Source organism: Haliotis asinina, chromosome 13, assembly GCF_037392515.1.
Source record: "Haliotis asinina isolate JCU_RB_2024 chromosome 13, JCU_Hal_asi_v2, whole genome shotgun sequence".
Taxonomy (NCBI): Eukaryota; Metazoa; Mollusca; class Gastropoda; order Lepetellida; family Haliotidae; genus Haliotis; species Haliotis asinina.
The window spans coordinates 41,356,581-41,644,938 of NC_090292.1; the positions used below are offsets into that span (position 1 = coordinate 41,356,581).

The window sequence follows — 288,358 nt, forward strand, 5'->3', positions numbered from 1 at the left end:
TTGCTGACGTAAACTCACTCACTAACTCACTCACGGCCCATCCCACTGTGAGTTATACATTGAATCTCACGCAAGTGTCTTCTGATATATAACATGTCAACATTTGTTCACTAAGGTTACAAAATCCGAGGTTTGCTGAAGATATTTTCACTTTAATCAATACTTAATTAATATTTGATATCAGAAGAGACGCGGAGGAGACTCATCTACAATCATTCTTCATCAGTTATCAGTTAAAGAATGAATGTATCCCTTTTTCAGAGGCCATTAAGTGACGATGAAATAGCATTATGACAATTCATTTGTAGCGATATTTACCATGTAACTATCGTTTGCAAATATTAATTCCCTTACAATCTTTTAATTCAGCCTATCTTTAAAAGAGTAAGATTCAACAATCTGCAGCATTTGACGCAAAATGTTTCGGAACGATTTTTTTTCCTGAACGGTCATAAAGGGAGATAACTCGGGATAGCTTAGTTTATGATAAAAAATGAGCAAATTTGATGTTTTGATAAACAACGAATAAAATACAGAAACATTTTTTCCCTTTTTTTCACATATTTATTCAAACAAATTATGGAAACAATTTTATTACTCTGTTCTTACACATAATTGTATACGTCAACTCTAAATTTCGAAGCGATCAGTCATTTCTCAGCCATATTCTATCAAAGGTCAAGGTCATTCGTTCGTATAGCTTGGCGAATGGTTTCATATATTTTGGGTATTAACCAATCAGAATTCGACAAATTTATCTTAACGGTAATAACGCTTGTTATTACTCGCCCGTGGAAGATACTGCAGTGTAATATGTTTTCGTCAATATTACAGCAGTGTAATACCGGTAGACCTATGACGTCATGGTGATTCACAGTTATGACGTCACAATTGCAATGCCTTTGTCGGTATGGTGTCATACCTTGCTTGACTCACGGAAAGCTGAGAGTCATTACACTGTAGGCAATGTCGCCGCAATTTCTATCAATTCAGGTTAGAGAGTAATATACTGGATACTAAACTCACTTCTGTGAAATACCATTTTTCATAAAGCTTGTGAAAGATTTAGCATCAAACTAGCTTTCGCTCGTTTTCACTTGTTTGATACCAACTTATTAACTCTTTTAATAAAAATGGTATTAAAGGTCTATTTATTACCCATATAGTGAAACATAACCAGTGCCATATATATATCACTTTTTCCTAGCATAGCATTGCGTTATCTGTGACGTCAGTTGACAGAGCAGTTGTACTAAGACCAGAAAATCATTTGTTTGAATGTCCATCTTATGATAAGTAAAGATTTCAGCTGTTCTCAGTTGCCTTGCCAAATACAGATTTCTTGGTATGAACAGAGACTGAGGTAATTTACATCTCAGGTAAATGCAACTTTTTATGTGCTTAATGCCTTAACGACATGTTAGAATATGCAGTGAAGCATCTGTTTCAATATTCGTTGAGTCTGAGAGAAATGAAACATTGTCAAAAACAACGAAAAACAGGGTTGCTGAAACACACGAGAACCATGTTTGATTCTAACGCCCAAACACAAGAGACTGTGGAAGAATTATGCATTATATGATCTCTGTTGCGAAGAAGCATGTTTGAATGTTTGAAACTCTTAACACCTCCAATGGCGGAGGGGTAGCCTAGTAGTTAAGGTGTTCGCTCGTCGAAGACCCGAAGACCCGAAGACCCGGGTTCGATTCCCCACATGGGTACAATGTGTCAAGCCCATCCATTTTCTGGTGTCCCCCGCCGTGATATTGCTGGAATATTGCTAAATGCGACCTAAAACTAAACTCACTAACACATCCACTATAACTATTGGTGCTAAAACGAATAAAAAGAATTTGTTCCTGTATTGTTTATTCTGGGTTTTTAAATCATAACATAGACCAGCGTCCTATTTACGGTAAGAAAAGTGAACTGAACTGTCAGTGCATTTTTTTCAGACTGCCGTGAAAGAAGTGAGTGTAGATTTATGCCGCTTTTAGCCATATTCCAGTAATATCACGCCGGAGAACACGGTTTCACACTGTTTACCCATGTGTGGAATAGAACCCGAGTCTTTGACGTGGTGAGCTAACACTTTAACCTCTTGGCTACCCAAACGAATCTCCGTGATAGAACAGTAGTCTAACGCTTAGATTCTGAATATATATAATTTATATAGTAGCAAACTAACCTATATAATTTGAAAAGGAACCCCAGGGAGACTAGCCTCAATATGAGGAAATGTGGACTCGCTTCATTTAAGGCTTTAGCATTGCAGAAAGGCTTGGAAGTAGAAAAAATATAATGCGGCCCAGCGACTGTGAGACAGACTACTAGAACGTTGCCAAGGCGACATTATGGTGAAATCTTTCTGAGTTCATTAAGCACGATGAGCTTAGCCTGAGTGTCATGTCGTGCTGTGAGCAGAAATAGACGGTCAGCCAACTATATATTATTTTATCATCAAACAGTGTGCCTAGTGAAACAAGCAATCTTAACGGTGAGTTTACTGTTACTTTCGTCACCGTTGCGGCCATACTAAAGACTTGTAAACTGAGAGCTGCTTATGATACTCGGTTTACAAGAACATCGAACTTCTTTTTAATGAAATTTATAGACTGGTTATGGGAAAACTGAATAGGTAGGACTGTTTATTTGGACGTAAATACTCAATAATGTTATCTTTAGAAAAGGAGGTCTGATAAACAGTTTTTTGAGTGAATCATTCTGTTGAACAACAATCATTTAAAGTCTTCTATTTTAGTTTGCGGGTACCAGGGTGACATTTGTTACGTAAACCATGTTTATCTTTGGGGTTTCACTTTCAGTAACGTAAAGAGTCTAGTACTTTTGTTAGGTTGAGTCACTTGAGTCCCTCTCGGGATTCGAACCTACACTGTGAATTCTGTATACATACTACTTGACCGTGTTTGTTTGTTCGTTGCACAAGGACGCACTCAGCAATATTCCATTTGTATGGGTAATCGAGTATGAACCACACAATCCTGTGATCAGCATCATGAACAACGATATACGTGAGTGAGTTTAGTTTTACGCCTCACTCAGCGATATTCCAGCTGTATGGCGGCTGTCTGTAGATAATCGAGTCTGGACCAGACATTCCTGTGATCAGCATCGATCTAATAGGTATACCATGACATGTGTCAACAAGCCTGGATTACTGAAGATCAATTCTGACTCGGATCTTCACGGGTACTTGGGCACTGGGCAAAGGTATTTAAACATATCGTGTATGTCAGCTCGTTAAATGTCCATGTTGGAACGGTTGTTCAAATAGACCTTATTTTTTCAACAACCAAATTCTTTCTCTAGCAAATGTATTTTGTATAAATCAATTATTGTGATATGCGCAGCTGAATCCATTCAGCACGTAATTAGCCCTCGTTATAATACATCTGAGACTCAATACTCTCAGACATGAAGCTTGTTTGGGTACAAAACACATATTTATGAAACGTAAATAATTCTCCAGGGCAATGACGTCATAAGACATCCGGGAGCTAATCACACACACGTGACAAGGTGCCAACTTGGTTTTCAGCTGACCCACGAAGCCCAAATGTGTAGGAGAGATGTAGCGAGAAGAGGGTACAGTGACGTCATGACGTTCATTGGTTCCTCCAGTGGAACACTTCAAAGGTTTTCCCCATCTGAAGGTCCGGATGTTTACAGTATGTATGACGTCATCAAGCATGCGTTGACGTAGTTGCGCGAACAGATCAAGACCGTGTGTATTACACATTAAATATCGCAAAATGATTATTTTGAACCAGGCATAATAAAATAGTTTCTTTCCTCTATGTTTCGTTCCTTTGTGTTTTGAAATATTCTTAAAGCAAGTGACTGGAAAATTGATATTCATTGATGTTCATCGATCACCGTGTTAGTCACATAACAGTAACGTGATACTCTGCAAATTATCTCGAATACTTCATATATAAATATGTATAAATATAACGAACAATGGGTATTACGAATTGACACAGCAAGTGCGTTCAAAGTCGTAACAGTAGGATCACTTTTTCATTTTGTCATCACTTTGTCAAGCGTCAGCCCTGTCATCACAGTGTCAGGATTGAGCCCTATCATCACTTTGTCAGGATTCAACACCATCATCACTTTATCAGGCGTGTATCCTATCATCACTTTGTCAGACTTCAACCCTAGCATAACCCATTTTCTGTTATCGCTGTCATGCTATATGTCTTACGCAACTGACCTAACCATGACTCACCCAAGTACCGATGACTTGACTGACGATTGCATTTGCACCGACAGACCGCTCTGAAAGTACACAGAAACCGCAATCGTTAAGCCGGTCGTAGGCGATGAGCTGACCACAAAAGTTTGAAGTTGATACCACCGAGTTGTATTCTGGTAAATGCTTTGATCAACATTATCTTTCGTTAAAGGTCCAACAACTGACATTTAAATCCTCGCTGCTATATTCTTCTGGATAAGGTTTCATTTTAACTGAATAGACTGATAAGATCAGCTCACGATACCTTTTGTTTCCTTCAAGAAGATGTCGGTCCCAAGGTGTTACTTGTTGTTTCACACGTAACTGTCATGTGCGCCACTATAATTGTTTTTGTTTTTTTGTTTTTTGGTTTCTTTTGTTTGGCCTACCTTTAGAATACAGCACCACAAACTTTAAAAACACGTCATAATACTATTTTACGTAATTGCAAGTGATTTTGTTCAAAAGCACGTTCTTGAAACAATGCCCTATGACGCTGGCTTAGCAACAAGGTCGTCAAGCTCAGCGTGTGCGTAAAAACTCCGCTCACTGATGTTTCATCTCTACCAGCCATGTCATTACAGAAACCCAACGATGTTGCGAGTTTCCAGTAGTAGTTCCCGGCGGATGCGCAATTTTTCGCAAGCACCAGTTTCAAATATTTTTTTCTTTTTTGACTAATATGCTCATATTTCTTGGTATTAAGAGGTGCTGAGGTGTTATATTTTGTGTATTTATATATTTTGTATTTTTAAATTTTAGTAAGAATGACTTACATTGGTCACATTATTCGCAGTTTTGGTCAATTAAAATAATCTAAATATATTATATATTTCGGTATTAAACGTAACTATTCGGATCAAAGGAATTATAACTGTAAACTGATATACATACATATCTTTGTCATTCAGTAATTTGCTCCATTACAACGAAATATTTATTTTTCGAAGTGGTAAGAATTCATTACACTGAATACGTCACCCATTTTCGTGCCGGTTCGGTGAGAGTATTCTATTTATTAGAATTAGGGTTAGGGTTAGGGTTAGGGCTAGGGCTAGGGTTAGGGTTAGGGTTAGGGTTAGGGTTAGGGTTAGGGTTAGGGTTAGGGCTAGGGTTAGGGTTAGGGTTAGGGTTTAGTGTTAGGGTAAGGGACCTAATCCAATATAGTAGGTAAATACATGAGTACCAATTGTTTTCCTTTTCCATTTTTAATACTTTGTTCACAAAGAAAAACGGGAGACCAAAAACGTCAAAAGTTAAATAAACGATGAAATGGTTGAATATCGAAATTTAGGCGTGACGGAAACCGGCCTCCAGCAACTTTCACCTCTAGATCTACATATTTTCAATAATGATTCTAAGTCTAACTCACCCGTCACCAAACATGCCCATGTCTCACTCATTCCTTAGCGCGATCCACATTATCCTTACTGTGTTCCCTACAACTTTTTTTCTGTCACGAAAGCACACAATGATTTTATACAAGCACACCATTCATGCATGCACCTTGAAATCAACGTCTGACGCCTGACGTCAACAACCGTTTTCAGTTCGAACCATATCGGCTCATTCAACACATCATGGTGTCTTGTAGATTACGGAATAGGACGATCGTGCCAAATGATATCGGGACCATTCGGCAATCATCAGTAGATTGAAAGCACGAGCCACCAAGTCTACCCGTAACCTTCGTAATTGTCCGCAACCTATTCGACTCTTTCCGTTCATTTCCGTGACGTCACAGGAATGACTAGCAAAATTTGCACCTTGTGCAATAATGTGCACGTAGCTCAGTCGGTTAGCTGTCGGGCTATCAATCCGAAGGTCGCGGGTTCGCGACCGACAGGTTCTGACAATCTGGTTGCCTGTCTCACTGATATGTGTCCTACGGCTGGGAACATCCTCGCGAGATATTGTGGTGGTGAATTCTAGAGGTGCTCCGTTTGTTTCTGTGTTGTTGTTTTTTTGGTTTTTTTTGGGTTTTTTTGTTTTTTTTGTTTATTTTTGGGGGGGAGGGGGGGTGTTGTTGTTTTTTTGTGTGTGTGTTTTGTTTAACACTGCACTCAGCATTATTCCAGTTATATGGCAGCGGTCTGTAAATAATTAAGAAATACAGCTCGCTCCCCTCGCACAGGGCTAATTGACTCGCTGTTCTATTGACGTCTCTGCCCCTTCGTTCAGAAGGGTATTACCTGAAAAAGAAATTATAAACAATTTGAAGACGGTTTACTTACATTCGAGTTAAATAATTTTTAAAAATTATTTAATTACATGAGTGATGCTGGGCAATATGAACGTCGCATTTCTACTACCAACGTAAGTTTAGATCTGCGCATCTAGATGAAGTTGACCAGTCAGGCGAAATTCCAGGATTGCATTGTGGGAATTGAAACACTGGGAACCTTACCCTGTCCAAAGACGTATATATATGAATGAATATACGTCTTTGCCCTGTCGATGTTAAATTACGAGTTGACGTATCCGTCGGAAAACACAAACCAAGAAACGAGATGCAACGGAGTAGTTTACTGTAGGAGGCTGTACGAGGCGATGGCAGCTGACATACATTGTGACGTCGGTTACATTGTGACGTAATACAAAAGCGCTCGACTACAAGGGGGCAAACTAGAATGGCGCAGTGACGCCAAGGCACTGTGACGTAATGCCAAAACAATGCACATCGGCGCCTTTGATCTTTCACTTAAGCATCTTTGAACCGAGTTTCATCCAGACAATCCAGTCATCAACAACATAAGCACAGATCCACGCAATTAGGAATCGATGACGTGTCAACCAAGTCAGCGAGCCTGACCACCCGATCCCGAAAAACAGAAAACAGATTAATTTGTTTCACTATAGCTGTATCAAAATGAACCAATTGTAGTTCCTGCACCAAAGTCATCATTAATTGTCCAAGGTGAGTGAGTGAGTGAGTGAGTGAGTGAGTGAGTGAGTGAGTGAGGGAGTGAGTGAGGATTTACGCCGCTTTTAGCAATATTCAAGCAATATAACGGCTGGGGGACACCAGAATTGAATTTCATTCGTTGTACCCAGTTTGGAAGTCGAACCTAGGCCTGTGGCGTAACGAGAGAACGCCTAAACTCCAAGCTACCCCAACGCTCCTCGTCGCTTTGGAAACAATGTCATCAGATTGAGCCAAAGAAAAACGTCAAGTGAGATACGCAGTTACATAGGTATTTGAGTACAGGGTTTTTATCGAAATAGACTGGAAACATTATACCCTGGTTAATCAAGTAACTAGCGATTTATATCAAGATCATACGTGTGTCTGTTTCCAGCCATCTATCCAATTCACGTTTACTCAGTGATCTATTTCAATATCCTTTAAATCATATTATAGTAACAGCTCGATCTTTGATCTCCGTCAAGAAATCTAATGAAAGGAAAGGATCTGGCCCCGATTTCTCAAAACAAACTTAAGTCTGAGATTTTATTCAAATTTGAGAAAACTCATTTCTCAGAATGAATGGAAATCGGCCCAAAACTCAGACTATAGGAAACAATTTGAGTTTCGTGAACAGATTACTTAAATTGTTTGGGTTTTATATGTCAAAAATGCAGTTGAGTTAAAAATTGAGCTGTTCAGCCCTAACCCTAACCCTAACCCTAACCCTAACCCTAACCCCAACCCCAACCCCAACCTTAACCCTAACCCTAACCCTAACCCTATTCCTTAAACTAACCCTAAAGAAGATTGTAACGGATATCCAAGGGAAAAAAAGCGCAAGTACTAAAATCCTGTGTCGAGTTGCACACATAGTTTTTAAACATTGTGGAGGATATCCCGTATTTTGTAGCCTTTCAAAGTTGAAGAAAATGGTAACATTTTAAAGTAAAACATTTGATAATGCCTGTAGGTATACCTAACTGTATAGGAAAAGCACTGCCGTTTTTTTATTCGAATCCCCATTCCTTGGACTGCATATTCCAAAGAAACCCCGAAAGGACTTTCTAGAACACATAGGTCCACCATTAGCAGCATGGTCTCTTTGACAACGCTTGACCGTTCAATATAATTTCATTGTTATAAAAACTCCGGGTTAGAATTCATCGTCAGTACCCCCATGCCTATCGTAAGAGGCGACCAGTTGGATCGGGTGGCCAGGCTCGTTGAGGATCGGGTGGCCAGGCTCGTTGAGGATCGAGTGGCCAGGCTCGTTGAGGATCGAGTGGCCAGGCTCGTTGAGGATCGGGTGGCCAGGCTCGTTGACCCGGTTAAGACATGTCATCGCGTTTTCAGTGAGAAACAATTCTACTGCATCGTTCACAACGAGCGATCTTGAATGTTGGTCAGGCTTGACGAAGAGTAAGAGAGATGTAGATTGGCCGAGTGACGATACCACTCCAGTAAAATTACTCTGAGTATACATATACGTCCGTGTGTGTGTGTGTGTGTGTGTGTGTGTGTGTGTGTGTGTGTGTGTGTGTGTGTGTGTCCCTTCAACACAACGACCAGCCTTATATATACACAGTCACTGATTCTTGAGCATTCCAGCGAAGTATGGAAACTTCACGATCGGCCTCGCACACCAAAGGGAGGCAACTCTAAAGCGCTACCTAAAAGGCATACCACTATTAAGAAATGTGATCCATAACAACTAACATTGTGCCCCAGTAGTAACTATCACTTAATCAATAACAATACAAATTACAGAAAATACACTCTCGTAACAACAGGCCGCCACCATGTAGCTGGAATATTGCTGAGCGCGGCGTAAAACTCACTCACTCGTTGTTTTCAAAGTTTCAGAATTTATCCCTCTCAAGGAGTATACTGGATTGAGCATATATATTGTTATAGGTTATAACGTAAAGTCAATGGTAAAAAGACGATTATTTTGTATCAAAACACCATTACCAAGACGAAAGTTAAACCCTAGTAGAGCACAGCAACCAGGTTAGTAGGGCTGGGACGCGCGCCAGGGTACTCGAATCCTGGTCAGACACAGATGGAATCGAGTCCTTTTGATTTTCTAAGAATCGAGTACCCGGAAAGGGAGATAACTAAAGACAAGGGCAGATGATGACTTGTCTTTTTCATTATGAACGTAATACTCAGGTATTATCCTGTTAATGGAGCTTATTATTCATGAGTGTAAGTTATTTGCTAATGTGCAGCGAGTAGTCTAGTTACAGTAACAGCATAAACGAAATGAGTGAGTGAGTGAGTTTAGTTTTACGCCGCACTCAGCAGTATTCCAGCTATATGGCGGCGGTCTGTAAATAATCGAGTCTGGACCAGACAATCCAGTGATCAACAACATGAGCATCGATCAGCGCAACTGGGAACTGATGGCATGTGTCAACCAAGTCAGCGAGCCTGACCATCCGATCCCGTTAGTCGTCTCTTACGACAAGCTGAGTCGCCTTTTATGGCAAGCATGGCTCGCTGAAGGCCTGTTCTACCCCGGGACCTTCACGGGTCAGCATAAATGAAAAGTGAAACAAGTGTAGATTTACTAGATTAAAGTCAGTTTTAATGTCTTCTTACCACCCTTCAAAGTTTCTATCAAACCGTGACTGAATTTTCAGATGTGCTATATTCCTTTCATTTCCTGGTACCGATTCGGGTAAGTGCAAACGGGGTACTCGATTCATACCCGTCCCAGCGGAAGAAGTTTCATAAGGTAGGTGTAAATATCACCAAGAACAAATTTTAGCATTGAAAATGTTTTCTTTGCTATTTACATTACCACAAGAATAGAATTTGGAGCATAACCTTTGTTGTAGCTACAATGAGAATGTGAGTTAGTTTATGTAAACACTGAGCATGTATAGATGTTGCTGCAACTGTTTCATGTTACCGTCCACAAGCGCCTTGTTGCGTCGGAATTATCTGTAATCATAACAGAGTTAGTGTTACATGAAGCATTACTGATACAGTTCGATAGCATACATGTGCTTCTGACATTTCTACGAAGTCCACCTACGTTACAAGTGAGTGAGTGAGTGAGTTTGGTTTTACGCCGCTTTTAGCGATATTCCAGCGATATCACGGCGGGGGACACAGGAAAATGGGCCTCACACATTGTACCCATATAGGAAATCGAACCCGGGTCTTCGGCGTGACGAACGAACGCTTTAACCACTAGGCTACCCCACCGCCCCCACGTTACAAGTGTGATCAATTAGCTAATGTGCGTGGGCTGTACATCGCTCTGCAATAAACCGATACAAAAACAAAGTCCTCTTTTGCAATAAAAGTGTTATTGAAAATATCCATGATGACAATTTATCTTACCTTCATGTAAAATACTTCAGTGTCATGTGTCAGTGACGCTTTTATAATTTCCTGTGTCAACCCCTTTCAGATGTAACCCGTGAAGGTCCCGGGGTAGAATAGGCCTTCAGCAACCCATGCTTGTCGTAAAAGGCGACTAACGGGATCGGGTGGTCAGGCTCGCTGACTTGGTTGACACGTGTCATCGGTTCCCAGTTGTGCAGATCGATGCTCATGTTGTTAATCACTGGACTGTCTGGTCCAGACTCGATTATTTACAGACCGCCGCCATATGGTTGGAATACTGCTGAGTGCAGCCTAAAATTATACTCACTCACTCACTTGTCAGAATATGTTTCGCTTTGTTTAAAAATTCAGTCCAGAGACAGACGCCATTTTGTTTACATGTCCTACGGTCGTTAGCGATCTCCTAAATAAAATAAAATGATATTTTGTACATTCAACATTGCCGTAAGATACGGGTAACGTTGTATGTCTCTCCCTCTGGGAATACGGTCTGATTTACGCCTTTTTGTAGTCGTGTTATCCCTCATCTACCGGATCTTGTGGCACTGCTGCAAAGAGGCTTGCATCAGACCGTATCCCCCCGAGAGAAGCATAGGGCTCCCAATAAACTGAGGTGTGTGGGGAGGGGAGGAGAGAGAGCATTCATATTATTCTGTGTGAGGAAAGACGTTGTGGATATAAAATTTTCGTTTTCTTTTCAACTGAAAACTGAAGATCCATTGTTAAATGTGATTGTATATTTAACCATTATTCATTCCTGCAACAGTCTGTAATAAGTAATCAGTGGCATGGAAATTTGTGTATAATCAAATTTGTTTAAGGAAGACTCTAAGGAAGAAATTCGCAAATATGTGGAACGTGCAGCCTAAAACATATTTATTTTCGGAGATTAAGTATCCAGAACACTCATCAGCATATGCGTAAAAAGTTTGAATTTACATTTTCACGTTTTTTTCACAAATCGAACATCGAATTGTTAGATTCCCATTCCCAGCACGTCCCCTTGTTGGCGGGATGTTATCGTGCACCCTTATATAAGTTCTTGCATGTCCTACATGTTCTCTTGTTGGCGGGATGTTATCGTGCACACTTATATAAGTTCTTGCATGTCCTACATGTTCTCTTGTTGGCAGGATGTTATCGTGCACACTTATATAAGTTCTTGCATGTCCTACATGTTCTCTTGTTGGCGGGATGTTATCGTGCACCCTTATATAAGTTCTTGCATGTCCTACATGTTCTCTTGTTGGCGGGATGTTATCGTGCACACTTATATAAGTTCTTGCATGTCCTACATGTTCTCTTGTTGGCGGGATGTTATCGTGCACACTTATATAAGTTCTTGCATGTCCTACATGTTCTCTTGTTGGCGGGATGTTATCGTGCACACTTATATAAGTTCTTGCATGTCCTACATGTTCTCTTGTTGGCGGGATGTTATCGTGCACACTTATATAAGTTCTTGCATGTCCTACATGTTCTCTTGTTGGCGGGATGTTATCGTGCACCCTTATATAAGTTCTTGCATGTCCTACATGTTCTCTTGTTGGCGGGATGTTATCGTGCACACTTATATAAGTTCTTGCGTGTCCTACATGTTCTCTTGTTGGCGGGAGGTTATCGTGCACACTTATATAAGTTTTTGCATGTCCTACATGTTCTCTTGTTGGCGGGATGTTATCGTGCACACTTATATAAGTTCTTGCATGTCCTACATGTTCTCTTGTTGGCGGGATGTTATCGTGCACCCTTATATAAGTTCTTGCATGTCCTACATGTTCTCTTGTTGGCGGGATGTTATCGTGCACCCTTATATAAGTTCTTGCATGTCCTACATGTTCTCTTGTTGGCGGGATGTTATCGTGCACACTTATATAAGTTCTTGCATGTCCTACATGTTCTCTTGTTGCGGGATGTTATCGTGCACACTTATATAAGTTCTTGCATGTCCTACATGTTCTCTTGTTGGCGGGATGTTATCGTGCACACTTATATAAGTTCTTGCATGTCCTACATGTTCTCTTGTTGGCGGGATGTTATCGTGCACCCTTATATAAGTTCTTGCATGTCCCACAAGTTCTCTTGTTGGCGGGATGTTATCGTGCACCCTTATATAAGTTCTCGCATGTCCTACATGTTCTCTTGTTGGCGGGATGTTATCGTGCACCCTTATATAAGTTCTTGCATGTCCTACATGTTCTCTTGTTGGCGGGATGTTACCGGGCACTCTTATATAAGTTCTTGCATGTCCCACAAGTTCTCTTGTTGGCGGGATGTTATCGTGCACCCTTATATAAGTTCTCGCATGCCCTATATGTTCTCTTGTTGGCGGGATGTTCTCCCGTTTGATATAAGTTCTCGCATGCCCTGTGTGTTCTCACGTGTCCTACATGTTCTCTTGGTGGTGGGATGTTCTCGCATGCTCCAAATATTTTCTTCTTGGCGGGGTGTTCTCGTACACCTAATAGGTTCTCGCATACCCTATACGTTCTCGCATGCAGTATAGGTTGTCTGTTGGCGAGATGTTCAAGTGTACCCTGTACGTTCTCGCCCGAGCTTAAGTTCTCTGGTTGGCGTGATGTTGTAGAAACTGGAGGAAAACGTTATTATGTCAACACGTAGCAGTCGGAGTCCAGTGGATAAAGCGTACCAGTGAGTATGGCTTAACGCCGCTTTTAGCAAACTTCCAGCAATATGACAGCTGGAGAGAACAGAAATGGATTCACGCACTGACCCCGGGTCTACGGCGTGGCGAGCGAACGCTTTAACCGGTTAGCTACCTTACCTCACCTGTAAGTGTATGTTAAAGTATGGGATTTACGATCACCTTCTCACAACCTTCGTTCGATGCATGATACGGTTGCAATACATGAAGCTGAGATACTACATGAAAGATCCCTCACTAGAAGAGAATTACTGCTTTTTAGCCATTCCACGTGAGATAATATTATTATCATAATATTTTATTACTATATATGCGCACAAAAATCACTTTCATAGCGATCTGCAAACTCTTCGCCCTCCCACGCGGCCACGTTCAACCGTTCCTAGGGTAAAGTCAACACTTATCAAGCAGCGATACAGTTTTGTGGTCAACATGCTGATTCATGCTTTAGTTCAGAACAACAGTACTGCAATGGCCGACAACGTGCTCTTTGTCTACGCATAACAATTGTACGAAAACATCTTGACATTCATGTAGATTTTGAAGTACGTACTTTGGAGTACATTTCAGGTTGAAGTTTTTTGTTCAGCTCTTGACTTCTAAACGTGAATTATATTTGAGAGGATGAAGCAATACCACGAGATTACGACAGCGCTAGGGCCTTTAAACCTCATATGAAGTTAAGGGGACGTTGGGGTAGTCTAGTGATTAAAGCGTTCGCATCTATATTCGATGTTTGATGTTCTTTCTAAACGTATTTACTGTACTTCTGGGGAAAATAATATCAGAATGTTTATTCCTATAAAATGGAGTTGAATATTAACATAAATATTATTAACTTCACGTAAAGCATCGGACTTACAACGGGAATTAAACCCAAATAGACACTTAAAAGCACAGACCTTACACAAATCTTATGTCACCCATTGAAAGGTATAAATGACACAAAATCTCTAGATATTCTAGAGATCTAGGTTAAATATCAGTTATAAAGTGACATGCAAATTCGAAAAAGAGGACTTAGTCCGTTTATATAACATTTTTTGGAATGAAATATATTCGTCTTAACAGTAAATTAGAATAATGAGAGTTTAAAACATGGGACAGGTCAGGACGAAAACGCTAGCCTGAAAAAAATCTCACGAACATGACCAGCGGACTGTCCTTGTATCTTAAAATCTCTTCTTTATTTTATTTATTTTTTCTTGGGTTGTGTTTTTTCCGGTTTTTGAAAAAAACGACGGATGACATATTTTATGTAATACCAGTATGACATTTGTAGAGTTAATACTAATCATCAGTGAGTGAGTGAGTTGTGTTTTACGCCGCTGTTAGCAGTAGACCAATCTTAACAACAGCGGGGTGGTGTGTGTGTGTGTGTGTGTGTGTGTGTGTGTGTGTGGTGGGGGGAGGGGGGGGCTGAGGGGGTTAGTCTAGTGGTTAAAGCCGTTGTTCGTCACGACGAAGATTCGAGTTCGATTCCCCACATGGGTATAATGTGTGAAGGCCATTTCTGATGTCCCCCGCCGTGATAATGATGGAATATTGCAAAACGCTGTCTAAAACCAAACTGACTCACTAATTCGACAACTGCAAAATTGCCTTTTTTTCAAATACGCTTGTACTAAGAGTCTGGCAATCTGACAAAAGTGCGCGCAGTATGTTCTACATATGGCCATGAGTGTCCGCCAATAAAACAACAGCGCTTCTATTTTAGTCAAAGTGTTTAGAAACACACAAGGACATTTATGACAAACGTGTGAATGTATATATGAGGACGTCCACAGACACAGGGCACACGTGGATAACCGAGCCGCCGGCTTTCCGACACGTGGACGATCTCTCATTGACGTCATCGCTTCACCAAATGGTTTTATTACTCCACACGGCGCTTTCACATATGTCTCTGTAAGGAGCAGCGTTTGTAATTGTATCTTTTGTTGACGGTAGCTGACGTAAAGAGTTTTTCTGCTGACGTATCTTATTTTATGAACCTTTCTGACGATGTAATATTTTTTAAATTATAGAAATGTTTTGGGTGTTTTCAGCGAACAAGGTCGCCAATGTCCAATGGGCAAAACGATTGCAAAGTGATTGTAGTAGTAGTAGTAAAGATCTACTTAGTCCCATCAATTGTGAATAGCAGTATTTTGATCATCATAAATAAGACAAATCTTCATAACAGCTCCCTGAGGATCATACACAGGCTGGGATATCACTTTTGTTTGCTTTTATTGTCGTATTTTATTATTATTATTATTATTATTTTATTTTTTTATTTTTTTTTGGGGGGGTGACATTTTTTTGTTTGTTTTTGTTTCTTTATTTTTTGTTTGTTCGTCTTGCTTTGATATGGTTTGTTTTGATTTGATTGTTGGGGTGTTTTTTTTGTTTTGTTTGTGCTTTTGTTTTTTAAACTAAGCCTTCTCCTGATATCGCTTGTAGCCATGAGCCTATGAAAATCCGGACTAGAATTGATATTCATTAAGAGGCGACTAAGGGGATCGGGGATCAGGCTGGCTGAATCCCATGATGTTGATCACTGGCCATGGATTGTCTGGTCAAGACTCGATTACTTACAGACCTGTCATACAGCTAGAACATTGCGTAATACGATAAACAATCATAGCGAGTCACACGTATTAGTTAAAACCTCTGTGTACCTATAGGAACACATCGTCAAGCTCACAAACGGAAGTTACGTTTTAAAAATTCCTCAGCCTTTCTGTCATCCGATGTGACAAAAAACATAAGGAAATAGGTTACACAAAAGTGCAAACTTAGCATCATGTACTTTATCTAAAGTGCACATTTTCACAAAGTCAAGATTTTTAAAAAAAATCCTTGTCAAAGGTTGCCTGAAATGTAGGCTAACGAAGTTGCTTTGCCCTGCCCCAACCGCAAAAGACACAGCGAAAGGGCATGTGTGTGGGGACTATGACGTCATTGCGCTGAATGGTTCCTGGGAAATATATACATATATCACTTTCCTGCAGGCAATGCTCGTTATTTAACATCGTTATAGATATGGTTAAAGGAATTCTTTTTCTATTAATAACTCGGAATGGCCAACATATGGTTTAAGCCGGGCTTGAGGTGCTATGACAAGCTTGTCCGAAGGACACAGAAAGATTTTCTTTTGTAGATTTTCGTCGTTCTAAAAGTACAGATCCGAAAGTGTATGTACTTTAAAAGTTTATTTGAATTGTGAAATAGACTTTACAAGATTAATTATCCCCCAAATTGACATCATTTACATGGCTTGGTACATCTCATGGCCGTGGTAACGTTGTTTAATGCTGAATTCGGCAACATTCCAAGTATGCAGCTGTGGTTTTTAGTAATCGAGTTTATACCACACAAGCCAGTGATTGATATCATGAGCGTCAAAGACGGATAATATGCAGCAAGACCAAGCAAACCCGTTGGCTCCTTGTCGAACAGAATAGAATGGTGAGCTTAGTGCTCTCGCGCGCGCTCTCCCCCCCCCCCCCCCCCACACACACACACCCCACCCCACCCCCCTTCGATACATTTGTGCAGATAGTGTGTGACGACGAATGTACATTGGTGCAGTGAGTGCCTGAGAGAATGTAGTTTTACGCCGCTTGTAGCGTTACTTACGGTTTTATTACTTTCGTAATATCACGGCCTGGAACTCCAGGAATGGGTCTGGAATCGAAACGAGCGAATTCGAGACTACCAGCAATCAGTGTAATATTCCGTCTATATACCGGAAGTATTTTACTTTTTTTACAGCTTTTGAAGTGTATATGGGGCTAAAAATATTCCTAAAACTTTTTTTGTAAGTTTTCATTTTGGCTAATAGAGGGGTAGACGAGTGGGTAAAGCGTTGGGTCATCACTCCGAAGCCCCGAATTCGATTCTCATGGGTACAATGTGTGAAATCCATTTCTGGTATCCCCGTCATGATACTGATGAAAGAGGCGTAAAACGCAACTCACTCACTCACTCACTCACTCACCGTGCTCTTTATATGCAATACTGTTTTATCTTATAACAGTCATGGTAGTTTTAAGCTGCCGATTGGACACGTGTTACGTCAATTCTTTCACAGAACAAGCTTCCAGATTAATAATATATGTCTGTTACGTTTTTGTCATTGATCATTTTCAACCTCTACATCTTTAACTCGAAGAAAACCCACAAGTCTCAGAATAAGAAAGTAACTGTAGTAACCATCAAAACGACAGTTAACATCCACATTGTTTTATTTTTTTATAAATGCAGAACACAAACAAACCTTGATGACAAAGGCATTTAACTATGAATAGAACGGAACTGTTTTACTGCCAGTGGATATCCTCAGCGACAACATATTGCAAATGAACATAGCGAAAGAAAATTATCTGCCCTGTATACAGAGTTACAAGTAGTAGTATCTTTATGAGCCGTACATAGTGTACGACCAACAACACTTCAGTCATCAGGATTCGATTCCGTGCTGTGTGACTTGGACTGGTGCAACCCAAAATTACGAAGCGCAACCTCGTCAGTAACCTAACTTGCACCAGGTGCAAGTAATTGTTTGAGTGGGTAAGCTTCTGAATAGAGCATCTAAATATTTGCATCTAGATATTGCAATAAAAGCAGTGCACCTGGAATTCGGCTGGTGCAACTGGGTTTTTATCTTAGTAAATGTTAACATCTCTTAAATCGAGCCATCATTTATTCAATCATTCGTTCATTCATCCATTCATTCAATTATTCGTTCGTTTACGAGAAACCCCTCCATCCCCAGTATTATTAACTGAACAGAGCACAACACCCTATGCGTTACTTATATATAGCGATATATATAGCGATAATCTTTCACCACAAGTCCTATGATAATCAGTGGTGGATTTGGTTTCTGATTCCCAACACTATTGGCTCCTTCACTGCCCTTTAACTGGCCCAAAGTTCAGGTCGCCCTTGTAATAACCCTGATGTGTGAAATCAAGACAAACTAACACAACATGTTAAAACATAATGCAAAATGTAAACAATGTAAAAAACTGTTTTTATTGCAACTTGTAAAAGATCAACAAAATCTGTAAAATATAGCTTTGTTGTAGTGTATAAGTCTTGGTAGCTGAAATCAATTTTTAGTAACTTTATTGTTTTTCAAACTTAAACTAAGCTATTCCAATATTACTTTCAAAATTAACCAAATTTCTAACTTGAAATCTGATCTTTTGAGTTATTTAACATGAAAGTAAAGCTGAATATTATGTAATATACATGTATAGAGATACTTGATATCATAATCCATGTTCGATAGTATCCAAGGAAATCAATTTATTCTTCATAGTATTTTTACATAAATGGTCATATGGGTTGTATTCAATATGTCCTATTTAAGGAGGTTTTACTTTTTTCCCCTTTTTTATCCTACACCACTTTGGGGAAATAAAATTACCCTTTGTCTGTCAAGAAGGGGTTTATCAATTAATAATGATGCTTGGTACGGTAGCCAAAGTTCAACTTGAAATTCAGCAGGTATCAGGGTTTTGGGGTGTTTGGGGAATATTTTTCTTTTTGTTAGTTTTGTTGAGAGACCAGGTTTGAGTTCAGGTTTGTCCCATTTAGCAAATCATTTTCCTTCACGGAATTCATGTCTTACTTTTGTTGGTAGACAGAAACATAGGGTATTATTTAATCTCACCTCACATATGAAATGCAACAAATCCTGACAAAAACGTTTGAGCTAATCTCATAGGAATTTCGAAAAACACTTTGAATTAATTTTAAAGAAATATCAGATTTAGCATGATGCATTTACATGTAATATATTACTTCGTGATGTGAAAATTACTGTGTTGCTGGACACAAATATGTTTTAGAAATGGCAAATTTATCTTGCAGTGTAATGGAAATGCACGATGCATCATATGTATAGAATGGCAAAATCACAAACCATCTTAGAAATTCCAATCATAATTAAACATTTAATCACATAGACCGTTGTGTTTTCTGTGACATTCTTGTAATAAATTGATGTGGTGTCGAGCATTAGTACAAATGGAACCTGTACAAATTAACATCCTGAATAGCTGAATAAGTGCTGAAAGGTTTGACCTCATTGTAGAAGCAGTCCAGAACAATATGAGAGAGGGAGAGAGAGAGAGAGAGAGAGAGAGAGAGAGAGAGAGAGAGAATGATGAGAATACCGTGCGTACAGTAGTACATACATAACAAGTAGTTTCTGAAATAAATACACGACATGGATCTTCTACATGTTTCAGTTGTATCCTCTCCCTGGGGACATATATACCCTTCTCCTGCTGCTGGCAACATAATAGACAGGGAGTCAACTAACAATAATAATGAATATAATAAAGCGCCGTAACCATCCACAATATGCATGCTCAAAGCGCATAAAATGAGAGAGAGAGAGAGAGAGAGAGAGAGAGAGAGAGAGAGAGAGAGAGAGAAAGCGAAAGAGAAAGCAAATAAAAATTAAAAAATAGAAAATAGAAATAAAAATACATTCTTCTCTGTCCATTTCATCCTATTTAAGAAAAAGTATTAAGTTAGCGGTATTAAATCCAAAGAATTAATTATAAACGTACAGTCCACCTAGTCAGCACTCAATATTTATACATGATTTTATTTTCTTTACATATAAATACACTCTTGTTTAATGGTGCAATGATGGACTCTTCGACAATGAACTTGCTTTTTCGGCAGAAATTTATGACATTTCAAGTTTGGCAAGGGTCACATGTGGCATGGGTCTTTTCTCAATCCAATCTCCATGAGAGCACAATATCATACGCAAAAATACAGACTTTTGGCTCTTTTTTGTTTGTTTGTTTGTTGTTTCTTGGGTTTGGGGTTTTTGTTCGTTTGTTTGTTTGTTTTGCTTTGGGGTTTTTTTTGTTTTGTTTTGTTTTTTTTGTTTTTTTAAGTTTTTTTTTGTTTGTTTCTTTGTTTTTTGTTGTTGTTTTTTTTTTTTTTACCTTTTCCTTTTTGTTTTGTACTGTTTTTTATTCTAATCCCGCCAGTACAATCCCGGCCGTTATCCCACCAACCAAGCACACTGAATCTGTACAGACTTTCACAAACAACAGACCGGCGTTCGTAAACAAATATAGAATATCCTGCACTATCTACTCCCCTAACCTCCTTCCCCAACCCTCGCCATGTATTAAACACTGTGTTTGGGCTTTGTCAACCCACGCTGTCTATTTTCGTGACCATTTCAAATTACCTTCAAATTATTTATATGATAATAATTGAGACATTACCGTGACATTTTCAGAAACTGTTTCACCAAGGAAACAAGCTACACTGTATTAGATACGATTATAGGGCGAGGCGCAATTTAAATAAGCCGAGTTTTATTTTTGATCTCCAATTATTTGCTTGTTGTGCAGCTTTTAGACCGAAGTAGGTTATCATGTCATCTGAAGAATGGTTGAAGCATATAAAGTTATCATGCATTCTATTAATATCTGTTATCATGTATAAGAATAAGACGATAAGTGATTCCGAAGTTCAGCAAGTCTATTTGCGAACGGGCCTGTCGTGGGATGGAGATAAAATAATTTTTAACACTGTCGATGGTTTGATTTGAATTTTTCTATTTCTTATTATATTTTTAGGGAGAGGCTAGAATTTTTGAAAATGTGTATCACCAGATATGATGTACTTTAAACTAGTTTCCGAAATCTTTTTGCAGACAGTCTATGCAATGTTTTGCAATAATTATATATAAATTGACATTGACAAAAACAGAATAAATTGCCAACAAATGGGTTGAATATTTTATAGAGTTTTTATCATGCTGTTGATAACTCCAAACTGACATCTAATATATTCTTAATTAAACAAACTTAAAATAATTTGTTTCAACACCAGGTCAGCAAAAACACTCACAGCCGACTTACTATTCCACGCCAGAGAATGTTTCCAAAGCGTAACGATAGAACCGCACAATATTGTCTTGTTTGACAAATGAATGAGAATTTCATAAATATAATAAACGTTTGTGACCTGTTAAGTATCCAGTCATTTTTATTAGAAGTTGTTGATCACTGGATTGTCTGGTCCAGGCTCGATTATTTACAGATTGCCGCCATATAGCCGAAATATTGCTGAGTGCGACATACACCTAAACCCACTCACTCACTAGTAGAAGTGACGTGTATGAACGGAGACGTATATGACAATATATAATTTTTAAAAAACCAGAAATATACAAAATAGACAATTAATGAAGATTAAAAGAAATTATTCAGAAATAATGAGGCCTTTGAAAAATGTTTTCTAAATGTACAAATTGTTTTTGTCACGTCAGAAAACCATTACACTTGACAAGCAGTCTAAGTAAGTAGACGTTTTCAAAACACGTATGTACTAGTGTCGCTGCATGGATATGAACAACGTTGTCTTGTATTAAAATTTAAAGTGAATTTCACAACCATTAAAAATGGAAAATAACATTCCTTTTTTAACTGTTTGCAATTTCATGACAACAGAATTATGCTGTGGTTGGGAAAGATGTAGGTTTACTCATTTTCAATTTATCCTGGTACTATTTCACACTTTGATAAACCCTTGATAATGAAATGACGTTCCTTCCAGATTTATTAAATCCCTTACTTGGATGACAGTTAAGAAGTTATGATGATCCCTTTAAAAGTTTCATATCTTTGTTGCAATAGGTAAGTCCGTGAAGAAATCATCAAATGATATAAGTTTGTGGTTCATAAGAAGTTGTCAAAGGCAGTTACAGTGGTCAAAACATTAACGGAATTTTATCGTTTTTGGTGGAGAAACATCACCAAATAAATGATAGATTTTCACAGTGATGAAAAAGTTGAAAAAATACGACGTATGATTAAGATTCATTTGTGATGTTCGACAGTTTTGACATTTGAAATTGTTTTTAAGTAGATTAGGGTAATATATTTCACTTCCCCCACTTTTCAATCAAAAGTTCACACAGTAACACCAGTAAGTTGACGGGTGTGTATATTGCAGCTTTATATCTTTGTCATTGTCAATTTCAGTTCACTTACCCTGCCTATGCCCATGTCGAGAAGCGATTTCCAAATGAACCACAAAAACTGAAATCAATAAATCAACACACAGAATCGATACACAATCAATGCAATACATAGAAACACAAGCCATGATACTGTCAGAACTCCGAGAGGAAATATGTATTTACAACGTTGTAACCTATCAGCTCCGAGCAAGTACATGTTGATACGACGCGAGTCAGGTACAGAATGAGTTCGCTTTCCCGTTTCTAAATAAGGACTGGATTTTTAAAGCTATCATTACATTTTTAGACTTGGCCGCGTCCCGATCATCCATTAGTCCGCTGCAAGAAAGAGTGTCTGTAAGAACAAGTGTGACTGAATCTACAACACATAAACACGTGCTAAACTTCCCAAGCTGTATTTCTGAGAGAGAGAAAAAAGATAAACATGAGATCCTCCCTCGTCACTTTTGTTTCTATCAAATGTTTTTGTTTCTATCAAAAATTTTAAAAGTCCTGCCGTCCTGGTCACTTTTGAAGTAAATGTGCCAGATAAACATTCATTTTTTATGCAGCCTTAGTTCTAAGAATATGTTGATATTGTTAAGTTGACATCTTAGCCCAAAACGCGCGTTAGAAAATACAGAAAGGCGGACGTTTATTGTAATACCCGATACAAATGCGATGACCAACTTACAGAAGCACGGGCATTACCATGTTAATAACTCACAGATCATTTTCTACAGAGTTTGATCAGAGTGAGTGAGTGAGTTTAGTTTTAGGCCGCACTCAGCAATATTCCAGCAATATGACGGCGGGGGGCACAGACTGCAACCCATGTGGGGAATCGAACCCAGGTCTTCGACGTGATAAGCGAACGCTTTAAACACTGGACTACCCCACCACACGTCTCATTTGAATGCTATTGCCGTTACTGTTGTATTGTATTCTGTCATTATAATTGTACTGAAATGAAACATTGTACTGTCACTTGTGTAGTTCCATCGCGAATGCACTTCAGGTATTTGAACTGATTTTAAAACTAGTTAGGGCCAGACCCATTTTATTTCTTGTTTTACGGATCCGCCTGTCATATCTTTTTAAGGATAAGAAAAAAAATATTTATTTTCCCCGCCCAAGTGTGAACTCTAAAGAAAGATTTTAAAAAGTCCTATTTACCCCATTTCATAAATTGTATAGAAAAAGTAAAATGCTTTCGGTATAAAGAAGGAATATTACATTGACTTGAGATTTTATTTTTTTTTTTTTTACATTCATAATTTTATAGTTTCCCCCTCCTGCTTCCCCATCGGGATTCGAGCGTCACACAATGACCCATGTGCGGAATTAAACCGGCCCTCCGCGTGACGAGCGAACCCTTTAACCACTAGGCTACCCTGTGGCATCAAACAATAAACTAAAGCATGATCTAAGGTACAAATATCCTCAACAGATCTTCCAAATGGTTGACAGAGAGATGTGTAAAAGGCTATAAGAGACCTATATAAAGAGCATTAACGTGAAATTGATAAAATGAAACAGTACAGTTTATTGTACAGTTGAAATAAAACAAGACACGCATGCATATGAGAGAGAGAGAGAGAGAGAGAGAGAGAGAGAGAGAGAGAGAGAGAGAGAGAGAGCGAGCGTCAGTGGTAATCACAGAGGCGCTGTGAACAGAAATAAACAGGCACAGATCTGAGCAGTGTGAATCCGTGTATAGTGAAGTCAGTTTTGTTTTTATTGGTTTGGCTGTGACAAAATGGGCCTGAAGATTTCATACAGGGTCTGCAGATTTTACAGCCTGCATGCGGCAACAGGCCCGATGACCAGCTGGCATATGAACGTATTGCAAACACTGCGTTAAGAATCTTTCTGGAACCCTGTCCTTTTTTAAATTTTCTGTTCTTAATTTATTTCTGCGTTGAAGATTTCGTTTGTTTCACAAGTCCTTGAATCTCTGTTCATCGTCAACATTACATCTTTGTTTCACATAGTGCATAAAACAGTCCGTAGATAATAAAAAATTCGCGTTTATGGACATTTGGACAAGGGCAGTAACTTTATGGATCCAAGATTTGCTTTTCCGACTATCAACTGAAAGCTGATAGATTTCGATTTCTGTCCTCAAACGTTAGTTTTGCAAACTGTCTGAATAATTCGATGCGTTTTGTGTGGCAACTCTTTCGGTTCATTTCTTCAGCTAGATAAAATTAAGTTCTATTCTGAACTGAATTTATTCAGGTGTATTCTTTGCTATACCATTGCGCAGATCCATATATTACTGGTAAAACAAGCACTTAAGAGTTTTTTGTGAATGTTTCAAATGTCATCCCTCAAGCTTAATACACTTTGTCTGGAGACAGTACAGAGTCCTGCCGGACTTGCTGATTTGGCTATTTCACTCATAGATTTAAGTGTTGATGGAACCATGGTCCAAAATATTTATACTTATCCACTATTTCTATGGTATCGCTGACAAAAGAAAAAAATAAACAGGAGTTTGCCTTGACAATTGTTGGGGCGAAAATGAATAACTTTGGTTTGGATCCCAACAGACCATTAAAGGGTGGGGGTGGCTCAGTGAATAAATAGATAAATAAATAAAATGAAATCAGATAATAATAGCGCTTTTTTGCAAAACGGAAGAACATTATTTTTAAAAATGCTTAAAAAGTATCATAAACAAGAAATAATTAAGAAAAGATCAAATATTTTTCACTCGCTCTCCCATTCATACCTTTACCTTCACTGCCATAATACGCATGTCAAATACTCTTCGTTCAAAAGGCACTTATCGGTATTATGGAGCCAATATTGGTTACAAAACCTTTTTAAAGATTTTTTCATGCAAAAAAGACCCAATGTTTACTTATGGGAGCAGAAATCTGGGGATTAGAAGACTTCCATCAAATATAATGAGTAAGTGAGTGAGTTTAGTTCTACGCCGCACTCAGCAATATTCCAGCTGTATGGCGACCATCAAATAGAAAGAATACACCTATGTGCATGCAAGAAATATCTTGGTGTTAATGCAGAGGTTTACGGTGAATGTGGCAGATATCCAATGCACTTGTTTACAAGCATAAAAGTTGTCAAAGAAGTTAAATTGTTAAATATGCCTCCGTATCGGTTACCGAAAACATGTTATAATATGCTGTTTTGTACGGGAGAGAGATATTGGACATCACATGTTAAGAACTTCTTCTTCTCTGTTGGCTCCGGAAATGCATGGAATGTACAATACGAAGAATCACACGTCACTCATTCAGTCGTGAACCATAAGACTTAAACACATATATATCTTCAAACATGTTGTGAGAAAATATCTTTGTCAAGTAAATGTTCAAAATATAATAAAGAGATCAATTCAGTGAAGAATATTTATCATGCGTTAATATAAAGAAATTTAGGCGATCACTAGCAAGATATTCATCTCACGATTTGTTGATTGAAAGCGGCAGATATAAAAATGTTAAAAGAAAACATAGAATATGTACACTTGTAATTTAATTGAAATTGAAGATGAATATAACTTTCTCCTTATCTGTCCATCCTATGAATCAAAAGGTTCTAAATACAAATATATTGAGTAAATCCAAATATATTGCAAATCTTGCCATGTTCATTCACTGTGAAATGCTGTTTTAGAACAAAAAATTTATCACTATAGTGTAAATACGTTTATTATGTAATTCCCCATTAAGTATGTACTATAGGCCTGTAGCCACTCCAGTACGAAATAAAGATAGATAGATTGATTGATTGATTGATTGAGCGATCGATCGATCTTATCACTTACAACTTTTACATAAATTACCCATTTGCTTTCGAATCCATTGAACTTGGATTTATTCCAGTATCTGACTTTTTCTTCAAGATTATGATACTTTCATTAGTATCAAGTCAAAAGTCCATCTGACACTGCGCGACTGACAGGCCATCTTCGAACAGTGAATTGTGTCGTTTAAGATTAAATGTCCATCGGCATATGTATTGATATGGTGAAAAAAATGGGTTGATTCAGTAAGCGGCAACCTTTCTGATCCCGATCAAGCTCATAACGTAAAGATTTGTATGACGCTTCGAACTTTCTCAAACTCCGTTCTAGGGGTTCACAGAACAAGATAGCGCACGTAAAATACCCGCTCATTACAAAACACGTTTTGATCACGTGGCAATTTCATTGCATATATCTCGTGCAACACGTGAATTTGTGTGTTCATGGATGTAGATAATCCACTCGCCCTCGTACTATTAAAACTATATCGTATTTTTCTTTTAAAATGTTTTGTTGTTTTATAATGATTTTGAAAGTATAAACGATCCGTGAAGGTCCCGGGGTAAAATAGGCCCCGCAGATTGATGCTCGTGTTGTTGATCACTGGATTGTCTGGTCCAGACTCGATTATTTACAGACCGCCGCCATATAGCTGGAATATTGCTGAGTTCGGTGTAAAACTAAACTCAATCACTCACTGAAAGTATAAAGCGTAGCGCGAAACTCAATGTCACATGCACACCAGTTGGACAGTTTGTCGGCAGAATGAGTGAGAGCTTCTATTCCAGTCTGTGGGTGTGAGAGGACTGGGTGGGACGAGGGTCGAGTGGTACTCGGTTACTTGAGGTCTTGCCACCTTAACCTAACCTCCTTCGGATGCCCGAACCCACGTATACTTAGATACAAATGTAATAAGATGTGTTCAATACGTGAATGTTTCCTACCTTCACTACCCCTTTAAATAGTGGACTGATCCTTTTCTCAACAAAGCCTATTGAAAGCATGCGTGGAATGGAAAAATGGAGATTTATGTGCTGCACGCAGCTGATTTATGTAATACCTCGTGGGAGGCTGTCCGCAGCGGATTTCACTGAGAAATGGTTGCATTGAGTATCGAAATGATTTGTTAATTTGACAGCTCGATGACTGCGTGTTTTGAGACGCTGGTATTTGTTAAAGAAACCTTGCTCGGAGAGTGTGGGTTCGAATCCAAACTAGGTTTTGGTATGCTTTGGGTTGTTGTTTAACGCCGCACTCACCAATATCTACCCATCAATGTATATCAGCGAAAGAAAATGAAGAGAGTGAGTGAGTGTACTCACAAGTCAGTGATCAACGGCATGAACATCTACCGATACGGTGATATATGTCAACCAAGTCAGAGAGCCTGACCACCCGATCCCGTTAGCGACAGGCATGGATCACTGAAGATCAGTTCTAACCCGGATCTAACGGATCTCAGATTGGTATTCACCGCAATATATACTAGTATTCTCACTTTGCGGAGGCAGTATGACGTATGTTAATTAATGAAAATGATAATTATCTTTCCCAGAACAATCGTTTTTATTGGATTCATTCTTCTTGATAATATACTGTGCAGGGCTCGATTTAAGAAATGATAACCTTCTTGCACCAGGTGCAACCTTTGATAAAAACCTAGTTGCACGGACCAAATTCCACCGCAATATATGGATGTAATGTTTGATTCAGAACCCTGTGAAAAGTGACTTGCACCTGGTGCACGCTAGACTAGTAACTAGACTGCGCTTTGTATCTCTATGTCTTTCAATGAGAGCAAGCTGGTAAATCTTTCTAGAAAAAATAAAATTTCCAAAACAAATCATGTCACAATTCTAAACTGTAACACGCTTGACACACATAATAATGCTGATGTCGAAGCGATAAGATAAGTTGATATATAAAAATCCATTTAAACACACGTGTTCGGGTGCTTATCGGTTAAAACTAGACAATGGTTAGATTAATAACAGCAACCAGTTCTTCATATATCCCCACTTGCACCTTTCATATTTCAGATATTGTTATAAGGTGGGTTTGTGACAAACAATTTTATATTCCTGAGGAGTGGGGTAGGATGGGAGTTTCTGTGTGTTTCTGATGTTATTTGGGTTTCTACTTTCAGAGCGCAGTTATAATTTTGAAAATAGGAAACAAATCTCCGCAGAACACGAAAGACTTCACTAAGCCGTTGATAGTTGTGGCAAAAGAAATGCTGTGCAATAAAAAAATTCTTCCGGACGTGCTTACTGAAGGTCAGAGGGACAAAAATGCAGCTGTCGGAATTCTTTATCGGTGTAAGAACATAACATTACATTAACCTTATGGAAACAGGTTTGGCCCTTTATCTGTGTATTAAAGTTTGAAGCCTGTACGCGTTGCGGTAGAAATCGCGGACTTAGCGGCTATCTGCGAGAATCGGCGTGATATACCTGGTGTTCAGTAATGCCGTACAATGACAGTGTTTATGGTAAGTGGATCAACTTGGAACCAATGTAGTTCAAAGAGGTTGCGTATGTCTGTTTTGTCACGGCCAGTCAGGTTGGAATTGTGGAACACGAAGTCAGGTCTGTTTACTTCGTCAATGTGCTCACGCCAGCAGTACCACATATAACAAAGCAGTTTCAGCGCCACGACTGTCGTAAGCCTATGTTAAAGTACAGCCGTCACGATCACCTTAGCTACGACTGTCGTAGGTTTATATGAAAGTATGGAAGTTACGATTAGCTAAGCGCTAAGACTGTCGTAAGTCTGTGTTAAAGAATGGGTGTTACGATCACCTTAGCACTACAACTGTCGTAAGTCTGTATTAATGAATGGGAGTTACGATCACTTTAGCGCTAAGACTGCCTTAAGTCTACGAAGCTTCGATGACCTAAGCACTACTATTGTCGTAAGTCTATGTTAGAGTATGGGAGTTACGATCACCTTAGTGCTACGACTGTCGTAAGTATATGATACAGTATGGAAGTTACGATCACTTCAGGGCTACGACTCTCGTAAGTCTGTGTTAAAGAATGTGAGTTATGATCACCTGAGCCATACAACTGTTGTACGTCAACGTTATCATATGAGAGTTACGGTCTCCTTAGCGCTAACGTGTGTTATAAGTCTACGTTAAAGCATGGTATTTACGGTCTCCTTAGCGCTAGGGCTGCTATATGTCTGTGTTAAACTTTGAGTGTACGGCCGATATTAGCCTCGGTGAGTTCTGTTCCGTGTTACTCAAGAATGCCATCTCAAACATAACGTTGAATGTTCCAGTGATATATTTCTAGAAAGTGTGACCTATTTGAGAACTGTGGTATCTGTTGCAGTTATTTGTTTTGGTACTACACGTTCGTCATGTGGCGAGCAACGTCACGAGTAACGTCATTAACAATAACCACAACGCTGGCAGCGACGTCGTCGACATAAAAGTTCGAATTCGAAGAGCATCGAGTGAGTTATGTTTTTTTCCTCTGTGTGAGAGAGCAATCCCCGAGCATGTTTATTTGTTTGTGTGCTTCCCTCCTTAACGTTGCACTCAGCAGTGTTCGAACTATACTACCGACAAGAAATAAGGGAACTAATGAAATAATAGCGGATTTGAAACTGCTTTAAATATCCACTAAATCAATTTTAGGCGTCAAGTTCAATATCTGGTGTGTCCACCATGTTGGGCAACACATTCACGGCACCTTGATGGCATGCTGTTAATCAGTTTCCGGATGGTTGCCCGTGGTATTGCCCGTCATTCCTCTTGGAGAGCTGCACCAAGCTGGGCCAGGTTGGCGGGTCCTGGGTCCCTGGCGTACACCCTTCGACCAAGAACATCCCAGAGATGTTCAATTGGGGACAGGTCTGGAGACTTAGAGGGCCAGTCCAATGTCTGGATACCTTCTTGTCGGAGATAAGCGGAGACAATTCGGGCCCGATGTGGTCTGGCATTATCATCTTGGAATACAAAATTTCGGCCGATAACTCTAGCCAATGGAGCCACAACAGGACGCAATATTTGGTCAACGTATCGCTGACCAGTCATGGCTCCGTTAATGATGACCAAATCTGTCATGTGTAGCCCCACCCCACACCATGACACTACCACCTCCATATCGATCATGGTCAAGAATTGCTTCTCTGGCATATCGCTCCCCGCTCCGACGCCAACAACGTTTTCTGCCATCTGTGAATCGTAGGCAAAACCTCGACTCATCAGAGAACATGGTGTAACGCCAGTGGCGCATAGCCCGTCCCTGATGCTGCCTAGCCCATGCCAATCTTTGGCGCTTATGGTGAGCTGAAAGGGTGACACCCTTAAAAGGCCGTCTTGCTTTCAGACGAGCTTTCAGACTCAGAGAGTCGGTTTTTAACGGTTGAGGTTGAAATGCGTCTTCAAGTGAGTGTGCGGAATTCTCTATTGATGGCAGGGGCCGATATAAACCTATCGCGTAGAGCAATTAACGTAATGAGACGATCATGTCGTGGTGTCGTTGATTTTGGTCTACCACGCCCAGGTCTCGTTGCAACCCCACCCGTTTGACGGTACTTATTCCACAGGCGTGAAATTACACTTTTTGATTTACCCATCTGCCGGGCAACTTCACATAATGATGTCCCCCCCCCCCCCCCCCCCCTCTCTATCATCGCCACAATTCTCCATTTTGTTGCTTTACCGAGATACTGCCTCGGAGGCATTTCTGTCAGTAAGTGTCAATCTCTATTGCATTAGTGATTGCGCCTTCTCCAGTACATTTACAGGAGTTAACTTCTGTATGCACGAGTAGCACGTGCTGGGCATGCATTATGCGAAATTCCATTGTCATTGGATGTTGCGTTTAGGAGATACGCCACGATAACGGACCCTGTCACACTCAAAGTCATCTACATTCAATTTCTTGGTTCCCTTATTTTCTGTCGGTAGTATATATGGCGGTGGTCTATAAGTAGTCGAATCTCGACCAGACAATCGGGTGAATGCCACCATGAGCTTCCATCTGCTTAAGCAATTGAACGAACGGCTTATGTAAAAATTAACGGGCAAAATATTAATGACAACAATGTTGTAATACATGTCTTTCTTATTCATAAAATGTTGTTCTCTACGTGTTACTTAGCAACAGTGCAGCTGGTTGGGGGTCGTTGGCCTTGGGAGGGACGGCTCGTTATAACGGGAACTGATGGGAACCACGGGTCTATGTGCGCCGAGATGTTGACAAAGAATGACAGGGACGTCATCTGTAAACACTTATTCTACGAGAGATTGTGAGTATAGATACACAGTGCGTCATACATTATCTGTAAACACTTATTCTACGAGAGATTGTGAGTATAGATACACAGTGAGTCACACGTCATCTGTAGACACTTGTTCTACGAGAGGTTGTGAGTATAGATACACAGTGCGTCATACATTATCTGTAAACACTTGTTCTTCGAGAGATTGTGAGTATAGATACACAGTGAGTCACGCGTCATCTGTAGACACTTGTTCTACGAGAGATTGTCAGTATAGATACACAGTGAGTCATACGTCATCTGTAGACACTTGTTCTACGAGAGATTGTGAGTATAGATACACAGTGAGTCACACGTCATCTGTAGACACTTGTTCTACGAGAGATTGTGAGTATAGATACACAGTGCGTCATACATTATCTGTAAACACTTATTCTACGAGAGATTGTGAGTATAGATACACAGTGAGTCACACGTCATCTGTAGACACTTGTTCTACGAGAGATTGTGAGTATAGATACACAGTGCGTCATACATTATCTGTAAACACTTATTCTACGAGAGATTGTGAGTATAGATACACAGTGAGTCACACGTCATCTGTAGACACTTGTTCTACGAGAGATTGTGAGTATAGATACACAGTGAGTCATACATTATCTGTAAACACTTGTTCTACGAGAGATTGTGAGTATAGATACACAGTGCGTCATACATTATCTGTAAACACTTATTCTACGAGAGATTGTGAGTATAGATACACAGTGCGTCATACATTATCTGTAAACACTTGTTCTACGAGAGATTGTGAGTATAGATACACAGTGAGTCACACGTCATCTGTAGACACTTGTTCTACGAGAGATTGTGAGTATAGATACACAGTACGTCATACGTAATCTGTAGACACTTGTTCTACGAGAGATTGTGAATATAGATACACAGTACGTCATACGTCATCTGTAGACACTTGTTCTACGAGAGATTGTGAGTATAGATACACAGTGAGTCATACATTATCTGTAAACACTTGTTCTACGAGAGATTGTGAGTATAGATACACAGTGAGTCATACATTATCTGTAAACACTTGTTCTACGAGAGATTGTGAGTATAGATACACAGTGAGTCATACATTATCTGTAAACACTTATTCTACGAGAGATTGTGAGTATAGATACACAGTACGTCATACGTAATCTGTAGACACTTGTTCTACGAGAGATTGTGAGTATAGATACACAGTGAGTCACACGTCATCTGTAGACACTTGTTCTACGAGAGATTGTGAGTATAGATACACAGTGAGTCATACGTAATCTGTAAACACTTGTTCTACGAGAGATTGTGAGTATAGATACACAGTGAGTCATACGTAATGTGTAAACACTTGTTCTACGAGAGGTTGTCAGTATACTTACGTAGTACACCGTCAGAAGGCAGATCATACTTTAATATATATTCTTGTTATGTATGCCCTTAAAGTGGTTCGGATATTGGACTTCCAAGGTTGATAACATCCAAATGATGAAGACAAGGAGGAAACAGATGAAGAAGCGAAATTAAGGGAAAATGTGACAATTTATTCCATTCCTTTGGAAATGTTTCATCTGCATGTCTATGTATTACCTTTTCTCATATGCTTTAGCATTGGCTAGATGATGCAAAATGGAATATCCCCTACTTTTTTAATGTTTTTTTTTCTTCTTTTTAAAATTTTTGTTGTTGTTATGTTAAATATTTGAACCTGAAAAGAGAATGTGTCACGTATGAGTGAGTTGGGCCTAACTCGCTGTGATACTCACGCAGATATATCACGGCTTGTAGCTTATGGGACAGATCTCTGGTGGTCAGGGCGGTGGGGGAGCCGGGTGGTTAAAGCGTTCGCCCGTCACGCCGAAGACCCGGGTTCGATTCCCTACATGGGTACAATGTGTGAAGCCCAGTTATAGTGTGAAGACCATAATTAGTTATTTTAGTAATATTGCTAAAAGCTCCGTGAAACTAGTCACTCTCTTGCTGTGGCCGTCAGGGAGCTGGCAAACTTTTCATCAAAAGTTTATGGTGTGTCCAAAGGGCCCAACAGTGGACAGCGAATTACGGCACGCTGAGCAACCGATGCCGTATGCTACAATGATATAAGCCTCATTCATAACCTAAGGCGTGTATTGCATGAAATTATATCACAAAAGTGCGTCACACATTATCCGTACTTATTGTGATACTTAAGCTCACGTACATTGCGTATTCCGTGTTAAGCGTACGTTACGTCTCTCCTGTAGTAACATGTTCGGTTACTCTGCCAACTCGTCGATGTTCGGCGGTGACCTTGACCCCAGAGTCCTCAACGTGGCGCCGAAGTGCACGGGTGATGAAATGGACATGACTGAATGTCCAGGGTTTGCATCCATTTGGTCCGACAGATCTGTGTGCAGCAAGGGACAGGCCGCCATCATCTGCATCTGTGAGTTGCATCACCTGCATCTGTGTTTCTCAGTTTTCCTGTTTCTTAGTTTCTTCTGAAATCCGAGAAGATCCAGGTTGGTTGATCTTCAGTTACCCATGCTTGTCACACGAAGCGACTAACAGGATCGGGTGACACATGTCATCGTATCCCAAATGCATAAATCGATACCCATGTTGTTGATCACTGGATTGTCTCTTCCAGACTTAACTATTGACAGACCGTGGTCATATCGCTTGAATATTCCTGATTGCGGCTTTATGCAACAAACAAGTAAACTAACAATTTCTTTCTGACTGACTTTATTTCATTCAGTCAGTGTCGTTGAAAGTATTATTATTTTTTCTGTCCTATTCTCTTTAGCATTCCGGTTATTACAAACACATTTTAATATCCCCAGATAGCGTTATATCTCTAAATCCTATCTCAACTAGATCAATGGGTCTGACCACCCGATCCCGTTAGTCGCCTCTGACGACAAGCATTCGTTGCTAAAGACATGTCTTTGATCTTCACTATTATCTGTCTTTAATCTTCACGGGTGCCTATCATTGATATGCATGTGTGCCAATTGTTTACCTTCATGTGGGTCTGTTGTTTATCTACACGTCTTTGAGTTGATCTTCTCGTGCAACTGCTGTTGATCTTCACTGGTGTCCATTGTTGATCTTCACGGGTGTCCATTGTTGATCTTCACGTGTGTCTTGTTGATATTCACGAATGTCTGTTGATCATCTCGGGTATCCATTGTTGATATTCACTGGAATCTCTTGTTGATCTTCACGGGTGTCTGTTGTTGATCTTCAGCTGATTTAGGCATCATCTTCACTCAACCCCGACATCGTCCGGTGACGGCTGGACGACCGGAGGTGTATTACTACGGGTCGTGGGGGACAATTTGTAATAAGGGGATCACACAAAGGGAGATAACCATGCTGTGCACCTTCAACCAGTACTGGTAAGTGGATGGATCCCTGCCGAGTTTCACCCTGCGATGACAGTCTGTTTTCTGGTTATAAAGAGAGAGTAAATGAAACTATATCTTCCAATACAGATAATACGGTAGTTTTAAATGCAGACAAGTTCTTTTTCTTCCCCACAGTGTGAAACAGAAGTACCTTTATCTATTCCATTCCAAAAGCAAAATGAGGTTTTATTAGGGTCTTCTATTTTGTCATCCATCCTCACCCAGTTGTTCTCTTCTGTTCCGGTCCGTTCCGGTCCGGTCCGGTCTGGTCGGTCTGGTGTGGTCTGGTCTGGTCTGGTCCTAAACCAAAATGAGTTTTTACAGAATGACTTAGTTATCCACCCTCCCTCAGCTCAGCTTGGTCAACACTCGCAGGAATCCATAATGGAACAACGTAACTCTCATTAACCTATTCTGACAATGACCTACTTGTCAGGCGATCCGAATTTTCTGTGAAAGTGAAAAGAGACACCACAAACAACTGTGGTTACTCTGAATTTCAATTCATTGTTTCATACGAAAATGGCATTTACAAATAAATTTTGATTTTAAGCTTTAATAACACTGTATCTCTATACTTTATGTCGAGGTTCAGGCAGCATACATTAATAATGGAATCACAGACTGCCCCTGTTTGACGAGGTCATAAAATGATTCACATTGCATCTGGGTCACTGGTTAAACCTGTTATGTGTCGTTTGCGCTTATTCAGTGTATTTCTGTGACGCACAATGAGATTGATGTAATATCAGTTCCGCACCAGACCGCTAAACCTTTCTAGCCGCAGAGCCTCTTTTTCCACGATTTCCAGGTTTCCGTTTGTCAGAGCTCGTTGTACGACAGAGCACGCTGTATGACTTATCAAAATATACTGATTAATATTTATGCATCCACTTAAAAAACACAAATTCTTGACTGGTGACCGCACTAAGTTGCGCAGTAGGACGGAACCCAGTAAACAGGAGACGATACTGTTCTGTAATTAATGTTTTGACATCATAGCTTCGTACACGTCAATGTCATACGATAAAACACAATATACGGTGTATATGGCGTATATATCATTATTTTTTATGCTCTTGTGGTGTTCGGTGAATATTTTAGCATAGTATAATATATACTGAGCAGCAAAAGAAACGCAAGTTTCTAAAAATGACATTCATAAAAAATGACATTCATGTTTGTTTCTTTTCTTTTTAAAAAACAACAAAATAAAACAACAAAATCTGACCTGAGTTGACTTGAGTTGTTTCTTTTGCTGATCAGTATATGTTCACCAAGTTCAAATGAAATCTCGCCAGTGTATTTTCGTGATTGTGTGCATGCATATGTGTCCTGTGCGGCTGTGTGTACGTTGAAGTGTCAACCATTAAAACCAATCCCTTGATAGTGTTTAATCATTTCATGTTGATAATATATATATTTCTGTACGCTAGGACATCGTTTGGCAAAATGGTTCCCGCGAGCCAGTTCGGGAACAGCAACCATCCCACAAAAATTCAGAACCTTCACTGTGTCGGCGACGAACCATCCATTGACTACTGCGCGTGGGAGAACAGCACGTGCAGCCACGACCTGGATGTCGGGATCTCGTGTGAAAAGAGGCACCTTGGTACACTACTGCTCATGATAGTTCCTCTAGTTCACGATAACCTCGATATGATCATAAAGAAGGTAGAGTGAGTGAGTGAGTGAGTGAGTGAGTGAGTGAGTGAGTGAGTGAGTGAGTGAGTGAGTGAGTGAGTGAGTGAGTGAGTGAGTGAGTGAGCTATAATTTAACGTCACATCGGCAATATTTCAGCAATATCGTGACGAGAATAAACATGATTATACAGAACATGTAGATATTATAAAACCCGTCATCAATGTACGGTAAAATAACTAGGGTATCACAATTTGAGTCTAAAACTAGCATATGAAGTTAAAACTACAGCACAGTTTGGACTTAAAGAAGGTACAGGGCAGAGTGTGTATGATACTGTGTTGAAAGTAGATGATGAAGAGAAGCTGTCCTGTTCACTTGTTCCTATAATGTGTTCAAGCTTAGAGCATATTGGGGAAAATAAGGTAACGGTTATCCATATTATATGGTAATATAATATAGCGTATTAGGGCATATTGGGGAAAATAAGGTAACGTTATCCATATTATATGGTAATATAATATAGCGTATTAGGGCATATTGGGGAAAATAAGGTAACGGTTATCCATATCATATGGTAATATAATATAGCGTATTAGGGCATATTGGGGAAAATAAGGTAACGGTTATCCATATCATATGGTAATATAATATAGCGTATTAGGGCATATTGGGGAAAATAAGGTAACGGTTATCCATATTATATGGTAATATAATATAGCGTATTAGAGCATATTGGGGAAAATAAGGTAACGGTTATCCAGATTATATGGTAATATAATATAGCGTATTAGGGCATATTGGGTAAAATAAGGTAACGTTATCCATATTATATGATACTATAGCGTCGAGGTTATCCACTGAGTTGTTTGGATAATAAGGGGTAAATGTTATCCAGACACAAAGGGTATTAGGGTGGCATAGGGTAAATGTTATTCACAAGGAAGATATCCTAGGGTAATATAGGGTAAATGCGAACCACATGAAAAGTGTTCTAGGGTATTACAGAGAAAATTACATCCACATAGAATGCATCCTAGGGTAATAAAGGGTTCATCTTACCCACATGAGTGTCCTAGGGTACTAAAGGGTAAATGTTATCTTCATTGAATGTGCCCTAGGTTAATATATGCTAGATGTTATTCACATGAAAAGTGTCGTAGGGTCATATAGGGAAAATGTTATCTTCATTGAATGTGTCCCGAGGAAATATAGGGTAAATGTTATTAAAATAAAAAGTGTTCTAGTGTAATAAGTCATGGGTTAAAAAGGGGAGAAGAAGTTGACACAGTATATACTGATAAGCTATGTGTGTATAAGGCTGTGACACTGAGTGGGATTGAGTTTAGTTTTACGCTGCACTCAGCAATATTCCAGCTATATGGCGGCGGACTGGAAATAATCGAGTCTGGACCAGACAATCAAGTGATCAACAACATGGGCATCGATCTGCGCAATTGGGAACCAATGACATGTATCAACCAAGTCAGCAAGCCTGACCACCCGATACCGTTAGTCGCCGCTTACGACAAGCATAGTCGCCTTTTGTGGGAAGCATGGGTTGCTGAAGGCGTGAGTACAAGGAACAGATATTAAATAAGGAAATGCATACATTAGTGAGATACGGAAAACGTTATCAAGATTACGAAGGGGAAAGTGTAGAATGTGAACAAGATCATATCTCACGGATGCAATCAATAAGACAAGTGAGGCTATGACTTTGTCATGCCGATACTCCCCGCGTTAAACAATACTCACTCACTTGTGTTTCAGACGTCCATGACATCACCCTGACGGGGGGACCCCAGCCGTGGAAGGGACGGTTCGAGGTGCATCTGACCAACAGAAACATTACTGCATCAGTGTGTGGTGGGGATATGTGGTTCTCCGGCACGGACGCTGTCCAAGTCTGTCGGAGTATGGGATTCAGGTAGATGGAGCGTGTTCGTGTGTTTGTTTATTGCAGCAATATTCCACCTCCGGGTATATGACGCTGGTGTGTAAATAATCGAGTTTCGACACGACAATCCGGTGATTGACGCAGCAATATTCCAGCTATATGACATCGACCTGTAGATAATCGAATTTGGATCAGACAATCCAGTGATTGACATCATACCAGTAGATCTAGGCAGTTCAAGTGAACTTGAACTTGCAATTGGCGTACGATAACATGTGTCAATCAAGTCCGCCAGTCTGACCACCCGATTCCGTTGGTCCCCTCTTACGACAAGCAAGGATTACTGAAGATCAACTCTTACCCGTATCTTCACGCTTGGTGCGACAGTTGATCAAGAAACAGATTACTTTCTATTTCCATCCATTTTTACAGTAACGTTTGGACACATGGAAATATCTTTGGGAATAACAGAGAACGGATGGCAAATTTGGAAGATCTGTTGAGAGTATTTTTACCTTAGATCATGCTCTGCTGTTTAGTTTATTCATTTTTTTTGCTTGGTGCCACAGGGTCGATGGAGTAGCCTAGTGGTTAAGGCGTTCGCTCGTCACGCGGGGTGCCGGGTTTCATTCCACATATGGCTAAAATGTGTGAAGCCCGATCCCGGTGTCCCCTTCCGTATTATTGCCGGAATATTGCATTCTTTTGTAGACCAGTTGTCAGGTTCGAACCTTTTTCATTCCCTATTTTCACATTGATGCGGGAATGGTAGGGTAGGTTAAAGCGTACACGTCATGCTGAAGACCCGGGTTCGATTCCCCACATGGGTACAATGTGTGAAGCCAATTTCTGGTGTCCACCGCCGTGATATTACTGGAACATACTCATTCACTCACTCACTCAGTCACTTACTCATTATGATGCGTAGATAAACTCAGCCTGGTTCCCTGGGTCTGTTGTGCCTGCGCTAAAGCTCCGACACTGATCATAGTCTGATGGGTCTGTTGTGCCCGCGCTAAAGCTCCGACACTGATCATAGTCTGATGGGTCTGTTGTGCCTGCGCTAAAGCTCCGACACTGATCATAGTCTGATGGGTCTGTTGTGCCTGCGCTAACGCTCCGACACAGATCATATTCTGATGGGTCTGTTGTGCCTGCGCTAACGCTCCGAAACCAATCATAGTCTGATGGGTCCGTTGTGCCTGCGCTAAAGCTCCGACACTAATCATAGTCTGATGGGTCTGTTGTGCCTGCGCTAAAGCTCCGACACAGATCATAGTCTGATGGGTCTGTTGTGCGTGAGCTAACGCCCCGATACTGATCACTCAACAGGCCCAGGGAACCACGCTGAGGTATATTACTTTTTCTTATCTCCCCTCTTTTTAACGCCAGCAAAGGAGGAAGAACCCTCCCGCCAATGCCCGTGTCACCTACAGCACCGAACATCATGCTACAGCTATACTGTGTTGGGTTCGAGTCTAACATTGGAGAGTGCAGTGGCAGATGGATCCGGGACAGCAACGATTGCCCCACCTTTCCACCACAAGTGGGGGCTGTGGACTGCACCCCTGGTAGGTCTGGACATGGAGCAGCGCCTCATGCAAAACGTGGTCCTTTATAAACGTAGCCTCTGGTTGGAGCTTAGCTTCAGCTCAACACCGGGGCGATTCCTATGAGCGACAAAATCCTGCTCGCGGTCGTCCTTACACGGACAGTCGAAATAACGGACTCCACTTTGAGAATATAGATGTGAGCATATAAGTAGCAGTTTTTGACAACAATGAACAGGCAAGGACTCAACAATGGACAGATAGAGAAACTATAGGACTTCCTTTTACAGTGATGACAGACACAACCAAGGGGGGTGAGCAATAAAGGCCGTAAATGTCATATACAGTAATTAATGGGAGTGATAAAGAGAAACACGATAGCTAACAAGACATTGTACACTGTGGTGGTGATAGAGATTGAAAATGGAGATAAAATAATAACAAATAAGTCCCATACGGCTTGGATACAGATGTTTGGGTGTTTAGAAATATTTGGACGATGACTGTCCTAAATTAGACACTATAGCTATAAAATGGAAGTTTTCCAAACATCGAGAATATAGTTCGACTACGAACCTTTTGATTATCATTACTACCACACTAACACAAACTTGCGCAGTGGCCGTGCAACGATCTATTAGTGGGGTCAAATACGCAATCGCAATACTCATCAGATAAAAGCGGAGCCATGCAGTTCAAGAACACCAGAAACATTACTAGCTAGGAAATCTTAATGCATTTGTTTCTCTATAACAGAAGGTTTGGAGGTCAAGGTCACAGCCGGAAAGTTGCCATTTGAAGGGACAGTCCAAATTCTATCAAACGGACGCTGGTCTACGGTGGACAGTGCCTCTGTGAACCAGAGCGAAGCTAAAGCAATTTGTTCTACTATGGGATTTCAGTGAGTGATGATTTAGTTACAGCTGCTTTTGTGCCTCATGTGAATATCCGTTATATCTATATATTCAAATTCGCAACGCCGTGGCCCGTGGAGAAGATTTTATCATGCTATTGTTATGCAGACTGTAGTGGAGTGCGTAGGGAGGTCTAGGTCGAGTCTGGAAAGTTTCCATTTGAAGGAACAGCTCAAGTTCTCTCATACATAGGGCAAGGTCGAGTCTGGAAAGTTTGCATCAAGATCGATTCCGGAAAACTGTCACTCAAATTCTTTACTTGAGATACAGTCGGACCAATCTTTTGAGGCTGTCGTCTCCCTGACAGGAAATGACGTAACTCCTGGAACATCCAAGTCAAATTATAAGATAAATTTAAAAGAAAGAAATGTTTCCAAACCATCAAAACAATGCCCACAAAAGAATGCACACTTTCCCAGTATTCAGTGTGACTTTATTTTATCAAGTGGTGCCTAATTTTCTCACCAAGCATGGGTTTTACGTGCAATGTATTTAAATCATGCACATGTTCATTTATGTTGGGTTTAACGCTGCACTAAGCAATTGTCCAGCTATTTAGCGGATGTCTGTAAATAATCAAATCTGGACCAGACATCACGTGATCAGCATCTACACAATAGGAATACGATGACATGCAGCGATCCTGACCATCCGATCTCGATAGTGCCCTCTTGTGACCATTACGGATTGCACAAGGCGAATTCTGCCCAGGAACTTCACGGGTCCAAACTAACAATTAAAGCGCTGGCTTTTGCTGCACTGCAATGCATGCAATGAACAAAGAGTTCTGGGTAATTTCGTCCAGGGACACAACTCCACGCATATATCCGGCGGATCACTTCCGTTTTCCGGGTCATCTTCCGATTGTATCCCTACACTGCCCGAGCTACGCTTTCCACATTGGCCAGTGTGACATCAAAAGGACCACAGATCACAACGCGAAGCATGCTGGGATACATTGCTTTGGTGAGTTGAAGGTGATGATAAATGCCAGCAAATAAATTTCACCTTCAGCAAAGTATCATAGATATTGAGGCTTTTTTCCTACTTCTAGGTCAAGCCCAGTTCAGCCTATACTTTCACTGTATTTCTTATACCTTGAAAATCAAATTGCATTTGCCAAATTTACGATTATTATAGTATGTTTCATTTTAATATTATTTTGAAATGTTTAAACACGGATCCGATGTAATAGGTCCTGTGAAAACTCTGTGAATGTTTCAGCAAAGCAGAAAGTGAAAATATTGAAATACTGATTCATTACTGAAACAAACAAAATACATGGACGCAATGGAAATTACGACTCGAAACCACATTGCGGGACTATTTATGCATTCATGATTTTATAAGTTAGATTCAAGTAGTTCAGAGAAATTTAAGTGCTGTTGATAATAACATACTAAGTTCCTTATCAAAATTGACCTTTTCGAGTTTCTGACTGTTTTTCCAATGACGCCTTAGCCTGCTCAGAGTTATAATCTCTAAGGATGTAATCATGACTACTAGATTGTGTTAGATACATGAGTTGTGTCCAGCACTACTCGATTGTGTTAGTACTTCTAGCAGAGGCCAGAGGACATTGTTATGTTGAATATTCTATAGCCTTTCTTGCCGCGTGTTTACCATGATATTCTTGAAATGCATGTGTTATTCTCTTGTTTTAGCTTTCATTTCTTGGTGGATTTTTCTGGTTTTGTTTTGTGGTTTGGTTTGTTTTTTAAGTTTATATGTTGTTCGTTGTTTTGTTGTTGTTGTTGTTGTTGTTTCGTTTTGCTTTTTATTTTGTTTTTTGTTGTTTTATTTTGGTTTTGGTTTTGTTCCGTTGGTTTTGTTGGGTTTTTTTGTTGAATGTTCACGTTAAAGCGTCGTGACACATCAGTCTATACTGCAATGAAATGCACGTGTTTGTGTAGACTGTGGCCTTCAATACTACGGTCACGACAGCGGCGTCATCACGTCAGACAACTACCCCGCGACGGTGACCGGCGACGTGGATTGCCTGTACCACATCAGGACCACGGGTCAGCAGCAGAGGTACAGGTTCTATTTCACTGACCTGCACCTAGGGAAGGATGGCCATATGACGGTGAGTGAGTCAGAACCTTCACTGTGTCGGCGACGAGCCATCCATTGACTACTGCGCGTGGGAGAACAGCACGTGCAGCCACGACCTGGATGTCGAGATCTCGTGTGAAAAGAGGCACCTTGGTACACTACTGCTCATGATAGTTCCTCTAGTTCACGATAACCTCGATATGATCATAAAGAAGGTTGAGTGAGTGAGTGAGTGAGGTTTTACGCCGCTTTTAGCACTATTCCAGCGATATCACTACCGGGAACACCGGAAATGGGTTTTACACATTGCGCCCATGTGAGAAATCGGACACCGGTCGTCGACGTGAAGAGTAAACACTTTAATCACCAGGTCACTCCGATGGTGGGTATTCTAGTCAGCAAATGTGATAAGCATTACACATTTACTGCGAACAGAAGACTCGGGTTAGAGTTGGTCTTCCACACCTCATGCTTATTGTAAGAGGCGACTAACGGGATTGGACGAGCAAGCTCGTTGACTTCATAACACAGAATGCACTACACTACAACCCGTGCTGTTACCTTGGTTGACGCCTGTCGTTGTAACCCAGTTCCGTAGATGGATAGTATGGTCATGTTGTTGCTCAGTGGATTGTCTGTTCCAGACTCGATTATTTACAGACCGCCGCCGTATGGCTGGACTATTGCTGGAGTGCGGCGTAAAACTAAACTCACTCCAAGACTGCCTGTTTATCAAGATAGTAACGACGATACTGATGATGGTCACCACGGGTTTTCGAGAATGGGCATTGATGGAAGGGACTACAAACGGGTGTCCTGGGAAATGACATACAGATGGAATGTTGTTCAATGCACCGTAAAACAACAAACAAAACAAACAAAAACCTCGAAGGGATGGTTTTGTTGTGGTTGTGAGAGAAAAGCCAGTTAAAATTGATTTACACGACCATTTCATAAGTAACATAAATAATAACACGTAGCTATAATGCCTGTCTCAGATCCGCGAGGATCCAATGGATCCCCCATTGTCATCCATCTCTGGCAACCAAGGACCTTCTGACGTCATCTTCACCAAGGATCTCTACATCAGATTCAAGGCCCACAAAGGTGCCAAGTTCCAGTTCAATTGGCAAAGTAGGTATACAAATCACAGGCAGACGGAACAGATGCTTGCCCTATGATTGGTACGTTCGTTCGACAACCTGGCCTCGGCCTGGCTGAGTACTGTACCGCTTCAGTTGACTGGGTCGTGGTATATCTGTTGTTAATATCATGTGGAATTAGTGATATATCATATATCAACCATGTTTGTCGTAAAAGGCGACTAACAGGATCGGGTAGTCAGGCTCTCTGACTTACTTGACGCATGTCATCATGGCCCAATTGCTTACATCGATGCTTATTCTTTTAAGATTCGATTATTAATTTTACAGACCGCCACCACATACCTGGAATATTGCTGATAGCGGCGTAAAACTAAACTCACTCACTTAATCTTATGTATAATGTAAAATGCTTCATCGCACGATAACCGCGTGGATCAGTGCTCTTTCTATGGACCACTGTTTCGTCTGGTCAAGTCTTGGTTAATGGGGAGCATAAAACGGTTAAAATTCAAGATTTTAATTCCAATGTCATAAAATTCAGTTTATTTGTGTCTCGCTGTTGATGTTGTTTAAATACTGTTGCTGTCGCCTTTCCTCTTCAACTTCGTATTAGTAGTACTTTTGGTTGCCTTGGTAACGTAGAAGAGGAGTACCAGAGGCAGGAGTATCAGAAATAGTAGCAGTAGAAGCAGTAGCAGTAGCAGTAAAAATAGTAGTACTGCAACAATAGTGATGGAAGTAATTGTGGCAGATTTAGTAATAGCCGAAGCAGTGGTAGCAGTAATAGTAGCAGTAGCTGTAGCAATAGCAATAGTTGCAGCAGTAGTAGCAGAAGTAGTAGCAGCAGCAGTAGTAGCCGTAGCATTTAGCAATAGTATACCGTGAATAAAAAGTTACACGCCACCCAGTATATTTTTTAAAAAAAATATAGGTTGGCACATAGAAAATCTTTCAGAAAAAACGAGCTGTCATAATTTGGTTTGGTACAGCAATCGTAGTAGTAGTGGTGGTAGTAGTAGTAGTAGTAGTAGTAGCAGTAGTAGTAGTAGTAGCAGTAGTAGCAGCAGCAGTAGTAGTAGTAGCGAAGAAGAAGTGGATATTTATTTTTGCTGTCGTATTGATGTTCAGATTGTGTTGATGTTGATACTGTTGATATTGCTTTTAGCCTATATGGGTGGCCCTAAGGAACTTGAAGAAGCAATCTCCGTACAGTGCACCCCGGATGCCATCACAGCTTCTGTGGACCTTCCGAAACTCAAGGCAGCGTTTGCCAACACCGACCCCTCACACCTACATCTCGGTGACGTCACGTGTACAGGTGTAACCCATGGCAACACGTGGTCAGCAACTGCAAATCACGGCTCCTGCAAAACGCAAAGACAGGCCAGTATTTTCTGTCAGATACTGCTAACCACAGCCCCACAAGTACAGTTCTTTCAACAATGGTTATTTACTAACTGATAACGTTAACAATATTTTTGTCGCTGTAAACCGAGCACTAACAATGCTCTCAAAGGCAATGAATTAAGCTTGTGGTGCTTTTAAGGTGCGTTCTCACGGTGCGACTTGCAGTAACAGCTGGTAGCCCACGACGTATCTCATGGTCTCGGACTCTTCGAATTGGATTATGTCATCGTTGGTTATTTGTGTATAATGATGCTCATGACGTCAGTTCCGGACTGGCTTGTCAGTTCTTCTGTCGTGTAGCAAGAATGTGTGACTCTTGCTTTACGCCGCGCTCAGCTATTACTGTTGTCTACATTAAATCAAGTCTGGACCAGACAGTGATTGACAGCGTGAACATTCATCAACATACCGAAACGACTCTCATTCAAACAATGACCTACGATCCAAATAGATACCACAAACAACTCTGGTTACACGGAAGACCAATTCCTTGTTTCATAAGAAAGTGTTATTTGCAAATGAATTTTAAGTTTAAACTTTAATAACATCGTATTTCTATATTCTATTGCGGCGTGCAGGCAGCATGACCTTGACAAAGACGTCACAGACTGTCCCTGTTTGATGAGGTCGTAAAATGATTCACACTGCATCTGGCTCACTGGTTACACCTGTTCTGCGCTTTGTGTGCTTATTCAATGTAGTTCTGTAACGCACAAAGAGATTGACATATCAGACAGCCAAACGTTTCTCGCAACAGAGCCTCGTTTTGAGATTTTCACGATTTCCGTTTGTCAGAGCTCACTGTATGACATGTTTGCAAGGATTAGAAAGGTGTATCAAATCATAATGATTAATATTTATGGACCCAGTTAAATGAATTTGTCTAAAATTGGATTCTTTATCGCACTCAAAAGGATGGAACCCAGTCAAGAGGAAACGAGACTGTTGTTTAAGCAATGTTTTGACTTGCTCGACTGAGATACGATGACTTGTATATGGCTTGTGTTTTCCCGTTTTACGAGCATGATTGATCAATTCTAACCCGAATCTTCACAGGTCTGCTTACATAAAGAACAAACAAAACATAACAATGAACTTCCAAGAGTCGTGATAGTCTACTTAACCCATTAACTGAGTGAGTGTTTTTAGTTTCACGCCGCTTTTTGCAATATTCAAGCAATATCAGCGGAGGGCATCAGACATGGGCCTCAAACTTTGTACCCTTGTGGAGAATCAAACTCGGATCTTTGGCGTGATGAGTGAGCACTGTAATCATCAGGCTACCCCACCACCCCAAACCCACTGTCATAGCTCACAACATGTCATCGTGACCTGACGACGTGAATCGTTGTTTATAATGTCAGTCACTGGCTTGTCAGATCTAAACTCGATTATCCATATGTCATAATTCTGGAATATTCCGACGCAATGCATTAAAGAGCAACCCCCAAATATCTTCTAAATAGTAATACAGGGGCGCGATACGGATGACGTGTCTCAAATTCCATATTGATCCCAGATTTCGTTTTGAAACCCTGCCGACTCTACTTTCCCCAAAGCTCGGTACTTTCCGCAATTTTCCTTATCCACTAAATTAAGACCTGATGGGCAGGTCATGGGTTTCCTACCCAACGAGAGGTGTGTCAGCTGAATATAATAATAATATTCTTTTCTTTTTAAGTTTTATACGATTAATTCAGAAAAATTAAACAATAGCGTACTTGTTGATTACATTAAGAGACTGAAGGGGAAAATATGAGTCTTCTTCAAGTCACACATCGTCTGCTTGTTGTAAAAGTGTCAGCAAACATCAGTGACATCGATGTACGATGCTACTGTGTGATGCTTTCAAGAGCAGCCCCCTATATCTTCCAAACAAGCTGTATTTGGCCGTGCGGGTATATTCTATTAGCGCTTATACCATTGTTTGCTTAGTACCTCATCAGAAAGTTTTGAGTGAGTCTGGACTACGTTTTCACAAATGACATCATCTGTCACTAGGTGGGTGACGACTTCATCGTCTACAAAACATCCGTTGTGTACAGTCTCCCCGGCACCAACCCCGGCGACTACATCACCGACTGGAGCGTGGATATCGACTGTGCATTCAAGCGAAATGCCACGGTCAAGTATTGGCCTGCATAAATATAATTAAATGTTTCTCGGGCACATTTTTTTCAAAAGTGACGAGGATGGTAGGACTTTGGTTTTTTTAATTATTTATAGAAAAAAGTGACGAGGGAAGAACACATCTGAGTTTTCTGTTTCTCTCAGAAATACAGCTTGGGAAGTTTAGCACGTGTTAATGAGTTGTAGATGTAGTCACACTCCTTCTTACAGACACTCATTCTTATAGGGGACAAATGGATGATGGGAACGCGGCAAAGTCCAAATTATTTGTTTTAAATGGCAATAAAATATGGTTACGCGCACAAATAAAAATGACGCGCCGATGCCCGAGAAACATTTTACCTTTTATATTTAGCATTTCATTTGTGAAATATTTTCATGAGCTAGTTCATGATAATTTGTTCAAGCATGCATCGTTTTGACTCAAGTGTTTCCAATACTTCGTATTTAGAACACGACCCTAGCATTGTTCTGCTCAAGGAAAATGGGAGCGAAACACTGGATTTTCACCAGCCGTTTGTCACCCCTGCGTGTGAAGAGTGAAAATATTACGTGATAGATAAACAACTTCTTAAACAACTTTTTCTGTGATCGATCATAAATCGTCACATATCAGATCGTGTCGCGTACAGAGGTTTCAAAACCATATGCTTTATTTGTTTTGTGCAGTTATCCCAATCGAGTTACTTAATTATTCATCGTTCTCATTTGAACCCAAACGAACTGTAGTTTTTAACACCATTGCTGACTGTAGTTACATGTCTCTAAATGCGTTCATAATATGCAAATGTTTGATATTTTTTCCTGTAAAATGGTATTATCATGATGATCAGGGGACCAAGGCCTTCTTGTGAACATCATAGTTTTAATAGTTGTTAAAACTACCTATTTTAATGAAGTAAACAACAACAAAAAACGCCCAAACCCATTTTATTTCTATTTTCGTAAGTGCAAAAAATTAAACTTTTTGTCTATTTCAAGGCTAAAACAAACAACTCCATCATTAACGAGAGTAACAACGCTGGTGTGAACACGACGTCCAACTACCCCGCCGTCGTCAGGATCTTCAGCGACAGAGGTCTTCATAACGAGGTGAAAGGTCAGCCAATCAGAGTCAAGCTCGGGAGTGACTTGTATGCGGAAGTGGAATTCAGTGCCAATTTCCAGGCAAGCCTGAAACTCCAGGAATGTTCCCTTAAGGATGATCCAGCAAGCTCGACTGGTTATGACCTGATTAGAAAAGGGTGAGTGAGTGAGGTTAGCCTTAAGCCGCATTTAGCGATATCCCAGTTGAGGGGATACCAGGAATTCGGTTCACACGTTGTACCCATATTAGGAATCGAACCCGGTGTTCGGAGTGACGAGCGAAAGCTTAAACTACGAGGCTAACCCATACAGCCCCTAAACAACGAAATGATGTAATTACAATGTAGGCGATACACATTTATTATTTTGTTGTCTGAACAAGAGAACCAAGTGATTAAAATAATGAGCATTGGGATACGATGACATGTGTCAACAAAGTCAGCAGACCTGACAACCTGATATCGCTGGTGGCTTCTTGCCACAACTGTTCGTTACTGAAGACCAGTTCTAATCGGGATCTTCACTGCATTTATTTGGTGCTTCATTATACTGGTAGTATAGACAGTATACACCTATCGTAATTGGTGTCTAAAATACCCGGATATCCACGGGTGCATTCTAATCTCGTTCTCTACAGATGTGGAGATAAATTAGTAGCAACACAGGTGTCTGTTGTGTCCATAGAGTGCTCAATCGTCTGGCATAACAGGATTCGGTATTCGCTGTGGAGAGCTACGTCAGTCAGGGGTGTCAGACTCTGAGTCATGAGTTTCACCCAAGTGGTTAACGTCTCACATCAGCATCAATTATTATCTTACCTCACACATAAATGTCGTTGTCAGATTGGCTGAGCGCTCGTCTACTATTTTGAATGCTTCCCGCGTACAAGCGAGGTGTATTGCAATACACCCGACTGCCAAAAGCAATGCATTCGGTATTTTGTGGTAGTTATCTCGAATAACATTGGATCGCGCAATGCACTGAAATTACCGATGTTTTACGAATGCGAATCGATGAAAGGGAGATAACTCTACATCTGTTTTTCTTGCGTCGTCCGGCATATCTGCGATGGTTACGAAAAAAATGCCGCGCATTCCAATAAATAAATTTTGACAACACGTTCAAATGTAGTCCCTGTCAATATTAGGAAGGCGAATTTACTTAACAACCTACGGGCAACAACAGCAAGGTCTCAAGATTCGAATCGTTTGATTCACACATGCTGTCTGAAGTGTACGATCCGATATTCATGCTTTATACAGTTCAAAATTAACATTAAGGTGTTTGGTAAGATAAATACGGGCTCAGGGAACATAAACAAACATCGGGGATACCTCAACCCATGGCCCCCTCATGACCGGTGAACAACCACCAATATAGCCCCTAAGTTAGACTAACAGCTAGTCTCTGAAATGAACATATTTTACTGAAAAAAATCGTTCATAGTGAAAAAAATAATATAATGAAATGGAGCCCTGAGACTCTCTTCATTTTCAGCTTCATTTGATTTGAAGCTATGGAAATCTAGACTTGCCATATTTTCTAGACTTGCGTGGGCTTTCTTGGATATTTATACTTCAGGGTCTGTACAACAGACTACCCCTAAGAAGGCCAATTCACTTCCAGAGACTTCACGTTGGGTGGTACTTCCAGTGACAAACAACGTTTCATACATTTTCGAATGGACTCGTGCTTGTCAGTTCACTTTAAGGAAGCGATCGACTTTGCAGAAATAAGAAATTTCTGATCTTACTCTCCCCAATTTAGCCAACGATTAAGACTCTCAACAGCTGTAACAATCAACAATCATAGCTGTACACTTGGTCTGGTCTAGTAGTTAGATTTGGCGACCGCGCATTTTAGAACCAGAAATGGTTCTTAAATCAGTGTTCCCACATTTGTCTGAAAAAATATCTCTGATTTTTCCAGACAAATATTGTATTTTCAAATTTGATATTATATTTTTTATAATTTTTTATTTTAATTTTTCAAAGACACAACAACGTATGTACCAGGGTGCTTTGAACATATATTACTGTGTCTGAAATTTGATATCGTAAATACAGCCTCCCATCTCCCGTGTCCATCCACGCCTTTTTATCATGACATGACAATGTCAACAAAAATTAAACATCCTTTCCCCGTTAGCTATTCTTTATTGACTTATAGCCAATATCTTGTTGATGGTTGCCATAAGCCCTTGTACTAGAGACACTGATTAGTTGGATATGAAACACAACAAGATTATTCCGTGATTTCATCATTCATGGTGGGAGCCCTGGGAATACGCTTGTCACCGGAAATCAAGTACCGGAAGTAGCGCAACGCGAGCCTCACCAGCCCAAAGCTTTGTCTGGCGTGTCGGTTTATTACTATTCACACAGACATGGAGTGAATGATTTGCTCCAGAAGATATTTGACTGTAATTTTGAAATAATGACTTTCACTTTGCAGTTGCCCTGTAGACAGCGACACGAGCATCGTTGCCGAGACATCTTCTGCCACTGTGTTCCATTTCAAAGCCGCAGAGTTCATAGCAGGGGTCACTTCCGTTTACCTGACCTGTGACGTCACATACTGTTTAGCTGATGACAATAGTCAGGCCTGTAATCATCAGTGCAGCACTAGCCCTCATGGACGTAGAGAGGAACCCGATTATTCCCGGACTTCTGTCAGGATCGCAAAGAAATTGGATATGTTTCTGTGAAAGTGCTATCTTAAATCACGAAATCGTAATTATCTCTCCTAAACGTGTTAAAATCACCAACATTATTTACTCACGAAGTTCACCAAATAAAAGAAGTCTTCATCATAATAGTATTTACTAATTTTGTCAAAGATTCTGCAATAGTCGCATCTGGACCCAGATTTTCGAAGTTCTCTTGGCTCTAAGATAGTCGTAAGTGCCATTCATTAACCTACGACTATCTTAACGCTAAGAGAGCTACGAAAATCTAGACCTAGGATCAGACAAACAATCATCTCAACAACTGGATGACATACATCAAACATGTCTGCGAGACTGACTAGCCAAACCCCTTACTCTTCGTTGTAGAAGTATATATTCGCAGGGGCTTGTAACCCTTATAACTGCCATCAAGGTATGCGCTGTCACTAACGAGCTCTTCGCACTATATGTATATGTGCTAGGATTCCGTTATTGACACTACATACCTTTCTGACAGTGACGTGCAGACCACTTTGTATATGTTTACAGACAGTTTGCAAAATAGCCACTGGCCCTCTAGGCCCCAGTAAACATCCCGACTGGCTAGTGAATTTTCAAGGGATCATTTCGCACTGCTTGACAAGTATTACATGAGCAAGAGCAATGAATGCGTTTGTGACAAGCAGGCGGGGCAAGTAATCTGGACGAATACACTTGGTTGCTACAGGTAGATTGGCGATTAAGCACGCGCAATACATGCTGACCGTGACGTGAAATCAATACACGTTTAACACGTGTCTCGTAGAGCGATATAGTTCAACAAAACATCATCACGACACGATTCGCACGATGAAATTGTGCTGTTCAATATTTAGACGACAACTCGTTTCCCTCTTGTTTCAAATGGAATGTTCTTGAGGGCGTTCCTATATATGCAAATTAGGGTCATTTGTCAGATCGTGTCTAATCTCATCCTTGTAAAGCAGTAAATATGTCACTCTGCCCTACTTGTTACCACAGGGGCTTCTAACGCTAAAAACTGCCATCAAGGTATATATTGCTCCTAATGGGGTATTAGTGCTATAGCAGTATAATAGTAATACCCCATTAGGGACCATATATACCTTGATGGCAGTTTTTAGCGTTACAAGCCCCTGTGCTTGTTACGGTGAGCTTGAAACTTTCAGACATCGCCTAAGGAACCATTCAACACTTATGGCTAGAGGGTGATGTCATGCGTGGCATGTACAAAATTCATGACCAAAAATGATTTTGGAGACTTCTTGACTTCTTGAAAGATTGAACAGAGTCCACAGATTCGATGTCTGGGTATTTGGTTATAAAGTCGAGGAGCATACACAGAAAAGGCGAGTTCGGCGAGTTCGGTTGACGTTGATGGGATGGGTGGTTTAAAATATTTTATTGCCGCTTCATTCCATGAAGCCTTTTTCGCGTCAGAAAATGTATTGGAACTATCCCCATCGACGTCTTAACGAAGGAAACGATATGGAAAACAAAACGGTATTCTACCATGACTTCACTAAACACTGGATTGTGATTGGCTAATCAAAGTCATTCAGTGGTATGTAATCATATTATATGCCTACGGTTTTCAAACACAGAGTGATCGTTTTTAAAAGCTTAATAACGCGGTTATGATAGAATGGAGAAAAACATACTGAGTTGGAAAATGAGTTATGTAACGATATTTAACAGTATGTCTATCTCCTACTTTCATAATAAGAGAGATAGAAACATATACATGTACTTTATGGCCTCTATCTCATGACTTTAACCTTCTGAGCCCGTTTTCATACTGCTTTAAACAATATTCCAGCAACTTGACGTCAGTCGTCACAATAAAGTCCGGACACAATGTACCCATGTTGGGAATCCAACTCAGGTCTTTGGCGGGAGTGACGAGACTCGGTTGACATGTCATCGTATCCCAAATTGCACAGAACCCGTGTAGGTCCGGGCTAGAATATTATCTGATCTTCAGTGACCCATGCTTGTCGTAAGAGGCGACTAACGGGATCGGGTGGTCAGTTTTGCTCACTTTGACACATCGGTTCTCAATTGCGTAGATCGATGCTCATGCTGTTGATCAGGGGATTGGGTGTTCCAGACTTGATAATTTACAGCCCGGCGCTCTGAGTTATATTAATAAAAAGTTGATATTGGTGAGTGCGACGTAAAACTAAACTCACTCACCATAATGCATATACAGATGCTCATGATGTGCATCACTGGATAGTGTGGTTCGGACTGTTATCTACCTATCTGGTTCCAGCTGTCACCCACCAGCTATGTATAGATGGATGCAGGTCTGTTGGTGTCACATATCCAATTATCAACTTCTATACTAACGTTGTATGTCCCTGAGATAAACTAGGTCACCTTCAGCCATCACACATGCTTGTGTTGCCTTAACCAGCAATAATAACAAGGGCCTAGATTTTCGGAGCTTTCTTAGCGCTAAGATTGTCGTAAGTGCGATACATTAACATTAGCTTAAGACCATCTTAGCACTAAGAGTTTCGAAAATCTAGGCTCAGTACAGGAACCCCAACCGACCAAACCTCCAGTAAACTGTTATAACCCCCATGAAAATATCTGTTCCCTCAGCAAATATCATGTTAAAATAGTCATGTACATTCTCATTAATAATGCAGCAGACAAGTATATGCTTAGGGCAAAGCTATGAGCCATAATTTTGTTCCTTTTTGGGCAGGTGTCTGTGTGTGTGCACGCACACCAGAAATGGGCTTCACACACTGTAGCCACGAGGGAATCAAACATGGGTCTTCAGTAACGAACAAACACCTTAACCAAAAGGCTACCCAAGCCCTCATTTGTTTAATACAAAACAGAACACAAGATGACATTTTGACAATTTTATTTACTACAGAGAACCACAATAATATTCTACCATTTACCAGATGTTTTAACTAAAATAATGAAATCAACGAATCTCACTTGATAAGTAGACAGCAGCAAGTACCCACCTCAAGCATGGATACTTGATGCTGTGTCTGTCAAAATTACACATAATATAGGTTACAATCTTCTTTTTTTTGTCTTTTTTTGAAATGTCTTGCATTTTTTTTATTTTTTTCTTTGATTAGTATAGCTTTACATGTACATTCGTGGCAGAGAAATTCAGAAATAACCAATATAACCAAGGTACATTTTCATCCAAGTTGCAGGTTCCGGTTTTTAAATGCATAAAAGGATAAATCATTCGAACAAATTATACAGGGAATGTTGAATACTTGGGTCCGAAGGCAAGAACTGAACAAATATCTACTTTCTCCTCGTAGTTTATATACAAAAGTCACAAAAACAAATTCACTCGCACACTATGAATGTTATCACAATATACAAATAAACCTTGCTTCCTCTTAGTCAAAGATGAAACTGTATTTATTTCTTGGCCTGTCTAACAAAAACCGAAACCTGCAACCATACAGGATTATGATTACACTATGTGCATGAAAATCGGTACGCAGACAAATGAAGTCTTAAAATGGGTGTATAAGTAAACAAACAAATTGTTTGTTCTGGTGACATTGTGCGATGTCAATAATTATTTTAAAAAATGATATGTTCGGTTGAAAGTGGTTAAGATGACAAAAAACACTCCCTAATTTGCACTGCATACAGGAGCACAGGAAAGCTCCCTTGTTCGCGGCTCAAGACAAATAACAGAATTTTGTTAGTTTTCTAACCCCTGAATGATCAATATAAACTTCATGGCAAAATGGAACTTGGTTACGACTGGAAAAAGAAGCATGGAAAAGTATTCTAGAAGAACAAGACTACAGTTTGACACATGAACGAAAAAGGAAAAAAAAAAATCTAAATTCAGCATTCAATGCTCAAGGCCTGTCCCTCAAATGCTAATCCCCTTCGTCAGAGTCTTCCTCGATGATGTAAACCATGAACATCAGGTCCTCCACTTTGGGGACAAGGGGATCTCCAGGTGGGACGACAGAGAAGCCCAGGAAACTGAACACTCGAAGCAAGTTAACTGAAAAACACAAGGAATAGTTAATGTTAGTTCCAGGACTTTTCAATTTCTACAGTGATCAAAATCAATTTATTACATTTTTGAAAGTATAGCTTTTTCGTACCTCAGAACTGCATTAGTGACGGTAGAGAAATAACTTTCGAAAAGATTCATTTCTTCACAAATTTTGTTTAAATTGAAATACATCTTAATCATAATATACAAAAACAATATACAACTGCAAAAGTCCAGATTTTTATTTTTCCAAAATATTGTCAAAACAGAGATTCGAACCTGAGATCCAAATTATGCATGTAAGACAAAATGTCATCATCATACAGGATCCTGGATATGTTAAAGAGGGGCTCTTCCATTTCAAACATTTGAACAAAATTTGCCGCAACCTGGGATAGAACTGATGATTGGGTTTTACAACTTTCAGACAGAGCGAGTAAGTATGGTTTTACGGCACCTTCAGCAATATTCTAGCAATATCCAACTGGGGAACCAGGGGCAGATAAATCTTTAAAAAAAAGTGGGTGTGGGTGTGGGTGTGGGTGTGGGTGTGGGTGTGGGTGTGGGTGTGGGTGTGTGGTGTGTGGTGTGGTCTGTGTGTATGGGTTGTTGGTGGGGCGCTCACTGAATTTTAACCCACTTTCAATGGTCATTTAATTGACCTTCAGGACTAAAGGGTGGGTGGGGGTGCACTCCCAACCTCAGAATCGTCCAGAAATGAGCTCCACACATTGTACACATGTGGGGAATCGAACCTGGTGTGACAAGCGAACACTCAACCACTAGGCTACCCACCATCCCTTCAGACAAGAGAAATCAAATGTTTTCTTCTTTGCTTGACAAAATATCATACGTACAAAACTATTCATATTAGGATCCATCTTTATCAGGTACAATGACTAGTAAGAAAATACACACAAAAAGATTGCCAGCTTTTGTGTTCAAATATCTGGAAGAAAATCTAGTTATTGTGGCCATAATCCTTCCTACAATGTGACAGCACTCACCTCTATCTGCGCGGTTCTTCTTGAAGCACAGAATGACATGGCTACACTTCAGTCGGTCCTCAGCATACTCCAAAAGAGACACAAGACTGTAACAGAGACAGCAACTTAGACACAAACCATATACATCGTTTATTTGTTTTTACTACAGTATCAGTTTATTCCACCATTTCTGTGACAAATGCACATATTTTATCACTCTTTGGCGCTGACTTAATAGATTTAGCTCCCTTGAGCAGCAAAACCCAGAGTTACCTCCCTTACAACATTTATTTCTCAGTGGCAATAAAGAACTGTTGTTTACATGATAACTACAGTCTGACTAGAAAGTCTCCAAATGAATTGTTAAATATAGCAGTTTAGAATGATAGTTAGCAAATATTTCAAGGCAAGATTTTCATAAATAACCTATGCCCAAACACCGTTTTCTCTATTAGAAATTGTCATGCATCACAGAAAAAGTTGTAATCACCATTAATATGACTGTTGACAGCTGGTGCGGAGGGGTCCACAGAAGCAATACCCTATCCATATAGATAAAATAATGGACCAATCAAGACTTAAGTACTTGGTGCATGATGATTATTTCTATGGAGAGGCCTGTACAAACAATGATACCTACCCTCTAAAATTTATGAATGTGACCCCAAATATATAAATGTCTCTCCCTCGCCTATAATAATCACAGCCCCAAACAGACATGTTTTACTTATGATATGCACATTACAATTCCAATTACAATTTTGAATGCTAAGCCCAAGAAACGTTATGCGTGTAAGAATGGATACTTTTACCATTAAAAATTATATGCAAATCAAATAAGCGTCCCCACGCCACTGCCAGCGCAACCTGCTTTGGAATTCTCATAATTGTGTCTTGATTAACAGATAAAACTGTGGCAAACAAGTGATTCAGATGAGTGAATTTATTTGCCTATTCCAGCAATATCACAGCAGTGGACACCAGAAATGGACTTCACACATTGTCCCCATACAGGGAACTGAACCCTGATATTCAGAATAAGAAGTGAATGCCTTAACCACTATCCCAAGACGGCTGAGAGATTGTACTGACCTTTCCTTGGATCCCTCGGGAAGTATGCCACAGGGTAGCTCTACATACAACTTGCCGTCCAGCAAAACAGTTTCCCAGGTCACCTCCAAACATTCCACAGGACGAATTTTGAAACACAGGTTGGCTGCAACCTGCGTCTGATGTGCCAAGGAGTTCACGTTGGTAGTGAACAGGCCTTTAGCATTGACAGGGGGCTGTGCTAAAACCCCCACGCCGCTGCCCTCTGCCACGAAGGACATTTTGGATGCATCAACGGCGTGGGGAACATCAGGAGTACCACAGAGGCCCAGGACCCAGCGATATACAATACCGCTGATTCGACATCCTGAAACATGAAGCTCTTATTGAGAAGGTTGACAACATGAGGACCCAATGTGACTACTCTGTCTAGTGGAAGCTCACAAACCCTGACGCCAATCACACAATATTTACATAAAACAATACATACTTCACAAAATACTTCATTTGTCTGAGAACATTTAGTACATAGCACATTTCAAACAGACACAGTGTCTAACACAACAACCAAACTTCATAGCACCTGGAATCAACTAGTAAAGGGAACAGGATGTTGCATTGATAAAAGAAGCCTAACACTACACTCACAGGCTAAACACAGCATTTATAGAATAGCTTCAACAATTCAGTTTATGAAAATCGAATCAGATACCTTAGTTTCGATTTTTGAAAATCATCATCATTACAATTCGATATTAGAAAACCTATTTAAATTATTTCCACACACCAAGCAAGGCTCAATGTATGGTCATATGTGTAACCTTGAACTGATGTCAAAGTCACGTTCAACTCGGGATGAATTAGGAGCGAGTTGAGTTTTATGCTGCACTAAGAAATTTTCAGGGATGTGCTATTGAAAAAGAGATGAAAGTGAGAATGAGACAGGGATCTTGGGAGCTGCAGTTCCAAGATTGTCTTATACTGAAATATTCCAGCGATGAGGCTGAAAGTCTATAAAGTCTGGACCATACAATCCTCTGATCAGTAGCATGATCATTGATCTACACAATTGGGATATGACAACACGTGAATCAAAATTCCAATCAAGTAATGATAAGTTATCACTGAGTTTGATACTAGTTGGGTTATGGCATCATTTGCAAATCAATTATGACAACAATTATTGTGATGATCATGATAAGAAATACTGTAACAGTATTATTACTACTAATAATAATATTTAAGAGTCTGTGAAGCCGATTTTGTTGTACAGGATCCCTGAAAATCAGGATTTAAACCCAGTACACTCTGGAACCATGCCATCAAAGCTCTCTTTTTGATGATACTACCAACATCATTGTCTAAAGTGGTCAATATTAAGTGTTAGAATATAATTCCTTGAAAAACAAATACAGCATCTAAGTTTTCATTCAAACATAATATTAGCTCATCCAGTAAAGTGTACGTAAGCTTAGATCCCCCAAACTTACACACTGGGGCAAAACATCCCTGATGATAATGATGCTTGATGAAAAAACAGAACGATACTACATCAGAGTGTGGATCCTTGAAAATGTATGTTGTCGCCCCAGTTATCAAAAATATTAACCCAATGAGGGAACAACCTTAATTACAAAAACTCAGAGGCTAGACACCACAAGCCTTTAACCCTCCTTCACCATATCACGTCTAGTCCTGGTCAATAAAACACAACACTTGGTGGACCTCTGCAGGTTACTGATTACAATAATCCTGTAATAAATACATTATCTCCAGGCCAAAGACCCCAGACATTGTTACTATATAACATTACCTGGTGTAACCTGATTGTCCTGATTAGCCAATAACAACAGGAAGAGGTCACAACCTTGCTGCACACAAAGCAAGAAAGACCGGGATTCATGCCAAGCAACTACTGGTGAATTGGGTTTAGCTCGCTTCGTTTACGCATTATGCAAACCACAAATGGCTAATCAACAGTAATCACATGACAGTACAGACAACTTGAGTCAAAATCTACCCAATGAATTACACCAACTCAGACACAAATAATTGTAAATGACACAAACCGACGTCATAGTAGATAGGATAACACACACCAAATCTGTAGAATGTTATAATTTTTGTCAACAAAATAACATAATGTTAAAGAAACTATCCTTGTTTTCATTCAATATTTCAAGATTTGTGACAAATGCGTAGCAACAGCAAAAGAAGCAGCAGGCATGTGGAGTGACTATTTCATAAGGGATAATATCAAAAGTCATCACACTGTGAATCTGAATTAGACATGCACTTGCCCCAGATTAGTTGTAACTGTGTTCGAATCATACACTGTATCACACAAACTAAAAACTGTGGGTCTCTCATCATCCGTCACTGCACGGGTCTTTGAGAATTCTCTTTGCTTTGACCTTACATTCTCAGCAACTCTAGCTACCTCTAAAACGTCACCTAATTACCAAGTGCTGTGATTCATAAACAGCAAACTGTTTCCTGTACAAATGTATATATGTATGTGTAAGTGTATGGCCATGAAAATGGATTTGTATGCATTTGAAATCATCACAAACCTTTAAAAAAAAAAAAAAAATTGAAATGAAATTATGTGCGCACAGCAGGGAAGATTTCTAATTTGCCCGTCAAATTTTAAAAAGATCCATCCTTGACTCACTTCATGAAAATTATTTATGCTACAAGGAAATAAGATGCCTGTCCATAGAATTCATGTCACATGTATTCATGCTTCTTGCACCGTACTGCACATCAACTGTGAAGATGTGTGCCCAATAACTTTCTCATGAATATAATGTTTGAACTAAATTTGACAAAACTTTTCTCACAAAAATCCTAAACCTGGATAAAAATTTGATAAAAACAGATTTATCTAGATAAGCCAAGGCTGCTACACATGGCAGTATAAAAGGGAATTACTTATTTCTCTATTCATACCAACAGATAAAACTAAAAATGTAACTGAGGACTTGTATTTTCATGGAGAAAGAGCCTTGAACATGTAATTGTCTATTACTGAAACAAATTTATTTCCAGAATGTTCAAGTGTCTTTGAAAAGCAGCTTTGAGTTTTTCCAAGCTCTTTATGACAAAACACATTTCATTCTTTTTCTAATTAGTCTACCAACATAGCCAAGTGCACCTTGTTTGCAATCTTGAAAAACCCTTGGGAATACCATAGCTTGTGACAATTAAGAAAATTACGTACAGAAAAACATGTTATTACTGAAATAATGAAATACAAAATGCTATCCAATTCTCACCTGGCCGCCTGCCAGCCAAGGAGCTAACTAGCTCAATGTCTATCCCAATGAGTAAATAGTGATAATGTATGCCTTTTATCACGTCCCAACAGTAGGACGACGATTGCTCCAATCAATAACCAAAAGGTCGACCAACATCCCAGCATGTACACAACTCCACAGAGGAATGAACTAGCCGACATTGATTTCTGCAGAAACAGGTACTAGTCGTGTAGTGCGTTAATCCTAGGAGGCGTAGACAAGCTTTAACCTAAGCCAAAATATTATGTAAGGCCCTGACAAATTACTCAACAGTTTTTGTCCAACTAAACCAAGAGTCATCAGAATCTGACAAATCCCCAAGCTCTCTGAGAAATACAGCTTGGGAAGTCGAGCTAGCTAATTTGTATATCATGCTGTACTGGTGTCCAGTGGACTTTCCATTGTTAATTATGTTGTTGATTTAAATAATCAACAAGAAAATCAGCTTGTATAATGGAAAAATTAAAAGGGCAAGTGATTTTACAAGTGCCACTGTACCGGGTACATTAGCAATTCAAGAATTATTTCCATCCCTGGATGCCTAAGAAACATTTCACCTTTTTTTTATTTAGTCTTACAGTCCAACTAGGTGTGAGACCAACAGAGGTTGTGTGAAACCATGGGGGAGGTTGAGAACTCAAAAGGAAGCGTGAGAGACCCCAAGGGAGGCCTGAGAACCCCAAAGAAACATGAGAACAGCCCTAAAGGAGCTGTGAGACCCCAAGGAGAGAACTCTAGGAGAGAGAACCGTAGAGCTGGCATGAGAACCCAAGAGGAGTGAGAACCCCAGGAGGCATGCTTAACCAGATGATGCCTGAGGCTGTTGATTAGTTCAGCCAGCAACTGACCTGATATGTATTGCTACCCCCCATATAATCAATAATCAATACATCCCAGAGATTTATATGGATCTATTTACAAGGCCTAGCTTAGGAAACAGTCCTGGCAGCAAAAACATAAAGCTCAAGCACCAACTTCTGGAACCAGCAATAGCACAACAACAAGTCATGAGCCCTGATACTCAAGCTCTGAAAACCAAGCACAAAGGATAGTGTCCTCTAGATATTCCTCCACTCGACAGATACAACTGTTTTTACTTCCTGACAACACATGTGGTGGGCTGAAGAGTTCAATCCAGTGATAGAGTTACGGTTTTATGTCACATCTGTAGTACTTTTCAGCCATATCTTATAGTCATATATCAGGACAAAAACAGGCATATACAATGGGAAAACTAGCATCTGTCAAATCCAGCAAGCTGTCAATATCAGCATGAAAATTCATCCCGTTCGTGGCTTGTACAGCTCTTCAATTTAGTCTACACTTGATTATTTCTTCATTCCCAATGAGTGTCAGTTTAGACAGCTCCCACTGTAAATCAAAAACTAAAAACAAAACAATATACAACAAGCAACAATTGAAAATATATTGGTTGGTAGGTTGTTAAACTCACTAATGTACAACTTCAAGCTACGATCTGTGCATAACTGAGTCTGGACCAGACAATCCAGTGATCAACAGGATCAGGACCGGTGGGATACGACACAAGTCAACCATGTTAGCAAGTCTGACCACCTGATTTCATTAGTCACCCTTTATGACAAGCAAGGGTAGCTGAAGACCAATTCTGATGTGATCAACAATCAAATCTTACCAAGAACAACAGCTTCCTCAACTCAACAAGGGGAGATGACGACCAAGTCTGACATGCACATACCACAAAACGTATTTAATACAATAGAAAAAGCATGGTTATCTAAGCAGGTGTGCCAGTCTATCAGTGAATGTTGTTGCTGTAGGTGATTCGACATGTACAACTGTCACAGTGGAACCCTGAACCCTCTTCTGAACATCTTATCTTATCAGGGATACACTCACAGGACTGACAGACACATAACATGTGTGTAACATTTTCAAAACACACAACCAGTTGTCTCATACCCTATCTGATATCAATGCTGATGTAACTCAGCAAAGCCTGGACGACAGACCCATTTAACCTTGTCCCTCCCCTTGCGAAATACTTGCCTGAATGCAGGTAGTTTGTGTCTATTTTTAGCATGTTAAACTTGTAAACAATAACAATGTCAGTGTGACAATAATATCAATAGAAAACGGAACTTTATACAGGAAGGAAATTTCTTGCCTGAAACAAACCTGTGTAAGAGTATTATGTAAACTTGGATAACAATGAGTGAGTATGGTTTTAGCAATATTCCAGCAATAACATGTTGAGAACACAAGAACTGGGCTTTACAGATTGTGCCCATGTGGAGAATTGAACCGGGTCTTCAGCATGGTGAGCCGACACATTAACTATTAGACTACCTTACTGCCTCAGCTAACAGTGAAATCTGAAATGACTCAAAAATGACAAGATTAAATTTCACACATTTTACTACCTGCAAACTGCAACTAAATTAATCAGGCAGTGCCATCTTACAGTATTCACTCCATAGTGTTATCAACAATCCTATTGCTGTTGCCCACAGGAGACGATTCTTTATTAGCAAAGTGAGAGAAATATTTATGTACAACATGACAATTAAGTAAAGGTCACTCTAATCTATTCTGAAAGATGGTTACTTTTTAAATGACACTTTCATTAACAAATTCCTTTCTTTTCCGCTTGGCAAAATCATATTGTCCACAATAACAACTGGCCAATCACATGACACCTGACCTTTCGTGAATATTTCACAAGATTATGCACAGAAAGTGATCTACAAAACTATTTATAGCAAGTTGAGTATGAATGCAGATGGGTTGAACTACAGCACTGCATAAATATCATACAGTAACTGTATGGAAACAGACTTGTTTCCAGTAACTGATACACCTTACACACACACACACACAAAAAAAAAACATAACCTATTTAATACAGGACATTTATAGAAATGAAACTGCCGCATTGCACTTGGAGTGGATCGTGTTACCAACAATAGATGCAATCTGTAAATATATGAAGCCTGCACATAGTGAAATCTAGCCTAAATTTTTCAACCAAAGGAATAAAGACGCGAAAACGTTCATTACTGGGTTTGTCCATGCACCAGCAAAGAGACCTCTTCCATGTTATGTAAAAACCATGAGTAATTACATGTCAAGGTGACACAACTCTGAAGCATTAACAGCCTTCAACTGTACACTCACGCTGTTGATCAACTTATTCTGTTGCACAACACAGCTACCCTGTGTTGCCACCCTTTTATAAGGCTACCTCTGTATAAGGTGACCAACTGTCACTTGTTCACAGACACAGTTGGTAAACATATCCTGTTACACAATAAAGCTATACTGTATAAATCAACCCCTTTATAAGGCGACCTCTGTACAAGGCAATCAACTCTTGTTTGTACAAACACTTTGGGTAAACATATCCTGTGACACAACATACCTACCTTATATTACCCTTTTTAAAGCTAGCCCTCTATAAAGCAACCCCTTTATAAAGTAACCAACTGTCAATAATTATTGTTACACATCAACATTGTTGGTAAACATATCGTTACACAATACAGCTACCCTATATTGTCCTATATAAGGTGACCAACTGTCCATTGTACACACACTGATAGTAAACATATCCTATTACCCAATACAGCAACCTATATATCCTCATGTATCAACTGACAACCCCTTACATAAAGAGATCCCTACAGTAAATCTTCAACAACAATGCAAATTCATAAAACCTGTCCATAAGACGCTGACCAAAACAAATGACCAGAATGTACATAATACCTATATTTAAAACAAACACATGTTTGTGTCCCAATGTTTTGATACAGTAGTCCATTCTAAAATAATGTTTCAATAAAACAGACGGCAATCAATCATAACTAACGAAATCTGAACCAATGTTACACTTTTTTCACTGGTTAAGTCAATAAATACAAAACAATAAAGCTACTTCACCACATGACAATAAAATTGAAATATGATTTGATGACAAAACCAACTCCTTAGTGTAAAATTCCTGACATAACATCAGTTTGCTCATCTCACGTTCCAGAAACCATGGCAACAGAGAGCAGGTGTTGCTTTCCTGTCAACTGATTTTTACATAATATTGAATTTTCCCATGGAAACAAACACTTACCAATTAGCAAACAGGACATAAATTTAGAGACATCCAAACACATACTATAGTTAACTGAACTTTTTCATAGTTTTCAACTTCCTCTTTCAGGGAAGGGCAAAAATAGTCAATGACACAAGTACTACAAATCAGAGACCACCACTTTGATAGATCTTACAACAAAATTTTCCCTCTCAAGGAAGTGTGGCAGTCAGTGTCATGTCACTGATGTTACAAGTGGCACATTTACAGAGTTCCGAAACAGAATACCACGTATTGTAATGTTTCTTACCATTTTTTTTTATTCGAAGAAAACCATTTTAAAGACTCTCTGTACAGTGTTTGAACAATTCTGATCTATTTCAAACCTAGTTAACTTTTATAAAAGCCCTAACTCTCTTGCATGTTCCACCAATATCCCAGGAGTGGACACCAGAAATGGGCTTCACATACTGAATCCAAGTGGTCAATAGAACCAAGGTCATCACCGAAAATGCTCTAACCACAAAACTACCCCACTGCCCTTGAAAATGGAGAACATATTAGACACTTAGTTAGAGCCATGAGTAGGGAACATCGTGCAGACATACATAAATCACAAGTGCAGCTTTCCAGAAGTCAAAACCCAAGTGAAGTAAAACATATTTCTAGAAAGACAACCTCAATTAAAATAGCATTACCATATGCAGAAAGTAATGTACAGATGCACGGAATATGCAGGAGAAGTAGGGCTTCCTTTTTGTATGATATTTCTGGGTTACGTTGTGTCATACAATAAAGAGAAAATTGCCATCCATAAATTTATCTTGAACATTCACCAACTTCAAAATGCCTCTCAAGAATCGCATACGCAGGATAGTTTATGGCTTATGCCTATGACAAGAGGCAAAAGTAGCTGGCTCAAATATTAAGTCATAACATGATGCCACTCTCAGAAAAGTGTTGAGACATAACAAAAATTTTTAAACTAGATATAAATATGTGGTATGTGTAGACCTGTCATACTGATCCTGAAACAGATTTATCCAAAAAAACCTAAGTTTAGAATATGTGGTAAGTCTTGATAACCATTGTCTAAGGAAAAAAGTCTCCTTTTCCTTACATGTTATGATATTTATTTATGAAACACTTCTACGGTAAAATATATTCCTTTCAGAGACTAAATTTCGCCTACTTTGTAATGTAAAAATGACTGACGTCTACCCACTCTAAACTGACTTGCACCTGGTGTAAGTATGACTAATAACTAGGCACCACATTGTAATTTTGGGCTGCACAAGTGCATGTAATTAATTTCAGCCCTGATATATCTCAATGAAAATCGCAAGTAAGCATGCAAGAGCACACATGGACAACTGTGACGTACGACATGACTTAAGAAAGTGTGTGGTCATGTCTGATATATAGGTCACACAATGTGATGGCATATTCACAAACTTGCACAAGCTGCCAGTTGATTTACAGCATCAACATAATGCATAACTGACGGTCTGGCAATGTGCCAGCCATATCTCTGTCCTTGGCCGGTTATAGGTGGAGGTTTTTTCAGTTTGACCAGTTTTCCTGTTTAGCAGTGAGCAAATGGTGATAAGCACAAGTAACATTGAACATATCTTAGTCATGTGGTCATGAGGTCACCATGACCTGGACTTTCTGAAAATGCATAAGTAATTTAACAGGGATAGAAATGCATTTTCTTCTACGTGTGCTTCAGGGCACCAGATGAATATTTTAGGCCTGCCTTTCAGGAGTCAACTGTGCTTACATGTATTTGAATATACGACAATGATCATTTGAAATGCATAGTTAAATAAAGAAATGGGCTTAAGAATACACAAATATGTAGTATGGCATGTTATTTGATGAGGGGCACAGCACACCATCAAGAGTGAGTGAGTGTGTGAGTTCAGATTTGGCAGTAGAAAATGCCGCCAAAGTGTAAGTTTGGGCTGGAAGATTCAAACCTGTTTTTGCACTTTTTCAGTTTCGGCAAAATATATATACAGGGGAAAATAATTACTAACCTTAATAGTGATCTTGTGAAACACGTAGTGTTATCGCATGCATACGATCTTCTTCAACTATGCAGCACAAGCACATGTCAATTACGCCATCACAAAAACATTGGCTTGTAATTTCAAACACTATAAGACCGATTATTCAAGACTAAGTCCTCGCTCTGATTTCCGACATTTGTCTCCAAGTATGCTGCCAACAACCAAATTGAAATAGTAATATCTGAAAACATGCTAAAAATAATCTTATTGCAGAGAAATACAGAGAAAGAAGATTAAAACTTGTTTTTCCTCAATATGATGGATGCAGAGCTTAAAAACTGTTTCATTGAGTCTCAGTTTCAGAAAAATCCACAAATCTAATTTTTTTTTTAATAAAGAACTTGCTGTTTAGACTTAACTTGCCTGCCTCTTAAGAGTTAAAGCATGAAATCCACAATAGATACCCAATAACAGACAACATAATTCACCGCTAACCATGGATAACATTTTAAAGAACACCATCTATTCATATCTACAGCTGCTGTTCCTGTACATAAATTCATCATTTAAAAGAAAACATTAAATTATACAGTGAGACAGCTCATATGAAACTTCATGCCATGCTTCCTTGTTTCCTCTTACACCCTACTTTGGCTGCTTGGGTCGTTTTATGTCCTCACAATACACTGAAATCTCTGAAATCTTGCATTGGGATAGAGAACTTTAACAATGGGCCATTTTCAGGATTATCAATTATTTTCTGAATTTTAAATGAGCCACGGCCCTTGTAACAATAGTTAATTTCAATATTTTATTTGGCCATATTTTATTCTAATATGCACAATGGCCCATGGCCCTTGCCTTTCCCAGTCCCTGTGAAATGAACACATTACACCAAAAAAAGGTTTCAAAATTAAAATAAAATGCAATAAAAAGGACCGCAGAGAATGAAAATATGGTAGTCTTGACTTGCCACACACAACTTGCATGGGCTGCACTTGGTACACTTGTTTCTTGGTCTGAGTGACAGACTATCCCCAACAATGTCTTTACCTGCACACAGTTTGGCAATAACACCACCTGCACCTTCTGTCAATAGTCACTAAATTGAAGCATTGCCTACCCTGAAATGGTCAGTGGTTCATATACCTGGTTAAATCGCAGTCAGAAAACCCTGTGATAGTGTGGACTATCCTCACTAGTAGGCCAGCAACAATTCACCCAGACTGAGATTCGATTTCTGACCCTTGATTTGATCCTTCATACAAGTAAAAACATTGTTATCTTTGTACTCTCCATGTCTGCTTTTTCACCGTGATATCAATAGTCAACTGGGCAATGTCTACTTACAACCATTCTCATTAAATAAATTGCCTGGTTTCAACCAAATAAGTTTTGCCTAAATTCAACGCTCGAAACTGCTTGAGTTTGGGTCAAAATTACGTTCTGACCATGTGGACATATAAGAGTTATTCAAACATCAACACATGATCAAATCAAAAGTAATGATAACGGTTATAAAAAATCCAAACGGTGTCAGATTCTATTTTCGTTGAATCGAACATAACTGTTGCAGCCCCATTCACAAGCCCTACTGTAGGAAAATGCAGACACCACTCATTGAATAAAATAACAGACAATGCCAGTCCAAACCTCGACTGCCAAGGTTGCTGAGTCAATGAGAACATTCCATCAGGTACAACATCTGTCAGTAACATAACTGTTCGTCAGAATTCCGTATTCAAACAACACCTGTTAACAATGTGATTAGCATCAATAAGTATCAATAAAACCTATTTCAGATACAGGTTTAATCATAGGCAGACTGCTTGAAAAGTGAAAAAAATTTATTTATTTATCATTATTTTTGTAATTCAATAAACAGATATCATAATATTAACTAGACATTTTTCATTACAGTTGTGCAATGTCATTTTGTCTTCTGAAAATGAGCTCCAATCCTCCAAGTCAGAGAGCCAGCATGTCAAAGCAAGGATAGACACGAGAACTTTACAGAACGTTTTGTTTTCAAATTTCAGTTAGCACTGCGTTTAGGACGGAAGACATATTGCCAGTATAAGACTCAAAGAGGCTAATGCGGTGGTCAAATTACTGCAAAGCTACCACTATCTCAAATAATTACTGCTTACTTACAATGTCAATTGCACCCAATTTTTTACCATGGCCTACATGCATAACAACAGTAATCTCCACATAAACTAACATGATTGTGAAGTGAAGTTTTATCAGAATGGCAAAGTGATGTTTTTTCAGAAGCTGGAAATTTTGAAGGCTGAGGACAGAACTGCAGATAACAAGCCTTCACCTTTACACTAGCCTAAGGATCAAAGAATGTGATGTCTGTGTAGCAAAGCAGCCTAAGGACATTAGTCTTCAACATGTTTCACACAGTGAACAGCTTTGTTACCCAACCTAGTTACAAACATTATATAAGACAACTCATTCCTGGAGTAGTGTTCTGCCTGTAGTATCCATGTATCCTATTGATTAAGATTATTTCAATGGGTAACGGTCATGTCTATGAATTCTATAACAACTATAGACCCATATTCCAGGCACAGAATGACTAAACAGAATACAGGGTTACAGGTGTAAATCTTTCCAAATCTGGTAGTGGTATGATGCAACACTATCATTATCCCAATCTACTCAAACCAACAGCATTTTTCATACATCAAACGAAGTTCGAGAGGGGCACAGAAAAACTATTATGTAAAGTCACAACATAAGTGATAGTCTTCTTGTTCTACAAAAACCTAATTTATAAGACTGCCCTTGAAGAATATTGCCGCTACGCCATCAAAACCCAGTTTCCGGTCCACTCTTAACAATCTTATCAGCTGATTTGTCAGAGACAGGTTTCAGGTCACGATGACAAGCCAACCCATGACTCTCAAATAACCATGTCACTATGCCTCACTTACAACAGCATCGAAGTGGTCGATTACTACGTCTTGACAACAGTTCCATTTAAACCTTGAAGTTAAACATTCTCAGAAATGTGGTGCCATGTTGAGATTCTTTGATTCGAAAGGCAAAATAGAAAACAATATGAACTTAAAATCTATGTGATCACTGATGTGATCAGATTAACCCGAATGTGAACCACAATTAAACAGACTAAAAACTAAAATCGTGACAACACAAAGTGCACAAATGTGACATGTGTTGCAAATCGGAAACATGGCAGCCATCTTGGTTTCATCAACAAAATGTAAACATTTTCATTACATCGTCATTTACAAATACAAAACACAACGATCAATACGTACATATTTGTACTTTGTAACGCTGGCATACTGGCTAAAATGTCTCTGCTTTGGGGGCCAAAATTCTCGTCTAAAACGATAGCTTCAGAAGCTCTTAACATATCTCTCCCCTCCTCGCCCTTTGCTTGTTCGTCTTCGTTTGTGCAAGAGCACGGCCTTGTAAAAGATATTTATATCCGTGATGACGTCACAATGAGGAGTGCTAATTCCAAATAGATAGGACAGGGTCAAATTTCACCATTGTTGGAAACATAAATGAGCATTAGAGATGTCTGACATTATCTCAAGAATTTTAATATCAGAATTTTGTAATAATATCAAAACAAGTCATGTGATCAAAGTTTGGCCAAGATGGCGACGAACAGGGGAAGGTATTTAGATGAGATTTGCACCAATTTTAGCATATATTACTAGTTCTTAAACATATTGGTGTCTAGTTCAGCATTTAAACCAATGGAAACATTAATTACGTATCTTCACCCATTTCCAGTTCCCCACTGATATGCAATTCGACAGGAAGCTGTCGAGAGTTCAATGCTTGACAGCTCTGCCTTAGTTAGGACCTTCTGCCAAATTTTGACACAAAAACAGCGGCTAGAATGCAATTTACCAGTCGCAGCACCCTTTACGATCCTTAGGGTTTGGAGTTAGGGTTAGTCGCCCTTTACGGTTCTTTACGATCCTTACGGTTGGGGTTAGGGTTAGGGGCCTTGCCGATCTTGAGGGAGCGCTATTTAATCTGAAAAAGTGCGCCCGGTAAATTAAGTGCAGTACTCCCCAAACAGCTCTGGCACATCAGTAAACTCGTGTCCTGCTGGTATGGGTCGCGCTCTTGTAAGGAATATATTTGCCCCCGAAGGTAAATCCGGATGTATTTGGAAAAAAAGTGATTTCGTATTAAAAAATACATATTTTCACGTGTCTTCTGAATCGATCCCTGAGAGGGTTACTGTAATTTAGCTGGGCTGTGTATGTCCTTATTCCTTGAACAAATATAGTGATGACCATGTTCAGTGGCAGCTCGTATTCAATATAATTAATAAACAAATAAATAACACTGTCAGTATGTCAGAAAAATGACAGAGGTGATTCTATTGGAAATGGGCGTCAGGCTATATATTGTGCGGTACTTATTGATGCAAACAAATGAATGTGTCTCACAGACTTCAATATCAATCATTGTCCATCATTTTGAACATATCTCATATCATCAACAACCCATGAAGCTCTGGATTAGAACTGATCTTCATTAACTAATGCTTGTCTAACAAGATCGGTTGGTCAGACACACTGACTTGGTTGACCCATGTCATCATATTCCAACTGTGTAGATCGATGCTCATGCTATTGATCACTGGATTGTCTGGCCCAGACTCGATTGTGTAGAGTCCACCACCATGTAGTTGAAGTATGGCTGAGTGCTGTGTAAAACTCGCTCACTCACTCATGCCACTAACGGACACATAATAATTTATTTGCAATATCTCACTTTGTAGACTTATCCAAGTCTTCATCTCAGAAAATGTTTGCATGAAACTTGTAATTATACATTTCATGCTGATTATTACTATCTGCTGTTTGGCTGAAATAAACTTGAACTTTGAAACACAAGAACTTTTTTTTTTAAAAAAACAAAACAACAGAAACACAAAAACTGAGAGTTTGGAGAAAAGAACATTCTCAAGTTTGCCTGTCAAAAACACCAAGTTTTAAAACCAACACATCATACATGCTAGTTTAGCTGCCAGTTTCCATATCTTATGATTTTCCTGGTCTTTGTTGGTGTATTCAGTTTGCAGCTTGAATCAAAATCAGAGGCTACATTCATATTACTCTCCATTTTGACTGGGACAGTAGGGTAGTCCAGGGATTGGGAAAGAGAACTTTGACAATGGGCCATTTTCAGGATTATTAGCCATTTTCTGAATTTTGATTGGGCCACTGCCCTTGTATCAATAGTAAACTTTCAAATTTTAACGGGCCATTTTTTATTCTAATGTGCAAAATGGCCCATGGCCCCTGCCTTTCCCAATCCCTGGTAGTCTAGTTGTCAGATCATTCGCTCATCATGGCTTCATACAATGTGTGAAGCCCATTTCTGGTGTCCCTGGCTGAGGTATTGTGAGAATATTGGTAAAATTGGAGTAGAACTAAACTAGCTCACCTCATGTCATCACAAAGGTGTCTTGGAAATAGAAAATTGGTTGCTAGCAGAATTACCATTTTTATCATCCCAAACTATGTTCCACAGGAGATATGGCTTGTGTGAGATCAGGTCCCAATTTCTCGAAACAAACTTGAATGCAGGAAAATGCATTTGCCAGGATGAAGTTAAATCAATACTAAACTCGAACATAGGAGACACTTTGAGCTTGGTGGATAGATTACTTAAGTTGTTTGGTCTTTTATTATTTTAAAAATGCAGCTGAGTTAAACTTTCAGCTGTTTCCACTTGTCAAACTTAGTTTGAAATTTGAGTAAAGCTTAAGTTTGTTTTGAGAGATCAGGGCCAGACGATGTCTTCCAGGAGATTTTTAACGATGCCCTCACAATGTTATGACATCATGAAGTTGATGACATCACAATGCTATGACATCATGGCACTGCAGATCTAATGGCAGTACTGTGTTCAGAGATGTACATTTTTCATTGAAAACAAATGAAGAATGATTTTGGTTAATAAATAAAGGCTCACCCAAGTGTCTACTGATATCAAATATATCAACATGAGGTGATAAAGTAACAAATATCTAAGGCATCTTTGATAGGCATTCTAGAAGTTGAGTAGATGAAGAATGAGGACTATGATTTATGGATATACAACTTCTTTTATTCAGTGAGTGCAACGTTTCGACATAGATACTAATCTCGTTGTCAAGCAAAAATCATAGTCCTCATTCTTCAAATATCTAAGGCTTGGTATTTAAGGGAGGTAATCTCTGAATCAAAGAACATGGTGTAAACATGGAATGAATGGTTATGCAGGTATGGAAATAATACATTGCCTGACGTCCCAGTCCAGTGTTTTTTTCTGTCGGGCAAGGTTTTTTGTACATCATGCTGTACCGATGTCCAGTGGACTTTCCATTGTTCATAATGGTGTTTATTTAAATAATCAACAAGAAAATGAGCTAATATAGTGGAAAAATTATCAGGGCAAGTGATTTTATAAGTGCCACTGTACCGATTTACATTAGCAATTCAAGAATTATTTCCATCCCTGACATCAGAGACCATATCTATTATATGGTCTCTGCTGACATTTTATGCATACCTGTGTTAAAGGCTGTGTTACTGTAAGTATAATTTGTATGACATGTTAGTTAAGAAGATGCAGGTTAGAACTACTCTTCTTTGTCGTAAGAGACGACTGACGGGATCAGTTGGTCAGGTTCAGTGACTTGGTTGATGCACATCATCCTATCTCAGTTGTGTAGACAGATGCTTTTGATGTCAATCACTGGATTGTCAGCTCAGGTTTAATTATTTACAGACATCCATCATATAGCGAGGATACTGGAGTGCAGTGTTAACCAAAAACTCCAATGTACACCGTATTACGATAGACATTGTAATTAATTTCCCTGTGTTTATTAGTGTTGGGAATTGGTTGAAATGTTGCAACTGATAATTGGTTCATTGCAAATGAGCAATCATAAAAAAATTGGTTAAGATCATGTTTCATAATTTCCTATTCAGGTTGTTATTTCGGATAAATACAACATGGTCCTTTAGTTTTTTTATTTTCTTTCATTTAGAAACCGTGCAAATTCCATTTTCACATACAATGTAAAATGATGCAAGTTACTGCTTTGAATTGATGACTAATATATCATGAACATAAACTTCCCAGAGTCTTCAAGAAATATTCACAGTGTTCACGAATAGTGTCTGACCCTCTGACAAATCTGGCCGATTTGCCAATGATCAGACAGTCGTCCCCAACCTGCTGGTCCCAGTGTCTGACTGAATATATTAAAATGACTTTGTCTGAAGTTGTTATTTTTGGCATCTGACACTTGTTCACTTTTCATAAATTTATGCTTATAATGTTTGTCATTATATAATGTAATGATTTCAATGCCAATTATGAGAAATGTTAAATCTGAAATGTGTGTTGAATTTTGTTCTGTGGGTCATCTGAAACTTACAGGACCCAATGTCCTGTTACTTTGAAACACCATTCGTAAACACTGTATTCAGTCTTGACTTTTCAGTAAGTGAAATAAACTTTCCAAGAATTAATCATGTTTTTATTCCCTGACATTTCCTAAGATAAATTCCATCTCCAATTATTTCAAGCACTAAAACAGTGATTCCAAAATAGTTTGTGTTTGATTATGCAAAAATGTAGTTGATGAGTCGGATGTTCAGTTTTCCAATGTTTCAATTAATCTTCACACCTTTTTCGCATTAGTGTCTTTGCCTCACATCATGTTTTTGCTTAGAGTTTTGTAAAGCTCATTAAAATATGTTCCAGTGTGAAGATAGCCCCAGGTGCTGTGATCTGTGATGAATGTGAGCTGGTTGGAGACATCACTATTGGTAGGTAACCATGGTAACAGATGGATTTATTTGTCTTAAATAAATTAAGTCTGTGTTTTCCACAGATTTTGAATCACACATCCCACCTTGGTTCTTTCTTAATTAATGTGTAATTTGTTTTTATCAAAACTATATATTTAGACTCAGCATTTGCTGACATGGTTTCTTGTGTCTTTAGTATGTAGATCTAGATTTTGCTGAACCACATCTTAAGAAAGTCTCAAGGCTTCTTTTTATTATATTTTGTTGAGGAAAAGGCATAATGTCACACATTTGTGACAATATTTTGGGCTATATTACATATATTAGGGCATATGCACTCAACTTCCTATTGATGAAATAGAAGACTTATTAACCCTTATCACTTGCCTGAACTCGATAATTGAAACTTTCAAGCAAACAGCTTTCAAACAGAGAGCACTTGCCATATCTGGAATGTAAACAGTTGCTCAGTACATCAAAAACTGTCACAAAACTGGATTCAATCACAGGTTTTTATTTGTAAAGAGCGCTTCAAGGGACATAACTGTTTGTGGTTTGCTTGAAATAATGTTTGGCTGGTTTGGTGCATGCTAGTTGATTAAAATGTTGCATTGCATTAATTCATATGAACTTTTTCCTTTAACGTGATAATTTAAAAATCTAAAAGAAAGAAGTGAATTATATGGTAGCTTTCTTGAGGGCTGACAGTTTGTATTTATGAAAGAAATGTATTATGGAGTGGGATGTGAAATCGTGCCTATATTTTGAGACCTGTTTTCCTATAAGATTTCAGCAACAAGATGTTTTTGAAGGAAATCCCCCCAGTAAGTCAATACATAACTGTTTCATCTTGCAGGAACAAGGACGGTGATCCACCCAAAAGCTCGGATCATTGCCGAGGCAGGACCCATCATAATTGGAGAGTTCAACATCATCGAGGAACTGGTGGAGATCATCAACAGGTGAGTGAAAGAATGAATATGGTTTTCCATCAATTTTAACAAAATCTCAGCTATATCACAGTGGGGGCACCAAGAATACACTTTACCCGTGATGGAATTCAAGCCAGGATCTTAAGCATAACCAAGGATTGACTTGGGCTGCGGTTCTCTCACATCAGTTGCTATAAAACTGAAATTTATATTTACACTCAAGTTTATCAGCAGAGATTTAAAATCTCATCCTGCTCACCTGTATGAGTAGAAATGATAAAGTGTTTAAATCTGTTTTACCGAGAAAGGTTTTGTCGTCACTTCTTCTCTCAAAGATATTCCCATTGCTTTCTACCCATGTTTAATCTTTGAAACATAACTTCCGGTATGGAACTTCGAACATTGTTACACAGTGCTGTACAAGACGAACTGAGCTGCAAGGAGTATGGTAAACTCTGAACTTCACAGTCCTGTGTTGTTTATGCACTGTACAGAGTTCACGTTTCGAAAGTTGTGTTCTGTCAACATCATGCCTCCCAAAAAGCATCTCCAATGTAAACATCTCATTCCATATTAAAATTTTAAAATTTTTAAAGACTACAAATGAAAACAAAGAAACAACTGAAATCCTTGACCTTGATGACAAGCAGAAAACAGACACCAGTGGTAATGCTAGTAGATCGAGTTTTTATTCATTGCAGTTCATGATTGATTGAGTTGAAGTTGACTATGACAATGTCATAGTTGTCATTTATTCCTTTTCTTCTGAACGATCATGAACAGTTAAATCTCATAAGATTTTAAAAAATCACATATTTTTGGTCACATGTGAGATTTTGTCTCATAACTTTTCTGAGCCAGTACACAACAAGTAATTGCTTTTACGGCTAGGCTGTCATACCACCCTACAATAAGCCAATACAAATGACTGAAGAAGAATGTGTAGATTTATCTACAGTCTCAAACTACAGTCCTTAGCGACGTGTACGCCAATAGTGAATATCAACTGTATCCTTAAACAGAGATGCCATAAAAGGCGACTATGCTTGTCGTAAGAAGGCGACTAATGGGATCGGGTGATCAGGCTTGCTGACTTGGTTGGCAGATGTCATCGGTTCCCAATTGTGCAGATCGATGCTCATGTTGTTGATCACTGGATTGTCTGGTCCAGACTTGATTATTTACAGACCACCGCCATATAGCTGTAATATTGCTGAGTGCAGCGTAAAACTAAACTCACTCATTCACTCTCTTAAAGAGAGATTTAGAAGAAGCCCTAACATAGGGCACACCACTTTCTTGTTCTAAAGATGAGTGTTTGGGAGGTACCTACTGTAACCTGTGTGTGTAATGAACTGACATAATTTGGGTTAGAACTGGTCTTCAGCAACAGGTGGTCAGGCTTGCTGACTTGGTTGACAAATGTGATCATATCCCAGTTGTGTAGGTCAATGCTCAAGCTGTTGATCACTGGATTATTTGGTCCAGATTGGATTGTTTATGGACAGCTGCCATACAGCTGGAATATTGCGGAGTGCAGCATTAAACAACCAACCAACCAACCGACTGACAGACAGATAGAAGAATCTGTTCTGAAGATCTCTGCATTGTCCCAGTTTATTATAACCATAGTTTAGAGTTGTGTATGAAATGTTTTAGTTGGTGTATCATGTAACCAATGTTGATGCCCCCCATCAGTATTATAGAGATCTCTTCTGTCCAACTATGGAAGCAGCAGGGTGGCACAGTGGTTAAAACAGTTGATTGTCATACCAGAGGCCTGGGTTCAATTCCTATCATGGTTACAATGTGTAAACTACATATAAGAGGGCTGGTAAAAAAAATTCTAAGCCTACATAACTTCTAGGCATATGAGTACAGCAGATTTGAGCTTGTCATTATCGGCCTAGTGTTTACATGGAGATGTTCCTTTGATTTTGGAAATATGTGAAAGTCACTTGGGTCCAGGTCAGATGAATATGGAGTATAAGGAAGTTTTCGAAGCCACATTGATGTACTGCTGACTTTGCCAATCGAGAGGCAAAAGAAGACGAAGATTTGTCATGTAAAATCAGAACTCCAGCCCTCAACATCTCTCATGCTGTACTTGTATGTACCCCAGTATGCTTCAAGGACCTGTTGCTTACGAAATAGTTGATCTATATGAATAAAATAAATGGAAATGCTGATGAAGAACTTTATTTAACACTCCTCAAATTAGTTGGTGTCACCAGTCTAGAAGTTATGTAGGCTTAGAACTTTGTGACCAGCCATCGTAGCTGAGTACAGTGTTAAACACCGAAACAAAACTACCATGTATGAAACCCTTCTTTGTTGGCTCTGCTGGAATAACACTGAGAGCTGCGTTAGACCATATTCAGAAGTGACTGTCCTGCTGTGGAGTCGAGGATGTTGTTGATGTTGTTGATGTTGTTGATGTTGATGATGTTGCAGATGTGAGGACAAGGATCAAAACCAACAGGTGATGATCATCGGCAACAACAACGTGTTTGAAGTCAGCGCACGTATCCTTTTTCCCCCAAAGTGTCCAAGCCCAAATGAATGTTCCGGGTTAAGGTGCACTCTACGAAGTTGGCTGGTAGAGGTGGGAAGGTGGGAATCACACAGCAAAGCTGAAAGTGTTTTCTAATTCTGAAAAGACCCATGAAGATCTGGGTTAGAATTGTCCTTCAGCAATCCATGCCTACAGTAAGGGGCGACTATCAGAAGCAGGCGATGAGTCTTGCTGACATGGTTGACACATGTCATCATATCCCCATTTCATTGATCAGTGCTCATGCTGTTGATCACTGGATTTTCTGGTCAGAACTCAATTATCTACAGACCACAAATATTGCTGAGTGCTTCATTAAACAAAAAAACAACCAAATGAAATAATGAACTACTGTAGCAGTACTGTAGACAACTGTACCACAGGTACAGCTGACATGTGGCTCTGTGACACATCAGATACCACAAGACCCGGGAAGGTCCGGGTGGAGTAGGCCTTCAGCAACCTATGCTTGCCACAAAAGGCGACTATGCTTGTTGTAAGAGACAACTAACGTGATTGGGTGGTCACTGACATCGGTTCCCAATTTGCGCTCATGTTGTTAATCATTGGATTGTCTGGTCCAGACTTGAATATTTACAGACCGCCGCCATATAGCTGGAATATTGCTGAGTGCAGCGTAAAACTAAAACTCACTCACAGATACCACAAACATCTCCAGTGATGACACAACCATTCTTGAGATACAATGATGGACAGATACTACCATGTTTCATCTTCCTTACAATATAGTTTAAGTCTGAGGAGAACAAACAATATTTGGTACCATGATTGCTGCTTTGTACACTTTACTTCTGAAGTCACTTAACTAAATCATTTAGGACAAGTCTTTGATCATGAGTGAGTGAGCGAGTGAGTATCCTAGATTGTATCCTTTGAACTTGGTAATTCCATGAGACAGAATTACGTCTCCAGACTTTGCAGATAGATAAACAGGTAAATCATACCAAGTTGCATGGTGTATTGTGCAGACCATGACTTGGCTGAAGTATTTCTGCCTGTGACACTGTTGTATTAGTGAATACTTTTCCTTAACTGACCGAAGATGTTGAATGTATGAAAATAGGAGATCACAACATTGTTGAGTCCAAAGGTAAGCTATTTCCCTCGTATAGAATAGGTGTCAGTTTGTAACAGTCTTAGTCAAGGCTTCACAATTCTCTTTGATCCCTGTCTGCTTCTTAATTTGTGTTCTGTTGTCATTGCATTAAGAATTCATAATTCATGTGTGGAACCTTTTCATGCCAATCACATTCTCCACATAAACTTTCTGCTGTTACTCATTATCTGCTTATATTGCAGCCAAGGTGGGCCGCCAGGTGGAGCTGACCTCAGGATGCATTATCGGGGGTCTGTGTCACGTGACCAGTAATGAAAAACTCTCAGAGAACACCGTCATCCATGGGTCAAATTGTGAAAGGCGGACACAGCGGGAACGGCCACCGGTCAGTGAAGTAGCCTTGTAGACACAGTAGTTAGTTTGGTAGGAAGGAAACAGGTACTAGTGGTACATGGGTACCCGGTAGTTAGGTATGAAGGATACCTGAGGAAACAAGTATTAGTGGTACATGGGTACCCGATACTTAGGTAGGAAGGATACTTGAGGAAACAGGTACTAGTGGTACATGGGTACCCAGTAGTTAGGTATGAAGGATACCTGAGGAAACAGGTACTAGTGGTACATGGGTATCTGGTAGCTAATTATGAAGGTACTAGATACAATTGGCACATTGATACATGTCCAACCCACATGTGACTCTTGGATACGCTGGATTCCAGATCAGGCAACGAAAACATCTCCAGTGATGACACAACCACTCATGAGATACAATGATGGACAGATACTACCATCTATCATCTTCCTTACAATATAGTTTAAGTCTGAGGAGAACAAACAATATTTGGTACCATGACTGTTGTTTTGTACTCTTGCCTTGACCTGGTTTCAATTCCCCACATGGGGACGATGTGTGTGGGCCATTTCTGGTGACCCCTGCCATGATATTGTACGAATATTGATAAAAGCAGCGTAAACCATATTCACTCACTATTTGTAGTCTCTATCTGTAGTCAAGCCCTTTAATCAGCTTTCCCTGGTTTAACCAGATGAAATAAACACTTGCATTATTTTAGGCCCAGACACTACAGATTGACTTCCTCGCTAAAATCCTACCAAACTATCACTACCTGAAGAAACCAGCCAAGATGGGCACACCCCAACGCTGAGGTGAACACGACTAGTGAGGTGAGCATGTAACACTCCAGGACACGTGTAGATCCGGATTAGAACTGATTCTCACCAACCCATGCTTTTCATGAAAGGCAGTGTTAGGATCATTTGGTCAGGCTCGCTGACTAGGTTGACATGAGTCATTTTGTAGATCGATGCCCATGTTGTTGATCACTGGATTGTCTGTTCCAGATTACAGACAGCAGCCATATAGCTGGAATATTGCTGAGTGTCTCTAGTATCGGATGCTCATCCTTCTGTCACCCCCGTCTCAAAAACACCGTAAAATTCTGTAACCAGTACTCTAACAGTGCTTGTCTCCCTTTGCTTATCCTGCTCGAATTGTTAAAGTTCCTGCAACAGAGATGCCAACCACTCCGATTTTGGAGGAGTTACTCCGATTTTCAAACACACAGTCTACACTCCTATTTAGAAAAACTCTGATTTTTAGAAAATACAAGTATGTTTTGTAAATTTAGAATGTTTGAAAGAATTTTAGTAAATAACCGTTTGAATATGTTCATTTCAGTTAAGTATTATCTGGTTAAGTTTGCCCAGAAATTGCATATTTCCAGCAGACTAAATGTATTTTTGTAGGGGAGGTCCACCAAACACCCACAGTCAAAAGAGTCCCAATCCCCCTCTCACACTCACTCACAACTCGCACCCTCAGGGCTAGAGAATTGCTTTGAGCAAGGAGTGACTCCGTTTTCATTTGATTCAGGGTTGGCATCTCTGTTGCAATATATGCTGTCATTCATGAGTTTAGGCTTCTACATGGTGACATCTGGCCAGTCAGATCCCCAGATTTTCATCCCGGACTGATGGTATCTCAGAAATTAAAGGGGGCTGTGGGGTAGCCTAATTTTCAATGCATCTGCTCGTCACACTGAAGACACAGGTTTGATTCCCACATTGTGTGAAGCCAGTTTCTGGTGTGCACTGATCAATCAATCAATCAATCAGTCAAATGACATAATGAGGTGAAAGTCATTATATATCACCAAAACAGGTAGAAGTTCAAATCATATGAAAACAGCTGAATTGTGCTCAGATTTTTCCAGGTGCATATTACCAGGATTATGGATAAGTCATACTAACTATTTGCATATTCTATCTGATTTCAGGTTTCCTGGCGCTATTCCAAGATGCGTGACAAGCACTGTGAATCTCAGACACTTGTCAATATCATTATTTATTGCCTGTTGTTCATGTCACATGTATAAAGTGCAATATGTCCGCCATATGTCCTGCATCTGTTGCAAGCCAACTATTGAAAATTTTTAGTTTTAATTTACCAGCAAAACTTGTGTTTGTTTTTTTGCTTTTTTTTTCTTTGGTGTGTCTGCTTGTCAAAAGAAAGGGAAATATTGTGGGTATGTGGATGGTATGGTTGGGACATCCCTTTCAAACCATACTGGACATTTACAGATTCAAATATACTGAACAGCATAAGTTAAGCAAGTTTTATAAAAATGAAATCTCTTTAAAGTCAGCGTACAGGTTTACATCCTCTATTCAGAAACTTGACAAAAAGCCAGAATTGGGTTTCTTTTGCTGTTCAGTACATATTTGGGGCGTGGTTTACAAAATGTTAAGGAATTATAAGGTAAAACTCATCAGGTGATCACAAGTCATAAGACAGATGCCTCCATTTCCATAAATACTGACTTTTCAATTCCAAAGGATTGATAGAGTTGGTACCACAGCTGTTTCATCAAGGATTTCTCTTTCCATGTTTGACTTGTTACCAAGTCAATTGAAATGTCCAAGGGATTAGTAATACCTGTTTCATTAAACAATAAAACATCAAAATGCTTTTGTTGTGTTTGGAGTCAAGTTAATTTAGAATGAACTTCTACAGTAAATCAGGGTGGTGGGGTAGCTTTGTTTGATTTCCCTCATGGGTATATGTGAAGCCTTTTTCTGGACTCCACCACTGTGATATTACTGGAACTCTGCTGGAAGTAACTCACTCACTCACTCACTCACATGGTGTTGAAAACATAAACACAGACACGCCTGTGATCCAGACTGGGGTTGCGCACTCAAATGGAATATGGCAGTGTTACTCACTAGCTCACTCATACAGAAGGTAAACAATAACAATATGATAAATAATCTTTATTACTGAATATTTATATTGCTATGGTACATGTTGGAAGACTCTGACTCTGGAGGCACTGCGGCGATGGCCTTGACAACCTATATACATATTTACAACAAACAATAGTTTACATATTCAGCATCAGGGCAAGGGTATCAGCCAGTGAAGCCCTGAACATGAATAATGCTGACATTACCTCATCATACAATCAAAGAACCAGTTTAGCATAATAAATCCAAATAAGGGCAAAACTGCAAATGCCAGCAGCCCCAAACATGGACAAAAATTGCTGTCAGAAATAATCAATCATCCATCACCTGGGCTTCAGAATAAACATGTTTAGTCCCAACCTAGCATACATAACGGGATTCTCCATACTTTCAGATTCCTGGTGTACTTTTGATTCTGTGAGGATGACCATGATCTACATGAGCTAGTATTGGCAAGTGATGGACAGGTACGAAAAGAAACCAACCCCAAACCGGAATTCATACCCTGTAATCAAACTACTCGTACCCCTAACAAGCAAACGTTTACAAGCTCAACCAAGAATGTAGTCAAGTACACTCTGTGATAATATTTTTACAGTGGATGTAGCTAAGGCACTTCTGGTCATTTCAACAAAAATAAATAATTCTATTAATGATGACGAAAATTATTTACATCAACATTGTCTCCAATATACACAAAAACAAACAACCTTTCCCTATTATATCCACAACAGAAAAAAAATGAATGTAATGTATCCTTAAAATGTAAACTAAAACTTGCATCAGTAAAACATCTTGTGAGAAAAACATTAAATATCACAACCCGTAATATTAGAGTAATTCTATTCAAACACTCCTCACAGATGGCTATTTCTACAAATATTTGTTTGACAATATCAGTTTTTCTATCACAAGCGTTCAGAACAATACTTCTTTGACAACATTTATTGGACTGTTTCAAGGCAGATAATTGTCTTACAAATGCTGCAAAGGTTTTAATGAATTCCAGATTAACAAAACAGCCAGTATCAACACCTTGTTTTTTTCCCCAAAATTCTCTTATGAAAACTAAATCAGATTTTGAAGGAAGCACAAATATAAGGTTGTGGCCTAGTTTGTACACATACACGTACGTATAAGCTTATGTCCAAGCAATAGAAAAGAACATTAAGAACTTTGTAACATTGTACAATAAACAATGCTGTCTTAAAATTATCGTATAACGGACACCGATATTTTTTCAAGAATAAGGAAATACAGCTTTCAAATAGTGAAAGACTTTTTTAAAAGACTGACTTCCACAACCTTAAGACCATAACAATGAGTCCCAACAGTAAGATGACATTGTACAAAGGAACCTGATTGGTTTCCAGGTTTGAGAAATGACAAGCAGAATATATGTAATAAATGAAGGTCCCATAATTCAATACACTCCTCCCAGCATGCTACTGGCAAATAAGGGTAAGTTGAGTGCCGACCTCAGGGCCTGTAAGAGTGTCGCCCAGTGGTTTTTGCCATTATGAGCAAAGGTACCTCAGGATGTGGGTGATCAAGTGCAGTTGCGAAAATGACCATGTAATAGTCTTTTGAGCAAGGCCCGTGCAGCTACATGCTGAATCAACTTCATCGTCATGCACTGCATGTGCACTAGCCTACATATGCTGTCCCCTTCATGAACCAAATGGGTTTGCTCACTGCCGTACACCGCCTACCTCTCATAAACGCTTTCTCTTCGCCGGTCCAACTTATCCTTGCTTGCCAGTAGATAATCAGGAAGTAGTAATTGCTCAGTAAATCAAAAGCTCGTAGGACTACCATGGTTATGCTTTATAAACTCTAGGGGATTGCATTATCTGGTTTCAAGTGAGTGATCAACACATGTAACTGTAAAAGAGTGGATAAATAGGCATTGGTTTTGTTGACTCAGTCACTTTGTGTTATCAACCTTGTTTTAATTTCTTGCACAATTATGAATGATCAAAGGCATTATTGAGAGAAAGATATTGATGAGTGTATATGGCAGCCATGTTGGAAAAAGATCGTTACTGTCTAATCCAGTACCCTGTCTAAATCAGCATTTTCATTGGTCCAGTGGGGTGTTGGTCCTGACAGGTTTCACTGTTCGCTTTTTTTATATATTTTCTTTTTTTATAAAATCTGTTTGCCTGTAAAATGACAATTTAGTAACAGTAGAAATATTATAAATTTTAACATGAAAAGAATTTTCTGGTATGAACTGTTAAACTTTGAGTGTACATGAAACAATTAACATGGTGAAATGCTTCTGTTGTAATGGCTTGATGTAAAAATGTTGAAATATTATTATTATTTTTGGGTCTAAATGATAACCAACATGACAGCCAATATAATATTTCCCTGTACATGCTTAAGAAGAAGTGACACAGACACATTGCAACCACGTGGGGAATCAAACTCGGACCATAAACGGCACAAGTGTACACTTCACATACTGTGCCACCTCATTCCAAAAAGATTCAGATATAACAGCACTAATGATGAGAACTTATATAAAAGAGACATAAAAAATTATTATTCACAGCAATAAAAACAGATATGTTCTACCCAACATTTCTGCTGAAATTGAACTAGGGCCAGTTGGCAAGGAGAACCTCTCTCTTTCATGAGGCACAATGGCAGACCCACCCAAACAAAAATATTACTGGACTATTTATAATCCATTAAAAATAACTAACTAAAACCATTTTTGAGGATTAAGAAATTAAAAGTGTCAAAATAAGAGCATAAAAGATCTACACTCTTCTTGGGAAGAATGTTAAGTGAAAATAATTTCATTTTAAGTGTTTCATTGAAATTATTTTCAAAGTGAGACAGGATGGTATAAATGTTTGACATTGCATTTTGAAAAATATTTTGTTTTGGAAAAGTCAAATTGCAAACAATGTTAACACATTGGATTCAGATCTAATTTTTTGAAATTTCACAACAAATGATAATTACCCTTCCCTAAACAACATGTAATCAATATAATTACATAGGTTACATTAATACAAGCAAACGGCTTCACTGCAGTTAATTATTGTCATTATACAATGGAGTTCTTTGGTCAAAATCTCTAAAGTGTCCTTCTTGTTAGAGCTAACTTGTTTGAGAGGCATTTAGAACTTGGAGCACAGTGGAGAATAACAATATATGGATGAAGAACTTTTATATTACAAATGTAAAAGTGACATTTCAGTGTAGGTTCAAAGAAGTGATGTTTGATGCTGTGTTAGAACCTACACAGAAACATCACTCTCACAGCAATGAAGAAGTTGTTCATCTACATATTGTTACCCATCCTTTGTTTGATCTAAGTCATAAATAACTACAACTACTTATCAAGAGGACTTTGGATAATTGTGACTTACAAAAACCTATGAAGGATGTGATCTGAGGATAATCAGATTTTTCTTTTCTGAGACTCCAGGGCCCCATTTCCCACGACTCTCGTAAGCTTAAGATCTCATAACTTTTCTTGTAGTATTATACCTCCTATGCTGTAACATGGGGAGTAAGAAAGCTACAAGAAAAGTACGAGAACTTAGGCTCACGATATCTTTGTGAAACGGGGCTGCAGATTGTTTTTTCCTAGAGCTACACAGTGAAAGTGCAGCGACATATCAGAAGGATATCTGGAGATGGAGAGATGAAGCAAACCGACACCAGTGAAGGATGTGATATCAGGATATCTCAGACCTCTTTGGTCCGAGATCTCTTGATTTCTTCTTCATAGAGGAGCAACTTCACATCAAAAAGAGATCCAGCGATGGAGTTTCTGTGAGTACAGAGATATGTGATCAACACCTAAAGATCCATCTTCATCACCAGACTATGCACTTCTTGCTGGGGTTCATCGCAGATCCGACAGGACAGTTGAACATGCGGGCAAAGTCATCGGAGTTGGACACAGGACCGATCACCCTGGAACCCAAGATAACAATCAGTCATACCTACCTCAGTCAAAACATAATGAAGTCATTTTACAACAATGTCATTGTGGCCGTGTTGGTTTACTAAAGAGACAAACATCATGTATACTACTGTATAGGCCAATTAGTTAAAGGTCACATGCAACCAAAAAATCAAACATAATTAAAACACATTTATCAATTATTCATGACATATAATATACATTGCTGCTTTTAAAAAGAAACAAATAAACACAATTATAAGCATACAATCGCGATTCAAAAGTGCAATATTTTGTACTTGGGCTTACTTCCCCCGAAATGAAACCCTCGGGAGACCAAACTCAGTCATAGCGGGTGGATATGAACTCAAGTCTAACGACGACTTCCGATTGTCTGTTTCATTTGCTGATATGCTGAGGGTTCATTGTGTGTACAGAAAGATGATCTGTTTGATGGGCATTTTAGAAGTATAGCCAGTCACAGGAAAGTAAGATTCTTTATGGATAACAACTTCTTTTTGTGTACTTGATGTGTCGTTTCAGTATGGATTCATATACTGTTGTCAAACAAAATCATATACACGAAAAGAAGTCGGTATCCATGAAGAATGTATATAGAGATGTTGGGTTTGGAAAATACATGTTGTCTGAATTTGCGCTCGATCCAATAAAAAATCATGTCAGTAGACATGGTAAACTACTGCGTGGCTGGAATCTGTCATTCGTCCAAGTACAAAACAGGACTTGAAAATGCCAAGAGTTTGCACCAGTTTCTGTCAGATTCAGTCATCCGAAAAAAAATGAATGTAGTTTGTTTGCAACCCACAGACATAAAAGCATGTCATGTGTATCACACGTGCCTAATTACATAATGTGGCAGACACAGGACTCAGGTGCACGAGTCATAAATCAACTTATTTTCTTTATGTCGCATAGTCTGATAGGTGTTAAGTTCAAATTGCACGTGGTCAATGATTGAAGCTGTGTATTGCATGTTGTCTTTAGCAGACAGGCAGACAGACACGGAGCTTTCTCTGTGACAGAGACTGCTTACCACAATCAACAAGTTGTTTTACGTAACGAGTAGATCATTTACTTGTTTGTGTACACAACCAAGATTAGACTACTGCTCACGACCTCAGACGCTGGGCATGCATACTGTTTCAAGCTCCGCGAACCTATTCACTGCGCATGCGTTATGGATGCAGCGCAGCACAGCTGTTGAAACCAGTTTTCCCCCCAGCGCTGTCGGGAATTTAGTGAAACATTTGAACTCTGATTTCGCGGGCTTTTTTTTTCATCGCATTTTTTTTCAACTTTATAGATTGAATTGGCATTTTTTATGATTTGTTTCGTTAAGTGCATACCGAAAGGTACCAGAATCTACAAAGTTGTGTTTTACGTTGCATGTGACCTTTAAAGTATGCATATATTTCATTTGAGACCTCTGGCTAATGCTGTCAGTTCAATATGAATCCCTGTGCTTCAGATAGCAAACATCACTTAGAAGTTCGCCAATACATGAGTATGGGTACAGTAGTGAGGTACCCTCAGCTGTCCGTTTTGGCTGGTTCCCATATTAGCATCTGAAACTGCTCATCTGTAACATCCTTCCGACTTCACATCACTATATGATTTCAATGGCGTCACCACTGCTGATGATACCATACAACTATATTAACTGAAGATATATCCAGTCTGTTCCTATTTGGAAAGGAAGATCAGAGTGCTCACGAAAATCATTCTTGTGTACTGTACAGCGCTATTTCCCGGCCACATACTGGTCTAGGGGAGGTAATTCTGTCTTATCTTGGATGTGAATCACATGGGCTTCACATACATGATATGGGGCATGGACTGACGGTCAACCATCTTAGAATGTAACCAATCCTGACTAAATGTCAACATGTACTCCAGTGTTGACATAGAAGGCACATGACATACTCCTGAAAATCAACCAACTGGAGTTTGCCTGCATATTGGTGTTAAAACTCCCTAGATTCCAAGCCAGACAGCCATATTGTATCCGGATACCAACCTGTCTGGTTTTCAACAATGAAAAGCAAAACGGAAAGTAGGCATCGGAATGAACTACATAGCACTAACAGCAATGCACCGAGTTTGAGTAGACTCAAAGTACACGTATTGTGATTGGTCATTGTAACAAGGACTGTCCAATCGTAAGTAGTTTAACATAATTTTAATAATACCTTAAAGAACTGACAACTAAAGAACCTGTCTGACATTATGAAACATTTACTGTTAGGGGTAAAAATATCTACCAGAACACTGGTCAGGCTAGTTTAGAAATTTGACCATTCAAGATAAAAACAGACCGTTCCAAATGGTCTGGCAGATGGGAATTTTAAACACTGCATCAAACAGTAGTGATGTCATGAAAATAAGACAACTGCAATCTATAGATAGCGTATTCAGCTAGGGATCAATTCGGAATATACATGTTCACTTATGGGATCTTGTGGTCTACACATGAGTTTAGGAATGATTTGTAACTTGACTGTTCACTTTGAGTGATCTGATTATTGATTTTCCTACATGCATTCATGAACACTTCAGGAACAATTTCATCAAAACTGCTTAGAAGGGGGCACAAATATCACAATCCCAGCATCTAGTGTAAGTGTAGATAGCAGTCCCACTTTGCATGTAGAATGAGACAACCAGATTCAATATCTCACCACCTCTATCTTCACTACAATACTTCTATTATGTACAATAACGTATACTTTCGACATGGGTATGTTACTCTGAGATCTGTCTTCTAGATACATGTGTTGGTTGCTTAGCAACTTCGATCAATCTTTGATTATGTCAATTAATCAGACCACCATTACGTATACCAGGTATACCCACAGGCGTTCGTGTGATTGAGAGGATTAAAGATTTTATTCTTAAAATATGAAAATTTTGAGATGACGGCCAACTTGAAACGCTTCACAGTACAATATATCTAGACAAGGCTGGACACTTCAGTGTACCCCACCTGCCTGCTTTGCCAATCGCTACGCTACCATAGCATGCAATCGATTAAAACTTCATCTAAACATAATCATGGGTGACTGGCCTATCGATCACATGGGTCTGTGTTCAAGCCGCGTTCTGTCTGCACTAACATGGTCTGTGTTCTGTTTACCTGAAGTGGGTCTGTATTTTGTGTTCTGACTTAAGCTGTGTTCTATCTCTGTTCCAACTCACCTGTATTTGGCGTTACTGTGAACGTCAGTCATCACAGTCTGTTTGGCATACTCTGGTGTGTAATAAGAGCACCATATCTACAAAACACAGTTAAACCATTACACTGAGTTAAAAATGTTAAGGCAATAGCATAACATCTGTCCCTTTGACACAAAAGCTTAATAGAAGGTGCTTTTACCCCAAACTTGAATGAAGGATGTGTTTTTTCTAAAAAAACAACATTCTGAAACTGCCATCAGTCTATATCAACGACTAGCCTGTCAACACTGGTTATGCTAATATTGTTATTTAGAACAAGCCAGATTTCTGCTGAAAGAGGACGTGAAACACACCTGAGCAAATCCGACATAGAAGAGTTGATCTGGTGTAAGGTTCATCCCAGGGAGTTTAGGAGGAGGTCCGGCACTGTGTTTGGCCAGCTGGTATGCTGAGTATGATGTCTTCAGTCCCCCGTTGTCCGCAATATTTTCACCCAGAGTGTATTCCCCATTGAGCTGAAACATTTGAAGATGGAGACAAAATGAAACACCATTGCTTTCTGAAGCGTTCTCAGACTTGTCTTCCATTGTTGTGTACACTGTAGGGACTGAGTGAGCTAGGTTGTTAGCTGTCTGACTCTGAGACTTTGGGCTTGAATCCCAGATGGAACTCAGCCACTAGGTATGTTTGCTTGACAACGATACAAGAAACTGAATCAAAATGTTCTGTTACCTGATTAAAGAAGACGCTCATCCATAAAGTTTGTCCTTATCTGATTTACCAACTTCTAAACATGCCACTCAAAGAATATTAGATTAGATTGTCAGCCGTGTGACTGACTCCGACAGTTTGGGTTTGAATCCCAGATGAGGAACCCAATCACTATATACCTGGAACCTGTACTTGACTGAGAAAGAGTGATCACATACATATGATATGTTATATTTAATCACATTGTAAATTAATAGATGAAGATTGGGGTTAGAATTTATTTTCAGCAACCAATGCTTGTCATATGAGGTAATTAACAGGAATACATTGTATTGTACCTCAAAATTTGTGAAACATAAATCCCAGAGTTGTTCTTGTAAAGTTAAGTGTCCTCATTCCATAATATATCTACAATGTACTCGTTTTGGGATATCTCTATCTGAATGGAATGGTAGTTCGAACACTGGCGTACCTGTGAAGAACTAATCTTCAGGAATCCATTCATTTCATAAGAGGCAACTAACGGGATCGGGTGGTCAGGCTCACTGCCTTACTTGCCTAATGTGACCTTGAAACTCTTAATGTCAGTCACTGGATTGTCTGGTCCAGACTTCATTATTTACAGACACCCGCCATATAGTTGTAATATTGCTGAGTGCGGCATTAAACAACAAACAAACAAACAAACAAACAAACAAACAAACAAACAATCTTTCTACAAGGTCTTGTAAATACATTGCTGGAGATGTAGTTATGGATATGTGGTGCAATTTCCAGATTAAACCAACAGCATTACTTGGAGGCTTAAAATTTGTAATCAATGTACAAGTAGAAACTTTTACTTCCAGGCATTGGACTCATGTCAGTTGCTCATTTGCTGACAGCTACCCTGTGTGAGTACATGCTAGAGTATACAGGACAGGGTAAGATCACACACCAGGGCAGCCAGGACTTACATGGACGCCTTCCACTGTATACTGGCTGTACTGGTTGATCATACACTCAGTCTTTTCCTTGAAGCTCTTGGCTGACGAGTTGGTCCACCAGCTGTGTAGGTTGCCGAACTTGTCGTAGTTCCGACCTGTGGAGAGAAGGAACAGCTGTTGAGAAAGCTTGGAGAGTGAGTGAGTGAGTGAGTGAGTGAGTGAGTGAGTGAGTGAGTTTAGTTTAACGCTGCACTCAACAATATTCCAGATATATGAGGAAGGTCACTAAATAATCGAGTCTGGACCAGACAATCCAGTGATCAACTGTATGAGCATCATCTGTGCAACTGGAAACAGATGATGTGTCAACCAAGTCAGCGAGTCTGATCACCTGATCCCGTTAGTTGCCTCTTACAACAAGCAGAGTCATCTTTCATGGCAAACATCAGTTGATGAAGGCCTATTCTATTTTGTACCTTCACGGGTCAGTGTGTGTGTGAGTGAATAAGAATAATGAGTGGGAGAGGGATAGGTGTTTTGCACTTAAGCCAAAAATATTCAAGCAGAGGTGTGGATGACACAAGAAGTGAGCTTCACAATTTGTACCAATCAATCTCGGTCTTTGACGTGACAAGCGAATGTATTAACCATCAGGCTACCCACTGCTCCTTTGAACTGAGTGAGTGTGCTGACTGAGTTGCATGAACTTGTTGAGCTAGTTGAACTGGGTAAACTCCTTAAGGCTGGTTAATGAATAAGCTTGGTGGATTGAGTGAGCATTGGGCACTTTTGAGATAGAACTAAAACTAGAGCTAGAACTAAACAACCATGAGGAGTACACATTTACAGTTCCTAATGGAGTGTATCCACTAGATCCTGCCACAACAAAGGGACATAACTACACATAGAGTTCACATAATTACCCAGGGTCCTGATCCACAAAGTGTTCATAACTGTACCACATGTTGTAACTGTACAGTTTATTGCAGGTTTACAGTCCTAGCACTGCAACTGCTTAGTGGAATGTGGTCCTCAACTGTAAATCATGATCTAATTAAGTCATTACTGAAAGTGTAATAAACTGTAAATTAGGACGTTATTGGAAGTAAATAAATGGACAAAGGTTGGCATAGTTAGATGGATTGATGATTGACTGACCTTTGTTATCAAATCCATGGGTGAGCTCATGTCCAACAATCATTCCAAGAGATCCGTAACGGAATGACCTGGAATAAACAGACGTGGTAATTTCAGAGATTTGAGACAATTAAAGTGCAATAATGTACATTTTGAACGGAAAGGGCTGACCATCCAACAAAATACATTATACATAATAGGATGCTACAATTATACTCATATTAAAACGTCTTAAGCAAATACAGACATCACTAGAACTAGGAACATGTACATAGAGTGTAACCAGTCCCCCATCCTCGATACCTCCAGGGCATACATTCCAGTAAGTGTCCACTATACCCTGGATGCATCTACGGCTCAGCCCGATAAAATTTATTCCTTCCCTTGGCTGGCTATTTATCCAATCAGGTGTCTACGCTGGGAAGTTGAGCGAACCAATCATAATTTCACTTTTCAAATTATCTAACCGATTAAACTTGACAACACAAACCATGCAGCTGTTCTCTGAAAGAGGTAGAAGGAGTTCTTACATATATTTTTTTAAGTGTCGGACCTATAAATTTGTCTGTAGGATTTCCGCCAAACCTGAGTCGCACTGAGAGCAAACCTTCGCAGTTGCGACTGCTACCTTTGTTGATACTGACAAGCTTGGTTATAACGGCGATTGGCTGATTGGCTACTGTGAGGCTGCGGAGCCAGCCAAGGGAGGTAATAAATTTCGAGTATAGTCAAGACTTATCCGAACTTATACCCTGGAGATATCGAGGATGCCAGTCCCCTGGTATCTGGCTTAAACGTTTTGGGAGCTTCACATCCTGCTTCTGACTATGAGTGAATCAAAATACCTTACATTCTGAGCATAGATTTGTTTGAAAGTAAAAAGCATCCACAAACACAGCGACCAAATCCATCAAGACATTTTGGAAATGCCAGGTGAGCTAAACGGTTATATAACCATGGTAACCTTACAATGGAAACATTGGGTTGAAGAATGGTTTCTGTAAGATTCCAGCCGGGAACACTATTTGGTTGTTGGAGGGACTGTAGTACGCATTGACGTCAGATGGCCCCATGTCCCATCTGAAACAGAGAGAGTGTGTGACTGTCTAAGCATAATCCGTCATCAGTCAGAAGAACTTCTAACACAGAAACAGTCAAACATCAGTATCTGGACAATTTTTCAGTTTTCTCAAATTTTGTTTGGATTTCTGGAAATCTGGGTCTTGCTAATTACCTTCCTTACTGAAATTCTACAGAAGCAACGATATTCTATTCTATTATATTATGTAATACAAAGACTAATCGAGTATCGAGTAAAGGCATATGACAAGTTGGAAAACAGACATCATTGAGAGTGGTTGCTGTTCAGTACCTGTGTGTATTTGTCACAGTTAACTGAAAAACGCCAGGGGTTCACAGGGCTAGTGACTTTAAGAAAGTAATGTCTAATTTTCCACTAGCATTTATTTTTATTACATAATCATGATGTTGCAGTTATGAAAGAATAAATCAACATGGTATATTATGTTAGTGTTATGCAGACTATTTATTGAGAAGTGATAAATAGCAAAGAAAAATAACTCTACTTTATTATCATTGTGAAATTATTAGCTACATTTCGAGAAGATATGAATTGAAACCCACGTTTATATGCAGTTTGAGACCATCAGTCAAAATTATCTAGTAGCCCATGGACAAGTAAGATACCATTATCTGATTGCCCGAAATGAAAACTGACTTGTCCTGGGCATAGGTTGATGGGATTTCTTCACCCTGGTTCACAAGTTTGTATTCGGATAATTTACATTTTTCATGTAGTATATGTGTCATTCCACAAAGACTTATAACTTTTATTTTTTCTACTTAAACTGGCAGATTGTTTTGTGTGAAACAACATAACTTTCATTATTGGTGTTTTACCACATATCTTGCCTACATTTTTGTATGAAAAGAAAATTTAAAACTCCTGGTGACAAAGAAGGCCAAAGCCTTCAGAGCTTACTCCATTCTGTCCGGCTTTCTCCCTCTCTTGTTCAAGTTGTACTGTTTTTGGAAGGACATCACAGACAAGCGGTTGACCAGAAACTGACCCTCCGTGATTGTCATCTGCAAACATGGAAAAATCCTCTACAATCTGATATGAAAATTTAAACAATGCAGAAAGAAAACACAGAAAATGAGAGGCAAATATCCTAAAATTTTGTTAACATTTGCAAATTATTGAGTCAGAATGAAACCGTCAAAAGTGACTCATTATGAATCGATAAACTGAAAGGGGCTGTTTTAAAAACAGCTTGAGGCCATTTTGACAGAGATGGACCTACTCCTTTTGAAGATTCCTGTTCAAGAACTCTTTCACATCTATAGTAAGTTTCCAACATTTATAGGATAAAATATAATAACCAGCAACATAATGAAGGGATTAGAAGAAGTCTAACAAATATCACGTTTTAAAACTATCTAGATGAAAGTGAGTTAAAAGTTATCACAACACTGACAGTATTTCAGACATGTCTTGAGTGGGTGAGTAAGTTTAGTTTTATGCTGCACTAAGCAGTATTCCTGCTAAATGGCAGACTAGGCAATCCAGTGATCAACAGCATGAGCATTGATCTACGCAATTAGAAACTAATGACCTGTGCCAACTAAGCCTGCGAGTCTGACCACCCGATGCCGTTAGTCATCTCCAACGACAATCATAGTCGCCTTTTGAACCAAGCATGGGTTGCGAAGACCTATTCTACCCTGGATCTTCATGGGTCAGAAGTTATTCAATGAAGTTGTAAGAAAAGTGAAAGAATGTATTCTGAGAGGCGTTTCTGTGAAAGACATTACAACTCACATTCTCGTAATGTGTGTCCAGTTTATTGGGGTCAAGGATGTAGTCAGGGTATCCAATCATGTCTGTGATGGCCATGACCTTGTCGATGGCGATGTCCCGCGTCTGGTCATCCATCCAGGCAACTGTGTTCAAGTTTCTTGTGAATGCAGTTTCAATGTTGTCGATAGTGTTCAGGACCTGCAAACAATAGAAACCATCACTCAAGACCAGAAGTGGAACAGGTTTGACGTTATGGTAATGCTGGTGTGGTAGCCAAGTGGTTAAAGTGTTCAGTCGTCATGCCAACACCAAAATCACCTGGATTCTGAATATTAACTACTCTCGATTTGGATTCGAACATATGATCAACTATGCAAAGTGAATAGCAGTGTTCTAGATGACTGGTTCTAGATGCCTGTTCCCCAAATGTTTTAACTACCATTACAAATGTAAAGAGAAACCCCAAAAAGAGGCAAAATGAGCATTATTTATTATGGAATGAGGACACTAAACCTCATAAAAAAAACTGGGATTTGAGATACAATTGAGCATACACTTTTTATATAAATGTCAAGGTACATTAAACCTATAGTGTCTAAGTGAAGAACTGACTTGTATTTACAAGTGTTTGCAATGGGTTCATGCTGTTGTCACAATTGTGCAATCCAGCTCATTTTCAGCACTGATTTCCTATTAATATGGAAACAGTTTGTCTCCTCCATTGATAGGTGTCATGGTAATTTCTTTATTCTCATAATAAGAAGCAATGAACTGAGTCATTGTTCCAGGCAAAACAACTCATCGGGAATTCAAAGAACACTGGTTTGTCTCCATCAGGCCTGAACTAGAGTGAGTGAATGAGTATGGTTTTGGAGAGAGTGAGTGAGTATGGTTTTATGCCGCTTCTAGCAAACGTTCTGGTAATGTCAGTTAGGACACTACAATTGTGATACGTACAATGGACCCTGTGGGGAACTGGACCTGTGTCTTCATCACCAGTAGCTCACATACTAACACTTCACTCTACCAGTTTGAACTAGATTATAGGAGAGTGTCTGCTATACTGACAAACTTGATGGATTACAAGTTCTGTTATGAAGTGAGTATGCTATTTCGATACAAATTCTTGTACTGTTGTATTTCAAGCAAGAAATATTGTACCCACAACTACTGAAATGTCACAGACTCATGAACTGTCCATAAATGTCCATAATTCTACACCGCCATTATGTATCAAAACTTCGCTCTTACCAAATAAGAGAAGTTATTGTAGACAAAATTTGTGCATTTTGTTCTTCTGAGCTGCTAAAGTGCCACCCAGCAACAAAATTTTGCACTCACAAAATAAAATAAAATAAGATAAAGCTTCGGTATATCATACTTCTGTACTTCTAAAATGCCATGCAAAGTTGCGTCTGCTTTACTTACCTCCTGTTTGCTGTTTGGAGGGAACTTCTCCTGCACATACAGAGCTCCGGTCACAAATGGTAAGGCGTCACTAGTCTTGAAGACACAGCGCTGCCACCGTGGACTGACATCAGACACTCCGGTCTCGGCCTTCGTCAGAATGAGAGCAGCATCCACAAACTTGTCTGGCAAGTATCCCGGGAGCATACTGATAACCTGCCACATCATGTAGTTGGCCAGAACTCTGTAACAGAAATGAATAAAATAATATTGTTATATACTGCAATGACTAATTTCTCTGTTTTTCTACAAAGTCGATTGGCTGATTGCTCAATCAACATGTATTTTATTTACAGCAAATACGGAATCAATGATAAGTTATTTAGCAGTGACACCTTCTACAGAAACAAGAGAGAAAGATTCATTAAAACTCTTTTCCTACATTTTCTAAATAATTCCAAACAATTCTCAGATCGTATCCAAAGTGTGGTGGTTATAACCAAGCATGTTTACATATGAGCAAAATATTCTAGGTATGACAATAACTCATTAAGCCTGAGAGCCACTTCACTGCTCAACACCTGGAAGCCTGTGCTGATTACCTGGCTGGCTGTCGTGAGACGTAATTAGGGCTTTTCACGCCTGATATCCCTGGCAAGTTTCGGAGATTACAGGAAACTGTCTCATCATACGATCATGTCCTGATTGTTTAATTGTTTAATTGCATTGTAAAGACATATGTTGAAAGAAAGCAGGAGTGAATACATGTCATATATGTAACGTTTTACGTAATTTTATTGTAGTCGCTCTTGTAGACTTTTGGTGGCATGTACATATGTATTTTAACACGTTTGTATTCTTTGTACGTAAGACATACTTAAACAAACTGTCCCTCTCATATCATTGTGTGAGGTTAAATTGTTCAAAACATCTATGTCAATGGCAGTAAAGAAGAATTTACGCACATGCTTAATAGTCATCTATGAAAAAAAGTTTTCGCTGATACATTGCTAGTGTATACTGAATATTATATATTTTTAAGGAAAGTACTAATAAGCTTGTCTGTGACTTACATGGAGCAGATTCACAGTTTGTCACTTTGGTTCATCTAGATTTAACGCAGAAACTATACGTTATCGTATGAACATACATGTGTACATATTGTATAACACTATTTCTTGCATATATATGAGACAGAGATTAGAATTATGGAAAATCAATAAGGTCTACATTAGTAACCTGGTTTATTTCAAATCTATACGAACATGGGTGTAATACAGTATTGCTATTTATGTCTATGATTAATTATATAAACTATTACAACAAATGAATGAATGATTTGATTTAGAAGAAGGTTTTGTAACCTTGTCACCGTAAATTCAATCAATGTGCAAACATAGTATCTTAGTATTCACTCCCAATGACGAGTAACAAACACGTACCTCCTGTACCAACATCTCATAATTCCCTTTCTCACAGAAATGTGTTCATTTACCTGTATAAGCCCCCGACATTGCAAGCAATTGTTATCAAAACACTTTAATACTTCTTCTGATTAACACAGAAAGTAACCTCTCTCGTAAGAAAAGCTAATCTTTGATCATGACTGCTAAATTGATTGAAACAATAGGTACAGTACGAATTTGAAATGTAAAATGCATATGTGAGTCTCTCGCTGAATGCAAGGTGCTTTCCGCTGATGACCATGTGCGGCTCTCGCTGAATACGAGGTGCTTTTTATTACCGCCCATACACGGCTCTCGCTGTGAGAAGCTAATTAATTTGATGCATATACCCGTCTCTCGGCCTTAATGAGTTAAATCCATTTTCTCCTCACCAAATGATCCTCAGTAAGTCCAAATGATACTTTGGAGTAAATATAAATCAAATGCAAATACTCTGATGGCAGAGGTTCATTTGAACCTGTCTAATGCCAACAGTCATCCAATCAAATGTCAGGAATTTTGTGACCACTATTGATAGGAAAGATTGAAAAAACATCACCTCTAAAACAAAGCTAACTCGGTGAACCGGTCCAGGATATGAATAGTGGATAGTCTACAAAATCTAACTGACACTGAAATTCTTTTAATGCAAGGCTACTCACTCCTTGGGTGTGTTTTTGATGACATCACCAAGCTTCTTGAAGTAGTCTACCGTGTACACAAGGACCTCTTCCGACAAAGGAACGTTTGTCTTGAACAGCTTATCAACGTATGCCTTGACAGGAAACTGGAGAAGACATTGAGAATGAAAGATGGGGATATGATTCTGTATTGTCGAGATGTTTTCTTAGTGACAGTTTTTGGGAAAACAATATTCTAGCTGTAACCAGCGCGAGTGAAATAGTCTGGCCAGAAGTTACCAGTCTTAAATTTCTAAAGGTTTAGCAAACAATTCTGTATTTTTCAAAAAACTTGACTGAGTATACAACATTGACAGGACAGCTTTGTAATACACCTTTACTCACATCTTTGGTATTTTGTCACGCAGAAGAAGAGCATTAAGTTTTGAAATACTGGCAGTGAGTGAGTGAGTTTAGTTTTACGCCGCACTCAGCAATATTAGAGCTATATGGCGGCGGTCTGCAAATAATCGAGTCTGGACCAGACAATCCAGTGATCAACAACATGAGCATCGATCTGCGCAATTGGGAACCGATGACATGCGTCAACCAAGTCAGCCAGCCTGACCACCCAATCCCGTTAGTCGCCTCTTACGACAAGCTGAGTCGCCTTTTATGGCAAGCATGGGTTGCTGAAGGCCTATTCTACCCCGGGACCTTCACGGGTCTGAAATACTGGCAACCATTTGCTTCCATCACCAACTGAAAAGTTGAACGAAGGGTTGCCAGGTGGGACAGGTGGGACAGGCACAGGCATGTCTGCACACACTAACATACTCACACACTCACGCTCGCACACACGCACACACATACACACTTGTATGAACTTGACAGACATGTAAAATGAAAACCATGTGATTTGCTGTAAATGACAGCAAGCTGGTTAATTAAGTAAAGTCAAACAGCAAATCCCGATTATATTATGAATAGTAGCAACTCTGACCTTGGAACCCAGATTCTGAAAGGATATTAAATATATAGATTTTTAAAATGTTTGATGGTAGCATTTATCTTCCAAAGAAAGGGAGAACTTTTCTGTTTAATTTTCATAAACTAAGGGTTTCGTTGCAGGTATAATAGGCGGGGCTGGAAGTGTTTGACTTTTGGGGAACACCATTTATTAAAAATTCCCATACAAATACAATGGTTTGTTGAGGTAGTGACATAGTGACATATTTAGCATAGCTAAACTTTTTTTGTTTCATACCCTGTACAAATCAAATCCAGTTGAATTAATGCAAGAGTTATCTCCCATAGAAGTCAAATAGTCACATTAGGGACGGGTCGAAAATTTTCTACATGGGTACCCCACTCGCTAATACCCTGCTCTATCCTGCACAGATACCCGTTATGGAGCTTGGAGGCTAAAATTATGAGTTTTCAATATCGTAATCATACATTATATTCAAAAGAAGTGAGTGTAAATTATGTCTAAATCCACAATGACATTACCACCTTAAAAACACAAAAGCGTCACATATGACATTATTTAATCTATTATTCACTTGATCATAACTGGTCCAGGTATTGAGACAGGCACCTGGGTCATTACCCACCCATACCGGGTATCCAGGCTAACCGTCCCAGCTTTAAGTCACATTATGGGGTGGAACATTTGAATGAGCTAGCAGATTAGAAAACGTTTGTTGATAGGAAATAATGAGAATATTAGATCTACAGATGGAGACTACTTCTACCATTACAATATCACAACAAACACGAACATATTGCGACAAAAGAAACTTACAATTCCCCTGACAAGAGAGATGAAGCAGATAAACTCACCTGGCTGCCTAAAATGGTCTGGAACTCCTCTAGAGTCATCTTGTGGTAAATAGCCACAGGATCTACCAGCTCTTCCTTCGGCATGAAAATCTGTTACAACACATGGAAACATGACTACAGCCTTAGTCCATTACATTGCTGTATAGCACAGGAAGATATGATCCATTACAACACAGGAGAGACATGATCCATTACAACACAGGAGAGACATGATCCATTACAACACAGGAGAGACATGATCCATTACAACACAGGAGAGACAGTGTCTGTTACAACACAGGAGAGACAGGATCAATTACAACACAGGATAGACAGTGTCTGTTACAACACAGGAGAATAAGGATCTGTTACAACATAGGATAGACAGTGTCTGTTACAACACAGGAGAATAAGGATCTGTTACAACACAGGATGTGTAAAAGCACAGGTGAGACAGGATCTGTTACAACACAGGAGAAGAAGAATCTGTTACAACACAGGAGAGACAGTGTCTGTTACAACACAGGAGAGACAGTGTCTGTTACAACACAGGAGAGACAGTGTCTGTTACAACACAGGAGAATAAGGATCCGTTACAACACAGGATGTGTAACATCACAGGTGAGACAGGATCTGTCACAACACAGGAGAATAAGGATATGTCACAACACAGGAGAGACAGTGTCTGTTACAACACAGGAGAGACAGTGTCTGTTACAACACAGGAGAATAAGGATCCGTTACAACACAGGATGTGTAACATCACAGGTGAGACAGGATCTGTCACAACACAGGAGAACAAGGATATGTCACAACACAGGAGAGACAGTGTCTGTTACAACACAGAAGAATAAGTATTTGTTACAACACAAGAGAGACAGTGTCTGTTACAACACAGGAGAGAAAGAATCTGTTACAACATAGGATGTGTAATAGCTCAGGTGAGACAGGATCTGTTACAACAAAGGGGAGACAGTGTCTAGTGGAGAAAAGGATCTGTTACTACACAGGAGAAACTGTGTCTGTTACAACACAGGAGAGATAGGATCTGCTACAACACAAGAGAGACAGGATCTAACACACTAATTTCTTACGCCTGCATGTTATTTAATTCAAAACTGGACGTAATGTGCTGATGTAATGCAATCTTTATAACCAGCTATGGATTATGTTCTGCTTTCAGTAACCACAAAAAGTTGAACCTAAAACACTAAAACACAAACAAAAATATTATCACCTCTGCCAGACTTTTCTCAAGGTCATAGACTTTTATCATTTTGTCCTGAGTAGAGTTATCTCCTCCTAAGAGCTCTCCCGTCCGTGTAGAGAAGCCAAGGAATGCCTTCTTGTACTTCTCGGAGTGATTGCCAGTGTATTCCTCCCTCTCACCCAGTGTCAACCCACTCTGCTGGAACTGTAAACAGGATGGGCAGAGTGTAACAACCAGTGTGGGAAATAACCACTGGCTCCCTAGCCTGTGGCTAGATAAAATCTAGTTGGGCCAGTAAATCTATCACTGGCCCGACTGGCTAGTGAATTTTCATGGGATACATTTGTAAACATATCATCCTCTCTGACTTGTTCTGCTATAATTCACTTTTATATCATGCAGTTAGGGTCTGATCAACTTGTTCATCTGCAGCTTAATGATGGAACCCGTCTTGCTGACAATATCTTGTTGTGATCGTTTGCAAGTTTTGTAATATGTTGCTTAGTTTCTACTAGTCACATTAAACAAACCCTACTTCGAGGTCACGCCTAAAGAAATATATTCTAGCATTCTGAGTAGGACAGCCTCATTGAATGGAAAGTGAGGGGTCTGTTCTCTCTGAATCTCTGAGGACTGGGGACTGACTTACTGAAATGATATTCTGATCACTGTGCATGTCATCCTGACCCACAGCCAAATGGAAGAAGGCTGGACGGTTGAGCTTGTGTATGACCAGTAACGAGTCCAGGAAACTCCATTTAGACTCCTGCCACGTCCCTGACACGGGGTCAGAGGTCACTGTCCAGGACCCCAACTGCTTGATCAACTGAAACAGTGAAATGTGTGAGGAACTGGGTGAGATAGATGAGTGAGTGAGATATATGAGTGAGACAGATGAGTGAGAGAGTGAAATAGATGAGTGAGTGTGAGATAGATGAGTGAGATAGGTGAGTGTGAGATAGATGAGTGAGACAGATGAGTGACAGTGAGATAGATGAGTGAGATATGTGAGATGAGTGAGAGAGTGAGATGAGTGACGAGTGACTCGTGAGATAGATGAGTGAGCAAATGAGTGAGACAGATGAGAGAGTGAGATATGTGAGTGACTCGTGAGATAGATGAGTGAGATAGGTGAGTGAGATAGATGAGTGAGTGACACAGATGAATGAGTGCATGAGATAGATGATTGTGATAGATGAGTGATTGAGTGAATGAGTAAGATAAATGAGTGAGTATATGAAATAAATGAGCTTTTACATTGCTTCAACAATCTAGGAAAATCAGAGCACAGCACCCACAAATGACGTTCAAACATTGTACCTATTTGGTGAATTGAGTGAGTGTTGTGGGTTGATCACTACTCGGAACAGTGTTCATTTAGATCACAGAAAGTCAGCTTAATATCAGGGGGAAGTCCAATTTGACTGAGGTTTATAACTTCAGTGAAACACTCATGAACAGGTATTGTGCAAAGAAACCTAGAAACACAAGAAGGAAGAAGCAGGATTCATGCAACATTCCTGATGCAATCCCCTTGTCATTCAGTCACATGGGCAATTCCTAACGTAATGATAACGTTTGGTTTGTTGTTTAACACTTAACAAGAGTCCAAGTACATGGAAGTGGTCTGTAAATAATCAAGACAATAACCAGACAATCCAGTGATCAACAGCATGAGCATCAATCAATGCAACTACAATGACGAGATACGATGTCACATGTCAACCAAGTCAGTGAGTCTGACTACCCGATCCTGTTAGTCATTTTGTACGACAAGCATGGCCACCTTTTGTAGCAAGCATGGGTTACTGAAAATCAGTTCTAACCCACATCTTTACAGTATCACAGAAACCACATATGAAGTTACTTGAGATGTTATTTTGTGGATATATGATGTGGTGAAGACAATGAAAGTGTTTCATGGGGGATTATATCATCTAAGTCATACAGTCCAGTCACCTAAACCTTGCATTGTTCAAGCAGATAGGGCATTCAGACATTCAGAAACTAAGCATCAAGTTACCTCGAGAGCTGGAGCAATGCCCAGACTCTCTACTGTCTGCTTGTCCATGCAGCTCTTGTAGTAGGTCTTGGCTTTGGAGACAGATGTTGAATTCTTCCCTTTGTACATGGTCTCCTTGGAGTCGAGTATCTAGCAACAAATACAGGCAGTATTACAACAGGGCTCCATCAATATTAGTCCCTAGTCTGAAAACACCTGGTGACTAGTGATGGTGCGATTATTATCTGATGGTGCGATTAAATTCAACATTTTGTACCCATGTTGAGGAGCGAAGCCTGGTCTTCAACACTTTTTCCATGAGGCTCGCTAGCCATTCTCATACATCAAATTAAAATAGTAGTGGTACTTCCCAATAGACTGATGTTCTAATTTTTTTTTTTTTTTATTTAAAAAAAACCCCAATCCTTTTAAATAATTTTCATTACTGTAACCTGCGGTTATAATGATCCCAAAGAGACAAATAATTTACTTTGCTGTTATGAACATTTTGAATAAAATGTGTAGCAAGTGTTTACAACTAGAAAAACAGCAGAACACTCCGAGATGCCAACCCCTGTGATTGAATGTGTTGCAAATAGTAGTTTCAAGAATCAGAATTAGTAGTTTGACCATAAAATTAGTACCATGTAAATATTTTAAATCATGATGGATTTTGTGAAATATAACCTGCCACTAATCAAGAGTGAAGCTTTAATTACATATACCTCCAATAGCACATTTCCAAACTAACAGCATTACCTTTCTTCTTGTGTATTCGTTTTTTTAGTCGAAAATGCATTCGATCGACAAAAATGTTTTTATCTTTAAATCCAAACTTTATACAATTTTCTTCATATTTCATAGAACTTCATGTCTAATTGTATTGGCGTAGTCTCCGACTAAAAATCGTTGCGACTATGATAAAATCATAAAGGCTGGCACTTCTGTACCTTGAGTTCACTCAGTTTATCCATCTATCCATCCATCAATTCACCATCCATTCATTCATCATCTATTCATCCTTTACCCATCCATCACGATCCATCCATTACGAATCCGTTACCCATCATCCATCCATCCATCACCCACCATCCATCCATCCATCCATCACCCATCCATCATCCATTCATCATCCATTCATTCATCATCCACCCATCCATCCATCAGTTAAAATAGGTTGTAGTTTTACTCACCTTTTTCAAGAGGGCTTTGTTTTTCGTTTCCACTTCCTGGAAGGAGCCATATTTGGCTTTGTCAGGGGGGATAAGTGTGTTGTGCTCCCATCCCCCACATGCATATTCATAGAAGTTCTCGCAAGGATCTTGTGTTGTGTTCATCAAGGAGGTGATGTAGGCACTGGTGGCTACACATTCTGGTGTTGTGCACACCTGAAATACAAGCATGGAATCAGAGTCTACAAGGTTTTGACCCATGAAAATGCGGCTTAATATTGATCTCCTGCAAACCATGCTTTTCTTAACAAGTGACTAATGAGATTGGGTGGTCAAGCTCACTGGTTTTGTAAACAGACGTCATTGTATCCCACTTGCATAGATCCATGTTCATACTGTTGATCACTGGATTGTCTGGTCCAGGCTTGATTATATAACTGGAATATTGCTGAGTGCGGCATAAAACTAAACTCTCCCTCCCTCCCTACAGGGTTTTACCTCGGCTCAAAAACATAGGGGTCAGGGACACCTAAGTATTAGTTTTAAGAGTCCATGCAGACAATACGAGGCCCCTGTGAATTGACAGTTTAGAGAGACATGTGTTTTGATAATTCATAAACCTGTAATGATTCATTGATCACGTGGACTGACAGTGAAATTACACAAGTAACTGCACTGATAGAAACAATCACAAACGTGTTGTGGGAAGGACACAGCTCCCTCCAATAAAGAAGTTGTTCTTCCATATATTGGTATCATTGACTTACTGCTTCAACTTCTAAATGCATTTATATAACAAGTTAAGTGTTGTGGGTACAGTGAATAATATTGTGCATCCCTTTGGATGCAGTGAATAATATTTTTCTTTGTCCATTCTCAACATTTAAGAGTAAAGGATGCACATGTGCGTGTTGCATACTACTCCCTGGGTCTTAGACCACTTTCCCCAATATCTCATCCATATCAGTGAGTAAGCAATGAGGACGGCCTAGCAAAACTGATTACTAAGACACTGCTATCAACTTTTCAAATGATACACTCACTGATATTTACTGTATGGCCATGCTGGGTATAGAGGAAAATTTGCTTCTATTGTCATGTTGGTCCTACAATGTACACATAAATTCATTCACTAAGATGTTTCCCTTCAAAATGGATATGTTCCACTCCTTGTTAATGACTTCAAAATGGACTATGTACAGTGATTAGGCAAGAGTTTAATCAGTTTAGGCACCTACTCAACAACCCCCCCCCCCAAAAAAAAAAAAAAAAAAAAAAAAAAAACCAACATGGTCATGCTTGAAGAGACCTACCTACTCAGGGACAGATTTTTCCATGTAGTCAGTGTTAAATGTGGTGTTTAGAATATGTGCAGGTCATTCACTTTCATCTCAACCCAGAGAAGAAATGGGTGTATACCTTTGATGGTGGCGATATTTTCTATTGACATGAAAAATATTTTTCAAACCAAAGCAAAGGAAGTACATTGCCAGCCTTTGCACACTTTGCTCGCATGTAAGAAGACAGGTTATTTTATCTATGCTGCGCAACCCCATTTGCGCTACAGTTTGCCTGTGCAACAAGTCAAGTTAGGAAAAGACAATCCAGTGATCAACATCATGAGTCTGACCACCCGATCCTGTTAGTTAATGACCCGTGAAGGTCCCGGAGTAGAATAGGCCTTCAGCAACCCATGCTTGCCATAACAGGTGACTCAGCTTGTCGTAAGAAGCGACTAACGGGATCGGGTGGTCAGGCTTGCTGACTTGGTTGACACATGTCATCGGTTCCCAATTGCGCAGATCGATGCTCATGTTGTTGATCACTGGATTGTCTGGTCCAGACTCAATTATTTACAGACCGCTGCCATATAGCTGTAATATTGCTGAGTGCGGCGTAAAACTAAACTCACTCACTCACTCACTGTTAGTTAGTTAACTCTTATGCTTGTCGTAAGACTATGCTTGTCGTAAGACTATGCTTGTCGTAAGACTATGCTTGTCGTAAGAAGCAACTAACAGGACCAGGTGATCAGACTCGCTGACTTGGTTGACATATGTCATCGTTAACCCTATTGCGCAGAACAATGCTCATGTTGTTGATCACTGGATTGTCTGGTCCAGACTCGATTATTTACAGACCGCCGCCATATAGCTGGAATATTGCTGAGTGTGGCATAAAACTACTCACTCACTCATGCACAGTTCGATTTAGTACTTAAATTGTCACTCGCACAGGTACTACCAAACAATACAGTGCAGCCTTGTTATTAATTACAATTGCACCATGTGCAAGTCATTTGGGGAGAAATATATATTAACAATACATCTAACAATATAAGAATAATTATGCCAGCACATTTTTCTTCTAAACTTTGAATATCTGTGGCACCAAACGTTGCTATTTGCAGAAATGTTTCGATTATGACAGTTCTTGAAAACAGATGCCTCCCTGTGTTGCTATGTTTTCTTGAGTACTACATCATGGAAATATGTTTATGTGCACAGACACCTTTGATGCTTTAACACACTATGTTGCAACTGGAATCTGGCTGGTGCAACTATGTCGTCATTTTAGGTTGCACCTGGTGCAAGTACATTAACATCTCTTAAATTGAGTCCTGTATGCACTGATCCTCATGATGTTGATCACTGAATTGTCTTTTCCTGACTCAACTACTAAAATACCGCCGCGATATTGCTCGATAATTGCTGAGTGTGGAGTAAAACTCAATCCACTCACTCGTATCCCAAATGTGTAGATTGGTGCTCATGATGTTAATCCCTGGATTGTCTGATCAAGACTTGTTTAGTTACCTACCACCACCATAAAGCTGGAATATTGCAGAAGGCTGTGTCAACAAACAAACAAACAAACAAAAACACTTATCATAGATTTCGAAAAGGGATTAAATCACAAACCTTGCACTCATCAACTGAAAAAGCCCCAGCTGTCAGTATATGGAACAACAGGAGGAATTTCATTTCACCATGTACACAATGGCACCAGCCCTCACTGTTAAATCTGTTCATGAGTTGCAGCTATTAATGACTGCACAATATCAACCCAGACTGACTCTGATTGGCCGCTTACTATTTCCTGGTGTAATTGCAGCAGAGGGTCATTAATGTCTGATTATGTGGATGTATTCATATATCCCATGATAAATGGATTCAGCAACGAGTGTTTAACTGACCACTGTGTAGGGGTAGAGTTGTGTTGGGTCTATGTGCTAAGTTTTGTTTGATAGTGACTCTTGACAACATGGTAATATGAGAACATATTTTATCATCCAAAACTGTGTTCCACAGGAGATATTGTTTGCGTGAGATCAGACAATATCTCCTCTGAGATATCGTTTTGACAGCAGACTTTGCACAATGCCCTGACAATGCTGAACATTGAACAATTATGAACATGATGACGTCATAATGCTATGACATCACTGCACTGCAAATCTAATGGCAGTGCTATGTTCAGAGATGTACATTTTTCAATGCAAACTAATAAAGAATGATTTTGGAAGAAAAATCAAATTTCACCCTCTTGTCTACTGATATCAATTATATCAACACTAGTTGATAAAGGTAACATATCCTCGGCAAACCTCAAATATTAGTTACTTTATCAACTTGCGTTGATATATTTGATATCAGTAGACACTTGGGTGAGATTCTCTATTTGTACCAAGGTGTGATACAGCAGAATCAAATATTGTAAAGAGAAAATATTTATGATAGAGGGGAATTTCCCTTATTGTCAAACCGGGGGTAATATATGGTTTACAGGTTGTCAGACAATCAGAACCAGATAAACCTCGACCAGAAAAATATATTTTGTTTCAAATAAGGATATACACATGGAAGCAAACATGGGAAGATATAGATGTCTCTTCACAGAATTTGAGATTTATTGAATACAAATAGGGGATGGTTCAGTCTTGGTCAGATCTCTCTTCACAGAATTTCAGATTTATTGAACATAAATAGGGGATGGTTCAGTCTAGGTAAGATTTCTCTTACTCAATGGTTTATTCTTGGGCAGATATCTCATCACTAAATTTCAGATTTATTGAACATTACAAGGGAATGGTATGATCCAGGTCACACACCCCTCCACAAGAACTGACTTTTTTTAACATGAGGTCTGAGAATCGGAAGATCTGCTTCAGGGTATTTTTTAGCCAGTTACACGGAGTGCAGCATTAGACAGACACCACACTCTATTCATAGAAACATTAAGCCTGGTTTTACACCGCTTTTATCAATATTCCAGCAATATCACGGTGTGGAACACCAGTGATGGACTTCACACTTTGTGCCCATGTGGGGATTCAAACCCGGGTCTTCAGCGTGACAAGCGAACACTTTAACCACCAAACTATCCCACAACCCCTCCATACCGTGATAAGTGAGGATGTGACACTGACCTCCAGTTTCTTTGTGGAGAAGTGTTGCCATGCTATGAAGATGACCAGGGCAACGATGATGAGAAACGATGTGATGGCAATGGCCTTGAGTCTGCAGTCGCCTGAACTCTTTGATTTGGGTTTCTTGTTGAGAGAGTCTGTGGACAGAAAAACACATCATGCAATTCCACACAAATGAAGACTGCATTCAGTCACTTGTTGACAACTTAGTATGGTAAATCCTTGCTTAGCTGTTACCTCTGCTGAAATATGCTGTAAAAGACAATATTTATTACGACAAGTTTGAAAGTCATTCATAACTGGAGTCTTGTACCTCTATCTAGGCCATATTTTTATTACTGGGCTCTGTCTAAGCGCAAACGAGCACAGAGATAAAAACAGTCTAGCACTATTACCAAGGAAAAAGAACTCAACAAACATGGCTACTCATATCCTGTATCCCATGGGCAAAACAACTATGCAGTCATTCCCCTTGTAGATATGTTGCAGTGTTGATAGATGCTGATCTCTCAGCTCCAAGTTTACGTTTAAATTGTGCTTTGTATAGATTGGCATAGTTTTAGAATTATCGGTGCTGCTATGTGTATGCTTCTAAATGAGTCTTCACACGATTTGATTGGCTTGCCACCATTTTGGGGGTATGATAGGGGTACGAGTGTTCTTGTACGTCATGGAAGGAGGCAAGTTGTTACAAATGGTTGGAAACTACAGATCCCTAGAAATCAGTACATGTGTATTCCTTCAAGGTCAAGGGGCATTGTGATAAACTTTGCAGAAGTTCTGCAATATGATGCTGGTAATATCTCCCTTTCAGCATCATCAACTGCCTCCATGGTTTCAGTGGAAGGAAAACCTGCTGAAGGAACAAACACACTGGTGGTCCTTTCTCCATCTGCCATGTCAAAGATAGTCAAAGAAGGTACTCATTGTGACACTGCCTGACTCTCAACACGTGAGGGATAGTTATTAGATTATCAAATGCCCCATGTGTTCCTCGTATCATGATGCTGATCACTGGATCGTCTGGTCCAGACTTGGTTATTTACAGCTGGCAAATTTCTGAAACTTCATGGCCAAAACAGGAATACCATCAGACTATGAGTTATTAATGGAGGTTGCAGGTGATTTGTGTTCTTGGTCTGGTACTGTTTCCAGGGGCTTGTGCAAAACCCCCTAGTAGAATTGTCTTAATATGTATACTGATAAACGAAATCTGTAGATTGTTGACCATTTTACACTTTTCGCTTGAATACCATTCTGGGCCGAGATTTTCGAAGCACTCTTAGCACTAAGATAGTCGTACGAGCAGCACGTTAACATTAAGTCACAACATGTTAGCGCTAAGAGAGCTTCCAATAATCTTGGCAACGGTATGTGATATGCTATCTTATCCATATCACAGCTGGTTTTGAGAACAAATTGAGTAAATTTTGTACATTAAATGTAATTGAAGATGAGTTCCACTTTTGGTTTGCATGCCCATACACTGATTAAAGGACACCATATCAACCACACTATTACATACACAATACAAGTCAATTTAATTTGTTAATTAACTCTAAGAATGTCTTTTAGAGGCATTTTAGAAGTTTTAAAAATGAAAGAAAAACAAGTTCCACAGATAGTCAACATCTTTATTGCAATCAGCGGTTCTCCTTCTAGTAATAAACACTAATAATATAACTTGTATTCACAAAATTGGTATGTATTGGTATTTGTACGTACGAAGCGTCTGCAAACATTGTGATTGTGTGCCATTATTGCTAGCTGAGTTTTTACTGTAGATATGTGGGAGCTTCAGTACTGGAATATAAACAAACTTGAAACACTACTGGCTTGACTAGACTGAGTGTGGGTTCAAACAAGCAAGCCAAACCAAACCAAAAGTGTATTCTCCAGTTGTAAAATTTCCACTGACTACATATTAAAGAGGGACGGTGGGGTAGCCTAGTGGTTAAAGCATTCGCTCGTCATGCCGAAGACCCAGGTTCGATTCCCCACATGGGTACAATGTGTGAGGCCCATTTTCTGTTGTCCCCTGCCGTGATATTGCTGGAATATTGCTAAAAGCAGTGTAAAACCAAAGTCACTCACTCACGTATTAAAGATGTACACATGTACACAAGAAGGTACACATTGTGACACTGTCTGGTAGGGGTGGCTGCCGAGGCAAAAACAATAGTGATAGCAATGTATGAAACTCCTAAAAAATGTCAGGAAGCCCACAGGGCTGATTTATAACTGAAAATGTTGCCACCCCCTTAACATGTAACCAGCCCTGTATTAAAAATAGAAAATTGAGACATGGTGTTAAAATTAAGCAATTAATGAATAATTTGTATTGAGGTAAACTTGTGCATGTGCAAAAGTAATTTTAATAAAATCATAACTTTGTAGCCACTGTTGAATGATTTAGTGTCATTGCCATCTGAATCAGAACAGCAAGAAAGAACGACATTATTCATTGGCTGACTGAATTCTCTAGACCAATCACATTTAGTGTTAGATAAATGGGTAGGTTGATCTGTGGAAGTTACAGTTTGATTGATCATGAACAGTACAGACATCATCTAGCTACCACAATTGTAAATTATTTTCAGAACAGCTCCCGTAGGAAATGACATAGTCAAATATATACCCTTTGGAAAATGAACTGGCACACATGGCCGACGATAATATCAGGTTGTAAGCCCGGCATGTAACTAGCAAGCAGCAGAGCGCTGGGCAGACACTATTTCATACACTGGCTACAGTTCATTTCACCATACTACTGCAATAGCCGTTATCTACTGCAACAAACTACTGCAACAATTTTGTCACTTTGAATGTCTCATTTGGAGTCATTTCCCAAATATAAATGTATAGTTTACATAAAATTAAAACAAGCTGACATAGTTTTCAGGGCTAGATAACACTGAAACAAAATGAATGAATCTTGTACTTCCTGCATTTATGAACAGAAGTCACACTGAAGTATCGATAGTCACACATACTGTTGAAGCATCAATAGTTTTTTGTTCATACCATCGATTAATTGCTATCAGAGATTCGACAATTACAATCCATCATTAGTGTGATGCATCATTACAGACCTGCATTCTAGTCAAAGAAAATTATCTACAACTGAAAACACTATGCATACAGCATATTTGCTTTATTATTATATTATTTTTTCATAGCAATTTGGCTGTGTGTTTATTCAATAAATTTCCCTCCAAATTTTCCTTAGATATTACTTAGATTAAAACGCTTTAGATAAAACGTTTCAGTGCATGATCTATGCATCAGCTGCCTTCTGAATGACTGACACTGAAATTGAAATGATAAATATTTGTCTTTATATTTCCACATGTACATTTTCACACATGGATGGCTGAGATACACAAGGTTTCTGTTTTTAAACGTTCATGGAATGGACATTGAGTACATGTAAAATGTAGGTCACTGCGTGATGAGTTGGTAGTCATTTTGTCTATCATCACATGATCAGTGTGGTACCAGACAAGAGAGAGAGAGGGGGGAAAAGGAGAGAGGCAGAGAGAGAAGAGAGTGGCGAGACATAGGACAGTGAGAGATGAGCAGAGAGAGAGAGAGAGAGAGCGTGATGGTGATGATGCATCATTGTGAAAAATTAGTTCTGGAAATTACTTGCTTGCCAACCCAGGTACCCAGGTTTCAGTTTTATGAATTGACATTAAAATATGTTTAACCATTAGTGTTGATAATGGAGAAAAATCTAAAATAATTGGTTAGCCTAATTTTTCAGATTTCCTTGCTCAGACTGTGGCAGATAAATGTAACCTGGTTGTCTTTTGTTTTTTGTTTTCTTTTTTGTTTACTGAAAAACTGCACAAATTGCATTGGCAAACTTCACATGCAATGTAAAATGATACAACTTGCTTCTTTAAGGTGATTACTAATATACCACAAACATACACTTCTAACAGTCTTCAAAAAATATTCAGTAATGGCTTTTTCGTATGCAAAGTGAGTTTTCTAAGAATTAAACATGTTTACAGGCCCTGAATATGTGTCATATATGTTCCACTGTCCAGTGTTTCAAATTCTAAAACTGTAGTTCCCAAATTGTTTTTGTTTGATTTTGAGAAAATGTGAATGCTTGGTCGTTTGGTCACTTCAACCAATCTTCAGAACTTTCAATTAAAGATAACACTGCTGTTCTTAGACCACAATCATGGGATAAGTGTGTGTGAAGTTTCCATTTTCAACTCCTGTGGAAGTATACGACCGAAATTGCCAGTTGGGTGAGTAAACGATTTTTCACTGTAACAAGTCTTCCCATTTGCAGCTGAATGAAAACATGAAAAATTCAAATTTTAAGATGAACACACTTTAGGAAGATAATCCTGGATATTTCATGATAAGGTGAATATTGGTGAATTATTAAAAGGCCATAAGGATATGAAAGGACTAATTTCTGAAATTTTTATGTTAACATTCACAGGGATAGGCTGATACAAAAGGCCACGGGAAACATTAAACGTTTTGTAACCTTTCAGCAAGTATTAAACATGCTCCCCTATCTTGGTCTCTGTGAACCCAGAGATGAAGCTACAAGACATTGTGACACAATTAACCTATTACACTTATTGTTGATTCAGAAAATGACAATTATGCTCACCCATCTTTGTCTCCACCATCCCTGAGATGAAACAAATTACTGCAACACAATTAACCTATTCCACTGTTTGTTGATCTAGCCTGCCCAGCTATTAGCTTTCACGTCAACAGATGGTGGAAGGTAGTGTCAATAAAAACTGTACCATGTCCTGCTTAGGCGTGAATATGTCGTGACTATAATCATTAGAAAACCACAAAAACTTAGCTTGACCTAAAAAAATGGGTGACAAAAATGATAATATGACAGCTCTGCCTAAGTTGATTTGCACCAATGAAACCTACTTTACAGTATATGACATATTGTCTACTATACTTCAATCGATGTTGAGGATCTATGACTGTTGATGTTTTGCCAAATCAGCGTCTTCTTGAAATCACCCAATGCTTGAGCACTCATAAACAAAACCAGTGATCTGTACACTTTGTACATTACCATTGTCAAGTAGATGTGGTGATGTGTGGTTCTGTTTATAGAGCTCAGGTCCCACATCAGTTGAGGTTAAGCAAGTGTCCTTGGATGGGTGATCGTGATCAGCACCTTGATGCCTGTGAGTTTCTAAGACGTAAGTCTTGCTCCACAGTGAAGCCCCTATTATCCTTGTGGTCTCACCCTTGACAAGAGACTTTCTTCAAAATTGCTACTGTTCACACAGCAGAAAATGGGTACCCGGTGCGATATGTCATCTGACTATTAACCTTCTATATAAACCTAAAGTGTGCTTCCCAATGTATATTAGGTCATCTCTTGTTGTCCCTGAATAACCGCATTTGAGGTTTTGTTTTGGAGGAACAGGTTTTACTTTTCATTAGTAAGACCACTTCCCAGGTCTTACTTTTTGTTAGTAGGACCGCTTCCCAGGGTTTACTTTTCCTAACTTTAAACGATACATGATTGTTTGAAATCAATTGAAAAATATCAATTGAAAAATATTGATTACAATCACAATATAAAGGTTTTCTGATTGGAACCACAATTCTCTCATATGTAGGCAGACGTTCTACCACACGGCCATCGGGCCGACGGAGGTGGAGGGGTTAAATTATCTACTTAAAGTTACTGTCATTAAATTGATTATACACACGCTTCAGTTATTGTTATGTAGCTTCATTAAATGATCATCTACATTGTAATTACCCATCATTGGCAGTATGTATATAAGTTAGAGAAAACACTTCTCCTTGGTTTGGGTAGACAATGTAAAACCATCAGGGTCGTGAAATCCCTCGGGATTTCCCTCCCATTCCGGTTTTACATTGTCTACCAAAACCTCGGACACGTGTTTTCTCCTATACATATCACCTCACAGGCAGCTTGTGTTATCTGGGGTAATAATATTAGTGCTTTGAGGAAGATATTCATCGTGGGATGGGGCTGTGAAAATATTAATGCAATGTGATCCACTATCACCTACTGACATGAGGCCAGACTCACCATGATTTTCCTCGGCAATGGCTACCTCCGTCTCTTGGTCCAGCTGCAGATATTGATAGCCCGTGGCCATGATTCGAGAGTGAAGTTTTCGGAAAGGGGAGGTCTTAGTTGAAACACTTTCCATACCTCATCACTCACGTGAACCTAGTACACATTCATCATCATCATCATCATCATCATCATCATCATCATCATCACATCTTTCATCATTACTCTGATCACCATAATCATCCTCATCACTACCATGATCATCAATGCCACTGCCATCACCATCCACATATCCAACATCACCATCATCATCAACACATCTATCATCACCAACATCGCTGCCGCCATCAACCTCAAATTGACATCATCCGGACAATTACAATGATCAATACATAAACAAGCATCACAACTATCATCTTCACCATTAGCACTGTAACCATCAGTTTTGCCAACACATATTTTAAGCTGAATACTTCTCTCAATGGATAAATGGTCTGACGTACACCTTGTATGTGTTACCTAAGCCAGACGGGAAAATGAAGTTGTGTTACCTTATTTGTTTCCCTCAGTATATCATAATATCTCATAATATCGATCATTGGATTGTTAACTATATACTGGCCTCAATTTCAGTTACAGCTAGGATGTGTGTCACTAACAAACATTATCATATTAATGTAATATCATATATGTCAAAATGATATACGGATTATGACATTCTGATTCGACAGTATATTAAAAAACAGCTGTCTTAAAAATTAGAACAACAGTTACCTAAATGAGATCTGACAGTTTGACCACAGCAAGAACACAAACACCTACAATCTTCCTGCAAAGTGGAATGGTTTTCACTCAACAGTCTCACAGACATATCTTTGATATGATTCCTTATCTCTTGTATTTCACTCCAGATAGCGTCTACGATCAACATGTTTGTGTCCTGAGAGATAAGCTGGTGTGAAATGACTCAACCTTACACTGAAATCGCAGTAAGACCAAGGTGCGACTGTAAGCATACAACATGCAACAGAGATAAACGTATCTTGTTGCCTAAAATAGCAACAGAGTGATCAAGTGAGTCTAATTTTATGCAGCTTTTAGGAGTGAGTGAGTTTGGTTTTACGCCACTTTTAGCAATATTCCAGCGATATCACAACGGGGGACACCAGAAAATGGGCCCCATACATTGTACCCATGTGGGGAATCGAACCCGGGTCTTCTGCGTGACGAGCGAACGCTTTAACCACTAGGCTACCCCACCACCCTACAGCTTTTAGGAACATTCCTGCAAGGGCTTCATACATATAGTACCCATGCAGGGAATCGAACCTTCAGACTTGAAACCCTCCTATTTTTCTCTTACGCTATAAGCAGGCTTCAGGGTGTGGAACAGCTGCATCATAAATATGCATTTATTATTATTTTCATATTATACTCCTTTCTATTTTCACTCTTCACACCAAGGGGTGACCAACGGCTGGTGGAAGAGTCAGCACTGCTCCACTAGCCGTTTGTCAACCCTTGGTGTGAAGCATGAAAATATAACAATGTAACAATTTCATGATAGTTTCTTAAACAACTTTTTCTGTGATCAATCATAAAACATCAGATATCAGATCCTGCTGGGTACAAAGGTTTCAGGAACATGAGTCTTATTTATGTTTCGGGCACTTATCCCCATTTTGAGTTACTTAATCATTCACTGTTCCAATTTGAACGAACTGTAAAAAAACACTGTTAAATATATTCATAAATATTCGATTCAAGTAACAGCAAATAATGAACTGAATTCATGAATGGTTATGGTGCGATTCACTGAATACGTGAGAGAGTCGTAACAGAACTACCATTTCACTATTCGTTTGAAGTTTATCAGGCTACATAGAATTCACATATGCTCTTGTTGTCAAACACGTTAAGCTACCATTTCTCTTTGCCATTGTACAAGCTGTCTTAGGGAGTGTGTGAGTTTAGTTTTACGCCGCACTCAGCAATATGACAGCTATATGGCGGCAGTCTGTAAATAATCGAGTCTAGACCAGACAATCCAGTGATCAACAACATGAGCATCGATATGCGCAATTGGGAACCGATGACATGTGTCAACCAAGTCAGCGAGGACGACCACCTGATCCCGTTAGTCGCCTCTTACGACAAGCATAGTCGCCTTTTATGGCAAGCATGGGTTGCTGAAGGCCTATTCTACTCTGGTACCTTCACGGGTCACAAGCTGTCTTAGCACTAAGATGACTGTAGCTCCTATTCCTTAACATAGACTTAGGTAGTCTTAGTGCTAAGGTTGTTTTGTACAATGGTATCTTGTTCATTATATACTCAACCAAATAAAAACGTGGACACTTGTTAATGAAAGTATTGAGAATCACATGTCACCAAGACCTGATAATGTTCAAATTGCCAGCATGCCATCGGTGTGAGTTTGTCACAACAGAATGTCAAATCAATTACCCTCCACAATTATTACCAATAATGTCGGTGTCAATTTCTATTTTTTCTAGCACATTTTACAGACACAAAACTCCAAATTATACTGTAGCAAGTTTTCTTCAAGCCACTAACATAGCAAATAGTGAGTGAGTTGAGTTTTACGTCATATCTGCATTACTTCAGCCATACAGCAACAACACCAAGTCTGTACACATGGATATTTTAAGCAGTTTCTTTAAGTATATATTTCTTCATTCCAGAATTATTTGCAAAATGAAAAGCCATAACGCCAATTTTTTAAAAACAGCAGATTTGTCACATATATATATACAAGTTACAATTTATCACAGAAACCAGTGTCTCTCGAGTTGTTCAGATTGAAGTGCCTCACCTAATGCAGAACAAAGCAAATAATTACTGGACAGATGTGAACACATTTTGACAATAATTCATAAACATCACAAATGGTGAGTGAGTTTAGTTTTACGCCGCACTCAAGTCTGGACCAGATAATCCAGTGTCAACAGCATGAGCATCAAACTGCACAACTGGGAACCAATGACATCACCCAATCCCGTTAGTCGCCTCTTACGACATGCATAGTTGCCTTTTAATGAAAGCATGGGCTACTGAAGGCCTATTCTACACTGGACCTTCACAGGTCACATCAGAAATATATATTCTTCCTGAAATAATGCTGTGATATAAATATGAAATGTAGAAAGTCAAAGTAATTAAAGTCAAGGGGTGAGTGGTGCAAGTAGCAACAGGTCCATAAATGGTGAAAACAATTGGCCTTACTTTTGTATATCAACATTAATTCTTGATTAGACTCATTATTTCCTATTAAGCATAATCATCTATGAAGGTCATCTGTACTTTAGCATGAATTAACTGTATTTGACTCTGGTTCCATGGCTCTGCAGTGTTCTGACCGGGCCAGGAAAGTCACTGTATAACTGAGACTGAATAGTGAACTAGTGATTAATATCATGAGCAACATGCCATACTTTTGACATATGATGGCTCTTCATGAAGTTGCCACTGTAGCCGCTGACTCCTAATCCAGTTTTGTTGTCTTGACTGCGGATTCTCCTAGAGTCCCAGTGGGGAAACAAACTGTTTAATTTTTCCTCGTCTTATTTTTCGTTATTTAAAGTCACATTTAGTGATATCAGAGTGATAGTGAGAGGATGGTCTGAAATCTGTGAATAATTAACATACTATCACACAGTTTAGTTGTTCAGTCATGAGGATAATTTTGGATATGTGCATCAACCGATGCTAGGATCTACATTTTCTTTGTTGTTAAATGCTGAATTCAAGTCATATGGAAGCAATCTGTACACAGCCGAGTCTGGACAAGGCAATCTAGTGATTAACATCATGAGCACAGATTTATGCAATTGCGATACAGTGACTTGTATCAGCAAGTCTGACCCCTCTGTATCATGCCTAGCTTTGTTGCCTCTTACAAGAAGCATGGGTTGCTGGAGATCAATTCTAACCTGGATCTCTATGCATTAAAATGTCAATGATATTTAATCATTAATGAAAAAAATCTTTGATATTAAAATGCATTTTTTTTCCCTATAGGATTTTTGTTCATCCCCATGACTCATTCGTTTTTAATACTTATTTCACATTTGCTCAGTGGTAGATAAATATTCAATGTTAAGCTAAAACGTCAATATGATGCACATTTATGGAGGTCTGGTGTTTTACTCAATTTAAACTTTTCATGACATAAATAAATAAATAAATAAATAAATAAATAAATAAATAAATAAATAAATAAATAAATAAATAAATAAATAAATAAATAAATAAATAAATAAATAAATAAATAAATAAATAAATAAAATTGTCCTATTAGTACGTAGTATCCTCCATTCATCATCCAAAATTGTATCATCCACACCAGATATTGCTTGTGTGAGATCATATGATATCTCCTAGGAGATATCGTTTTGACAGTAGATTTTGTACAATGCTCTGACAATGGTACAACATCATGAACTTTAAGATGTCACAATGCTATGACATCACATCACTGAAGTCTGTGGCAGTACAGTGTTCAGAGACATTTTTAAATGAAAAATAATGAAGAGTGATATTTGATGATATATCAAATTTCTACCTCGTGTATACTGATATCAATCATATCAACACTCGTTGATAAAAGTATGCATTGGCCTGGGAGATCTGTAACTTCATCAACTTGTGTTCATATAATTGATATCAGTAGACACTTGGGTTAGATTCTCTATATATATCTGGCATCACCTACACCACATAGAAGCACCATAGACAACCACATGTGCAACTGGAGTGCACAGAAGTGACATTACAAGCTGTGACATATCCACAATATATATCTGTTGACATAAACAAAACACCTAAACATGTGCTGTTTAACTCAACAGAAGTATATCATTTAGGAAACATCCTGTTGTACTGACACTGGAAGTCTGGATCTGTTATGATATCAATGTAAATATATACATTATCAGACAGTTGAATAACCATATTTTTGTCCAAATACTAAAATACGAAACAGAAAGCATCTTACAAAAATGTTATGGAATTTAGGGGGAAAGTTTAGCAACTAGTTTTCCAACAATCAGCATCTACCTGAAACCATCAGGGACATTAAATAATACAAAAAGTTTAGCGTTTTAATTGTTAAAGACAAATATGCTATCAAAATCATCCTTGAACAACCACTACTTGTGCCAAGCAACTAGCAACGAATGAGTTTTCTTTTACGCCTCTTTTAGTAATATTCCATCAATATCACTAGTTATGGGCTTCACTCACTGCCTCTATGTGGGGAGTGAGTGAGCGAGTGGTTTTGTTTTACGCCACACCCAGCAATATTTCAGCTATATGGCGGCGGTTTGTAAATAATCAAGTCTGGACCAGATAATCCAGTAATCAACAGCATCAGCATCGATATGTACAATGGGGAACTGATGACATGTGTGAACCAAGTCAGCAAACCTGGCCACCTGATCCCATTCATCGCCTCTTACAACAAGTATAGTCGCCTTTTATAGCAAGCATGGGTTGCTGAAGGCCTATTCTACCCCCGAACTTCAAGGGTCGAGAACCGATCAAGCATAGCTATGTCAATTATTGCTGTACAAGCTAAGTTCTTGGTTCAAAAAGAACCTCACTTTTGCAATTCCACACATAAGAGGTACATACATTCACAGCCAGAGGCATGTTTTGAAAGACTGGTTTGTGAAATAGCACTGCTCTCTCCTTCATAATTGGGTCATGCTCCAACAACTGATCTCTAAACAGCCTCAAGGCCAATATGTCATCAATTTTATGTGACCAATACTGAAAGAAAAAATTAAGTTATTGACATCAGATCCCAGTTAAACTGCGGCTGCAACGATTTGGTTTCATTCATTGAAAATTAAATCTGACACCTTAGTTCTGATTTTCAATAACCATTATCTCTATTTCATTTTGATATCTGAATACCTATTTAAATTATTTCCACACAGCGAGAACATAAGTTTGGCCCCAACCTGTTTCGAGCACTGAAACAAGGCGAAATATGATTGGTTGACGCTGAGCTACTACACATAATTATCCAATCAGAATTGTTATGAGCAGACATCACCAAATTGACAATGAATTTCACAAAAAAGTCAGACAGTTAAAACAAAATCTTATGTTTTTACTTGTAAGAAGAATCAAATAAAAAATGACAGAATCGAGGGTCCAATATCAAAAATGAAATTGAGGTTGGGATGAATCATTGCAGTCCCAGTTATCACTAAACAAACATCTGAGGAAGTTGCATTAAAGGTTTGGTTTTTTTGTTGATCATACAGTTTAAGTCACTGGATTGTCTGGTCCAGGCAAGATTATCAACAGACTGTCACCACACACCTGGAATATTGCTATGTGTTGTTTAAACAACAAATGAATAAACTCCGAATCTTCACGTCAGTCGCTAGACAAGCATATATGAACATCTTTTCACCACAGTTACATTTGGTTACGTTTACTACATTAGTGGGGTCGTGGGTTAGCCTAGTAGTTAAAGCGTTCACTTGTCAAGCCACACCTGAGTTCAATTCCCCACATAGGTAACAACATGTGAAGCACATTTCAGGTGTCCCCGCAGTCATATTACTGGAATATTGCTGACAGCAGCATAAAACCATATTGACTCATTCTTCATAGCTGATAACAAAATTTAGACTGATAAAAAAATGTGTAACCCTAAACTCTCTTGTTCACTACTTCAGTAGAGCCTTGTGCCATTTCAACACGAGGAAATTGGAACTATTTTATACATTATTACCAACTATATAATCAAAATTATATCATAGTAACTGACATCTTCAGGCCAAATTAAGATTTACAGTCATGAAACTATATTTGTACTACTTAAAAACATCTGAGGAAATATTTAATGCTCATGCTGTTGATCACTGGTATGTTGGGTGCAGATTCGATTATTTATAGATAGCTGCCATACAGCTAGAGTATTGTTCAAAAGCAGCAAAACCATTAGAAAATATTTACATTTTTATTTACAAAAAAAATCATCACTGTCTATATGCCTACACTTTGAAACAATGAGAGATATATCATATGACGTGCTGAAAATGTGAAGATCCTGTTTCTAAGGTCATATATTGTTTATACATCCTGTTTCTGAACCACCACACACTTTGACAAGAGATAATTATTTATCATACATATATTCATTCTGAACTTTTCAAAGCTCTCAAAACTCCCTTTTACAACACATAACATTCATATCACATTTGTGAATATCTCAAGAATATACCAACAAATGTCATTAAATTCACATATGATCTATAAAAAGTAATTAGTTATAGCATAAATTTATAATTGTTTTCATTTTCAAAAGTTACCTTATCAAAAATCTTGTCACAACAAAATCCTGAATGGTATATATCAGTTGTGATACATAAAATACCTGTTCTCTTTCAAAAGTCACACCTAATACAGAGATACCTACCTCTACAATATATCGCAGTCGCTGTGAATACAAATGCACATCAAATTCTATCAAATTTGAAGAAAATCCATTACAGTTTGTATATATAGATAAAAACATTAAATACATTTTTTGACATCACTAAATATCTTCCGTTCATCAATTTTATGACAACTGGAATCATTGCAAGTAACCAAAGTAAAACTGTCTATCAGAAATCTGAGCTGATTTCAATACCTTTACGATTTGAGCCAAAATGATGATCCTCTCGGAATGATTTAACTACATGAGATTCCTTCTTGTAGATTAGGGAAAACTGTTATGTGAAATTAAAAGCTTCTCTCTTGATTGGTGTCATATTATCTTTTTCAGAATCCATCATAATTTTATGGTCAAACTACCAATTATGATCCTTGAAATTACTATTTGCAACACTTTGTGGTTGGAATCTTTGCTCATATATACAATGAACTCCCTGGATCTTGAACCACCATGCAGGGACCATCAAGACAGGTTCTAGATATTGTGTTATAGACTGAAATACATTGTACATATGCACATTGCGTACATAGTACTACATACACAATGAACTTGTATACGACAAATTGGCAGTTTACCTAATCCATATGTTAAGTGGTCTGTCTTTTTGATGTACCCACGAGGTGGAGGAAGCTGGTTAACTTTTCAGTTCTTGTGTCATAGCCTAAAAGATGGTTGTCAAAACAAACTGGCAGTGACACAGTGAACTGAATTTAACTAATCCTCATGTCATTTAACCATGTAAGTGCAATTGTTTATACAACAAAGTTTTTCTTGACAACACATTGAACATGTCTGCAAAATGTTTGTTATGGTGAGTACAGTTTGAGTGAGTGAGTGAGTTTAGTTTTACGCCGCACTCAGCAATATGACAGCTATATGGCGGCGGTCTGTAAAGAATCGAGTCTGGACCAGACAATCCAGTGATCAACAACATGAGCATAGATCTGCACAATTGGGAACTGATGACATGTGTCAACCAAGTCAGCAAGCCTGACCACCCGATCCCGTTAGACGCCTCTTGCGACAAGCATAGTCGCCTTTTATGGCAAGCAGGGGTTGCTGAGGGCCTATTCTACCCCGGCACCTTCACAGGTAGAGTACAGTTTGAGTTTGAGGTACAAAATTTATACGATTTGGTGAGTGAGTGAGTGAGTGAGTTTAGTTTTACGCCGCACTCAGCAATATTCCAGCTATATGGCGGCGGTCTGTAAAGAATCGAGTCTGGACCAGACAATTCAGTGATCAACAACATGAGCATCGATCTGCACAATTGGGAACTGATGACATGTGTCAACCAAGTCAGCAAGCCTAACCACCCGATCCCGTTAGACGCCTCTTGCGACAAGCATAGTCGCCTTTTATGGCAAGCAGGGGTTGCTGAGGGCCTATTCTACCCCGGGACCTTCACAGGTAGAGTACAGTTTGAGATTGAGGTACAAAATTTATACGATTTGGTGAGTGAGTGAGTGAGTGAGTAGAGTTTTACGCCGCACTCAGCAATATTCCAGCTATATGGCGGCGGTCTGTAAATAATCGAGTCTGGACCAGACAATCCAGTGATCAACAACATGAGCATCAATCTGCGCAATTGGGAACCGATGACATGTGTCAACCAAGTCAGCAAGCCTGACCACCCGATCCCGTTAGTCGCCTCTTACGACAAGCCTAGTTGCTTTTATGGCAAGCATGGGTTGCTGAAGGCCTATTCTACCCCGGGTAGACCTTCACGGGTAGAGTATAGTTTGAGATTGAGGTACAAAATTTATACGATTTGGTGATCTAGGGACTAATTTTCAGGTTTGAGATATTGTGTGTATATCTCGAACTTCAGGATATAAATATGAAAATAATGATAAATATATGAGAAGAGGTTGGGACCAGAGATTAGGTTTGCCATATGTAGATGATTCAAGATTCAGGAGTTTGAGATCCAGGAAGTTTACTGTGTCATGTTTTAAAGGTCTAATATGATATGCATACGTTCTCTTTCAAAACTACATGTATCAGGATACTAATTGACAACACACATGACGTGCACTGAGTGTAAGGAATATATCTGTTACTATATGAATATATATGTCATTGATAACAATATTATCAATTATGTCATTTATCATAAATTTATACATATCCCCTGACAACTACTCAAACAATGCACATTCACCTCACGAACAGTGAAAAGAATGTGAATGTATTCCTTCTAATATCAATATGGTCTGAATCAAAATCTCATCAGTTAAGTCATTTATAACGTACATCATCAACCAAAGCTGTCCAAAAGATATTTTGACAACTCAAATGTATTCATAAACTATTAAAAGAATATACCAATATACCTATGTACAGTCACTCAAAGATCAATATAATCTGAATTAAAATGCTCAGTTAATCCATTTATCACATTATATATATAACTTCCCCTACCACAACTGTCAGAACACATTGTGATAACAAAAATCACCTCACAAGCAATGAATAGAATATACCTACTACAGTGACACAAACATCAATAAATTTAACTGAAATCAGAAGTATCTGAAGCACCATAATCACATACACCTCCTCTCATAACTGTCAAAACATATTCTGTAAATAAACATTCACCTCGTAAACAATGAACAGAATAAACCTACGTACACACACTTAAATATCAATACAATGTGAATCAACAGGAATCAACATTCCTTTGAAACTGTCACAACACTCTCAGAAAACATACAGTGAAGTCTGAGCAACAAACTCTGCCAGATTTATCACACATCAACAACAATCCATTCACAGTCAGATCACTCTCAAACAAACAAGTTTTCTCCACGCTAACAGAATCTAAAAACTCTATACATGCCTCTCATCCAACCTGCCAAGTCTTGTCAAACATCACCGCCTACCATTGGGTGGAAACTTTCAGGATGTTACCCAACACTTTCTACCAGGAATTCACAACTCTGCCCACACAGGTACACAGTCCTACTGTCAGCCAAAACTTGTCACATGGGATAATGGCCGTGGTGCATTCATTAGAGAGAGGACAACAGGTGGTTGAGCCAGAACAGCCTACTGTGCTCTGTTGGTTCTGCTCAGCTGGCTGCTATGGTTCACTGGATGGCTTAACAACTATAGTCTGTTTCAGTGGTCCTCAGTTAAGGTCACTATAGTCTGTTTCGATGGTTCTGAGTTTTAGACCTCTGTGGTTTGTTTAATTTATAATCACACTGTTCAACAAAATACAGTCTCTTTGTCTGGAGCCTCAAAACTGAATTACCAGTACTTGTTTCAAGAGCAGTTGATCTGTTTATTTCCAAGACCATTTTCACATTTCATTAGTTCTGAGGTTTAACGACCCTATTCAACAAAAAAACTCTCTGTTTGAAGCCTAAATAGGTTCACATGCAGTTGTTCTGTTCATTTTAAAGGCCATTCTCACATTTCTTGTTAAAAGATCTGTGTTTAGAATTAATCAAAGCAATGAAATAATAATAATTAGGCCACTTTCGTAGCCCTGAACTCCACACCATAGATATATGCTCTGACAGTAGAGACATACGACATAATTACCCTGGATGACCCAAGCTACCTGAGAGGCACGAGAAGGTTAACATAGTCACATGACTTAACCCACAAGACAGACATTTTCATCTGTGTGAACAAAAACATAACGCAGTGAAGTTTAATCAGAGTTTGTTTTTAAGAATTATATTTGTTTACAAACATACAAGTGTAGGTAACTTTAATAAAAACTAAAACATGACTTGTTTCTCAACAATATTTCTTTAGATTAACCATTCAGTATCCACATGCCCCATTATGAAAACAACAAAGACGCATCACTTCAATCTTAAACTATCAAGAAAGTGGACTTTCCGCATTGATGAAGGTTGTACTGTACAAGAGATTAATGAACTGTCATTTCTACCTTTTTGGATACAAAGCATTAGCTGCTCAAAAGCGCCAGTGCTTGAGGGTGATTGAAATGCCATACTGAAGAACAACGTTTTCAGTTTGAACATGGACACATGGATCTTATGTCAAGTGGGAGACTGTTCCACAGAATGAGTCCTGCCCGTTCAAAACAGTTGTTTTGGTACAGGAAGAGGGTACAACTAGGAGAGAGTTGTCGCATGAGCAAAGTGTCTCAGGTGGGTGGTACCTGGTCAGCAGATTGCTGAGGTAATCTGGTGCTTTGTTATAGAGGCACAAGGACACAAGTTCGCGCATCTTGTACTGTATCTGGTAGTGCACTGCAATATTGTGTCAAGTCTCTTGGCTAGGCTTGACGCATTGTATACAAGAAGGAAATAAAAAACTTGGTACGACGGGAGGAACCAACGGCTTTTAAAACAACACACATCTTGGCACATGCATCATGCAGACACGCATATTGTCAACCCACAATAACTTGAGTTAATTGTGAACTAAGGTTTTTCAAGTTGATTACATAGTCATTTTTTACATTTTGTCGGAGGTCTGCGGCACATGCAGAGATGCCAACCCTAAAGTGTTGCAAATAGTAGTTTCAAGGATCAAACTTAGTAATTTGACCACAAAATTAGAAGTGAACTAAATACTTTACATCATGATAGATTCTGTGCATGATAATATGATACTAACCAAGAATGAAGCTGAAATTTCACATACCCCCAACAGCATATTTCCACCATTAAATTTCTTCAAATCACAAGTCCCTTTAGCAAAAATGAACTTATTCGACGAAAACCTATGTTTTTGTCTATAGATCAAAATTGTAATGAATTTTCTTAAAATTTCGTAGAAGTTCTTTCGCAATCATACTGGTGTAGTCTCAGGCTAAAATTCAGAGCAACTACAATAAACTCTGGCCAAGATCTTTTATAGAGAAATCGTCTTTCAATTCTTTGACATACGTTTTGGGGTCATTTTAGACCCCTTCAACAGGTTCACCTGAAATGACCCAGAACCGTGAGTCAAAGAATTAAAAGAAGATTTATCCATAAAACATCTTGGTCATATAAAACAACTTCTACATGCCACTGAAAGACATCATGCAATAAAACTGTAGAGGTTGGCATCTCTCCACACGTCCTGACTCATTGAACACTAAGCTACCATCTTATTAATTCAATATTAATTCAATATTGATCAATATTAATCAATATTAATCAATATATATCCTAATGTATGCAGTGAATGCTTATATTTTCAAACATGTGCTCAGTCATTTGTGTGTTATGCATCAACTTGTATCGCCCAATGCAGAGTCTGATCAACCATGCCGAGAAAATATTAGCAGCAGCTGTGTCTGCAGTTAATTCAGGGGCAACCATTATTGATATTCAAACGATCATAATATACAAACTGATCTCCCATCAATCTGAAAATAATATCTGCATTGATTTCAGTCAAATGGTAGTTGCCTGTAGATAAAACAAGCAGAAGTAAATTTTCCGATTTTCTTTGTTGAAAAATCCCTTTCTGCTGCTGCACATCGTACTCAAACTTACCACGATAAAAGTTGTGTCATCTGAGAAATTACTAAAAGATTCTTGTTTATAGTATGATATCTAGTTTAACCTCTCTTTGACAAAAGTTATGTCCCTTATATTGGAAAGAAGCTTCAGTAAGATGGTAAAGGCAGAAGGGAAAATAATGTGGTTCTACGACTGTGAGACAGAATGTGCTTCCTGTTTTAAACTACTGCAAGTTCTGTGCAGGTCTCGGGCTGTGTTTAATAAACGTTAGCCTGTTTCAGTCCCTAAGCCACATTATTCACTCTCTCAACAAGTCTAGATTTCCTCAGGTTCATAATCTCTAGTCTCACTGGGACTCCTTTCAAAATGTAAATGGCTACATGTTACAATAAAAATTAAGCGTTAGTCTAAATAAACATGTACATTCTTGTTGAGATGCACCTCTGTTCTGACAGGAATGGCATTACATCTTCATTATGCTCATTAAACATGGGTGTGCAGTCTGTCTCCTGTGTGCTTGGCTACAGATCTTTTCAGAAAGCATGTGTGGAGTGGTAGGTCCTGAAAGGAATCATTTATCGAAGGAGTAATGCAAACAGGATACAGGAAATACCCGGACATAAACTTACGTTACGGGCTAAGTGCTATGTCAGTGAGACAACCTACCCTAAATGTAGTCATTGTTGTGACGAATGATTAACAAAAACACATCTGTAAATCTTTTCCTCCCAATATACAGTTGGGTTGTTTGTATTGAACTGTTTCATGGATGTTGTTGTTTTGGCTCGTTTTGTTCAATTTTATGTTTCGTTTTTGTTTTCAATGATCAAATATTGGCCATAACTCTGCTGAAGACCATATATACCATAAACGATTGCCATGGAAACACAGAGTGAACAATATCATGGCAGGGGAGACCAGAAATGGGCTTCACTCATTGTTGTACTGACATGGGGAATCAAACCCGAGTCTTCAGTGTGACAAGCAAACTCATTAACCACTAGACTACCCCACTGCTCTCACATCCACTTGAACCAGGACCCGTGAAGGTCCCGGGGTAGAATAGGCCTTCAGCAACCCATGCTTGCCATAAAAGGTGACTGCTTGTCGTAAGAGGCGACTAACGGGATCGGGTGGTCAGACTAGCTGACTTGGTTGACACATGTCATCGGTTCCCCATTGCGCAGATCGATGCTCATGTTGTTGATCACTGGATTGTCTGGTCCAGACTCGATTATTTACAGACCGTCGCCATATAGCTGGAATATTGCTAAGTGCGACGTAAAACTAAACTCACTCACTCACTCACTCACTTGAACCAGCTAGGGTGCAATCATTATTGGGAACAAGGATATGAAGTTTCAGTGTCATAGAGGATATGGTTCCTGATAAGAGGAAACATTAATGGATGGAAAGTGAAAAACTGCTGACAGAAACACAATGTATGACATCAACTCACTCGACTTATAGTCTCTTGAGCTATACTGAACAGCAAAAGAAACACAACTGTTGTTTGGTCAAGTTATTAAATAAGCAAAAACATAATACCTTACTTCTATGAGATTTTTTCGAAAAGTTGCATTTCTGCTGTTCAGTATATCAATTAAACCCAGTGATTGATTGTAAATTTGTCTTTTGTCAAACAAAACTCTTTCAACCACTGTAACCAATAATCATACATCACACGTACAATGTTTTCTGTCATGATGTAATTACTTAATGTTAAATACAAAGGTACAGAAGTAACATATGGGCTGTTCTGCATGACTGCTACCTCCCTTGCAGGGACTACAGAAAAAGCTGGATGAAAACATTATGATTGCTAAAAGACATGTGCTTCCTAACAGATATGCTGTGTACTTTTTACGCTGGCCCACTAGACCTTCCAGTGTCAAAGGGCGGGATGATTACTAGAATCACTGAAAGATATTGTAACCTGAAGGAACATTAGACTTGCATAATAAATTTTTGGATGAATTTTGAAATTTGCCAGGAGTTAGGGATTGTGTTTGACTGGGTCTGGGTTTTCTTGGGTTGTTTTCAATTAAATATTTGAAGAACATTTAGAAGTGGAAAGCATAATAAAAGCCAGATTTATGGATGTCAACTTCTTTATTGTGGGTAACACAATATGTTTTTAATTGTTTGTTTTTATTGTTTTTCATAAGACTTTTTTGTGTATTTTTTTTTTTGCTGCTTGTTTTTTTTGGTTCTTTTTGTCTCCAGTGTGTCTTTATTGTGCAAGCAATACCAATATGCTTTGTTATTTCATTACATTACTGACCTATGGAGATCCGGGTTAGAACCGATATACAGCAACCCACACCTGTCAGAACAGGCGGCTCACAGGATTGGGTGGTTGGTGACTAGCTGACTGTCTTTGACACAATGTCATCATATCCCAACTGCGTAGATTGATGATCATGCTGTTAATCACGAGACTATCTGGTCCAGACTGGATTATTTACAGACTGGTGTCAAAAAGCTGGAATACTGACGAGTGCTTTAAAAATAAACTCACTCACTAACCCTTTATATTATTTCACAGCTGAACATTTAAACATCACTCATCCAAGAAAATAGAGTGATCCATGGCAAAATGGTTTCCTCATCAGGGGTGAATATCAAACAAGAAATACCTGTATTTCACTAATTACTGTTTCACTGAACTGACTGACATGAAGGTGCACCATTAATTGAACTGGAGCTGGTCTTTGATCTTTGTACTGGAATTACAGTGGTTTGACAGTTTTGTTTATAGATATTGCATTTAAATTACAGCTTAATTCAAATGAATACCGTTTGGTTTGGAGAATTATTTTATTTTCGCTCGTTCGTTCGTTCGTTCGTTCGTTCGTTCGTGTATTCATTCGATTGGGGGAAGGGAGGGGGTTGTCATGTTGTCTCAATTTAGACATTTATAAAGAGTGTGGGTCCTAAACCCTGTCTAAAGAATTATCTAGATAGTTTGCTGAAATTAAATGGACATTCCAAACTGTCTAGACAGCAATGTATACATACTGCTTGATGATAACGTATTTACTGATATCAATTATATAAACATGAGTTGATAAAGTTACAAATATCTGAAGCTTACAACTCAGCATGTAACTTAATCAACTTGTATTGATATAATTGATATCAGTAGACATGAGGTCGAGAATCTGTTTATCATCAAAAATCATTCTTCATTAGTTTTCAATGAAAAAATGTATATCTCTCAACATTGTTATACCATTTGACTTGCAGTGCAGTGATGATGTCAAAGCACTGTGCCGGCATCAAGTTGATGATGTCAAAGCACTGTGACGGCATCAAGTTGATGATGTCAAAGCACTGTGCCGGCATCAAGTTGATGATGTCAAAGCACTGTGATGGCATTAAGTTGATGATGTCAAAGCACTGTGACGGCATCAAGTTGATGAGGTAAAAGCACTGTGATGGCAGTAAGTTGATGATATCAAAGCACTGTGATGACATCAAGTTGATGATGTCAAAGCACTGTCAGGGCATCATGTTGATGATGTCAAAGCACTGTGATGGCATCAAGTTGATGATGTCAAGGCACTGTGCCATCAAGTTGATGATGTCAAAGCACTGTGCCGGCATCAAGTTGATGATGTCAAAGCACTGTGCCGGCATCAAGTTGATGATGTCAAAGCACTGTGCCGGCATCAAGTTGATGATGTCAAAGCACTGTGATGGCATCAAGTTGATGAGGTCAAAGCACTGTGATGGCAGTAAGTTGATGATGTCAAAGCACTGTGATGACATCAAGTTGATGATGTCAAAGCACTGTCAGGGCATCACGTTGATGATGTCAAAGCACTGTCAGGGCATCACGTTGATGATGTCAAAGCACTGTGACGGCATCAAGTTGATGATGTCAAAGCACTGTCAGGGCACTGTACAAAACCTCATCAGAGATATCATGGTATTACCACTGGAGCACAGCTATGGATGATAAAAATGTCATTCTTGTTACCAAATACATACGTACTTGGCATTAGATATCTTTCTTGTGTTTTTATTTGGACTATTCCATTATAATGTGTAGGTAACAGGAAATAGCTAATCTGTTCATAGAACCATAAATGCTATTGTTTCTGGACATTTACAGGCCTGCTTCATGACATCACAACACATCAAGGGTCATGTCCCGACATTTAAGTTTTCAGTGTCTGGATTTGTCTGGCTGAATATGTAAATCCTCAAAGCTGAACTTATTCAGAGGATGTTCATTTGCGGTAAATTTCCACACAAAACCAACAGGTGAAAATGCAACCAGAATCATTTTTACTCAACCTTTCAAGCATCCGCTATTTTTGTAAAACCATTACTGCAGTATACATGGACCTTAAAGGCACAATGCCATATATTTTCGACAATATTTTGGCCTATGTTTTATATATTGGGGGCATGTGCACCCACTTTAGCTTCCTGTTGATGCAGTAAAAGACCTATTATCTCGTAATAATTAAACCAGTGAGGCGAATAGCTTCCAAACAGACAACACTTATACTCGGACCTCGTTGTATAGTGGTATTCATGGTATCGTGGCAAATTGCTATGTCCGGTTTTACACACCAGACACACTTCTTAGAGCTGATTTTACATGTAAGTCGACAGCCTAATGTCAGTGGTTTGTTTACTTTTTTAAAACCGGCAGGATGTATCGAATCCCCGTAAGTTTATCCAGCAGAATTATCAACATTAAACTCTGGAATCTGTCTGACCCCCATTCATGAAATACCTGCTATAATATTTACTTTTCATATTTGACCCTTCCTACTTCATCTGAACTACGTCATCTGCATATCCCTGTTGCCAAAAATAAAGCAGAAGTGATGTCATAAGCTATATTTATCTCCTGGGGAATGAATTTTATTGTTTACCATGATACGATGCAGTTCTCTCCTTTGGTAAATGTTAATCGGCTCTGTTCGTCTAATGGCTTTCGCTGAAACACTATCACAGTTAAAATATTAATTTTTTCACAGATGTGTTGATTAAATGTCATGTTAATCGGATTTTGCAATAAAATAGGCCTCACAAGTTCAGAATTTCATTTCCAATTACTGATATGTCAAGTACCGCGATACAACGAGGTCGCAGGCTAACATGCATGGAACGTAAATGATTGCTTCGTACATCGAATGCTGTCAAACATGGTTTTGTCTGTGTTTGCCAAACTGGGTTCAATCAGTGAATGGGATATTCATAAAAAAGCACTCCAAGGGACATAACTCTATGGGGTTTGCGGGAAATAATGTTTGGTCAGTAGAGGGTGTAAGATTCGATTTAATATATATGCCATATTGATGTATTAGTTCATTTGACCTTTTTGAATTTAGCATTGTCATCTAAATGTGTAATATTTTGTGGAATAAAGTATATGGTATTGTCCCTATAGTTAGTATTACAGATGGAAATACATTATGTTTATTTTAAGAAGGGTGGTGCCTTTAACACACATGTGAATCTTGATTTTACTAGATGTTTCTAAATGGAAAATACATTTTTGAAAACTTTCACTGCAAAGTGGCTGAAAGTTAAGTTTGGGAGGCAAAGCCTCAGCAATATGAAGAAGCGAGAGTTTTGAACATTTACATGCATAAAACAAGATGCAAAATTATTAAACACATATAATTTACACAAAATAAATATTATGGAGTTTTTATGTTATTTTCTTAAAGGTGGTGTTCATTTCATTTGACAATACGGGTAGCCTTATGGTTAAGCGTTCACTCGTCATGTGAAACACCCGGTTCCATTCCCCACATGGGGAAAAATAAGTGAAAGCCCAATAAGTGAAAGCATTTCTGGTGTCACCACCATGATATTGCTAGAATAAAAATGGCATAAAACCTCACTCACTCACTTATTTGAAAATATACAGATACATCTTATGCCTGGCCTTTAACATATTTGAGAATTCTGACAACTGGGATAAATAATTTATAGACTGAAAGAAACCAAAACTGACAATGGCTTCCTCTGAAAAACTATACATAGTATATAACTCATCCAAAATATGAGTTAAGTGAGTGAGTGAGTTTTGGTTTACGCTGGACTCAGTAATATTCCAGCTATATGGCGGCGGTCTGTAAATAATCGGGTCTGAACCAGACAATCAAGTGATCAGCAGCATGAGCATCAATCTGCGCAATTTAAAACCAATGACATGTGTCAACCAAGTCAGTGAGCCCAACCACCCGATCCCATTAGTCGCCTCTCACTACAAGCATAGTCACCTTTTATGGCAAGCATGGGTTGCTGAAAGCCTATTCTATCCCGGACCTTCACGGGTCAAGTGAGATAAGAGTTTTGTTCACATCGGCAGTATTTCTGCCATATCGTGACTAAAAGTAAAACAAGCTATACATTCACGACACACAAACTCAGAAAGTTCTCCTCATACCCTGCCTGCCCTTGCAGTCATCTGAGAGAAGACAATGTTTTTTTACTATCTTCAGCAGTCTGCTGACTTTTTCAATGTACTTTCATCAACATAGATACGACCTACATTTGGTATTATATGGTAATATGAAAGTAGACTCTGAAACTAACAAGAAGTTGATCTCGTCTGTTCCATTCTAGTTTCCAAACAGATTTAACATGGCTAAAGAAATTAGTCATAAAGTTCAACAACTAAATACCATATTTACTTCAGCAAGCAAACATGTGGTACCAATACATACTAGTACTTCATTGGCAATTGATTTGTTATAAATAGCTTCCGTAGATATGTACATGATTGGGAGAGGCATTTACATAAGCCAACTGAGCTTGTCTGCCAATCACTTTTCTTTCTCTTGAAATATAATATGTTCAGAACAATTCAGAGTACTAAAACCTGTAGACAAGGGACAGTAACCAACTTCATAAAACATGAAAGTCTGGGTACACGAAACATTTTGTCACTTACTGCAAAGTGGTGGCAATCAGACAGACATCATGCATATAACATCACTTTGTGTCTAAAAAATATGATTTAAATGTCCACCAACCTTCATCATCCTCAAAAGAGTGATAGGAGTTTTCAGGCATAGCAAAACCAGCCGTCTTCCACACCAACAGTGTCTCAGTGAGTAATCAGGCTCCGCAACATCACAACCAAATCATATCGTACTTCATTATAACAACTAACTTGGTGTACATCCATTAACATCACCTATACAATAAAACAGATATTTTCCGCCCTCAAAAATGTGCAATAGAGTCAATCCTGTTAGTAAATGAGGTCACTTGTATTTAATATGTTTTTTATTCATTCTGCTTTAGAGTGAGGTAAAAGGATGTTTAAAAGCAGCATCAGCTGTCTCATTTGAATGTCATTTAGATTTTACAAGCAGCTTTGGTGACATATGTTCAACTACTCGCGCTAGACAGAGAGATTACAGTTGGTAAATATCCAGGAACCTAACATTTTGAATGCACAATGAAAACTGATGGTCAACATAACTTTTATGACACATATGATTAGTACTATCATTAAATAATGTGACAGCATCACACACACAAAGTAAACTTAGCCTCAGTTACAAACTCTAGTAGACGGAAACGCCAGCTAACCTTTTGAATTGACAAATCAGAACTCATCTTTTCAAATGGCAAAAGTTAGTATACACACATAACTTTTTTAACTTTCACCTCAAAAACGTTTGTACTTGAACAATTCTGAATGCTTAGAAATTTTCCATCATTTTTCGCTTCTTGTGAATGATATACATGAAGAATGCCAATATTCAAAACAGTGAGAAACCAGTTGCTGACCATAGCCATTTTGTCATTATTCCAGGATCTCATCTTACAGAAATATAAGCTAATAGTGATCATGTCAACAGAATCCCATAAGCATATATATCTGTGTTCTATGTGGATATTTTGTTGTTGAGGGATCAGTGTCAATGACAGGGGAAGAGAAACTCCCAAAACACTCTGAACCCTAAATAGTAGCCTTTACCTGATTGGTTGAATCTGTTCTGCCATCTTGCATTTGACTGGACAGTCCTAGGCTGCTCAAAGGTTACCTGATGCGACCTTCTACTAAGGTCTGTATGGCTCAATATATCAGTGTAATGAATAATACTTGGCCTATGTTTACATTGACTGCAGCATTACATGGAAATACACTGCCAGTTTTGCAAAGCTGAAAAAAGATTGTACTATGTGTTACGGTTAAGAAATTACCGTGACAAAAGGTGTAAGAACCAGCAAAAATAACATTGACAAGTCTAAAATTTTCAATACTTTGTACTAAGCAAAAACATAGGCAAAGTACAAAGATTCACAGTAGAGGCTTCACATACAATGCACCTGTGTCAAAACTAAAGTAAAATAATACAATTTACAGAAACTGCACTCTCGTAACACTATGGAAAGTTGTGACAACAATGATGGCAGTAATATTGAACTAACAGTCGTAACCTAGAAACCAATTCTGAACCAATACATGCAAATAAAAACAAGGACGAAAGGTGAGTAACAACAGGCATGACTGTCAAAAATAACTGAGTGAGTTAAATTGTACAAAAATGCTGAAGTTGACATCCATAATATTTTGTCTTCCTACTGTAATTATAAAACAGCTGAAATTGGAACGGATTCACAGATTTTCTGTTTGTCTGAAAGTCAAGCAATGTATGTGTCCAAGTTGATGACATCATCATAAATACATAAGTATCTCTTTGCTTTGTTTGTTCGCTGTTTAGCGCCGCACTCACCAATAGCAGTATTCCAGCTATATGGCTGAGGTCTGTAAATAATGGTTTGGACCAGACAATCCAGTGATCAACAGCATGAAAAGAAGTATCTGATGGTCAACACAATCAAATACAGTGAGGACTGTGGACTTTCCACACTGTATCTATGAGGGGAATTGAACCCAGATTTACAGTGTGATTTTTCATATATTTGTAAGTTATGTTTCAAATCTTAATCTCGAATGGAAGTCCCTTGTTCAAAATTTCTTGTGAACAGATTTTCAATTGGAATATGTAAATTTCGTATGTGAGTGAGTAAGTTTTTATGCCACTTTAAGCAGTGTCCCTGGAACACCAGAAATGGGCTTCACACATTGTACCCATGTGGGGAATCGAACGCGCGTCTTCAGCATGACATGTGTACACTTTAACCACTAGGCTACTCAACCATTCCCAAATCAAGTGAAAATAGGGAATGTAAAAGGTGAATTAATGGCTATGAACAGATTTTAATCAGAATGAGGCATAATGGTACATAGTGGGTCCTCAGTCATTCTATCTCTAGAGATGCCAACTCTGAATCAAATGAAACTGGAGTCATACCTAGTGCAAAGCAATTCTCTAGCCCTGAGGGTGTGAGTTGTGAGTGAGTGTGAGAGAGGGATCGGGACCCTTTTGACGGTGGGTGTCTGGGAGGGGGGCTCCCTCACAAAAAGAGATTTAGTCTGCTGGAAATATGCAATTTCTGGGCAAACTTAACCAGATAATACTTAACTCAAATGAACATATTCAAACAGCTATTTACTAAAATTCTTTCAAATATTTTAAACTTATAAACATCTTTGCATTTTCTAAAAATCAGAGATTTTACAGACAAATTGGAGAATGGATTTTGTGTTTGAAAATCGGAGTAACTCATCCAAAATGAGAGTGGTTGGCATCTCTGTATCTCAGATATCAAATATTACATAGCACAGTGTATATAACACAATATGCTTGTACATTTGTCAGAAGATAAGGGCAATGAAAACATACTAAATTGGATTTGCAACTACGTGCACCACGAGCTGGTTAGCTGGCTGATACGTGAAACAGATGGTTCAGTCAAAGTAGCATGTCTGGTATTGTAATCATCAAGAGTAATATATTGAGATTATTATTTATTCTTCTCAGTTCTGGATATGAATTCATCAACCAACAACCTGTCACACCCACTGCCACTGTTTTGTTTTCTTGTTATTGTCTAACATCCCACTCAGAAATATTTCAGCCATTATTGCAGAGGCAGTCAGTGAGTGAATTTAGTTCTAGGTCACACTCCACAACATTCCAGCCATATGGTATTGTTTGTTTTCTTGTTATTGTCTAACATCCCCCTAAGCAATATTTCAGCCATATGGTAGCAGTCTGAAGATAGTCAAACCTTGACCAGAGAATACAGTGATCAACAGCAGGAGCATCAATTTCTGCAACTGGGAACTGATGACACTATTGTGTCAACCATGACAGTGAGCCTGACCACATGATCCTGTTAGTCTCCAGTTTTACGACAAGCATAGGTTACTGAAGACCAATATTTACCGGGATCTTCAGGGGTTATCTTTGCGGATAATGTAACCATTCAAACTCTTGTAATCACCAAATTCCAGTGTGCTAAAACGCCGGTGGTTTTGGTGCACATAAACATATTTCCATGATGTTGTACCCCTGAAACCAATGCAGAGACGCATCAGATCCCTCTTTACAAGAGCTGTCAAAGCCGAAATGTGTCCATAAACAGCAATGCTAGCATGCCACAGATTATCAAAGTTCCGAAGAAAAGATAGCTGACATACTTATGCTTATAATGTTAGATTAAATTAGTATTGATCTATCTCTCAAACATTGACTTGCACCTGGTGCAAGTTTGATTTAGAACTAGGTTGCACTACATAATATAGGGGTATACTAGTGCAAGTAAGAAAGCACTAAATCAAGCTCTGCTATATCATTCACCCAGAAGTTGGCCAGCTTGCAGCTGTGGCTGGTGATAATGATTTACTTCTGTCTCATCCTTCCTATTGCTGTCAGTCAAAACATGGATGCCAAACAAATGTGGCGCTGGTGTGTTGATAAACGGATGGGATCAATAATTATTTGGCCATATACACTGAGTGCTTCATCTTGTGAACAAGGTTGAATGTTGGTCATACTATATCCACTGGTTTCTCTAATCAACCTTCAACACTGACTGCTGCATCTTGTGAACAAGGTTGAATGTTGGTCATACTATCACCCACTGGTTTCTCTAGTCAACCTTCAACACTGACTGCTGCATTTTGTGATCAAGGTTGAATGTTGGTCATACTATCACCCACGGGTTTCTCTAGTCAACCTTCAATGCTAACTGCTTCATCTTGTGAACAAGGTTGAATGTTGGTCATACTATATCCACTGGTTTCTCTAATCAACCTTCAACACTGACTGCTGCATCTTGTGAACAAGGTTGAATGTTGGTCATACTATATCCACTGGTTTCTCTAGTCAACCTTCAATGCTAACTGCTTCATCTTGTGAACAAGGTTGAATGTTGGTCATACTATCATCCACTGGTTTCTCTGGGCAGTGGTTGCAGCAGTTGCATATCACACAACGATCCAGTTCAATTCTCCATGTGGGGACAGTGAACGAAGGGCATCTTAGTGCCCCCTGATGTGATATTGCTGGGATATTGCTGAAGCCAAAGGTGACATAAAACCGTACATACTACTTATAACTTATAGAGAAACAGTCAAGAAATCCCGGAACACTGACAGAGGTCATCACCTTGTAATGGTGAGTAAAGAGGTGGTGGCCCAGGAGAGGTAGCCACCAAGACAGATGCGTAGACACATTAACCAGATTAACATCTAATCCTGGAAATGAACATATTTTACAGAAAATACATTCCTGAAATATAAAATGTAACAAATAGGAGCCAAGTGATTTTCTTCATTTTCTGAAGATCTTGGCACTGTGGGGGCTTGTGGAGTGTGGTCGAAGAGACTCAACATAGGTCCAAATTAAACATTAACAAGCATTGTCACGAAGGTGACATAACCCCCTGCTGCAAATTATCCAATCAAATTTAAGGTCACCAAAATCAACTGGGCCCTGTGTCATCCCTGGATGAAGCTTGATGTCAAATATGAAGAAAATCCAGTGAAATTGACTGGGCCCTGTGTCATCCCTGGATGAAGCTTGATGGAGCCTTACATGCTGAAATCTTCAAACTTCTTAACATATTTCAGCTCATACATATGTACAGACATACGGATGGATTGACGAAGTCTAATAAAATATCCCATAAGTCGCAATAGAAGTACAGCAAGGGATAAATTACAAGCACACCACATGCTTGTGAATTCAGCAGATCTATACAGAAGTCGTGATGGATGAGCAGGTTAGGCGGCTGGCTTTGTGTGCTGGCGATTAGGTGCCTAACTCTGAGGATGTAGGTTTTAATACCGGATGGGATTCAACTAAAAAAAAGTACTAGAGTTTGTACATTACCAAGAGGGTGTAATCCTAAATATAACATATGTTAGATATGTACAGTCCCTGAAACTGTGGCCATCTAGACTTGCCACATATTCTTGAATTAATTGTTTCTTAGAAATATTTGTTTCAGGGTCTGTAGGTATGACAGACTACATATAAACATGCTGGAAGCGTATTACGATCAATAGAGAATATATGTTGGCTTTCAGAACTTGAATGGGATGCTATCAATCCTTCGCAATTACAAGCTTGTTTACATTTCTAGTTCCTGTTGAAAAGTTCTTGGAACAGTTCAGTTCCCAAGGGCACATCTGATTCAACTTGAAGACAGCCTTGTGGCACATTTGAAAGCAGAAACTAAAACAAACATTGCTTGAAATATCACATTCTTTAATCTTTTATTGTATGGTAGGACTAAAATGTACAAAAAATCACCGCATGGATTTGCAACAGCAGCTACCTAGTTCTATTACATCATATTTCCACAACATTGTCAATAACATCTGAAGTGTTGTAAACGAGACACACACAAAATCCAAGGGAGATCACTCTGACATCTTGCTGTTTGAAACCTATCTCTCAAACACTCTGTAGAGTGAGTGAGTGAGTGAGTGAGTGAGTGAATGAGTGAATGAGTGAATGAGTGAATGAGTGATATTTTAGCAGTCCGGCAACATCAAGGTGGGGGAGATCAGAAATGGGCTTCATACATTGTAGCCATGCAAGGAATGGAGCTCAGGACAAGTGAACACTTTAACCACTAGGCTACCCCATCAACTCCAATATTAAGAAACATGCACATGCCTATAGCATGTTAGTTTAATCCCTAATGTCAAAAATACATAAGAAACATTATAGGACAATTTACTGTGACTCATATTTGATCCATAGAACTTTACATAACTCATAACAATCTGTTATGATAATATGTAATCAGTTATTATGAAAAATATGACAATACAAAGTATCTAGGTTATAGCATTGTGTTGTACATGTCTGGTGCAAGATTTAAATGCAAAAGTTTGTTTAAATGTTTTCCTTATGTGTATTTTCTATGTTGACTTCTTTGGCTAATAGGTGCATTTCATTCCACATTTGTTTCGATATGTTGTAAAAGATTACAAATACTGCCATAACAGTTTTAAAATAATGCATTTTTATATTGAACAAATAAACTTTTATCTTAAATAATGTGTAACATTTCACTCACTGTTGATATTTGAGACATATTTTTCTCTTTCACAAATTATTATCATGATAAAGTTTAAAAACTCGACGTGGCACATGACTAAATATTTTATGGCTGCTGTGACTTACTCTGTACCTAGAGAAAATGTATTACTCACATGTCCCAATTTTTCAATCTGGCCAAAAGGGCTACAAGACATAGGGAGTTGTCTCCCTTGACATAAAAGCATGATTGGGGGCGGTCTGAGCAAATTTAGCAATATGGGGACAGAAGGAAAAGGCTTTGTGCCCTGGTGCTGAATCAAACCGGGGTCCTCAGCATGATGAGTGACTGCTTAAACCACTGGCTTCAATATTAATGTGATCCTCTCAGAAAATCAGATAAACAGAGACAGAGACACTGTGTACCCATCAGTGGTGATCCGATTAATTGACATAATCGAAGACCAATGACTAAACGACCAAGCAATCAATTATATTTTGTCATAATCGAACACAAACTTGTCTGCTTCAACATCATTTTTCACAAGACTGGTTTTGTCTGTTACTTTCCATACGCATTACTAGTTCATTCCAAGTCATGAGTGAATTTATCTTGACGACTCCAGGAAATTTATGTTCCTAACAAACTAGTTACTCTTTAGAGATGTGAAATTTATGAATGCATTTTGTGCAATCTGCCAAAAAAGAACTACATTATATTTTTTCTTTATTTTTTTGGTGCATTAACAAAGATAAACTGGGTAAGTAACCTTAGCCTCGGTACTTTTCGTTACACTCCACTACTGAGTCTAACGAAACATACCGTATATTACCGCATATAAGCCGACCCCGTGAATAAGCCGTAGTAGGAGGTCGCATCAGGTGACCTTTGAGCGACCAATCAGTCCCTCCTGGATTCTGTGACAAATTTTTAAGAATTCCGCAGCAAATTTAAGCAAATTCTGCACCCTATTTTTCAATATTCTGCAAAACATTCTGCGGTTAAAGCATTTAGGAAAAACAACAAAAACATTATACAGACCTTCATAGTTTCATTCTCAAACACAGATATAATGTTACATCGACAGTACACATCACTTGAGTAAGCACCCACACCTTTTTCTGTGTTTGAGAATTAAACACTCGCTGAAAGTTCTTTCTCTCCTCTCATTCGTAACGTAGATGCAGACCAACAACTTCCTGTTTCATAAAAATGACAATTTTATATTTACACTAAATCTGAAAGAATCTCAATTTTAGAAATGATTGATTTTGAGAACGTAATTGCAGTGTCAAGTTCATCTAATATTATTTGAAAGATGCCCAAAACTTGCTTTATCAATAAAGTATCTTTAATCATGACTGTTTTGAAAATGTTGTGACAGTAAATATGTCAGTTCGTTTTATGTGTAACCGATCCTACTTTTGAAATTGTCGCTACTTTTCATTTCAGCTGCCGGTCTGTTTTCACTCAATTTTTGAAATAAGCAAATTCCACGGCAGAAAAGTGGCAAATTCTGCATGGATTCTGCAAGAAAACGCATTTTCTGTGGACCAGACATTTTCCTGTATTGAAAGGTAAATTCTGTAACTTTTTTTGCAACCGTGGAATCACGGAATCCAGGAGGGACTGACGTATGACTGTCCAATCAAACATGAGAAGGCAGAATGGACTTAACCAGACAACGGTTACTGTATAGGATTTGGCGGGACTTGAAAAATTTGCTAGTCACTGACACTGAGGCCTATATAAACGAAAATCTGCATAAAACACAGGTATTTGGCATGCAGTATACATGCTTATGGCTTTTTGATGACATGGTTACCATTAGTTAATATTTCCACAAGCTGACATCCTTGAATATTGACAAAAAACATTATATTCAACAACTGTTTGCTCACAGTTGACAGTATTGTAGCATGCTTCATGTGCACTACCCGGTAGCGATCGTATGAAAGATAGTATTCGTAATTGTTAAGGTACAAATCTTTTCAAGGTAAACGTTCAAAAGGTACGAGTGAATGTCCACTTTCGCAATTTGGTAAGCTTAGTTCTGACTGGTCAATGTTAATGGTTACCTGACGTGACCTCCTACTAGGTTTTGTTAGACTCACTCAGTAGTGGAGTGTTCAGACTCACTCAGTAGTAAAGTGTTAGACTCACTCAGTAGTGGAGAGTTTGACTCACTCAGTAGTGGAGTGTTAGATTCACTCAGTAGTGGAGTGTTAGACTCACTCAGTAGTGGAGTGTTCAGACTCACTCAGTAGTGGAGTGTTAGACTCACTCTGTAGTGGAGTGTTAGACTCACTCAGTAGTTGAGTGTTCAGAGTCACTCAGTAGTGGAGTGTTAGATTCACTCAGTAGTGGAGTGTTAGACTCACTCAGTAGTGGAGTGTTAGACTCACTCAGTAGTGGAGTGTTAGACTCACTCAGTAGTGGAGTGTTAGACTCACTCAGTAGTGGAGTGTTAGACTCACTCAGTAGTGGAGTGTTAGACTCACTCTGTAGTGGAGAGTTAGACTCACTCAGTAGTGGAGTGTTAGATTCACTCAGTAGTGGAGTGTTAGACTCACTCAGTAGTGGAGTGTTAGACTCACTCAGTAGAGTGTACGAAAAGTACTGAGACTAAGTATACTTTAGTATACTATAATATAGGCTGCTGAACGAGTGTGATAAACCAGCCACAATAAAGTGTTTATTGAAACCATGGCAGAATACTAATTATTGTGTAAGCATATTTTTCCAGCTACCTGATTGGTCTAGCGGTGGTCACATGACCGTCAACAGAAAAGCATTCCCTAAGTTCCGTACACTTCATATAAATAAATATACTGAATAAACCCTTGTCTCAATGTTTTTGTTTCAAGCCGATTACTTTTCCAGGGATTCTTGGTGTTATTTATAGCACGCAATCGGTCAACTATCACGTGATCGCACGAAAGATTTTTATTGGTTAATTTTACGGTTGCCTGCGCAGGTGCGTTCTTTTCACTCGCACCCGAGATTACCAGAAGCCACACCCTCGTAACCTTGGACACCTGTTGATTGATTACAGTATGTACATAAAGTGAACACAGACACTTGAATACAAACTAAAACGGCCAGTTTGAATATCATTAGATAATATTAACATTAAAGAACTTTCATACAGATGTGTACGGTATTAGGCGACCAGTTGTGACAAAATAAAAATATGTTCTCTAAACATCATACACTATTCTCTAGCTTTAATTATCATGCATTTGGTTATCTTCTTGAAGAACATAATGGTGATTAGTGTGATATATGGTTGACAGATACTCCATTAGAATATGAAAATGAAATTGAATACTAATAACAAATTTAAGGCCTATTTACTAAACATCAATGTTCTTTTAACGAAGATAACATATAGGCTATATTGCAGATGGCAATGCCGATCAAAATTAGAGAGCAAGAACTCAGTGGGAAAATCTTTATTGCTGTGGATTTGGGGAAGATTGCTATGAAAAACATTCTCATTGACGATGTGTATTTCAAGTCAGAGGCTGAAATTATAAAGGAGCTGCTTCTGCGCAGCATAGACTACATGTTTTATGGAAATGCTGAGGCCCATGCAATTTGCCATATACTAAAGCACCAGCAGGAGATAGACGGTGAAATATCTAATGATGCACCTTGCGCGTCAGGTCTTGTATTATATACAAAACCATTACGATCTCCAACAGGATATGAAAACCATGATGGAAGTTATACAACACTGTAGGTCTTACTGAAATAAATGAATATCTTGTTCAGTCATGAAGCTTTTGTTCTTTTCATTAGAATTAATCTACTGTTGTTACTTTTCTAGATGGGGAAGAAAAGAACATATACAAAAGAGGACCTTCAAATGGCAATTAACGATGTTCATATGGGCATGTCGTTCTGGAAGGTGGCCAAAAAGCACGGAAACCACAATTAATATGGAACATAGATGACACTAGGGTCCCTCTGACTCATCAGCCAGCGAAAGTTTTTGCTGAAGCCAGCATAAAAAACATTCCTGGCTGAGTCAAAAATGACCGAGACCGGTGCTGGCCTGTGTTAATGCCACAGGGAACACCATACCACCAATGGTCATTGTGAAAGGGAAACCCAAAGAAGTTTGGGAGCCTATAACACAAAACTTGGTATTCCAGGTACTTTGTACACGTACCAGGAGACAGCATGGATGGAAGATCAGCTGGGGCAGAGATGGTTTGAAGACCATTTTCTCAAGTATTGCGACCCAGCTGATCATCCTTGACAGTCATTCATCTCACGAGACGCTGGGTTTTCTGGAGAAAGCACAGGAGAACAATATTACAGTTCTCGCATTCCCTCCCCACACAACCCAATGGCTCTGTCTGCTAGATAAAACTGTATTTAGTTCTTTTAGTAGGGAATGGAGCTTTGGGTGTTCAGAGTATATCAGCAGCAGCCCAAAAAACATCGTTTGTAAGTGGGAGTGGCCGAGGTTATTCAGAGCTGCTTATGACAAAGCATTCACCGCCAGCAACATTATCAAAGGCTTCAGGAAATGCGAGATATTTCCCTTCAATCCCACAGCCATCCCCAGATCAGCCTTTGCACCATCTCAACCATTTGATAACACCTCCACATCAAACTCCAAAGTTGCCATCCCCGGAATCCCTGAAACCTCCGAAGCTCCCAGTGATGCAGTTGCACTTAAAGTTGCAGCGACTCCGAATCAGACACCATCAACATCCGCACCACAGGAGCCTGACCTTCCTGAGGGACAGAGGTCTTGACAGCTGAGGAATTTATACTCTCTGTTCTCAGTGGAGACGTCCCTTCATCATTTGGTGAATCTGGCAATATGATTGTAGAGATTGCAAGTGATGAAGGGATGTCTCTTACACAACTGGAGGCAGTAAACAAGGAGTTTTCTTTGCCTGGAACTAAAAAGTCAGAAGGCAAAGTCAATCCCAGAAAGCTGACCTCACACAGAATATTGATGCGCGATCATATTATTGAAATGAAAAGAGAGAAAAGAGCAGAAACGGAAAAATGAAGCAGAAACAAAGGCCAGAAAAGAGCAGAGAGAACTTAAACAAAAACTTAAGAATACTGAGAAGAAATTCACTCCCACGGTGACTCAAAGAGTGAGGTAAAGTATGCTCAAATTGCTCTGTTTTACAAACACTGACAATATCGTGCGCTACAAACACTGACATCTTGTGCTACAAACACTGACAACATCGTGTGCTACAAAAACTGACAACATCATGTGCTACAGTTTTTGGTGTACGAACACTGACAACATCGTGTGCTACAGTTTTCGATGTACGAACACTGACATCATGTGGTACAGTTTTCGATGTACAAACACTGACAACATCATGCGGTACAGTTTTCGATGTACAAACAATGACAACATCGTGTGCTACAGTTTTTGATGTACGAACACTGACAACATCATGTGCTACAAACACTGACAAAGTTGTGTGCTACAGTTTTCGATGTACAAACACTGACAACATTGTGTGCTAGAAACACTGACAACATCGTGTGCTACAGTTTTCGATGTACAAACACTGACAACATTGTGTGCTAGAAACATTGACAACATCGTGTGCTACAGTTTTCGATGTACGAAGCAATTCATTACATTCCATACATGTCACATGTTCTCTATTTGGAAGCTGTTCACCTCGAAGTTTCAATTATCGATTTCAGGCAAGTCGTAAGGGATAATAAGTCTTGTATTGCATCAATATTGGAAGCTAAAGTGAGTGCATATCCCCCAATATATTACATATAGGCTAAAATAGAGTTGAAAATGTGTGACATTGTGCCTTTGAGGTCCAGGCATACAACAGCTGCCTCTGCTCACGATGAGGATGAGATAGTTGGTACTTTTATGTGAAACAGTCACTAGGTGTTGATTACATTTCACACTAGCTAGCTAGCAAAGTATTATCCAGTTTTTAAGTTCAAGGGTAGTCAATGTTAATTCAGAACCACAGCTGTGACCATTCTCAACTGAGGTTACTTCATACGAACCTCTGTTCTAATACTGCCATATTTTCCTGTGGCAAAAAATCGTAACACAAATTATCTCCCGTCTTTCTATACAATCACAACAATGTGTTACATTCACTTAGATCCAACTTGACTGATACAAGTGACTGTGGTGCCACAAATATCCGTCATCTGCCAGGGACTTGTGTCGATAGGACACACACAACATTTAATCGCTAGCTTTTCCGGTGTCAACCAGGGTGATGGAGACACCATTGATCTGTCAATGACTGAGCTCTGTCTAGAAGAAACATCTGAGCATCATGCAGGGGAAGAGGTCCTAGTTTTGCCAAAACATATCCATATTCCTGAGGTCTTACAAATGATAGCTTTTAAAACTATGTCGTTGATTGCACAACAAAATCTGACTGCCACCAATCACGAATCCGGAAAAATAGCATCATGAAACGGTCGTATTAGAACAGATGTTCGCAGGAAGACATGACAAGTAACCTTTGTGAGAAGAGAATTTAGCTGTGACAGGTTAAACAGAAAAACAGAACTAATCAATGCACTCTGCTACAGTCACTCAAACAAAATGAAGGAGGATTGTAAGGATCTGGTGACTATTTGTAAGTGTTTAAAGGGCAGGTAATCATATACGGGACTAAAGGGCAGATAATTTCAGGTGCCTCGTCACATATCTTTTGAAGGTCTCTTGGTGAGATGGTCAACAGACAAACTAATTGTTCATTTTCAGGAGAGCGTATAAAGCAGTAAGATAACATCATGAATTGATATGTTTGTAACGATAAGGTAATTACATAAGTTATTGTAAGAATGAAATGTAATAAATGAAAACCATAGAGTCAGTAACAAGTTATGAATTGGATTACGCACTATCGTAAACAGTTAACGTTATTGCTATATGTGAATCTAAGTTATGTTTATTGTTACTGTCAATCACACATTTCAAGTCGATAACAAAGATATGAGGGCGCTCTCATTCATCGTTCGTTCCTTCGTTCGTTAGTCATAATAAGGATAACTCTGATCTCATGACTTGGATTTGTTACCATGGTTACACATATACTTATTTATACAATTTATACAATGAGTTTCAGAGAAGTTTGAAGAAGCAGAGAGTGTACAGAGACATCCCGGTTCATATGGACACACTGAATTCACATGGTAACTACTGACGCTTCAATTACTCCAGTGCTGGAGAGTTCAGCCTTAGTCAAGGTTATGGTTAAGGCTGGAGTCCGAGTTAAGGTTGCCCTAAGGTTGTTTTATGCAACAGGCGTATCTTTTTCTTAAGGTGATCGTAGCTCTAACCTTAGTGTTTAAGGTTGATCTTAACTAAGGTTGTTTTAAACAATGAAACACAGAGTTTCAGAACCTGAGGAAATCTAGACTTGCTTCATTTAGGACATTAGCACTGCAGAAAGGGCTTGAGATGCAGGGACTTTGAGACAGACTATCAAAGTCTGTATAAGTAGTGGCTGCAAGAGTTGTATGTAGCCCAGGGAGTTGAAATTGATAATTTGATGTGCCCTCGGGGGGAAAAAAATACCTGTTTTTTTTAGCATGCATTGTGCATGGGTATGAATGTGATATAAATACAATATAAAATACTAGTAATAAAAAGCAAACAACAGAGAAAATTTAGTGATGGTAGTCAGCTCCAAAAGATTCCATTGGAGTAAAAGTAAAAACTTGAAAGTCAATGACACCAGGTGTTTGTGGACTGGGTGTCCAGCTCTACCATTGGTCAACACAAGTACAATTTACATAATCCAGCATGCTTTCTCTGAGATTCTGTTGACCATTCTTGAAATAAAATTATCCAACTTCTGTACAAAAATATATTTCACTTCATTCAAATTTTTTTTTAAATCAAGCAAACCATGCAAGTAATAAAAAACAAATTATATAAAAGAAAATGTTGACTTACAAATATAATCTTCATCCACGGAACCCCATGACTCCTCATCATCTGAGTCACCATCTGATGCGGAGTCTCTATAGTCTTGAACAAGACGCTGCTTGCTTCCGTTTCTCTCCCTTGCCATCACGCTGTTGAAAGACTTGGAATCCTGATCACGAAGAAGTCGGTCCCTCCGCGAGGACATGTTATGTCGTTGTCTCGTCAGACTGTTGTGGTATTGCATTCACCTAGCACAGAATATGTTAAAATTGTGACCCATGACAGAATTTATATTTGTTCTTCTTCTGTTGTCCAGAAATGTTTGTGAATGCATGTGTATGTGTGTTTTTCCCTCCATCAATCAATTCCAGTTGTCAGATCGTCTGTCATCCTCTCAATGGTCACCAGTGGGATACAAGATCTGGGTCAGAACTGATCTTCAGCAACCAGACTCGATTATTTACAGACCACTGCCATTTAGCTGGAATTTTGTAGAGTGCAGCTTTAAATAACAAACACCTAAAGAATGAAGGTCCAAACTGGGTCAACTGTGTTGGGTTGAACTAAGGTTAGAGCACATTCAATCACATGCTGGTGGCTGCTTCATCTAGCCTCGGCTTCATTTCATGTTATAATTCCTGCCAAATGAGATACACAGTTTAAAACTTGTAAACATCTGGGCCTAGATATTCGAAACTCTCTTAGCGCTAAGATAGTCTTACCTTAATACATGGCACTTACGACTATCTTAGTGCTAAGACTGCTTAAAACATCTTGGCCCTGGCTGGGTTAGAAATGGCCTTCAGCAAGCCATGCCTGTTGTAAGAGGCGACTAATGGAATCGGGTGGTCAGACTCACTGACTTGTTTTACAAATGTCATCATCATAATGCCATTTTATGTACCGGTACAACACAGGTGTCTCGTTTAATAGGTCATCTATGGACCCCTAGACCTGTGTTATAACAAGGGATGATTGTATGTTGTTGCATGTTGATGGATAAACAGACACATTACTGGTTGTGCACAAGACACTCTAATATAGCTGCAACATGAGTTTCGTATAATTTAAATGTAATGAGACCGAGTGTGGTATTTTATTGATTACCCAGGTCTAAATTGACAAAATAGTTTATTTTTGTTATTTTTATGGTTTCATAACCACAACAGTTGTGTACTGTAGAACACTTTTAGCATGACATCACACTGTATTGACGTCACATCTGCCCCTTGGTATCCGACGTCATGACGCATGTCAGTTCACGGTCATTGCCTCACACAGTAAACTACTATGTAGAACCCCGTTTCTTGGTTTGTGGTTGCTTTACTCCGCTAATATCACTGGTGGAAACACTGCGTTTATGTTTTTGACGGATATAATGCCTCAGTTCGTCTCACAGTTAAACAGCGACATGGCAACGTTTGCAATGTTTACATTCCCACAATGCATATAGGTTGTATAATGAATGAATTCACGAGTTTGCTATGAATGGAAATGTAGTTCCGTCACAACGTGACATAACTGAGAGGTCATCGGTTATCCAATCAAATCATTACGACACAGGTCAATGTGATACGACAAAACTATCAAAAGGCACCGGTTCACCACCAGACCTACCTGTGTACAGGTGAACAAGCAGGAAACAGTGTTTACATTCTGCTCAAGACAAGAGCCCTACCACCAATTTCAATCTGTCAAACTTGTTGCCATGGAAATGCATAAACTTTTATTCAAAAATCCAAACTAACCAAAAGACATCAATACACCAAAAGATCTATTTATGTGCTAAGTCTTGTGAGGAAATATTGAACGGTTTGAAAGTTATCCTCCAGAATAGACAAATGAGCACAGACGCACAGTGTCCATTTCATAACCCCCAGCATAACGCGTTGCGAATGATAACATATAGCATGTATGGTGTCAATTTTCATATGATCTGGTTCCAGCAATAAGGGGTGGTCCACAAATAATCAACTCATGAGAGTAACAGCAGTGATAAGATAACAAGGGAAGCCAGTGGTTAATTAGTAATGACAATAAATAAATATAAGCCAGGAATTAACCCAGACATAAACAGCTCTGTAGAAATAAAGTACTAATTACATGTTTTATGTATTTGTGTTAATTGTCAACATTTAGCATGAATTTACTCTTGAGCACAAAATTAATTCGGAAATAAAGTTCGCTCTACCCCAGTGTGTTTCGTAATAAACTATAGTTTTGCCCTGAACTGTTATAATTAAAGCATGTGGAAGGTAGTCCCACTGCTTTGATGTTATAATAGTGCAGGACAAAACAATACTTTATTACAAAACACACTGTGGTAGAATGAACTATACATGATCTTTCCTAAGATGCCAAATTTAACACTTTCTAAGGATTACTTTGGGAGATAATCTAAGGCAGAAAACATACAACGGTGTCAGTGACCTAAATTAAGAGTCCTTGCACAGGGCTAACTGACATGCTTGTTCCTCTGACATGTCTGCCACCCTAAAGTAGGATGAACGTTACCAGATAAATCATTAAAACAGATGATAAACAGTTTGAAGATGGCTTACACTCACGTTAAATATCTTTTTTAAATTATTTGAATTTCATCTCTGATTAATGTAAAACATATGGGGCAATATGACTGTCACATTTTTACTACCAACGTGAGTTTGAATCAGTATACACTGATGAAGCTGTCTAGTGAAGGGACATTCCATGATTGTGGGAATATAAACAACATTGCCGTGTCACTGAGAAATTGAGAGTCGAACTATGAGACGTCTTATCCATCGGAAAACATAAACGCAATGCTTCCACCAGTTGCTGTTTCTCTTCACGCAACTGCAAACCAAGAAACGAGATGCAACAAAGTAGTTTACTGTAGGAGGCTGTACGAGGCGATGGCAACGGACATACATTGTGGCGTTGGTTACATTGTGACATAATGCAAATGTGTTCAATTATGAGGGGGCAGACTAGAATGGCGCAGTGACGCCAAGGCATTGTAAGGTAATGCAAAACATGCACATTATTGTCTGATAAAGTACTGTTGGCGCCTTTGATCTTGCACCAAAGCATCTTAGAGAGGTTGTTCAGCAGGTATCAGCTTTTCATTTCAATGGCATACAGAACGACATTTTGGGTAACAGTCTCAAGTCTTATTTGAGGTGTTTTAGATCTTAATTTAATACAGTAACATAGACAAGACGCAAAGTAATAACTATTGTAAATGGTGTTACAGTTTGCTGGAAAGAAATAGCATTTCTTTGAAAAAATCATATTTTGTTAAGCATGCCCTTTTCCATGATTCTGTTGTCTACTTTTGTATATAGTGTGAAATATTTTGAAAGCGTGAGTGAGTTATTTTTTATGCTGCTTTTTTAGCAATATACCAATATATAACGGGACACCTGCAGTTTACGGGTCCCTGCCTTCGGCAGTCACCCGGAAATAGAATGTATTCTATAGTAACGTGTACGCGCCTTCGGCGCGAGCTTACTGCCTTTGGCAGGAAGCGATGCGCACAGCGCGTCATATATAAAAGAAAAGCACGCGAGAGCGGGCTGATCTCCATTAGGAAGCATTTTAGACGAATTTAGAGGTCATTTTCGTGTTTACTGGCAAAAGTTTAGTTTAAAACTTCGTCTGAAAGACGAGAGTTTTAAACACGAATTTTAGTAATCCTCCAAAACATTAATCCAATCGTTAGTAATCAAAGGGAAATCCTCATGACGTTCCTTTTCTCTGATTGGTCAAATGTGGATGCACGTGTCGAATGTTCCAAATAAGGTAGTGGGTTACTAGGAATGCCACAACTTGAATGAGATGGGATATGTGCATGCGACAGTAAATCATAGTAAGGAATTTGTGAATGCGGAGAATGGTGTGTGCACAAATAAAACTGAGAGTACGTGGAGAGTGGTGAAAGCGTCCCTGCCCAGGTATGGAACTGCGAAAGGATTGTTTGATAGTTCATCGTGAGGTAAAAATATTTACGGTGTTTTGATGATCCTTTTGTAACATTTTTTGCGTTTATCCGCCGTGCGTTTGACCCCCAAAAAAACCATGCATACTTTAATGATTGAAATTGAAAATAAAGAAAATGGTGTTCAGGATTCGGATAAATTTAATGCAAACGGAGGTTTGTTCTTGTAATGTAAGTGAAGCGTTTTGATATTAGACATCAAATAAACTTACCTCTTTTTGTTTATTAGGAATAGAAAAGAAATGATAAGTAATATGTAAAAATAATGTAGGGGGGCACCTGCCCCTCTAAAACCCCCCAGTCTGTTGAAATATGAGATTGCAAAAAGATCATACATTCGGTTAGCACTGGGAAATTGTATCGTGATCTTAAAAAATGAATAAACACTGCCATTGACAATACCATGACATAATACTGACCCTAAAATAATGTTGAGGAATGAAGGTCTTGAGCTGATTCTCGATTATAACCCAAAGGTAATTTAATAGGTCAAACAAGGCCATAAAACAGCGGCAGTTACTCGCCGGAGTAAACAAAAAATGGCATCAGCGTTAGTGCTCGCTTTGATGTAAATATGGCTTCTGCGCATGTCTGTCACGTACACTTCCGGGGACCCGTAAAGTGCAGTTTACCCTATATAACACTGCAGGGAACACCAAAATGGGTCTTCATACATTGTGCCCATGGCCAAGTATGGAATTGAACCTAGGTTTTCAGTGTGACAAGCAAACACCTTAACCATTAGGCTATGCCACAGCCAACTGCTCAGAAGGAAATATTATTCTATTTTCAGTTAATTAGTAGTAAGAGTCAATCATATTTTCATTATACTTGAAAAATGTTTGAGACTCACTATTTTGTTTTATTTGCAATAATACTGGCATTTGTTTCTTAACAAAATTTGTTTGGGTATCTGATGGTGAAGTCAACAATATTCCAGCCATATGGCGGCCGTCTGTAAATAATCAAGTCTGGACCAGACAATCTAGTGCTCAACAGCATGAGCATCTATCTAAACAATTGGGACACAATGACATGTGTGAACTAAGTCACCTTAGTCACTTTATACGACAAGCACAGGTTACTGAAGATCATTCCTAGCCCCGATCTTCATGGATATGTTATTCTTAGTGATTCCATTTAGTGTTGTGAGTAAGTATGTTGCTGTTCAATTCAAGAATGAATAAACCATCATGTACAATCTTACTGACATCTGTAGCTATAGAATATGGAAATTTAATGGAATTTAATCAAATTTAATGGAAATGGGAATTTTCAATTTGTCCAAGAAGTGAGGTGAAATGGGCTTTAATGTAGCACTTCATATTTCATTTATGTAACAAAGTGAATGCAAGTGAATTTGTGACGGTACTAGCCTGGACAAAGTCAGCTTTATAGTGCTAGTTTACTGAGATGACATGCTGCAATTAAGCATGAATACCCCACTCAAACACATTATTCTGACTCCGCACCGACAGGTCCTTATTGTACCCATTAATGCTGAGCGCCAGGCAGGGACCAACAAGTACTACAACGCTGAAAAACATGCTCAAAGCGAATGGCAGGAACACCTCCAAACAACAACAGCCACCGAAAGGTGTCGTCTACAAAATCAAATGCGACTGTGGCGAGGCATATGTAGGTGAAACCTCCCGGCCAATAAACATCAAAATCAAAGAACACTTATCATCTACAACCAAATCAGATCGGAAATCTGCTATATCTGACCACATCATCAAATGTCCCAATCACAGCATAATTTGGGACAATGTAGAGATATTATCCAAAAACCACAAGGACTTCACCCAAAGAAAACTGGTAGAAGCAGTTCAAATCAGGAGACACAAGCCCTCAATCAACAGAGATCAGGGATATCTCATCCCAACTGCATACAATGAACTGATAAAAATAACAGATTAGAGCTCACCAGCCACCAATACTAATGACCCTATCAGCCATGTATACTTTGTCACAGCTACAGCCACTATTGGCTTCCTCTTATTGTCTCTTATTGTTGTTATTACTTTATCCCTGTCCATGTATATAAGTCTGTTCTGTGATGTATTACTCCACTCTTGCTTGACAACAGTATAAGGATCCATACCGAAACATCGCATCATATGTAATAAAGAAGTTGTTATCCATAAAGAATCTTACCCTCTTACCAGCTTCTAATAATGCCAGTCAAACAAATAACAATTATATGTAGGTGAATTTCAATCATGCTAAATGAATGCAGAAGTCAAACCATAAAAAACTGTGAGAAAATGGTTGAACATACTCGGATTCTATTCCTTCACAGCATGCAATGACAAAATTTTACTCCAGGTGATCTAAAATAACATTTTCATCAACAAAATAGAAAAACTTATCTCATAATCATACCGCGCTGTTGAACTTATTCCTACAAACTAAAGTGTACAAACTAGCAATAATATTTTGGGTAGAGCATTGTCATGGCCCTTACATTACCGACTGAACTTTTCAGTTCAGAATTTCCCAAATTCATATACCGTGGCAACAAAATTCAAGTAACATTTGATCACGTTTTGGTCAACATCTTCATCCTCAAGTACTCACCTCATACAGCCATTTGTTGGGATAGCTTATCACCTGAATGTGCGGGTATTTGCTGCTCTGTTCATGCACATGTCAATACTTCAACTCCACACAGCTACATTCTGACACTGACTTCATTTTACATTTATCTGCAAAATCAATTCAATCTATACACATGTGTGTCACCACTATGTCTCTAACAAAACATGCAACAGGTTTAGCTATGGGTTAGCCAAGGGAGATAACTCGGATGATATTGATTTTTTTTAACAGTGGTCACAGGTGTTGCAGAAAGAGGCGTTTTTCGGAATTAACTGCCTCAGCTATTTGACATTTATATATTCATTACCTTGAAGATCAAATAATGTATGACATGAGAGATTAAAATGTTTCTTTTCAACAAAACTGCAAGGTCTTTACTTTAAAAAGATTACAAAAGATCTTTCATCTTTTTAAAAAGAAAAACTTGCAGTAACAGTGAGTGAGTGAGTGAGTTTAGTTTTACACCGCACTCAGCAATATTCCAGCTATATGGCGGCAGTCTGGAAATAATCGAGTCTGACATGTGTCAACCAAGTCATCAAGCCTGACCACCCGATCCCGTTAGTCGCATCTTACGACAAGCATAGTCACCTTTTATGGCAAGCATGGGTTGCTGAAAGCCTATTCTACCCCGTGACCTTCATGGGTCACTTGCAGTCACAAATGATAAACATGGGGAGACTGTTTTTTATTCTTAGGCTATTTAGCTTACATTGTTATAAGCCCTTAAACATTATTTTGAGTATTTGCACATCTTGGGTTGAATGGCATTTAAAAAATTCTGTGTCCAGTTGCATATACTTCAGACACAATGAACACAAGATCCTATTCAGAAATGTTTGTACACATGTCCAAACTGGAATTTTGCCAGAGGATATATTTTTCACTCTCTGTGCATGTGCACAAGTTCAGAAATAATATGAAACCAGCAAATGCAGATTGAATGGTGCACTGCCAGCTATACGCTAAACTAATGATGTAATTGGCAACACATTGCTGTCTGACCTTCGCTACAATTACAGAAGCTAGTGGTATGAGCTTGTTTAGTAAGTGATCGGCATCCAGATCTTTACTTATGTGCCAAGATGCACAAGCCAGTTTCTTCAGAATTTCAGAAATATTCTCAGAATTTCCTCAAACTACAGTGGATTTTTCAGGATAATAAACTATAAATTTCACAAAGTGACACATTGACACATCACGAAGAAAGACTATGAGAGTTAAAATTAAGCTGTCTGTGCAAGCACTACAGCTAGGTGTTGGTAGGTAGCCAGTGGAGGTTAACCCTGTCAGTAGGCCGCTAATTAGGAGGGTAAGATTAGGGTAAGAATGTCAACTGTGGGATGACTCCAAGCCCGGCAACATTGATATAAACAAATGACTCTATTTACATTGAAGAGGAGATCAAGTGACATGGGCGATTCAGAACCCAAGGAAAATAAGACTTGCTTCACTGATGACTTTTCCACTACAAATTGGGCTTGCAGAAGCCTGAGAAGGGAAAATAATATGGTTTAGGGACTGTGTGACAGGCTTATCGCTTACCAAAACTTTGGAGATAAGTGAACAGACAAAGGCAGGTGACAGACGGCAGCCGGAGCCCGTAAATATAAGCTGTTGCCAGAAACACAACCACTGAACGTTGCTGAACACCTAGTTCTACCCGCGATATCTGACATAAGCCTTGATTATGATTTTTAAATCGATTTATTTTCCTGGACTGTTGACTGAACACATTCAGTTATTTACGTTTTAACCCAGTAAGATACAGGACAATATGCTGTTAAAAGTTGATGAAATCCTGAAAATGTTCTAGGTCTAGTGTCATCGACCAAATTCACTGTTAAGTTGAACAAAATTACCTCGTGAAGTGTTCCAAAGTTTTTTACCGGCTCCCTTCCTCGTTGTTTACGTTTAGTAAGGGGAGGTCACTCGCATTTTCACCGTTTTTTTCCCTCTTGCGTGATGGAAATATTTAAAAGGCAGATTCGAATTCAAGCACGGATGGAAGAATATTCTCTTGTTACGGATATTGATTTTTAAGCATGGGAATCAGAGCACTACATTTAGAGGGTTTGCACACATTGATGATATCTGAACTGGAGCGAATAAATTAATGAAAAAACGAAATTTACTCATATTATCTTGCTCAGCAAGATATCTCGTCCCAAGAAGCAATCGATGCGTAAGATGATCATAAAACCCATTGCAAAGGGACGATAGGAACAATAATTTTCACTTATTGCTATAATAATATGACGAAAATACAGTTAATTTGTTAAACTGCTTGTATTTGAAAAACCCACTGCAATTTTTATGTGCAAAAGCCATCTGTAAATCACCCTTTGACCCTCTGAATAGTGAACAACGCATGTTATCTGTGGTTCGCCTCAACATTTTTCTTGTGAGACAGACAGTCGGTTGCAATAAACATTATTTTAACGAAACCACGCGAAGCGTTGTAAAATGTCTGCTGTCTCTCTTAACACGAGCTAGAATGGGTTAGTTGGCAGACAATTTAAGAGAATCGAAGAATAATGACATAATTGTTTAGGCAAGGCTGACCAGTTAACAAAAACGAACTGATTCACTACTGTGGGGTTCGATGCCCCACATGTGTGAAGCCTATAAACTTTTGCTTTCCGTCGCGAAGATATTGCTAGACCATTGCTAAAGCAACGAAACCACTCACTCACTTCACAGAGATCCTTTAGGAAGTAATTCAATGTTGTATCTTAATCATCCTCGAAGTCTCTAGATTAAATATATTATTAAAAGAAAAATTCAAGAAAATACAAAGGGACGCAAGGTATTTGCTAAAACGTCCAATTCCAGGCTAACAATATTGCGTACAGACGATTCTATTGTAATTGGATGATCGAAGGGTCTCCGCTAATGCCTGAAGACAGACATATATTTACTGATGCAGCTTCTTACAACGGTTATTTGATGAACTCATGCGATCCCTCCCTGGTAATGATATAATAACAGCCATTTATCCAGTGCTTGTTTCCACACACGTGTGTATACTCACAGCGCTAAAACAGTATTACCCCAGGTAACCCTTGCTGCACCTTAGGCGTTAGAAGGTTATGATGACATGACTTATCCCACCTGGTACCTATTTTCTGCTGGGTGAACAGAGACAGTTTTGAACCAACTCACTTGCCTTAGGTTCGACCATATGTATCACATGCGCTTTGTTGGTATTGCAATAGGAATTCCCTTAAAAAAGAAAACTAGATTACCGACTAATATTGAAAAAAACAATAAGACGGTTAAAACGAGATGCTGAGGTAAGACAATAAACAGACAGACAATAGTATCTTAACAAAGGTAAAATACATGCAGATCATTCACAAACATTGTACAGAACCGTGAGAGACATAAAAAGGTTAAAAACAAGTTTTAACCATCTAACACTAAGACTTGTTAACCCTAGTCCCTTAATTCTCCTCATCACCCATACTTTACTGAATAGAGAACGTGTTGTTAAATTTGTGAAATGTCGCCAGCTGTTGCGTTTATTTTTTTAGATTGTCCTACGATGCTTTGCTGTTGATATCATGAAGTGGTTTAAGTTAACTTAAGTTGGATGTTTGTTGACAACTCCGTTAGCCACTGCCCTGGGCCTCCTTTCACAAAGCACAAAGGTGATCGTAAGTCACTAAGATGACCTGAGTGCAATGTTAAAGAATGGGAGTTAAGGTTAACCCGAGTAAAGGCTGTTTCGTGAAAGGAGAACCAGGATTGTTTTAGTTTATTTGCAATCCTTATGCTGCTGTCATGTCCAAACACGTGTATTTGGTGACGCTTTGGATACTAATGGCTCCAGCTGTAACCACCATGAAGCTTTGACTCGTGTCATCGTATCGCAATTGCGTTAATCGATGTTCATGGTGTTACTCACTAGACTGCTGGTCCAGACTCGATTATGTTCAGGCCAAAGCCGTGTAAATCGACAACACAGTTTAAAAATAGGCTGTAGATCGCCAGCAATTAGAGGTAGATCACCATACTTGGGGCCGTGGGGACTTGCAACGCTTACAAGTACTATCTGCTTATCTAGACTTTCCTCTTCGAAGGGTAGAATTACTGTACAGTCGTGCCCAATTTATCCGAGCCTCAGATATCCAGAAAACTCGCCTTCCCAGCGAACACCCATTAGCCTTCAGTACAGCACTGGTAAACAAAGTGGTGTTTGGGGGAAAAGAACGCTATTCCTCGAACCTTAACCTCCAGGTTCCCCCATCTACAGACGTAAGAATGCGGCCAGCGCTAACGACCAGGGCCCGCTTGCGCAAAGCAGGTCAAAAACCAAAAAATCAAACATAATTAAAACACATTTATCACTTATTCATGACATATAATATACATTGCTGCTTAAAAAAACCCAAATAAACCAAAATTATAAGCGTGGAATCGCGATTCAAACGTGAAATATATTGTACTTCCCTCGAAACGAAATCTATGTTGGAGAATGGGAGTTGCAATCATTGTAGAGTTAAGATTGCTTTGTGCAAGTGGGCCCAGGGACTCCTTTCACGAAGCAGCCTTTACTTCAGTCAACCTTAACTCCCATTAACACTGGTAAAGCGACTTACGATCACCTTAACGCTTTGTGAAGGAAGACCAGGGTGCTATTGTAGCGCTAAGGCTACCTTGAGTCTATGTTAAGGTGTGGAGGTTACGGTCACATTAGCGCTGGGGTCGCTTTGTACAACGGCCCCCGGAAACACTTGCACAAGGCGATCTTAGCGTTAAGATAATCTGAAGTCTATGTCCGATGATGGGATCATCGTAGCCCGTGCATCGCTTTGGGCACGTGACCCCCGGCGCTGGTGTACATTGTACCCGAGGTGCACTCTGTTCACAGATATATGGAAGTAATATAGGATCTTGTATTTAGTTTGAACCGCAGACGCCACTGTGCACCATCAATTTATACCCTTTTCACAGGCCTTACAGTTTTGTCTACATAGTATATATCCAACTCTCCATAACTGTGGACCCGTGAAGGTCCGGGGTAGAATAAGTCTTCAGCAACCCATGCTTGTTGACCACGCTTGTCGTAATACGCTTGTCGTAATACGCTTGTCGTAAAAGGCGACTAACGGGAATGGGTGGTCAGACTCGCTGACTTGGTTGACACATGTCGTCGGTTCATGCTGTTTATCACTGGATTGTCTGGTCCAGACTTGATTATTTACAGACCGCCACCATATAGCTGGAATATTGCTGACTCACTCACTCATAACTGTGAAAGAAAAAAACAGATCTAGCACATATTATTGAGATTACGCTTTCTCAATGAAGAACAGATTCTAGTTCTTTAGAGTTTAGCCCCTTCCCGATCCGAACCTACACGCTCAAATCGCCAGCACACAAGTCAGCAGTCGAACCCACTCAGACGATACGAATGATTTCTTGAACCGACAAAGTCGTTTTGCAACCATCTATAACTATCACGTTTTAAAAATTTATCATACTCTTGCCATAACTTGCTGTTTAGATTGCTACTCGATGGTTTCCTAAATTGAGAGTAAAACACTATAAAGTGTCACAACAAGTTCTAGATCGCCAATAATCTACAATTTAAGCACAGAGCCGCATCTATCATGGGTATATTATTGATAGTTTGCTCTGCGTGTGGTACGAGAAAAAAAAACAAAATGCGTTGTCAGCTCTTGTAGCAAATTTGTCTGTTGATTATACAGATATGCTATTTATATTCAGCACTTGTTGACTAGGTGGATGCTTAATGCAATGTCGTATTGGTAAGACTCCCTGTGGACTAGAAAGGTTAACCTCGACTCTGTGATCGATATTTTCGCGGACAGCCGTCATATAGCTGGAATATTGCGGAGTGTGCAGCTTGCAACAAGACACTGTTACAGCATTTACGTTTATGACGAACAAAGCCTCTCACAAAGTATGAAAGAGATCGTAAGTCAGTAAGGTAAACTTGGTGCAATGTAAACGAATGGGAGTTAAGGTTAAACTACTTTGAAAGGAGTCCCTGGTTTTTTTTGCTTCGTTGATTCGTTTGTTTTTTTGGGGGGGGGGTTTGGTTTGGTTTTTTTTGTTGTTGTTTTTTTGTTTTTTGTTTGTTTTTTGGGGTTATTTTTGTTTTTCTTTTGTTTTTGTCATTGTTTTTTTTTAAGTCCTGGTCACAAGTTACATATTTTACTCGCAATGTTTACAGTGAACCACAGCTATGACGAGTTCAGATTAGTGATACATTCGAGTCCATATTCTCGGTTACTTGACTGACAAATGTCATCGTATCCCAACTGGGTAGAACGACGCTCATGCTGTCAATCACTGCACTATCTGGTCCAGATAGGGTTATTCACAGACCGCCACCATACTGCTGGGATATTGCTGAATGCGACGTTTAACAACCAACCAACCAACCAACCGACCAACCAACCAAACAAACAACCGACCGACCGACCAACCAACCAACCAAACAACCGACCAACCAACCAACCGACCGACCGACCGACCGACCGACCACCCAACCAACCAACCGACCAACCAACCAACCGTTGTAACAATAACTTATTTGAGATGAAATCTTGCACAAAATATGCAAGATATGACTGGATTTATTATCTTAAGATTTATTATCTTAATAAACACCATCACTCAGCTCAAATCTGGATAACGATTGTGGTTGGTATTCGCCAGACAGTTACATGTATTACATTCTCCTGTCAAAGGCTGATATTTCGAAGCTTAATGTGTCGAACTAATCTTAACGCTGTGTCGGTGGAACTTTGGATAACACGAAGTATACTTCCCATCAAATGTTTAGTCTCGCGTGTGTACTACTTGTGTACTACTTCAAGCGTCTGTTCTACACTGAATTTTGTGAAATATACCGGGCACTAAGTACACGTTAACTGACGTATTGTAAACCTGTACAGTTAAAAAAAATGATAAATATCAGTGAAACTTGGCGAATTCTTCACAAAACGCACTTTTTCACATTCACATTTGCACATGCGTTTTAGCAATGTGATTCATTATCCTCGTGCAGTTCACCTGCAAAAGGATTTTAGTTGGTCCCCTCCGTTACCGGTTGAAAAGCAGGGTGTGCAGCTGCCCCTCTGCCCCCTGGGCCACCTACGGCCCTGTCCGTAAAGTCCATTGAAATTATCGGACCCACTGCGTTTTGAAGACCGTGCCTGGAGAGAACCTGTTCCTATCTTCACAAACAAACTTCCTCTCGCCTGCTCTCAATGACGTCACGCAGCCCGCTCGAATGTCAGCCGTATTTACCTTCAGTTTGTTTAGTAGGATACTTTCATCAAATGAACTCTGACCTTTGCACCTGTACGTGTCAGTGGACCATTCTCTCCTTAAATTAACTAATTACTCGTCTAGAAGCAATCTGTACAAGTTTTTGATTTAACGCTACGAGCAATTAGCAACAATGATTTGTTGTGAACACGATAAGATTTACACTTATACAACAAAAGAGGCAACGCCTGAGACTCTTTGGTAAACTTCTGGTAAACATTTTAATTTCACTGATGCTTTCCGTCAATATTTATTTGAGACTTTTTCTGACAATATTATGATTTATTATTTAGCTTACTTTCTTTTTCTGATATATTTGTATGAAATTGGGAAACAAACTATTCATATTTTAAACATGTATCACAATAAGCGAATGAATGTAGTTTCAGGACGCACTCAGTGTATTCCAGTTATGTCTATGACGTCGTCCTGTGAATTACCGAGGACCAGACAAAACTGACTGGAAATAATGAGCAAAGACCCACGTCTTAGGAACCAAGTCTTCGGAAGTAGGGTCGCTTAATGGGTAAAGCGTTCGCTCGTCACGCTTAAGAGCGTTGTTCGATTCCCCATATAGGTTTGCTGGAATATTGTTAGAAGCGGCGTAAAATTAACTCACTCATTCCCACACTGGTCACCGAGAGACCATGTATCCTCAGAATGGCCACCTAAAGGTGTGGTGATAAGAGCAAATCATTGTATGCCCTCAACAACTAGCACAGTGGTCAGATTATACGGGGTGGTCGGGGTAGTCTAGTGGTTAAGCGTTCGCTCGTCACGTCGAAAGCCCGGGTTCGATTCCACAGATGGATACAATGTGAGAAGCCCATTTCTGGTGTCCACCGCCGTTATGTTGTTGAAATATTGCTAAAAGAAGCGAAAAAAAAAATCAAACTCACTCACTCATTCACTCACTCACTGATCCCAATGGAGACATGAGAACAAGTCTCGTTCGTCCTCATCAACTAACGATGGAGTTACATGGTGCTTGGCGAGGTTTGGATGACAACCAATACACTTTGGTCTTCAGAATACTTTGTTCAATGTGCCCGATGCGGCATAAAACAATATCGGATCATTCATAAAGGTTCACTCAACAACCAACCACAATCGTTGATGATACAGTGCCGGCCCTAAACAAAGCTCAGCGTGTATGGAATGGCGAACCACCTCGCCCAATTCATTGAAATCTCCAACATTCTCCTTGGCAGCACAGCAGGTTTATCGGCGTTCTGCGAGTCACGTGACCTGAAGGCGCTGTTAATCTTCCAAAGGTTCATTCAGCTTGCGATAAGCTAAACAGTGGCAACACTGTGCCTCATCAAGCCGTTCGTTTTCAGACCTGCGATAGGATTTTGGATGGGATGTTTGGATTTACTGTTAGAGTGCAGTGGGATTGTGCAGTTTTGGATTGAACCGTTTCAATTTGTTGTGTTTACAGTCGGTGTGTTTAATAGATTGTTGCTGGTGAAGAAAACTGTTCTTTGACATGGATATTCAACACAGGGCGGCGGCAGGAACGGCAGTACATGTTGCAGGTACGAGTACATTCTTGCGTCACAGATCCCAGCGATGAATGTAGATAGCTTTAATAGTAACATCACGTGATTTCGGTTGTACAGTGTCGAGTGAGTATTATTTTAATATCACGTGATTATATTGCTTATTTACCTTTTGAATGGTTGCTAGAGGTAGTAAGATGGATACAATATTGTCAGTATTTCTACATTTTGCATCAGAAATATTTCGCTGTTTTGTTATGAATCAAATTACCTACAATAACCTTTTAAATTAATCCCTTAAAATATCTCTAATTTCAAAAGTATATCTCCCTGTGAAAATAATGTCACGGGGTTCAGTTGCAATTAGAAGAGTCTATTGTGTTCCAATTTTATCATGTGATTTTAGTGTTAATGTTCCGTTTGACAAATGTTTTGATCAGTGACATCACAGGTTTTCAGTTTTAACGTTCCGGTTAATAGTGAATGAGTTCAGTTTTACGCCGCTTTTAGCAATACTCTAGCAATATCACGGCAGGGGACAGCAGAAATTGACTTAACACAATCATTGTATCCATGTGGGGAATCGAACCCGGTTCTTCGGCGTGACCGCTTTAACCATATTTCAGTTTAATGTAAGTGAGTTTAGTTTTACGCCGCACTCAGCAATATTCCAGCTATATGGCGGCGGTTCAGTGTAAATGTTTCGTTCACTGTTTCAGTCACTGTGTTTTTGTTTGTCGAAAATATTTGAATAACATCACGTGATTCACACAATAATGTGATGTTAAATATGGTTGAACCTGTTTTTCCTGTACGACCATGGCGCATAGGACGGCGGGGTAGCCTTGTGGTTAAAGCGTCCGCTCGTCACGCCGAAGACCCGGGTTCGATCCCCCACATGGGTACAATGTGTGAAGCCCATTTTCTGTGTCCCCCGCCGTGATATTGCTGGAACATTGCTAAAAGCGGCGTAAAAGCATGCTCACTCACTCATTCGCAACGTCCACAACGTCCAGAACAACGTGCATACATCACGTCACATTGCTGAAATATATTTTATTTTCTAAAATTCAAGCTCATTAACAGTACATTAACAGGAAAAACTATAATACGGCCACACCAAAATGGATGTTTTTAGCTCTTGTACTCAGTATACTCAAAGGCGAAAGAAACGAAATTTGTTCACACTTACGCCATTCCTTTTCTTTGATGTCTTATTTTCCTTTTCATCGCAAACAATGGTCCATTTACATAATTTAGTCTTTACGCCACAAGGAATCTGTCTCAGAATATATTCTAGACACGCAAAGATCCATGCTTGTCTTAAGACGCGAGTAACATGATCGGGTGGTCGGGCTCGCTGACTTGGTTGACACATGTCATCGTATCCCAGCTGTGTAGATAGATGCTCATGCTGTTGATCACTATATTGTCTGGCCCAATTATTAACAGACTGTCGAGTCAAAGATGGAATATTGCTGAGTGCACAATAAACCAATCAACCTTTCCTGTGACGCGCCATTTATATAATTTACACAGCTGTTTGCCCTTTACACCACAGAGATTATGTTTTAGGAGATCATCTAAAGTGGGTTTTCTTTAGTCCTGACTATTTCATATTTACCACCCGATCTTATTTCAAAATGTACATACAAATATACTGACAGCAAGGGAAACGCAAGTCTGGTTTCATCAAGTGTTCAAATCGAAGACCACCAAATTTATGCCTAATCATTTATTTGATAGAAAACGCTGTCAATTTAACAGCTGAAAATTGCTTTTGAAATTGAATTGCAATAAGTTCAAATCGATCACAGGCAAATAAAGATACCCCTGAACGCGAAAAGTGTCAGTCTCTCTAGTAGCGCGTATAGCCACTTCGATCTTGCACACAGGCCGTGCAACGTTGCCTCGTTGTGATCACTAGAGTCTGAAAGAATGCCCGAGGCAAGTGGTTCCACCCAAACACCAGTCTCTGTCCCAGCTATGCAAGAGAGAGTGGCTGTCAACCGGAAGCAATCCTACGTAAAATGTCGTCTCAGAATGTTCAATGGGAGCTACATTCGGGGGAAAGAGACGGCCATAATGTTGTCCAGAGCCATATAATCCATCGGTACCCCAATACACCAGTTTCGAGGACCCCAAAGACGACGAGTAATTGTATCGGTGGACACTTCTACTCTTTACCCACGAACTAAGGCTGCTTTTGCTACTTGAGTTCCGTTCCTTAGATGAGTGACCCGGATGAACCGTTCATGAGCATGAGATGTCACTGGTGGCCGTCCTGCACGGGAGCGATCAGCAGCAATCCCGTTCTGCTGATGACGTTGAGCAAGTCGTGTAATGGTGGTAAGATGACAGCCAAATTGTCTAGCTACTGCGGTTGCAGAGCTGCCTCCATGCAATTTTCCAATGGTCCCCTCTCCTTAGTGGGTAATCTAGGCATCGATTGTGTGGCGTGTACACCTACCAGTGTCAACACTGAATTTCTTTTTTGACGCAAACATTTATAAAGGATACCCTAGAATGAAATGCATGCTTTCCACCCAGAACCGTTGATGCACATGCTGAAATTATAGTTTTGCGGCACTGCGTGTGTGTTTGTATAAATGTTTTGTATGGTCGTCAAATTATTGCATAACATAATCTAATCTGGGATCATTGCGTCACTTTACCATAAACGATAAATATGAACGCTTACTTTTATGAGATTCCCTTTTATCGAAACTTGCGTATCTTTTGCTGTCCAGTATAAAGAGTTAATCTTAACTTCAGTGGTGAGGCGATGCACACTTGCCAAATCATTCTAGTTCTGAGTTTGAGTCTTTTCTTAATTTATTCTCTCGGGTGATGGGCAAAGATTACCTTGCGTCATTAGTGTGCAGACACCGTCAGGTGAAAAGTCCCCAGGTACTTTGTTCTTTAGATGGACTCAGATAGTGAACGGTAATCACCATGGCGATGAGCACACCTTCTGACACACTTGCGCTCCTATTTCCAGATGGGGACCAGGATTGACAGACAGGCCTATTAAAACGGGATAATGCCCCTGGGTGAAAAAGACTGCCTCGCTTCTTACAAAGTGTTAGTGGTAGGGGAAACATCTGTCGGCAAGACGGCTCTCATCAACAATCTCGTTGGGCGAGAATTCAGAGAGAGCATGGTTCCAACCATAGGTGAGTGGTTAAGTTGTGAATGTTCGGCGGCACTTTGGTCGGATCCAGGGTCCTGGAGAAGGGGGAGGGGTTGTTATTTTTGTTGTTGGAGGTGGTAGTGTGCGTGCGTGCGTGCGTGCGTGCGTTTTGGACATAAATCATGAAATCCAAAGGCTGGGGAGAAATGCTCCCTATGGAATATGTTTTATGGGGAGAGGGTGTGTGTGCGGGAATCCACGCATCCCATCTGGATCCCTCCCCGGTTCTAAATTAGAACTGACATAATACTGTAGCTCAAATGTAGCTGATTTCAAATTTCTTAAAATAACAAACCCTGTAAAGATCCGGGTTGGATACATCTTCAGAAAGCCATGCTAGTCATAAGAGCCGACTAAGAGGATCTCTGACGGCTTACACATGTTCTCGTATCCCAATTATCCATAGATCGATGCTAATGATGTTGATCACTGGACTGTGTGGTCCAAACTCGATTATTTAGAGACGCTGTCATAGAGCTGGAATATTGCTGAATATTCCTGAGAAACAATAAACAAACAGAAAAGATAATGGAAAAACATAGCTAAAGGAGTATCAGATAAGATCTTAAACAAACGGAGTAAATGAGTGACTTTTTCTGTTTGTCGCCGCGTTCAACGATTTTCATACACTCAAATCACTAACCATTCACATGCACAACTTATCCGCAAGATGATACAATAATCTGGCGGAATGGCCAAAGTGGAAAATCGTTGTAAATGTTGTCATTGTATTGAAGCAACGATCACGGACTGGCCAAGGTCATAATCGACTGGGATTCGAACCGTCAGTCATCGGATCCTGACACAACACAGTAAACTGAAGACCTTTGACCACACGGCCACCGTGATGTCATCCTCACGTATTTTGTGACATAGCATTATATAGAATATGCTTTACGTGTGGCGGTGATCAGGATCTTAGCAAGATTTGGAATATGCATGTTTATGTTTTTATATTGATAGGGATACATATTTCACTTTCTGTCTCGTTGATTAAAAGTGGACGGTGGGACAGAAATTCTTTCGCTCGTCACACCGAAAACCCGGCTCTATTCCCAAGATTGGTACATTTTATGAAGCCTATTTCTGTTATCCCAGCAGTGATATTGCTAAAATATTGCTAAAAGCGGGATAAAACTGAACTCACACACTCACTAATACGTCCCTTTTGTATATGAAATCTGAAAATGGACGGACAACCTTTTTCCACCTAAAACCCAAGAACATTCGAGCTTATGACAAACATCTATGCTCTGACCCTCCTCTAACCCATCCTCAGGTCTCGGTTGGCGTGGGGAGCGGCAGTCTCGGTCAGATGAGAGTGAAAAGTATGAGACAATATTAATGTCCATTTGGTTAATTATCGTTTCCTGCTGTTGGGTGTTCCATCACGTTAATGTGATTGTGGAACATGTCGGGCAAACATTAATCTCTAGCACCTCCGTTCTGTGGTGCAGCCAAATGCTGGGTGGAAGTTGAAACGGTCTAATTGTCAGAGCAACTGGCGCCACTGCTGTGCTGTTTTGTTTTATGAGTGAGTATCTGTGAATCGCAGCGACAATAAACATTCATGACTGGTCTTGAGTGAGTGAGCTGGGTGAGTCAATAGTGAGTTATTTGAGTGTACGGGTGAGCTGGGTGAGTCAATAGCGAGTGAGTTGGGTGAGTCAATAGTGAGTGAGTGAGCTGGGTGAGTCAATAGTGAGTTATTTGAGTGTACGGGTGAGTTGGATGAGTCAATAGTGAGTTATTTGAGTGTACGGGTGAGTTGAGTGAGTCAACAGTGGGAGAGTGAGTTGGTTGAGTCGATAGTGAATTCGTTGAGTGGACGGGTTAGTAGAATGGGTCAATAGTGAGTGTATGAACTAGGTGAGTCAATAGTAAGTGGATGAGTGATTTGGGTAAATCAATAAAGGATAATTGAGGGAATAGGTGATTTGGGTGAGGTTGGTGAGTCATTAGTGCGTTAGTTGAGTGAATGGTAAGTTGGGTGTGTCAATAGTGCGTTAGCTGCGTGAATGGCTGTGTTGTGGGAATCAGTAGTGAGTGAATTGAGTGGATGGGTGAGTGAGTGACTGAGCTTTGTGAGTGAATGGTTTGTGACTGAGTTGAGGGCATGGGTGAGTGAGTGAGTTAATATTTCAGCCATATCGTGTCGGGGCATGGATTTTTTTTTTTTTGTGTGTGTGTGTGTGTGGGGGGGGGGGGGGGGCAGTTTTACAAGTGTTATTTCTGGTTTAATACCAAGGCTCGGGTCACAAAAACCTGTGTCTCACACTTGCAATCATGTCGGGAATCGATTCCGGATCCGACGAGCGAGCGTTTGAGCCACTGGGCTAACCAAAGCCCCTAGGGCTTTGGAGATCCTTAGTGTGACGAACAGATGCTTTAGATAATTAGGCTACAAATCATTGATTCAAAATTACACACTGAAGTAAGCTATTTTAAGATAACGTCAATGGAGAAAGGGAAAATATTCATCAGTGGTGTTCATACGATTTCAAAACAAATTTAATTCCCTAAAACAGTTCTGACATCGCATGGAAGGCTGACTTTCGACTTCCACAGCGCCATTGACATAACTCGCCATGGCAACCTTTGACACCATTGAAATAGAACACCCACAGCTGCACATGACAATCGCTTCACGCTCTATACATATATGCACGGAATTCACGTGCACAGGTGTTCTGAACAATGACGATAACGTCAGTTAATTCCTCAAAATCCGAGAACAGGCTGATGTTTATATTGGGACTGTTGAAGACTCGATCTTAATAAAATACATATGTACCAAAAAGTGATTTCATAAGTGTGAAATGAATTCATAAATATCATTTTTATAATACATTTTGTATTTTTATAACTATGTGCTTGCCACTAATTTCGAACAAAATATACTATCGAAAAAATAATCATCTCACATTATTTGCTCACTTCCTGGGTGTTTCTGTGTTGAAACAACAACGTTAATTTGGTCTTGTACACGTTCTGTCATCAATCTTTCCCTGACTGGAAAAAAGGGAAGACGAAATTATCCGTTCGATTCGTCTCTGCTGAGAGATTAAACTCCAATCCCAAGAGTTGTCGGTAAACAACGAATTGTCAATAATGATGAATGCATCTTGAGCTTGGGCTATTGTAATCACCCATCGTCTGAGTGGTGTGGATCTGCTGAATGAATGTTGTTTTACACCTCAGTTGCATAGTCAAATGGAGACGAGATAAACAAGTGGCTCTATTTTTTTTTCGAATCTTGCAACTTCCTGGAGTTTATCGCGCAGGTACTGTCCTAGTAAAGACCCCGTGGTGTAATTTCCCTTCCTAATATTCACAGGGACTACGTTTGAACGTTTTGTCAAAATTTATTTATTGGAAAGAGAGTCAAGTATGTTTTCGTAGCCATCACCAGATTTTGCGGACGACACAAGAAGAGATTTAGAGTCATCTCCCATTTACCTATTTCCATTCGCAAAACATCGGTAATTTCCGTGCATCATGCGTCATTGAATGTTATTCACGATAAAAATAGTAACTACCAGGAAGTACCGAATAAGTTGTTATTGACAGCGGGGTGTATTACAATGCCCCTCGCTTGTACACGGGGTACATTGAAAATATTATATAGAAGAGCGCTCCTTCAGTCAGACAGTGTCAGGTAAGATCAAGATTCTTAAAGACTTGGATGTATTGTATTGTCAACTGAAATTTAAGAAAAGAAACATACTGCTGCATTTGAGCCAAGCCGGTAATCTGTCATTTTGATGGGTTCCAGATTTTATCCTGTCCAACAGCCGAGCGTCTGAGTTCTGAAGCAAATGTAAATATTATATACACGCACAACCTGGTGTAAAATGATTTGTTGGATGCACACAGTAAATGACAGACTATCTGACAGCCACTCATAATTGTTGTAACTGCCAGAAGGATAATTTTTTACTCTGACAGCTCGACATAGTTTCGAAGCTATAGTGTCAGTTCATGTCTTGTGTTGAACCGGTTGACGTGGTTGGTCAAAGCTGAGACTGTTGTTCAATGTGCGAAATAGCCACAGAGCCGCTAGTTCGTGGCTAGTAGAACTTCAGCCAATAAGTCTTCACAGTCACTGGTCTCACTGGCTGGTGAATTGTCATTGTGTCACTTTGTAAATACAGTGGAAGCTGTATAAACCGGCTCTCAGTGGGACTGAAGAAATAATCCGGTTTAGACAATGTGCCGTATTATAGAGCTGATGATAAATGTGTGAGCCACGGATAGGACTGAGATTTTATGCCGGTGTTGACAACTTGCTGGACGGGACAGATGCCGGTTTTGACAGCTTCCACTGTATATCACTCTGAACTACGTGTTGTGGCTTTATAAAAATATTCATCATATTAGCAGCACTATGATGAAACGCGTGTCTTCATTATAGATATCATACTCTAGGGAGTACAATACATAAATCAGTTGACATCGTTATAAATGAGACCCCGTCATTAAAACTACTCATTTCGACATTTAATTACCTTAAATTGACCTTTTTGACAACAGTGCACAATTCTCTCCCGCGAACGATATTTCAACGACTTAACATACTTAATATACCCATGTAGGTTGCTGTAGTATTCATGTACATTTCTTGGTTGTAGGTTTGTCTAAACCTGCAACAGTGAGAACTGTTTTGAAAAATGAAAGGTTTGTGGTTTCACAATCTACTGCCATTTCACTTTGTCACCTGTTTTGCTTATTGTCCAAGATACGATTCTGTCAAAGTCACTTGTTATTATAAATCGTTCTGTTACAAGCTGTGTCTTGCAAAATCTTTTTGATCATGATTTAAAACATATTTAACTACGAGTAGGAAGTTGTTTTGATCTTTTAACCTGTTGAAAACAAACCATAATCTAATTGATTCTCAAACTTACTTTACACCATGACGCGACGATTTGAAAAACATTGCGGCGCGCTGTCTCGAACATCCGCCAGTCGGATGATAAATGCCATTTAGGATTGTTTACACCAAGTTACAAAATCTAAACTACTCTCTCCTGGGAGGAAAATGTGTATTTAATTGATAGACAATAGGAATTTGCATAACATTGCTTATAACATAACAGTTTCACTCTTGGAAGCGAGGTGGGTGTCAATATAATATTGCCAGGGAGACGTATACAAAGGGTATATACAGGGAGAAGAAACTCCCCGAAAAGCCCCAGAACGTATGTCTCGGTTCGTTGCGTAACCAGTGTAGCCAATATGGTGGCAGCGTAGTATTTAAGATAAAGCCCGGTTTATTTTCAACAGCTGATTAAATTCGCTGAGTGTTGTAACAACTGAAATCCTACATGCAGAAGATAAGTTAACTATTTTGTCACTTCTGTTTAAGTCAAATAATTGGTATTGGTGTCCGTGTTAGGACAGTAGATTTGTAGTAAAGTTTAAAGTCAGTATGTTATAGCTCACAGGCTTCTATTGTCGATTCACCGCGAAGATTTTGACTAAATTTTGCGGATACAATGCACAAACTTCTTTCACACATTCGTTTAAGTTTTAGAAGGAAATCATACCTTGAGTTGAAAGGTATTTGCAAGTAATAATGACAGTTTTATGACTTTAAAAAATTGTTAGGGTGTAACTGTGGTGTGTGAAAAATATGACATTTCGCCGATGTGTTCTGACCCGTCATTGTTTGAGCATTCCTAGTTACTTCCTCAAAAACATCTTTCACATACACCTTTAATTCATATGAAGGGAATATACTTTCAGGTGAAATGTGTCTGCAAGTAATAGTGATAGTTTCATAATCTAAAACAAAATGTTAGGGTGTATTTGGGGTGTGTGAAAAATATGAAATCGCCAGTCTGATCTGATCCGTCATTGATGCTTGTGATGCTTGAGGGTTACAGTTCCATAACTTCTTTCTTTCTTGTTGATCTTATTATTTGACAAAACTGGAAAGGTGTTTTGGACGCTTTCTGACAGTTTTACACTTTCTATTAATGTCCATTCCATTCCCCATATGGAATAAGATCTCTGAATTAATTATTAATGTAAAAAATGTCTCAAAGTTGATTTTTTATAAAGGACAGCTGGAGTTAACACATGTGTTCTCGCGATAGTTTTGCGTTCTTTGACATGTTTTGGGAGGGAAGGCAGCTGTGTATCATTTATTCTTTCATTCATTCACCTACTTCTTTCTTTTATTGTGTTTCTTTCTTTCATTCATTCACATAATTCTTGTTGTGAATTCTTACTATAATTCATTCATTCATTCAATGTAAAATTCCGAGTGATACAATAAACCGGCTGAAGTTCTGTTAAACACAGCTGAAGTTGCGCTGGGAACGAGCCAAGTCACTGTGTGCGTTGGAGCATGATGAGGCACACGTTAATTAGTACAAATGGTAAAGAAAGCAAGCGAGTGACCTATCCCTGTTGTAGATTATCCCTGTTATTACATATGATATTATTGTCACTTCGAACCTCGATCGCTTCCGTGGAAGAAATCCTTATATGCTACAAGTTTTTTCATGCAAAATCCTTTTGGTCATCAATCATTTATTTACTGGTAAGTAGTTTTGAATTTTTTTTAACTCCATGAAAACAAATGTAAACAGTATCATTTATCATGGAAGCGAGGTACTGCTAGACACATATTAGATGATCCTGCGCACTAAACGCATTTGTGACAAGAGGGGCGGTACAACGAATTGGGCGAGTACACTTGGCTGCTACAGGTAGCTTGACGATTATACACGTGCAATACATGCTAACAGTGACATGAAATCAACACCGCATATTCCTTCGAATGATAAGACTGCAATTTCAGGCATAAGATGCTGATATTCCCCGCTAACCATTAGTTAAGACGAAGACAAATAGACGATTGGGGCATTGACAAGCATTTTAGATATTCAACAATTTTCTTAAAAAAGAACAGGATAATGTCATTTGTTTCGTGAAAGGGATCGGTCGACCTAAACATACTTGCTCAGTATATTGTGTTGATTCAATTCGTTGGGATTGTACCTGTTCCCAAATCGAGTGTGCTATAACAATCCATGCGTGAAACGCACGGGGAAAATGAACTTCTCGATGTTTATCAGACAACCAGTCTCAGTCTTGTATCAAGTGGATCATTCTGTGGGGCGTTCCCAAGTATGCAAATTGGGGTCATTTGTCAGTTCGTGGATCATCTTATATGTGTTTACCAGTAGGTGCCCAACACCAGATTTAATACTTACAGGCTTCCACATATTTAGCACGAACTCAGGGGTCCCGTGGAAATCTACTATGCATGGTGATACCATCACCCGACACCTGGGAGCATTTGACGACAACCTAACGATTCGGTATGTCTTTGGTGACGTCGAGAAATCATCAAGTTGACGAGCTTGTTACATACTTTATATACAACTACCTGAAAATACTGGTAATATGTAAGGTCTTCTCGAGGACGCTGTCAAGTTGAGTGCCTCAAGTTATCTCCCTTGCTTATTATAGGATCCGCTTAGCATTATTGTGAATCCGAAATTCACCGTCTTCCTTCATTTTGGCAAAAGTCACCAGCCATGACATTGCTGGAATGTTGCTAAAAGCGGCGTAAAACTAAACTCACTTGCTCACTCACACTTTTGGCTGTGGCGTCACTTCCGGCTTTCCTTTACTGAATAGCATGTGAACCTACGTTTGAATTTTGCTAAAAGCGGCCTAAAACGTGCTCACTTTACTGAATAGAGTTGCACCAGAATCAAGGTTAAGGAGCGTTGGTTACTGACTAGCTGGTAATCAGCAGTGCAGAAGATTGTAGATATTAATTGATATCGTACCATCTTCATCGTCCAAAGTGCCTTAAATGTGCACTCGCACGAATGCATCAATTGTTTTATTAGATTCGGCAACAACTCACTGTATACATTTATTTTTTCCTGTTCGGTATTTGTTTCTGTAGCTTCTGCTCACAGCTGATGGAATAAGAAATTAGTCCATTTTCTATGCTTGGAGGTCACGTGAAAAGGCCATTTCGTCAGAATATATGCAGGGGTTCAGACAAGGAGATACCCTATTTGCATATAAACACAATTGCATTATACAGACACCCAGACTGGTGTCGCCCATATCGACATAACACTGTCGTTCCTAATAAACGGTATATATACTGAGAGAAACAAAAAGTGGATCACAGAAACATTCAAGTGTTCCCTTAACATTTTCCAAGTTTGAGTAACGCTGTGGGAGAAAATGTGAGAAACAAACAGGACCACTGCCATGAAGTGGCGTTCCCTTATTTTGTTTCTCTCAGTATATATTTTACAGGGATTTTATTATGTATAATGCCTGATCCACTCAGTGATTATATATACAGTCGAACACCGTTGTCTCGATAATTACAGGACCAGGACAAAATATCGACTTATCCGAATATCGACACATCCGAGTTGGGCATATAATCGAATACAAACATGAAAGAAAACAAAACAAAACAGTAGATAGTAATCACTGGAATTATCAGGATTATTGATAATAACTGAAAAAATAGACTAGAATGATATACACATTCCATCATTTTTTGTGTAGTTTTAGGTTTAATCCATATCCAAATGGGTGGAATTAAAATTTTGTTTTAAGCAGGATAGAGACGTGAAATGACACCTCTATTCAGAATAATAACATTTATACATGCTTGATGTAGGTAGGGGAATGTACGATGGACATGTTTGGAGAATATCAATCTTGTTTTTTTATTTTAACAAGACAATGGTGAATGGCTCCTTGAATTGTCTGGCACCGCTTGACCCCAAGACTTAACAAGGCCATGTCCACCACAGACTGACCCAAACAGCTGCGCGTAGGGAGAGCACTTTTGTCAGTAGACATCCTCTAAGGTGTAGATAGAGATGTTGCGCACATGTCAAATTGATTACGACAACAGTTTCTAGATAAAACACCAGCTTTGACAGCAGTTGTGTACATGCCTCTGTCATAAATGTCAGTAAGCTCGCCAATCGGGTTGCAGAAATCAGTTCTACCTCTGTCCACGGATGGGATGGGAACTGTGACGTCACAAACTTGAACTTCAGACAGGACAACGTTCTTCCTTTCAGTAAATAAATAAATAAATAAATAAATAAATAAATAAATAAATAAATAAATCTCGCCCTCTCAGCCATAAATTAAGAACGGTCCCTAACGACCAAATATTGCAGTTGTTACGTTTAACGGCCGAGAGCCCATCAGAATATACTTACCTCACTCATGAGTGTACCGTATGCAAAAGAGCGTGTATTTTTTTCTAGCCAGTCGTGAGATCTGTGTCTGAAAGTTACTAGCCCCCAAAATGTTTCATTAGCCCGAAATTTAAATGTAGCAGTTAAAGAAAAGATTACTTATATCGATAAGATATTGATACGGGTTTCATCATTCAGCCCCTAATATGATGAATATTTTAATTAGGTCATAATCTTATATGAATTAAAAGTGACATATAGCTAAAAAGTAGGAGGAAGTGATAAATTTACATAAAGATCCCATTTACTGACCCGACTGGATTTTTAATAGCCACGGGTTTGCGGGCCAGTGGTTATTTTGCACAAAATATACCTCGCTTATGAGTGTAACTTGATTACTCGGCTATTTCCGGTGTTTTGTAATTTGAATCGGACTCAGAACTATTCTTTTTTGTTCGTGGCAAAAGGGTCAAGTGTTTTCGTCATAACGGAAAGGAAATATGAGTCTAATCGCCATGAAAGCCTCCGTGATTGAGACACATTGATGTGGTCATCACCATTTTCCAATACTTGAAGACTGCTGCGTTGATTCACTTTAAGGAGCCATGAACACGATTTCACATATATATATATATATATATATATATATATATATATATATATATATATATATATATATATATATATATATATATATATGAATGAATGAATGAATGAGGGAATGAATGAATGAATGAATGAATGAATGAAGGGAATGCCCTGAATTGTTCTTTATCATCTAATTCCTCCTTGGCTGGCTTCTTCATCGTTTGTATTTAATCAATCTTGTAAATCCAATTCCCTACTTTTTGAGTGGTATAAAATTGGTAAGAGCCTTAATTAAAGCAGGTGAATGAGAGTGAGTGAGTTAGCGTGTGAGTGAATGAGCGACTAAGTTTCACGGCGCGTTAGCAAAATTGCGGCAGGATCACACCAGGGGACAACAGAAATGGGCTTCACACACTGTACCCGTGAAGGGAAGCGAACCTTTGGTGTCGAAGTGAAGGGACAGCAGGGTAACCACGTGGTTTAAACTTTCGCCCGTTACGCCAAAGACCCGGATTCGATTCTTCACATGGGTATAAGGTGTTAAGTCCAAGCTTGGTGTCTGATGTTGCTGAAGTGATGATGTGTTAAGTCCATGCTTGGTGTCTGATATTGCTGAAGTGATGATGTGTTAAGTCCATGCTTGGTGTCTGATGTTGCTGAAGTGATGATGTGTTAAGTCCAAGCTTGATGTCTGATATTGCTGAAGTGATTATGTGTTAAGTCCATGCTTGGTGTCTGATGTTGCTGAAGTGATGATGTGTTAAGTCCATGCTTGATGTCTGATATTGCTGAGGTGATTATGTGTTAAGTCCAAGCTAGGTGTCTGATATTGCTGAAGTGATGATGTGTTAAGTCCATGCTTGGTGTCTGATATTGCTGAAGTGATTATGTGTTAAGTCCACGCTTGATGTCTGATATTGCTGAAGTGATTATGTGTTAAGTCCATGCTTGGTGTCTGATGTTGCTGAAGTGATGATGTGTTAAGTCCATGCTTGATGTCTGATATTGCTGAGGTGATTATGTGTTAAGTCCAAGCTAGGTGTCTGATATTGCTGAAGTGATGATGTGTTAAATCCATGCTAGGTGTCTGATGTTGCTGAAGTGATGATGTGTTAAGTCCATGCTTGGTGTCTGATGTTGCTGAAGTGATGATGTGTTAAGTCCATGCTTGGTGTCTGATGTTGCTGAAGTGATGATGTGTTAAGTCCATGCTTGGTGTCTGATGTTGCTGAAGTGATGATGTGTTAAGTCCATGCTTGGTGTCTGATGTTGCTGAAGTGATTATGAAAGCGTCGGAAAACTGCATTCACTCTTCGGAGTGATGAGCGATCGCCTTAAGCAGTATAGGGTGCCGCTCGGTTCTTCCCTACATTACAGCTGATCGGTCTTGACGGTTGGCCATTAACGTGTTCGAGTCGTATATTTCCACATAACAGCTGATTCTTGTCGATCAGAATCTAAACGGCAATATTTTCAGCCTTGTAAACAAATTCCAGTCTGTATCATGTAAGAAGAAAAGTTGGTTAATTTAATAACTGAAAATTCTGAAAAACGGAAAATGGGTCACAATGGCTTCCTTGTAAACTAGAAGTACAACAGCTGATTATTTTAATAGATGCTGAACAAAGTTGGAATGAGATTTCCGTCGGCGGGATATTAGATGAAGTGGCCATCTGTTATCGTGCATTTCCAAATCAGATGCCCGACAACTACAACTGCTTCATTGCGTTTCGAGATAATGGGATTGGTTTGAAGCTAATTTAACGGTCACGGTCAACACGTGCAACTATGAGCATGCATCAGATTGGACCTGTACCAGATTAACCCTGTACCACCTTCGGCCCGTACCGGATTGGACCTGTACCAGATTAACCCTGTACCACCATAGGCCCGTACCACCTTCGGCCCGTACCGGATTGGACCTGTACCAGATTAACCCTGTACCACCATAGGCCCGTACCACCTTCGGCCCGTACCGGATTGGGCCTGCACCACCATGGTCTTGTACCGATTTGAGCCTTTACCAGCCGGGGCCTGTGCCAGCCTGGGTTCGTGTCAGCTTGGGCCTTTACCAGCCTGGGACTGTGTTAGCTTGGGCCTTTACCAATTTGAACCTGTGCCTGCTTGCGCCTTTACCAGCTTGAACCTTACCAACCTGGCCTGTGCCAGCCTGGGCCTGTGTCAGCTTGGGCCTTCACCAGCCTGGTCCTGTGTCAGGTTGGGCCTTTACCAATTTGAGCCTGTGCCAGCTTGGGTCTGTGCTAGCTTGGCCCTTTACCAGCTTGGACCTTACCAGCCTGGTCTGTGCCAACTTGGGTCTGTGTCAGCTTTGGCCTATGGCAGCTATAGCCTGTACAAGGTTGAACCTGTAGCCGCTAGGCCCTCTTTTGACGCCATATCAGTTTTGGTCAGTATGTGCACCACGGGACTGCAAAAGCTCAAAAGCTTCATAAAACCGCGGTTAATGTCATATCTGAGACTGTCGTAACTCTCCTACTTCAGACTGAAGGCGGTCTTAGATCTGAGACTGTTTTACGTTCTACTTAAGACTGTATGCAGTCGTAGATACGATAACTCTTTTACTTTAGACTGTAGGAGGTCGTAGATACGATTACTCTTCCACTTTAGTCTGTAGGAGGTCGTACATACGATAGCTCTCATACTTAAGACTGTATGTAGTCGTAGATACGATAACGCTTCTACTTCAAACTGTAGGATGTCGTAGATCTGAGACTGTCGGAACTCTCCTGCTTTAAAATGTAGATGTGATGATTGTCCCAAATCTGAAACATCACTACAATAACCAACGCTCGAGCATGACAGGATACCCAACGGAATCTGTCCCACGACCATTTGAACTGGAAAGGTTTCACCATGAATTCAATATGTGCCAGACAATTTAATGTATTTCCTGCGACAAAACTCAATTTCCTACTTTCGGATCTTAGTTCCAATCAGTTTGTGATCTTGATGTCAATGCGCCCCTTTTGGTCAAAGCGTTGTTGCACCAGGAAACCGCAGATCGAATCGCTTTGTATCGATCAAGCTATTTGGCAATACAGCTTGATGATTATACGCTTGCCTTTCCGATCAAGCGCCTGTTCATGCTGTGTATGGGTGCCATGGATAATCTGGTTATGTCACCAGAAACTACAACATGATCAAGTACATACTAACGATATCCTAATAAATGCATGGTAAACGGATCCTCTATTCACGTTGATCAATCGTGAAGGTCACGTTGACCTGCCCCGTGGTCTAAACTGTGTTTATGGGTCTAAAAATAAACATTGGCTAGTTTAGTTGCAGTGAGGTGTTTCGGTGGTGCGGGAAAGTTACGACGGACAAGGTGGAATCGATGTATGGGCGATCTGTCTAATGCAATATATTGATGGTAGAATTGATAACAGGACATTCATTACTTTAGACAGAGGAGTGGTACTCTTCGGTTTGACGTAGCGATCACTCATATTGTTATGCTTTTGTGTGCGGCGTGTACAAGTCCAGACTTAAGACGGTCTTCCAACGCTAACCCGTGAAGATCCGGGTTAGAATTGATCTTCAGTAACCCATGCTTGTCGTGGCGACTAACGGGATCGGGTGGTCAGGCTCAATGATTTGGTCGACACATGTCGTCGTATACCACATGCGCAGATCGATGCTCGTGCTGTTAATCACAGGATTATCTGGTCCAGACTCGATTATTTCCACACCGCCGTCATATAGCCGGCATATTGCTGAGAGCGACACAAAACTAATCCCACGAGACCAGCGAGACCTGGAATTCTAAAAAGATTATGAGCAGTAACGAGATTAGGCTTTATATTCAGGCTAGGTGTGATACCGAAACTTGGCATTAAGATAGACTGTAAAAATCGAGATTCAGAACGAGGCGTAAAAACGGGACTTCACATCGAAATAAAACTATAGGTGTAATCACAAAACATGCCCATTATCATAAAACTATTATCTGGAATGAAAAGGACCTGCCATCACGGTATCTGCCATAAATAGTTATCATCTGTTCTGCATGCTCATATAAACACTTTACGCTTGTACTAAACACCCACGCTGCCGGCGGTAATTCTCGCCTGTTGTACACCAGCTCTGTTCACGACAGCCCACGGGTCCAGGCCATGTATTTACTGACATTGGATACTGGAGAATACTGTGCCTCTAGGGATGAAGATCTAATTCATCAAATAAACGAACGACCACGCTCCGGATCTGGTCCAAGATGTGAATAAGAAAGTCGTTACTGTGTCACCGGATGGGTGAGAGAACAGCGGCCATGGACAGCGATATGCAGTGTGTGTCTTTCACTTGTACAGTAATTGACCTTGAAAGAAAATACATGGTATATAACTTCAGCGTATAGACCAAGAGCCCTCGACACTGGGGAACGTATCTTTGAGGTCACATTCTACTGACTATTTACACTTAGGTGAGTGAATGAGTTTAGTTTTACGACGCACTCAGCAATATGCCAGCTATAAATGGGCGATCTGTAAATAATCGAGCCTGGACCAGACAGCCCAGTGATCAACAGCATGAGACGTGTCGACCAAGTCAGCGAGCATGACCACCCGATCCCGTTAGTCGCCTCTTACAACAAGCGTAGTTCTCTTTAGTGGCAAGCATGGGTTGCTGAAGACCTATTCTGCCCTGGATTTTCACGGGTCCACGGCATCCAGACTAAGGGTCACCTGAATCGCCACGCCGATCAGACTAACGAGGACCTGACTCACGCCGATCAGACTAACGTGGACCTGACTCACGCCGATCAGACTAACGAGGACCTGACTCACGCCGATCAGACTAAGGATGATCTGAATCACCACGTCCAGACTAATGGTGACCCGACTCACGGCGTCCTAGAACAACCGGGAACTGATGCAAGGCGTCCAAGCTCACCAACGATTGAGCAATATCGCCGATACATGCATGACGAGACTGAAATGGTCCTACAGGGAAACACAACCGTGTCGAACTAAATCGGTCAGACTAAAACTCTACTCCAATTTCTTCTGGAATTAGAAACATAGACAGGGCTCATCTAAATGTAGTGCACGATCCGATTTCCACTTAACCTATTCCAAGCTTTGGCGAAATCCACACACCTGCGGCCTCAGATAAGTATGGGCTATAACCCGATAAACTTAACGAGGTCTGAATGCCAGCAAGCGGATATGGTTTGTTAAAAAGTGGCACCTGTTTCCGAAATCGGAATGGCATCTATACAATGTATATCTAAATATCTGTGGAAACACCTTGGACTAATATAGACCAATTACAACCAGGCGTAATAACGAAAGTGGCATTATACTGAACCAGGCGGATATGGTTTGTTAAAAGGTGGGATCTGTTTCCGAAGTCGAAATGACAATACAATGCATGTCTCAATATATATCAGTGTTTTTCATATACCAACACAGGCTCAAATAATCCAACGATAAAAATACATACACGAAAGTGGGCAAACAAACAGCGAACCGTTTGGGACCATGTAAACACTGATTCAGCCCACCCGGTGGGTACACCGTGTGAAGCCCACGTCCGTGAGGCTGATGTAAAATCATTCAAGGCGGCATAAAACCATACTCATTCGCCTGTGCGAGAAACTTTTCTAATGGGTTTGGGCAGGTGGTCAGACTCACTGACCTTGTTCATGTCATTCATTTTTTCCCTATTTCGTCTACGGGTGATCATGATGCCAATCACTGGTTTGGACCAAATTTGTAACAGACCGTCGTGATATAGTCAGAAAATTACAAAGTGCGGCGTAGACTCGGTTTGAGAGTCGAGTACGTGGGGTGACGTCATTTCCGTCACTTACGCAGGCTCATTGACCGATGGCATTGTACGTAGTACTGCCTGGCGATATATCTGGAGATTGAGCTTTTGGTCGTTTGTCACGGCCTAAAAACCCCACCCTAACAATAACTATATAAATATTGTAAGAACATTGTAGTTGAAGACGACGTCCCTTTTCTATCGAAATGTAATATATATTTCGATATAAGGTTAGTTTTGTGGCAAAAGGCACGTTGCCTTAACCCTCTGTTAAGCTTGATGACTTCTGTCAACTGTTTATATTATGGAATGTGATAGCCTAGTAAATCGCTTAGATGCCACAGTAATTCTACGTTTAAAACAAGAAAAGTACCATAACATATGATATTTACAGCACCCACCTTTTCTCTTAATGTTACTATATGTGTGTAGATATATATTTTATCTATGTATTGCTTTATGTATTATATGTGTCTCGCAGGCCTGTAAAGCAGGGCAGAAGTTTCATATGTAAAAAATCTTATGTAAACATCTGCGTGACAGAATAATAAAATAATTGCTCTCTCTATAATTCACTTACCATGCATGATTCGAGCGTACAGTGTCAGGGCTTTTAGAGAAGGCTAAAGCTTTTTGAGAAAGGTGGGGTGGGGGGTTGACGCTTTTGAGGGGGGTTGGGGGCGGGGGACAGAGTTACACACTTCATTACCATCCGAGTTTCAATGAATCGTCATTTATTTATCAAAATTTCGGGAGAAAGGGAATGGGGCACCCATGCACACGCACGCACGCTCACGCACACACACGTACTCACACACAACATTCTCTGGATCCACCTATGACTGTAACTTGTACGATCGATATCCATAATATATTCTCTCATACAAATTCAGTGTTTTGTAGAACTGTTTCGCCATTATGAACAACTCGTTAAGGGCAGTATAAACTGGTTAATGCCGGGGTTTGCCGGGACGGACAGGTCATTCCTTTGAACCCATGGCGGTTATTTGTCTTGTGACGATGGCAAGTAATTTTATAAGAAGTGATGAATATTTAACTTCGCAATGACTCAGCTGTACAGCTGTACAGAAAAATGTCGAAGCCTTAATGAAACACACCCAGAACAGGAAAACAACACTATGATAGGAATTACCTACCTTTCCTCCAGGATGCACCTGAAAACCCGTAGAATTACCACTGAATGGAGTAACTGATAAGGTTTAATATAAATATATCTGCATTTCAGTTTTGATTCACTTGTAATCATGCCAGTAACAAAATATTCACATACATGCCGATGGAAAAACAATTATCAATGAAGGAAAGACAACTTCCAGATTTACATGTTTACTGTACATTCTGACTGCATTGGTAATGCTTTGCAATCAAAGAGTATTGCAGTCAATTTGATTCAAAGAGAGGATCAAGCATTTTTAAACTGTTCCTGTCACGTGTTTGTAGGTGATATTGGCTAGAATTAGAAGAAAAAGAAAAGATTAGCAATTACAAGAAGCCCTAAAAGATAGCAAAATTATGTGTAAACTCGGACTTATTTCTAGAATGGAAACTACGCACCTAACAGTAGGTCGGCCACGATGAACGCCCATGAGTTTTTGACTTAGCCACGTTCCGATTAGAATCCCAACAGTCAGGAAACGTTGTTAACAAGGAGGGTTTCCGCTGCCTTGCCCACAAGTCTTGCGAAACCTTGCCCCAGGGATTATATCAGGGTTTTGATTCATTCGTCCACACCTTGCTTGTCGCTAGAAGGTGTTGGGCAAGGTGTTGTGCTCGGAGTGGCACCACCACCAGTCAGAGAGACGACTAAATATTTAATTATATCTCTTACAGGTGTGGACTTCGTTAAGAAAATTTTCGAAGTTGACGGAGCACTTATTCAGCTCGTGATATGGTGAGTAGTATTAACAGAGTGAGTGAGTGAGTAAATGAACGAGCTAGTGAGTGAGTGAGTGTGTTGGGTTTACTATCGAGCAGTGACCGCTACTAATGGATCCCAACGATCACGGATCATTTAATCAGAGCGCACACTGATTCGACAATGATTTTAGTTGTTTAACGTCACACGTAGCAACGTTTCAGCTCTAAGACGTCGGTCTGTCTACATTCAAATCTGGAACAGCCAGAGAGTGGTTGATATTATGAGCACCGCCTCGTGCGGTCGATTCACAATGACAGTCAGTTGTGTCAGCGAATCTGGCGACAGAATCAGCAACAGCTGTCATTACAGCATGCATTAGGAATACGCCGGAAGACACGAATGTTAGATAATATGCTTCATGCCATATCTTCAGGAGATATCGTCTCACAACAAAATGTATGCATTGATATCTTATGTTTAGTAAATCATCATTTTTACGTATTTAACATCCTCGTGACACAGGGACACTGCCGGACAGGAGCGGTTCCGGTCTATCACCAAGTACCAGTATAGAGGAGTGCAGGTACGTAAAACACCGCTGTTAATGAACCAGCAAACGGGTGGTCGATATTATGAGCACACCTCACAGTTTCACACCATTCAGGTTGCTCTTCATTAGACACCCCTTGTAAGCAGACACGGGGCGGTGGACTAGCCAAGTAGTCAGAGCGTTCGCTTGTCCAGTCCAAGGCCGGGTTCGATTCCGCTAAGGTACAATGTGTGTAGCCCATTTCTGGTGTCGCCAGCTGTGATATTGCTGGTATAATTATCAAAGCAGAGTAAAACTCACTTTTTTACTCACTCACTTTAAGTAGATACTTGTTTTGACATGACCGCCATACATCGGGAATATTTCCGAGTGCGGAGTAAAACTAAACTAGCTCGTTTGGACATGGGACAGAGAGAGTACTATCTATTGCCGCAGTTAAAAATATTTCGGTTAAACGTTCGTGTCGAATAAAATAGCAGAGGTTAGGCTCAGGGAATTTCATACAGTTGACGAGAAGTTGAGATAGTTGGAATGGTAGATCATTGTTCGAGCTAAAGCACATCATGTCGGCTCATTGATGCTGACAAACTCAGAAACACAATCTCTGCTCGTCGCGCTAAAGGCAGGGGTTCGATTCCCTAAATGGGTAAATGTGTGAAGCCCATGTTTATAGTTCCCGCCGTGGCATTGCTGGAATATTGCTAAAAGCGACGCAAAACCGCAATCACCCACTCTCTCACTAGAAATACAATCGAGGCAAAGCGGGATTCGAATACACAGAGGATCCTGGCATGTCTAAGCGACGCAACTCTGGACGGCGAATTTCATTCCCATGTCGACTAGGCAACCCGTGCCCCAGTAGACATATACTCATGGAAACAAATAAGGGGACAGGTCTTCATTATATATTTCCAGAATTTCACCCACAGTTGCGTCGCTTAGACATGCCAGGATCCTCTGTGTATTCGAAGGAAAAGGATAAAGGAACACATGCACTTTTATATGTTCCGTATTTGTTTCCATGAGTATATTTGGTTTGTGTGTTCTGTAATTACGCACATATGGAGTTGACATTATGGAGTATGTATCGTTGAAATATTTATGAGAATGGAATGTAAAGAGATGCGTGTTTGTGTGGAATGAAATAGACCCAATGTAAGTGGAACAGGCAGGCAGTTAGCAATTTGCGGCAGCGTGGAACCGACCTTGTATAATCACAGCTCTTGTCAGACTGACCAACAGACGCTCACTGGCTTGACCACACATGGCGTACTGAAATCCGAACACCGCTGGGTTAAATACTGTTGTTTATTGGAGTGGTCAGGCGATTGATCTGGACGCTGTCAAGAATGACCACTGGAAACTCGGTACTCTTTGTGGCTTGGCCTGGCGTTGGTGGATGTGTTATCGATCTGTTTACATCGTATCTCTTAACACATGGAAATAGACTGAATTATTGAAAGGTTGTCAATTTGTACGAGGATTGGTGTGTTGTGATCGCACCATTTGTATGTAGAGCTGTACGGGAATCCACGTCATCCCGTTTAACTATGATTCGGCCCTCTGATGGCGACAGTTTCTGCCCAGAACTGGAAAATATTCAACCCGTACCGTTGATTTGTTTATACAGAAAGTGCCATCGAGGCCTACAGTTATTGTTTTTGTGACTATTTCAGTTTTATGTTTTGCATAAAATCTTGACACGGCGGTTACATAAATGCATCCCAGAAATGATGTGCACAGAGGTGGAAAGTGACCGATTTCTCCACTATACTCACTCAGTCTTCGTGTTGACTGATACCAATCTCAAGAAACGGACCAGCCGTAATACGGTAGTTTCTTTATTGGAACCCAGGAGTGCGGGTAAAGCGTTGTTGAGTATTCTGAACTGTACATTGTATGCCATGACACTGAGGCTTCTATTTCTGGCAAGTCTGAGAAAAATAAGATTGCCGTAAAAATAACTGATGACACCAAGTGAATCCATAACAAAAAGCCTAGAAATGAATTTCTCATATCATGATCATGTTGGGAATTGAACTCGGACCTTAGTCGTGACGAGCGAGCACTTTACAACCACCACGCTACCGGCTCAATCCAGTATGAAAGTGAATGAGCTGCATCTATCATCGTGCGCGCTGACATGTCGCTGATGAAGCATTGAATTGTGTGTTTATGTCAGGCTGTAATTGCCCTGTCGTTCTGTCTCTATAATATTACTGTGTATATGACTCATTAGCTGCCTAAGCTTGTAATATTCTTTAAGATATGACAATTCGCTGGCGTGACGAAGGGATAGCCCAGCGGTTTGTGTTCGCTCGTGTCGTGGAAAACTCGGGTTCGATACTCTTCATGGGTAAACTGTGTGAAGCCCATGTTCTGTGTCTCCGCCGTGATATTGCTGGAATATTGCTATGAGCGGCGTAAAACCCAACTCACCCACCACCACAATTCGCTCGCTCGGACATATTTATGTCACCCCATTCCAGAAACAGGGATACGTGAAGGTCCCGGGGTAGAATAGGCCTTCAGCAATCCATGCTTGTCGTAAGAGGCGACTAACGGAATCGGGTGGTCAGGCTTGCTGACTTGGTTGACACATGTCATCGGTTCCCAATTGGGCAGATCGATGTTCATGGTGTTGGTCACTGGATTAACCGGTCCAGACTCGATTATTTACAGACCTCCACCATATAGCTGTAAAATTGCCGAGTGCGGCGTAAAACTAAACTCACTCACTCCAGAAACAGAAGATTTCTGTTTAATGAAACATGATTCGGACTGTATGAAGGTTTTTGTTCGTTTGTTTTTTTTGTTTAACGAATTAAACAGCAATACTCTAGCTGAATAATGGCTGTCTATACCTGATAGTGTCTGGACCAGATAATACCGTGATTGACATTATAAAACACCGATCTTTTGGGGATATGGTGACATTCATTAACCAGACCAGCGAGGATGACCATCCAATTATTCCGATACTGTTTTCCGTTATTGATAAACATGGCTTGCGGAAACACCAATTCTATCCACAGACGCTCGAGTCATTGCAAGGATGAAAGATTTTTTGAAAATATGAAAAAAATGAGATGACCCCCCGTCTTCACAGTAGTCTTCACATATGTAGACTGTGAAGCGTTTCAAGTCGGGGGTGATCTAAAGAGTTTAATAGTTTTTTTGTAAAAAATCTTTAATCCTCGCAATGACAAGAGCGCCTGGGATTCTATCACGAGTATTCATGGGGGTTGATCGATGTTCATTGTGTTGATCACCGAATTGTCTGATCCGCGCCCGATTATTTACAGACCGCCGCCATATCGCTGCAGCGTAAAACTCACTCACCCATTAATACACAGCCTACCAAATATCAAAGACATTGTATTTCCTTCTGAATCAGAGTATGGAGATAGAGAACACACAGGAATGTCGATGTAAGGATAGTTCCACAATGCTCTTCTAGTACGTCTTTGTGTAATACTCAATTCTGATTTCAAGGACAGGTAATTAAAGTGCCCGATTGTCTGGATATGAATACAAGGAAATCGTTGACCTTGACCCTTTTGTTCGTGAACAAACATGTCGGTTATCGACGATTTCGGTTTTTAAACAAGACGAGAAAGTCATTCGTATCCCTCGCAACAGCAAAATACTCTTTATAAATATGTCTACTAATTACTATTACAGAAATCTTTTACAGTCAATGTTTTGGTGTGCATATGGCTGAGTGGAAGGAGAGTATTGTAAAGTTTTACAGTTCAGCTCCGCAAAAGAACACCCAATTCAGTCGAGGTCGAACTTGTTGCCCTGGAAAAGCAAGATATATTGTATTCAGATATCCAGACCTACCAAAAGGTACCACTATGCCACCTGAGCTGTCTATGTGCCAAATGTGGTGAAGAAACAGTGAACGGTTTTTACAGCAAGTCTAAGTCAATTGTGTTCTCATGGAAACTGCGGAAAAAAAAACAAAAAAAAAATTCACTGGTGTAACCTCCAAAGGGCACACCAAGGAATCATGGTGAACAATGGCGAACGTTTGGGATATCTGCTCTGGACAAGTTAACATCCTCAAAGCCCCTCAAAGTTATGTTTCCATGGAAACACCCAAAAAATAAAACTGATATCTCGGTTTAATCCCCAAAAGGCACATCTAGGGATCATGCTTGACATAAGCACTATGTTTGCTTAAGCTAGCGTGTATAGTTTGGGAGATCTGCTCATGTTTCCATGGAACGCACAAAAAATACTATTGAAATCTGGATCTTATCCCCAAAAGACACATCTAGGGATCATGCTTTAAATGTGTGTACACAAGCTTGGTTAAGTTTCACGGATAGTTTTGGAGATATACTTCGGACAAAGTATTGCGGACGGACGGACGGACGGAACTCGCTGCTATATCTTTCTTACGATGCTACTGGGGATAATTACGTTTAGGTCTTAAAGCAATGCATTCTAACACGGACGTTTCATGGCGTGAGTGTTCAGGATTTATGATTGGCTGCAATCAGATTTAGTTGTGCAATCAGCGACGTTGTATAAAAAATGATCATTCACAAAGCATCGGTAATTTCCGTATTCGAGAAAACTTGGAAACTCTTCCTCAGCAAGATGCGCAAACGTTTCGTCTAGACGGAACCCAGTCGTATGTATGTATGTATGTATGTATGTATGTATGTATGTATGTATGTATGTACATGTATGTACGTACGTATAATGATATATTTTACAAACTAAAGCAATGCTGCACCCTATCTTTTGCATAAAGAACTGTGTATATTTTGCATTGTGTATGGGCCTCAGGCCTTCGGATCGGATAGATTGAAAGGATGTAATTCATGTTGCGATTTTTGGCCACTATGAGATTTACGAGAAACGGGAGAGACGGCAGTGTTAGAACACACGTTACCTAGGAAGATGTGAATTGAGTAACCTCTGTGGGAAGAGAATGAAATCAAAGATACAGAACCGCAACATTAGCTTTATCTTCAGGGTAACACCGCTAATAACTGAACATTTAGCGGTTTTAAATCAAAGATAAAGGACCGCGAAATTGAAAGCAGAATTGCTTTATCTTCTTAATATTTCACAGTATGTGCTTACGATGAAAACATCCTTTCAATTTTCTTTTCTCATTTCAGGGAATTGTCCTTGTGTATGACGTCACGAATTTCGAATCATTTTCACATCTCACATACTGGATCTCGAGTATACAGTATGTAAGTATTGCCAAATGTGACTGATATTGTGTTAAATGTCGTTTTCTTGAATATTTCATAATTACATCCTCCAAAAACGTAGGGGAACTGTACTTTCAATGTACGATTGTCGAAATTGGGAGATATATGGGATTGAATCAATTTTGATACAACAATAATGGCTGTTTTGAGAATGCATCACTACATGGATTTCATTCAAAGCAAAGCTGTTCGTTCAGTTATCCCCCTTGTTAAGTGGCTGGAGTATGACATGAAAATTTCAGGCTTACAATTTTCAGTTAGTGGTGTGTGATTTGACCCTGAAAACCCTCACCATGCACAGATGCAAGAAAATTATCGGAAAAATGGTCTACAGTGATTTATCGACCTGCCTGAAAAATGTCAAGATTCATAATGACACTACATGGACGTGTAGGAGGGTCCCACGTTGTGCACGGGCTGTCCATGCATTGTGTTTGCGTGTGATGATAACGGTCACGTGATATGCAAATTAGCCTGTAGCAGTGATGTTATGCTACAAGTCGTCGCTGCGCTGGGGTGTGGCATCTCACCGGAACTATATTACAGGAAGTAGCGCCTCGCGAGATATACGGGCCTTGTTGGGAAAGATATCACTTCCAACGAGTGTTCCCCATCACAAGTGGAAGTTATCAACTTACCCTAAACCGAAATGGACCGATCCATAGGTGGCAGGTCGTGATTTCTATTTTGCACGGGCTGCACGTGCATCTGTTGTTATACATTTAACAATGAAGGTGGTCCTCCGACAAAGCCTTTCACATTATGAGCGGTCCTGACAGATGGTCCCAGATTGGAACAGGTTTTATAATCTGGCAGTTTACCCGATTTTCCCTGGAGAATTGGATTTTGCTCTCTTGACCAATATGTCAAGGGTTTGTAAAGCAAAGGTATCGAAAGAAACATCTGCTTCGGTAGCAACAGAAACGGCTACGAAATATTTAGAATAACTATTTTTGACGTCGAAACAGAAAACGAATTTTAGCTGTTTCTGATAATTCGATATTGCTACAACGTGTACGTTTTAGTGATCTAGTTTTATCTTTAATAGTGAGTGAATTTAGTTTTAGACCGCACTCCGCAATACTGCAGCCATACCCCGGCGTTCTGTAAATAATCGAGTCTGGACCACATGATCCTGTGATCAACATCATGAGCATCGATCTGCGCAGTGGGGAAGCGATGATATGTGTCAGCGAGCATGACCATCCGATCCTGAGTCGCCTCTTACGACAAACATAGTCGTCTTTTGTGACAAGCATGGATTGCTGAAGACCTGTTGTACCCCAATCTTCACGGGTCCATGGCATTCAGACTAACAGGAATTTGCTTCACTGCATCCAGACTAAGGGTAACCTGAATAACCACGTCAAGACTAACGAGGACCTGACTCATGCCGATCAGACTGATGGTGACCTGCTTCACAGGCGGGATCCTTATTGATGGCCAATGAACTAACGGGGACCTCACTCGAGTCTGGACCACATGATCTAGTGATCAACAACATGAGCATTGGTCTGCGCAGTTTGGACGTGATGGCGTATCAACCACTCACTGGATTGTCTGGATCAGACTCGATTATTCATAGACGTCCCTCATGTGGCTGGAATATGGCGTTTGTTGAACAAACAGTATTAACGTACACACTATAGACGAGGCATTTAATGACAAACCTTTGCACTGATCAGGTTAAAAACAAACGAGGAACCTCAAGAATTCCATATCGAAAGAAAAGTACCACTTCTTTTGTTTCTGTTGTTCTGAAGTTTTTTTCCGACGTGAAATGGAGGAAAGATTTCGTATCTAAATTTATCCCGCCATTGTGGACCAGTCTGTTCTCGCGAGATGTAAAGGAAAGTGCTACCATTCCACTATCGTAAAGCAATATGCACACGAGGGCTGGTCAGAAAGTTCTAAGCCTAACTTCTAGACTGGTGACACCAACTAATCTTTGGAGCGTTGTTTGGCTGTGTTCCTCATCAGCATTTCTAGTTATTTATTCAAAGAGATCAACTAGTTCGAAAGCAACAGGTCTTTGAAGCATACTGATGTATACTCACGTAGGCTTACAATCTTTTGACTAGCCCCGTATGAATTAGAGTTCAGCTAGGTTTATAAAAGAAACCCGGACTTCATCTACGTCATGAATAAATGTATAGTCTGATACAAAGTTTTAACATCTTAGAACGTTAGCTAGTTAGGAATGAAGTGAAGAAATTGCTACAAATCATTATATCTGGTCCACTTGTTGTTGAGATTAGTAAGTTTAGTTTTACGCCCCTCTTAGAAATATTCCAACAACATCACGGCGGGTGACTCCAAAAATGGACCTCATACGTATGGAGAAGAAAAGAGCAGACTAAACTATTGATCGCCTGAACCGCACTGGACGCAAGAGACCGTACGGATTAGTGTTAATACGTTAAGATGCAGAGTCGGATGTCTTACGATCATAAACAGACTCTTGACTTTCCAGGCCACTCTTAATGACCAACATTGTCTGTTTGTTGTTTGACGCCTCTCACTGTTCAGCAACATCAATAGCTTTGGGAGCGGGCTTGTTCACCATTAGCACTCTTAAACAGGCCGATACATACGGCCGAAAGTCTTGTTCCGATCTCGCGAGAGTCGAGGATGGCAACTTGAGCTGACTACAAACACTACAGTTCCTAAGAGCCTTGGTAAATCGGTCGGGCCTTTGGGTGAGGATAGAATTAAAAGTCGGGTTTTATGTTTTGTAGTGACGGGGTCAGCTATATAGCGTTAGACTAACGCTCAGTGCCTGAAAATATTTAATTTTGACCAACAAAAATAACTTTAAGTTGAAAAGGAACCCCATGATATGGACAATCTTGAAATGTGACTTTTCTTCGTTTAGAGCCTCACAATGCAGAAAGGATTGGCCAAAACGATGAAGGAGTAAGCATTAACTCCGAAACGTTGTGTTCTCATATAAAGAAGTTGATATCCATAAAATCTTCATTCTTATGCATTTCACTTCTAAATGCCCTTCAAAGACTTGTTGCTATAGAGTTCTGTAAAATCTACGGAGTTCAGAATCATGCAGTCCTTGGTGAATGTGACCACTTCCGTCTGTTTGTTAATGCTTCAGTAAGAGTCATCAAATACTGGCTTAAAATAAATAAAATGCCTGGCAACAAAACTATGTTACCGAGGTATGAAAGAAAAGTAAACTGGGTTACCGAGGGAAGAAACATTTTATGTTCGAACTGATTTACGTCTGTATGGTTATATCAAGCGGTGCAAAACATAAACTTATTTCTCCATGAATTTAAACAAAGAGTAAAAGATGCATTCATATCATTTTGGGTTAATTCCATACATAGTACATCTAAACAAAGCTACAAAGTGTTCAAGTATAGATTTGAAACTGAAGAATATATCAGTTCAATACAAATAAATAACAAAATAGAAGTATTGTGGCTAACTTTCGGTGTGGTACACTCCCACTAGAAATAGAAATTGGTAGGATGAATGGTATCGAGCGAAAAGAAAGATTGTGTAAATTATGTAAATCTGGAGATGTAGAGGATAAATACCATTTTCTTTTGGGTTGCCGATCAATCTCACACATTAGAAAACAAAATATCGATGTGAGGACAATTTCAAAAGATCAGTTTGCTTACCTAATGTCAAATAAATATGAAAGTATTATTAGAAATGTTTCAATGTATTTACATCATGCAATGAATTTGAGAACTGCTATATTATTCCCCCACACAGAAATCATATGTTATTACACATATGAACTTGCATATTTTACGCATGCGCACTGTGTTGTTATACTGAACATGATTTCAGTGTTGTAACACGCCGTTGGCCTGAATACCAACTGAAATATAGCAAGTCCCAGATTTCAGACAGTTTATTCCTGTAAACGCTTGCTTGTGGATTGTGTAGGGGTATAGTTAGTCGAAAATGTGGCATTTTCATATTTGCTGTGCCATATATAGCTCAAGTTTTGTTTTAGACCAGACAAATATTTGGTGGCGTTTCTTTTGGACGCTAGCGCTAGTTTATCTATATGTGCGACATTTCTGGTACAGGAAGTTGCGCACAGTCACTGTGGACGAGGGAGGTATGAGCCCATACCCATCATCCTTTGCGGCAATAAATGCGACATGGTGGAAAAGCGTCAAGTGAAATCGTGCAAGGGATACAAAGTAAGTTGGAGGTGTTCCTGTGTGATGACGATGTGCCTCTATGTAGCGGCTGACGATGTAGCTGAGTGTGAGGTGAAGTTGTGGCTGTATATGCAGTCGGCAATGTAGCTGTATGTGAGTCGACGATGATGCTGATTGTGAGTCGACCCTGTTGCTGTTTGTGAGTCGGTGGGTTGTAGTGTTAGTTCAAGCTTACAGAAATGCAAGCCCAGTGGAATCTTCAGTAGAGACACGGTTTTTCTGTCTTTTTTCTTGCATTGCGGATGTGTTGACCGAGGTCAAAATAATGTGTTTGAGGGAATGAGAGGCTAATTTAAGGTTGAAGGTGACGGAGAGTTGGCAGCAACTACTAGTCTGTCTGATCCTTTGTCGATGACAAAACATACGGTGTTTTTGTGTGTTTGTGAATTGATTCTCTGTGATTATTATCTGGATACAAACTTCTGCCTGACTCTGAGGGTGCGGGTTCAAATCCTAGAATTTGTACTTTACTAAGCAAGTGTAATCCCAGGTGGCCTATGTTAAACGTCTACATGTTTTTTTAATTTGAAAGTAAGTAGATATCAAAAAGTTCTACCCAGATTAACCCTAAAAAGCGTTTTGTCAACACAATTTGACCACCCGATCCCGTTAACCTGACCACCTGATCCAGTTAACCTGACCACCCGATCCCGTTAACCTGACCACCCGATCCCCTCAGAATGTCCACCCGATTCCGTTAACCGGACCAATCGATACCGTTAGCCTGACCACCCGATCCCGTTAACCTGAGCACCTGATTCCGTTAACCTGACCACTCGATCCCGTTAGCTTGTCGACCCGATCCCGTTAACCTGACCACCTGTTCCCGTTTGCCTGACCATCCGATCCCCTTAGGATGTCGAGCCGATTCCGCTGACCGGACCAATCGATACCGTTAGCCTGACCACCCGATCCCGTTACGCACCTCTTACAAGAATAGGTGTATTGGAGATAATTCTAACCATGTCTTCACGGGTCGACAACATTTATTATTTCACCCCGGGCTCAGAAACTGGTTTGCTGCTCGTCAGTCAGTGACTTTTGAAGTTTCTACCAGATACTGAACATAAACCCTCTGCTTCAGTTGGCTGAGAAAGAAATGGCATTCGAATTCTTCGAGACCAGCGCCAAGACAGGAACCAACGTCTTTCAATCATTCCAGCGGCTGGCATTCCACGTGACTGACATCCACAACCCAAAGTTGGTGAGTGAGTGAGTGCGTCTGTGAGTGACGTGGGGGCGTGGGTGGGAGAGCTAGTTGAGATCTTGTGGAGTGAGTGAGTGAGTGAGATAGATGGAGAGGTTTGGTGAGCTAGGTGAGACCTTGTGGAGTGAATGAGATTGGTGAGTGAGGGGGGTGGGTGAGCTAGCTGAGATCTTGAGGAGTGAGAGAGATTGGTGAGTTAGAGGCTGGGTGGGATAATGTGGAATCAGTGAGATGGCCGAGTGAGTGAGTGAGTGAAAGTTCGTGAGGGACTCAAGTGCATGCATGAGTGAATGAGTTCTTCAAATTTGAGATTTGAGCCCACAGCACCTGGAGTACATTTCAAAGCGGCATTTGTTTTCACTCCAGATGAAATCCTATCACCCCTACATGATACGTTGCTATGACGACACGGAAACAACCGAGGAGTTACGTAGCCAAGTCAAACTAAGAAGAAGTGCGCCCAAGAAAGACAAGATCGCCCCCAAAGAGAGGGGAAAGTGTGTTAAGTTGAAACGGAGTTTGTGTTGTGGATGTTTCAGGTGACGAAGGGTGCCCAGCCGTATGTGTCACCTCTGCACTGGATGACAGTCTGAAACCATCTCATTATAACCATTCGTCACTACTCTCACCTTTCCGTAACCCGGATTGTACCGAAATAACACGAGTGGGCACCGTCGACCTATCAGCCAACGTCTCTCAATCCCCCAGGAACAGAGGGACTGACAAGAAGTACCAACCGATCAGTCACCGTGGACACTTCGTTATTCGGTACGAAGGAGCGGAGGAACCCGAACAGCATATCCGACTTGTCCATTTAAACACTGAACATATTCAGAATGAACAGTTACAATGATCATTGTACCGAGCTGGTTATATTTTCACAGTTGTGTGTTCAGTGAGTGTTCAGTGAGCAGTATATGTTTTCCTTATATCTTTACGTGTTGCCTTCAGCACAACTGCCCATAAGATCGTTGTCCAGGAAGTCCGTTCAGCATGGAACTCTGTTGCTATTGATTATCTGATTAGATACGCAAAAGGTCATGTTTCATTATGATTGGGTGTGGGTTCAGATATTTACAGAAATAATAATCGTATGGAAATATACTGAACAACAAAAGAAACGAAAGAAGTTTCGAAAAAATGAAATTCATGAAAGTACGCCATCATGTTTATGTACTCTGTTTAAAAACTTGACAAACCTGAGTTGTGTTTCTTTTGCTGTTCAGTATAAAAGGCATGATCATAAGCATCGTCAGTAGTTCACTAGGTTGTGAATCCTTATTTCCCTTTTTATCCGTGGGCACATTCGGCCACTTTACACTTGCACGGAACATTTCGAGACCTTAGCACTTCCGGTGACAAACAACGCTTCATACCTTTTCAAATGGGATCCTTGTGGGAATAGCAATGTTCCGGTTTGACCATCCTGAAATTAAACCATGACTGTTTTGTTTCAGTTCATAGTCTAACCAACCCAGATAGTAGTTAGACTACGACCGGGACTACTTTTTAAATGTCTGCTTTCATGTTGGAATCTGACAGCTTTACATCACATCGACGTTTGTAACTTATACTCATCCAACCAAAAGTAGGAGCAGACTGTTGCAATTGAAAATTTCTTATGAAACAATAGGAAAAAACAGCAGTGCATAATGTTCCATAAGACCTTTTTTTCAACAATCTGCGCCTACTTTTGGTTGGATGGTTGTAACTGGCAAACGCCGATGTAAAGTACAGATGTCAGATTCCAACATGAGAGCAAACATTTAAAACGTCGTACCAGTAGTAGTCTAACATCTGTGCCGAAACAAGACAGTCATGGGTTAATGAACCATAAAAAGTAAAAGCAATGCATACGGCAGAATGTATTTTATTCACCGAACATACACAACCTTTCATTTTGTGACCGTAAGGTTGACAGAAATGTTGATGCCCTCGGTACTGGTCATTTGCAAAGCTCGGGATTTCTCGCAGGAACTTGATGACATGGTTGCCGTTTCACTTTTTCGCTTTCTTGGTTTCCCTTGCACTATCCTGCTCAGAGTCGCCTCTTGTTCAATACAGATACGCTTGTAGTTGCGAATGGCGTTACTCCTGTGACCGGTTGTTTTTGCCATCAACTGCTCATCTACACCTGAGCGAAACAGCCGCGTCGCACACGTCGCTCTCAACGAGTGATTTGTGTAGAAACCTGAAAAGACAAATCTTAACCCAATCAAAACAAGTCAGGAGGTGAATTGATGCAATATTTACATATGTCAAGAAATGCTTTGTCATTCACATCTCACTAAATTACTGGCAAAGAAACATATGGTTCAAGGTAGAAATGTATAATGTTTTCATTGTGTTTTTTTTTTTTTACACTGTAACGTTAATAATGGTAATATGTTGTGAGTAATGGCAGTTTTTAGATAAAAGAATGTGAAACTCTTACCACTGAATCCGGCAGCAGCGCACAATCTGGATACAGTTTTACTCAGTGTGTGCTCTCCTACGGGCAACACTGAATACCATCGATCAGGCCTGGGTTTACTTAGTGGACGTAAGTATAAAACTGTAGGAGCATCAGTAGGGCAAAGACCAAGGTACTTCCGGTACAGTTGGACGATGCACCTATGAGATACATCACTAGCATACGCAGCAACACTTTTGGCTGCAACATGGTAGTCCTTCAAACCACGCTGATTACATTTTCATGGTAGCGTATGAATTCACCCTGGTCATTTTCTCCAATTTCAAGTTGTTCAACTGTCAAAGTTCTGTGTTCAACGCCACTGCGTAAAGCAAAGTTGAGGCCAATCAAATATAACATAGTATCAAGCAGTGTCTGAGGAGATGAATCGCCAAGAATACCTTTCTCCCACAGTACTTGCTCCTGATTCACAGTGATGACATCTGCCTGTCTTGGATGCATTCCAAGGCCTTCGCTTGCCCTCACTTTCATGACGTTGTCCAGTGTGTTTTTCAGTTCTGTGTAAACCGGGTCAGATAAGAACTGCACATTTCTTCCCAAATTCACCAACTTCATTTGAATAAGCAACACCAACTGTCGTAAAGTTTTGGGGGGATAGTTTTCGCCGCTCTCCTTTCTCACTTCCATAATAAATCTACACAGACAATAATTAAGTTCGTCATCATTAAGATCCTTTAGATCATGCAGAATCAAACTAAGTTGATGCCCTGATGTATCTCCATTTAGTATCCTTCCATTTCTCGAAATTCGCTAAGATTCAAACAGGCGACATGCCCATTCTATAGACTTCTGTTTAACACTTAATGTACATGTACACATTTAATTATGCGTCATGGTTTAAGTCGGTTAGACCACTCGGACCTTGGCGTCTAATCGTTGAAGTTGTTAGTTAGTTAGATCACGAGGCGCTACGCTAACAACTTCAACGATTAGACGCCAGGTCCTCGTGATCTAACCTATACTTAGTCAGCTATTCTGACTGCCAGCAGCTTTAACATGTTCTAGACTTCGTCCGGTCTAGCAAGGTTATATTTGGCGCTCGTGCAGTTACAGACCGCCGCCATATAGCTGGAATATTGCTGAGTGCGGCGTAAAACTAAACTCATTCACCCACATCCTTGCCACGGGAATTCTGCATCCAGAAGAAGCTGGGTCCCGTCTCGCATATTGCCAGTTGGCTCGCAGAGGGAGCCTGGACCCAGCTTATTACCGGAAGTAGCACCTATAAACACAAATGATACCTTTCAGAAACCAAGAGTGCCCGCTCTATTACATTCCGTGGGGCCCTGAACAGGCGCGAGCGCATGGTTACACTAAACCATTCGTAACCAACTAGTGTTATTCCGGGACAAGCCGAATAGCTTCTTGTCATCTTGTTGGAGGTTACGGAAAGAGGCGATTGGTGACGAATGACAGTAAACACGGTAGCCATCTTGGTTCACTCGTCGAGGCAGCTGCGAGGATGGTTTGCGTGCGCATGGTCTCAGCGTGAGACCAATCAACGCCCAGATTACGTCAGCAGTTTTTCTCATGCAACACGTGAAAATGCTTCACTCTCGTCAAATTCCACATTTTCCTTTAATAATAGGCAAGGGTAGGCTTCGCGGAGAGCTCACCATAATAGACACGTACCGTAATAGCTACACTGGTGACTTTGGAACGAAGTGAAGTAATCCAGTGAAGTACCGAAGACGGATGTCAGTGGGATTTATGAAACGTATTTTTATCACAATTCATTAAAGTTGTATGGCAATTATATGTGTCATTTTATGCAATAAATGTGATGATATCCAAATATCAGTGATTCTGTAACAATTGGAACATGCGTTGCATGTTACGTACAAACTGATTACTGTGACCCCGAAATTGAGCCTGGCAAATCAGTGATTGACAGCACGAGCAACGGTGCACGTTATGTGGTTACCATAGTAACATTAACACCAGCTTTAGTGAACAATTGCACGTTTCTGATTCCCTTGAGTCGGAAACACCTGCGGAAGTGTCACGGTTCTTGCCTCACATGAAGATTCGGCCTTCAACAACACACGCTTCTCGTAAGAGAACTAACGGGATCGGGTAGTCACACTCTCTGACTTTGATGATACTCGTCATCCTATCCCAATTGTCTGTGTCCTTCATGCTGTTGATCACTGTCTTTTTTATGGTCCAGACTCGATTATTTACAAACGGCTGCCACATAACGAAATGTTGCCGAATACGACAAAATACTAAAGTCACAGTGACTAAAATCACACACTCACTTTATTTAGCATAAACTTCACCAGATGTCTCGAACGACTGGCGGTTACAGTTGTTAAAGACCCGTGAAGGTCCCGGGGTAGAATAGGCCTTCAGCAACCCATGCTTGCCATAAAAGGCGACTCAGCTTGTCGTAAGAGGCGACTAACGGGATCGGGTGGTCAGGCTCGCTGACTTGGTTGACGCATGTCATCGGTTCCCAATTGCGCAGATCGATGCTCATGTTGTTGATCACTGGACTGACTCGATTATTTACAGACCGCTGCCATATAGCTGTAATATTGCTGAGTGCGGCGTAAAACTAAACTCACTCACTCAATTACAGTTGTTAAAGTACCACTTCTGATATGCTCATGCTGTTGATCACTGGATTGTCTGGTACATATTCGGATATTTACCGACCGCCACCATGGACCTGGACTATTCCAGTGCGATAATCTAAGTCATGCAGATTTGTAGTGAGTGAGTTAAGTTTAGCACTCCAGCTATGTTGACTGTCTGTAAATACACGAGTCAAACCAGTGTTTAACAGCATGAGCATCGATCTGCACATTTGGATACGATGACATGTGAGAACCAAGTCAGCGCGCTTGACCACTCGATCGTGTTACTCGCCACTTACGACAAGCACAGTCGCCATTTGTGGCAAGCATGGGTTGCTGAAGGCCTATTGTACCCCGGATGTTCACGGGTCTGCTGAACTGTAAATCGCCCCGAAAGACGGCAGATTCTGTAACGTGAATATTTTACAGTACTGTACCAGCATATAAATGTTCACCGACTGACCACAAGTCAACAGACATTGTCCTTGTTCAACATATACAGAAATGAATTAAGCGTTTCCTGTACTTTGGCAATGACAACTGATGAAAAAACAAAACAAAACACTGAAACTTCTCGTGATGACAACGATGGAAAAACATGTACTTTCCTGAGGCTTGACTCCTGAAAAACACAACATATTTGGAATCCATGTTGCTTTTACAATGGTGATTCAGTTTTGAAATAAGCCTTGACTGATTTTCATACAAAATCATGTCTATACAAGTAAGACCCTGGATGTTTAATGTTAAGTATATTGGTGTGTGCTTTTGGGTGTTTTACATGATTCAATGTCATTACCGAATTAACTCCATGTAGCTGTATGGTAGCCAGCACTCTCCTCCTCGTGCACTCTGTCAGCCTCCTGATCCCCAGAACAGGCAGTCAACGTCATACCTCGTGTGAAAGTGAGTTTAATTTTACGTTGCCTTGAACAATATCCTAGCAATATCATGGTCGGGAAACCAAACCATTAAAGCGTAGTACTGGTAAAATAAAATAAAATAAACTCGTGAAATATACAAAATATAGTATGACAAGAAGTTATTGAGAATTCAGAGATAGTAACTTTTTTTCCACTCATTACTCGAGTATTAAATGTGAATATTAGCAGAACATGACTCCAGATTCAAAGACAGGTGAACAGTTTGTATTTAGGTGAGGGCTATGGCTTGGCCAATCTATAAGGTCATGTTTTGGGTCTGAAACCAATCCTGTAAACGTTATGAACGATATTTTGGGTAGTACTGGTAAAGGCGCTCGTGAAATATACAAAATATAGTATGACCAGAAGTTATTGAGAATTCAGAGATTGTAACTTTTTTTTCCACTCATTACTCGAGTATTAAATGTGAATATTAGCAGAACATGACTCCAGATTCAAAGACAGGTGAACAGTTTGTATTTAGGTCAGGGCTATGGCTTGGCCAGTCTATAAGGTCATATTTTGGGTCTGAAACCAATCCTGTAAACGTTATGAACGATACTTTGGGTAGTACTGGTAAAGGCGTTCGTGAAATATACAAAATATAGTATGACCAGAAGTTATTGAGAATTCAGAGATTGTAACTTTTTTTCCACTCATTACTCGAGTATTAAATGTGAATATTAGCAGAACATGACTCCAGATTCAAAGACAGGTGAACAGTTTGTATTTAGGTCAGGGCTATGGCTTGGCCAGTCTATAAGGTCATATTTTGGGTCTGAAACCAATCCTGTAAACGTTATGAACGATACTTTGGGTAGTACTGGTAAAGGCGTTCGTGAAATATACAAAATATAGTATGACCAGAAGTTATTGAGAATTCAGAGATTGTAACTTTTTTTCCACTCATTACTCGAGTATTAAATGTGAATATTAGCAGAACATGACTCCAGATTCAAAGACAGGTGAACAGTTTGTATTTAGGTCAGGGCTATGGCTTGGCCAGTCTATAAGGTCATATTTTGGGTCTGAAACCAATCCTGTAAACGTTATGAACGATACTTTGGGTAGTACTGGTAAAGGCGTTCGTGAAATATACAAAATATAGTATGACCAGAAGTTATTGAGAATTCAGAGATTGTAACTTTTTTTCCACTCATTACTCGAGTATTAAATGTGAATATTAGCAGAACATGACTCCAGATTCAAAGACAGGTGAACAGTTTGTATTTAGGTCAGGGCTATGGCTTGGCCAATCTATAAGGTCATATTTTGGGTCTGAAACCAATCCTGTAAACGTTATGAACGATACTTTGGGTAGTACTGGTAAAGGCGCTCGTGAAATATACAAAATATAGTATGACCAGAAGTTATTGAGAATTCAGAGATTGTAACTTTTTTTCCACTCATTACTCGAGTATTAAATGTGAATATTAGCAGAACATGACTCCAGATTCAAAGACAGGTGAACAGTTTGTATTTAGGTCAGGGCTATGGCTTGGCCAGTCTTTAAGGTCATATTTTGGGTCTGAAACCAATCCTGTAAACGTTATGAACGATACTTTGGGTAGTACTGGTAAAGGCGCTCGTGAAATATACAAAATATAGTATGACCAGAAGTTATTGAGAATTCAGAGATTGTAACTTTTTTTCCACTCATTACTAGAGTATTAAATGTGAATATTAGCAGAACATGACTCCAGATTCAAAGACAGGTGAACAGTTTGTATTTAGGTCAGGGCTATGGCTTGGCCAGTCTATAAGGTCATGTTTTGGGTCTGAAACCAAGCCTGTAAACGTTATGAACGATACTTTGGGTAGTACTGGTAAAGGCGCTCGTGAAATATACAAAATATAGTATGACCAGAAGTTATTGAGAATTCAGAGATTGTAACTTTTTTTCCACTCATTACTCGAGTATTAAATGTGAATATTAGCAGAACATGACTCCAGATTCAAAGACAGGTGAACAGTTTGTATTTAGGTCAGGGCTATGGCTTGGCCAGTCTATAAGGTCATATTTTGGGTCTGAAACCAAGCCTGTAAACGTTATGAACGATACTTTGGGTCGTTGTCCTGCTGGAAAATCCTAAAGTTTCCACACAACACTTGAGCAGATGGAAGTAAATGTCCCTCGAGAATATCTGTTTACCGCTCACTGTTCATATTCCCTTCAAATACACAGAGGGGCGTTGCTCCTAAAACATACATGCCACCCCACACGTTACATTTCTGCGCTGATACAAAGGGTTGCTATCTGTTGCTCAATGCCATATCCATTTGCAATATTTTTCAAAGAACGAGAAACAGTGAAAGCTGATCTGATGTCCTTGTTACAATACTTGCAATAATTTTACTTCTCTAAGTCATCCATACTGGGTATTAAAGAAAATGTCGTTGGCAAGAAAACAAAGAGGGACAACTCTTCACAAACTAATGACAAAGAATTAACGGAGATTTCTCTCTTTAATGAAACTAAGCACTTGATAACTGGTCAAATCCAATTAAACACATGCCCAAAACCGAATAAGATATAAAAGAAGTAGCAAAATATAAAGAATGAAAAGATGCTCCCTCATACACCCTGTTATTTCGAGAAACGGCGGCCAACATTATGCACTCATGGATAAAAGAAACTGAACACTTTTTATCTTGAATTTTGGGCAGAGTTGTCCAAGTCAGTATAACCCATTCAGGCCGAAACGGTTCGCACACACATAGACTTCGCTGTGTAACAGCACGTGGATTTGCAGAAATGGCAAAAAGGTGCATCTCGGAAATTTTCCAAAGTGCTTGTCCAGAACTGCGGTGAGAGTTCATCTGTCAAAATCGGTGACAATACATCTCAGCTGACAGAAAACAGAGAGGTTATGACATTGTCATGGTTGAAAGTTTAAGAGAGAGAGATGGTATGCCATATTGCCTGGACCCTGAACTGTAAACGTAGTACCATCATTAGGCTGTTCTAACTTCATAGGCAGGCTGGCAGCATCCAAGACAGGCCATAGTTAGGCAGATCACCTGTGACGACCCCACATGAAGACCGCCATCTGCGCAACCTGTTCATCACGGCAACGGAAACGACGGCAACGGCTCAAGGACACAACGTCAGTCGACGTACTGCTACGACGTCTGCTTGCAGCAGAGCTCGTCGTCCCCTGAGTGGAAACTAGGAACATCATGGTGAGTCGGGAACATCATGGTGAGTCAGGAACATCATGGTGAGTCAGGGACATCATGGTGAGCTAGGAACTCATGGTGAGTCGGGAACATCATGGCGAGCCAGGAACATCATGGTGAGTCGGGAACATCATGGTGAGTCAGGAACTCATGGTGAGTCGGGAACTTCATGGTGAGTCAGGAACATCATGGTGAGCCAGGAACTCATGGTGAGTCGGGAACATCATGGTGAGTCAGGAACATCATGGTGAGTCGGGAACATCATGGTGAGTCAGGAACTCATGGTGAGTCGGGAACTTCATGGTGAGTCAGGAACATCATGGTGAGTCAGGAACATCATGGTGAGTCAGGAACATCATGGTGAGCCAGGAACATCGTCGTCATAGGCTACACTACAGTGGGAAAAGACTGTATTCGTCGCTGCCTGGTACCAAACTGGTACCGACTGGTTTTTACAGAGGACCATGCTCCATAATGATTGCATGCTTTGCTTTGATTTTATCGATCATTAATAAATGTGTTCACTATAAGGCGAATACAACCTTACTCGAGACTGATAAAACCCCATATTTCCCGAGACACGTGATAACGCATTTATCTAGCTGAATGTTTTCGCTAAATCAAAACAAAGCAACACGCATAGAATCGACTTGCTGCCATGTTGGCACCAGGCTAGATAAGGTATTTTATCAGAGTCACGTGAACCAATCAAAACGCGACATTCTTACATGAGGCTAGATAAGGTATTTTATCAGAGTCACGTGAACCAATCAAAACTCGACATTCTTGTAAACATGAGGCTAGATAAGGTATTTTATCAGAGTCACGTGAACCAATCAAAACGCGACATTCTTACATGAGGCTAGATAAGGTATTTTATCAGAGTCACGTGAACCAATCAAAACTCGACATTCTTGTAAACATGAGGCTAGATAAAGTATTTTATCAGAGTCACGTGAACCAATCAAAACTCGACATTCTTGTAAACATGAAGCTAGATAATTTCTTTTGCCCACTAACTAAGCTGATAGCGATCCTTCCCTGTAACCTAATGCGACAACATGGACTGATGACAATTCCTATTATTAGTATTAATATTTTTTTATATATTATTCCTAAACATTGGGGAGCTGCCGTTCTAAACGAAATAGTTTTCATCAGTGAGTTTGAGATATCACTGCACTTGATTTTGAAGATTGAAAAACGGAACAAATAAAAAAGCGTGTATATCATTTATTCAGTATGTGTTTGTATACCGGGCACATTTCACAAAGCTGTTTGTAACAGAATATGGAAACATGCCCTGCTTTACAGACAGCGGCACAGTACGCTGAACAGGTCATTGGCAGCTTTGTCGTCAATGGCTGAGGATTAGCGGCAGTGGTTGTACTCGTCGTTGTAGTAGTGGTAGTGGTTGTAGCTTTAGCTGTGGTAGTTGTAGCGGTTGTTGGGGTGCGGGTAGTGATTGTAGCTTTAGCTGTGGTAGTTGTAGCGGTTGTTGGCTTATGGGTAGTTGAAGGCGTGGTAGTTGTGGGTTTCGGGGTTGTTGTTGTGGCTGTGGTTGTTGGTTTTAGGGTAGTGGTTGGTGAAGGCGTTCCTGCTGCAGGGGCAGGTGTTGAGCTGGTGTTTTTGTCCGGTTCAACCCATTGAGGTCGACCCTGTGCCCCATCCTCTGTGATCATGACGTCGGCACAGGAATAGAACTGTTCCTGCTCATTGCCACAGCCTAAACAGCAATCGTTCGGGGTGTTGCATCCCCAGCTGTTACCTGTAACAACAACACGATGACATTACTGACAGACAAACGAGGACGTCACAAACAGCCAAGATGACGTCACTGAGACACGATGACGTCACCGAGAGACACACGATGGCGTCACTGTCACACGTGAACTATCTAATTAACAAATATTGATATCATCAGTGCGTTGCAAGACAGGAATGGCCAAGAGTATGCATGAATCACTTATCCTGGGCTTGCAACAGCGCTTCTCACTTTTCCAAAATGGCGGAGCGATTGCCGTTTGCTCGCGTGGCCCTAAAGAACGTATTAGAATAGCCTCGATGACGAGTTGTTGCCTCTATCATTGCTGATGACAACATTGGGATGTGTCATATGTCCCAGCCGATCAAGTCAAACAATTCTTGTTCAGCCATTCTAATTTCCCTTAGCCGCTATTTTGGATTGAGAATGACTGCAAGCCGTTGAAAGTTGGCTGAATCGCTGCCAGGGTGTAGCTACCACTATAAAAAGCTCGTGCTTACATACTATTTTAGCGATTACAGTTGAGTAAGCCCCCAATACTATAAAAATAAAGCTTTACAACCTATCTGGCTTACACGAAAAAATGGCTTTTTGCGCGCCTGGCTGCACATCGCTTGCAAGTGATTGGTTGCTTGCAACGCACCCTAAAGTTGCAACCAAGTCTTAGAACAAGAGCGAGCTTGTGGAATTACAGTAAGTGCATAGATTCAGTTTTACGCCGCTTTTAGCAATATTCCAGCAATATCAAGGCTGGTGACACCAGAAAAGGGCTTCACACGTGTGGAATCGAACCCGGTTCTTCGGGGTGATGGGCGAACGCTTTAACAACTGGGCTACCCCACAACTATATCGGGTCTGGCCAGGTAGTGATATCCGTCATATGTTGGCGACTACTACTACTACTACTACTACTACTACTACTACTACTACTACTACTACTACTACTACTACTACTACTACTACTACTACTACGGCTACTACTACGGCTACTACTACTACTACTACGACTAAGCATCCCACACCCAAGCCCTCCCTCTCTCAGTGCTACTGACCAGCAACGTATTTCCAGCGAAGCACACAGTTGCTGCACAACAGGTTGTCTGGTAGTTTGAGCCTAACGTTGAATGTCTGTGGACCGTTGCCAGTCACATTGTAGTAGGTCGTCCCGGTGTCTGCGTTATACAACGGCAGAAACAATTCCTCCTGTTCCGGCTGGTTGGGGTCGTTGCTGGGGAAGATGTCGAAGTAGAACTTCCCCTTGTGGTGGGCAGTGATGACAATACCAACCTCGATCACATTACCTCTAGCGTATTCCTCTACGATGTTCCCGGTGTCATAGAATCCGTTCCTTTCGTTGTCACGTGGTTCGGGAGTCCTGACGTCGTCGCCGCAGATTCCACAGCTGCCGTTGTTGATTTCGTGCTGTACCTGAAGTTGGAAATAGGGATGAAAACACGGATATTGCGTGAAAACAAAACGATAAACGGATCCTTGCTCCCAAAAGGAAGACAACTTTGCGCCGAGAATCACAAGATCTGGGTGATGTTCTTTAAAGCACCCATAGCGCTACGCCAGTCATAGGCCTGTGTGAAGACTGGGGAGTTGGGATCAATTCAGCGCTGAGATCACTTTGTACAACAGCACCCAGTGCCCCGTTTCGCAAAATACTAGGGTGATCGTATGTCACTAAGATGCAATGTTAAAGAATGGGAGGTACGGCTAACCTTAGTAAAGGTTGCTTCGTCAAAGGAGCCCATTATATTCTGGTTTACATCCCAAAATGTAAACATACGTGTAACACTCATATGTTGTTTACAGTCTTACTTCCAAATATATTTACCACGAGTGAGTGAGTTGGGTTTGAATTTGGCGCGATTATCGACTAGTCGCCATTTTGGATCGCAATTTTGTTTGAATTTTCACGGGGTTTTATATACATTTTGAATCCCACAACAACTGGCCTCAAGCTATCACTTACAGCTCGGCCACCGCAGTAGTTTGCGTTGTCGTTGTAGTTGACGTGGAAGTTCTTCAGGCTAATTCTCCAGGCTGATGACCGTCCAGGGGGAACTAGCATGTAGCCATGCCCGTTCACCTCCGTGACCACTGTCCACGTCAGCACGAGCCACGTGCACACGACTACGAAACGCACTACAGACGGGTTCAATCTGAAACAGTGAATGAGTGAGTTTGGTTTGAAGTCGCTTTTTGCAATATTCCATCCAATGACACCACAAAAGGCTTCACACATTGTACCCATGTGGGGAATCGAACCCGCGTCTTTGGCGTGACGAACGAATGCTATAACAACTAGGCTACACTACCATCCATCAATCTGAAAGAGTATTGGTAATTGTCAAAACGCCTGTCCAATATTGCAGCTGTACGGCGAGGTTCTCGCTAAACATGTTTCGTGTCAAATACTTTCTGAGGCAGCAAATTAGCACACTGGATTGACAAACTTCATGGATAACAACTTGTTTGTAACGATGGTGAGACGTTTCGGTTGGGCTGGATAGTTGTTCAGTTCACCGAAGCCCTCATTGTCTACCCACTGGCTTCATCACCTCAGTCCCCATCCTGTTGTGTTAATTACCTTGTTGTCTTTGTTAGCCTCACTATATATACTTTGCCACCACTGTATGATACATTGCTGCTTGACAACGGTGCAAGAATCTGTACCGAAACGTCGTAATAGGGAAGTTGCTATCCATGAAGTTTGTCAATCTTGTACTCCCCGACGTCTATAATGCCACTCCAAGAAATTAGCACACTGGTTAAAAACTTTGCTCGTTTCGCCGTGTTCGATTTCCCACGTGTTTGAAACCGAACCCAAGTGTCCCCCGAATACGTGTTGCTGGAATGTTGCTCTTAGCTGATTTACATTAATGGCACGCTATATATAAACCAAGCTAAAACGAGAAACGAAAAAGTAGAAAAAAACTAGGAATATCTGAAATTTGCTGATACTTTTACAAAATGAATGCCAAACATGAAATTCTGACTACGGCCACAGACATGTTTTTCCTCATAACTCCAGGCACCATTACAGATGGAACTGTTGACCACACAGATCCCGGATCCGTTCGACCTCGTGTCACAACTACAGGACAGGTTCATTCGAGTTCATCACTAACGTGTTAGACTGAGCATGATCTTCTCTACAGCTACAAACCCGTGAAGACCCGGGTTAGGATAAATCTTCAGCAACCCATGCTTGTCTTAAGAGGCGACTAACGGGATCAGGTGGGATCAGATTTGACTCACACATGTCATTGTGACCCAATTACATAGACAGATGCTCAAGCTGTTGATCACTGAACTGTCTGCCCAGACTCGTAAGAGCTGACTTTCGGGATCGGATGGTCAGACACGCTGACAGAACGAACGAACGAACGAACGAACGGACGGGCGGACAGACGGACGGACGAACAGGGGTACAGGCCAGGACACAACAGTCATAGCGCTTACAGACAAGAATGCCAGGATACCACTCCCCTCCGTACCCCGTCGTCTTAAGTATCTTGTAATAGGACAGCTCAGTATATTCCTTTTGTCTCGGTGGGGTAGACTAGTAGTTAAGACGTTCTCTCGTCACGTGAAGACTCGGGTTCGATTCCCCACATAAGTACAATATGTGAAACCAGTCTCTGGTGCCCCCGCCGTGATATTGCTGGAATATTACTAACAATCAAATCAGGTCAAATGTGCACGTTTAAATTAACATTGTTTCATCCGAGGCTTTTCAGTTTTCGATAAGTATACTTTCCGTATTCTTGTTATCCCGTTCCTTTCTTGTTTTAAAAAGATTTCAAGTTAAACCAGCGGAAACTGCGTATGTGCCAATGTGAAATAGTATATCTGTTACATTTTTTATGATTGTGAAACTTTAACATAGAAATAAAGAAAGCTAAAACAAGATGTAAATATAAACGTGTGTGTAAATAGTCAGAAAAGTCTGTAACACGAAAAAGCAACAGTTTCACTTACCTGCAAGGCGACATACTCTATCCTTATTTGTACTGTCAGGACACGGACATCTTCAACAGCGGCAAGAGCGCAGTTGAGCAGAACAGTCTCTTATATACACAGTCCGATCTGTAAGCATGTATGCACAGATGAGGTATTTTATAAAAAGCACCTTGAACAAAAGCTAGATTTATTTGATCAAGTACTGTGTGAACACGATTGTGGGTCTTTACTGATCTGACATCATCGAGGTCGTCAAATATTTGCCAAGCACCCCATCTGAAGCCTTTGAGAGGGACGATATTGCAAATAAGTTTATAGTATATACACGGATCTTCATCACCCCTCTCATAACAGAAAAATATAAATATACTTGGGGAAATTGTTCCATAAGTGTCTTTTGTGCATAGTAGCCAGGCGATGTGTACCAGGATGTTGACAATGAATGCCACATTTTGGACACTTATTGCGTCTTGCACATGTTAATACAATGGCAATGTAGTAAACTGGAAATAGTTTAGTGAATATATTTCAGTCACTACTTTCATTTTCTAAAACAAAAACAAACAAACAAAAAAAAAGAAAAAGAAAAACAAAAATAAAAAATAAAAACATAAAACAAAACAAACAAGCAAACAAAAACAAGAAAAACAAATTAAATCGGCACATTACTAACACATCCGGACGTCCATCCTTTGGCTTAAGAATATATAATATCTACGAAGAGGATAATCCCATCATCATAAATGATTTTGCATTCGAGTGTAATGCACTGCATCGTGTTGTGACTCTGCAATTCTCGCTAAACAAACACTGTGTATACTTCACTCGAACATGACCCGTGAAGGTCCCGGGGTAGAATAGGCCTTCAGCAACCCATGCTTGCCATAAAAGACGACTATGCTTGTCATAAGAAGCGACTAACGGCATCGGGTGGTCAGACTTGCTGACTTGGTTGACACATGTCATCGGTTCCCAATTGTTCAGATCGATGCTCGTGTTGTTGATCACTGGGTTGTCTGGTCCAGACTCGAGATCGATTATTTACAGACCGCCGCCATATAGCTGGAATATTGCTGAGTGCGGAGTAAAACTAAACTCACTCACTCACTCATTCGAAAATAGAATTTGACATGTCAGTCGTATATGTTCACTTTTCTATGTCCCGTTTTCACAACTGTAATCATATGAAAGAGTTAAATGAAACGCAAATACAAACAAACTCAGTATCCGAAACTTTGACAGGTATAAATCAAGGGTTACTATATTGAATGTTTTGATAGTAAAGACACATTGGGTTTGAAACTGAGGCAAGTAGGTCATTACTGATTAAACCAGACCCTTAAATAGACGGAAAAGTACTAACTAGGTGCAGTGGTCTAAAAGCCAGAGGTTGCATGAAACAGATACTGTTATTGATAGCGGCCGCGGTATACGGTCTACAGCAGAGCGACATCCTCTGCCCTTATCATTTACTGTTAAGAACAGGTATATTTCAAACAAGGGTAATCGATTATAGATGATGCATTTTTCAATATATTATAATATTATATAGGTAAATATAAGTGTGTATGTTCTACATAGATATTACCTGAGCAGCTGTTGATTGTTTTGGACCTTGGCACCAATACACTACCGTATCAGCCGGAGACACTTCAGATCTATTCTTACCAGTGAGAGGAGGTCTTTGATTGACATTCAGAAGTTGGGGGATCAATAATACGGGGCACATGTTATGGATAACATGAATAAAAGCAGTTAAAAGTGTAATGAACTTATGAAATAAATGGGGTGTTCACCGTCCTGAGTCGAGACGAGTGTATCGTTAAGACAGACGTCAATGTACATACGAACAGTGCAGTTCATGTGATACAAGATGGCCATTGTGAAGACGGTATTTGAACAGCACACTTGCAAGTCACTGTTGTCCACGACTACTCAGGTACACCCCGTCTGTATCAGGGAAATAACCATGCTATTCACGCATGGTTGAACTGTATGTTATTGGATACGGCAAGCCGCCATATGAAATATACTGTCGGACAAAAGAAAGTGTACACTTGAAAATTCGATTTGACTAACACTATACAAACGTTGTCGTGTAGAGGACAGCGGTATTTTAGACACTAGATCCTTAGACTGAGTTAAAAGTAGTCTGAGACAGCCCCAGTAAACATCATAACGAGCGAACGAATTGTCTCTCGCTCTTTACTTCCAAACACATACACACAGACAAAGATATACCGAGGGAAAGGACTACATGTCATCATTTCATGTGTATGGAAAAAGAAACGTGACTATTTTGCTTTCACGAAATAAACGCTGACTCGTTGAATAAAGATTCACCATTCATTGAGGCGTTCGCGATGAGATGAAGCATTCTATCAGGCAGTCCCTCAAAGTCACGTGTAGTTTGAAATATCACATTAAAGTATACTAGTCACGTAAAGAAACTGTACTGTCAGAATATTATCCCACTTGATAAGTACGCTAACAATGTCAAAGGCACATATAAACTTTAATGGAGTGATCATGAGACCTTCACAAGTCGGGAGAATTTCAACTGAAAAGTCAATCGCAATGACGTCTAGAGTCCACAAGCGAGACAGGGGTAAAACGACCATGTCACAAATTCTATAACGCTTATGTCCACCATTGGCATTGAGAACAGCAGTGCATCGAGGACGTATAGAGCCTATCAGACGTGCAAGGAAGGCTTGCGGGATGTCAAGCCAGATTCTCTCAGGTTCTGTCGCAAGGTCAAGGGCGTTATCTGGTAGATGAGGAAGACGGTGTAGACGTCGATCCATCTCGTCCCAAACATGCTCTAACGGGGAGAGATACGGTGAATTTGCAGGCCAAGGCAGTAAGTCAGCGTTGAGGGCGGGCATTGTCCCGTTGGAATGTTAACCCAGGACCAGGACGTCGCAGAAAAGGAACTGCCACAGGTGTAAGAATCTGATCCCTGTAGCCCACACCAGTTTCTTTATGTGCCTAGTATGTTTATCCTGTTTGAATACCCGCAGCTGAATATGCATTAATGTGAAAGGTACTGGACACAAGCTACGATTTCTCTAAACTACAACAAATGCTGACTGCGTCAACATTCCTCGACTGTCAAACTACAATCAACGCTGACTGCGTCAACATTCCTCGACTGTCAAACACTTTCTGCAGTCAACTGTCTCGTTGTTAATTTCAGTATTTTATTCAAATGTATAAAACAGCTAGAGATGGCTTCTACTTGACATTTGTAATTTCTGCATATATGCCAAAAAGGGATGCACCTTAGAAACGTTATGTAAATGTATGTATCCTGTGCGAGAAGGAAACTTTCGATACAGAATATGGAGCTTGTAGATCGAACCCAGTGCAAAACCTTGGAGTGAACTTTGTGTGCAGGCTCTTTCCGTGTTGTCACAATCCTGTGCGCTTAAACCCTGTGGGTTGGTATATGACCAGATGGTGGCCACATGAATAAATGCAATCGCCTAATTGCGGGTACAGTAAACAAAGTACTGTAACTGTGTGTTCCAGTATACCCGGTTGGGAACGGGTACCTCCTAAGGATGGGAAACCTACACGAACTCGGTGCGCTTAGGAAGAGGGAAGCGTTGTGTGATCCCCAGGAAGTTTAGACTGAAATTACGACGTGCCGTTGTGGTGGACATCCAGTGATCGAGGGGAAACAAAGCGCCTTTAAGCAGTTTATCGGCGTTATACAAATGTATGCATGTATGTGACGACTGTCTTATTGCCAGCGACTGACATACGACGACATCAGTCAAATCAACGGGTCTGACCACTCAATCCCAGCGGTCTGTAAATAAACGAGCCTGAACCAGACAATCCGGTCATCAAGACCAAATCATCGATCAACGATGGGACACGATGACGTCACGATGTGTCACCCAAGTCAGTGACCTTGACCGCCGGATTACGTTATTCGTCTCTTTCGACAAGCATGGGTTGCTGCAGATCAATTCTAACCTGGATCTTCCCGGGAAAGAAAGCACAAGGAAACGAAACTGCGAAAATATGAACATGCCACTTGCTCGACTAACTATACCACACACAACCCCCAGCAGGTAAGTGTTTACACACTCTTGAGTAAGTCTTCTCACGAAGTCTGTATTCATACTTCCAGCAACTTGACAAGGAGGTCGGGCTCTGCATTGATGAACTGTGAGGTTAAACACAAAATAATCTTCGTGTATACATAAAATATTTAATGCCCGGGTTCCCCCTTTAGTAAAAACATGATGACATGGCAGATACAGAACGTGGCACGATACGTATTGTGATCTCTGCGGAGCGTCAATGGAAATTCAGGATAACGCGATGTACCGTGCGTTGTTGATGAGATGAAATGTAGTGTTTTCGTGATTTTTTTTACGTCGCATTCAAGTTAAGGTGGAGTTCTAGGGTAAGCTCCGGAATTTGTCATGTTCCTGTGAGAAGATAACGGTGGGTCATTTTCAAAAAATTCTCTTTTCACAATCGCGAATCGTCTTTTATTAATTAATTGCATTATTTTGTTTGTGTGCTTGTTGTTCCGATGTTTTCAGAAACGCCATGTTTTACGCCGCACTACACGTTGGCAGACAGTAAATATCTTTACACAATGTACCCATGTGGGGAATCTAACCCGCATCTTCAGTGTGACGAGCGGTCGCTTTACCCACGAGGCTACCCCATCGCCCACGCACAGTAACAGACAAAGCAGATAAAGAAACTGTTTTATTTTGTCTATGTGAGATAGGTACTTCATATCCTTTCATGTGAATGTTCTCTTTAACACGCGCTTTAATAGAATGACAAGGGTCAGAGAAGGGAACCTTGACTTACACATATTCACATTCATCATCAGTTCGCGCGAAGTATTGACATTTCTCATGTTCATATTCACAGTGTCATGGCGACGGTCGTTAAATGTCTGGAGCATTGGAAGAGAATACAGTTCACATGAAAGAAAATGTTTTCAACACGTTTGATCACATGTGGTGTAGTTTGGGATAAATATTAGTACCTGGGCGTCATATGCGAGTTTCTAGATGACGGAGAAAAGAGAGTGAACAATACGTATTGCGAGACCCACCCGCTAGGTAAACACAGTTTCATCGTCCGTGAGACTCAAAGGTAACATGGGGCCTCGACTTGATCTTTTTTATGTTTAAGGGAAACAACAATGGCGGGTCCAGAGCCTCTCTTCTAACACATAAAATAAAACTGAAAAGACTTCTGTTTAATTTCTCAAGCATATTCCCAATGGTATCTTTTCTCTGAAAGTGGGGATAAACTGGTTACGATCAGGATAAAAGTTGTATTTCAAGAGGCGAGTAAGGGATCGGGTGGTCAGACTCGACACATCGTACCCCCAACCCAATAATGTACTGCTGTACTATGCCGTGATAATGATAAAACATTGCCAAAAGCGGGATAAATCTCACTCTCACTCACTCACTCACTCTTTGGTTCAGAAAGTATATTCTTCAAAAACAGTAGGGGAATTGTACGCTCAATGAACGATTGTCGAAATTGGGATATACATGGGATTGAATCAGTGTTGATACAATAATAATGGATTTCATTCAAAGCAAAGCTGTTCGTTCAGTTATCTCCCTTGTTTGGTGACTGGAGAAAGACATGAAAATTTCAGGTTTACAGTTTTCAGTCAGTCGTGTGTGATTTGACCCTGAAAACCCTAACCACGCACGGTTGCAAGAAAATTATCGGAAAATGGTCTACAGTGATTTATCGACCTACCTGAAAAAAGTGTTGTGCACTTGCTCCCCATGCATTGTATGTGGTGATAACGTGAAATGCTGCTGCATACACAAGATCACCTGATAAATTTCTGAAACAATAATATTTTAATGTTGACGTATCAAACATCAAATATTACTCAGGGGTATTTATAACAAAGATACCGTTTTACTTCGAATGCTCCAAACTCTATGAGTCGCTCGAGGTGTGCTCTAAATATTTGCAATCTGCCGTTTAAATACTAGAATAGTTAATTCACTGGTTCATCTTTAATCTATGAAAAAGACATTAAACTTCAGTCACTTAAATTGACGGCCTGCATTTAATTTCCAATACAATATTTATTTCCCCACAGACTTTGTGACGGTTTAATTTATAACTGCTCAAACTAGTTTTATCATGGTGAATGAGTGAGTTTAAGTTTTCGCCGCTTTTAGCAATATTCTAGCAATATCACGGCGGGGGACACCAGACATGGGCTTCACACACTGTACCCGCGGGGGAAATCGAACCCACGTCTTCCGCGTGACGAACGAACACTATGGGATACAATGCATTTTATATTATACTGTCTTCAAGCTGACCAGTCATTGTTTTCATTCCTTAATACTGATAACCAGCAGGGTGGCCCAGTGGTTAACGCGTTTGTTCGTCACGCCGAGGACCCGGGTTTGATTCTTACGTGGGTACAATATTTAGAGCCCATTTCTGGTGTCTGGTGTCCTGTCTGTCTGCTAATGACAATATGCAATGCACAACTTCAATCACTGACCACATGCAATAATGATTGACACCTATCCGGCATATAAGCCATAAACAAAGAGCTAAGTGTGTCGGCAAATGAACCAGTGGCCAATGAAAAAGCTTCATTACACTTGAGTGCACACACCCACCGGCTCTGACTGGGTTCGGTATCGCGGCTGCTTCGTTTAGAGGGAGGTAAACCCAAGTACATAATATTGCACTTCTGATTTGCGATTATACGCTTATAATTGTGTTAATTTGTTTTTTCTTAATCATCAATGCATTTTATACATCATGAAGAAGCGATAACAGTGTTTTAATTATGTTTGAGTTTTGGTTGCATGTGACATTTAACCATCTCGTGCACACGACGTGGTATTACTAGTTTTAGTGATGTAATTAAATCCGGGACTGTTTTATGACATGAGTGAGAATATTGATCTTCGGTAGCCCATGCTTGTCGTAAGAGGCGACTAACGGGATCGGGTGGCTAGGCTCACTGACTTGGTTGGCACATGTCATCGGTTCCCAATCGCGCACATCATGGTGTTGATCACTGCATTATCTGGCCCGGACTTGATTATTTACTGACCGCCGCCATATAGCCTGAATATTGCTAGACAAAATAAAGTAATCATTCACTATAACAGAAATATGTCCTGACGATTAGGTGCCTGACTTTGTGTGGGTTCGAATCCCGGATGGGACTTGACCTTACAAAGGCACAAGAATCTGACAGTGTACTTTACTGAGAAAGAAATGGAAACTGGTTTCCCCCTTAAATATTTCAGTCTGCTTCTCTGATGAGAAACCAACTTAAAACTTTTCACGCAGTATATTTGATTGAAGCGTGTGTACTTGCGATGAGTGAGTTTAGATTTACGCCGCATTTAGCAATATTCCATCAATACGAAGGCGCGGGACACCAGAAATAGGCTTGAAGCATTGTACTCATGTGCAAAATCGAACCCGGACCTTCATCGTGACGAGCGAACGCTTTAACAACGATACCCTACTGCCCCATACTTGCTATGTGGGAGTGAGTGAGTCACGTTTTACGGCGCACTCAGCAATACTCCAGATATATGGCGGTTGTCTGTAAATACACGAGTCTGGCCCATGGATGAACAGCATGAACATCGATCTACGCAACTGGGATATGGTAACCAACGAGTCTGACCACCCGATCCCGTTAGTCGCCTCTTGCGACAAGCAAGGATTGTTGTAGGCCAAGTCTAACCCTTTACGACTACTTGCTATGAAGTACAACTACGCGCAACAAATGCGCGCAACATAACCTCCTTAATTTCGTTCATTTTGAACGTGTGTATTTAATGCAACGAAATAAATAAATAAACGCAAACATCTTCTATGTGACAAAGACTAAATGTTTTCTTCTCCGAATAAAAAAAAATAAATAAAAAATGAATTTTCGAGCAAGATGGTCTTGTTTGAACTCAAGAACCGAAATACGATGAGCTGTGAAATATTCATATTTGCTGTTATCCAGGCTAGCTCAATGCAACTTAAAAGATGGGTGAATAGAAGAATGTCTATATGGCTAACAAACACGATGTTTAATATGGCTGCCCTTTCAGTTGGGTGTCAGACACTCGAAAGAATGAACTGCGCAGTAAGTCTTTCAAAGGGCATTTTGTGTAAGACTTTTGTACAAGTAACAGATCAAATACGAAATTAATGTCAATGTGCAGCATATAGTGAGTTGAAAGCCCCTTTGATCAGCAAACCAACTGTATCACGGCGTGAATACTTTACGTGTGAGGGAAGGATTGAGTGAGTGAGTGAGTATGGTTTTACGCCACATTTAGCAGTATTCCAGCAATATCACGGTGAGGGACACCAAGAAAGGGCTTCACACATCGTACCCATGCGGGGAATCAAACAGTGGTCATCGGCGTGACGAGAGAACGCTTTAACCGCTAGGCTACCCTATCCACTCTTTAAGGTAACACCTTCAAACGGTTTAAACTGTTGGGCATAAAGAGGTATACCCCAGAGTGTGAGGACTCTACACTGTAAGATTCTGATGATATGAGATGCGTATGATATGACTCATTATCAAAAAATGATGACAGCCAGTGTCCCCTTAATAACACCCACTCACTCACCTGCTCATTTCATTGCCAGACATGCATCAGTCTGGTGAAACACCAAGAATTACAGATTTTGAGTGAGTGAGTGAGTTTAGTTTTACGCCGCACTCAGCAATATTACAGCTATATGGCGGCGGTCTGTAAATAATCGAGTCTGGACCAGACAATCCAGTGATCAACAACATGAGCATCGATCTGCGCAATTGGGAACCGATGACATGTGTCAACCAAGTCAGCGTGCCTGACCACCCGATCCCGTTAGTCGCCTCTTACGACAAGCTGAGTTGCCTTTTATGGCAAGCATGGGTTGCTGAAGGCCTATTCTACCCCGGGACCTTCACGGGTCTACATACTTTGAAACCCATGCAGATCCGTGTTAGAATCGGTCTTCAGTAACGCATGCTTACATACTAAATACAGGAAAGAGAGGGATTTCAAATTCATGATCGCAATATTTTGAAGAAGACAATGAGATAGGTTGACTGGTTTGTTGTTTAACGCCGCACTCCACCTTACTCCAGCCATATATGGAAAATCGAGAGTCTGAATCAGACAATCCAGTGGTCAATAGCATGAACATCGATCTACACATCTGGGATGCACAAATGTTGTCAATCTCATGTTAAGAGAGTGAACATTCCAACAACTCGCCACCAGCAGCAATCTCAGAGTTGTCAAACTGTTGTGGAGAAATATGATCGGTCTCTATTCTCAACAACTTTTCCATAAAATTTTCGGTGTAGTCAAACTCACGTTTGATGTGTGAAGTGTTGTTTGATCTCGTGTTGTTCAGAATCGAACAACCGCAGTCAACGAAATTGTCACGTGAAGTTTTGATCTTCTGGTCAGCTAGACCTACAAAATGCAGACCTGCCAACCCCACTTGCCTTCAGAGTGTATTCATGGTACCTTAAAGGTGTATTCTGAAGTGTGAAACTGTACAATCTCATACGGAATATATCAGGCTCCTCCTTGCATGTCTCCCGAATGTGCAGTATTAATGTGTGGACAGCATTATGTACAATACACATACTTGGTTCTTATAATAGAACTGCTTATTCCGGGGATGGAAATTTATTTCTCAATAAACTTCTGATCGAAGGATAATTTTTGTTTTTTTCTAATCCGAGGGTTTGTGCCTTTGTCAGCCATGCTACTGCCATTCGTAAGCAATCGGAATATATCGGGAGAACATTGATAAACACTATACAAATAACAGAAAAGATGTTCTCAATGATGGTTAATACTAAAAACTGAACTACAGTGTGGAATGAAATTATTCTCCTTTTTTTGACGACTATGACTCATTTGACAAAACATCTGCTATGCGGGCGTATTACCGTATTTAATGATAAAAAAGTCGTCCTAAATCAGCCAAAATACGCCAGGTAGACAGGTCTGAAAATGACATCGCTAAAATGACACGGATGTTTGACAACTTTGAAAATTTTAACGTGTTGTCAAACTTTAGATTAAGCTAAAGAACTTTGAAAATGCAAGAGACGTGCATGTATTCTGTTTAAAAATTAATTATTTAACTTAAAGGGGCACTGATGCGGAGCAATTTCCGTGGACTGGTGGAAACTTTTGTTATTGTTTTTCTCCCCTTAGTACCCGGATGATATCCCAGAATTCGTGACTTGTTCGTGACCTCTGGTGCGCAGGCCATATGCGCAATTGAGAGTTTAATAATAGACAGATCAACCAAAGTGAAGTCATTTTTACTTCATTACAAATGCATTATGAAAACAAATGAAACACTTTGAAGGTTAATAATCTGCCAGTGATAGAAATGGTAAAAAACTATTAGGACGGACAAATAACGAGGCCAATGTACGTCTCTATATTTTGTCTCACGACCCTAATTAGTTTATTGTCATATTTGTATGAATTTGAAGATTAATGAAAGAACACACGGTCTGCTTTTATTGATAGTAAATCTCTAACATGACTGTAACATTTAAACATTGTATAGACTGCCAATGTGGATCCTGTTTCACACACATACGCGATCTAGTGTGTTTTCTGTCATATAGGTTCTGCTGAATATTGCAACAATTAAATTAAAACCAAATGCAAATAATGAATTTAAAACAGACTACTACCTTGTTAAGGAATGTATCTATCAATATCCACATAAAAGAACGATATTCCATTCATCTGAAGCTGGTAAATAATCCTGCTCTATCTTGTGTTTCTTACAACAGTCTAATTTGCGAACACATCGTTTCGCGTCTGTCACATTGGTGAAAACCTGACAAACCTCTCGTTGGTCACCCAAGATAGCACACCTGGCAACTAATTGTATGATGTCCGCCATTCTAAGTAATTTAGTTAACCAATAATGAGCAATCAATCAATCAACGCAATGGTGGTTAATTCTTGGAAGGGAGGATGTTGTTTTCACACTCACACTTTAAGACGGGATGTAGTTAGTATAGATCAGTACATCTACACACACTGCCTTTTGACAAATCCGCTGTAGTAGATACAAGTAATTAATCAATCAGTGTGTTAGCGGTTAATCCTTTGATCGATGTTTGTTTGGATAACTCAGCTGATAAACCCTCTTGCATCACTTACATGCACATATTACATAACATACAATACATTTGCCACTACAGACCTTAATTTATAATGTTGAGTATAATTTACTCCAGACAGGAGAAATGCCAAATGGGAACCTTTCTTGAGTAACCTGAGTGGTGATACAACTAATTATGCCTGTTATAAACTCATTAACTGACCATCAAGAGAATGATGACAAATAACACGTGTAGGTTTACACCATCAAACAGCAAGGAAGATGTAATCTCTGTGTCGCATGCAGCCTGAAAACACTTATGGGCCGAACTTCGTTACATAAGAAAAACATACAGGCATTTGCTGTGTAGTTGGGTAAATAGGTGTAATCATTTTTTTACGTATGAAAATTTTCAGATTTCTCTACCAATACCAAAGTCATTGTTTTAAGCTTACAAATTCAAATAAATCAACTGCGTGTTTTTATGATCATAGATAATAAATCTGGGTAGCTACCATAGCTACCAAAATTTACGTATGATATTTGCTATCACAGCTGGGCTAACACTCAAAACAAATGGCTTGCTGCGTGTAAGTAGACATCATATTTTCACATGACATGACTAAATATCGAGGTAAAAAAACAGAAATAGGATCAAATTGGATCAGTCACTATACCATCCAGCGATCCGAAAAAGACTACTCTGCTGGGATATTTTGTTACTTTGTTATTTTGAAATAATGTCATATGATGGGCATCCTGACTGCTTAGGTGAAGACATTCTGCTAATATGGACAGGAGCCCAGTCCCTTTGTCCGTCACGGTCGAGGGAGCGGGCGCTGACCAATTTGCAGTTTGGTTTCGTAATTAGACGGTTGGCGAGAAACATTATTCGCTCCGCCCCTTTAAATTCATGTCGTGCATTTATACAACTAGCGACATTCGCGTAATTCAAACAATTACAATATTGTGCCAGTTCTAAAAAATGTTTAGCATATAGTGTCTTCGCATAACCTTTCAATCCATGCGGAACCAAGTCAGCGGGCTTGACCATCCAGTTCCCATTGCTGTCTCCTCTTACAAGCATTAGTTAAGATCAGTTCTAACTCGTGTGTGCATGATACATAATCCTTTAAATGACATTTGTAACATCTCACAGTATTCGATGTTATCATCAACACGAGACTGTCTGACTAATAAATGCAGGAATTAACTGAATATACGGATTAAGCAGTAATGACTCAATGACGACTCGTGACTAATACCGACAGGCGTGTTAAGCTCCGAACAGAGTTGTTCGCGCGATGTGAAAATTACATTGCTACAGTAGCATGTGATGAAACAGAGCTTCCAACGGTATACTACCTGCGTCGAGATATATTATTCATAGTAGTTCATCTCACACGAACCTCATTTGGTTGACATCAGAAACATTTGAAACGTGTGAGAAATATATTCGTCACAAGATATTGTCTGCACACGTCAGTGATCGAAGTTTCACGCAAGAGGAAGAGATACCGAATATTTACTGACATGGACTCAAATTTCGAAAATCTGTAAATTACTACTACTACTACTACTACTACTACTACTACTACTACTACTACTACTACTATGGCTTCTATTATTTTTTATCTAAAAGACTGCACAAGACTACTTGAAAAGCTCAAAAGCAATTTACATTCCTCCCGAGGTATACAAACAAACCTCAATGCTCTCACTTACTGTACATCTACACTTGAGAGTGAGTGAGTCTAATTTTACGCCGCTTTTACCAATATTCCAGGAATATCAAGGCGGGGGACACCACAAATGGACCTCACACATTGTACACAACACCCATTTGGAGAATCGAATCTTGGTCTTCGGCGTGCCGATCGAACGCTTTAACCACTAGCCTACCCTTACAACTACACTGAAACAACGGGGGAGGTATGTCGCTTAATAATATTAAACTTTTGTATGACAAAAAGCTCTTCATTGCGTCGTTAACGGTTTCGAACGGCTTATGCAAACGCGTCAAAACAAGTTCAAAAAAGTGTTTTTCATGTCTTGAAACAATACACTTTCCTTGATGACAACAGTTTTTCCCGGTTTACATCTTAAGGAAATTATTTAGAAATTGGAAATGTAATACTGTAATTTCATTTGAAATCACCACATCTGCTTCCTTGTTCTCGACACGCTCTGAAAATGAAAATAATGAGACCCCAAAATAACCCGGTCCAGTCACTAACGCCATGCTGCTAGCCAAACAACTGTATCTGTGTGTTACACAGCATGCGTGAATGCCATCATGGCGGGTGAACGGTGAGTAGAGAGTGAGTGGGTGAGGCGAGAGTAATACTAGTGCAAGTAGTGGCATCCAGCACGATGCTGAAACTTAAGTCACGACGATATATCGCCAATGTATTTTGTACTGAAGTTGCGATACGCGGATACGAATACCGATATAATGGTGGCGATACATTAGTTACCACGATATAAGGGTGACAATACCATATACGTATCACGATACTAAATCTTTAATTCTAACACCGACTACAAAACACGTTAAAATTAAACCAAAACGAACTTAAAAGTATTTCGTCACACTCCGCCAGCGTTCGGAACCGAGATACAATGTAATTGAGTCTGTACACTGACTTTGTGAGCATGCTATATCTGACACAGTTCTTGACGCAGGAATTCCTGAAAAACGTTTGCTTATGAAGGGAAAATAATCAAAGCATATATATTGATGATCAAACAAAGGTATGTCTTTTTTTCTTGACAGATATCGCGATTCGTCAATAATCAATGTTTAACATCGTTGTATCGTCGTCCATTAGAAGAATCGCATCATACACGACAGTGTATCACTTTACATCGATTCATCGAGTGATCGATGGTCATTTTTATGAATCCATGATTTAAAAGTGTATTATAACGGAACATTCCAGTGCGTGCTAGTGTAGCGGAACATTCCAGTACGCGCTAGTGTAAAGGAACATTCCAGTACGCGCTAATGTAGCGGAACATTCCAGTACGCGCTAGTGTAACGGAACATTCCAGTACGTGCTAGTGTAACGGAACATTCCAGTACGTGCTAGTGTAACGGAACATTCCAGTACGTGCTTGTGTAACGGAACATTCCAGTGCGTGCTAGTGTAACGTGCTTGTGTAACGGAACATTCCAGTACATGCTTGTGTAACAGAACATTCCAGGGCGTGCTAGTGTAACGTGCTTGTGTAACGGAACATTCCAGTACATGCTTGTGTAACGGAACATTCCAGGACGTGCTTGTGTAACGGAACATTCCAGGACGTGCTTGTGTAACGGAACATTCCAGGACGTACTAGTTCGCAGTGGTCATATATGAAAACAATGAACAGATGTTCATATTCTTAAATCATGTACATATATATTTACCTTTAAACAGGAGTCAGCTATTGATAGAAAAAACGTTATTAAGTGTCATGTTTTTCAATACTGTGAATCAAAGTTGCTTTGTTGCATTTGACAAAGACATGTAAATAATGTTCTTGCAATGACCATTCAGAAAACCCCAACATTTTCGGAACAACGTCAGTGAAATTACATCGGAAGCGTAAAAAGTAATATTTTAAGGTAGAACTTAATGAAGTCTTTCTTTGATCGATGCTCATGATGTCGATCATTCGACTGGATTATTTGAAGACCGCCATCATATTAAGGGCACAATTCCACACATTTCAGACAATATTGTGGCCTATATTATATATATTGGGGCATATGCACTCACTTTATCATTCTGCCCATGCGATTAAAGAGTTATTATCCCCTGAAACCGATAATTGAAATTTTGAAATATTGCAATTCAAACACGTCATATTTTTAGAATAGATGATCTGGTAGATTCAATCAGAGCTGATACTATTATTCAGAGAAACACATCATTTACTTTTAAAGATTTATGGTGTGAATAGTGCCGTTCAAAGTGTAGACACCTTATACATAGATAGCTGTTAGGCATACACTATACAGGGGAGGTAAGTCTAATTGGCAATTATGACGAACATCTATCAGAGGTGTGTATTTTGACAGCTGATAAAACCAATCAGTTATGAGTGATAATGAAACTATGTCAGGTCGTCCAAGCACTTTCTTTGATATTGCCATTGTTTGATTTGTCAAAGATTTTACAATTGTCTGTGAGCTTTCGTAAGCCATGAGATCAACTTACAAACGACATCCCGTCGATGGAGGGGCCCGAAAGAGGTTTTGTTATCCTTTGAGGGTTAGCTGGTTTAACAATGGATGGGTGACGACTGTCTGTTTGTGTTTATCGAAATATCTTATTTACCTTATACCTCGACAACAAATATGTGGATCTAACGTCATTGAAATCTTTTCTCTGTTTTTGGGCAGTTGTTAACGAGTTTACATCTGTAATTTCCCCAATATTATTGTTAAAATTTCTCACAGCTCATTTAAAAAATCCCCTGTAAATTCTACCAACTCATGTTATGTTGAATTCAGAAGGAGAATGGTATAAATATGGTTGGATGAAATATGGTGAACTAATATAACATCCACCATCGGCATCCTTCTAGTTCAATAGATAATCCCATGTATAATCTGTTAAACCACAGACACAATAACATATAATAACATATGGTGTTTACAGCAGTGATCTTATGTACCACAGCAGCATGTGCCAAATGTTGTCAAAATTGTGCTTGAAAATGATGGAATGGTTTGTTGAGGGTGGATGTAATTGATTTTCTACATGGACATGCAAGGGCATCACTTACTTTGTAGATAAATTTTATGGGGGTGACGGTGGTGTCATTCACGTTATACATGCTTATTCGTAAAACTTATCATCATCCCTCCTTATGAACAGTCCCTAAATGTCGTTGTGTATTCATGGTAAGCTAATCTTGGAAAGTAAAGTCGTCAAATCTTTATGAGACCTGTGAAGGTCCCAGAGTAGAATAGGCCTTCAGCAACCCATGCTTGCCATAAAGGTGACTATGCTTGTCGTAAGAGGCGATTGGGTTGTCAGGCCCGCTGACTTGGTTTATACATGTCATTGGTTCCCAATTGGTCAGATCGATGCTCATGTTGTTGATCACTGGATTTTCTGGTCCATACTTGAGTATTTACAGACTGCTGCCATATAGCTGGAATATTGCTGAGTGCGGCATAAAATTAAACTCACTCACTCAAGTCTTTATGTCTAAATATCTATACTGCTCCAAAAAAAGCTAAGTTTTGACCCTTAACTTGTTTTGAATGGTATATTTATCCTTGGTTCTTTTAATCAGGCCATGCAGTTCAGATGAATCATTTGAGAGAATTGACATTGTCCCGGCACATCCCTCCCCACCTCAGATAGACGGTCAGATCTTGGAGGATGTCCCTGTCAGCAAGCGAACGGCCCCACTTACCGAGGAGAAGTTTTTGCAGTTCCTTGATGCAGATGGGAGACTTGTTGATGAACATGGTCTCCGGAGAACTGTTTTCTTAGGTAACTACTACTAATAATAATCCATTCTTATAACAGAGAGTTCCAGCTAGGCTGCTAACATGTGCTTCACATGGTCTTGGAATGTTTTATTTCTGGTATAAATACATGTATGTCATCCTTGATGATCTCCTTGGATATACATTACGATAAATCCCCACTATGTCCTGGATTCATCTATGGCTCAGTCTGATGATTTTATTACCTCCCTTGGCTGGCTTTTTGAGCATAAGTTGAGCATATTAATAACAACTCAAAAACTTTTTAAATTATCTAACTTAGTAAACATGGCAACACAAGTGATGCAGAGGTACTCTGGAAGAGGTAGAAGGAATTCTTGCATATACTTTTAAAGTTTGGATCTGTCAAGTTGTCTGTATGATTTTCCCCAAAATATGAGTTGCATTGCGAACAAACCTTCATGACTGCAACTGCTATCTTTGTTGACACTGGCAAGGTTGATTGTAACAGCAGCTTAGCTGATTGGCTGCTGTTAGAATGCGGAGCTAGCCAAGGCAGGTAATAAAATTATCGGGTCGAGCCACAGATGCATACAGGAACATTTATTGAACATTTATTTTTATGCATACCCTGGAGATTATTATGATTATTTATTTATTATAGGATATTTATATAGCTCACACATCCATGCAGCTAGTGCTTGCTCAAGGCACCCTACATGCATAAACTGTTATCAAGGATATATGCAAGTGTCATTCCTGCAAGCCGAATGGCTTCTCGTACCCCTCTTGTGTCCATGTTCACGAGTGGGTATTGTGTAAGCACAAATGGGCATGGAGAGGAAAATAGTCTAGTACTGTTATCAAGGAAAGATAACTCTGAATTTCCGAACATGGCTCTTAGAATACCCTACATCCCGTGGGCAAAACAGCAATATGGTCATTCCCTTTGCAAATATGTTTAAGTGTTGAAAGCTGTTCACCCTTTAGCTCAGAGTTTATGTTTAAATTGCACTTTGTATAGTTTAGCGAAGTTTTTCATTGTTTGTTCATTGTTCAGTGGTTCTGCCATTTTCATGTTTTGAAATGCATTTTACTACTTGCAATTTGGTTAGTTTGCCATGATTGTTGGCAGTAATGGTGTATGAGAAGGGTACGAGTCTTCTTGTAGGTCACGGAAAGAGATGAATAGTTAGGGACTGTTCATTTTTTATTGCCAGTGGGTACGGTGAGGATTTTCCGGGGGGAGTCATTCATTTTGTCCACAGAAAATAATGTGGGTCAGCTGTTTTGTACAGATACTTTAGAGGGGGTCAGCTATTTTGCTTTTAATTTATTATTTTAATAAGTGATAAATAGTGATAAATTATGAACGATCCCGTACAAATGATCAGAATGACTGACAAGGGAGGTAACCTTGGAATGTTTCAGGAGGTGTGGAGCCCAGCATTAGGAAACAGGTGTGGCAGTTTGTGTTTGGCCTGTATCCCTGCACCTCCACCAGCAGGTCAGTGAATATTGATGGAATTACTGTTTCAATATTTAAGGAGTGAGTGAGTATTGTTTTTCGCCGCTTTCAGCATTGTTCCAACAATATCACGGCAGAGGACACCAGAAATGGACTTCACACATTGTTCCCATGTGGGGAATTGAACCTGGTCTTCTGTGTGACAAGCAAACACTTTGACCATTGGGCTATCCCTTGATTTAAATAACTGAAATCTACTTCTTGCACCAGACAAAAACGGATTGCACCAGCTGTATAATATATGTGGTTATACCTTATGCTTGAAATTTGTATTGATGATTTGGAACATTATGACAGAATTATCCTGAGTCTAGTAAGATCATGTTATCTTAATTCGTGAATGTTTGCAACATGAACAGCTAGCTGCAGTGGCTGAGTGGGTTAGATGGCTGACTTTGTGTGTTGGGTTTGAATCTCACATGGGACTCTATTTAACGAAAATACTAGAATCAGTGGTTTGCTGAGAAAACATACATGTGTCATGACCATCTTCAGTTACTGTCTGTGTTGTCATCATAGTCTCTCCTCATTGTCCAGCTGAAGTCTTTGTTCTTTGAATAGCATTGTGTGAAGGGTATGAATCTCACAAAACTTTCAGCCAGACCACAGGACTGGTTTGATGTAAAACTTGCCAGCCTTGACCAAAACTTCCCTGCCCACAAAATATCTTTTTATACTTGAGTAAATCTTAACACATTGAGTGCCTATCATCAGTATACTCACAGTATCAGTTTTGGTCAACTTTGCCTCTACAAGTTATCTTGCTCCTTGTTGACACAAGGAGACGATTGCTTTTTGTGTCTCTTTCGCCAACTTGTGAAACTTCTTTTAAGAAACCAATGGTGTAGCTCTGAGATAACTTGTGGCAAATTTGATCAGAACTGATACATGAGTATACTCATAGTGATAGTCAACAAACAACAAACACCATTTTTTTATATTTACTTAAACATTGTCTAAACATATCAGAAGAAATAGTTGAAAAAGATCAAATAGGTTTTTTTGTAGTGTACATATAAAGAAAATAATCCTGGCTAATCAGTTGGAGCATGTGGAATGGTGTTACCTGAGGATGTTGGGGTGTTATACCCTTCACCCTAGGCAATCTGTCTTTCTTCCACTCTTTATTGGGGGATGATGTATCTAGTATAAATACTCAAGGATAAGCCCAATATGATGTTAATGTCCATTTTATTGTAGAAGGATTTTTCACACGAAGGTCCTCAGATATTTATCTAGTTTTCCTTGCCTACACACAACACAGATACACAAACTTTATAGAAGGACCTCTTGGTTACTGAGATAACATCTGATTCTCCAAGTTCATTTGAGCCAGTCTCTCATCCTACAGAGAGAATGTCTCTTGTCAACAGTTGAAACCCATGACAATTTTGGCTCCTTCCCCTGAAATAACACCCTACGTCATACAAAATGACTCATATACCATCTGAATAACAAGTTATTTCCATTAGTCCCTTTTCGGTACTCCATTAGATACCAACAAGTTCCATTTATGAAATGACTTTGTGGATGGACCCAGTATAGGTATATCTAAGGAACATTTCCAAATGGTAGATGTCAGAGGGTGCTTATGTCTTAATTGCACCATTTCCAATGTCATGCGGTTCCCTTCTATAGACAACTGACCATCTTTGTCGCAAATGTCCATGTACCTCATTGTGTAAAGTCACTTGATAATCATGTAGAGTCACAAGAGTTAATCAAGCCTAACAACTCTCAGAAATTGTTGTTCCACAACGGAAGTGAACCAATTTGAAGTCAGTTACTTGGTACTTTCTAAGTACGTTGACCCTTCCCAACTTGATTTCAAATTTTCCTTAAATATTTATCAAATGTATTCTAAGTTTCCAATATTGAACATCCCAGTTAAATATCCCAGTTATACTACTAGTAACACGACTGTTGGTCAAGTTAATTTGAGGATATAGTAGTCCATGCTGAAAATAACCTGTCCATGGCAGTCAGACAGGCAGGTATTTTAAATGCTTATTACGTTAACATGTAATTCAAGTTCAGATTTTTGTACATTGTGTACTGACAAAAGTAAATTTGTATGGCTCCCTTGGCCCTGCAGGCATTGTATGCTCATTCAAAACAAATATGGGAACACTTGAAAGTACAAGTGTTCTGTTAATCACTGTGGGTGAAATTCTGGAAAAGAATAAAGGTACACTTGTATTTTCATGTGTTCCCTTATTTGTTACCATGAGGATACTATCAATTATACTTTTATTCAACAAACAAGATGTTATGTTGTTAACTTGTTAAATTTGCAACTTGTTCATGAATATTTCATCTGACATTCCCAAGATGTTTACCATACAAAATGTCGCTTGTGTAAGAATCACTTGATATATCACTCCAGCCCTTCAGTATAAACTGACCAGACTGATCCTGTTGTAGAGAAAGGGAGACAATCCTGCTGGACTACATTGTGAAGTACCACGAGTTGAGACAGAGATGGAAGACGATGCTTGTACTCAGCTCCAAACCAGGATGTAAGTGGATCATATATTTCTGTAGCAACCAATTTAGACATGTGCCAGTATCCGCAATACTTGTATGTTGGCGCTGGAGGTGTCCCATGGTCATTTTTCCTGTTTTTCATTGGATTCAGAATCTTTCCAACTATGATCTTCTAGTCTAGGGATATGATTGGTTATGGGTGCCATCGATAACTCGGTGGTTTGACCAAGATGGCAGTATCACTAGGGACTTTACTGAGAAAGGTGTTGTTGCAGAGGGTGTTATTGCGGAAGCTCTTATAGCGGGGCGGGTAGGTTGGGGGGCATTGGTGCTAAGTGTGTTATTGCAAAGCGCATTTTCTATCACTGAGGTTGTTTTTGCAAACGATATTAACGCAGAGTGTGTTATTTTGAAGGGCATGATAAAGGATATTAACGCAGAGGGTTTTGTTGTGAAGGGCATTATCACAATAAGAATTTTTAGCAAAGGAGATTAACTCAGAGGGTGATAAAGTTATTCACTATATCCATCAGTTAATATATATCCAGATTTTACTTCCAATTTAGTGAGATTTAACCCATGCTTGTCATAACAGGATAGCAAGGTGACTAATGGAATTGGGTAAACACATGTCATTGTGTCCTAGTTGCGTTGATGCTCATGCTGTTGATAGCTAGTCCAGCCGTTGTTATTTATGGATTGCCTCCATGAAGCTGGAATATTGCTGACTGCTGTGTAAAGCTGGCTCGCTCACTCACGCACCCACCCACTCACTCACTCACTCACTGTTTCAGCAACTCCTCTGGAACAGGGATTGATTGCCAAGTACCAGATTCAGGAGGGTAGCACTCCCCCTGTAAGCCCCGAGATCTGTGCCGCCCGCCCCGACTTCGACACCTCTCCCGAGGGAATGCACATGGCAGCAGCGGGGGTGGTGTCTGGTCCCGTTGATGCTGCGCTCTTGTCAGAGACGCATCTCACGGACACGTACTCCATGGAAGAAATTCAACAGAAACTTGAGTTCATGAAACTGCAAGCTCAGGTAAGGAGGGTCAGTCTCAGATCTGGGACGGAAGGGTAACCAAGTGGTTTAAGCATTCATTTGTCATTCTGACAACCTGGGTTCAATTCCCACATTGGTTCAGTGTGTGAAGGCCATTTCATGTGTCCCCAGCCATGATATGACTGGATTATTCCTAAAAGTCACTCACAATCTCAGATCTTAAACATGACTCACACTGGTCAGCTGCCAGTTTTCATACATTGTACAACATGTTCATTGGTTGCACATTACAAATATGACTGATCGATTTGCCACCTCTCACATGATTTGATCTGCCAGTATCAGCGTTGGTCTCATAATATTTCGTGGTATTTTGTTGCTGAGGTAACAAAATGCCTGCAGCAGACTTATCAGTAACCAAATGAAAAAGATAGCAAAGCCAAAGTGAAGAAAAAGAAAAGTTGCACGAAAGATTAGATTTTCTGTTGTGATATTCACAGACCATACAACCATCTAATTTCTCTTTCGGATTAATCCCTGCTCGTGAATATTGCACATAATGAGCCAAGATATGCTCTGTATCTTTCTGTGAAAAATCAAGGCATGGTTACCTTGAAGCAGACGAAGCCTTGTATGTGAACATTTAACATGTGACGTAATTTGATTGGCCTAGCCACATCCATGTTGTCGGATATCTAGAACAGGCTCTACTGGACCTTGTGACATTCCGAGTGGCCGATTTCTATCGTTTGTTGAATTTGATTGATCACTCAGTCGATATGACAAGGCATCCTATGTGAGTCTGCCACTTGCTTGAAATTGTTGTCTCATACTAAAACTGGGTTCTGAGACAGTCAGAATCCTGGTTGCAGAAGTCCCCGGGTTGTGTCTGATGTGTTTCGATATGTCTTGATATGTTGGTACGTGGGTAGGCATATTATGGCTCTAGTATATTGATATGTATTGACACATCGGGTACACACTGTATGTTGTACTATTTTGCGTATAATGTGCAAACAACTCAAATTGAACTGAGTTCTATTTTTATACACGCCTGGAGCTGTGTGCAAAGAGATGACTTGGAATTGTATCCTGTTGAAATCCTATCTTGGTATTGTCTTACAAAGTTCAGTAGTGGTCCCCTAAGATAGAAAGGGAAGGGTAACTTCATAGGAGAGATCACTTCATGAACTATAAGGGCATGTCTATAAGGGCATGTTAGTGAGGATTATTGAAGAAGGAATAAAATGTTTCAATTCAAACAAATTCCTCAAATTCGTTTATTACTTTTTCTCACAAATAATTTGAAAAAAGTATTTTAAGACATTGATCAGATATACCAATGTCAAAATCTGTGTAGATAGAAAATATTATGTTGCTGTATGGTCCCTTGTGAATTGTTTGGTGTGTGCATGTGTGTATGCATGTGCATGTGTGCAAGTGTGTGTTTTCTGCCAAAGTGATGGTGTTGTGTCTTGCAGGTGTTTGTGAACCGCCACAAGATCGACATTGATGAGATGAGGACCAACATCCGCGTGATCGACAAGGATGTGCCAAGAACGGACAGGGATGTGGAGTACTTTGAGTAAGATGTTTAATGGTGTCTATACAGAGGTGGTTTGTCAACATTCTGCTATGATTTAACTGGGCAAAGCTATTTTCACTTCGATCAGTGATTATTGATTACCGGACTCTTGAAAATCTGAGCTAGAATTAGTCCTCAGCAACAATTGGTTGTCTTCCTTTGAAAAGATCTGGGTTAGAATTAGTCCTCAGCAACAATTGGTTGTCTTCCTTTGAAAAGATCTGGGTTAGAATTAGTCCTCAGCAACAATTGGTTGTCTTCCTTTGAAAAGATCTGGGTTAGAATTAGTCCTCAGCAACAATTGGTTGTCTTCCTTTGAAAAGATCTGGGTTAGAATTAGTCCTCAGCAACAATTGGTTGTCTTCCTTTGAAAAGATCTGGGTTAGAATTAGTCCTCAGCAACAATTGGTTGTCTTCCTTTGAAAAGATCTTGGTTAGAATTTGTCCTCAGCAACAATTGGTTGTCTTCCTTTGAAAAGATCTTGGTTAGAATTTGTCCTCAGCAAATCCCGGAGATTTGACTAATGGGATCAGGAGGTCAGGTCAGTTGTTTAGACTGATACTTATGCTATTGATAATTGGATTGTCAGGTCCACACTGCCGTCATATAGCTGGAATATTGCTGAGTGCGCCGTAAAACTCATTCGCTCACTCACCTTATCCATGAAAGTCTATGTTGAAATTGGTCTTCATCAAACCATGCTTGTTATAAGATATATAAGATCAGGTGTTCATATTTTTTTACCTGGACAATTAGTGTCAGTATTCCACAAGGCTACCATTATCAGTGAAACCTCTGAAGATCCAATTTAGAATTGATCTTCAGTAACTGATGCATGTAAGTGGCTACTAGAGGGATTGGGCTCGACTTGATTGATATATGTGATCGTATCCCAACTGCGTAGATCGATGATCACACGATTAATCACTAGATTGTCTGGTCTAGACTTGATTGATATATGTGATCGTATCCCAACTGCGTAGATCGATGATCACACGATTAATCACTAGATTGTCTGGTCTAGACTTGATTCTTAATGAACAACCACCAAGTTGCTGGAATATTGCTGAGTGCAACTTTCTGCAAGAAACATAAAAACAAGCTTTACATTGTCCTAGCTACTTCCATTTCTTATTTGCTTCCTTTGAATAAAAATTAATCTTGAGCTTGGATCTGTTTTCTTCAGAGGCAGGAGCAACCCTCATCTGACCCAGCTGAGAGATATATTAGTAACATGTGCCGTCTACAATCCAAAACTGGGATATGCCCAGGGAATGAACGACATTTTGTCTCGCTTCCTGTTCGTTATGGAGTCTGAGGTGAGTCTGTCCACACTTTGGTGGTTTCACACCAAGTGTTGGAAATTGCAAACCGTGTTTTCATTTATGAACAAATGCCTGAGAGCAGTTCTTTTGTTCAATTTCATGGTGTTATGTTCGATCTTTTCCTGGTCACATTATGTCAAAGATGGATGGTGGGGTAGCCTATTGGGGAAAGCGTTTGCTCATCATGCCGAAGACACAGGTTCTATTCCCTACAAGGGTGCAATGTGTGAAGCCCATTTCTGGTGTCCCATGCTGTGATATTGGTAGAGCATTGCTAAATGTGGCTTTGAAATATTTTCACTCCCCACTCATGTAAACGATATGATGTGCTGAGTTTGTACATGACATGCAAGAGTCAGAGGTCACTTACTTTGTACATATATTTTAGTGGTCATTCACATTGTATATGCCTCTTAATAAAATTCCCCTTAGCCATAAGAGGGGTTAAAAAATTCCATCGCCCGATGCCCGGGACAAGTTAGTTTTCATTTCAGGCAGTCAAATAATGGCATCTTACTTGTCTGTGAGCTACTAGATAATTTCTGCTTACAGTTTCAAACTGCAAATAGACTTGCATTTCATTTGATATCTGCTCAAAATGTAGGCATTAAATTTCACAATGATAATGAAATAGGATTATCTTTCTTGGCTATTTATCACTTTCCGATCAATAGTCAGGTAGATATTAACATCAAATATCATGATGACTTATTCTTTCATAATTTCCCCATCATGATTATGTCATAAAATCAGAACAAGTGGAAAATCAGTCAGGACAAGTAGCTTTCTTACAGTCACTTGCCCCGTGGCAAGTGTTTTTTTTAAAAAAATGTGAACACCTGGCCATAACTTCTGAATGCTCACTAATGGGATCAATACTCACTGTCGCTGACTTGGTTGACACACATATCGGATCCCAATTGCATAGATCGATGATAATGCTGTTCATCACTGGATTGTCTGGTCCAGACTTGATTATTTACAGATCGCTGCCACTTAGCTGGAATATTGCTGAGTGCATGCGAAATGAACAAACCAACCAACCCATCAGAATCATTATTAATAAAAGATTCTTTACATTAAAAGTCGCAACGGCAGACATTCGTTGGAAAATACAAACACAAAACGAGCAGCTCCATATGTGTTGTTTGTTTGGAACATCCGTGTGGTATGCACAGTAATTGATGATGAGATGGCAGGAATCACCGGTGTCTGTATTACAGTGAGTGAATTTAGTTTACGTCACTCACAGCAATATTCCAGCCATGTGCAATTAAGTATGTGGCAGAATGTAATTAAGTGAGTCTGGAGATCACTGAAAGTCATGAGTCTGTATGTTATTTCTGGCTTCAGGTGGAGACGTTCTGGTGCTTCAAGAACTACATGGAAAAGATTGAGGACGACTTCTCAGAGGAGGGGATGGTGAAGAAAATAGGTAGTGTGAGAGACTGTAGAATGATTACCTGCAGTAGGCCATGGATGATATTAAACTTTATATCTGTGTGGTGTCTTATATGGTCTTCTGAGTAAACTGTTAAATGTACTGCTCAATGCAGTGTTCTGTGTGTGTTCTGTGGGTGTTCAGTGTGGTGTTCTCTGTGATGTTCCGGGTGGTGTTCAGTGGGGTGTTCTGTGTGGTGTTCTGTGGAGTGTTCTGGGTGGTGTTCTCTGTGATGTTCCAGATGTTGTTCTGTGTGGTGTTCAGTGTAGTGTTCTGTGGGGTGTTCTGTAGGTGCTCAGTGTGGTGTTCTGTGGGATGTTTTGTAGGTGCTCAGTGTGGTGTTCTGTGGGTGTTGTTGGTGTTCTGTGGGTGTTGTTGGTGGTGTTCTCTGTGATGTTCCAGATGGTGTTCTGTGTGTTGTTCAGTGTGGTGTTCTGTGGGGTGTTCTGTAGGTGCTCAGTGTTGTGTTCTGTGGGGTGTTCTGTAGGTGCTCAGTGGGGTGTTCAGTTTGGTTTTCTCTGTGATGTTCCAGATGGTGTTTTGTGGTGAGTACACTGTTGTATTATGTGGGAAGTTCAGTATGGTGTTCTGTGGGGTGTTCAGTGTGGTGTTCTGTGGAGTGTTCTAGGGGGTGTTCAGTGGGGTGTTCAGTTTGGTGTTCTCTGTGATGTTCCGGTCAATGTTCTGTGGGGTGTTCTGGATGGTGTTCTCTGTGATGTTCCAGATGGTGTTCTGTGGGGTGTTCAGTGTTATGTTCAGTGGGTTGTTCAGTGTTATGTTCTGTGGGTGTTCAGTGTAGTGTTTTGTGAGGTGTTCTGGGTGGTGTTCTCAGTGATGTTCCAGATGGTGTTCTGTGGGGTGTTCAGAGTTATGTTCTGTGGGTTGTTCAGTGTTGTGTTCTGTGGGTGTTCAGTGTAGTGTTTTGTGAGGTGTTCTCGGTGGTGTTCTCAGTGATGTTCCAGATTGTGTTGTGTGGAGTGTTCAGTTTTAAGTTCTGTGGGGTGTTTAATGTCGTGTTCTGTGGGTGTTCAGTGTAGTGTTCTGTGGGGTGTTCAGTGTGGTGTTCTGTGGGGTGTTCCAGATGGTGTTTTGTGGAGTGTTTAGTGTTGAGTTATGTGGGAAGTTCAGTGTTGTGTTCAATGGGGTGTTCAGTGTGGTGTTCTGTGGGATGTTCTGTGGGATGTTCTGGGTGGTGTTTTCTGTGATGTTCTATTGTGTTCTGTGTGGTGTTCAGTGTGGTGTTCTGAGGGTGTTCTGCATGGTGTTCTCTGTCATGTTCCGTGTGTTCGTTACCATAGTGTGTTTATTTTTTCTTCGTTTGGTGTTCATTACGATGCTGTGTGTTTCAGATCAAGTCAGGATGCTCTGTATTTCAGATGTAGTCAGGATGCTCTGTGTTTCAGATCTAGTCAGGATGCTACTGAGCGAAGTAGACCCAGTCTTACTTCGGCATTTTGAAGCCCATGAACTCGGCAACCTCTTCTTTTGTCACAGGTAAGGCAACTAGTCTGACAAACTCTTCAGTCTATGTTTATTTGTCTTCTCACTCAAGCTCATTCCTTGGAAACACTTGCAATGTATATGGTTTGTTCTATTATGAGCCAGTGAGTTTAGTTTATTGCTGTACTCAGCAATATTCCAGCTGTATTCCTGTGGTCTGTTAATAATCAGATTGGGACCAGACAATCCAGTGATCAATAACATGAACTCCAATCTATGCAGCTGAAGACATATGTCAAGTCAATGAGCATGACCATCTGATGCTGTTAGTTGCCACTTGCTGCAAGCATGAGTTACTGAAGATCAATTCTATCCCAGATCTTCATTGGTTGTAATGTTAGGAAACGTCCTTGGTAATGATGTCATCTGTAACTCAGAAACAAAAAAATTAAGTAAAGAAAGCAATAAGTATTACTTTTCATTTGTCTCCTTTAAAAAAACAAACTAATGAAATCTGTAATGCTGTCATTTTTTATAGAATATCATGACATCAAATAAGTGTTCGCATTGACACAGAAACCTGCGTTTTTCAATCAAAAAAGTAATAGAACCACGCAAAAAATATTTTGCTCGCGTGTTTTGGACGCATAGATGCTTATTTATGTAATTTTAAAAGGCACCTTAAAACTGCATCATGTGGACAAACAATACATTTTAAGATGATTCAGGATTTTAATGAAAATTTCATGCGCAAAAGATTTGGACTGCATATTAATAATTTTATTTCTGCACGCACTCATACAAAACCTACCGCGAACACTGCAAATACAAACATGTTCTTGTATATTGAACTCAAAATTAATCCTCTCTAGCAAATGTTTTTGTGTGTCTTCATAGGTGGTTGTTGCTGGGCTTCAAGCGAGAGTTCTCCTTCATGGACTCCTTACGGTGTTTTGAGATTCTCTCTAGTCATCATTTAGAGTTATCTTCTCTTGAAGCGGAGAAGGCTCTTATGAAAGAAGAAATGTTGGAATTTGCTAATACAGGTAGTGATGATACTTTGCTCTTATGGTGAGTGAGTGAGTGAGTGAGTGAGTGAGTGCGTTAGTGTTAGTTTTATGATGCTTTTAGCAATATTCCAGCAATATCATGATGTGAGAAATCAAACATAGATCTTTGATGTGGCAGTCGAATCCTCAACACGCTAGGCAAACCACCCCTCTGCTCACCATTATTGAGTGAGTGAGTGAGTGAGTGAGTGAGTGAGTGAGTGAGAATGGTTGTAATCCGCTTTTCAATATTATAGCAATATCATGACGGAGAACACAGAAATAAGCTTCTGTTTGGTGTTTTGTGTTTTAAACATTTGAGCGGGGTTTGAATGGATGCAAATATTTTTCATGTCGAGGGGGATAAAAAAGGATTGTTTGTATGAATCCGTAAAATTTAATCATAATTATAAAACCAACATTTCTCTCCATGTAAAAGGTGCACACAATGTTAAAAGTTTGTTTTCTTTGTATCCTTCCCTGAGCCTAAGGCCTCCATGTTTATACAATTCATGTGCAGAGATTCACCTTGACTTGAAAATGTATTTCCCCAGGTAAATCCCCCTAGAACATAATGGCAGAGGGCGGTTTGGTTGCCCAATGAACATGCTCAAGACCTGAGTTTGACTCACTCACTCACTCACTCACTCACTCACTCACTCACTCACTCACTCACTCACTCACTCACTCACTCACTCACTCACTCACTCACTCACTCACTCACTCACTCACTCACCTACCTTGTGGTCACGTAGTACGTTAAAGTTGAGTGTAGAGGTATTTGGGGTCAGGGGCAGTCACTGTCAGGTACACCTTGAGGGGGACTTAACTTGGAGGTGAACAGTATATTGCCGGATTTTGAAGACTTAAAAAAGCAGCTTGTAGAAAGGGGTCTGCAGACATCACTAGAATTATTTTCCTTTTCAGTTCTATTTTGTTTTTCTTAAGCATTGTATTATGTGCAGGGATAATATGTACATTTCATGATTGTTAATATGTACAGTTCATGATTGTTAATATGTACAGTTCCTGATTGTTAATATGTACAGTTCCTGATTGTTAATATGCACACTTCATGATTGTTAGTATGTACAGTTCCTGATTGTTAATATGTACAGTTCCTGATTGTTAATATGTACAGTTCACGATTGTTAATATGTACAGTTCCTGATTGTTAATATGTACAGTTCACGATTGTTAATATGTACAGTTCCTGATTGTTAATATGTACAGTTCACGATTGTTAATATGAACAGTTCCTGATTGTTAATATGTACAGTTCCTGATTGTTAATATGTACAGTTCCTGATTGTTAATATGTACAGTTCACGATTGTTAATATGTACAGTTCCTGATTGTTAATATGTACAGTTCACGATTGTTAATATGTACAGTTCCTGATTGTTAATATGTACAGTTCACGATTGTTAATATGTACAGTTCCTGATTGTTAATATGTACAGTTCATGATTGTTAATATGTACAGTTCATGATTGTTAATATGTACAGTTCCTGATTGTTAATATGCACAGTTCATGATTGTTAATATGCACACTTCATGATTGTTAGTATGTACAGTTCCTGATTGTTAATATGTACAGTTCCTGATTGTTAATATGTACAGTTCACGATTGTTAATATGTACAGTTCCTGATTGTTAATATGTACAGTTCACGATTGTTAATATGTACAGTTCCTGATTGTTAATATGTAGGGTTCACGATTGTTAATATGAACAGTTCACGATTGTTAATATGTACAGTTCCTGATTGTTAATATGTACAGTTCACGATTGTTAATATGTACAGTTCCTGATTGTTAATATGTACAGTTCATGATTGTTAAGCATGATGTGAAATTGGAGCTAAGAGTGTACCCTCATGAACATAGTAGCGGATGAGGTGAAATAAGCATGCCAGTTTGTTAACATGTGATAGTCCAGCTACAATAAATATGACGTTTAATGAAACATATATATATATGTATCCATCTTCTGCCAAATATTTGAGGCATGAGTAAACGTAATATGATTTGGATTATATTGAATAATGCTGACTGAAGGTATAATTATTGATAACTGTCAGTTGTCTTGTTGTCTGAGTTGGTTGCGGTTGGGACGGTTGGCTAGTGTTTGAAATATACCATATTGATACTCATTTCAAGGGTCAAGTTACTGGGCAAGCTCCCTGTGAGATCTGATTATCTGCAGTAATATACAAAATCTGAAAGATAGTGTTCCTTTATTTGCTGTCTTCAGGTGGAGACACACGAACCACACAGATGCCCCAGAAGGAGTACACGTTCGAGGTGTTCATGTGTGCTGCTCTGCTCATGGAGTTCAGGGATGCTCTGTTTGAGTGTAAGGACACTGGGATGGTGTTCACCTGTGTCAATGGGTAAGTGAACTTGTGGAAGATCATCAGTCTGATCTGTGTGTTTGACTTGTGGAAGATCATCAGTCTGATCTGTGTGTTTGACTTGTGGAAGATCATCAGTCTGATCTGTGTGTTTGACTTGTGGAAGACTGTCAGTCAGATCTGTGTGTTTGACTTGTGGGAGACTGTCAGTCTGATCTGTATGTTTGACTTGTGGAAGATCATCAGTCTGATCTGGTGTAAGGACACTGGGATGGTGTTCACCCTTGTCAGTGGGTGAGTGAACCTGTGGGAAATTGTCAGTCTGATCTGTCTGTCTGACTTGTGGAAGATTGTCAGTCTGATCTGTGTGTTTGACTGAGCCATATTGAGCAAGTGAGTGAACATCAGTGTGACCTGTCTGTTTGTTTTTGGTGTGGTATTGTGCGTGCAGGACATTCTGACCAACATGTAAACATGAACACTAGTATTTTCCAGAATTATAGATAAATCATGTCAACACATATACTTCTCAGTTACAAGAAATGTTATGGATAGTGTTTAGTCAAATCAAAATAATTGATACTGGGATTTACAGGATGTAAATTCCTGAGTCCTATACTCACAGAAATTGACAATGGATGCAATGGAATAGACAAGCGCATCCACAGGGATGCAGAAAAAGTCTGAATGCTTTTTTTAATATCTTGATCAAGTAACAACAAGTTATCGCTGATTCTGCTACTAGCAGAGTTATGATATCACTATCCCCCACCATATGATTTCCAGGGGGTATGAAAATGCGTTTTGTCCATCCGTGCATCCATCCGTCCATTCACATTTATCTATTATGGTGCAGAACTTTAAAACCGTACAATATTTCTTCACTAAACTTGAAATTTAGATTGGTCTAGTTATGTACTGGTGCCTTTTCATAGTTTTGGAATTCTAACTAGAATATTTTTGGCATTTCCATGGCAACAAGTTTGACTTGGACTGGAATAGGTGGTTGTGCTCTTTTCCGGAGTAAAACTATAACACTGTTCACTATTTCTTCTCCAGACTTGACACATAGCTTGGTCTAGTGGTGTGCTGTTGCCTGGTGGTAGGTTTAGGTTTCTGAAGAAATTATTCTTTGCGTTCCCATGGCAACAGGTATGACTAAGACTGAAATTGGTGGTAAATCACGAAATTTTTGCGTCATGATATTTTTGCGAGTGGCGACCAACAGACGTTTTTACGTCATGATATTTTTGTGACTTGCCTAATTCTCAAAACATAGTTTAGTTTGACAGTTTCAAAGCTTACTTGCATCTGAAAGTTTTATCTGAAGTAAATCCAATCAAATATTGATTGGTGGTATTTTGCCATTTCCATGGCAACTGTTTTGATTTAGGCTGAAATTGGTGGTAGTACTCTTTTCTGGAGTAGAACTCTAAAGCCTTTCACGATATCTTCACCAAACTTGGCGCATAGATAGACCTGGAGGTGTACTGGTGCCGTTTTGTAGTTTTGGTTTTCTGAATTAAATATTTTGGCATTTCCATGGCAACTGTATTTATTTAGGCTGAAATTGATGGTAGTGCTCTTTTCCAGAGCAGAACTCTAAAACTGTTCAATATGGGCACATAGCTTGGTCTAGTGTACTGGTGATTTTTGGTAATTTTTAAATTCTGATTAAAATATTTTGGCGTCTCCATAGCATCAAGTTTGACTTATAAATTTATGATTGTGCTCCTTTCAGGAGCAGAACTTTAAAAACCTTTCATTAATCTCCTTCCACTTTTCTATACACTCACCAAACATTTGGCATAATAATAACTTGTAGACATATTCGTGATGGATATTTTGTCACTTCAGAGGATATTGATGATTTTGTCTTCTTGTTTACAGTTTAATTACTCTGATCATGAAACACAATACAGTGACAATGACTGAATTGCAACAGTATTATAACATAGTATTAGTAATAATAATTAAGTGTATGGTGAACCCATTTTGTTGTCCAGGACCCCAGGAAATTACGAGTGTGAGGCCCAGGGACCTTTAGATAGAGGAGGTGTAAATCCTTGAGTCCATTTGTATAGCGTGTCCATTTATATAGCGCCAAACTTCACATTGCGTATACCCATAGCACTATCAATCAGTACCTCAGCATATTATTTGCCTGGTAAACCCAATCTGCCTGTTTAAAGGGTTATGGTAATGTGACTGAACAAACTCACTTGCCTGAGATGAGACCACATGGATCACAGGTGCTTTATTATGGGTCAGGACTGAAGCCCTAGCAACTCGCAGAAGTCAAGCTGCCAAGCATGATCACCTGTCCATAAACTCTCTGAGTTCGACGCTCCTAAACTTCATGTGACTGAATGATATTTGTGGACTGGTGTCATTCATGCTGAGGTGAATCACAGCAGACAGTGCAAGAGTTTTGTAGATAATGGTGCAACTTTTTGTTCCAGGTTGAAGTTTGAGCTGGACGACATCTTGACTAAGTCAGAGCGACTGTTTTTCATGTATTGCCGGAAGACCGTTGAAGATAGTTTCCATTTAGTCGAGGAAACTCCCAAGGAGGAGATGTCTCTCCAACAGAAGCTACTTAACAAGTTGAAGGGCAATGCTCAATGAGGATACATCATTTTAATTATCACTATGTATCATGTGTATCATATGCAGAAAAAAACATGTTTGTCGACATTGTAAATACAAACATTGTTTGCTACCTGCATCAAGTCCAAATAATATGCACTAATTGTATTTTATATAATTTTTAGAAACATTCAGACTATCAATTCACTGATTCTGGTGAATACTCACAATATGTATGGTACGTGCATTTGTTTCAAAGAAGTCTGTTCAGTAATTGCAGTGAATATTCACAATATGCATTGTGTGTGTATTTGTTTGAAAGAGGTCTTTTCACTAATTCCAAAGAATATTCACAAAATGTTTTGTGTGTGTATTTGTTTGAAAGAAGTCCTTTCACCAATTCCAGAGAATATTCACAAAATGTATTGTGTGTGTATTTGTTTTGAAAGAGTTCTTTTCACTTATTCCAATGAATAGTCACAATCTGTGTAGTGTGTGTATTTGTTTGAAAGAAATCTTTCAATGATTCATTTGAATATTAAAAAGCAGAATTTATAGGGAACAGCAACAGTTTCGTATGCAGTAAAGATCATTTCATTTTTACATCATTTCTGTGGCAAATATTCAACCAATCAACCATATCCTGTGAAAATAATATGTTTTTAACGTGCTGGTACAACTAATATTTGATATTGTGGACTGTTAAAGAAGTTTAAATGTATCCTTTGATAATGAAGGTGTTTTACAGATTCCAGTGAATTTTCACAATCTGTATTGTGTGCATATTTGTTTGAAAAAAGTCATTTCACAGATTCCAAGGAATATTCATGAAATGTGAATGTTTGTGTATGTGCAGGAAAGGTCTTTTTGCTGATTCCAAGGAATATCCAGAAGATGTATTGTGCGTGTATTTGTATCAGTATTTTGATATTTAAATATAGACCTCGTAGGTAACAGTTTCATTTATAGTATAATCATTTTATTTAACATTCTTTCTGTTCCAATTATTCCACCAATTTTTTTAAAATGCTAGTGAAAATATTATATGATAGTGTGCACTCTTAAAGAAGTATAGGGACAGTGGTGTAGCCCTGGTAAAGGTGTTTGCTCATCAGGCCAAAGACCGGAGTTTGTTCCCCACGTAAGTACAGTATGTGAAGGCCATTTCTGGTGACCCTTGTGATGTTATTGATAGAATATTTCTAAAAGCGGCGTAGAACTTAATTCACTCAGTTAAAGAAGTATTAATGTGCCCTTTGATAATGAAGCACCCTGAACACACCCTGAACACACCCTGATCTATCTTCAGCATTATAGAAGTACTTTCTGTCAAGAGCTCATATGCTGCCGGTAGGAGGTAAAAAAATGCCATTTCAGATTATATTCCCGCCTATAACCTTTAAGTTTGGCAAATTAATTTGTTTCAGCATCTAAAATTTTGTTTTACAACAATGCTTAAATTCCTAAGTTACTAACTGAAGGTCAGTTTCAATGTTATCTCTCACGGGCTTGTCTAATGCACATGCCATCATCACTCACAGGCTCGTCTTCTGCTCATGATATCACACACAGGCTTGTCTAATGCACATGCCATCACTCACAGGCTTGTCTAATGCACATGCCATCACTCACAGGCTCGTCTGCTGATCATGATATCACTAACAGACTTGTTTGGAGCTCATGCCATCTTTCACAGGCTTGTCTGCTGCTCATGTTATCACTACAGGCTTGTCTGCTGCTCATGATATCAAGCACAGGCTTGTCTGATGCACATGCCATCACTCACAGACACATCTGCTGCTCATATTATCATTGACAGGCTTGCTTGATGCTCATACCGTCATTGACAGGCTTGTATGCTGCTCATGTTATCACCACTGGCTTGTCTGCTGCTCATGCCATCACCCATAGCCTTTCATGGTGCTCATGTTTTTACTCACAAGTTTGTCTGATACTCATGCTGATATGTTTGTTAGTCCTGCACAACTGGCACATCAGTCCACAAAATCGTAAAGACTGACTGACAAGTATACTGAAGGACTTTGAAAACGCATTGAGGATTTTTTCGAATATTGTTTCAAAAATTATATCCAATGAAAAATAGGTGGCTAATGTTTGAATAGTTAATGGAACATGAGTCTTTTTGACTTATTGTCCGAGTTCGAATCCATTCCATGTCCATGAAGACAGTCAGAGTTGCAAAAACGCAACTCTGTCTCAGTATGTTGACAATTCAATGTGACTGTGAAAAATGCAATGCATGTGCTTTGCATGTGGTCTCATGCATTTAAGGCAATGGTTTCAATGGAAGAGCAGTCATTGACAACAATGCCATGGCTGAGTTTGCAAGAACGAGAACGGGCTCTTGAACTCCTCGAAGCAGGAACCTCCAAGACAGATGTCGCCAGGCATCTCCACGTTAACCAGTCCACCATCAGCTGTCTTGTCAGTAGACATCGGCAAACCAGGAAGCGTTGCAGACTGACAAAGACCTTGTCAACTTCCGGTAACAAAGGCAAGACAAGACCGACAAATGCGACTGGCTGACCTCAGAGACCGCTTCTGGACAGCAGCAACAACAGCAGCAAACACCATAGGCAGACATGGCAGGCGAATCCACTCCATTACAGTTCGACGACGCCTGAGACGAGCAGGGTTACGACCCCGACGCCACTACCGTGGTCCCATCTTACAGCCACGTCACCGCCAAGCCTGACGACAATTTGCTCACCGGTATGCGCGTCAACCACGACTTTTCTTCCTAAGAATTCTGTTTTCTGATGAGTCGAGGTACTGTGTGTCCTTTGTTGATGGAAGAGAACGTGTTTACCGGCGACATGGTGAACGTTACGCCAACGCATGTGTGCGACAGCGAGATCGATTTGGTGGTGGAAGCGTGATGGTTTGGGGGTGGGGGGGGGGGGGGGGGGGTGTGTGTTTAAGGAGTGATCTTCATGTCATCCAGGGGAATCTTACAGCACAGCGCTATGTGGATGAAATTCTTAGGGCTGAAGTAGTTCCTTTACTTTGCCGTCACCAACGACCCCGACGTCAGTTGATTTTCCAGCATGACAACGCACGTCCACACGCCGCAAGAGTCACAAAAGCTTTCATCCTACAAGCTGGGATCAATGTGATGGACTGGCCTGCATATTCACCAGATTTGAACTGTATCGAACACCTCTGGGATGAACTGGGAAGACGAGTTTACCGACGTCCGATACCGCCAGCCATCGTTGCAGAACTGACCTGACTGATGCAGCAAGAATGGAGAAACATTCCAGTGGCGTTTATCACTCGCCTCTGTGACTCTGTACCTCAGCGTATCCATGCTTGTGCCCAGGCTGATGGTGACCACACAAGGTATTGACTGTTAATGTGAGGGTAGCTTACTTTGAATGACGTCATTCTGGTACTGTTGAAACTTCTGTATTGTTTTTGTACTGCATGTTCATTCAATGAGCTTTTGAGAAATAATACCAATTGATTTCATCTATGGTCGTTTTCATTATTTTTTCCATATAAAAGTTGGCTATGCGTTTACAAAGTCCTTCAGTATATTTAGTCCACCAGCTCTGTCATTTAACAACTTTTTATGAAAATGCCATCAGTATTGATAGTGAACTGTTTCATTCTGCTTGACAAGTATCAGAAGAGCCACTACCTGACAAGTGACCCCAATTTGCAAATATGGGAACGCCCTCCAGAACATTCCATTTGAAACAGAAGGGACACAGGTTGTCCTCTAAATATTCAAAAGTTCAATTTCCTCGCGGGAAACGTGTGGTGAGGGTGTTTTGCCAATCTATACCTTTAAGTGTATTCGTCCAGATTACTTGCTCCGCCTGCTTGTCACAAACGCGTTCACTGCACTGGCTTATCTAGTACTTGTCAAGCAGTAGATGTCTTCAGAGTTTGCACTGGTTATCTCCCTTGCATATACCTGAATTTGCCGCGATTAAAACTTCACCAGATTCATTGTACCTATTTGTTCATGTAGTATCCGTGACTTTCTGTAAAACAACAATCCTAAAGGTCAGTTTGACGTCACACCTTGTAAATATTCAAGCTGATTATATATTATTACCCTCCACCCTGTATTTTCTGGAAATGAATGTCGGGCACTGGCAATACAAAGCTGTCTTCTGTCTGTGTTTAGTTTGAATGTCCTGCTATATTCAGTATGAGCCTAACTCAAAAGATTTTAATTCATTTCCCTGAAATCCACCTAGATTTTGTTGGTTGTATATTATGAAAATATTCCTTGACATGATGGCGAGAAAACATCTTAACATGGCTTACCGAACCATGATGATATTGTGTCTTTGAATGTATTGTATTATTTTCTTATTTTTTAAGTACTTATCTTGAAACTTCTTTTTGTACTTTAAAAATGTTCCGGGTTGTAGTACAGCCTAGACGTAACAGCATTAGCTTTGGTACAATGTGTGAAGGCGAATTCTGATGTCAACGCTGTGATATTGATGCAATATTGCTGAAAACGGTGTAAAAACAAAATCACCCTCTCTCGAAAAAGTGTTTCCAGTGGTGCATTTATTGATGCTACGTTAAATGGTTACTCAGGTACTGAAGAATTTTGTGACAATTATAAACAATATTAATCTCTTCTGAAGATGCTGACATTATTTGGACATGACGACAAGAGTGCTGACATTATTTGGACATGACGACAAGAGTGCAACTTTTATCTTTCAAATGAGTCATCTCAGTTCTGTAGCATGCCTTAGCGGTAGGGGTAGCCTTGTGACTATAACACATTTCTGTTGTCCCCGGCGTAAGACTAAACTCCCTCACTCACTCTAAAATAAAATTTTAACGCCTCGGAAACAGCGCAACAGGGTCACAGAGGAGGACATCAGAAATAGCCTTCACCCAATCCACCCATGTGGGGAATCGAACCCGGGTCCTTAGTGTGACGAGCAATCGCTTTAACCACTAGACTACCCACAGCCCGGTTCATTTTAGAAGTGACATGACCGTCTCAAGTATTCTTATAACATATTTAGCATCATGTGGTTAAAAGCATCATGTGGGTTCATTATAATAGATTTGACACATGAGACATGTTGAGATGATGTCATGATGTTTTCATATGAACAAGCGATTGCAGGCGTTAAAAAGCAAACACTTGTGCCTTTGTCTGAGGTTGATGTTATGCTGTATGTCCAATGTGCCTCATTCTTGCTCACTGAATGTTGTATATGTGTGATCATGAGTATTTTTATTGTTTGTGGCAAATGTGTCTTAAATGTGTGTGTTGTGATTTTGTGTGACGAAAATGTGTGGACTCAGCGGCACATTCCTCCTTAAATAAAACTATCTAAAACATGTATTCATGGTTGAAATTCGCTGGTGCATTGTGTGAAGTGGTAGTTGAATGCAACTGATTTGCAAAGACATCAACTGCAGAACTCTTCACTGCCGTCAAATAATACTTGATAATGTTCAAGGATTATGGGCCAGGTTAGTGTTCAAGGATTATGGGCCAGATTAGTGTTCAAGGATTACGGGCCAGGTTAGTGTTCAAGGATTATGGGCCAGGTTAGTGTTCAAGGATTATGGACCAGGTCAGTGTTCAAGGATTATGGGCCAGATCAGTGTTCAAGGATTATGGGCAAGATCAGCTCCTGTGTATTCTGCCGTACCTGCGTCAGTACCTCGTTCGAGCAGAGACTAAGTTGAGTTACCGGAAACCTGGCAAGCATGTGAGCACCGACACGGTTGGACAGTGGGTCAGGTCGGTTTTGTCTGCGTCGGGGATCTACACAAGCAAGTTTGCTACCAATAGTGCGTGGGTTGGGTTGTCTTTATCTACTGGAACTCATGGTCTCATTCGTAACCAACTCGTGTTCTCCCAGGAACCGGACAGGTGGCGACCTATATTGCCTGGCTCATACTGAAATACGACTATTATCACTGTTATTAGTATCATACGGCTTCAACAATAACAGGTGATGTTTTTTAACAGTTTGTCCAAATATCAACAGTTGATTGATGCAAGTGTAACTCAAACGCACCTTAGGTGTGTTATTCGTAATATTACACTGTACACATTGTGTGATGTACTTATGTACATAAGAGTACATACTGGTACACAAAATCCTTGTCGTAAGAGGCGAGTAACGAGATCGGGTGGTCAGCGTCGCTTACTTGGTTGACACGTCATCGGTTCCCAATTGCACAGATTGATGCTCATGTTGTTGATTACTGGATTGTCTGGTCCAGACTCGATTAATTACAGACCGCCGCCATATAGCTGGAATATTGCTGAGAGAGGCGTAAAACTAAGATCACCCACTCACTCACAAAGTACATCACATATGCACAGATTGATCACATGAGAACGAATTTATTTCATGGACATTCTTCCACCCGGTTCACTTAGTCCCAAACCTACATCCTAAACCAGCAGCAGACAACGCAAAAGGAACCGAGATACCATCCTGCCACCAAAGCATTCGGATAAACATCGATTATTCCATTCGTGACCAACTGCTACCCCGCCACAAGCCGAATAGCGACTCGTGCCCCTTGGAAGGGATCCTACCACTCATCCACGTCCTGTTGTTTTGCGCCACACTGAGCACTAATCCAGTATATTCCAGCGGCGGTCTGTAAACAATCGAGTCTGGACCAGAAAATCTAGTGATCAACAGTCCATCTGCACGACTGGGAACCGATGACATGGGTCAATCAAGTCAGCTAGTCTTACTACCCGATCCCGACAAGCATAGTCGCCTTTTTTGGCAAGCATGGCTTGCCCGGATCTTCACGGGTCTAAGGTGAAAATGGTTGGGAATAGTATGTGAGGGTTTGTGTATATAAGCCAAACGAGTGGTTAACACTATGAACATTTGCTTATTATTCAGATTTTGTAACTTTTTGGAGTCAGCTCGGAAGTTGCCCTAATAAACTATGGTGTCCTTATTAAGGACTCTACCAACATAAAATCAATCACTTTGTGTAAGCTCTGTCACACATCGCCTGTTGGTCCGAGGACATCTGCAACAGAAATAAACCTGAGGCAACACAAGCATAATGGGCAAGCACATTACACGAGGTGCGTGAATCGGGATGAACTGAATTTACCCCAAACAACCGGTGTAAGCGTGATATAAAACCAGTTGCACAAAACAATAAAAAAAATGCAGCCAGCGTCAATGTATCATTAAACCATCAACTCTGCTACTCACAAAAAAGTTTAGATTTACTTAAAGCATCCACTATATACAAACTTTGTGCAGATTAACTGCACCATAATCATGCATTAAATTGCTGAGGAGCATGTGCAAATATCGTGCATGTGAACAGCTGCGTTTTGGTTGTAAAGTTTTCTAAAGGATTTACCAATTTCTACTGAGTTCCACAATTTATTGAACTCATGACAATAATCTTTTCAACGTTACGAATTTGTTTTACAAATCACTAGTATATGATTAAACACCACCTTTAAACAGTATGGAATATTTTGCAAGATCTAGTTAAGAACAAATGACTGAAGAACGTGGCTAGATCTTAATCTAGTGAGTCTAACCCTTTGATGAGTAGTATGTATGATAAAACTCGAGATTAATTTTCCTTTGAAGGTTTTCTTTGTAAATGTCTAACAGTGTTTCAGTTAAGCATCGTTGAATATATATGTCACGGGGAATGAATTTTATGATAACCATTTGTTTTTCATCTGTTTGCTCATTACAGAACTAAGTACGGGTGTTTGTGGTACGGGTGTTTGTGGGTGTTTGTAGTACGGGTGTTTGTGGGTGTTTGTAGTACGGGTGGTTTTGGGTGTTTGTAGTACGGGTGTTTGTGGGTGTTTGTGGTACTGGTGGTTTTGGGTGTTTGTAGTACGGGTGTTTGTGGGTGTTTGTGGTACGGGTGGTTTTGGGTGTGTGTAGTACGGGTGTTTGTGGGTGTTTGTAGTACGGGTGGTTTTGGGTGTTTGTAGTACGGGTGTTTGTGGGTGTTTGTAGTACGGGTGGTTTTGGGTGTTTGTAGTACGGGTGGTTTTGGGTGTTTGTGGTACGGGTGTTTGTGGGTGTTTGTAGTACGGGTGTTTGTAGTACGGGTGGTTTTGGGTGTTTGTAGTACGGGTGTTTGTAGTACGGGTGTTTGTGGGTGTTTGTGGTACGGGTGGTTTTGGGTGTTTGTAGTACGGGTGTTTGTGGGTGTTTGTGGTACGGGTGGTTTTGGGTGTTTGTAGTACGGGTGTTTGTGGGTGTTTGTGGTACGGGTGGTTTTGGGTGTTTACAGCAACGCAATGCCATATAATTACGCAAAGGTGTTTTGTTGCTTATACGAACAAACACAGAAACAACTTCTTGAAGCTGACTAACGTTTCACATGCAACATACACACCAGTCAAAAGATACGTCACTGAATACATCGAACTGCTAATTGTCCCAAATTTGACAGACATATCACCAATATTTCAAGTAGTGCTTCTCCTAGCCACTAACCGAACATTTTTTTATTGAACATGCTAGTAGTATAGGGAATGGGGGTTCTAAAACACTTTCAAAAAAAGTCTCTACAACGCCTTATTTACTAACTAAGGCTTTGGTTGGGTCCTTAGCTCTTGCTACTATTACCCCTACTACAGTTGGGTGCCTATGTCACGTTTATATCGATGAAACAGTTTAACGTGAACCGCCTATGATCTCTTTGGTGTTCGTAATAAAGGCTTGTTGGGCTTTTTGTATACCCTGTTCTATGTACTTTTTTTTCTCGTCCTCACTGATAGCAGACTTACGAGATTTGGACCGAATATCTTGTTTCATTCCGTTATATTTTGTGAGTTCAGAGAGGATTGAACGAAACTCCTCTTCTGAGATCTTACTGTCAGAGAGTGCCGTGGAAATACGCCCACTTACTGTGTTGAGCTTTGCTTCGGCCAGAACCCTGATCTCGTCGTGTTTCAATGCCTTACGATGCAGTCTGCGTGATATCAACTTAAGTGCCAACCCTAACACCCCTGCCACCCCAGCTGTTATTTCAATACCTAGCACTATAGGTGTAGCCACGATGGTAGCTAACAATCCAACACCTGCCGCCCCTAGTCCCATGCTGGTTGTCATAAGGGTAGTGTCAGCCCCGTCCAAGATATTGAAAGCTCTATGGTACTTTTTACATAGTGCTATCTGCGTGTCACGGTCTTGTTCTAGTTGACGTTTCACATCACATAACTGCCTCAAGCGGAACCCATCTACGGTTTCCAGCGTCTTCGCTACTTCCTCTACGACTGGGTACAGACCCATCCTATAATATATATTATGAAAGATATTTTAATTGGGTTTCAGTTAATAGTCTTTCAATGTATTTGAAGCTTACAAGGTGTAGATTATTATTCATGGTGATAGGTGAGAGGCTAATAGGATTTTTTGTTATAATAGAAACCCCACGGAGGCTTATTAAGTGGTTTATAGAACCCAGGGGGTCTATTTCCATGAGGGTTTTAGGGGGGGGATTCCGTTGTATAACAATACGACAATATTTGCGTAAGTGTTCGGTTTGCCAGCGTATTGTCAACCCGGGTAAAATTTGGTGTCCTCTTGAGGTGTTTACCTTGTCGTCTGAATACGCAAAGAAGACTTCTATGATGAGTGTGGAGGGGGAGAATATTCCATTAAAATACCAAGGGGGCCAAATACCATTGTGGACAAATGTTAATTTATTGTCTACTTAAGATATTAAATTATTTTTTGCGATATAAAAACCTGTATTGGCTGCTAATTTATTTAGCTCCGGAATGAAATCCCCGACCCAGATACCGTTGTTCCAAATCTTAGAGATCCACGCATCTGCGTCCATTGTGATATAAGGTGAGGCGAGTGTTAAGTTGATCAGCCATTTGGGCTCTTTAAAATCTGATAATGACACCCGTCTGTACACGTTGTCTTTGAAGTGCAGGATATATAAGGTGTCTTCCTCACCAGGCTGATCGAATCCCTCCGTATCTCCTAGGTCGTTAAGCGTAGTGTTGGGACGGTGACTGGTCATTATTATACTATTACGATATAATTTCCAACTGGTTTTCTGATAATAATTCAGGGGTGAACTTCATACCCATGAAGTGTATGTTGTCAGGCAGGAAGATCTTGGTTAGTGATATCTTGTTTTCCACGATCACGTTGACCCCCTGCAGACTGGTGTTGGAGCCGACACCCACCCGCACGTAAACGTTGCAAACTTGATACTGGTGTCGTTTCCCCCACCCGAGTTTGATCCCCTTCACGATCTCGACATCATTCCCCGATGGTTCCCCTAGGTAGACTTTGATGATCAGTGTTGAGTTTGCCGGTAGACTCTCTAGTATACTGACCACGCCTTCGAATTCAGACACCAACTGCAATGTCACGTTTTGTATGGCCGGTTTACTCGATAGCATGTGGGCTGCCATAGTGTCGAGTGGGCTGACGACTACGCTACGTCTCTGAGTTGGGACGTAAGCCACGAGCAGGGTTCCATTGTTCACGACTTTGTTTAGGTGGTTGTCTTTGTTATCCGTGAACACGTAGGGGGAGCCGAGCCTAATATTGAGAAACCAGTCGTTATCGGGTAACAACACCCACTTGTCATCTTCGGTGAAGACGAGCATATATGGCTTGTTTCGGGCGACGGTAGTGCTCTCAACATCGTCTAAGTCGAACAGTTTACCCCCGAACGATGGGTATATTATCCAGTTATTACCGGTGTTGACAAGGGCGTACTTAGTGTTGACTGTTGCTCTTGTGGTATCTACTATATCACTTAGGGTTCCACCGGAGGTGACTTCAAGGCGTTTGTAAATGTTGTTTTTCAGTTGCAAGGCGTACGATTTACCATCTACTCCGGGAGCGTCGAAACCGCGCGTGTCTCCGAGGTCGGAGATCCCGATATTGACGCATTTTTTCACTCCAGGCCCTTGTGCGCTGGTCATTTTACGTGAAGCGTTAAGCTGAGGTATCCTATATTTACAGGATTATGATTTATATCTAACACCGATATTATCAGCTCAGGTATGTTGCCCTGGGTTAATCTCTTATACTGCCGTGGTGAAAACGACTCGGTTCTACCGTCGTTGTATTTCTCAGTTTTCACCGGCACTGCTCTAAGTATAGTGGAAGGGTGACCTCCTTGAATGTTGTACGTTGTGCTCACCTGACCGAGATGAATGTACAGCTCTCGGTACGGTACTAGGTTGGGTAACTTCGTGCCTGTGACGGTTGTTGTTGGTTTTATCTCGTCAGGAGACATACCGAGTATCCTCGCTAATGGTCGGCCGAGCCTCAAGGGGTTTCTTCCGTTGTTGATTAACACCACTGTACCGTTTGAGTCGTTCATCTTGAGTTCGGCTCCCAGGGGTTTGAAGACCTCTTCGTTTAGAGAGCACACGCTGTAGTAACCGTCAGTTATCTGGCTGCGAGCCCCACTGACGAACAGCTTATTGTTGCTGGCGTTGATGTTAGTCCATTGCGGTAGGTAGGTGATATCGCAGAGTGCGACTTCGAGTTGACCTGACGAGTTGACCCGCGTGCGTCAGCTGAACGGCCTCACCGCTCGTTATTCCTGGAAGTGTTATGTACATATTATAATATATAATTTATATATTATAATATGGACTTAGCACACTTGAAAATCGTGGTGGTAGGTAGTACGGGGTTTAAAACAACCTTTATTAATATCTTTGAAAACTATATCGTGACCGTTAATAAAGCGCAGGCGGTGGTAAACTGGAATCAAAACCCAATGCAGTTTTGGCAGAACCAACTCAACTTTGCTGTGTGGTGTGCGACGACAGGGTCGGGTGTGACACTAGACTACGGTATAGACGAACTGAGTAAGGCAGTCATTTTGTTTCATATTTATTATCAAACGAGACGAATATTGAAGGAAATAAGTGCTCCTCTTCCCCAAGATAAAGCGTGGAGTATGACGAATAACCCCTATGATAAACGCGCTTATGAACGTGTTTGTGGGGAGTTTGAGATTCCAACGAATAAAGACTTTCGCCTTCCCGGTGTTAACCATGGTCTCGGTATAGTTTACGTGTACTTCTACAGGTCCGGAACATATATGGCCGGTTCTGCAGATGGTACATACAACCCACACCGTCATACATTTACAGGCCCCACAACGAATGAACAGATCCATGTCAGCTACATAAAGCAAACCAATCCTGATGCAGCCACAGCCTGGACTAAAATGATCTCAAAAACATCGAAAGAATTCACTCGTGCTGGTACAATACGCTTGAACGACTCGATTCGAACGTACGTGTGGGCGCTGTTGGGTGCGCAGTCGATGACGCGTTCCAACATCCTCGGTAAGGGAACTGCTTACGACGCTCAGAAACAGTTCGTTGTCAATGTTGAGGATGCTATCAATTCTCCAGTTGATCTCCCGTGGGCCATCGAACGCTACCAAAACGTGTTAGAATACGCCAGATCGAAAGTCAATTACGTGTTTGGCGTGGGGCTGTACATGGCTCCGAGTGATATGCAACTGAGAGTAAAAAAAGTGGTGGGTTATAACAACAAAATAGTCATAGCCACGGCGGATCAAAAGTTGGGTATCAACCCCGATATTAACACCCCCTATATCCCACACATCCCACCACGTGAAACGGGTATAGTGGCGCCGCCCCCGGAGTCTAAAGTTCAACCAACACCACAGGAGGTGGCCCCTCATATTCAGGCCTCCAATCAGCAGCATATTGATAGTAAAACGGCCCTGGTGGTTGGTGGGGTAGCTTTGGGGCTTATTTGGTTAAAAATTTCTTAGCCGCTACGTACACCAGACCCGCCACGACGACGATGGCTGCCCACAGGTTTTGACTGAGCCACGTGACAGTTTTAGCCAGAGCACCCAACAACCACGAGACGATGCTACCCAGGATGCCGGGAAGGGCTTCGGCGGCTTTACCAGCCAGTTTAGCTAGGCCTTCCCCGAGTTTTTTTATCCAGTCTTTAACACCACCGCCGGGGTGTGTGGGGGGAACTCCCACAGTACCCCCTGTCAGTGACACCACCAGGGTTGATATGATGAAACCAAATGCAGTCAGAATGCTGGCGATGGTGATCCCTTGCTCCCGGAACAATATCCGAATCCTGTCTGCTAACGTGGTGTCTCGGTAGAGGACTTGATTGATGGTTTCCCGCACACGGTTGGTCTGGGATCGAAGCTTTTCTTTGTAGCCGGACGCTGTCTCCAACCAGACCTGCCTTTCCTCTTCCAAATTACGTATTCGTTCCTCGATGGTGGCTTTCAGAGCCTCGTCCTCAGTTTCACCGAGTTTGGTCTTTTCATAGGCGATGTGGTCGTCTATCACGCTAATTTTGGCCGTGCTTTTCGCGAGATGTCCGCGAATAGTTTGCATCGTCAGATCCAACCCCCGCAGTTCCCGAAAGGTAAATTCGAGACCCGGGAAGGGCTTGTTCTCGTAGTCGGCCAACACCTTTTCAATATCATAAGTCATGTTTTGATACGATGTGGCGTCCCTGATGTCTTGCAGACCTTGACGGACCTTCGGAGGAAGCTTAGGTCGCGCGCCACAGTAATCTATGAAGCCTAGTTCATCGCGGATCAAGTCACTCCCATGTTTACTGCCCAATGTTGATAAGGCAAGCGGTTCTCTCGTGAGTTTTTTCATGAGATCGATCTCCGGGCGAGCCTTCAAACGCAGCTTGCCATTGCTATCGATGGTAAACTTGGAATAGTCCCTTCCCAACGGCTTGAGTTTGGATTTATTTTCAACTGCGTTGTAATAATCGTCGACAGCCTGCTGTAGAAGGTCAGTACTGAATGAGGTCTCCTGGTCATCATCGAATGCCTGGGCACTATCGCCCCGCATATCATCCATAGGTATGTCTTCATCCATTAGTATTAAAAATATATTTCATTTATATAACAATGTACGGCAGAAAATTAGATCCTTTCAGAAGATTGAGAGAGCCATTAGGAGCCAGAGCCGTGCGCCAGTCGGTGACCATCACCAACAATCCCAGCAAGATAGACCAGAATCAAACTCTGCTGGTTAGATTTCCAAACCTTGGTGAGAATGACCTCATTGTACCAGGCACTGTTCGACTGGCGTTCAATATCACGTTGACCTCCGACAACGACAAACGCGAGCTAGTGCGGAACGTGGGTCGAGCTATCATCAAGAAAACGACCGTCAAGATCAGCGGTAACGAGGTGCTGAGCATCGACAACAGCGACGTGTTTCACTGCTACGGGGATCTCTGGAAAAGCGAGGGAGAACGAGTCAATGATGTGTACCAGGGCATCAGCAAATCAACCCGGTCGCGCATAGGGTATACCTTCACGCCAGACCAGCTAGACAAGCTGTCGGACAGTGAAAAGGCCATCGCTCGAGCATACGGGAATCGATTCTGCGTGCCGCTTGACTTCGAGTTGCTCACGGGACACGCGCCGTTTTACCAGGCCGCGCTGGGTGATAGGCTCGAATACGAGCTCACGTTTAACGACTATAGCAAAGTAGTGCGTACGCCGAACGGTGATGAGGCCAGTTATGCCATAGACAACATCTCTCTGGAGTTCGACATGGTCACTAGCCCGGAGCTGGCCAGGCAGGTTCGAAGCCAGTACTCTGGGAAGATGGCTATCCTGTACGATCGCGTACTGAGGCATAGATCAGTCGTGTGAGATAAGAGCGACACTGTGTGGAATATCAACCTGAACGTGCCGGCGCGATCGATGAAAGGTATCCTGGTCTTCCCCTGGTCGTCCCCGTGGAGGATTACGAGCCATTCCGGAGGGACAGCGAGAAGTTTTTCAACCCCGAGATTGAAAAGGTGGAAGTGACCATCGAGGGCGTGCCCAACCAGCTGTTCAGTCATGGTATGAGACCACACCAGCAGTGGGATGAGATAAAAAAGCTACCAGGGACAGTGGGGGGGACCCCACATTATATAACAAAGGACCTGGACCTCGGCTCCGTGCAGATCGGTGAATACCTGACCACCAAGTACGCCCTATGGTTGGACATGCGATCCACGGATGATGATAAACTGCACGGTAGCGGGCGCCGTATAGATAACGGCAGCGAAGGGATAACCATCCAGATTACTAAGAAGGCTCAACCCGCTGGTAAGTTGAAATTATATCTGTACGTTATTATGGACGCGCAACTTAATATAGACAAGCCATCTACTGACCTCCACCTCCCCACTGACCCACACTGCGCCATAGTGTGCGGGCAGACTGGCTGTGGGAAGACCGTTTTCGTGTTGGATATGTTGGAGGGTTACTACAAGGATGTGTTCGATAACATCGTTATCATGTGCCCTACTCTGAGCATGAATAAAACGTACGCGCGACCTTGGGTGATGACGGACCCGGACGTACACAAAATCGACCCTGGAACACGCCTGCAGGACTGGTTGAAAGCTCTTCACGAGAAATTTAAAGGGGAACCGACGCTGTTTATACTGGACGACTGCAGCGCTAATCGCGAGATAACAAAAAAGAGAGACATGCTATCGTACCTGGCCTTCTCCGGCCGGCATGCAAATCACAGCGTCTGGGTGCTAACGCAGAAGTTCAACTCGGTGTTGAAAGACCTCAGGGAGCAGACGCGATGGGTGGCCTTATTTCACTGCAAGGACAGGGATTCGTTCGAGGAGTGTTTGAGAGAGAACGATGTGATGAGCAAATTAGAACGGGAACGGGTGAAGAAACAGCTCGCTGAAACTAAACACGCTAAGCTCGTGCTCAAGACCGACCAACCAGTAGCATATAGGGTGTGCTAAAGCTAAGCAAAGCTAAGCAAAGCTAAGCTAAAGCTAAGCAAATGCTAAGTATAGCTATGATATTTGAAGTGTTTGTCGTGTGCAACTTAACCTTCATTTCTCTGTGTTTTGTCTGCATCGGGTATTATATAGTTAAAACTAAATCTTACTTGTTATATTATAAGATGGAGTGTGAGGAATTGCTCGAACAATTGTTGGTACCTGGGGTAGTGGATGATGACAAGCGAGAGAAACTGGTGGCGTTGGCTGTTGGCGGCAAAGCCAAACATTACTTTGGAGACTACACTCCGGATAAAATTCACAAAATGTCAGCCGAAGAAATCGATAAGCTGTACGCTAGATACGAGTCCCGGCTCGGAGCAGAAATGACAAAGACAATAGGATCGGCTATGACCCAGATATACACCGGTATTGTGTCATACTTCCTTCCCATTCCACCAGAGCGCCGACTTTACCTGTGGGAGGACCTCGAGAAAGACCCTTTTATCGAACACGCCGTGAGCTCTATCAGCTGCGAGCTGTACCACAAATATGGCATGTTGTTGGCTCCAGTGACGGCGGCGATTATCACGGCAAAGCATTGTCAATTTGAGAGAAAAAATAATAATAATAGTATAGATGGATGCTGCACAGGAGACCCCTCCCGAGGTGACGGTGGAGACCAGGGAAACAGTAACCAGGCAGAAGAATCCTAAGAGAGTAGCTGCCGGTAAAAAACGGTGGTGTAACCAACATAAAATTATCAACCCCCGACTGTTGTTGGCTGTAGGTGCTGCCGTGGTTATAACATGGTTATACGTGGGGGTACCCTCCCACAGTGAGGTGGTACCCTCCCACAGTGAGGTGGTACCCCCCAACAGTGGGGGTGTGGGGGTACCCCCCACTGTCGACCCGCATATCATGTTATAATTTAAATATTTTTATATCATATACATAATGTCTGAGGGGAAAACGTTCGTCAACGACGCATACCACGCCACAGTGGTCGCCAGTCTAGCCGTAGGGTACGCTCGGTTGACTAAAATGGTGCTTAAACAACCAACTATCAAGCTAGATTTCAACCTGCAGGATATGGGTATGCTCATAATGAACCTTGGTATGGCGATGGCTACAAAAGACATCCTAGTAAAACAAGGGATAATACCTGAAAATATAATGAAATAAATATAGGATGGCCACGATAGCTATGATGGTCGGTGGGGCGTTAGTGAATGCCCTGGCATTTTCCGGGAGTAATTTCCTCTTCTCGAAACTACGAGATGACCATGCGGCTGAAATACAGGAAGAAAGGAAGCGGCACGATCTCGCTACTGAGAACTTACAAAAGGCACAGGCCGAGTACGCTAAAAAACGCCTCCAGAGGATCGATTTCATTAACAAACAACTCAAGCGTGAAAACCATGCCGTTCAAACATTCCGCGATGTCGATGAACCAATGAAAGAATACTACCTACTAACTGGCAAACAATTGGAACCGCTAAATAAACCCACACTCGCTCAGTACTACACACCATCCAAGGGACAAATAGATCGTGAACTGGGCTTCATAGTGTTGGGTATAGCAGCTACTGCGTTGGTTGCGAAGCAATTAAATTAAATATCCATATAAGTATGCTAAACATGAGACCTGCTCCATACCGATGCGAATACATACTTATGGGGAAGACCGAGGCCTGTGGTAGGAAATGCAGGACTAGGTTCTGTTGTTTCCATATGGGAAGTCCTAACTACACGTGTTCTGTGTGTGGTATCGGGGTTAAAGGGCACTACTGTCTATGTAAAGCTCACGGAGCGAACGTAGTCAGACATCAACTCATCTACGAGAATAAAAAGGGCTACATAAAAGAACGTAGGCGACTGCTCAAGATAGAGTCCAATTAGACACTGTGCACACCTACGTATAGCTATGTCTGTGGAAATTGAGCTCGAATCTCTAGTTAAAAACATATTCAAAGATAAACTGACCTTATGGGGAAGCTTCAGATTTAAGGTAATATTGGAAGTGGTATGGATTAAAGAGGGTGTTAAGTATACTCATCCATTCACATGTGAGGGGGATATCACAACTCAATACCAAATAAAATGTTTTACAAGTATAGGGGAATACATGCACAACTTCAAGGAATACTATATCCAACAGTGCGAGTACTGGATTGAAACAGCCTCACTATATTTTTTATCAACTCCCTTTACTGTGGGTCAATTAGACATTGGTTCTCTTAGGTGTAAACACAGCTATGACTACTGTACGCGAGCTTAAGCATATCGCGAGAAGCCGTGGTGTGATCGGGTATTCTCGAATGCGGAAGTCAGCATTGTTGAGATTACTAGGTTTAGAAGCCCCTCCTACGGTAACACAATTAAAAGCTCAAGCAAAACAGCTTGGATACACGGGTTATTCAAACCTGGGGAGAGCCGGGTTAGTCGCATTGTTATCACATACCCCAGTGGTGGTGCCTACAGTAAAACAACTGAAAGCCGAGGCACGCGATTTGGGTTTAGCTGGGTATTCCCGTATGAGAAAACCACAACTTTTAGAATTATTACGACAGAATAGAGCTATTGACCTACAGTTCGTGCGCACTGAGCGCGCTGTAGGCAACTATTTGAGAGGTTGGCGCATGCACGTTGATAGAAACATAGACATTACAGATATCAAGCCTCTGATAGCTGATAAGGTCAACCAGGAACTAAATAATCTAGGAAGTATCAAGTTTCAGATCACAGTGAAAATGTCGCTCGATAAGCAGGTTGGGGGTGGGGTCACTGAGTATGTTCAGCCTTACTTCCGAGGTAAACAAGAGGTCGTCACACATACAGAGACCATTGACGCATCAATCGATACCAGTTTTCAGCAGATACGAGAATACCTAGAACGCTACACACACTTGGGGTCCGGGTGGGCTGTAGATAAAATCGATAATGCCTATCTAGACATAGCTAACTACGTGCCGTTCACAGGCGGATCATACCTAGCCTTGCCCCCCTACTATAGGAACAAACATGCCATAGTAAACGTTAAGAATAGAGGAAACGATTAGGTTAGCTATCAGGTCAGCCTTATTTCCAGCTGACACTAATCCGAACAGGTCTTCTAATTATCCTCAGGATGATGGGCTCAACTGGGATGGTATAGATGAACCCACCCCCATATCCCAGATCACTAAAGTAGAAAAACAGAATAATCTGGCTATAAATGTCTTTGGGCACGAAGGTAACACAACAATAGTACACAGGGTCAGCCCGGTGAAGGATCGCCAAGTTATCAATATATTCATGATCCAGCGAGGTGACAAGTATCACTACACATGGATAAAACACTTTAGCAGGCTGTTGTATGACCAATCGGCACACAGAGAAAAGACCCACTTCTGTGAACGATGCCTACATGGCTTCACACGAGCTGATTTATTAGAATCCCACCGGGATGATTGTCAAGGTGTGGGGCAGACGGCCATACGAGTCGACATGCCTAAGGAAGGTGATAATATCCTAAAATTCGGTAACCACAAGAACCAAATGTCTGTGCCTTATATCATATACGCCGACTTCGAAGCCTTGGTTGTGGTGGGGGATACCCCCACACCCCCCAGTGGTGAGAGCTTTACCCACAAAACACAAGAGCATGAAGCCTGTGGGTTTGGATACATTGTCGTCCGTTGTGACGGGGAAACGAAAGCTCCGGTAGTGTATAGGGGCCCTGACGCGGCTGAAAGGTTTCTAAAGTGTTTGCAGGAGGAAGAAAAAATTATTAGGAATACATTGTATAGAATCGCTCCCATGCGTATGACCCGAGTCGACAGGCTAGCTCACGCTAGTAGCACTAACTGTCACGTGTGTGACTCACCACTTAACGGTGATTCGGTGAGAGATCACTGCCACATAACTGGTAAGTATAGAGGCGCCGCTCACAGCGCGTGCAACCTCAAGCTTAAAATCAACCCTAAGACAATAAACATCCCCGTTGTCTTTCACAACTTGAGAGGGTACGACTCACACTTGATCATGCAGGCCATCGCGAAAATCGATGGTAATATAACGTGCATCCCCAACAACATGGAGAGATACATCTCCTTCAGCTTAAACGGACTTAGGTTCATTGACTCGTTTCAGTTCCTCCTGTCGTCACTCGACAGTCTGGTCCAGGCCAACAATACCTTCCCTATCACCGATCGATACACAGACGCCGAGACTAGACCCCTGCTTATGAGGAAGGGTGTGTACCCCTATGAGTACATGGATAGTTGGGTCAAGTTCACCGAGACCAGACTACCCCCCATCAGAGAATTTTACAGCAATCTGACCGACTCAGCAATATCTCAAGACGATTACTCGCACGCGACTAACGTATGGAATAAACTGGGTTGTAAGAACCTGGGTGATTATCACGACCTGTACTTGAGGACAGATGTACTGCTGTTAGCCGACGTGTTTGAGACGTTTAGGTGGACGTGTTTCAAGCAGTATAAACTCGACCCCGCATGGTATTACACCAGCCCAGGTCTGTCGTGGGACGCCTTGCTTAAAAAGACCGGAGTTAATTTGGAATTGATCACAGATTACGACATGCACCTATTCATTGAGAAAGGCTTGCGAGGTGGGATTTCCATGGCATCCAAACGATACGCGAAAGCAAATAATCAATACGTGAAAGGTTACGATCCTAACAAGCCAACCAATCACATTCTCTACCTCGACGCAAACAACCTGTACGGCTGGGCCATGAGCCAGTATCTACCTACAGGGGGATTCGAATGGGTACCCCACGTTGATGTTATGGGGGTTGCACCAGATTCGAACAAAGGTTATATCCTCGAGGTTGACTTAGAGTATACCAAGGAATTACACACATCGCACAACAGCTACCCCCTGGCCCCCGAACGTATGAGGGTTAACCCAGACTGGATGTCTGAGTACCAACATAACTTGTTAGGTGGGCGTGTGACAGACGTTGAAAAACTCGTGCCTAACTTAATGAATAAGACCAAGTACATCGTTCACTATCACAACCTACAGCTGTACCTGTCGTTGGGTATGAGGCTGACCAAAATACACAGGGTGCTCATGTTCGACCAGAGCCCATGGATGGAGCCCTACATCAGAATGAACACAGACCTACGAAAAAAAGCCACCAGTGATTTTGAGAAAAATCTCTACAAGCTCATGAACAACTCAGTGTTTGGTAAGACTATGGAGAACCTGAGGAAACGCGTGACCGTGAAGCTGGTTCGGTCGAGTGAGGAAGACAAGCTCAGGAGATTGATAGCCAGTCCGGCATTCAACCGTAGTAAGATATTCACAGACAACCTGGTTGCCCTACACATGAAGAAAAGCCACATAAAATTCAACCGGCCTGTTTACATGGGGATGAGCATCCTCGATTTATCCAAACACCTGATGTACGACTTTTACTACAACGAGCTCAAGAAACAGTACGGTGACAGGTGTGAAGTGCTGTACACTGACACGGATTCCCTGCTGATGGAGATTCGAACCGAGGACGTGTACGAGGACATGAAAAAACACCTCGATTTATACGACACCAGCGACTACCCTAAGACCCATACCATACACAGTACGGTAAATAAAAAGGTCCTAGGTAAGATGAAGGACGAGTGTGCTGGCACGCCCATAGCCGAGTACATAGGTTTGAGACCTAAGATGTACTCCATACTGAAAGCCGACAATAGTGAGATCCGGAAGGCTAAGGGTTTAAGAAGTATGTGGTGAAACAACACATCAAACACGCCAGATTCAAGGAAGCCCTGTTCAAGACCCGTACCTTTAGGCATAAAATGAACACACTTAGAAGTGATGGACATAAGATATACGGACTGACTATAAACAAGACGTCCCTGTCGCCTATGGACACTAAACGTTGGATAGCTATTGATAAACACATACGCGTATGGACATGAGAAAATTGAGAAAGTTTGAGGCTATTTACTACAGCCCGCGTGGGTACTGGAAAGGAGCTAGCGCAGTAGATAAGCTAGCTAAAATAGCGCGAGTACCCCCGGAGGAAGCCAAAGCGTGGCTTGAAAAACAAGCCCTGTGGCAGATCTATTTGCCGGCACCACGCTACGTGCCTAGAAGGAGGTTCGGTATTAACATACCTAATAGCGTTCACCAGGCAGACCTACTGTTCCTACCCCACGACAAGAGGTACAAGTATACCTTAACCGTAGTGGACGTAGCCAGTCGTTACAAGGAAGCCGAACCCTTGACCACGAAAGATTCGGCCCAGGTAGCCAGAGGATTCGAACGCATATACAAACGCAGTCCGCTGACGTGGCCAACAGAGCTGCAAGTTGACCCCGGACGGGAGTTCATGGGTGCCGTGTCACAACTGCTAGCCAAACACGATACAAAGGTCAGGCGTGGCACGGCCGGAGCCCATCGCAGCCAAGCCATAGTTGAGAGATTTAATAGGACTTTGGCTGAGCGCTTGTTCGGCCATCAGTATGCTAGGGAGATGGTCACCCCTGGAAAACGATCGACTGAATGGGTCACGAGGTTACCCAAGGTGGTGTCGGCAATCAACCATGAAGTCACCCGTCTCACCGGTAAGAAACCGGCAGACGCTATCAAACTAAAATCAATAGTTGCAGAGTCGGCCGCTCCATTGCGTGGGAAGGAGAAACAGATACCAGATAGGGCCCTAGTGAGGTATCTATACCAGCCGGGGGAACACGAGGGTGATAGCCGTAAGCGGGCCACCCATCCTATATGGTCAGTCAAAACTTACAACATAGATAAAGTGGATATAAAAGCCGACGAACCTAACTTGTACTACTTGAGGGATGGGCCGGGTAGGGGGTTTGTAAGAGAAGAATTATTGATCGTACCGTACGGCACAGTATTACCTCCTACCAACACACGTTAAGTAGTAGGGGTAATAGTAGCAAGAGCTAAGGGCCCAACCAAAGCCTTATTTAGTAAATAAGGCTTTGTAGAGACTTTTCTTGAAAGTGTTTTAAAACCCCCATTGTATATACTACTATGCTAGTTCCTTCATATTTCATACCAACAATTTCAACCATGCCAAAGATAATGTTATGTTTCAAATGCACATAAGATCCCAAATCAGTTCTTCTGAAAATATTTATTCATGCAAAATCAAATTAAAATCAAATTAAAATGTTCCTGAAAAATGGAAAAAAAATAAAAGAAAGATGGAAGAAAAAAAGAAGATAGCCATGGTTTTCGTTAAGACATAAAATACAGCAATTATTCACGATTTTACCTTTCCTTCATTTCTGGGCCAGTGACTCAGTTAAGTACCTGTGAAATCAGAAGTAATGTAAAAGTTACACCAGAGAGCACTTTCACAACTTGGCTGTCCAGTTGCCCTAAACAACATGAGAACTATTTTGTTCTGTCGTCAAAATTAGTCATATTCACCTTTTGGTATTGTTGGAAAAGCTCTTGGCGAGTTCTATATGATAGAATTTGTATCAATAATATTTTCCAATAACAAAGCTGTCAGATACGGAATAATTTTGTTCTATCTAAAAAAAAGTCACGTGGCTGGTGTCAGTTCTTGATTGGTGGTTGGTGTCATTTCCTGATTGATGGTTGGTGTCAGTTCCTGTTTGGTGGTTGGTGTCATTTCCTGATTGGTAGTTGGTGTCACTTCCTGATTGGTGGTTGGTGCTAGTTCCTGATTGGTGGTTGGTGTCATTTCCTGACTGGTGCTTGGTGCCAGTTTTTGATTGGTGGTTGGTGTCAGTTCCTGGCTGGTGGTTGGTGTCAATTCTTGATTGGTAGTTGGTGTCAGTATTTGATTGGTGGTTGTTGTCAGTTCCTGATTAGTGGCTGGTGTCAGTTCCTGATTGGTGGTTGGTGTCAGTACCTGATTGGGGGTTGGTGTCAGTACCTGATTGGTGATTGGTGCTAGTTCCTGAATGATGGTTTGTGCTAGTTCCTGACTGGTGTTTGGTGTCACTTTTTAATTGGTGTCAGTCCCTGGCTGGTGGTTGGTGTCAGTTCTTGATTGGTGGTTGGTGTCAGTTCCTGATTGGTGGTTGGTGCTAGTTCCTAACTGGTGGTTGGTGTCAGTTCTTGATTGGTGGTTGGTGTCAGTACCTGATTGGTGGTTGGTGCTAGTTCCTGATTGGTGGTTGGTGTCACTTTTTAATTGTGGTTGGTGTCAGTTCCTGGCAGGGGGGTGGTGGCAGTTCTTGATTGGTGGTTGGTGTCAGTTCCTGATTGGTGGTTGGTGTCAGTACCTAATTGGTGGATGGTGCTAGTTCCTAACTGGTGGTTGGTGGCAGTTCTTGATTGGTGGTTGGTGTCAGTTCCTGATTGGTGGTTGGTGTCAGTACCTGATTGGTGGTTGGTGCTAGTTCCTGATTGGTGGTTGGTGTCACTTTTTAATTGTGGTTGGTGTCAGTTCCTGGCAGGTGGGTGGTGTCAGTTCCTGACTGGTGGTTGGTGTCAGTTCCTGATTGGTGGATGGTGTCAGTACCTGATTGGGGGTTGGTGTCAGTACCTGATTGGTGATTGGTGCTAGTTCCTGAATGATGGTTTGTGCTAGTTCCTGACTGGTGTTTGGTGTCACTTTTTAATTGGTGTCAGTCCCTGGCTGGTGGTTGGTGTCAGTTCTTGATTGGTGGTTGGTGTCAGTTCCTGATTGGTGGTTGGTGCTAGTTCCTAACTGGTGGTTGGTGTCAGTTCTTGATTGGTGGTTGGTGTCAGTACCTGATTGGTGGTTGGTGCTAGTTCCTGATTGGTGGTTGGTGTCACTTTTTAATTGTGGTTGGTGTCAGTTCCTGGCAGGGGGGTGGTGGCAGTTCTTGATTGGTGGTTGGTGTCAGTTCCTGATTGGTGGTTGGTGTCAGTACCTAATTGGTGGATGGTGCTAGTTCCTGATTGGTGGTTGGTGCTAGCTCCTGACTGGTGCTTGGTGTCAGTTCCTGATTGGTGGTTGGTGCTAGTTCCTAACTGGTGGTTGGTGGCAGTTCTTGATTGGTGGTTGGTGTCAGTTCCTGATTGGTGGTTGGTGTCAGTACCTGATTGGCGGTTGGTGCTAGTTCCTGATTGGTGGTTGGTGTCACTTTTTAATTTTTTTTGGTGTCAGTTCTTGGCAGGTGGGTGGTGTCAGTTCCTGACTGGTGGTTGGTGTCAGTTCCTGATTGGTGGATGGTGCTAGTTCCTGATTGGTGGTTGGTGCTAGTTCCTGACTGGTGCTTGGTGTCAGTTCCTGATTGGTGGTTGGTGCTAGTTCCTGACTGGTGGTTGGTGTCAGTTGTTGATTGGCGGTTGGTATCTGTTCTTGATTGGTGGTTGTTATCGAATCCTGTCTGGTCACGTTTGGTGGTCAAGGTTGATAGGTATCATTATGCTTATATCTATGTAGAGCCAAGATCCATTTCGGCTGTCCAAAGGCACTTTGTTTCCCTCGATCACTGGATGTCCATCTCAACAGCACATCAACTCCCTAGGGATCATACAACACTAGCAACCTACTTGGCGCACCGAGCAAATGCGGTTTTCCCATTCTTATGAGCTACCCATTCACAGCAACTGCAGGGTGGACTTGGACACATAGTCACAGTACTTTGTCCAAGTTTACTGCACGTTGCTGTACCCGCTAATAGGTGTTTGCACATATTCTCGTGGCCACCATCTGGTCACTTAGCTACCAGCGGATTCGTGGATTGTGTATTGTACACTATGTTGTATCGTGTAATGTTTGTACGAGTAACAGAACGATTTGTATAAAAATCCAGAAACGATGATGGTTTTGGCGTGGCATGGAATGGCATGTGTGTGTACATGAGTGTATGTGTGTATGTGGAGTAGGGGATATGTATTGTATCCATATGAAATAAGGATAACATCTCTCTCCTTATTTATCAACACCATGAAAGGGGGAATAAACATGTTTTGTAATGTCAAACTATTTCATTATCTCCCTTTGCACATGACTGATAAAGGGTACAGTCAAAGTTCTACTGTGTCTAAAGATACCTTGCTTCACAACTAACATTACGGCAGTAATTGGATTATTATTTCTCCTTTGAGTAAAAACATTCTGTTTTGTGAAATGAAACTGATTATTGTCGACAGTAAAGAGCCACGACTGGAGGTTTTCCAGATACCTTGAACAATTTCACAGTCCAAAAGGATATGGGAAATTGATTCAGTATGTATTTACAAAGCTGCAAGTGGTCTATATACTTGATTTTAAACAAAAACTGTTTTGAAAGCGGAATATAATGGATAATTCTGCACTGTAACAATCTTAGATCAGTCATGTAGGTGAACTGCCGTGGGATAATATTAAATATTTCCCAGTCTTTTGGTGGGAGATTTAGATTCAAGCTGTCCCAGTTTAATTATAGTGTTCTGTTTTCAATTCCAAATATAGGAGCGTTTCATCGAAAGATTTGCTACCTTTTTCTCTGAATGTTAGTTTAGACAAATTAAAATGTATGTCTGTTTAATGAAGCCCATTTCCGGTGCCCCCCGCACTGATAGTGCTGGAATATTGCTAAAGGTAGTGTTAAATAATACTTACTCTTTGCAGGGGAGACCAGGATACATTGGGACACACAATTTGTTTTGTGCATCCTATGTTCTATTCAAATAGACGCATCATCTAATCAACACTTCAGGGAACCAACTATTTCTTGCACAAGCATGAAATCAACGCATAATATCAATCACTGGATTTTCTGGCCCAGTCTGGAATATCTACTGGCCGACCGACACAGGACTGGAATACTGCTGAGTATCATTTTCTGATACATTTTAGGTTCATTCGTCGTAAAATATGTCCAACTTACAAGTTTTTATTCATTCACATACATCACGGTTGCCACCTGTCACCGTATCCCAACTTCGTAGATCGATGCTCATGACTTCAACAACTGTGTTATGGTGATCTGTCTTCAGTTGTTGGAGATCTATAGCCCATTTGTATAATGTCTTTTCTACATGTGAAGTCAAGTGTTAGAGATAGACGCTAGTTTTACTTATAAATTACTGTGATACGCTAGTTGATTGTACTGTCCTTCGTATTTCTGGTGTAATTACAACTACTTTTAGTCCCGGTATGGCGGAAATATTGCCAATGTGACTGTAAATGTTAGCTCACTCACTCACTTGATCACTGGATTATCTGGTCCAGACCCGATTATTTTCAGTGCACCGCCATATTTCTGAGTACTGCTAAACATATATTATCTATTAAGCCTGTTGTGCACAAACCCCGTGATCTGTCGAGTAATGTTTTGAACACTAACTGTAACTCTGAACATGTTATCCAAGAGAGATTTTGTAGGATATTGACATTTAAATTTTGTCTCACACAGCAGACTGTGATATTCAGGTGAGGCAATGTGTTTCCGGATGAATATAAGCCAATAGATTAGAGGTAAGGTTATGACAGGAACCAAATACATTCCAGGGTCTTGGAAACAATCCCCAGGAATTGAATTTTACCTGTCTTACTGTTGAAATAAAGTCCCAGATTAAGACAACACTGGGTCCTGTTCCTGTCTTGTGTGATGAAGTCTCAGTGTTATATACTTATATTTAAAGATCTGCACAGAATTTTGTTAAAACTGTTTTAAAAAAAATATATGAGAAAATTAAAATAAAAAAAAAAAAAAAGTTAATGTAAAAGGAAAATATTTGGCACACCTGACTTATTAAATACATCCGGTATAAACTGTTGCGTCTCAGCCATTTGGAAGCAGGATCATAAGACATATACCGCCCATGCTGATTGGATGATTCACCGACCAACCACCCAAAAGATTTTACCAAAGTAAGTTTTCTGATTTTGATGACGTATATACACATTTCCCCAGATAAATATATCAGTTCGTTTGGCTTACCTTCTTAGCACCGTTTTGATCAAAATATGATTCCGGCTGAAGGGGATGGAATCTGCTCCTCCCGAGGGCGTCAGTTGTATTGACTTTCTTCACCCCCAATTTCGCCATACATCTGCCGAACTCCACATCTTCTGGGCCACCATCACGCCGGCACAGTTTAGAATCGTGACCCTTCTTCCCATATCTCCTTAACGCCTCTTTACTCAGCACATATCCCGCACCCCCCTGGGAGTACCCTTCTTTGACAAAAGCCTTGAGATGATGGCCAAAAAATACAGGTTTGGATTTGTTTTGGGACGTCAAAAAGAACCGGAGATTTTCTAAAACAACATATGAGTCATCGTCAGCTTTCATGAACCAGTCGGCATCGTCAAAGTGGTTTTTGTAAATGTGACTGAAAGCCTGCATAGTTTTGGCTGTCAAATGTGTTCGGCCTTCCGGTACGTTTAATCCAATTGTAGGGAACTTTTTGTTTGTCGCAGAGCTCATGAAGAGGACTTTGTTGCAGCGCCTACTCCAGGTGTCACGAACTACACGTGCTTTAACAGCCAAGTTCTTTGGTGACGTCATAATCCAGCAGAGCACTTTCTCCTTTTCATACAGAGCCTTGGATACGTCATCATTATCTGTTAAAATAGAGAAGGAATCGTTTTCGAGCTATTTTGGGAGTTAAATTCGTACAGTGGCAGTGGGCCATTTATACTCCCGATCGACAACAAACGGTATGCACACAGTGTACCAATCCAAGACAACAAAATGTTTTGGTTTTGCTTCTTGCAATGACATTATGGCACTTTACCTCAATCCTTCTACATATCACTGATCGTATTGTTGCCAGTGTTATCTCATCTGCTCTTAGTAACCATTTCTTTCTGTGTAATGAAGCAAACTAGTGCATATTACTGTCACTGTCCACTGAGGTCAACCCCAAGATCACACACCTGGTCTTGAAGGAGGGACTCGTCTACAAGGGGGTGGGGCTAAAGGGTTCAACAGTCAAAATCGATTAGCTTACACACACATGTGACGTCATGAAAACAAAATGGCGTATATGGGCTTCAACTCTCTCCCTCATCAACACCTGATCTCAATCCAAGCGAGCAGGTTTGCCCACACCAGTCCAAGAATTTGGCGCTGCTTTGCAAGAACAGTGGCGCCGACTCTCCAGTAATTTGTAGTTTGTTTCCATGCGTCAGGCATTCCATAATGAAACATTGCATGGTGGGCCCATACACACTCCTGAAGGTTTGAAAAATCAAATGTCATTTCTTATGACCTTGTTTTCGCATTTTATTGATAAACGCTGCAAACACATTTACTGTGATTATTCTCAGTTCAATCTATCGACCTTAACAAATGATAACTTTCGTACCACATTCCTGTGTCATTTCCTTTATATATAAAGACCCTTGAAGGTCAGGGCTAGAATAGGCCTTGAGCAACCCATGCTTGCCATAAAAGGCGACTATGCTTCTCGTCGACTAACGGGATCGGGTGGTCAGGCTCGCTGACTTGGATAACACGTTATCGGTTCCCACGTTGTGCAGATCGATGCTTTTGTTGTTGATCACTGGATTGTCTGGTCCAGACACGATTATTTACAAACCGTCGCCATACAACTGGAATATTGCGAAGTGCGGAGTTAAACTCAACTCAACTCACTCACTCACTCACTCACTCACTCACTCACTCACTCTTTTATATGTTATTTAATATATGATTGTGGAGTTTCTAGTTTGACTTTTTATATGAGATAATTAAGGAACACCCTATTTCACACTATCACATGTCTCATCCAAGATACAAATGGCCTGATAAAGGTAAGTTAGTGAGTAAATGAGATCTGCATAGGGATGTTAATAAGGTGTCACCTAATGGCGCTTCTGTGTGAGATATATTGTGACACTCAAAACACCTTCTTATTACACATTTCATGAAACGTCATTAAAGTACAATTACTTTCAGAAAAGACCAGATATAGACACATATGAAATGATGTTAGAGCTGAAAATGATTGACGTCATCATACTGTCGACGTCATTAGACGGTTTGACGTCATAATAGGGGTTAATTACTGCACTGGCATGATTGTGACAAAGATTTAACTGAACCTTTGGAAGAATGTATGTGTTATCCTCGCCTCCCCTTTGGAAATGCAGAAATTTGCCAATCGGTTCTCAAAACCGATATGACACGTCAAAGACACAAGCGCCCATGCAGTGAGATGTATATGTTAAAATGTGCATGCATGACGCTGCAGTGTCCCAAAGATATACATGTCAGTTGTAGAATCGATGTATAACAGATACGTATATATCAACCAATCACGTTGTAATACGTGATCACGTGAGGTAGCGACAACGAGATAAGTGTCAGTGAAATTAACGAGTTCCGGGAAGATCAACCTTAAACCCTTACGTTAGAGTGACGATAAAAAAATACGCCCGTTGCACAAAACAACCTTAGGCCAACCTTAACTCGGACTCCTTGACCGTAACCTTAACTAAGGCTGGACTCTTCAGCGCGCTGGAGCACACTCTCTGCTTCCTCAAACTTCTCTCAGTCTCGTTGTATAAAATAAAAGCAGCTGCCATGTTCCCTTCCCAACATTAAGGACGCTAAGGTTAGGTCGGGCCAACCTTAGTTAACAACCTTAACATGAGGTTAGCCTTGCCCGAGAGGTGAATAGTTTAGAATGTTGCGTTGAAATTAATGATGTTATGCTAAATTTGTTACTATGTGCAGATGACAGAGCTTTTATTTTCCTGACGAGGTGTCGTTGCACAAATTGTTAAATGGTGTAGCTGATTGGTGATTCTGGTTGTTAATATTCGGAAACCAAAGTTATTCACTATCGCCCTAAACGGTTTATAAGATCTAAATGTGCCTTTATGATTGGTGTCGAATTGTGTTGATTACACTTACGCCTATAGATACTTGGGACTTTTGCTTGGTTTAAATTTATTTAATTTAATTTATTATTTAATTCTTGATTTAAATTACACTGCTAAAGAAATACCGAAATCTGCCAATTGGTGATGTTCAAATTTAAGTCAGTGAGCGGTATGGCTGATAGCGTCTTTAATACACCGTGGTACGGTTAAACATTTGCCGGGACAAAAGGTGTAATAGCTTCCGTCAGAACCAGCAAAATATGACACTGAAAAGTCTGAAATTTTCAATATTTTTGTGGCTAAACAGAACGCAAGATACAGAGATTAAAAAAAGAGGTTTCATGTACACTACAAATGAGTCAAATCTAAAGTAATGGGTCACAAATATAATGTCAATTCACCGAAGCTTTTTGATTCTTCAAGATGTCTATTCGCTTCAGCGACTTCTAAGGTGCAGTGATCCCAATTGGCTTCAGTGACAGATATGTCATTGACGTCAGTTAACTTTAGTGGGATAAAGGGCATGCAGTACAGTCCAATTGTGTTCAAATGAGAACGGTGAATGAGGAAGTAACCCGACCGCACAAGACATGCATAAAACACGTGGTGCTGAAACCTATATGCCAGTAGGACCTGAAATATGATGCTTTATGATCGATCACTCATGTAGCATCGTGAATTTTAATTAAATTTAAATCGTTTAAATTTTAAGTAGTTTGTATATTAAGTATCTTATTCTTGACTGAATGAAAGAGATCATTTCATCAGGCCAGTCCTACTATAATGTCTACTCCGCTTATAAAAGTCTCAAATGGGCCAAAAACTTTATTTCACTCTGATGGCAGTTTGTTATAGACGTTGTGAGTAAAATATACCACAGACAGATCGTTACCAACATAGTTGACTGTAATATCTTATGAAACATGCACCTGTTCTGCTTACATTCGTTTTCTTTCAAAGGATATAAACATTAATTGCTAGATAGATAAAGGTATTGGCCCTTTTCCTACATGTACTGCAATACTGCTTTGTATTTTAGACCAAGAGAAAAAACAAACTCACATCACTCGTGATTACAAACGGATATTATGAAACTTACCGTGTAAGATCAATTGTACTTGAAAATATATCAAACAGAACTGTACATGTATAGCAAGAGCAAATAACGAACTGAAATCAGACCAACGTGGATAAGATAAATCGAATATCAAGGATGATATATAACTTATAGTTTCATTTATTCCTTTTTGCAATATGGACACTCCGATTGTCCACGGTGGCTTGTCATGCAGCTTTGTGCTTGAGGATATCGCCACTGCCTCTGACGTCACTGAAATATTGTTCGAAAGACGTAATAACCAAACTAAAACTCCGTGTTACTCACTCTCTGTAAGCCTTCGTTCAGTATCATCCCTTAAGCCGCTGTAATGGGTCTAACCACAGGCAAACTGTAGCGCAAATGGGTTGCGCAACGTAGAGACAATGACCAGTTTTTATACATGCGAGGGAAGCGAGCAAATGTTGGCAACGTAGTTTCCTCCTTCAGTTCGAAAAACATTTTTGATGTCAAATTAAACTATCGCCATCATCAAAGGTATACACCCACTTCTTCTCAGGGTTGTTCTCTCACATTTCCAACTCCATGTTGAAGAATTACTCACGTTAAATATGTTTTATTCAACATTTTAAGCTCAACTCGTGGTATATCAGACCGTTCTTCGCCTCCATTCCTCCTTCCAGCTTCCGGTTGAACGGAGTGAAGGAACAGGAGAGTATTCTTCCATATGGATATGAGTGAATAAATGTTACGAAAATTCTAACAATAGCGACGGCAGATAAGACAAATAAACTCCAACAGGTTCATGTCATATTCTCTATGCTGCACAACCCCATTTACGCTACAGTTTGCCTGAGGTCTAACAAACCCTTCTGCAATGACGTGACATGAAGACACTCTGCATACGCTAACTATTAAACTATAATTAATGTGACTAACCTTCATGGCGATGTAAGTCCTCAAATTTGATATTCCCGGACAAGTATTGGCGCAACGACTTATGAAATTCTTCATGGTAGTCCTTTGATGGATTCTGCATCTCCGTCTTATAGAGCACGAAACAAAAGGACGCCAATGTAAACCCTGCTATTAAACCAAGCACAGCAGTAAATAGTTTCGTTAGAGGGGGGAAAGTAGCCATTTTCTATCAATGTCGCTAATGGATCGAAGATATTTTTCTGTCTCAAAACGATACGTTTCAAAATGCAGTAAAAAGCGAAATAAACTGTCTACATCACTTAAAGGCATGAGGCACCATCTGCATGTCTACATGCCAACGACGAATGCGCTTGACTGACTGCTGTGAATTACTTTGACTCGTACCTTACCTTCTGTTGACTTGCGTTAAAGAGGCACTGATACGCACCGATTGATGTTTCTCCGCAACGGTCTAATTACGAAACCAAACTGCACGTTGGTCAGCAATTGTTCACACGACGGAACACGGGAACTGGGTTACTGTCCACATTGGCAAAATTTCTTCACCCAAACAGTGAGAAGAGTTAGTGTCCATCCTTTATTTGAAAATATCCCTGCAGTGGTATTCCTTGTCTGATTGTAATAAAGTATCCCAGCAGTGCAGGTTTTGTCTAATGCATGGATGGTATAGTGACTGATCCAATTTGATCCTATATCTATTTTTTACCTCGATATTGAACCATGGCATGTGAAAATATGATGTTCACAGGCACGTGGCAAGCCATTTGTGTCGTGTAAGTCCGATAGATTGCAAGGCCTTTCATTCAGATAGTATTGATGGTTGGCCCAACTTTCATAGCAAAAAGCATGTGTATGCTTTTGTAGCTATACGCCCCTGGTCTACAAAAAACACACATTTAATTTATTTGAATACGGAAGCTAACAACAGTGACTTGGATAGAAAAATGTGAAATTTGTCATAGGAAAAAACTCATTATACCTGTTTAACCACGTACACAGCAAATGCTTATATGTGTTTCGCATGTAACAACGAAGTTCCGCTGGTATCCTCAAAACAGTTTCTGGCCATATGTGTTCTCAGGCTGCATGCAATACAGCAATTTCGTCTCCCTTAAATCCACGTTTGGTGGTTTGTCACCATTCACTTGATGGTCAGTTAATGAATTTATAATAGGTATAATTAGCGGTAACACAACTCAGATTACTTGACAAAGGTTCGCATTTGGCATTTCTTCTGTCTGGAGTAAACACTCAACATTATAAGGTCCGACGTCCCAAATGTATTGCATGATGTGCGTGTAAGTGATGCAAGAGGGTTTATCAGAGGAGTTAAAAACAAGTATCGGTCAAAGGATTAACTGATAACACACTGATTGATTAATTACTTTTATCTTCCACAGTTTTGTGTAAAAGCAGTAAATACGAGCGTAGATTTACCAACTTATACTGACTACACCATGTCATGAAGTGCTAGTGTGAAAACAACATCCTTCTTTCAAAGAAATAACCGACAATGCGTTGACTGATTACTCATTATTGGCTACCTAAATTACTTAGACTGGCGGGCATCATACAGTTAGTTGCTAGGTGTGTTATCTTGGGTGATCAATGAGACAATACACCTATGTGAAAAGCCTGAAACGAAATATGACTTGTTCGCATATTAGACTGTTGACAGACACGTGGAATAGATCAGGATTACTCATCAGCTGCAGATGAATGGCATATCGATCTTTCATGTCGATATTGATGGACACATTCCTGAACAAGGTAATAGCCTGACACTGTTGCTATAACTTTAGTCTGTTTTAAGTTTAATATTTGCATTTTGTTTTAACTTATTTCTTGTAGCATTTAGCAGAATCTGTATTACAGACAACATACACTACGTCGCCCAGTCTATACAGTTAACTATTACGTTCATGTTATAAATTTACTACACGCATAAGCAGGTCTAGACCATGTGCTATTTTATTAACTTTCAAAATGCATACAGATTTGACAGCAAACTAATTAGGGTTATAATACAAAATATAACGACATGCATTGACTTCGTCATTCAAAATTCGGTGATCAAACTTCAAAGTATTTCATTTGTGTTGATCAGTCTATATAAAAAATGTCAATTGCAGCAGAGGCCACGAACCAGTCACAAATTCTGGGATATTATAGTACTCACGGGAGGAAAACAATAACAAAAGGAACAGCTATTACACGAAAATTGCTCTGCATCAGTGCCCCTTTAACGCTGTATGTCATTAACGTGTGCAGGCAAATATGGATTCATGTACACACACAAGCACATTTCTAATTGTGAACTAAACAGCGTAGAATCACTAATTTGGCACTCTTTCTAGATGCTTTGACTCTCACATGCATATTTTGGCTGCACGAACTTGTGCACGATATAGTATACTGAAACCACACTTTCCCTCAAGGGCAGATCCTAACTAAACGTCTTCTACGGGCATATCCAGTTTGACGTTTTTCTCATATTTATGGCATTAGCAATGTTTTTGGTAATACTTTGTAAAGAAATCACCGCATTGAAACAATGCGACACATCATGTGATTGATTGATTGTTTGGTGGTTGATTGACTGATTGGTTGGTTGGTTGGTTGATTGATTGATTGATTGTTTGGTTGTTTGGTTGTTGTTTGCTTGTTTGTTTGTTTGGTTGGTTAGTTGGTTGTGTGGTTGTTTGGTTGTTGGATTGGTTGGTTGGTTCTTGTCGTAGTGAGAGCAGCAGAGAGCAAGACAAGAGGATATTAAGGAATAGCGTTGCTGCTCCGGGTGAGCGAGTGCGTACTATAACAAAAAATAGCAGCTGTTTATTTGACTGCGACACCCTAAGAAACCAGGCACCATGACGAGTTCTTTTTTTAACGTTGTGTCGCTGAGTACACAGGCGGTATTTGCGACGTCCTCAATATGAGTGTGACCTCACCAACAAACCTAGTGTCTGAGATTATGTGTCATGTGTGTACAAGCTCGCATGCATATGGATCCACATGTTTTCGGGTGAAACCGTTTTTTACACACATTTCAGATGAATCACAGTTTTCAATACCCACAGTCATTCCAACATCCAGTAACTGCGCCGCTCGAAGTAGAACAAGAGGTTGTGAGCCAGTTTAGCAGGACAATGCGATCAACCTGCTGTATTCGACATAGTCATGACTGTAACCTCGACGTAAATCTGTGTATTTGGGCCACTAAAATAACTCCAGGAGGAATGCTCATCTGGGGGCATATTTGGTGTAGAACTACACACAAAATAAGGCGTCTTTCGCCCTCCAGAACGCATGCAGTTGTGTTGGTTGGACAATCGCGACACTCGTGGTGTCAGCAGAAGAGCATTCCAATGGTTTTGCTGGTTGACTGGACGTGAAGATTGTGGGGTACCTTAGCAAGTGATAAACAGGGATGGCAGTTACCAGTCACCTGGTCTGTGTCTTTGTGAAGTGCATAGAAGTAACGATGTATTACTTGTCTAGAGCTGTCTTGAATGTGTTTAGAAGTAAATTCAGAGAGATCACGTTGCAGTTTGACAGGGTGTCGATCAACCATTAATTTGTCCCTTTTGCCGAGCGCCAGGCAAGGTAACAACAAGTAACAGACCATACGAATCTGTTACATTTACGGGCGAATAAATTATATATATTTGTGATACTAATTTTCCGGAAATGACCTGTGTTGAACCATTAAAAACAAGAGTAATTTATTCCAAATAAAAAATGACTCCCAATTCTGGAACCTGAATGGACCATAGCTGGGAGTACCTGATTTAGAATACCAGTTATGGAAGCCATTGTGGCTGAGGCGGTTAGATCGCTTAATTGGTATGACGACTTGGTGCCTAACTTTGTGAATGTGGTGTCGAAGTCCAGAATGGACCCAAACCGACTTTAACACTTGATACATTTGACCACTTTCTAATGACACAAAAGTCATAGTGTAGAGTATGTGAAGATAACTAGCTCATAAGGAAGACATTTCCGATTATTTGTAATAAGATAATTCATATTATTTAAAATGTCACTGACCCCGTTGTGGTTCAACATTTAGATGATATTCGTCAATGTCTGTAAATCCCTCTGGTCCTTTCCGTCAAGGCCTGATTTATAAAACCGGACACGTGGCGACCTCTGGTGAGATGCCTGGTCCACCCTGAAATATGATTATTATCTCTATTCCGACGATAATATACTATGTTTATGACACAGTTTATTCAAATACAAAAAGTACCCTTGATACGAGTGATACATTATTGCACGTAAGGTATATTATTCATAACATTAGCTGTTGTGCATGGTGTAATACATATGCGATCCGAAAGGCCGAGGGTACATAAGGGTACATAAGGGTACATGAGGGTACATACTGACACACACAGAGGTTGCGTCACATATGCGCTGACTGATCAGATGACAACAAATTTAATTTATTTAGACATTGTTTCGCACAATTCAAAACCTACGATGGAACAGAAAGCATTCGGATAAACATCGGTTATTACATTCGTGATCAACTTCATTCGTTCCCATTCGACTCTTTCCGTATCCTCCGAGAAGACGTCTCGATGTTTGTTTTGTGGGAAAATATGACAAACCAATGAGAGCGCACGTAAGGACCGAGTTGCATTGATACTGTAATGGTAGGGTTATATTAGGTATTAGGAAGAAATGAAGTTTGGGTACATAATGTTAAGTAGTTAATATTTGTTTTGCAGGGAATATCAGGATAAGATAAAGGACTATAGTGTAGGCATTGTAATTTCCAGTAGAATATCAAGATAGTTTAAGGGGCAATAGTGTAGGTAATGTAATTTCCAGTAGAATATCAAGATGGGATAAGGGGCAATAGTGTAGGTAATGTAATTTCCAGTAGAATATCAAGATGGGATAAGGGACAATAGTGTAGGCATTGTAATTTCCAGTAGAATATCAAGATAGTTTAAGGGGCAATAGTGTAGGTAATGTAATTTCCAGTAGAATATCAAGATGGGATAAGGGGCAATAGTGTAGGCATTGTAATTTCCAGTAGAATATCAAGATAGTTTAAGGTGCAATAGTGTAGGTAATGTAATTTCCAGTAGAATATCAAGATGGGATAAGGGACAATAGTGTAGGCATTGTAATTTCCAGTAGAATATCAAGATAGTTTAAGGGGCAACAATGTAGGTAATGTAATTTCCAGTAGAATATCAAGATGGGATAAGGGACAATAGTGTAGGCATTGTAATTTCCAGTAGAATATCAAGATAGTTTAAGGGGCAATAGTGTAGGCAATGTAATTTCCAGTAGAATATCAAGATGGGATAAGGGGCAATAGTGTAGGTAATGTAATTTCCAGTAGAATATCAAGATAGTTTAAGGGGCAATAGTGTAGGTAATGTAATTTCCAGTAGAATATCAAGATGGGATAAGGGGCAATAGTGTAGGTAATGTAATTTCCAGTAGAATATCAAGATAGGATAAGAGGCAATAGTATAGGCATTGTAATTTCCAGTAGAGCTTAAGGTTTTATTTATTATTAAAGATTTTTGGAGGCAAGTTTTTTATGCTCCTTTTTTAACATTGTTGGATGTTGACGTTATTTTTGAAGTTTAAAATAAATAGATTGTGTTTGTAAAAATCATGATTTTGGTTGTCAATTTGAGTTTAAATCTCTTGTTCCTGAGGACCTGAGGACCCGAAACAGGATCTTCTTGTTACAATACAAATAATCCCGAGTACTTCAATCGTTTATGACATTGTGTCTTTGTTTAAAAAAATATGATATGATGTCGTCATACTGAAAGTACAAAGAACTTAGCTAACACAAATGTTCAGCTAACACAATTGTGTTGCCTCATGTAACGTTTTTGATGAGGATAATGCCATGAATGTACTTTAGTCAGAGGTAGGGGCCATACATAAATGTTTTCGAGTATTCCTTTTGATAATCCCATCTGGGATGTGGTGAGTGAGTTTAGTTTTACGTTGCACTCAGCAATATTCCAGCTATATGGCGGCGATCTTTTAATAATCGAGTCTGGATCAGACAATCCAGTGATCAACACCATGAGCATCGATCTGCACAACTGGGAACCGATGACATGTGTGAACCCAGTCAACCATACTAGCCTTTTCATGGCAAGCAAGTCTGCAGAAGGCCTATTCTACCACATTCACGGTTCAACTTGGATATGGTTCCAAGTTTACACGAATGTCCAATTTTAGAAAAGTAAATCATCAGTACAAAGTACGAGTGCTTTGGTGGCATAAGATATCATTAGAGGCAAACGAGGAATAGATTTGTCCTTCAAATTTAAAGTAGTTTTGGTGTTTATGTGCCAAAATGAAATACATCCAGGGGGGAACACGCCGCTATTTGACCTGTCCCGGAATAACACGAGTTGGTCACGAATGGATTAACTCGTGTTGAGTGAGTGAGTGAGTGAGTTTAGTTTTACGCCGCATTCAGCAATTTTCCAGCTATGTGGCGGCGGTCTGTAAATAATCGAGTCTGGACCAGACAACCCAGTGATCAACAACATGAGCATCGATCTGCACAATTGGAAACCGATGACATGTGTCAACCAAGTCAGCGAGCCAGATCACCCGATCCCGTTAGTCGCCCTTTACGACAAGCATAGTCGCCTTTTATGGCAAGCATGGGTTGCTGAAGGCCTATTCTAACCCGGGACCTTCACGGGTCTAACTCGTGTTATCGCAAGACAAGCCTGCTACCGACTGGTACCCATCTGGAAGGATTTTTATATTGGGGCATGAACATCAGAACGACAACTCTATCCTTGTTGGTTCCAGTGGTACTTCAGCATTACCACCGATGCCGTACCGTAACGTTGTTGTTTTGTTTGTTTTTAATTCATTTCTTTTAATGGAGTAAACCTGCTCAACACACATTCTGTAATTATTACCACCTGTTCACCTTGTTTTTCCAATGTTTGCCTCTAAATAGAGTTTAAGCATCACACATGGGATTTGTTTTGTCAAATATGCAAACGAGAGTATCTTTTTCAGTACATTAAATCCCCAAAGTGACCCAAAATATTTAGCAAACTGAATATTCGTGAAAACGTGCTGTCCGCTGCTGAAATTTTAAAACGAATGTGCCGAAAAAACGTCAGACTAAAGGCACCCTTGAAATGTAAAGTTGAAGTTAAAGTTTAACAGATTAAAGTCGATAACTTATTATTATATAACCCTAATTCTTTAAAATGTCGGAAAGCGGACGTAAAATCTCCAAAGCCAGTCCAACGGAAAAAAAACCGTTACACGCGTCAGTTGCACAAACACGTGTGTATCTGAATCTAATCTGTTCCCAAGGTAGCCAGGTGGCTATGTCGCTCGCTCGTTACGCCGAAAACCCCGGTTCAAATCCAAACATAAGTGAGAATCCCAGTTCTGATGTCGCTACGATATTGCTAGAATATTGCTAAGAGCGGGGTAAAACCATATTCTCTCACTCACTATATGGAACGGACATAAGGCAGTTATTAGATCACCTTACTCAAAACCTACACTCACTCACTCATTCACTCACTCAGTCACTCACACAATGTTGTATGGCCTGGTATTTAACTCCACCCCCACCCCCCAACCCATAATACAATCACCGCAAGAGTTCTCATAGTGGTCCACAGAAGCCAGTTTTTGTCGCAAGAGGCGACTCAAGGGATCGTCTGGGCAGGCCTGGTTGATTGAGTCATCATACCTCGTCAGTACTTATAATATCACCCTGTGGTTTGCTATTTAAGATCTCAGATATATAATGAGAACATTGCGAACAAAAGACGAATGAAAAGACGAAGTTAAGCAAGGAGGAACTAACAAAGAAAAACGAACGATTGAACGAACGAGCAACTAAATAACGTAAGAGTAGACGTGAACAAGCGTATATACAAATCCTGGATCAAAGGAAAAGACATATGTTTTTATTGACCAGTTTCTTCTTTGTCTTAAATTCGAGCTTTCTCACTGCCTTTCACGCATAACTAATACGTATTCTAATCAGCTGACTAATACGTATTCTAATCAGTTAACTATTACGTATTGTGGTCAGTTGGCTACTCACCCAAACGAGTACACGATGGACGGTACTTGTCGTCATCACAGATATACCAGCCTCCTTCTCCCAGTTTGCCCATGTGCAGCTTCCGGTGCTAGATTGTATCTACGTTGTCAAGGTAACTACATAGCCAACAGAGTTAGACATTAGTATTCATACAGTCAATAAACATCTTAGTCGTCAATCAGATTATTATTGTCAAGATTACTTTCGAGCCCCCTTCATACAACTTACACACTTCTGGGCTAAAATTGCTCACCATAACTGTAAGGTAAACATTGTCTGCTTCTTCTTTCGAAACCAAAAATCTTCCAAACACATAAATAAGCCAGACTTTTTCTATGCTGAATAGGACCTTAATATTGACAAGGACATTGTGCAGACCCGTGAAGGTCCGGGATAGAATAGGCCTTCAGCAACCCATGCTTGCCATAAAAGGCGACTATATGCTTGTCTTAAGAGGCGACTAACGGGATCATCGGTTCCTTATTGCGCAGATCGATACTCATATTGTTGATCAATGGATTGTCTGTTCCAGACTCGATTATTAAACGACCGCCGCCATATAGCTGGAATATTGCTGAGTGCGGCGTAAAATGCATCCTCGATATCTCCAGGGTATACGTTCCACTATACGCTGGATGCATCTCCAGATATGGATGCTGGATGCATCACCGTTGAACCATCATCGTATGCTGCCGTATGCACCTTTTCCATCCATGACCGGAGACATTTCCAAGTATGAATTCATACGTTGATACCTCGGAAAAAGCAACGCGCATTTACAGTACATGACTCTTAGTCAAAATCACTATTGGAAGTTTTGTACACGCAGCAGGACGTTAAGATTCAGCACATGGACTGAGAGCTGGACACACAACGTGACAGTCTGTGCTACACTCTCACTAGGAGATGGTAATAATCTTTAATCTTCGACTCACTGTGCGCATGCTCAGGGCCTGTAAAAACCGCTAGCCAATTTCCGGTTTGGTTCGGTTCCGGTTTATATCCATAGGTTTCAAACAATGAGCATGAACGGTTTTAGAACCCACACCGACACGCCCCTCTGACAGTAATAAAGAAATATATGTTATATTTGGGATTACACTTTCTTGGTAAAGTACAAAATCTAGTACTTTTTTAGTTGAGTTCCATTCGGGATTCGAACCCAGACCCTCAGAGTCAGGTACATAATCGCCAGCCCATAAAGTCAGCCGCTAACCCACTCAACCACCATGATTATATCAGAGCACAGACACCAGTACTGATGTAACATTCTCACGTAGGAATATACCGCTGTTAGTAAAAGCATGTCCATAGATATGTTACTTTGCTCAGACGTATAGTTTCGTGCTTTCAGTGAATATACGAGTATGTGTGAAATTCTCATTACACATCATTCAACAGATCTGAACATAATTCAGCATGTGTCAGGTGTTAACATCCACCCAAAGATGAGACACGTCTTAAGACGCATGAACCAAGGATATTAAATTTAAAAGATTATCACAGGTTGTGTATAAATAGTGTGGCTCATTTGACCAGTACAGGATCAAACGGGCAATTGATTACCAATAACCATCGGTAGGTGACCTTACAAGGCTTTGTTACTGGCAGTGATGCAACCCACTATTACAAAGTGCATCCTAGCTATTAGTCGAACTTGCACCAGGTACAAGTCCAATCTTGAGGGGGTAAACTTCTGCATAAAAAGTTGAAATAAGTCTATCAATATGTTGCATAAACGCAGAGCTACTGGAATTTGTCTGAAGCAACAAGGTTTTGATCTACCGGGTGCAAGCAGGCTGCATAAAATCTGTGTCGAACCAAACCACTATCCTTCCTGCAGACATGGAAGGAGTGGGCCATTGTAAATAGCTCGACTTCATTTTAGGTACAAAACTTCGAAACATAGTAATCACATTTATTAAAAACGCCAAAGGGGCCTTTATTTTCTCCTCATTTTTGATAAGTGTTGCTTCCCAGAACAGGACAGGATAGAACTTTATTGGATTCTAGGTTGTAAGGCAACAGCATATGAAGATCACGATGACTACACTTAGGAGACAGGGCTGGGAGTCATATAACATACAAGTGAGTGAGTTTGGTTTTATGCCGCACCCACCACATAACAAGTAATACATAGAAGTAAATACTAGTAGTACTTTCTTTTATACAAAGTACTTACATAAAAAATCACAGTTTACAGAAAAATACTCTATAATTCACTTTCCCATCTATTTGGATATGACAGAGTTACAAAAAGTACGACGTTTTCGTAGTTGACCAACTTTCTCATTTTGAAACAACTGACAAGAGTTTCGTCTTAGTAAGGCTCAATAAATGTCTTTCTAGAATCAGCAAAATAGAGACATTCTAAAACTGTATGGCCTTCATCACTGATAAAGGTAATTACAGCGCCATATAGCTGGAATATTGCTGAGTGCGGCGTAAAAGTAAACTCACTAAATAATGACAGCGATTACCTATTCCTTTACACAGCCGATTTTGTCAACTTATCCATCGTCGACCCAGGTTCCTTTGTAGTGATCTTCACGCAGACAGATAAAATCGACATATATCGGTAACACCTCTCTGTTCACGTGGTCATGACAACTATTTGTACAATGTCACATGTCTTCTCAAGTATGTGTTTCAACATAATCATGCTCCATAAATATGTAATATGTGTATACAACATACAATAAAGATACACTAGCATTGATGGTAGTAAACAAAATTGAGATGGTTAAAGTTAACAAGCTGTTATCATGTATAAAGAGTATAGATAATGTTACGAGAGTGTATTTTTCTTTATTTTGTATTGCTATTGATTGGGTCACCATTGGGTTATTATTTGGGTCACAATGTTCAGAGTTTAGAGTGACAGTTATTATAGATTACATTTCCTGTC

General features: G+C 40.1%; 8 protein-coding genes across 14 annotated transcripts; 4 read left to right on the plus strand and 4 right to left on the minus strand.

The window, feature by feature from the left end:
* The first annotated feature begins 28,334 nt into the window (after positions 1-28,334).
* On the plus strand, positions 28,335-51,238 carry LOC137259810 (deleted in malignant brain tumors 1 protein-like). Its single transcript, XM_067797427.1, has 16 exons — positions 28,335-28,458; positions 29,306-29,429; positions 31,085-31,232; positions 33,488-33,669; positions 34,477-34,627; positions 36,073-36,248; positions 38,052-38,208; positions 39,571-39,749; positions 40,485-40,629; positions 41,448-41,608; positions 42,556-42,728; positions 43,696-43,831; positions 44,969-45,186; positions 47,212-47,334; positions 48,322-48,584; positions 50,881-51,238. The coding sequence occupies exons 1-16, from the start codon at positions 28,444-28,446 to the stop codon at positions 51,131-51,133; spliced, it is 2,604 nt and encodes an 867-aa protein (XP_067653528.1). The 5' UTR covers positions 28,335-28,443; the 3' UTR covers positions 51,134-51,238.
* Positions 51,239-53,976: 2,738 nt separating this feature from the next.
* Positions 53,977-69,990, minus strand: LOC137259249 (ornithine decarboxylase antizyme 1-like). The gene is given in 5 exon segments (XM_067796877.1): positions 53,977-55,127; positions 56,129-56,214; positions 57,200-57,468; positions 57,470-57,524; positions 69,831-69,990. Coding segments are annotated over 5 exon segments (639 nt in total). The 5' UTR covers positions 69,929-69,990; the 3' UTR covers positions 53,977-54,996.
* A 164-nt stretch (positions 69,991-70,154) lies between these two features.
* Positions 70,155-81,903, plus strand: LOC137259250 (dynactin subunit 6-like). 2 transcript variants are annotated; one of them, XM_067796878.1, is made up of 8 exons: positions 70,155-70,198; positions 74,308-74,372; positions 75,211-75,316; positions 77,741-77,811; positions 78,904-78,951; positions 79,161-79,303; positions 79,992-80,103; positions 81,216-81,903. In XM_067796878.1, the coding sequence occupies exons 1-7, from the start codon at positions 70,179-70,181 to the stop codon at positions 80,082-80,084; spliced, it is 546 nt and encodes a 181-aa protein (XP_067652979.1). In that variant the 5' UTR covers positions 70,155-70,178; the 3' UTR covers positions 80,085-80,103; positions 81,216-81,903. The 2 variants fall into 2 exon arrangements, with proteins under 2 accessions (XP_067652979.1, XP_067652980.1); XM_067796879.1 differs by having other exon boundaries at positions 70,170-70,198; positions 79,992-80,085; positions 81,216-81,299.
* A 294-nt stretch (positions 81,904-82,197) lies between these two features.
* On the minus strand, positions 82,198-157,823 carry LOC137259979 (endothelin-converting enzyme homolog). Of its 6 annotated transcripts, XM_067797640.1 has the most exons (19): positions 157,753-157,823; positions 155,870-155,997; positions 149,338-149,558; positions 109,016-109,152; positions 104,608-104,802; positions 103,436-103,564; positions 102,062-102,238; positions 101,440-101,616; positions 100,224-100,313; positions 98,421-98,545; positions 96,335-96,557; positions 94,928-95,104; positions 94,088-94,191; positions 93,055-93,165; positions 92,107-92,174; positions 90,979-91,103; positions 89,665-89,826; positions 89,333-89,409; positions 82,198-86,127 (listed from the first exon to the last, which is right to left on the minus strand). In XM_067797640.1, the coding sequence occupies exons 3-19, from the start codon at positions 149,552-149,554 to the stop codon at positions 86,028-86,030; spliced, it is 2,394 nt and encodes a 797-aa protein (XP_067653741.1). In that variant the 5' UTR covers positions 149,555-149,558; positions 155,870-155,997; positions 157,753-157,823; the 3' UTR covers positions 82,198-86,027. The 6 variants fall into 6 exon arrangements, with proteins under 6 accessions (XP_067653741.1, XP_067653742.1, XP_067653744.1 ...); XM_067797641.1 differs by lacking the exon at positions 155,870-155,997; XM_067797643.1 differs by lacking the exons at positions 149,338-149,558; positions 155,870-155,997; positions 157,753-157,823 and adding exons at positions 115,089-115,232; positions 125,402-125,641.
* Positions 157,824-164,510: 6,687 nt separating this feature from the next.
* LOC137260044 (ras-related protein Rab-13-like) lies at positions 164,511-200,061 on the plus strand. The gene is made up of 8 exons (XM_067797735.1): positions 164,511-164,736; positions 167,702-167,876; positions 185,335-185,395; positions 185,885-185,945; positions 191,054-191,131; positions 195,217-195,333; positions 196,439-196,558; positions 196,928-200,061. Exons 2-8 carry the CDS (start codon positions 167,744-167,746, stop codon positions 197,102-197,104), a joined length of 747 nt encoding a protein of 248 aa, XP_067653836.1. The 5' UTR covers positions 164,511-164,736; positions 167,702-167,743; the 3' UTR covers positions 197,105-200,061.
* Positions 200,062-206,948: 6,887 nt separating this feature from the next.
* On the minus strand, positions 206,949-211,488 carry LOC137260395 (uncharacterized). The gene is made up of 4 exons (XM_067798061.1): positions 211,475-211,488; positions 209,463-209,652; positions 208,537-208,912; positions 206,949-207,487 (listed from the first exon to the last, which is right to left on the minus strand). Exons 1-4 carry the CDS (start codon positions 211,486-211,488, stop codon positions 206,949-206,951), a joined length of 1,119 nt encoding a protein of 372 aa, XP_067654162.1.
* Positions 211,489-226,605: 15,117 nt separating this feature from the next.
* On the plus strand, positions 226,606-247,762 carry LOC137259982 (TBC1 domain family member 15-like). The gene is made up of 12 exons (XM_067797647.1): positions 226,606-226,651; positions 227,894-228,096; positions 229,485-229,560; positions 232,006-232,100; positions 232,863-233,110; positions 234,553-234,656; positions 235,844-235,976; positions 237,336-237,417; positions 238,827-238,917; positions 239,761-239,909; positions 242,170-242,308; positions 244,732-247,762. The coding sequence occupies exons 1-12, from the start codon at positions 226,632-226,634 to the stop codon at positions 244,895-244,897; spliced, it is 1,506 nt and encodes a 501-aa protein (XP_067653748.1). The 5' UTR covers positions 226,606-226,631; the 3' UTR covers positions 244,898-247,762.
* Positions 247,763-268,150: 20,388 nt separating this feature from the next.
* Positions 268,151-277,467, minus strand: LOC137259553 (glycoprotein-N-acetylgalactosamine 3-beta-galactosyltransferase 1-like). Its single transcript, XM_067797181.1, has 3 exons — positions 277,368-277,467; positions 272,478-273,103; positions 268,151-268,483 (listed from the first exon to the last, which is right to left on the minus strand). The coding sequence occupies exons 1-3, from the start codon at positions 277,465-277,467 to the stop codon at positions 268,151-268,153; spliced, it is 1,059 nt and encodes a 352-aa protein (XP_067653282.1).
* Between the last annotated feature and the right edge of the window lie 10,891 nt (positions 277,468-288,358).

Excerpts from the sequence above, each read along its gene's own strand:
- LOC137259810 (XM_067797427.1), top strand. Across the intron at positions 39,750-40,484 it reads GGCTGTGGACTGCACCCCTG|AAGGTTTGGAGGTCAAGGTC; the intron begins GTAGGTCTGGAC and ends TCTCTATAACAG. Across the intron at positions 41,609-42,555 it reads TGCTGGGATACATTGCTTTG|ACTGTGGCCTTCAATACTAC; the intron begins GTGAGTTGAAGG and ends GTGTTTGTGTAG.
- LOC137259250 (XM_067796878.1), top strand. The coding sequence starts at position 70,179 with ATGGCGACGAACAGGGGAAG. Across the intron at positions 75,317-77,740 it reads CTGGTGGAGATCATCAACAG|ATGTGAGGACAAGGATCAAA; the intron begins GTGAGTGAAAGA and ends ATGATGTTGCAG. Across the intron at positions 77,812-78,903 it reads CGTGTTTGAAGTCAGCGCAC|ATGTTGAATGTATGAAAATA; the intron begins GTATCCTTTTTC and ends AACTGACCGAAG.
- LOC137259979 (XM_067797641.1), bottom strand. The coding sequence starts at position 149,554 with ATGCAATACCACAACAGTCTGACGAGACAACGACATAACATGTCCTCG. Across the intron at positions 94,192-94,927 it reads TGGACACACATTACGAGAAT|ATGACAATCACGGAGGGTCA; the intron begins GTGAGTTGTAAT and ends CCATGTTTGCAG. Across the intron at positions 86,128-89,332 it reads CACAGTAACGCCAAATACAG|GGTGATCGGTCCTGTGTCCA; the intron begins GTGAGTTGGAAC and ends CTTGGGTTCCAG.
- LOC137260044 (XM_067797735.1), top strand. The coding sequence starts at position 167,744 with ATGCCCCTGGGTGAAAAAGACTGCCTCGCTTCTTACAAAGTGTTAGTG. Across the intron at positions 167,877-185,334 it reads GAGCATGGTTCCAACCATAG|GTGTGGACTTCGTTAAGAAA; the intron begins GTGAGTGGTTAA and ends TATCTCTTACAG. Across the intron at positions 195,334-196,438 it reads AATCGTGCAAGGGATACAAA|TTGGCTGAGAAAGAAATGGC; the intron begins GTAAGTTGGAGG and ends CCTCTGCTTCAG.
- LOC137260395 (XM_067798061.1), bottom strand. Across the intron at positions 208,913-209,462 it reads ACTACTGCGGTGGCCGAGCT|GTACAGCACGAAATCAACAA; the intron begins GTAAGTGATAGC and ends TTCCAACTTCAG. Across the intron at positions 207,488-208,536 it reads TCGCTGGAAATACGTTGCTG|GTAACAGCTGGGGATGCAAC; the intron begins GTCAGTAGCACT and ends TTGTTGTTACAG.
- LOC137259982 (XM_067797647.1), top strand. The coding sequence starts at position 226,632 with ATGACGAACATCTATCAGAG. Across the intron at positions 226,652-227,893 it reads ATGACGAACATCTATCAGAG|GCCATGCAGTTCAGATGAAT; the intron begins GTGTGTATTTTG and ends TCTTTTAATCAG. Across the intron at positions 234,657-235,843 it reads AGGGATGTGGAGTACTTTGA|AGGCAGGAGCAACCCTCATC; the intron begins GTAAGATGTTTA and ends TGTTTTCTTCAG.
- LOC137259553 (XM_067797181.1), bottom strand. The coding sequence starts at position 277,467 with ATGCAGAATCCATCAAAGGACTACCATGAAGAATTTCATAAGTCGTTG. Across the intron at positions 273,104-277,367 it reads GGACTTACATCGCCATGAAG|ATAATGATGACGTATCCAAG; the intron begins GTTAGTCACATT and ends CTATTTTAACAG. Across the intron at positions 268,484-272,477 it reads ATCAAAACGGTGCTAAGAAG|GTACTGACACCAACCACCAA; the intron begins GTAAGCCAAACG and ends ACCCCCAATCAG.